This window comes from Phacochoerus africanus, chromosome 14, assembly GCF_016906955.1.
Source record: "Phacochoerus africanus isolate WHEZ1 chromosome 14, ROS_Pafr_v1, whole genome shotgun sequence".
In the NCBI taxonomy this organism is placed as follows: Eukaryota; Metazoa; Chordata; class Mammalia; order Artiodactyla; family Suidae; genus Phacochoerus; species Phacochoerus africanus.
This window is the reverse complement of record NC_062557.1, coordinates 23,362,805-23,624,348: the sequence shown is the minus strand read 5'-3', so window position 1 is coordinate 23,624,348 and position 261,544 is coordinate 23,362,805. Positions and strand designations below refer to the sequence as shown.

Sequence of the window (261,544 nt, the reverse complement as noted above, 5' to 3'; positions counted from 1 at the left end):
GAAAAGAATAAACTACTGCTCCACACAACAGCACCATGTGCCCACATGCATAAGTCTGAACAAAAGAAGCCAGATCTCAACCGTACCTTCCATTTGTACCAAGGTCAAAATAAATCTGGTGATAGAGGCAGCACGGTGGTTATCTCCAGGTCGGCCGGTAGGGGGCGCCGGGATCAACTGAGAGGGGGCCTGGCCTGTGTTGTTCACCTAGACCTGGGTGGTGATCACACAGGTATGTCCACTTGTAAATGGTTTGTTGTTGTTGTTGTTGTTTGTCTTTTTGCCTTTTCTAGGGCCGCTCCCGCTGCATATCGAGATTCCCAGGCTAGGGGGTCTAATCAGAGCCATAGCCACCGGCCTACACCAGAGCCAAAGCAATGCGGAATCCAAGCCGTGTCTGTGACCTACACCACAGTTCATGGCAACACCGGATCCTTAACCCGCTGAGCAAGGCCAGGGATCGAACCCGCAACCTCATGGTTCCTAGTCGGATTCATTAACCACTGCGCCATGACGGGAACTCCTCCACTTGTAAATGTTTTTGTTTGTTTGTTGCTTTTCAGGGCTGCACCTGCGGCTCATGGAAGGTCCCAGGCTAGGGGTTGAATCAGAACTGCAGCTGTGGGCCTACACCACAGCCACAGCAACATGGGATCTGAGCACCATTTGCGACCTACACCACAACTTATGGCAACACCGGATCCTTAACTCACTGAATGAGGCCAGGGATCGAACCCGAGTCTTCATGGATATTAGTTGGGTTCATTACCACTGAGCCACGTGACAGGAACTCCTATCTCTATTTTTTTTAAGTGTTATAATTTTGCAACAAATTATGGATAACAAACTTCCCGTGTCTGAGAGTCACTTCCTGTACAGAGTCCCATGATTTTAGCTGGTGATAGCTGAAGCCCAGAGAGGGTAAACCACTCAGGTAGAGTCATCCAGCACATCTATGTGGAGCCCACGTTCTAAGGAAGGGACTCTATGTCCTGCTTTTCCCTCACAACTAAAGCCCTCAGGGGCAGGCTCTGTGTCTTTGGGTTTCTGGCACAAAGCTCTATGGTCTCCGAATATTGGTGGGCTACCCCCGATCTGTAACTGGTTGCTGCTGGAGTGATGAAACATGGCAACTGTGTTGTCATTAAGAGCATAAACTCTCAGAGTTCCCATCGTGGCACAGTGGAAATGAATCTGACTAGGAACTATGAGGTTGCAGGTTCAATCCCTGGCCTCACTCCGTGGGTTAAGGATCCAGCATTGCCGTGACTTGTGGTGTGGGTTGCAGACCCGGCTCAGATCTGGCATTGCTGTGGCTGTGGCATAGGCCGGCAGCTACAGCTCCAATTAAACCCCTAGCCTAGGGAGTTCCCGTCGTGGCGCAGTGGTTGACGAATCCGACTAGGAACCATGAGGTTGCGGGTTCAGTCCCTGCCCTTGCTCAGTGGGTTAACGATCCGGCGTTGCCGTGAGCTGTGGTGTAGTTTGCAGACGCGGCTCGGATCTTGTGTTGCTGTGGCTCTGGCATAGGCTGGTGGCTACAGCTCCGATTCGACCCCTAGCCTGGGAACCTCCATATGCCGACGGAGTGGCCCAAGAAATAGCAACAACAACAACAAAAAAAAAGACAAAAAAATAAAAAAAAAAAACCCTAGCCTAGGAAACTCCATATGCCGCGGGTACAGCCCTAAAAAGACAAAAAGAAAAAAAAGAAAAAAAAAGCACAAACTTGGGAGTTCCCATTGTGGCTCAGTAGTAATGAGCAGACATGGCTCAAATCTGGGGTTGCCCCAGATCTGCTATTGCTGTGGCTGTGGTGTAGGTCAGCAGCTGCAGCTTTGATTCAACCCCTAGCCTGGAAACTTCCATATGCCACAGGTGTGGCCCTAAAAAAAAAGAGAGAGAGAGAGAAAGAGAACAAACTCTAAAGGCACAGTTCTGTAGCTGTGTGGACTTACCCTCTCCATAGCTTAGCTTCCCCATCTGCAAAATGGAGATTATAAATGAAACTACCTGGCAGTTCCCATCGTGGCTCAGCGGTTAATGAACCTGACTAGCATCCATGAGGATGCGGGTTTGATTCCTGGCCTCACTCAGTGGGTTAAGGATCCAGGGTTGCTGTGAGCTGTGGTGTAGGTCACAGACATGGCTCAGATTCTCCATTGCTGTGGCTGTGGTGTAGCCAGCAGCTGTAGCTCTGATTAAACCCCTGGCCTGGGAACCTCCACATGCCATGGGTGTGGCCCTAAAAAGACAAAAAAAAAAAAAAAAGGAAGAAGAACCTCCCTGCCTCATTGTGCCTCATTGTATTCTTCTGAGGATTAGATGAGTAACTAAACAAAGCACTTAGGACAGTGCCTGGCTCCAAGCCACGTCAGTGTTTGCTATGATAAACCTCTACTAGGGGAAAACCCAGGCAGACAGTCCAAGTTAAACTCTACTCCTCCACTGGCTGTGCCACTTCAGGCAAATTGATTAACCTCTCTGAGCCTCCATTTCGTCATCTGTTAAATGGAGATAACAATACCTATCTATTATATGAAAACAACATAATGCACTTAAAGCACCCAGTTAAGTTCCTTGTGTGCAGGCCTCTTCCCAAATGCCAGCACTGGGAGGCACTGGACTGCTTAGAATTAATCCCTTCCCCATCCACCCTTCTCCCTTGGTCCATCCTCCTTCTGCGGCTAGCAGACAGCAGCATCTAGTGGAGAACTCTGGAACTGCATGCTGGCCAAGTGCCACGTGCCAAGCTGGGTGCAGTCCTTTAAATCAGCCTTTTAAAATACGCATTCTGAACTGGATCAGCATTTCTTAGATGTTTGCTGTGTGCAGGACATGGATCCAGGGCTTACATAAAATGAAGCAAGAGTTACAAGATGACTGTAGAGGGGTACAAGAAAAAACCCACAAGCAATTATAAGCTTATCAATACTCTAATGCTTTATCTTAAAGAAAATATAAACTCTACAGTAGGGAGACTTGGCGCACTGAACGGTGTCTTCTTGGGGAGTTTTTACAATTGCAGGAGTGATTTCCACGTGGCCATTTCATGTCAACAGCTCTCAATTAAGGCCACAGCAATGAAATGAAAGCTTAGGTCAGAAAGGTGATTCCCGTAGCTGCTTCCCAGCTTCTCCGCGGAGAGGGAGGGAGAGCGGGAGTGTTTGGCTCCAAAGCCCATATTCTTCCACCACACATCACCACTCCTCCCGCAGACAAAAAAGGGTGAAGAGGGTCTAGAGGCAGCACAGATCATATCCAACTGGGGGAAATCAAAGAAGACTTCGTGGAGGAGGTGGCATCTCAAATGGGCTTTGGGGAATGAAGGTAGAGAAAGGGCAGGCAGCTGGGGAAGGAAGGGCATTCCAGTGAAGTAACAGAGATCGGCTGGACAGGAGAGTCAGGGTCCAGTCATAGAGGGCCCCAAATGACAGGCCAAGGTGACTGTGTGTAATAAAAATGAAAGACCCCCTGAATAAGAAGGTAACCTGATCCGAGGGGATCAGAGAAAGACCCGAGATCTAGACTCTAGTTGGGCGGCCACTGCAAAGTCCTGGGACTCCTGGGAGACTCCTGCGGACTCCTGGGAGTTGCACCACGAAGGAGAGAATAAAAGACACTGGACACTGGTGAGGCTGGAAAGAGGGGGAGGTTCAGAAGAGTTAGCCGTGGGTCGAATGAGAGGAGCCTGGGGAGAATTCAAGATGCTGAGTGATAAGGAGAAAGGCAGGGATGTAACCAGAACATGGACTTGACCAGAGGCACTGAGGTGAGCAGAGGGCGGAGACAACGAGCTGGGTCTTCAATGGGAGAAAGATGAGTTGCCGGCATCCACAGGGAGGCATGGCATCAAAGCTTAGGAGGGAGGCTGAGCTGGAGGGAGAGGAGGCAGGTACAGTCATGTGGGGGTCACTTCCCCATGTCTCCGGAAGCCGAGGACTTGGGAGAAGACAAAAGGGATCACCTGGGGGAGATGTGAGGACAGAGGGTAGATGCCGCCTGGACACCATCAGTCTCCCTCTTTTTAAAGGGAGGGACAGAGGACGATGAGGAGGCCCAGAAGACAGAGGGAACCTTGGAGAGAGAAAACCACCCCACAGGGAGAGCCCCGGTGCACAACCAGCAGCACCACAGGTCACGGAGTGATTCAGGGGTCAGGGCGGCCAGGAGGCAACCACTGGATTTGTGGTTGGGGGTTGTCCTGGATGACTCTGGAAAGAGCGGCTTCAGAGGCAGAAGTCAAGCCACAAAGATTTAAGAGGCAGAGGCTGTGGGGGCAGCTAAGGCTCCCAGGAGGAGGAAGGTGATGGCGAGCAGAGCCGGATTAGGGGGAAGCAAGCGGGGTGCCTTGGGAACACAATGGAAGGAGATGCTCACTCTCAGGGCCGTGCAGGTGGCCCTGGTGGAGGGGCAGACAGCTGGTCCCAAAGCTGTCGAGGAGTAGAGACTCCTCGGAGACTAAAGGACCTGAGATAACCCAGGAAGGGAACTTAGAGACCCAGACAGAAGCAGAGACCCTTCGACCTCCATATCCAGCCCAATCCACAGTGGCCAGTGGCAGAACCTCAGAGGGTGAGAAGGCTGGGGGAGGGGAGGGGTGGAAGGGGTGGAAGGGGTCTGGGAGTAGGGGCTGGGGACCCCAGAGAGACAGAGGAAACCAGAGAGGCAGGGAGAGCCTCCTCAGACCCCTCCTGGGGAGACATCCCCCCTCCTGCCTCAGCGTGGGGATGGAGGGGCGGAAAGTCTCAGGATCCTGGGCTCAGCCTGAGGAAAGTATGAGGGTCCAATCCGACCCTTTCCCCAGGCTGCTCCACTTCAAGGAGATTTGTACCCCAAGACCCCTGTTCAAGAAGGGCTGCACCCCACACCGACCCAGAACAGACTTCTTTGCCGCACAAAGTCTGAGTGAGTTTTCCACCCTGGAACTTGGTTTCTGTAGTGGGCTGATGAGTGGTACCCAACAAGATAAGTTCCCATCCTAACCCTACTGCCCCCTAAAACTGGTGAACGTGCCTTTATTTGGAAAAGGGACTTTGCAGATGGAAACAAGTTAAGGCTGTCAAGATGAGATCATGCGGCCTTATCCAGGCGGGCCTTCAATCCAATAAGCATCCTCATAAGAGACAGAGAAGAGAGGCCACGTGAAGACGGCAGCAGAGTTTGGAGTATGACAGCCACCATCCAAGGAAGACCTGGAGTCCCCAGAACCCGGAGGAGGTAAGGGGGTCTCCCCCAGTGGCTTTGGAGGGCACGTGGCCCTGCAGACACCTCGATTTCAGACTTGCCGCTTCCAGAACGCTGAGAAAATAAATCTCTGTTGTTTTAAGCCACCAGGGACTTGGCAATGTGTTCGGGCAGCCCTAGGAACCTAATATAGTTCCCTATTCTGCAAAGTGACTGGAAAGATTCTAGGGCTGCTTCCAGCTCTGAGCTTCTCCAAGTTAAATCATTCAGCAAGGAGCGGAGTTCCAGGTCTGGCCAGAAGGTGTTTCTTAACTCTCTGCCCAGCCTTCTTCCAGGTTGAGGATTAAATGACTTGAAGGAGATGGGAAGCCAAAGGAAAGCATCCCCTCTCACTCCCCAGAAAAGAAGAGGAGTCTTCGAAAGAAAGAGGATTTCAGGGCTCACCCCCCACCCCCACCCAGGTTGGTAAAGCGGGCCGAAGCTGACCCGACGAAAAAGGATGGAGTCTGCCTTCCAGAATCTCTCCTTGCAAACGTCGCCCCCTCTTCCCGGCGACTCCCTCCCCACCCCTCACATCTTGCTTTCTGCCTCTGTCTTCCCCATGCTTGGGGGGCACGAGAGAAGATGGACCCCCCTGAAGCACAGGAACGAAGGCACGGCCCCACCCTCCTCCCTCCTCCCCACGACACAGCTGGAGGGGGAGGGGAGGTCAGCAGGGTTCAGAAAGGCCAGATGTTGAGGAGAAAGAGAGCCGGGCCCACCCGGCGCCCACCCACCCCACCCCCACCCCCAGCAAAAGAAAAATTAAAAGAGACAGCTTTTCAAACAGAACTTTTGTCTTCCAAAAGTTTTTTGTTTTTTTGTTTTTTTCTCTCTCGCTCTCGAGAATCTGCTCTATGCAAACATTAAAAACTTTTTACAGCATTTTCACAGAAAAGGAAACTGGTCCTTCCCCAGTATATGTGGGAATTCTTTGTCCCTCGCCCCATCTTGGGGGGAAAAGGGGGTGATGTCCGCTCGTGTGGGCAGAAGGGCCAGGGGGTCCCTCAGTTGCTGGGCAGATGGGCAACCCCCGGGTTCCCCTCCCACCTAAACCTGCAATCTCCCTAAGAGGTAGACTCCCCAGGGCTCACCTGGGTGGAGGAGGCGGCCACTCCACTCCCCTCTGACTCCAGGGGATCAGAGGGCGCAATAGTTAGTGGCCAATTTCTCCCCTCCCCCAGGAAAACAGAACTTCTGACCTCAAAACTAATCCCTCGGCCCTGCCCCTTTCGGATCCATCAGATCCCTGACAACTCCCGAAATGCCTGAGGTTGGGTGGGGGGAGGATGCTGAAAGGTTCCTCAGCCCAGTTCCCATCCAAACCCAAATTTTTGCCCCCCCGCAAACCCCACTGGACCTGGTGCTTCAGCCAAGAGCCCTTTCCTTTACCTCCTCCCCAAAGAGCAGCGTGTCTTGTCTCTAGCCTGGCCGGGGGGCCGAGTTTCAGTTTCCGAAGAATGGACCCAGGCCTGCCCTCTACCTCCACGCCCTCCATCCTTAAACGGCTGGAGAGGACCTGGAAAGGCAACTTGTTTGGTCTGATTTTATTGATTTCTTCCACCTTCCATTGCTTTCCCTGGGATGGTCTTCTCCAGCTCCCTCCCCAGGCGTCTGCATTTCTGAAGGGGAGGTGGCCCCTCGGCCCTGCCCCTCCTGCCCCTCCTCCCCTGAGGAGACAGCGGGGGGAGGGGGCTGTGTCTAGGGGTGGCGAGTCCACTTTTACCCATCAGACCTTATACCCTGAAAGCACACAGGGAAAATGGAAGGGGGAAACTCCAAAACTGGACAAAGGGGAGAGAGGCTGGTGGCTGAGAATGAAGATCTCTGCACCTCGGGGTCACTTGATGTGGGGGGGGGCGCTCGGCAAAGAACAGGAAAGGGGTGATCTCCCCCTTGTCTAAGTTGCTCCCTCCCCCACGAAGGCTGCAGTGGTGCTCAGAAGCTAGGGAAGGCCTGTGGGGAGTGAAGGGTTAAAGGCCCGGCTGGTGGGGGTGGGGGATGCCCCCAGGGAGCTGCCAATCACCTCCCCACCCCCACCCCAGCCCCCCCACCCCCAGCCCCTGCTCGCCCACAGAAACAACCGGTTTGTCCATCACCAAGGTCTCTCTCCCTCTTTTCTTCCCCCCTCGGCTTTGAGCGGTAGCCTCCACGGCTCCCCCTGGGGTGAAGGCCCTGCCCCCAGAGATCGGAGATGGAAGAGAGGAGGGGTTGGAATCTATGTCATTAAGCGTTTTTCCTCGGTTAAGCCTTCTCTTGACTCCAGCTCTCTCTCGGTCCTCTCCAAAGGATGAGAGGGAGGGGGTGTCACCTCGACCAGTTAGGTGCTTGAAGATCACTGTCATCTGAGGTCCCTCTGACCACAGCCCATAAAACCTAAAGGGGACAGGCGAAGGTGAGAAACGAGGCTCTAGCCTTGAGCGCGCAGTTTGGCTGTGGCCCCCACTTTTCCCCCTTGGCAGGCAGAAGAGGTCTCACGCTCAGAGTTGCTCCAAGTTGATGCCCCAGAATTTGAGGCCGGGGGGCTCAGGCACAGCGGGACCCCCGATCTGCCACCTCCACAATGGGTGGGCAGGCGGGGGTTTAGAGTCTCCCTGGAGGCGAAGCGAGGATGCGGGCCCTAAGTCTCCGTCCTCCCCCACCACCAAGGCCGGGGGACAGGGGAAGCAATCGAGGAGGCTGAAGGTGCTCGTGGTGGGGAGCGTCGGCGCAGGGCGACGGGGCTGCGCGCTGCGCTGGGGGGGCGCCGGCCGCCGGCGTTTCTTGGCGGCTCCCCGGGCGGGCCCTTTGGCTGGCGGCCGCTCGGGCCCCCGGCGCAAACTCGGAGTGTCGAGGGCGAAGCCCTTCGCGTAACACCAAAGTTTCGACCGGCGGATCAGACGATCGAAATGTTCCTGGCGGAGATCGCCGGGCGCGGCCGCAGCTCCGCTGGCCGTCGAGGGGCTGGCGGCCGGTGCCTCGGGGGCGGCCTTCGGGGGGTTTCCATCGACTGCGGCCGTTTGGCCCGGCAGGGGCGGCTCCGGCGCGGCCCGGGGCCCCGCCGGCTCAGAGGAGAGGCCCGCAGGTGGCGGCGGAGGCCGGGAACCAGGATCCTGATGCGGGCTGGCGGCGAAGCCAGGCTGGGAGTCGAGACCGGGGGCTGGCCTAGGCGGAGCTGAGGCGGAGCTGGTCGGAGATTCCCGAGGGCGCCGGGGCGCCGGGCAGCGGCCGGGAGGTAAACCGGAGCGAGCGCCGAAGTGCGGGAAACTGCCTCCGCCCTCTTCCTCCTCGCTGCGGCCCCGGCACACTGCGGCGTCGGCATCCTGGCGGGCCGGGGAATTGGGATCGCTGGACCGCCCGGCCTGTCCCGCGAGGTGCTTCAGGCCATCCGGGGCCCAGCCGCCGGTGCACAGGGGGGCGCGAGGGCCCAGCAGCACCGGGGCCCGCGGCGCCAGCTCCCCAGGCCCCAGGCCCAGAGAGGACGCCCGGGGTTTGGCAAGGGCGCAGAAGGCAAGGGCACGCAGGCACAGCGGAGAGAACTCCTGGGTCCCCCGACGCGGCTTCCGGGGTGTGGGGGAGCAGGGCGACCCTCGCGGGGACGCCGGCACTGCGAGGCGGGGAGCGGGGCACAGAGTCTCCATGGAACCGCCCGGGGGGTTGCCCACTGCGGGGGTCCTGGTCCCAGCGGCGGGATGCCCTGGCTGCCCGAAGAGCCCAAGGGCGAGGGGAACATCGCCCCCCCTCGACGGGGAGGTCTCTGCTCACGGGCGCCCCCGGCCCGTACCCCTGGGCCGCGGAGCTCTGGCTCCCTCTTCGATCTTGTCACGCGGCCCTCCCGGCGGCCGGACTCCTGGGTCCCTGCGAGTCCCGGCGCGGTGGGCCGCCCTTCCTGCCGCCGCGATCCCTGCGCAGCCCGGGCGGGAGCCCCCTCTCGAGTTGCCCGGAGCGCAGAGGTTGGGGAAACAAAGCGGCTGGCGGCCGCGGGAGGCGGGAAGGACCCCGGGCCCGGCACCCGGTGCCCGGGCCCAGGCGGCGGGGAGGGCGCCTTCCGCCCGCTCGGCTTCTTTCTTCCCCGCTGGCTCCCGGAGACCGCGTTATAGAGAACTGCCCCCTCGCTGCCCCAATACCAGCGCCGGGGCCGCGAGCCCGCCGCTGATTGGGCGGCACTGCCTGTGACGTTGGTCCGGACCCCACCCCTCCAGCGGCACCGCCCCCGTCCCCATTCCTCACACAGACACACACACGTGGACCCGGCGCGGCGGCGGCTGGGAGGGAGGAAAGGAGGCTGCGTGCGCGGGTGGGATCGCAAGGGGCGAAACGCGCCGCTGCACGTGGCGCGGTGGCGTCCTGGTGTTCAGTCACTGCAAAGCACTTCATTTTTTCCCTTAGCAGTCATGGTTTTCGCATCCGTAAAATGGGAATTTTCATATCTACTCGCAGGGGGCTAAGTGAATCCACATAGGTGAATCTCAAAAAGACAAAGTTGAAAAGAAGAAAAGAGGTTTAGAAGCTTTGCACAGCAGGGACTCCTGCGGGCAGAATGTTCTTTACCTCTCAGCTTCGGTGGCCTAGAACAGTGCCTGGCACACAGTGGGCTCAAGAAATGTTGAATGAAGAGTTAGGAATTCAGTAAGTGTATGCAGGATGGGAAAAAAAAAAAAAGGAATCAATTCGGAGAGAGGGAGAATTATAACGCCCACGGAAGACAATAAATAGTCTTCCATTTCTAGTTTCTAAAGGGCCCCTTGAGCAAATTCTGAGGGACTGACTCTGCAGCCCCCTCGCAGATCCCAAGACTCTGCCTTCTGAGGCCTGAAATTCCAAAATGCGTTGAGGAGACCAGAAGGGACACACAGACTCTCTTCTTATCTCCCCCAGGAAGAGGAAAGCAAAGAGAACAGGAATTCCAGTACAAATTCTGATAACTGGAGGATCCCCTCAGCTTGTTCTGTCCCCTTACCCTTCTTTAGTTTCTGTAGAGCTTACTGGTGTATGAAAATCTGTGAATGTATTTCTTCTTTTTTGTCTGTCTCTTCCATTAGTCTGGAAATGAGCGGCTGAGAATGTTGTCTTCATCACTGCTGCCTCCCCACTGCCTAGAACAGTGCCCAGATGTCATAGGTGTTCAATATATACTTGTAAGTGAATGAATGACTATGCCTCTCATCCCCCAAATATGCATAAAAATTGTTATGAGTTCATGGAATAAGGGTGGGTTTCTGTGTGGCCTGGGGGTCGGGGTGGGGGTCACAGAGTGAAACAGCTCCTTCTGGGCCAGAGGTAAAAGAGAGTTTCTGCAAGAAAATAACTAATGCGGTTTGCCTCCTGGTCCTCCTGGTGGCGACAACAGAAGAATTGTTTTATAAGTGCCATCACATAACCTTTGGGAGGAAAGGCATCAGGAAGGTCTGCCTCCCCTACACTGCTTTTGCAGAGGCCAGAGGTAAAGACTCCAAGGCGGGGCTAGGGTTTGAGGAACAATGGTGTGTAGGGTTCTGCTGCTCAAAACATCCACCCCCTAGCATCTTCTGCAGAAGTCTTTGGAGAAGGGGTCATGAGGAGGGAACCTGGGGTCCTGCCAGGTTTAGACTCTAGGGATCCTGAGTGCAAAGAGCCCTGGTCCCACCCTCCACACACACCCACACCCAACCCCCCTACACATACACAGAGGAAAGTTCTGGAAGGATGAAGATCATACCTGTCTTTTCTGGTGAACAGGGCTGAAAACTTTTACCCTGAGACAGTAGTCCCAGATTTCTTTTGCTCATGGGGCAGGGGACGTGGGCTTCAATGCAACCCTCCTCCAGACTCTTTGCAGCTGAGATGCCTGGGGAGTGGGCTTGGGCTCCACCTGCGAGAATCTAATCTGGGAAACTCCCTTCATGCCCTAGAGTCTCACGAATATTTGCATCCCTGTGCGTAGCATACATGAATGAATGTTGTATGACAATGCAGATCAATGGGCTCCTCTTTCTCCCACCCCAACAGCCACCAGTCCCACAAATCTGAGTTTGGGGGCTTTAGTGGGGGTCATTACTGTTAAGAGTCCTTCCCTGGAGGAGGCATTCCCTCCACTTCCATTTTCTCTCCTTCCCCGTCCTTGAATCAGGCACCCCAGAATATAACCCAGATACGAAAGCTCTTCATGGGCACAGAAGCATTATACAAACAGTAGGGGTTAGTGTAACTCCTCAGCTGGAAGGACCTAGAGTCATTGAGTCTCCATCGTCAGAGGGCTTGGAGTGCGACCCTGGGCGAATCACCTGGACACTCTGAGTCTCGAGGTCCCTATCACTGAAAAGGTACCACCTCCCGATGTTGTCAGGGTGGAACTGGTATGAAGGGGCAGACCCAGCTGCTGCAGTTCCCGTTGCCTACAGTAGAGGACACTCGACCCCGTCCTCAGGCTGCACGGTTCTCAGAAACTTCCTCCCCGCAGGAGAAAGAGAGGGACTAGGCTGGAGGCTGGGTCTCCTCTGATTCCACCAGAATAAGGAATAGGAAAGACCCCTCAAGACCTGGAAGCCAGACTTCTCTTTCCATGGCCCATCTGAGTCTCACCCAAAGGCTTGTGTTCAAGGATTTGGGAGCAGGGGACCCGCTCACTCTCGGCAGAGGAGGTCACAGCAGGGAACTGGCCCCCCGATGTCCTGCCCAATAATAATTTCTAGAGCACTGCTGGCCTTCTCTGCTCTTTATGTTATCTAACCCCTGTAATAATCCTATGAGGCAGCTACTTTTTTTGAATTGAAGTATAGTTGATTTACAACGTTGTATTAGTGTCTGACGAACAGCAAGGGGATTCAGGGATACATATATACATATTTTTGTTCATATTCCTTTCCATTATGGTTTATTACAGGATATGAAGATATTATATAGTTCCCTGTGCTATACAGCAGGACCTCGTTGTTTATCTATTTTATATATAGTAATTTGTATTTGCTAATCCCAAACTCCTAATTTATCCCTCCCTCAACCCCTTTTCCTTTTTTTTTTTTTTTTTTTGCCATTTCTTGGGCCGCTCCTGCAGCACATGGAGGTTCCCAGGCTAAGGGTCGAATCGGAGCTGTAGCCACCGGCCTACGCCAGAGCCACAGCACCTCGGGATCTGAGCCTCGTCTGCGTCCTACACCCCAGCTCACGACAACGCCAGATCCTTAACCTACTGAGCGAGGCCAGGGATCAAGCCCACAACCTCATGCTTCCTAGTCAGATTCGCTAACCACTGAGCCATGATGGGAACTCCAAGACTTTTCCCTTTGGTAACCATAAGTTTGTTCTCTATGTCTGTAAGTCTGTTTTTGTAAATAAGTTCACTTGTGTCATAGTTTAGATTCCATGTATAAGTCATATCATATGGTATTTATTTTTCCTCTTTCTGACTTATATCACATAGGATGATAACCTCCAGTTCCATCTATGTTGCTACAAAGGGCATTATTCATTTTTTGAAGCTGAGTAGTTGTCCATTGTGTGTGTACCAGACCTTTTTATCCATTCACCTGTCAATGGCCATTTAGCTTGCTCCCCTGCCTTGGCTATTATGAATAGTGCTGCTATGAACATTGGGGTGCGTGTGTCTTTTCAAATTATAGTTTTCATCTTTTCTGGATATGTGCCCAGGAGTGGGATTGCTGGACCATATGGTAGTTCTACTTTTAGTGGGGTGGTTTTTTGTTTGTTTGTTTGTTTGTTGTTTTTTTTTATCTTTTTGTCTTTTGAGGGCTGAACCTGCAGCATATGGAGGTTCCCGGGCTAGGAGTTGAATCAGAGCTGTAGCCACCAGCCTACGCCACAGCTCACGGCAACACCAAATCCCTAACCCACTGAGCAAGGCCAGGGATCGAACCCAAAACGTTACAGTTCCTAGTCTGATTCGTTTCCACTGCATCACGACGGGAACTCCTGCTTCTACTTTGTTAAGGAACCACATACCTTCTCCATAGTGGCTGCAGTAATTGACATTCCTACCTACAGTGTAGGTTCCTTTTTCTCCACATCCTCTCCAGCATTTATTATTTGTCGACTTTTTAATATGGCCATTCTGACCACTGTGAGGTGATACCTATGGGGTAGACACTTTTTAAAAAAATTCTCATACTATGAAGAACCCATTTTAAGTGTCTAAGGATGATTTCTAATAAATTTACAGAGTTATGCAACCACCATCACAATTCAATTTTAGAACATTTTCTAAGAGACCCTTTCACCCCCACTTGGAATAAATAACTCCATGTTCCCACCTCAGGGGCCCAGACCACTTTCCGTCACTATAGATCTGTCTTTTCTGGACATTTCTCAGAAATGGAAATACCATATGTGGTCTTTTGCATCTGACTTCTTTTACAAAAAGAAAATGTTTTGAGGTCTATCAATGTGTAGAATATATCAGCAGTCGTACCTTTTTATTGCTGAAGTGTCCCAGGGTATGGAGAGACCACATGTTGTTTATCCAACCACATTGAGCTTGTTTCTTTTTTTTTTTTTTTTGTCTTTTTGTCTTTTTAGGACCATACCCATGGCATATGGAGGTTCCCAGGCTAGGGGTCAAATCGGAGCTACAGCCACCGGTCTACACCACAGCCACAGCAACGCCAGATCCATGCCTCATCTACGACCTACACCAGAGCTCACGGCAACACGGGTTCCTTAATTCACTGAGTGAGGCCAGGGATTGAACCTGCAACCTCACGGTTCCTAGTAGGATTTGTTTCCGCTTCGCCACGAGAGGAACTCCCCTACTTTTTTTTTTTTTTTAATTAGAGTTGTGACATTTATTTTGGGTTCTCTCTCTCCTTATTTTTTTTTCTTTTTAAGGCCACACCTGTGGCATATGGAGGTTCCCAGGCTAGGGGTCCAATCAGAGCTACAGCCACTGGCCTACACCAGAGCCACAGCAACACAGGATCCTTAACCCACTGAGAAAAGCCAGGGATCGAACCTGCATCCTCATGGATCCTAGTTGGGTTCATTAACTGCTAAACCATGAAGGGAACTCCCTCTCTCCCTTTTTTCTTTTTTGCCACACCCGTGGCATGTGGAAGTTCCCGGGCCAAGGATCAAACCTGTGCCATAGCAGCAACCTGAGCCACAGCAATGAAAATGCAGGAGTCTTAACCCGCTAGGCTAGAGAGAAATCCCATCCACTTTTTGATTATTATAAATAATAATGCTATGAACTTTGGCATACAAGTCTTTGTGTGTACACATTTTCATTTCTCTTGAGTAGAGAGTAAAGAGTGGAATTGCAAGGTCATGGGATAAATTTGTGTTTAACTTTTTTTTTTGTCTTTTGTTGTTGTTGTTATTTCTTGGGCCCCTCCTGCGGCACATGGAGGTTCCCAGGCTAGGGGTTGAATCGGAGCTGTAGCCACCGGCCTACACCAGAGCCACAGCAACTCGGGATCCGAGCCACGTCTGCAACCTTCACCACAGCTCACGGCAACGCAGGATCGTTAACCCACTGAGCAAGGGCAGGGACCGAACCCGCAACCTCATGGTTCCTAGTCGGATTTGTTAACCACTGCGCCACGACGGGAACTCCTAACTTTTTTTTTTTTTTTTGGTCTTTTTAGGGCTGCACCCAGGGAATATGGAGGTTCCCAAGCTAGGGGTCAAATCTGAGCTTCGACCTCTGGCCACAGCCTCAGCAATGCCATATCGAAGCCACATCCCTGACTTAACCCTGCAGCTTGCAGCAATGCCAAATCCTTACCCTGAGCAAGGCCAGGAATCAAACCTGCATCCTCATGGATACTAGTCAGGTTCTTTTTTTTTTTTTTTTGTCTTTTGGCCTTTTCTAGGGCCGCTCCTACAGCATATAGAGGTTCCCAGGCTAGGGGTTGAATCGGAGCTGTAGCCGCCGGCCTATGCCACAGCCACAGCAACTCGGGATCTGAGCCGCATCTGCGACCTACACCACAGCTCACGGCAACGCCGGATCCTCAACACACTGAGCAAGGGCATGGATCGAACCCGCAACCTCATGGTTCCTAGTTGGATTCGTTAACCACTGAGCCACGACAGGAACTCCCCTAGTCAGGTTCTTAACCTGCTGAGTCGCGACAGGAACTCCCAAATATATGTTTAACTTTTTAAGAAACTGCCAAACTGTCTAGGAATACCCATGTTATAAATGAGGAAAGTAGACGTCACCTCGTGGCTCAGTGGTCAACGAATCTGACTAGGAACAATGTGGTTGTGAGTTCGATCCCTGGCCTCACTCAGTGGGTTCAGGATCTGGTGTTGCCGTGAGCTGTGGTGTAGGTCACAGACATGGCTCAGATCCTGCGTTGCTGTGGCCCTGGCGTAGGCTGGCAGCTACACCTCCGATTCGACCCCTAGCCTGGGAACCTCCATATGCCATGGGTGTGGCCTTAGAAAAGAGAAAAAAATAAAAAATTTTTTAAAAAATGGGGAAAGTGAGGTTCAGAGATTTGAAGTGATTTGTCTACGTTCATACTGCCAGCAAGTGTCAGAGTCAGCTGGGTCCCAAGTCTGAACATCTAACCCTGGGTCTAAGAGATGATGGCTCTAAGAGGGGGGCCATTTCTCCCCCCACCATTTTTGTCCATCTTGCTTCCAGAATGCACTCAGTCAGACTGTGCCCACCAAAAGAGGGCTGTGTCATCCCTTAGGCAACACCCGCACTTTGCTCTGGAAATTTCAGAGGTTAGTAGCTTAAGTTCTGAATTCACATGGGTCTCTTCATTTTCCAGACTCATCATTATACCAGCTGTGTGATTTAGGGGCAAGGTACTAAACCTCTGCTTTAGTTTTTTCATCTGTAAAACAGAACTAGCATCCTCTCTTCATGCCAATTAAAAAAAATGGTTCATTACGGGGCATTCCCATCATGGAGCAGCGGAAACAAATCCAACTAGGAACCATGAGGTTGAGGATTCAATCCCTGGCCTCGCTCAGTGGGTTAAGGATCTGGCATTGCCATGAGCTGTGCTGTAGGTCGAAGATGCTGCTTGGATCTGGCATTGCTGCAGCTGTGGTGTAGGCCAGCAGCTGTAACTCCAATTCGGTCCCTAGCCTGGGAACCTCCATAGCCGTGGGTGTGGCCCTAAAAAGCAAAAAAAAAAAAAAAAAAGGTTCATTATGGAAACTTTCAAATCTGTACAAAAGTAAACAGAGGCATATGATGAACCTCAATGTACCCAACACTCCTCAAATTCAAAACTGATGAACTTCAGAACTTATCAATTCTTGGCCAATCTTGTTTCATCCTTACCCTCAGCCATTTCCTTCCCGACTCCCACTTTAAAAAAAAAAAAAAAAAAAAAAACTTTAGGAAGTTCCTTTCATGGCTCAGAGGTAACAAGCCTGAATAGTATCCATGAGGACGCAGGTTCAATCCCTGGCCTCGCTCAGTGGGTTAAGGATCCAGCGTTGCCGTGAACTGTGGTGTAGCTGAAGATGCAGCTTGGACCCCACCTTCTGTGGCTGTGGTGTAGGCCAGCAGCTGCAGCTCTGATGCCACCTCTAGCCTGGGAGCTTCCATATGCCTTGGGTTTGGCCCTAAAAGACAAACAAACAAAAAAACGAAAAAACCAACTTTACAGAGGTACAATTTACATATAATAAAACACACGTTTTAAGTGTACAATTTAAATCGTTTTCACAAAGGAATATACCCATGTAACCACCACAATTAAGATAGAGAACAGGGAGTTCCCATCGTGGCACAGTGGTTAACGAATCCAACTAGGAACCATGAGGTTGCGGGTTCGATCCCTGGCCTCGCTCAGTACGTTAAGGATCCAGCGTTGCCATGAGCTATGGTGTAGGTTGCAGACGCGGCTCGGATCCCGAGTTGCTGTGGCTCTGGCGTAGGCTGGCAGCTACAGCTCCAATTGGACCCCTAGCCTGGGAACCTCCATATGCCGCGCCAGCGCCCAAGAAATGGCAAAAAGACAAAAAAAAAAAAAGATACAGAACATACCCTATATTATCTTGAAGCAAATCCTAGAAATCATATCATTTCATTCCTAAATAGTTCAGTACATATTATTACAAGATAAGGATTTTAGAAAATAAACATAACCCCACTGCTATTCTCGAGCCTGAAAAGAGTTAACAGTCATCCTTTAACTTCGTCAAATAGCCGGTCAATGTTCAGATTTCTAATTATCATAAAATGTTTTTTCTCTCCAATTTATTTAGTTTATTGAAATGAGGATCTGAGGATGGATTTCAAGTGGTTTAATGTCTCGTACTTCTCTTTTAACCTATAAATTCCTCCTTTCTCTTTTTTCACTTTCTCCCTGAAATTTATTCATTCACTGACGATACCAGACTGTCCTCTAGATCTCCCAGTCTGGGATTTACTGGTCGCCTCCCCATGGTGTCATTTAATCAAGCAACGTTTATTCATTAAGCATCTACTATGTACAGGATTGCCAAATTTAGCACACACAAATACAGAACATATTTATACTTAAAAAAAAAAAAACCCAACTATTTCTCTGTAAATCATACTTAACTTGGAGTTCCCATTGTGGCGCAGGGGAAACAAATCCAACTAGGAACCACGAGGTTGCGGGTTCGATCCCTGGCCTCGCTCATTGGGTTAAGGATCTGCCATTGCCATGAGCTGTTGTGTAGGTTGCAGATGTGGCTCGGATCTGGCATTGCTGTGGCTGTGGTGTTAGGCCAGCAGCTACAGCTCCAATTAGACACCTGGGAACCTCCACATGCCGCAGGTGTAGCCCTAAAAACAAACAAAGCATCCTGTTTTGTTTTGGTTTTGTCTTTTTATTTATGGCAGCACCTGCAGCATACAGAGAGGTTCCCAGGCCAGGGGTCATATTGGAGCAGTAGCTGCTGGCCTATGCCACAACCACAGCAACAAGGGATCCAAACCACGTCTTCGACCTACCCCACAGCTCATGGCCACGCCAGATCCTTGACCCACTGAGGGAGTCCAGGGATTGAACCTACGCCCTCGTGGATACTACTCAGCTTCATTAACCACTGAGCCATGAGGGGAAGTCACATCCTGTTTTATCTATGTGCTAAGTAGTGTTGGAAGCACAGTGGCGAGCAAGATAGAAAAATCCTACCCCACGTCAAGGAGTTTATGATCTAGTAAACCAGGGGGAGCCAGGTAATGTACTAGAAGATGATATTCCTTCTGAGGATATTGTGAGGACTGAAAGAAATGGAGGGAGTTCTCAGATGGCCTAGCGGGTTGAGGCTCCTGTGTTCTCGCCACTGTGGCTCTGGTTGCTGCTGTGCAGCGTAGGTTCAATTCCTGGCCCAGGAATTCCCACATATTGCCTGTGTGGCAAAAAGAAAAAAGAAAAAACCCTCCCCACCCCCCAAAAATCCCCAGAGAGAACCTGAAATAAAGGTTGCAACTCTCATTTAAAAATAAAATAGGAGTTCCCGTTGTGGCTTAGTGGTTAATGAATCCGACTAGGAACCATGAGGTTGTGGGTTCGATCCCTGGCCTTGCTCAGTGGGTTAAGGATCTGGCGTTGCTATGAGCGGTGGTGTAGACTGAAGATGTGGCTTGGCATAGGCTGGCAGCTGCAGCTCTGATTTGACCCCTAGCCTGGGAACTTCTATATGCCATGGGTGTGGCCCTAAAAAGCAAAAAAAAAAAAAAAAGCCCAATCTTGACCCCACGGGCTCTAGCCCCATCTCTCTCTCCTCTCCTTCACAGCTGAACTTCCCCCCAGAGCTGTCTACACACTGTCTTCCTTTTCTCACTTCCCACTTCCTCCTCAGCCCCCTTCCATCTGCTTCCACCCCCACCCGCTGCCAAAATAGCTCCTGCAGTGGTTCTGGTGGCCTCCATCGCATCAAAACTGGCAGGCGCTCATCAGCCCTCCTTTCTTGACCTCGCCACAGTATTCCACAGGCTCAGCCCCTTCCTCTCTCTTGGAACCTTCTAGTCCCTCATCATCCGTGTGACGCAATTTCCTGGTGTCGTCTGGTCTCAGGAGCCGTTCCCTCTCTGCCTTCAGCCCAGGCTTATTCTTCCCTCCTCAGCCCCAAAGTCGAGGCTCCTTCAGTTTGCTCCAGAACTTCCCTCTTTTCTCTCTGGACACTCTTCTTTTTTTTTGAGTGTGTGTCTTTTTTTCGTTTAGGGCTGAACCCGGGGGAGTGGGGCTTCTGGAGGTTCCCAGGCTAGGGGTTGAACCCGAGCTGTAGCTGCCAGCCTACACCACAGCCACAGCCATGACAGATCCAAACCTCGTCTGCAGTCTACACCGCAACTCATAGCAATGCTGGATCCTTAACCCACTGAGCGAGGCCAGGGATCAAACTTGCATCCTTATGGATACTAGTCGAGTTTGTTACCACTGAGCCACAACGGGAACTCCTCTGGACACTCTTCTGTGTCCATCAGGCAGTTACCATCTGGATTCTCAGCTCTGATCAAGACACCCCACACCCTCTTGGCCTCTACCTCAGGCACTTCAAAAGCCCCACAAATACAACCTGTCCCAAACCATCAGCCGCCTGCCTCCTCTGCCCCGAGTTCTGCTCCCAGGAAAGCCTGTTCCAATGTATGGCTCCTCCTTCTGGTCAAGGCTCCACCCCCAGACATCATCCTGGCACCGTGGAGCCAAAGCACTGGCAAGTCAGGTGGTCATGGCACACCCCATGTCTGCTTCTTCCCACCTCCATTCCGGCCGCCCCAGCAGCACCCCCACATCTTGCGGGCCCTCTCTCTAGCCCCTGGTTATCTTCCTAGGCCACAGATTGGATTATGTTACCCTCTGTTCAAAACCTTTTGATGGTTTCCCATTGCTTTCAGGATGGAGAGGGAAACCATTAGTTTGGCTCACAAGTAGGTTATAGTAATAGCCTGACAACCCTACCAGATGGGTTCCCTCACCTTCCGCCTCCCCTGTGCTGGCCTCTCTCCCTTCGGCCACTCAGGCCCCCCTTTTGTAAGCAGCCAGCTCGCCCCCTTCCCTCCCTTAGCCGATACTGTTCCTTCGAACCATACACTTTCCCCCACCTCCCGCCCCCCTATACCTGGCCCACACCTGCTTCTGGTCAAGGCTCCACTGATTCCTTCCTGGGAAAAAAAACCACTCCTGACCCGTCCAGACTGTGACCAGATGAGCTTCCATCATCATCCCACCCCCTCAGCCCAAGACCTGCGGACCTTTCCTTCAAAGCAGTTTCATCCACTTGGCACTGTGCATTCGTTCGAATGGTTACGTGATTATTCACCTCTCCTCTTTTTTTTTTTTTTTTCCTTGTCTTTTTGCCATTTCTAGGGCCACTCCCGTCTCCCGTGGCATATGGAGGTTCCCAGGCTAGGGGTCCAGTCGGAGCTGTAGCCATCAGCCTATGCCAGAGCCACAGCAACACGGGATCCAAGCTGCATCTGCAACCTACACCACAGCTCACGGCAATGCCGGATCCTTAACCTACTGAGCAAGACCAGGGATCGAACCCGCAACCTCATGGTTCCTAGTTGGATTCTTTAACCACTGAGCCACGATGGGAACTCCTCACCTCTCCTCTTGAAACACAGCATACTCTATGTTTCAGGGGCCACATCAGATTTTTGCCTTAACTCCATGACTAGCACAGAATTGGCACTCAAATGCTTTTTTCTTTTTTTGGCCATGCCTGAGGCATTCGTAAATTTCGGAGGCAGGGATCAAGGGAGCTAAACCGAGCCACAGCAGTGACCTGAGCTGAAGTTAGGCCACTAGGGAACTTGCTCAAATACATTTTAAAAAATCTTTTTGATTATGTATATTTCAACCTAAAGAGAAATACAAAAGTAAAATGAAACCCGTGTATCCATTACCTGGATGAGGCGTTGTTCGTAATTACTAACATTGTAGTATATTTATCCTTTTTTGCTGAAAAAAAAAAAAGTTTTTCCTTTTCTAGCCTGCAACATATGGCCTGAGCCACAGTTGTGACCTACTGTGGCAATGCTGGATCCTGCAACCCATTGGTGGGGGGGCCAGGAATCCAACCTCCAGCCAGAGTCTGCTTTGCACCAGAGCAGGAACCCCCTTGCTGAAATATTTTAAAGTGATTCCAAGTTTGCATGACAGTTTACCTTCTAATACTTCATGAAATTTTCTGAGTACCATCTAAGGATCACCCCTTAACAAAAATAATAATAATTCCATATATCATCTAATACCCAGCCCCTGTTCCAATTTCCCTAATTGTTTCCCCAAAATGCTTTTTGATTTGTTCTAAATAAGGTCCATATGTTGCATGCGGTTATGTCTCTTCAGCCGCATTTAAATCTAGTGTAATCTTTATGCCACTGAGTTGATTTGCGAAAGTATTTTAGTAAATTATGGACATCCTGCCCCACCGTCTAAATTTCTCTGATTGATTCCTCAAGGTGTTGTTTACCCTGTATTTCCAGCATTGCCACAGTAGGTCACAACTGTGGCTCAGGCCATATGTTGCAGGCTAGAAAAGGAAAAACTTTTTTTTTTTTCAGCAAAAAAGGATAAATATACTACAATGTTAGTAATTACGAACAACGCTTCATCCAGGTAATGGATACACGGGTTTCATTTTACTTTTGTATTTCTCTTTAGGTTGAAATATACATAATCAAAAAGATTTTTTTAAATGTATTTGAGCAAGTTCCCTAGTTCCCTGGTTGATCTATAGGCTCAACCAGGTTCAGGTTGGCCACACTGGTAAAAACCCTTCCTGGGCGATGCTGCGTCCTCCTTCAGGATGTCCTCAGTGCTGAGAGCCGGTCCTGTGATGGAATGCTCTGATTAGCAGGTCCCATTGGGGACAGCCAATCCCTCTACTACGATGTTGCATGGAATTCCCACTGTGGCTCAGCGGTAACGAACCCAACTAGTATCCATGAGGATGTGGGTTCAATCCCTGGCCTCGCTCAGTGGGTTAAGGATCCAGCGTTGCAGTGAGCTGTGGCGTAGGTCACAGACATGACTTGGATATGGCATTGCTGTGGTTGTGGTGTAGGCCAGCAGCTACAGCTTCCATTGGACCCCTAGCCTAGGAACTTCCATAGGCCGTGGGTGCGGACCTAAAAAGACAAAAAAAAAAAAAAAAAGAAGTTGCATTTTCTTGGGAGTTCCCGTCGTGGCTCAGTGGTTAACAAACCCGACTAGCAACCATGAGGATGCGGGTTCGATCCCTGACCTGTGTGAAGGTCGCAGACGCAGCTCAGATCCCGTGTCGCTGTGGCTATGGCGTAGGCCAGAGGCTACAGTTCTGGTTGGACCCCTAGCCTGGGAACCATATGCTGCGGGTACGGCTCTAAAAAAAAAAAAAAAAAAAAGAAGTTGCATTTTCTTCCTTTAGAGCCAGCAAGTAATCTGTGGGACAATACTTTGGAATGACTGTGTTTTTGAAAATGAAGTAGGTCAGTATGGCTGAACAGTGGCGAGGACAGGAACCAGAACTCAAAGATCCAGAACTCAGAGACCAAAGAAATTTGGTCTTTATCAAGTAGGATGGGGAATTATGGAACCCTTTTAAGCAAACGAAATCATAGGACCAGACTTAGCAAGGGAGGGGGTGAGGTGGCAGAAAGGGAAGCGGGAAGGAGCATTTCCTGAATTCTCAGCTTAAACTGACCCTGTGCTAGGTGCTTGCACTTGATCTAGTGAAAGCTTACCTGTGTTTAAAAGAAAAAGACTGGGAGTTCCCTGGTGGTCTAGTGGATAGGATTTGGTGCCTTCACCATTGTGGCCTGGGTTCAATCCCTAGTTTGGGAACTGAGATCCCACATCAAGCCGCAGCCAAGAGAGAGAAAGCCTACTTTACAGATGAGGAAAATGGAGGCTCTGACTCATTGGGTCACTCACCCAAGTTGCGGAAAGTGCTGGTAAAGACCTAAAGCGAGGCAGTGACCCTGAGCGAGGACAGGGATTGAAGGAGAATCAGCAGCACCTGTAACCAGAAGACTAGGGAGGAGGGGAACCAGAAGCCCTGGCTGAAGCTGAGGCCTCCTGCGGGCTGTGGGTGGGATGCAGGAGGGGACAAGCAGGTTGGAGGGAACTGAAGGAGCTCAGCCTCTCTGCTGCCCATATGTCTCCACGCTGCTCGCTGCTCTCTTGAGAAATGGTGTTTATAACATGACAATGTCTCGAATTTGACTCAATAAGGAGCTGAAGTTATCCCTCATTGGTGTTTCATTCAAAGCAAGGACACGCTCCATTCATTCGGAATGGCCTGTTTCTCATGAGTGTTACAAGATGAGTGTGAATGCGAAGCTGGGTGGGTTCTCTCTCAGCCCAAATGGGCCAGAGACTGAGGCGGGGGGGGGGGGGGGGGCGCTGTCTGTTCTCTCAGCTAGAGTGTCTGTCTTCAGACCTGGGGGCGGTTTCCCTCCCTCGGAGAGGGAGCTGCCTGAGGTGGGGTCCTGGAACCCGCACATTCAATGCCCAGCAGGAATGTGGTGCAGAGGTTGGTTCCAGGAACCACGTGGAAGGTCCAGTGACAAGGAAGATGGTTCTGAGAGGTGGGAGGCAGCTGCTGAGGTTGGCTGCAAGGATGCTCAGGGCTGAAAGAGGGCTGTTTAGGGGCAACAGGAAAACTTTTCAGATTAAGGGGTGGTTTTTGTTTGCTTTTTGTCTTTTGTCTTTTTTTTTTTTGGCTTTTTAGGGCTGCACCTGCGGCATATAGAGGTTCCCAGGCTAGGGGTCCAATTGGAGCTATAGCTACCGGCCTACACCACAGCCACAGCAACATCAGATCTGAGCCTGTCTGCAACCTACATCACAGCTCACAGCAACGCCGGATCCTTAATCTACTGAGTGAGGCCAGGGATTGAAACTGCAACATCACTGTTCCCAGTCAGATTCATTTCCGCTGCACCATGACAGGAACTCTGTCTTGCTTTTTAGGGCTGCACCTGTAGCCTATGGAAGTTCCCAGGCTAGGGGTCGAGTCAGAGCTACAGCTGCCAGCCTACGCCACAACCACAGCAATGTAGGATCTGAGCCTTGTCTGTGACCTACACCATAGCTCGTGGCAATGCTGGATCCTTAACCTACTGAGTGAGGCCAGGGATTGAACCTGCATACTCATGAATACTGGTCGGACTCATAACCTGCTGGAACTCCTAAGAGGTGTTGAAGAGGTAGATCTTATGGAAATTGGTGGCTGACTCAGAGTAAGAGAGAAAGAGCTGAGATGGACCCTGGGGTTGTGTCTCGGGAGAGAAGGTGGAGGCTATTAACTGAAGTGGAACCTACAGAAGAGGGGTCCAGGGGCGGGGAGATGTCAAGTTCTGTTTGGGTCCGGGTTCCCAGGAACCAGATCCAAGTGGGTGTGTCCTGAGGAGACCCGGGAAAGGTGGGCTGGACTAGAGTGCTGTCGAGACTAAGTCACAAGCACATGGGCCAAGGGACAAACGACAGGTGTGAATAAGCATTTCCAGGAAGAGTCATATGGATCCAGAAGAGGAACCCCTTCCATGGGACAGGCGGGGGAAAGGAGCCCGGCAAAGACAGCTGAGCCACATGAGAGAGTGAGACATGCAGGGCGGTCAAGGGGACCAAATGCCACGGAAGAGGTTATGAGGACAATGACGGAGGAGCGACTGGTCTTCGTGATTCTGAGATGAACCCGTCAGAGGGGCGAGGACACTGACTTTGGCTTCTTAGCAAAAACAGAGAAGTGGGAGGGACACCCCCACCCCCACCCCGCCCAGAGGTGAAGCCTGAGAAGCAAAAAGCACAGCTGTTTCTCAGCAGAATGAAGCACCCCCCACTGGGTACCACCAGCAAAGCCATAAAGAGGGAACCCCTCCCCCACAACCTCTGTTCTGGTCGCTTGGTCCTCAGAGCAGAGCCTGAAGTCTTCAGACGGGAGAGGCTGAATCACCACGTGGCCATACCTCAGGGCCTAGGGCACTAAGACAGAGGCTCAGAATTCCTTTAGTTCTGGAGTTCCCATTGTGGCTCAGCAGGTTAAGGACCTGATGTAGTCTCCATGGGGATTTGGGTTCGATCCCTGGCCCCGTTCAGGGGGTTAAGGATCCCGCGTTGCCATGAGCTGGGGTGTAGGTCGCAGATGTGGCTTGGACCCTACGTTGCTGTGGCTGTGGTGTAGGCCGGCAGCCGTAGCTCTGATTCGACCCCTAGCCTGGGAACTTCCATATGTGGCGGGTGCAGACCTAAAAAGCAAAAAAAAAAAAAAAAGGTATAAATATGTGAGTAATGTAGAAGGCTAAGAACAAAGAAAAGGTGTGAGGAAGACTGGGAGTGGTGGGAGAGGATCAGTCGTCAAGAGAGCCTAACTGGGGAGGCAGGATGGGTGCCTGTTGTGCACAGGAAACAGCAAGGAAGCAATGCGGTCACAGCATGTGAGCAAGAGGAAGAGTGCAGATGAGGCCAGAGGGACAGGGCAGCTGACCGTATAGGACCTTGTCAGCCCCTGTATGGACTTGGGCTTCCCAAGCGGGAACTCCTGGAGGACGTGGAGCCCAGGAGTGACCTGATCAGGGTACAGTTTAAGGGGATCACTCCTGCCACTGTGCAGGGACCAGATGGCAGGGGCAAGGTTGGAGGCAGGGCAGCTGGTTAGGAAGCTACCACAATAATCCAGGGGAGAGGATAACAGGGCAGGGGGGAAGTCATCAGACTCTGCGAGTATTGTGAAAGTTGAGCCAGCAGGATCTGCTGACAGAGTGGATGTGGGAGAGGAACCGGAACTGATTGCTGAGGACTTCCCATCGTGGCTCAGTGGTTAACGAATCCGACTAGGAACCATGAGGTTGCAGGTTCGATCCCTGGCCCCACTGAGTGGGTTAAGGATCTGGCATTGCCATGAGCTGTGGTGTAGGTTGCAGACATGGCTCAGATCCAATGTTGCTGTGGCTGTGGTGTAGGCCGGCAGCTGTAGCTCCAACTAGACCCCTAGCCTGGGAACCTCCATATGCCTCAAGTGTGGCCCTAGAAAAGACAAAAAAAAATTTTTTTTAATTAAAAAAAAAAAGAACTGATTGCTGACTTTGGGCCTGAACAACTAGAAAGATCAGGTTGGCATCAGCTGAGATGGAGAAGGCCGATGGCATTGGTGGGGTAGGTGGAGAGTTCTAGGGTGGATCACCCAATGGAGTGTTCTCCTGAAATAGAGACGGGGACACTGGACAACCATAGCCCCCAGAAAACATCCACGACAAGTGGCTGTGAGTGACCTTTGGCAGAGCAATTTCAGCAGGGACGAGGGGCAACCACAGGGTTAGGTCTGAACATGTGGCATCTGAGCTTTTAGTCTGGTCTCCTGATTTGTGAAGCAGAGCAGAGGAATTTCCTTGGTGGCCTAGTGATTGAGGATCTGGCATGGTCCCTGCTATGGCTCAGGTTGGATCCCTGGGCTGGGAATTTCTGTATGACATGGGCACAGCTAAATAAATAAGTAATAAGTAAATTGTCTCTTTTTTTTTTGCCTTTTCTAGGGCTGCTCCTGCGGCATATGGAGGTTCCCAGGCTAGGGGTGGAATCGGAGCTGTAGCCACCGGCCTACACCAGAGCCACAGCAACGCAGGATCTGAGCCGCGTCTGCAAACTACACCACAGCTCATGGAAATGGCAGATCCTTAACCCACTGAGCTAGGCCAGGGACTGAACCCGCAACCTCATGGTTCCTAGTCGGATTCGTGAACCACTGCACCACGACGGGTACTCCAATAATTAAGTAATTTCTCAAAAAAAAAAAAAAAAAAAAGGAAGACAATATTCAAACAAAACAAACCAAACACATACACAAAAACAAAAACTGATGCACAGCAGGAATAGGAAACAGAGGGACGGAGAGACTAGGCCAAGGGGGTGGCCTTTTAGATGGAGGTGGCTTGAGCCCATTCGGAGGCTGAGGGGAAGGAGTTAGGTCAGGGAAAGCTTGCAGATCAGGATAAAGAATGTCCACAAGAGGGAGAGCAGAGGTTCAAGCTCAAGGAGCTGCGGGCCTGGACCAGGGTCAAGAAACAGAGGGAAGGATTCCAGAGACAGTTCAGTTGCACAGAAGTGGCCAGCCAACCGCAGGTGAGAAGGAGGAGTCCGGCGTGACTCCAGGATTTTGAATCCCAGCTCCCGCCATCCTAACAGCCTTCGGGGTCTATCTCTGAGTCCAGGCTCCCTCATCCTCACACCACGCCAGCCCTCGGGCCTCCCCCTGCCGTGCCCAAGGTCTGCTGCACCCCAGCATTCTCAACGCCCTCAGCATAGCCTCATACCTGATCCTAGATCCACATGGCTGCATTCCCCGTTTCTGCCACACTTGGGGAGCACTGCTCACCTGTTGTCCCCATGCCCTGCCTGGCCCTAGTTCTATCGCCCAGTCGCCAAGGGCTCCCTGCCCTGCCCACCACCTGAGCCCCCCCCAATTCACGGCTTTGCTTCCACTTCAGAAAGAATATACAGTATTTTGTTTGTTCGTTTGTTTTTTGTTTTTGTCTTTTTGCCTTTTCTAGGCCTGCTCCCGAGGCATATGGAGGTTCCCAGGCTAGGGGTCCAATCGGAGCTGTAGCCACCAGCCTACGCCACAGCCACAGCAACACAGGATCCGAGCCGCATCTGCAACCTACACCATAGTTCACAGCAATTCTGGATCCTGAACCCACTGAGCAAGGCCGGGGATGGAACCTGCAACCTCATGGTTCCTAGTTGGATTTGTTAACCACTGAGCCACAACGGGAACTCCCAGAAAATACAGTGTTGATCTAGAGAAGCCAAACACAGAAGAGAACATAGACTAAGATTCTACTCGTATGATGTTCTAGAACCAGCAAAAGGAATCTACTGAGATCTATTACTGATAGAAATAGGATCTGTGTTGCCTGGGGCTGGGGGGGGCAGTGACTGCAGTGGGATATGAAGGAACTTTCTGGGAAGATGGAGATGTTCTATATCTTTACTAGGGTTGTGGTTACACAGCTCTAAACAGTTAGCAAAAGATGGGGTTCCCTTGTAGCTCAGTGGGTTAAGGATCTGCCATTGTCACTGTTGTGGCTCTGGTTACAGCTGTGGGGCTGGGAACTTCCACATGCCATGGGTGCAGCAAAAAAACAAAAAAGTCATCACTTGCACACTGAAAATATTGTGCATCTTACTGCATATAAATTACACCATAGATATTGATTTAAAAATAGAAAACTGAGGGCGTTCCCATCGCGGCTCAGCGGAAACAAATCTGACTAGTATCCATGAGGTTGTGGGTTCGATCCCTGGCCTCGCCGAGTGGGTTAAGGATCTGTTGTGTACGTCAAAGATGCAGCTCAGATCTGGCGTTGCTCTGGCTGTAGTATAGGTCTGGCATTTCTCTGGCTGTGGTGTGGGCCAGCATCCATAGTTCCAATTCGACCCCTAGCCTGGGAACCTCCACATGACACAGGCGTGGCCCTAAAAAGCAAAATAACAATAATAATAGAAAGCTGAAAAAATATAGGAAAAAAATACATGCTACGAAGCAGAAAAATCCTGTGCACACACTCATCAGTCCCCATCCTTTGCTTCTGCCCTTCTCTGGGGGAAGCAATGCGCCCCCTCTGGCCCACCTGGGCCCTGGTGCTGGAGACTGACCAGTAAATGACAGGCCACACCTCCCTGACCTTGCCTCCTCCTCTCCTGCTGTTCTGTCTCCCTCTGGCTCCCAGCCCAGCTCCCAGGAAGGATACCTACGCCCACACTCTCCCTCCTCACCCAATCTGCTGCCACCTACCCCTGCCACGCTGGACCAGCTGCCCCGCTCTAAGACACCTGCCCTGCAGGCCACTCTTCCTCCTTCCTCTCTCCTCCCTGGTTTCCATGATACCACTTCTTCTGGAATTCCTCCTCCATCTCTGGATGTTCTCCTTCATGCTCCTTGCCTGGTGCCCCCCTCCCCCGGACCCCCTCTCAAGTGCCGTCATCCCCTGAGCCTCTGGCCTTGGCTGTCTGCTCTCTACACCTGCATGGCTTTCCAGCGTGATCTCACCCATGCCAGGGCTTCGGTTACCGTCTGCTGCTGACAACGCTCAAAGATATCTCTGAATATTTTTTCAGGGTGTCAAGGTAGACAGACTATTACCTCGGCTTCAAAGGCTTTTTACAATTTTTAAAGTGATACACACAACCAATCCGCTTCTGGGATGGTCGGTCCACTGGACCTCAAATGTGGCAAGCGCACCCTGAACTCACGATCTTACTCCCAGTTCTGCTCCTCCTTCCTTCTTCAGGAGTCCAGTTGTTTGAGAGAGAAACCTGGGCATCGCCCTCCCACTCTGTGACCACCAACTGTCAATTATCCGCTTCTCTCGATTTCATCCCCTGCATGTTCCTTCTCTCTATCCCCACTGACACTCCAGTCCAGGAACTCTACCTCTCCCAGAGACGTTCGAGCACGCATCCATTGGCCCATTCATTCATTCGACAAGTATTAACTGAGTACCTACTATGTGCCAGGCAGTGGTGCTTGAGATATATACAACGCATAAAAAAAAAAAATCACTGCCCTATAGAAGACCTAAACAGGCATTTCCCCAAAGAAGACATACAGATGGCCAAGAGACACATGAAAAGATGCTCTGCATCACTAATTATTAGAGAAATGCAAATCAAAACTACAGTGGGGTGCCACCTTATACGGGTCAGAACGGCCATCATCAAAAAGTCTACAGGGAGTTCCATTTGTGGCTCAGCAGTTAATGAACCCAACTAGGATCCACGAGGACGCGGGTTTGATCCCTGGCCTCGCTCAATGGGTTAAGGATCCGGCGTTGCCGTGAGTTGTGGTGTAGGTCGCTGATGTGGCTCAGATCCTGTGTTGCTGTGGCTCTGGTGTAGGCCAGGAGCTACATCTCCAATTTGACCCCTAGCCCGGGAACCTCCATGTGCCCCAGATGTGGCCCTAAAAAGATAAAAACAAAAAACTACATGCTGGAGAGGGTGTGGAGGAAAAGGGACCCTCCTACACTGTTGGTGGGAATGTAAATTGGTACAACCACTATGGAGGATACTGTGGAGGTTCCCTAAAAAACTAAAAATAGCACTACCATACGATCCAGCAATCTCACTCCTAAGCATATATCCAGAAAAGATGAAAACTCTTAACTTGAAAAGATACATGCAGCCCAATGTTCATAATGGACCATTTATAATAACCAAGACATGGAAGCAACCCAAGTGCCCATCAACAGATGACTGGTTTACGATTTAAGGAGAAGTGGTGTGTGTGTGTGTATTTAGGGAGAAGTGGCCTGTGTATGTATATATGTGTGTGTGTGTATACATATATGTGTGTGTGTGTATATATATGAATATTACTCAGCCATAAAAAAGAATGAAGCATTGTCATTTGCAGCAACACCATGTACCTAGAGAATATCACACTTAGTGAATTACTTCACTTAGACAAAGACAAATGTTATGTCACTTATATGTGAAATCTAAAAAATCGTACAAAACAGAAACGGATTCACAGACATAGAAACAAACTGGTTTCTATGGCTACCAAAGGGGAAAGAGGAGGAGGGCTAAATTAGGGGAATGGGATTAACAGATGCAAAACTACTATACATAAAATAGGGGAGTTCCCGTCGTGGCGCAGTGGTTAGCGAATCCGACTAGGAACTGTGAGGTTGCGGGTTCGGTCCCTGCCCTTGCTCAGTGGGTTAACGATCCGGCGTTGCCGTGAGCTGTGGTGTAGGTTGCAGACGCGGCTCGGATCCCGCGTTGCTGTGGCTCTGGCGTAGGCCGGTGGCTACAGCTCCGATTCGACCCCTAGCCTGGGAACCTCCATATGCCGAGGGAGCGGCCCAAAGAAATAGCAAAAAGACAAAAAAAAAAAAAAGGTAAGCAAGGAGGATTTATTTTATAACACAAGGAACTACTTTCAGTATCTCGTAAAAACCTATAATGGAAAAAAAATCTGAAAAGTACATATATATATATATAATTTTGCTGTACACTTGAAACTAAACAATACTGCAAATCAACTTATTTCAATAAAAGAAAATCACTGCCCTATGAAACTACCATTCCAGCACTTGTAATAATTTTACTTTTTTTGTCTTTTTAGGGCCGTAACTGAAGCACATGGAGGCACCCAGCCTAGCAGATGAATCACAGCTGGAGGGTCCGGCCTGCACCACAGCCACAACAATGCCAGATCTGAGCCGAATCTGCGGCCTACACCGCAACTCACGGCAACGCCAGATCCTTAACCCACTGAGCGAAGCCAAGGATCGAACCTGTGTCCTCATGGATACTAGTCAGATTCGTTAACCACGGAGCCACGATGGGAACTCCACTTGCAATAATTTTAGAAGTCACTCCATTTTCCACCTTTACCCCTCTGACCACCAGCTCTGCTGGGGCTGCTGAACTTTGCAACATCTGCATCTGCTTGGCACCTTCCACGGGACTCCACGTTCCTGAGATCAGTTCTGGACCACAGGTAAGATGCCCTGATCCCTTTCCTCCCAACCCCCATTTTGCACTCCTCCTTCACCGAACACTTGAACCCCTTGAACACAGCAGGGCTCTCAGGCTAGCATGTACATGCACTTGACCTTGGCCTGGGATGCTCTCCCTTGCCTGGCTACCAAGAAAATTCCTGGTCACCTTCCAGCCATAGCTCAGACCCTGCCTCCTCCAAGGAGCCTTGCCTGACTTCCCCGGCAGATGCTGGAGCTGCTTCTCCAGGGCGCCCTCAGTAAGCGGTCCACCCTCCATTATAACACATCACACTGGGTGGTGTGGTTTGCCTGCCCACCAGCCAGCATTTCCTCTCCCCCCACCCCCCCCCCCCGACCCCGGGGCAGCGGGGGGTGGGGGTGGGGGGCTGCAGGGCGCCAACCTGCTTTGATCCTTTCTGTGGCCCTAGTGCCTGGCCCATTTTCTGGCATGTCATAGGTGTCAACAAATGGTGGCGGATTAAATAAATGACAGTGAATTAGTAGTAGAGCTACAGATAGGGAGAGGCTTGGAGAGAAGGGGACCATGAGTTCTGAACTAGCCCCAGAGCAGCCCCCTTATTGATGCTTTGGCCAGACCCCATGGTTAAAAGCAGGGTTCAGATCCTGCATCTGCACCTGTTGGCTCTGTGCTCTATGTGCTCTGAGTTTGTTTTTCCTTCCCTATAAAATGAGAACTAGAATCAAATCTCTGTCAGTGCTGTTGCAAAGAGCATAGTAGATGCTTAGCACAGTGCCTGGCAAGCCAGCTCTCATCAAAGCTGCTGCTGTTACCACTGCTATTGTCGTCGTCATCACCACCAGCCTAGGTGTCCATCCTTGGCTCCCCACCCGCCCATCCCCCAGCACTGTTCTCCACTATTTCCTCCCTTCTCAGCCCTCAAGCCATGCCTGACCCACTGTGGTCAGCTTCCACCCTTACTAATGCCTGTAACTTTCCAGGCGGAAGTCACCAGGGAGGGACCTCTGCCTCACAGAATCCTTTCCTCCCTTGACCTCTTAATGGCATGTGACCTTGGCATCACTTCCTCCTTCTTAAACGTCCCTCTCTGACTCCCATGACGTGAACTCCCTGCCTCTCAGGACAGCCCTCTGGCCCTCTCCCTCTAGGTCGCTCCAGCCCAGGCTGTTGATCCAGACCCAAACAATCGACTGCCTACCGAGCACCACCATCCCACGTGTCACGGACACCCGATGTCAGCATGTCCAAAGTGGTTCCCTGCCAGCTCCACCACCCCACCCCACCCCACCCCCCACTCCGAGTTCTATTGTGAGTGGAGAGATGAGCTCCAACCAGCAAATCCTCTTGGCTGCGTGGAGTCTTCCTCCCCTTCTTGCCTTGCCCAGGAGTCCTGCTCCAGTCTTAAGATCCCACCTTCTTTACATCCCCACATCCTGCCTTTCTCTCATCCTCCTGCCTCTGCCAGAGTCAAACCCTTATCTCTCAAGTGGACCCTGACAAGTCTCCTATCACTTGCTATTCAAGTGTGCTTTTTTTTTTTTTTTTTGGGCCACCCCAAGGCATATGGAGCTCCTGGAACAGAGATGAGATCTGGGCCACAGTCGCCACCCAAGCAACAGCGGTAACTCCGGATCCTTAACCCACTGTGCCAGCCTGGGGATCGATCTCACGTCCCAGCATCCGAAAACAATGATGATCCCTTTGAGCCACAGTGGGAACTTCTCAAGTATGCTCTCTGGATCAGCTGCACAGCCTCACCTGAGAGCTTGCTAAAAACACTGGGTCTCAGATGCCTCATCCCAGACCTACTGAAACATAATCTGCATTTTAGCCAGCACTCTGGGGATTCACATGCACTTTAAAGGTTGAAAATTGCTATCTTAACCAATTTCCCAACATCTAGCCTCCCCTCAACCTTAACCAACCCTAGCCTGGATAACTAGTGTGCAAATAGGGCTATGCACCCCTTACTCATAAGCCCTTAATGGCTCCCCACTGCTCTCAGGATTAAACCCAAACTCCTTAGGAGTTCCTGCTGTAGCGCAACGTGGGGGATGGCGTCTTGGGAGCGCTGGGAGGCAGGTTCGATCCCCTGCCTGGCACAGTGGATTAAGGATCTGGCATTGCCACAGCTGCTGCTTCGGTCGAGACTTTGGCTGGAATCTGATCCCTGGCCCTGGAACTCCATATGCCATGGGGTGTCCAAAAAAAAAAAAAAAAAAGAAAAAGAAAAGGAAAAGAAAAAAAAAATCCAAACTCCTTAGCAAATCCAGGATACCCTTAATGTGGTTCTTAGCCATCCCTCTAACCCTCCCTCCCGTTCCGCAACTACATATACCACCGTCTGAAGGCCACAATGTTCAACACACACTTTGCTGGTTCCTATTTCTGTGCCTTTGAACTTGTTGTCTCCCCTGCCTCGAAAGCTCTTCTGCCCCTTATCTGTTTGCAAACCCTCCTTCACCCACTTGGTCTCAGCCCAGGCTTTCCTTGACCCCATAAACATAGTATCAGCACTGTTCTTAGCACGATCACAGTCCTTATTGTCTTGGTTTTTCTTTTTCTTTTTTTTTCTTTTCTGGCCCCGCCCATGGCATAAGGAAATTCCCAGGCCAGGGACCTATGGTGCAGCTGCAGCAACACTGGATCCTTCACCCACGCCACAGGGCCAGGGGGTTGAAGTGGTGCCTCCACAGAGACAAGCTGGATCATAACCCACTGAACCACAGCAGGAACTCCTTGATCATCTTGAATTGAAGTCATTTCTCTCTATATCTGTCATTCCCACCATCCCAGGTACTATCTGTGTATATCCTAGGGCGTGCCCATGACAATTCAATGAAGTGTTTGCCGAAAGATGGAATAACACAACCTATTCAACTTCTGTCCTGATGGCAACTATGACAGGAGGAGTGATTAGACTTCAGGAGGAACTGGTGGGAAAGAGGAACATAGCCAGGCAAATGTGCTATTCTCATCTCTTAGCCTGGAAATTTCCCCAAGAGCAAAATCATCAACCACAGCATGTTAACTCCAAGGGGATTTTCAAGATCCAGTCACCCAACCAAATGCCAGAGAGGGCAACTGCTTGGCCCTAGGTCACACAGCTGGTTAGGGGTAGGGCTGGGACTAGACTCCAACTAGCTCTGGAAAAAGTCTGGGCATAAGGCTACCTCACCCAACGAACCTCTTCCCTTCCTCCACCTTTAACTCACTGAAGGAAGTCCCTTATGTCCTAACATGGCCATATGGACTGGATGGGCTCAGCCATAGCTCTTAAAACACCTTGGCTGCCTGGAGTTGCCAAAGCCCTGCAGAGAGGGGGAAGGGACCCAATTATCCCCATTTTCCAGATTGGCAAACAAAGGCAGTGAGACCCTGTTACACTGCTAGCTGATGGCAGAGGCAGGATTTGACACTAAGCACTGTGCTTTTCCCGTAGAAAGATCTGAAACGCCAAAAATCCCACCTGGTAGAGTCACTCTTTACAATAATCACGACGACTGGCCGCCTAATGCTTGGGGAATCCCCTCACTCCCACCAGTTCCTCTTTAAATCGCGCCCTATCCCTCTTGCACAGGATGTCTGACTTAGTAAAAAACGCGATCACCCACTCTCGCGCCCCAGTCAAGCCTGCCGTAGAGACCATGGCTGTCCTCACCTTTGACGGGGAAATCACCCTTCCCTTTGCCAGGCCCTGGTCGGGGTAGCTCCTCACATCAACCCTAAGGTTCATACGACGTCCGCATTTTGAGATGGGGAAACTGAGGGTTCCCGATCGGGCATTACTAATCCGTGGTCAAAGCCAGTAAATGACTAAACTGGGTACCAAATCCCGGTCTTTCTGACTCTAGCGCCCCCTCGGTGTTTTTGGCCGTGCCAGGCTCTCCCAACCAGCAGGTAAACCACCTGCGGCCTCTTACTGGCTGGGTTACCTCGGGAAAGTAACTTAACCTCTCTGAACACCCCCAAGGTCAGAGGCTTTGCTTTCGGGGGAGAAAGTGATATGCAAACGAGACGCAAATAAAATGCAAACCCACAGGCGCCGGCGCAGTTCCTTCCCGGAGACTGGGGCTTTCTAATGGGGAGGGCGCGCCCCCGGGACCGGCAAAACCCAGCGCCCCGCCCGCTAATAGAAGCGAAACCTCAACACTCTTCAGCCTCCCCCGCTCAGTTCCGGGAACCAGCGAGCAAGGCTTCGTGGAAACGCGCTCCGCGGCAGCCGCCTCGGATCCCGGGACCGCCCCGACCACAACCCCCAGTCCCGGGCAGGGAGGTGCGGGGGCCGGCGCGGTCGGGCCCGAGCAGCAGCGCGATGCGCGCTTCCGCCCAGCTCCGCTCCGGCGGCGGCCGCGGCGGCCCCACAATCCCCTTCTGGCTCCGGGGACGGGCGGGGCGGGGCGGGGCGGGGCGGGCCGAGCGGGCGGAAATAATTTTCTGTTTGGTCCTCTCTGCCCCAGTCCCTTAGCCGCGGGACGCGCGAGGCCGGTGTGCGTGCCAGAGGCGGGAAGCAGGAGCGGGAACGCGCTGCCCTGGCACGTTTAGAGGGGCGGAGAGGGGACGAGCAGGGACTGAGCACCTACTGTGTGCCCTAGCGGTTTACAAAAGGATTTTCGTTAGATCTTCGCCGCAGCCCCATCAGAGGGAGTTAATGCCCCATTTAAGAGGGGCAAGCTGGGCTTCTGAGAGGTGAAGTCACTCGCCGAAAACTGCACAGCCAGGATCAGTCTGACAGCCCAGATCTGTACTCCGTTATTCCAAGGAGAGCGCGATGAACTTGAACCACTTGTTGGCGGGGTCCTGCTCTTGGCTGTTTTCCGTGGATCGGCACATAGTAGGCGCTCAGGAAGATGTTAGAAGATGTAGAAGGAGCTTGACAGCTCAGCCCTGGGAGTACCCGCTGCGACTCCAGCCCAGCCCGCAGGGCATCAGTTTTCCCAAGACCTCGGAAGGGAACATTTGCGAAGGGCGGACATCCCAATTCGACACAGGCATTTAGCGAACACATGGTGGCGGAGCCCCAGCCCTAGCCGAGTACACACTGGGTTCAATTCCGCTCTGCCGTGTTCAGACCGTGTGACTTTGGGCAAGTCACTTCATTTGCCAGAACCTCAGTTGCTCCATCTATAAAATGGGGATATTAACATCCACCCCAAAGATGTGGCTTAAACGAAACGCGGTGGCTTATTGTGGGTGGATTAAACGAAACAGCGTTCCTGATACACTTACTAAACGCCCAAGTATCGCCGCTCGTTCATCCCACAAGCGAGGGCAGTGCACCCGAACGCGATGAGGACCTGGACAAAGGCTCCTCGGTCCCAGTCTCCATGTCACCCACCCCTGGGTGTAGGGACCGACGGGTCTTCGAATGACCCTCGTCCAGCGAAACCTGAAACTGCAGTCGGTCACCTCGGCCAAGGTCGGTCCCGAAAGCAAGTATTCAAATACTCCGAAAGTGGCACGTGGCTAGAGCTGACATTTCTGCGTTTAACTTCCTTGATGTTTTACTCTTGTCAGCAAAGATAATTCGTTAGAAACTCCTAAATAAGACTTCTCGTCTGCGTCTTAACTTTTCGTATGAGCGAAGTTCACAAGACAGACCAAGATACCGGCGCGTGGCAGTCCTCCCGGGGATCCCGGCCCTCGGGCCGGCCCCTAACAATCCCCTAGTTCTCGTCCCCCACCCCCAGGCACGGAAGCCGCAGAAACAGACCTCCCCAACCCCGCCCGTTTAGACAGAGCCTCTTCGTCCTGGGAGCCCTCCGGATTCCCGTGTCCCGGCAGGACCATGGAGAGATGGGAGCTGCAGCCCAGAACTCAGCTTCCCCGACCTCCCCAAACTCCAGCCTTGCGGGGATTAAGGGAGTAAATCCCTGACGCCACAGACCAGGTCAAGGACAAGTTCTCCCCCGCCCTACTCCCTCCTCCTGGGCGGGGATTCACCCCCCCTTTCCCGGATGAAAGGTACTAAATAGACGCGAAGGGAGGGGTAGTGGCGGGCCCCAGCCCCTTGATGTTCCGGTTGAACAGGTGCTGGTGAAAAGGAGGCGGTCCCGGCGGAAGAGTCGGCCGGGGGGCCTGTGCCGAAGGGGGGACGGCCTCCTCCACCCTCAGTTCCCCCTGCCGGTTTTCCCCACTCCTCTCCGTCTGCCCCTCCCCCGCAGGAAGCGTTCCCGGCCCCGACGTCTTTGAAGTGGCGCTGAAGCCCCCAGGGCTGCCTTCTCCCCTCCGCCGCCCCATCTCACGCTGCGGGAGTGTGACCTTTGGTCCCTGCGGGCGTCCACCCCCCGCTTTAGGAAGTGTGGGGTGGGGTCAGATTTCGTCCCCCTTTCCCACAACGATCTTGGGGATGAAACCTTCGGGCTGAAGCCCCCTCACTTTTTACCCAGACCCAATTTCAGAGACTTTAATTCTTTGGGGGTGTTGTGTGTGAGTTTAAGTTGTGTTTGTGTGCGTGCATCGAGGTCAGGTGTAAATGTGTTATTCGTGAGCACTTCCGCGGTGTAGGCTCTCTAACTCGCGTGGGTCTCTAAGTGCGCCTGAAGGCTGGACTTGCGGTTTGTGCCCCTCTGGGAGGGGAGGGGAGTGTGGCTGGGTGAGGCTTAGAGTGAGTCTGTGTGTCTGCGGGTGCCTCGGTGTACCTCTGAAGGGTCCGAGTCCCTGTGCCTGCGCTTACGCCTGTGAGCTGGACCGGAAGCTCCCCGAGGGCAGGAATACCCATTAGTTCACGGCTCTATCCCAACGACTGCACACATAGTAAGCACTCAATAAATATTTGTTGAATGAACAAATGTCCGCGTGTAAGAGTGTCTACCCTCCAGGCAGGCCTTGGAGGAAGGAGCCCACAAGCGGTCAGCCGAAAAGCCCCCCGAACACCGAGGGGTGAGGCGCCCCACGTCGCTCCCGCTGCTTCGAGCCCCCCTTGCCCTGATCTCCACCTCCAAGTTTCCTTGGGGTTGAAGAACAGTGGTAGAGACGAAGACCTGGGCGGAAGGGGCTGGCGAACCCGAGACCCGGGACTGAGACCGAAGGGCAAGCAGATGGAGGGCTCAGGAGCGCCAACCGAGAGCCACAGAAAGCAAAAGAAAGAGGGAAAATGAGCGCGGAGCGAGCGAACGAAAAGCTCCCTACCAAGCCAGGCTTTGTTCCCTGAACCTAAGACTTTACCCGGCGGCGGGCGGCGGGCGGCGGGCGGGCCGGGAGCGAGCGAGCGGAGGCGCGCGGCCATGGCTGCCGCGGCCGGGCAGGGGGGCCGGGGGGGCGGCGCGTGAGCGGGCGGCGCGGGGCGGGCGGGCGCCCGCGATGTGCCACTCGGCGCCTCCCCCGCCGGGCCCGGGCTGTGCGGCGGTCGGCCGGCCGTGGTAGCTGGGCGCGCGGCGCGGAGGGGGCGAGCCCCGCGCGCGGATCTCATTGTTGGGGGGGGGGGCCCGTCGGGGCATGAGGGCGAGAGCACGGCGGGGGGGGCGGCCAGACAGAGCGAGCGAGGAGGAGGAGGAGGAGGACGCCGAGGAGGAGGAAGGAGGAGGCAAAGAAAAGAAGCGGCGGCGGCGGCGGCGGCGGCGGAGGAGGAGGGAGCGAGGAGGCGCGCGGCCCCCCGCTCCCTCCCTCCCCCCCTGACCCCCGACCCCCGCCGGCCGGCCCCCAGCCCCAGCCCCGGAGGGAGCTCATGGGAGTATGAAGGAGATGGTAGGAGGCTGCTGCGTATGTTCGGACGAGAGGGGCTGGGCCGAGAACCCGCTGGTCTACTGTGATGGGCACGCGTGCAGCGTGGCTGTCCACCAAGGTACGGGGGTGGCCCGTGGGGGGCGGCGGGACCCCGGGGGCGGCGTGCGCAGGGCGCCCCGGGCCGCGCCCTCCGGAGACCTCCCGAGGCTCGGGCGCCCCTCCCCCACCCCACCTGAAGAGAAGGGAGGCGTCGGGGGGCTGCCCCCGCCCGGTCCTGGAGGACCGGGTCAGGCATTGTTTTCTTGCCTATTGTTCCAGTCCCGCGCCCCCCACCCCAAGTTGAGGGAGTTTGGGGACAGTCTAGGGGGCCAAGGAGTGCACTCTCCGCTCCCCACACTGCCAGTGGCGGGGCTGCTAGGAGAATGTTTACCTGCGAGGTGTCCCCTCCCGCCCGGTTATTTTGGTCCCGGCTCTCAGAGGGAGAGGTCAAGGGGGGGTCATCCCCCCCTCCCGCTTCCGGATACTGGGAGGAGCGGAATTGGGAAGGGAGGAGATAGAGTCCCAGGGGAGAGGGGACTCCTAAAATCCTCCGGGGAAGAGCCGAGGATAGGAGAGAGGTTGCGCCGGGGGCCGGGAATGGAGAAGAGGGAGGTTTGGAGTTTCCCCCAACAGCACATGGTTCGAGAGTTAACTCCTTGAGGAATCTTGCCGAGGGCGCAGGCTGGCATCTCCTGCCTGTCTGGCACAGCCAGCTGTCCCCCACCACCACCACCCCCCCTTCCTGGGACAGCCCTTAATCCTGTAGCTGTGGGCTCTTCCCGCCACTCTCCTCTTGGTTACCTGCACTGCACCTGCCCTCGGCCTTGACTTTTGACCTGTACCTATTATAGTTAGAGACAGAAGACGAAGTCTCTAGACCCCTGACTTCCCCGCCTCTTCCATTACTGGCCCTTTAAGAAGTGCCCCCCCCTCCCATAACAACAAAACGTGTTTGACTTAAATGTGGTTCCTCCGATTTTCTCTATTCCTGATGATGAGGATCGGTCCCGGAAGGAGCTGGGAAACGGAAAGCTGGGTACAGAAAGGGCATGGGCGGAGGATCTTCTAGAAGTTTAAGGTCAAGGACTCAGACTTCCCACTCCTTCTTGGAGTACTTGCTTGTGTGGCTGTAAGCTGGCCCCGGGCTCTTGGGCATTCCTTGTGATCTTGCTGTCAAGGGTGGAATCCCTGGGCAGGGGAGCAGCCCCTACCCCTGCTGGAACTGGCTCTAGTGCTTTAGAACCACCCGTTCCCCCAGTTACTCTGGGAAAAACCGCTGCTGACAGATGTGCTCCGTGGTTCTCCTCCCTCATCCCCAGCTTGCTATGGCATCGTCCAGGTGCCAACAGGACCCTGGTTCTGCCGGAAATGTGAATCTCAGGAGCGAGCAGCCCGGGTGGTGAGTTTGAGACTCCCCTCTCCCCACCCCGGGCACCCGGGCAGCCCCTCCCTCCCCGTTAAGCTAGGGGACTCTGAGGCTGAGGCTGGGGTGGAACTGTCACAGAGGGCTTCCTGTTTTCTGCACACCTATCACCAGCCCCATCTCTCCCTCAGCTTATCCCTGACTCTGCCCCACCTCGGGCACCCGGCCTTTTATTTTGTTTGCTTGTTTGTTTGAGCCTTTCATTATGGGAAGTTTCCAACCTGCTCAGAAGTGAAAGGAATACTCTTAGGAACTTCATGTCCTCCTCACCCTCTTCCACGCTTACCACTCATGGCCAATTCTGTTTCCTCTGTACCCCGACACGTTCCCCAGTAGACGGCTTATCTTTTCATCCTGGGGCCCTCTGTGTGTGTTCAGGGAGGGCCCAGCTCAGCAGATCCCCCACCCCGTTTAGGTGAACCCACCCCCCCAAATCCCCGTGCCCCCTTGTATTGGCAGAGGTGTGAGCTGTGCCCACACAAAGACGGGGCATTGAAGAGGACTGACAATGGAGGTGAGGGGGATCCTGAGCCCCAGGGCTCATCTGTTGAGGTCAGCAAGGCGCCCTGAGCAGGGTCTGGGGAGGCAGGAGTGGACCGCGGGTGGGGGCGCAGTGCAGGGGCTGAGTTTCCCTTCCCTCCCCCGGCACTGAAGTCTGATGGGAAGGCCGTGGAGGAGGGAACTCTCTGCCGTTTGGGGTTGCGAGGGGTCTGGGTCTCAGGCTCGCCATCACAGCTGAGGCTGGCCCCACACCACCCCAGGCTGGGCCCACGTGGTGTGTGCCCTCTACATCCCTGAGGTGCAGTTTGCCAACGTGCTCACCATGGAGCCCATCGTGCTGCAGTACGTGCCTCATGATCGCTTCAACAAGGTCAGCAGCCCCCGCCATGCCCCATACCAGTCCCCTCCCTTGCCAGCCATTCTGGGGTCCCTCCAGCCCTCTCCCCATCCAGTTGATTCTGTCCACCTGACACTTCCAGGGAACCGAGGAGGTGGGTAGGCATCCTCCTCTGACGGAGGCACGCTTATGTTCTGACACGCAGTGAAAGAGCAGGCTGCCTTGCAGGAGTGCTGGCCGAAGATAGCGTGTAGGGAGCAGTTCATTCATTCATGCCCTGAACACATTTTACTGAGTGTCTACTCCGTGCCAGAAGCGGGGCAAGGGACCAGACACACAGTGTTCGTACCGCTTGAGACAGATGTGCTCCCTGCCCCGTGGACCTCACACTCCCGTGTGGGAAGCCTATCAATACCCACAAACTAGCAAATAAAGTCAATGCAACCTGTGTTGAGTGAAGAAAACAAACAAGGTGTTTAGAAAGAATACCCCGTGGGGGACTGCCTTTGCACAAAGTGGTCAAGGTGGAGACCTGGGGGGGATGAGGAGCCAGCCAGGAGGAGAAGGATCAGCATGTGCAAAGGCCCAGAGGTGGGAATAAGTTCATGATGAGCCAGGCAGACACAGTCCCCGGCCTTAAAGGGCTCACCCTCCAAGGACTGCACTATCCAATATAGTGGCCACTGGCCCCACGTAGGCTGTGTAAATTAGATAAACTTAAATACAGTTTGGAGATCCCATAGTGGCTCAGCGGTGAACGAACCCAACTAGTATCCACGAGGATGTGGGTTTGATCCCTGGTCCCACTCAGTGGGTTGAGGATCCGGCATTGCTGTGGCTATGGTGTAGGCCGGCAGCTGTAGCGCCCATTGGACCCCTAGCCTGGGAACCTCCATATGCTACGGTGTGGCCCTAAGATAGGTAAATAAGCCATTTAAAATGCAGTTCCCCAGTCACTCCAGCCACATGTCCAGTGCTCCCTAGCCTGGGCGGTCGGTGGCTGCTGTATCTGACAGTGCCGTGTAGAACACGTCCATCCTCCCAGGAAGTCGTTGGGGAGCCCTGACCTAGGATCACGGGGAGAGGATGGGATTGAGGGGAGGAGGCCAACGGATCCCTCAGGTAGAAGGCAGGAGGGGACGTGTGTGCCGTGTCCTGCAGACGTGTTACATCTGCGAGGAGCAGGGCCGGGAGAGCAAGGCAGCCTCGGGAGCCTGCATGACCTGTAACCGCCACGGATGTCGACAAGCTTTCCATGTCACCTGGTGAGACCCCTGCCTGCCCTGCCCCCACCCCACAGGGTCCTCTGGGACCCCCCGGCCAGCCGTACCCCCCCCCCTTCGAGGTTCGCCAGGGATGGCTGCCACATGGGCTCCTTCCTAACTGCTGGCTCTTTGGTGCTGATGGCGATGCCTTTCTTGGCTGGTCTGGGCTTCACCCTGGCAGGGGTCTGGGAGGGTTCGAGGGAGGCGGCCCATGTGGTTTGAGGCCATACCCTTCTCAGGCTGACCTCTCTCGGTTAGTGCCCAGATGGCAGGCCTGCTGTGTGAAGAAGAAGTGCTGGAGGTGGACAATGTCAAGTACTGTGGCTACTGCAAATACCACTTCAGCAAGATGGTGCGTTTCACCGGCCAGCGCGCGAGGGGCTCAGTCAGCCATGGTTTAGAGGGGGTGGGCCCCGGGCCAGGCTGGTGGCTGGTGCCTGGGGCTGGGAGGACAGACAGGGAGGGAAGTGTGTTCCTGTCCTTGAGGAGCTCACCAGCAGATGAGGGGTAAATTGAACGAGAGTCCAAGGGGTGTGAGTCAGAGCTGAACTAAGCACTCCATCCCAGAAGACAGCTCAGACCCTGCCCATCAGAGTCTGGGAGGCTTTAAGGAAGAGAGCATGGAAACTGAGCCAACATTTGAGAGCCAACAAGAAGAGCCAAGGTCTGTGAGGCTTATTGTCTCCCAGCTTCTATGTTCATCTCTTTACTTGTTCTTTCATGTGATTCTCCCAACAACCCTAAGAACTAGGTGTACTGCAGCTTCCCATTTTACAGATGAGTAAACTAAGACCCACTGAGGTTATGTCACTTATTTCACAGCTGGTGTATGAGATTCAGAACAGTCTGAAGCTCCTTGGAAGCCTGCCAAGCAAAGACAGAGAGAAAGGGATTGCAGGCAGAGGGATTGGCATGGACAAAATCCTGAGATGAGAAAGAGCAGCAGGACAGGGTGTTTGTTCAGAACGAGGCAGGAGATCAGATGGAAAAGCTCAGGCAGGAGTTCCCATCACGGCTCAGCAGGTTACAAACCCGACTGGTATCCATGAGGATGTTTGTTCAATCCCCGGCCCCGCTCAGTGGGTTAAGGATCCAGCATTGCTGTGAGTTTCTGCGTAGGTTGCAGATGAGGCACAGATCTGGCGTGGCTGTGGCTGTAACATAGGCCGGTAGCTGTAGCTCCAACTCTACCCCTAGCCTGGGAACTTCCTATGCTATGAGTGTGGCCCTAAAAAGAAAAAAAAAAAAAAAACTCAGGCAGGGTCCCAGCCAGACTTGCTTCTGGCCCAGGTTCAGTGCCCAAGGAGAGGCAGGAGAAGGGGTACTAACTCACGTTTGTGGAGAGACCTACATGTTCCAGGAGCTGTGGGGTGTTCTGGAGAGGTATGCTGTGGCCTGACTAGGAAAGCAGCTTGGACCTCACCCCCAGGCCACAGGCTTGTAAGGCTGCTTGTAAGCAAGAGGGTAACATGATCAGATTTGTTTTTAGGAAGATTACCCTGGCGGCCACTGTGAAGCTGGATCCCGAAGAGCCGAGGCTGGCGGCTGGGAGACAGCTGGGGGGGCGGGGATGTGGCTGGATTCTAGAACCATATCTAGGTAGATTTGTCTACATGTAAGGGTGGCTGAGAAGGAGGAGTTGAGGGTGGCAAATAGGGTGCAGGCTGTCAGTGCTGGGTGGATGGGGCTTGAGTACCTGAGGGTGCTGTGAGCAGGTGGTGCAGCGGGCCTCTGTAGAGCCAGCATGTGTCCTGGTCTGCCCTGGAGAGTCCCAGGTGGTGCCTGCTGCCCTGGTGTAATTATTATTATTATTATTTTTTTTTTTTACTTTTTCGGGCCACACCTGTGGCATATGGAGGTTCCCAGGCTAGGGGGTCAATCGGAGCTGCAGCTGCCAGCCTACACTACAGCCACAGCAACGCCAGATCTGAGCCTCGTCTGCAACCTACACCACAGCTCACAGCAACGCCGGATCCTTAACCCACCAAGCAAGGCCAGGGACCAAACCCTCAACCTCATGGTTCCTAGTCAGATTTGTTTCCACTGCACCACTTCGGGAACTCACCCTGGTGTAATTATTGATAGCTCCCCTCTTCATTTTCATATGTGTCCTGGTTTGGATCATAAGTCATAGGGTGACCTTGTTTCAGGGTTTGATATTGACAAGGTAGAGAGCTCAATTTGGTTTACAGGTGCTGCCAAGGGGGAATGTTCAGATTTGGTGTCTGTGGGGTCCCCAGGCAAGGGCAAGGTAGTTGTGGTGGCCCCAGGTGTATAAAGGTGGGACTGGACTTGCCTGTGCCCACCAGGGTAGGGTGGCTCAGGCGTGAAGAGAGCCATGAGGAGGGGAGTCCAGAGCTCTGCAGGGTAAGAGTGGTGCCCACTGCTGGGTAGCAATTGGGTCAGACAAGGTCTGAAATTAGTCCTTGAATTTGACAGTTGGGAGGTACTGGGTGACTTTAGAAGGAATAGCTGCTAGTCTAGGACAGGTGAAGCCATCAGACCAGGCAGGGGGCAGTTCAAGTCCCCGGGTGGGAGGAATGGCAGCACAAGAGTTGTTTTTTTGGTTTTTGGGTTTTTTTTTTTTTTTGTCTTTTTAAGGCTGCACCCATGGCATATGGAAGTTCCCAAGCTAGGGGTTGAATCGGAGCCGGCCTACACCACAGCCACAGTCACACCAGATCCGAGCTGCATCTGCAACTTACACCACAGCTCTCGGCAATAACAGATCTTTAACCCGCTGAGCGAGAACAGGGATCGAACCTGGGCCCTCATGGTTCCTAGTCGGGTTTGTTACTGTTGAGCCACAGCAGGAACTCCTATTTGGGGTTTTCTTACAGATATTTACTCACCTCCTTCTTTAAAAGAAGCAGGTCCTTTGGGGCAAAAGGAACTATTGTATTTGGTGGGTGGCCAGGAGCAAAGGAGAAAGGTGATGGCTGGAGCAAAGTGTCTGGAGGGGAGGACAGGCTACGGGGAGCAGGGGAGCAGGGGCTCCCGTGAGGGCCCCCCGACATCCTCCACCCCAGGGAAGGAGGTGGAGGTGGGCTGTGGCCCAGGGCCTGAGAGGAGCCAAGAAGGTACCCTGGAAAGGGGCGGATGGAGAGTAAGAGGCTGGGGCCCTAGGCTGCCTCCATCCACGCCTTGCGGGCACCAAGATGCCCCTGCCTCTTTGGGGCCTCAGTTGCTGAATCTGTGCACTGGCTAAGCCAGCTGGGGAAACTAGGATTTCAGGCAAGAGTGCTCTTCTGTTGAGCAGAGGTAGCATTAAGGATACATGCTCCTCTGGAGTTCCCGTCGTGGCGCAGTGGTTAATGAATCCGACTAGGAACCATGAGGTTGCGGGTTCGATCCCAGGCCTTGCTCAGTGGGTGAAGGATCTGGCGTTGCCGTGACCTGTGGTGTAGGTTGCAGACGCAGCTCGGATCCCGCGTTGCTGTGGCTCTGGAGTAGGCCGGCGGCAACAGCTTTGTTTAGACCCCTAGCCTGGGAACCTCCATGTGCCGCGGGAGTGGCCCAAGAAATAGCAAAAAAAAAAAAAAAAAGACCAAGAAAAAAAAGGATATATGGTCTTCTTAATGACAGTGGCGGGGAGCAGGGTGGCAGGGGGGCTGGCCCCCAGGATCACCTGACTTTGGAAAACTTTCCCTAAGCTCATGAGAGAAGGGCTAGGCAATTCCTCTGGATTCTCTTCCCAGAAGACATCCCGGCACACCAGCGGGGGAGGCAGCGGAGGAGCAGCAGGAGGAGGGGGTGGCACAGGAGGAGGTGGCAGTGGCTTCATCGCTGGCCGGAGAAGCCGGTCCGCCTCGCCATCCACCCAGCAGGAGAAGCACCCTTCCCACCACGAGAGGGGCCAGAAGAAGGTAAAATCTTCTCCATCTGCCTTTCCTGCCCACCCTCACAAACACCTGCTGCTTTGAAGAGATACCACGGGTGTCCCCAAAGCCTTAGCGCCTGCCCCCTTTCCTTCTTCGGACGCCCCTCAGAGCCCAAGAGGGGGCTGAGGAAGTGACATGGGAGGGTCACAGAGGGCGAGGGGAGGGCCTGGCTTCCCTGGGGTTCTTTGTATCTGAGTGGTTCCTCTGTGTCCTGCCCATGACATGACAGTGTCCCCAAAGACCCTGACAAGTGGCCCTGTACATATGCACACGTCACCAGAGTCTAGCCCTGTGTCAGCCCAGTTCATAAGTGTACATGCCTGTGTCCCCTCGTGCCACATGTCGCAGTGTGCCTGGCTCTGATCCCTCGGCACAGCTCTGTGGCCCCCGGGGAACACCCTTGCAGGTGCATGCTCACGTGTGGGCTGCTCTGTCACCGGCATGATAGTGGGACAGGCTATTTTTAATAGGCAGGGAGCATGGGGGGGGTGGCTGTTAGCTCTCAGAGGAACCTGCCTGAGCCACTCCTGTCCAGCCAGAGTCCCCCAGTCCCTCCTTAGGGGGAGCTGGCACCCACCAAGCCTCATCGCTGAGCGGACTCTGTTCCCCAGATGTGTGTGTCATGTTTATCCTCACCCAGACTGTGCCCCAACACCAGTGTCCGGTCACCTCTTCCTCCCCAGAGTCGAAAGGACAAAGAACGCCTTAAACAGAAGCACAAGAAGCGGCCTGAGTCACCCTCCAGCATCCTCACCCCGTCTGTGGTCCCCACTGCTGACAAGGTACTGCCACCTACACCCAGGAGGGATGGCCACAGCAGCGGGAGGGAGGTGTGGTGTGGGGATCTGAGCGAGCACCCCTGGGAATGCCCTGGAGCTTGAGGTTAATATGCCTCCACTCCCCGATCTAGTCTGGGCAGGGCTTCTGCTCCTCAGCCCCACCTGTCAGCGACTAGCCAGGAGGGGCAGGGGTACCACCCTGCCTGCTGGCTGCCAGATGTTCACATCTGCCTCTGTCCAGAGGGCCTCAGCACCTGGTTCTCTGAGTTTCTGGGGCCCACGTCCCCAGAGATAGGCAGAGAGGACCCCTTCACTCTCACCCCGTCCCGCATCAGGAGGCTGCCCAGAGCCCGCTGCTCAACCAAAAGCCCAGTCCGTGCAGGTTGAAAGGACTGAAAAGTACGGCCCATGGTGGCTTGCGGGCCAGGCCCGTGGACCACACCCTGAAACCCCTCCTCATCCCCCTCTCCCCGTAGGGGCATGGCATGTCAGGCAGCATCTGCATAAGCACCCGGCAGGCCCTACTCAAGGCCAGGGAGTCACTAATCCAAGCCAGAGCAGCCCGCCCTCCCCATGGAAGGAGAACAGGGGCCCAGAGACACTGCTTCCTCTTGCTGCCACTAATGCCCCATTCACCTACACTGACCTCAGGAGGTTGGCAAAGCTCTGGGCATCTTAGCAGGAGGCTCAGGTATCAGGTTTCCAGGGTGATGTTGCTATGGCAACTGCCCCAGTAACCCTCTCCCCCCCACCTGCTGCCCAGGGCTCACCTGGAAAAGCTTGTCATCTGCGCCCTCTGACCTTTCCCCAGGGCCTGCAGGCAGGTGGAAAGAGGGAGCCAGAGATCTAGAAGTTACCCCCTGTGGCTGGCATCCTTTTAGATGTGACAGAGCATTCTGCCCATCCCCCTCCACCCACCCCAGCATTTCAGCTACCCCTCCCCCTGGCCCCCTCTCTTCCTTGCTCTTAGAACCACATCTGGCTCCCTTCAGAACTCCAGCTGTTGAAAAGAACAAAGAAAAAGACAGAGACGAGGGCCCTGCCCAGGAAGGGGCAGCACAGGGTGGCTGTCATTCTCCTCTCCATCCTTCCTCCGGCATGTGTTCATTTACTGGATACCTGAATGCCACCAGGAGGAGAAGCCAACCCTGGCAGTAATACAAAGTCCTAACTCACCACATGCCAGGCTTCCTCTGGAACAGGGGGATGGAGGGGATGTGTAGAGATGTGTTCATTTAATCCTGAAAATAATCCAGTGAAATAGGTATTTTATTAACCCCATTTAATAAATGAAGAAACCGAGGCCCAGAGAAATTAAGTAATTTGCCTAAAAGTGCACAGCTAGTGGGTAGTGGAGTCAAGATTTGAAGCCAGGCAGTCTGGCTCGGCCTGTTCTCTTAGTGTATCACTAGCGGCCACCGCCATCAGAATCCTCATCATTATCCACCGTCTGCTGTGTGTCTGGCGTTAGGTTCCTGGTAACTCTGCAGATAGGCATAATTAGCCCCATGAGGACACTGGAGCTCTGCGAGGTTGAGAGACCGCACAACGTGACACAGCGGTAGAGCCCGCCCAGCTCACAGACCGTGGAGCCCATGCTTTTCGAACCACTGTCTCCCCGCCTCGGTCATGGGGGCGGCATGTCTCAGTACAACGTGGCAACTGTTGATGTGGCTGATGTGCCCTGGAGATAAGAGCACAGGGAGTTCCCGTCATAGCACAGTGGAAACAAATCCGACTAGTATCCATGAGGATATGGGTTCGATCCCTGGCCTCACTCAGTGGGTTGGGGATCCAGCGTTGCGTGAGTTGTGGTGTAGGTCGCAGACACGGCTCGAATCCTGTGTGGCTGTGGCTGTGGCCGGCAGCTGTAGCTCCAGTTCAACCCCTAGCATGGAACCTCCATATGCTGTGGGTGTGGCCTTAAAAAAAAAAAAGAGAGAGAGAGAGGACACAATGTTCCACCCCAGGTAGCTATAGGATGACTTCACAGAAGAGGGGCCTTCTAAGCTGGGTTTTGAAGGGTGTGACATTTCCCAGGAAGAGGAAGGGCAGGTTCTCCTGGCAGAAGGCTCAGAGGGCTCGGCACGGGAGCTCAGGTTGTCTAGGGAGGGAAGGGCGTATAGTGGCCAGAGAGTGGGGTATCTGCCAGGTGGCTGCAGCTGGGGGTGAGCAGGGAGTGGCAGTGACTGGAAGGCCCAAGAATGGGGCCAAGGCCACCCAGTCTCCTTGAGTCCTTCCTCTCTGTATACACCACTTTCCTACACGCATCCAGCCCTCTTGGGCCTAAGTATCTTTTTTTTTTTTTTTTAATTTACTTATTTATTTACTTTATTTTTTTTTTTTTTGCCCTTTTTTGTCTTTTTAAGGCCACATCTGTGGCATATGGAGATTCCCAGGCTAGGGGTTGAATCGGAGCTGTAGCCGCCGGCCTACACCAGAGCCACAGCAACGCGGGATCTGAGCCGTGTCTACAAACTACACCACAGCTCACGGCAACAGCAGATCCTTAACCCACTGAGCAAGGCCAGGGATCGAACCCGCAACCTCATGGCTCCTAGTCGGATTCGCTTCTGCTGCGCCACGACAGGAACTCCATATTTTTATTTATTTTTTATTTTTTTATTATTCAATGCGTGTATTACATTTATAGTTGTACAATGATCATCACAATCCAGTTGTATAGTATTTCCACCCCACACCCCCAGCGCATCCCCCCACCCCCCGGGCCTAAGTATCTTTTAAATGACCAAGGAAATGTTACATCCGTACAGACTCTGACACCCTTTTCATGTCTCCCCTGCCTAAGGTGAAGGACAGACAGCTTTCTGGGTTCAGAGCTCCCAACTCTTCAGACCCAGAAGATACAGAGCTCTCCCTCCCACACACACACTACCTCCTTGCCCAGAGGTCCTTCCTGAGGCTAACTCTGGGCTCTCCGGTAGATCCCTAGGTCCTGGGTCCTCCGCTCCACTCCTAGGAGCTGGCCTCGAGCCTTCCTCTCTCCTCCCTCCCTCAGGTCTCCTCCTCGGCTTCCTCCACCTCCCACCACGAGGCTGGCACTCAGGAGACTCCTGAAAGCAGCAGGGACTCAAAGGGGAAAAAGTCTTCCAGCCATAGCCTGAGTCACAAGGGGAAGAAGCTGAGCAGTGGGAAAGGTGTGAGCAGCTTTACCTCCGCCTCCTCCTCCTCTTCTTCCTCCTCTTCCTCCTCCTCCGGGGGGCCCTTCCAGCCTGCAGGTGAGTGTGGGCATGCCGCAGGAGGCTGGGAGCCCGACAGTCTTGGGCCCTGAACTGTACTAGCAAGGGCCTCTGCATGTCGGTTTGCATCTCATTTGCATCTTAAAAGGGTTCAGTTTACCATGGGGGAAATCCTCTCTCCCTCTTTGGAGCCCCTCCCTACCTACCCCCCCCCCCCCCCGCCAGGGCCCCCACCTCTCCAACCCCGGGGACAGTGTCCATTACCCCCAGCACATGTGCTGCCAGGTGTCATTCTGCAAGCACCAACAATGTTACCTCCTGTAATCTCTCTAGTCACCCGTGAGGACAGTAGGGTGGGAGCTATTCTTCTCTCACTTTATCCCAGGTGGGAAAGCTGCAGGGGTGGGGCCCCCTCACGCCAGGACACAGGGAAGGTGACAGAGCTGGGACAGGAAACCCAGCGTCCCCCTCCTTGGACCAGTGCGCACTGAGAGTGCGAGGGGAGGCGGGCTCTGGAGCGTAGCTGCAATCCTGTCTCCCTCTCTGCAGTTTCGTCCCTGCAGAATTCCCCTGACTTCTCGGCCTTCCCCAAGCTGGAGCAGCCAGAGGAAGACAAGTACTCCAAGCCCGCCGCCCCTCCCCCTTCGGCCCCCCCCTCTCCCTCAGCCCCTGAGCCCCCCAAGGCTGACCTCTTTGAGCAGAAGGTGGTCTTCTCTGGCTTTGGGCCCATCATGCGCTTCTCCACCACCACGTCCAGCTCGGGCCGGGCCCGGGCCCCGTCCCCTGGGGACTATAAGTCTCCCCACGTCTCGGGGTCCGGGGCCCCCACAGGCCCCCACAAACGGATGCCCACACTGAGCGCCGCCCCCGTGCCTGCCGAGGAGACCCCCGAGACAGGCCTGAAGGAGAAGAAGCACAAAGCCAGCAAGAGAAGCCGACACGGGCCAGGCCGTCCCAAGGGCAGCCGCAACAAGGAGGGTGCCGGGGGCCCGGCTCTTCCCTCCCTGCCTGGTGCCCAGCTGGCTGGCTTTACCGCCACTGCTGCCTCACCCTTCTCCGGAGGTTCCCTGGTCAGCTCTGGCCTGGGTGGTCTGGCCTCCCGTACCTTTGGGCCTTCCGGGAGCCTGCCCAGCCTGAGCCTGGAGTCCCCCCTGTTGGGGGCAGGTTAGTGACCCCTGGGGATAGGGGGTGTCTCAGGGCCCAGCCAGTCTGATGAGGGAACAGGCATAAAGATGCAGTTAGAAGGAAATGTCATAGAAACTGCCCCAAAGGACAAAAGATGGAGGTGACGGACACCTCTGAGATGCTGCCCCATACCTAGCTTCTGCATGGTTGTAGTAGGAGAGACGGGGTTAGACTGCCAGTAGGACTTAACCAAGTTTTGGTTGAAGCAATGGGAGCTCTCCAGGCCTGGGCAGGGCTGTCGAATAAGCAGGCGTGTTAAGCAGATGCCACCCAGGCAAGAAGTGACAGCTTTACAGCAAGAGCGTTAGACTGGAGTGTGGCCAGATCCTGGGGAGTATCCTCCTTGGGGAGAGGCTGCCCCGGCCCTCTGACTGAGGAGGGGCCCCGGGGAGTGGTGACCGGAAGCTTCCCTCTGTGTCCTTCTTGTGCCTGTAGGCATCTACACCAGTAATAAGGACCCCATCTCCCACGGTGGCGGAATGCTGCGGGCTGTCTGCAGCACCCCCCTCTCCTCCAGCCTTCTGGGGCCCCCGGGGACCTCGGCCCTGCCCCGCCTCAGCCGCTCCCCATTCACCAGCACCCTCCCCTCCTCCTCTGCTTCTATCTCCACCACTCAGGTGAGGCCTTACTCCTGGGTTCCTCCATCCCTGGGCAGGTGGGGGACAGCCTGCCAAGGACCCCGGCTTTCCATGGGAGTTTGAGAGATTGGGCTTGATCACCACCAGAACTTCTCCCTCTCTCTGGTCCTCTCTCCTCCCCAGCACACCTGGTCCCCTCCACCCCGCTGCACACAGTTGTGCTCTAGATCCAAGAATAACCACCAGGCTGGACTCTACCTCCTTTCCCTCAGGTGTTTTCTCTGGCTGGCTCTACCTTTAGCCTCCCTTCTACCCACATCTTTGGAACCCCCATGGGTGTCGTTAACCCCCTCCTCAGCCAAGCCGAGAGCAGCCACACAGGTATGTGAGTCTCTGACCCTATTCCCCTTTCTTCCCAAAGGCCTGAGGGGCGGCTGTCACCACCTGCTTGTCACCCCAGGAAGGATGGGGGGGCATTCTGGCCGCGCCCTCCCTCTGGCCATTGCCCACCTGTTAAAAAAAAAAAAAGTTCCACACACAACAAACCGGGGTACACGGTCACATTAAAACCCCACGGGGGGTGGGGGCAGGGCAGAACAGGGCAGAATTACTACTGCTGCGTCTCATAGAAGAAAAAGGCCAAGAGATGAATGACTTGTCCAAGGCAGTTGAAGTAGAGAAAGGCAAAGCTGCCGCTGAAATTCTGGCGCGGTGGCTCCACGCTTAGTTCTCGCCGCTGTTAGCACAGCTCCCTGCTGGCCTCTTAGTGAGTCCCTCGGATCAGCACCACTTGGGCAACCCGCCCTCTGGGTATTTAGGAGTTAAGGCGGGGGGTCACAAGCGCCCCAGCCTCTCCCTGGAGAGTCAGCCCGGGCCCGGAGAGCTGATTGGTGCAGAGATACCACCTGGCTGGCTGGGGGCGGGGCTTACCAGTCAGGTAAGCCTTAAAGGGACCAAATCTGATTCCAGAGTTTAGGACCCTACAGAGTAGGTGACTTTATTTTCCAAAATCCAAATTGGAATTTTGTAGCCCAACAAAGGATTCTGCCGTCTAATTTGTGAGTCTATATAAAGTTGATTATATAACAAAATACAAAACTGATTATATAACAGCTACCATAATTAAGGGCTTGCTGCATGGCGCCCAACCGTTCAGCTTAACCCTTCACATTTATTACCTTATTTTAATCATCATAAGAATCATTTCAGAGAGGTTAGTTTCAAGCCCATGATCACACAGCAGGCATCAGGTCCGAGTTCAAGCCTGGACCGTCTAGGCCCCAAATGTCTATAACTTTGAAGTTATAAGTTTTCTTCCAGGAGAGAAGTTGGGCAGCCTGCCTGACAGTAGCCAGGCAGCGGGAGCCTTTCTGCCTAGCGAAAGGGGAAGAGATGAGATCTCATGGCTTTGCCTCCCAAGGGGCTGGGTTTCCAAGCCAGTGCTCCCAGCGCCTTAAGAACCAGAACTGCCAGTCTGGGGTTAGGAGAGCCTGGGGAAAGGGATGTGCGGTAAGGTCCCAGATCCCGCACCCACCTCCCAGAAGGGGACTGTGAAGCCGATGGCACTCCTTCCTCTCTGATCCCTGCCCCCCTTCTCCTTCCAAGAGCCAGACCTGGAGGACTGCAGCTTCCGGTGTCGGGGGACCTCCCCCCAGGAGAGTCTGTCTTCCATGTGAGGGAGGGGGTGGCGGCTTGGGGGAGGGGCTGGGAGCGGGGTGGAGGGGCCTTAAGGATGGAGAGGAGGGAGGAGAGGCGGGCGAGGGTAGAGGGCGGGATCCAGAGGGGCTGACTGAAACCCCTGAGGCGGGAGGAGGGGGACAGGGAGACTGGAATGGAGGAGTGAGGTAAGTCTGAGCCCGGTTTCCCTTCCGACCCCAGGTCCCCCATCAGCAGCCTCCCGGCACTCTTCGACCAGACAGCGTCCGCACCCTGTGGGGGCGGCCAGTTGGACCCAGCGGCCCCTGGAACCACTAACATGGAGCAGCTGCTGGAGAAGCAGGGCGACGGCGAGGCCGGCGTCAACAGTGAGGAGGGGTGACGTCGGCTGGGGGGCCTGTACTAGGACCCCCAGACTCGGCCACCGTTCTCCCCGAGCCCCCCCGATGTCTGTAAAGTCCCGCCCTCGGCCCGGTCCTCGCCTTAACTCTGGCCAACCCCTGGCCTTACCTTTAACTCTGCCAGGGTCCAGCTCCGGGCCCCGCCCCCTCTTCGCACAGCTTTTGGCCCTCGCCACCTCCAGGCCCTTACCTTCCTGAGCCCCAGCTTCCTCCCGCCCCTTTCCTCCCAAGCTCTAGGCCTCCACCCCAAGCCTCGGGCCCCACCCCTGGCCCTCACACCTCTGGCTCCCCAGGACTCACCTGAGTCCCTCGCTACCCGGCGCCGCCTCTTCTAGGTCTCAGTCTGATTTTCTTCGCCAGGCCCCGCCCTCGTGGCCCCGCCCCCAGCCCCGCCCCCAGCGTCGCCCCGCCTCCCCAGGCCCGCGGGGCTCAGGCGCTCTCGCCTTCTGTCTGCAGTCGTGGAGATGCTGAAGGCGCTGCACGCACTGCAGAAGGAAAACCAGCGGCTTCAGGAGCAGATCCTGAGCCTTACGGCCAAGAAGGAGCGGCTGCAGATTCTCAACGTGCAACTCTCTGTGCCCTTCGCCGCCCTGCCTGCCGCCCTGCCTGCCGCCAACGGCCCTGTCCCTGGGCCCTATGGCCTGCCTCCCCAAGGTAAGGGGGTCCCACCCAGCCCCGGTGTGGGAGCCTCTCTGCTGTGCAGTCAGAACGGGCCCTGACTCCAGCCCCTGACCTCCTTCCCTTATTCCCTTCCCTCAGCCGGCAGCAGCGATTCCTTGAGCACCAGCAAGAGCCCCCCGGGCAAGAACAGTCTGGGCCTGGACAACTCGCTGTCCACGTCTTCCGAGGTGGGCGCCACGGGAAGGGGCACCAGAGGCGGGCAGGAGGGGGGCGGTGCAAGGGCCTCCTAGTCCCATCTCCACCTTGCAACTATTGGAAGCTGGGCAGTGAAGTGATTGGCTGAGCAATGGGTTCACTCGTTCACTCAGGATCCATACATTCCTTCTTTAAATAAGTAATAATTAGGAGGTGCCTACTTAGGGCCACTGGCTAAGTAATCAGCAAAACGGACACAGTCCAGCTCCTGAAGATAGGCTCCATCCAAGAAAATCAATAATTACAAACCGGGGAAAGTGCTAAGTTGGAAATAATTTGAGGACCATGAGAAAGAATGGAGAGTTGGATGCTTCTCCAGATACAAGGCGGTTAGGAAAGGTTTCCTTGAGAAGTATGTGCGAAGAGCTTATTACAGTTCATTATAGCTGCACACAAATTAATCCTTGTGTAATTGGTGGTGGTTGGGGTAGCAGTTGCTATTGTTATGCTGTGGTTATGATTGAAATCGAGCAAACTGGGTTCTTGTTTTTCCTATCACTTACTGTGTGACTTTGCAACAACAATCATCATAATAACGCACATGAATTGCATCCTTGCCCTTGGTCCTGTCTGGGGCTAAGACTTTTAAAGCGGTGGTGTGTTTAGGCGTCACAATAACTTTTTGGAATAGGTGCTATTACCCCCAAGTTATGAGTGAGGAAACTGAAACAGAGAAGCCACCCAAGCCATTGCATTGTGGACGTGGGATCTGAGCCCAAGTCTTTCACTCCAGCCGCTTGCAGAGTTTCTTAGCCTGTCTAGGAACCAGTGGTTTCACCCGTGAAACAGAAGTAGCAAAGAGTTCTCCTGTGGTGCAGCAGGTTAAGGATCCAGCATGGTCACTGCAGCAGCTAGGGTCACTGCTCTGGCGCGGGTTGGCTCCCTGGCCGGGAAACTTCCACATGCCTTGGGGGCGGCCAAAACCACCCCTCCCCCCCAGAAACAGCAGTAACCAGTTAGTACAGGTCAAGCGCTGCATCCTGGGTCTGGTTCACTAGGTGGTCACTACCGATGTCCTCACTGTTTAGTATTAAACAAGCATCATGAGGGGTTCCGGGCCCCCAGGAAGTGATTTGTGACCATGATTTGTAAAGGCTATTTGGATTCTTAGCCTTTGTCCCTGAGCCTTGCTTCTTCCTCCTGGGTGGCTCTGCCTGGGGGTAAGGTGGGGGTGGCTGTGCGCTGTGAGAATGCTGATGGGTGCTGGGCCGGGGGCCAGAAAGGTCCTGCTGGCCCCCTGCCCCTCTGACCCCTCCCTTCCCCCTCCCTCCCCAGGACCCACACTCAGGCTGCCCGAGCCGCAGCAGCTCGTCGCTGTCCTTCCACAGCACGCCCCCACCGCTGCCCCTGCTCCAGCAGAGCCCTGCTACTCTGCCCCTGGCCCTGCCTGGGGCCCCTGCCCCGCTCCCGCCCCAGCCGCAGAACGGGCTGGGCCGGGCACCCGGGGCAGCGGGGCTGGGGGCTATGCCCATGGCTGAGGGGCTGTTGGGGGGGCTGGCGGGCAGCGGGGCCCTGCCCCTCAATGGGCTCCTGGGGGGGTTGAATGGGGCTGCCGCCCCCAACCCTGCGGGCTTGAGCCAGGCTGGCGGGGCCCCCACGCTGCAGCTGCCAGGTTGTCTCAACAGGTGAGGGAGAGCTCAGCCTGGGGGAGGGAACGGGGAGGCTGGCTCTGGGAGGGACTCCCCAAACACCCACAGTCCCCCCAAAGGAAAGCTGTCCTCTGGTCTCAGCGGGCGTAGAATCTCATCACCTCCTGGCCCCAGGTGCTCCCTAGCCGTTGGATGGTAGCGCCCTCTGGATGGTAGCTCTCCAGGGACAGAATCGTCAGCTGATTTTTTTGTAGCCAGTCCAGGTTTTCCCTCTGGGAGAGTTCTTCCATCTAGTGTGTTTCCCTCCCGTTGTCCTCTCCAGGCTCAGTCTGCTTCTCTGTAGTCCTCGAAGAGCCTACATCCCTGCTCCTCTCCACCTGGGTCTGAGGGAGTCGGCGGGTGGGGGAGCAGTGTGGCCCTGTCCCTTCCCATGGTCTGTGTTCTGTCCCCCTGCCTCAGCCTAACCGAGCAGCAGAGACACCTCCTGCAGCAGCAAGAGCAGCAGCTCCAGCAGCTCCAACAGCTCCTGGCCTCCCCGCAGCTGACCCCGGTAACGCCCCTCCCTTCCCGGCCCCGCCCCTCCCCGGCCCCGCCCATCTCAGAGGGGCGGGGCCTGGCCCCTGCGGAGCCTTGTGGGGGCAAAGGGGATGAGGGTTCCCTGGCCCCCGGGGAAGGGATGCTGTAGCGGCCGCAGGTCACTTCCCCATGAGAGGATCTGGAGCGTGGTGGGTCCTCAGCTACTGAGCTTTTCCAGTTCCAGCCCCAAGGCTCTTCAGTCGGGGAGCTTCAGGGTCTGCGTGGAGAGGTGGCTGAGCAGGTGAAAGACAACCCCTCAACCAGAGACATTCCCTTTTGGGTCTTTCTTGTGTGTTGATTTCCTTTGGAGTAGAGGAATTCTGCCTTACAGAAAGGGGGTTGAAAAAGGAGAAAAATATTCCTTTTCATATAAAAAATATTAGGAGGGTACAGGAGAAGCCAGCTCAGTTGGTTACCCACAGAGGCCAGATGGCAGAAGGGGGAAGAGCAAGGTTTCTTACTATAAGCCTTGATAAATTATTTTGGGGTTTGGAACAGTAAAAATGCTCTGCCTTTTTTTTTTTTTTTCCTTTATTCTTTGGCCACCCCGTGGCATACAGAGTTCCCCTCTGGGGGTCAGATCCGAGCTGCAGTTGTAACCTATGCTGCAGCTGTGGCAACACTGGATCCTTTAACCCACTGTGCCAGGCCTGGGATCAGTCCTTCGTCCTGGAAGTTCCCATTGTGGCTCAGGGGTAACATATCCAACTAGTATCCATGAGGGTGTGGGTTCGATACCTGGCCTCACTCAGTGGGTTAAGGATCTGGCATTGCCGAGCTGTGGTGTAGGTCGCAGACATGGCTTGGATCTGGTGTTGCTGTGGCTGTGGTGTAGGCTGGCAGCTGTAGCTCCAGTTAGACCCCTAGCCTGGGAACCTCCATATGCCACAGGGGTAGCCCTAAAAAAGAAAAAAAAACTCCTGGGTCCTGGAGCTGCAGACACCAGTGATCTTGTAGCGCCACAGCTGGAGCTGTGCTTTGCCTTTTGAAAGCAAAAGTAAAGGAGCCTTCAGTTAAAAAACAAACAGACAAAAAAGAAGGAAGCTGAAAACTATTGACCAAGTTCAGTGTTTTTCAACTCAGGGTCATACTACTCCTGAGGACCTCTGTGGTTGTCATAGCAACTGCAGGATTGATTTAGGGAAAGCGGTGGGGCCGGGGATGTTAAACCTCCTGCTCTTGGCCGCTCTCGCCCCCCCCCCAGCTGACACACACTGATGGTGTGCAACCGAGGTCTTGTCCAGATGGGGAGACCAAGGCACAGAGTGGGGAGTTAAAGATGGAACCTTGACTGTCTCCCAGGTCTCTTGCCTCGTGGCCCTAGCGTGATGGGATGGGGCCCAGGCCAAGCAGGGCAAGATGACCCTGGGACCACTGGCCAGCGAGCAATCTGGCCCCCTTGCAGGAACACCAGACTGTTGTCTACCAGATGATCCAGCAGATCCAGCAGAAGCGGGAGCTGCAGCGGCTGCAGATGGCCGGGGGCTCCCAGCTGCCCATGGCCAGCCTGCTGGCCGGAAGCTCCACCCCGCTGCTGTCTGCGGGCACCCCCAGCCTGCTGCCCACAGCATCTGCCCCACCTCTGCTGCCCGCCGGAGCCCTGGTGGCTCCCTCCCTTGGCAACAACACAAGTCTCATGGCCGCAGCAGCTGCAGCCGCAGCAGTAGCAGCAGCAGGCGGACCTCCAGTCCTCACTGCCCAGACCAACCCCTTCCTCAGCCTGTCGGGGGCGGACGGCAGTGGCAGTGGCCCCAAAGGAGGGGTGAGTAAGACAGGCCATCCTGTCTCCCTTTTCCTGGCTGGGCAGAGGTGGAGCATTAGAAGGTACATTAGCAGAGGCATCATCAGAAGGAGGAAGAAAGCGACCCCTGGGTGCCCGGCTCTAGACCCCAGGGCCTCTGCCAGTGCGTAGGTGCCCTCCCCCCACCCCCACCCCCACCCCCACCCCCAGGGCAGGTCCAGGAAAGATCCACTCTGCGCATGGGCTAATAGCAAAAGGACTAATGAGAAGATGGTGTTCCTCTGGGAAGACCAGTTAGAAAAGGCTGTCTCCTCTCTGATTGGACCATTTAGAAAAAAGGTGATGCTCTGGTTGGGCCATCTCAGGAAAGACCCTCCCTCCTTCTGAGGGCAAAGGGCCAGAGCCCGGGTGCTGCTTAACTGGCACCTGCCTGCTTAGCTGCCCCCCGACCCCCACCCCAACACACACGCACAAGTTGACCCTAGGGTCCCAGAGCACAGGCCCTCACTGCCCCTTCCTTTCTTGACCCAGGAAGCTATTCTCAGCTGGGTGTTAGGGCCTGACACCTCCCAAACCCCCAGCCTCCCATCCTCTTTTTCCAGACCGCTGACAAAGGAGCCTCAGCCAACCAGGAAAAAGGCTAACTCCACCCACGCCCCTGGCAGACCCCCCCCCCCAGTGGAGGGGCAGATCCTGGCCTGAGGGGTCCCACCCTGGAGCAGGGAGCCTGCGTCCAGACACTGGCGAGCCCTGGCCCAGAGCATGTGCTGAGGCCTGGGGAGTGTGGGGTGCTCCTGATGCCAAGAACTGAGACCGAGTGGGGAGCTCCTTCCATCTGGCCCCCTCCGCCTCTGCGCTGGCCCCTTTGTGCGGGGCTCAGAGGGAGGACAGGCTCCAAGCCCGCCCAGGAGTTCCCACTCTCAGCGAATGTTTTGAGGTCCCCCGGGGAGCAAAGTGGGCCATGGCCTAGGTGGGGGGTTGGCTGAACCCGCCACATAAAACGGATCAGCACTTGAGTGGGAGACGTGGGGGGCTAGGCCCTGGGTCTGCCCCTGCACAGAAGTCTTTTATGGAAGAAGGGGGGTGGCCCTACCTGACCTGCAGTTTCTTCCCGACGTGGGCAGATGGCAAGTGGGCTCCCTTAGACTGTTTGTCGCTGGGCCCCTTCCCCTGACCCCTCCAAGGGTCACAAGCTGAGCTTGTAAAAGCCCGCAGGCCAGGGCGCTGAGGAAGGGGCGGGATGGCATCAGATTCGGCCCAAGCCTCCCTCCCTCTGGGGGGGTGGGCCCCAGTGATGGGCCGGGGGAGGGCGGCCAGCCCCCTCGGTGCCCTGTCCCTTGTTTGCACTATTGGATTTAGGAGTGCCGAGGGGGGAGATGGAGCTGCCTGACTCAGAGAGCGTGTATGCGTGTGCGCGTGTGTGTGTGTGTGTGTGTGCGCGCGCGCGCGTGCGCACGGGCGTGCGTGTGTCTGTGTGTCTGTCTGTCTGTCTCCCTCCCTCCCCCTGGACCCTGGACAGCTGAGGGCAGGGACGGGAGCAGTGCTCAGATGAGGCAGTATCAGAGGGGCGCTCCCAGCCCTTGTTTGCACCCTCTCTCACCTCACCAACTTTGGTCCCTTTCTGGGGCCGCTTAACACAAACCAGGACAGTCCTCCGATACTGGAGAGTGACTGGGGGCTGGGGGCTTTGAATCAGGGTAATATCCTGCCTTTCCTCCCCCGGACTCCACGTGGTCTCCGTGCCCCTTAGCGCTCCCCTTCCCACCGACACTCAGTCCTGCTGCCCGGGCACAAGGGGAGTCCCAGGGATTGGGGGACGGAGCCAGGGGGGTAAAGTGCCACTTCTTTTAATGAAAACCTCCCTCCCCAAATTAGCCGGCCTGCCTCCCTGCCCCCCCCCCACCAACCAGGGGAGACTTGAGCTTTCGCTGACCTAACAACTGTCCCTTCACCCCCCAGCTATCCGCCCCACCCTCCTCGGGGTATAGTCGGCACTTCTCACCTAAAGAGTCCCCACCTGCCCAGAGGCTTTCCTAGTGGCCCAGGCTGAGGGCTGGCAGGACAGCCAGGAGAGGGGCGAGGTGGCGAGGTTGAGGCCTGTCTGTCTGGGCGCGCCCTGGGGTCGGAGCTGGGAGGAGTGGGGCCAGCCTCCCTGAGGCCCGCGTCTAGTCAGTCTGTTTGCATGTGTGGATTTGTGTGTGTGTGTGTGTGTGTGTGTGTGTGTGTGTTTCTGTTTGGGTTTTTATTGTTGGTTCTGGGTTTTTGTTTTTTTTTTTTTAAATAAAGAAAAGAAGATGTGTATATTTTTGGCAACGACAGAAACGTAGTGCAGATATATTTTTGCCTGTGCTGCTCAACTGGTTTTTTTCTGATACTGAAAATAATATTAATATTCCTGTTGATAAGACTTTGTAAGATGTTAGGGAGCTGATAATGGAGGGGGTGGGTGGGAATCCTTCAGAGGCAATTTCTTAGGCACTTGCAAGGGCTTGGGGGGGAGGGGGGAGGCAGTCGTGATGACCTCAGAAATACTCACTTTTCATTAATGCTAAATATCAGTTATAAAAGGGTAGGGTTCAGCGTTTTCTTCATCTTCATCTATTAAGCTCTCTAACTCCCTGCCCTCAAACCACTGAAAAGAAAATAACCTTCAGAGATTCTTAGAAGAGTTGCTCATTCACACCCACGCCCTTGCCCAAGGCCTGCCCACGCAGAGCTGAAGTCAGCTTCTGTTCGGGGTGGGGAGGGGAGTAGATCCAGGAGAGGTCCCGGGAGATGACCCAGCGCACCGGGACCGGCCCCCCAGAGTCTGGGTCTTCATCTCCAAGAGCCTCCGTTTTCTGACTTGCCCCAGGCTGGGGTGTAGTGGCAGGTAGGCAGGTCACATTTGAAGAAGGGACCCAGGCTGGGTCTGGGTTGGTGCTGTCCCTCGGTTTGGGGGCAGGGGGCATGAGAGAGGTGGTACATTTCCCTCTTTTGAGGGAGCCCTGTCATAGGTAAGGTCAGTCAGGAGCACTTCAGGAGAGAGTGGGGTCCCCGGGCAAGGGGTACTGCTGCCAAGACCCCACTCCCCGCTCCCAGCATCAGTCCCTTTTCCTAGGATGAATTTGGAAGGGGAATGGGATGCAGACGTAGAGATCGCTCTGTGTAGGGGAGAGGAAGGATGTGGTTTGCAGGGCGGAAGTGGAGTTTTGAAAAGCGGAGCGGAGCTTAGTATTTATTTCATCACCCTCAGCGTGGAGGTGTGAGTGTGGCGTGCATGCAGAGCCAGTGTCTGGCCCTGAGGTCACAACTAGTGCAGGAATGTCAGAGCTGGAAGGCACCTGCCTTTAGGGGTTGTTTGAGCCAGCGCCTCGCTTCACAGGTGATAGCTCCAAGCCTAGGGGGGGCAGGGGCTCAGGGGCAGAGCCAGGACCCTCCCTCAGGACCCTGGCCTCCTGGTCCTTGGCTCTCCTGCCCCGCTGCACTGCCTCCGTGTGGCTGTCCGTCTGTCCCTGTGTGTGTGAGTGCCGTGTGAGTGTAGGGCTGTGCCCGAGGTGGGGGGCATCTGTGAAGCTCTGACTGTCTTAGCTCAGAGCTGATGGATCCTCTCCAGAGACAATGACACTTTAAAGGTTGCCTTTTCTTCTCTAAGTTTTTTTCTATGTGTATGTGAGTTTTACCCCTCAGACTCCAAGGTCTACTGCTGCCTCCAGGCGCCCTTACCTTGAGGCCGATGAGAGCACCCCTGCCCACTCAGGTCCTGAGTTCTAGGGAAGTCCTCCTAGGAAGGGCCTTGGCAATGAGGGGAGCCAGGGAAAGAGAAAGAGCTGGCTCTGAGAAAGGGTGACTCTCTCTCTTCCCTTTCCCCAACTGGAAATGCAGACGAGTTTTCAAAGGCACAGGCTCCCCCTGCCAGCTTCTAGCATCTTCCTTGGTGTGTGGTGGCCCAGAGTTAGGGGTAGGCAGCTTGCTCCCAGTTCTCCTTTATCCCAACTTATTTCCCTGGGGACAGGTGCCTGGAGGGATTCGGGTCACTTCATGTCTGGGAATTTGCAGAAAAGTGGGGCACCTGGCTCCCTCCAGTCACATCAATGCAGATTAAACGTGTCTGGCTCCCAACCACTTGGACTTGATCTACTGAAAAGCTGGGGCCCGAGGGGTGCCTTCACTGCCCTCTGTTCACTTCCTCCAGCCCAATCTGGGACTTAGGTGGTGGGACTGGAGATCCAAACCCTGGCTCCCACGGTGTCCCCCTCTTCCATCCCAGCCTGTCTCAATGTAGCAGACCCTTCCTAGGGGAGCAAGGAAGGGAAGCCACAGTTTGCAAACCCAGGGGCTCCTTTTTCATTCTTTTCTAAAAGCCTCCTTTATATCCTCAACCCAAAAGGCAATGCCCCTCCCCTGCCACCTCCAAGCCTGGAATTGTGCATAACCCGGATCTTGTATCTTTGTATAACGGATGTTATTTGTACGAAGGGCAGTTCGTAAACAGCACTTGTTCTTTTAATAAAAGAATGTTTTACAAAAAAAAAAAAAAATCCAGAGACCCTGCTTTGTCTGCCTTTACTGAAGGGGAAGGGAGGTGGAGTGCCAACTGTGGGAACCTTGAGAAAGAATGGGGGGTGGGGGGATGCTCTAATACATTTCTTTCAGCTCTTGGAAGACTAGCTCATAGAATGCACAAGATACCCAGCTTGCATACTGAAAATTCAGATACCTGTGTCCTCCCCATAAGAACGTAAGATGTAGGCCAGGGCGGGAATCTGTTTAAAAACAAAGAAACAAAAAAAACAAGCTCTCTTGGCGTTCCCGTCGTGGCCCATCGGAAACGCATCTGACTAGTATCCACCTAGTAGCCATGAGAACAAAGGTTCGATCCCTGGCTTTGCTCAGTGGGTTAAGAATCTGTTGCTTGCGAGCTGTGGTGTAGGTCGCAGACGCGGCTCAGATCTGGCGTTTGCTGCCGGCGGCTACACTTCCGATTCCATCCCTAGCAAAAACAAACACACACACACCTCCCTAGGCGGTGAGAGGTATCCGCACCGCCCTGGCAAGGGGGAGCCCTGGGAGGAAAGGAGCGGCGATGCTCGGATGGGTCTTCCGCAGACACGCGGGCACCAAAGGGGGCGCCAGAGAGCCCTCCACGCCCCCGGGGCCCGAGGCGGCTGCTGGACTCGACTTCCGGCGGCTGGAGCTGGTGTTCGGCCCCGCGGCCCGCACCCGCGCGAACCCCGCGGCGTCTTCCGGGCCGAGGCGGGGCCGGGCCGCCGGGAGGCGGGGAAGCGGGAAGGTGACCCGAGAGCGGGGCGGGGCCGGCGCGGCGTGGCGGTGGCAGCAGGGCCGGCATGGGCGGCGCGGGGGCGCTCCTGCGGCCGGCGGCCTGGGTGAGCTCCCGCAGCCCCGCGCGGCCGGGCCTCCGCCTCTACCCCCGTGGCCACCCCCAAACCCTTGCGTCGCCCGGTGCTTAGCAGCCCTCCCTGAGCGTCCGCTGGGTGCCGGCACCTCGCAGCAACACCCCGCCCTCTCTTGGGACCCCTTATTCTTACCGCGCCTTTCTCCCAGGCGCCTAAGCCCTGTTGTCTCTTCCCTCCCAGATGACTTCCCTCTGGAAGTCTTTCCACTGACTTTGTATTTCTGTTTCCAAATCACCGTCTCGTGACGCCTGGTGGCCTTGAGAAGCTGAACCAGAGGCGGGACATCTCCTCCTGGCTGGTAAGTAGTCCCCCTACCTTCCCACACCTGCACCCCGTCTGCTCTTCTCTCCACCCAAGTCCCCAAGGCCCAGACACTCCAAAGGTAGAAGAGACCAGAGGAGGGAACCAGATGAGTCGGCCTTGCTTCATGGACTGCAGCCGGAGACTCTGTGTAGACATCGCTCAGCGGCTCAGGGCAGATTGGGTGACCAGAGCACACAGGGCAGGGAGCGGGCTTCGGTGCTGGGAACAGCCGAGCCTGGGAAGCCAAGCCAGGTGCAGGCAGCCCCCCCCTTAGGCTGGCAGATCCTGGCCCTGCCCTCCCTGGCACCTGGCTGTGAGCCAGGGTTTGAAGGGAAAGCGGCTGGACCCAGAAACCCATGTGTTTGCGTGGCCTTGGAAATCTCTTCTCTTTCTGCAGTTAAGGGTCACTGTGGTGGGGGGGAGAGTCCTTGTAGGTTAGCATCAGAGCTGCCTCCTGCAGGGGAAGCCTGTCGATAGCCATGGCCCTTGAGCGACGGGACGATGCCACAGGCAAGGAAGTGCTTCCAGGGTGTGGGGTGGACCCTGAGCCCCTCATCTTCTCTGCCGTAGGCTCGATGGTTCCCCAGAACCCCAGCCAAGCCTGTGGTGGCCCTGAAAACACCCATCAAGGTGGAGCTGGTGGCTGGGAAAACCTACAGGTGGTGTGTGTGTGGCCGTAGCAAGAAGCAGGTGAGCGAAGCCTACCCGCCTTTGTGTTGATATATGACATGTTGGGGACATCACGTGTCTCCTGGGAGCTCCTGCCCAAGATGGTCCTCTTTTTCCCACACGTGCCTGGGAGACAACAAGGGGGTGGGAAGGGGGGATATTCTCAGGCCAGTGTCCCCCACGGCCCTGAGCTCCCGGTTCTCTGCATCTATCCTTCAAGATGCAGCCAGAGAGACAGAAACTCAGGCCCAGGGCTGAGGGGTCTGCCTCCTCTTCTAGTGCTCCCTCCTTCTCAGGGGTTCGGCTCCGCCCTGAGAGGCTTGCCGGTCAGTTGGTCCCTCTCGCCCCTCTCCTTCCTCCTAAGAAGCATCTGGGCCAGAGGTTCGCAGGCCTTGGACCCCAACACTGGACAGACTGTACAGCCGCTCTAACCTGCCCCCGCCCCTGCCCCCACCGTGTGCCCCTTCCCAGCTTCGGCTCTTGAAAACCCTCCCTTTCTCAGTCTCTTAGACTTTCCTGGTTTCTTTATTATTTTTAATTTTTTAAGGGCTGCACCCACAGCATATGGAAGTTCCCAGGCTAGGGGTTGAATTAGAGCTGTAGCCACTGGCCTACACCACAGCCACAGCAACATGGGATCCAAGCCGCTTGCGTGCCCCAAACCACAGCTCAAGGCCATGCCGGATCCATAGCAAGGCCAGGGATTGAACCCACATTCCCATGGATACTAGTTGGGTTCACTACCACTGAGCCACAACTGGAACTCCCTTTCCTGGTTTCTGGCTGTCTTGTCAACCTGGCTGCCCGCTCCCAGCTCCTCTCTTCTGCCCCAGGAGCCCTTCACCCAGCAGGAACCTGCCCCGTGTTCTCAGCCTCCAGGGCCCCTTTCCTTTCTGAGCTGCACTTTGAACCGTGTTCCTCCCACTTGGCCACGGATTCGCTGTGGACTTTGAGCAGGTCCTCAAGAGGGTGGCACGGTGCTGAGGGAATGCCTCCCGGTGAGGAGGGGCACAGGCAGGCCCTCTGTGCCTCTTGCCCTCAGGACAGGTGCTGGCTTTTATCTGCACACTCCTCTCAGCCCTCCTCCTATGCCACCCTGACCCTAGGGTCAAGACGCCTTGGCTCCAGCTCTGCCACTAACTAGCAAACCACCTCTCCGGGTCTGCTCCCATCACCCAGGCTCTGTGTGAACACCCTCCTGGCTGGAAGGGCGGATATGCTTGCTCCAGGCAGCCGGTTCTCTGTGGGACACCCCCACCACCCCAGCCCCTGTAACATCCACGCCTGCCCAGGACATGCCCACTTGTTTCCTGGAGCCAAACGAAATCAATGCTCCAGTTTTAAAGCCCACCCAGAGAAGTTTTTACTAAGAACACGTGGAAGGAAATTAATTTCAGGAACCACTGGAGACTCAGAGCCACTCAAAAAAAAAGTCCTATGTGTGTAAATATTGTCAGTATCTAAGGCCCCCTTTCACTTCACCTTGAAAACTCTGGGAGTTCCCACTGTGGCTCAGCTGAAACAAAGTCGACTAGTATCCATGAGGTTGCAGGTCCAATCCCTGGCCTCACTCAGTGGGTTAAGGATCCCATGTTGCTGTGAGCAGTGGTGTAGGTCGCAATTACAGCTTGGATCCCGTGTGGCTGTGACTGGCCAGCAGCTGTAGCCGATTGGACCCCTAGCCTGTGAACTTCCATATGCCGCAGGTGCAGCACTTAAAGAAGAAGAAAAAGGGAAAAAAAAAACCCTGTTCTCATGTCCTAGCCCTCTGGGTCCCCCAGAAACTACTCCTGCAAAGCTTCTATGGGCAAAGTGCATGGGTAACCACTACGCATTTTATGTTCTTGGAACAGCTCTATTCTGATCACTGTCACATCACAGATGTGAAAGGTATGCTCGCGAACCAGGCAGCGTCTCTCAGGAGCCGTGCGCTGCCCCTAGCAGATCTGTCTGGCCCCAGCAGGCGGGGTCGGGTCTCCACCTTCTTCCTTTTCCTCGCCAGCCCTTTTGTGACGGCTCCCACTTCTTCCAACGCACTGGACTATCCCCACTCAAGTTCAAGGCCCAGGAGACCCGCGTGGTGGTGCTCTGTACCTGCAAGGCCACCCAGAAACCCCCGTACTGCGATGGCACCCACAGGAGTGAGCGGGTGCAGAAGGCAGAAGTGGGCGCCCCACTCTGAGGGGGTGGCTGCTGCCCGGCCCAAGAAGGATCACCCAGGGACCCCAATACCCATAGCTGGTTTGTGAGCAGCTTGCTCCTGTAACCTGAGGTCTCCAATGTGGGGCAGCTGGGACCAGGCCCCTGCTTCAGTGCCTGCTGGCGAAGATGGCATTAAAAAAGCATTCCATGCCACAGTGGTGGTCTTGTGGTCACTGGTGTAAGGGACCTGACCTGTGCCCCTCCCTTGGATCTTAACCTGGGTTGGGGACACCTGACTGGCTACTGGTTGGGAGCAGGTTAGCTTCATGCCATCAGGGGTCCCCTAAGGCAGGCTGAGCCTTGAGACAAGAGGAGGGGATCAGGGGACCCACCCACCCTTTCCCTGTCCCCTCTATCCCAAAGAACTACAGGCTCCGGAGAGTATGCAGCATTTATTACAAAGCCAGGAGATAACAAATGGCCCAGGGCGGCGGGGGGAGGGTACAGCCACAACACCTCAGACACAGGACAAGGTGCGCACACAGACAGACCTGCTGGGGGATGCATGACCCCAAATACCTAGGTTGCAATGGCGTCTCCCCTCCTTCCAGTCTGATCTATATACACTGCAGGAGAAGCAGGTGGGCAGGGGGCCGTTAGGATCTGCCCCTCTGGGGTGCAGACCGCCCGACTTGAAGCTGAGGTCAGACCGTGCAGGCTTCTGTCTTGTGCTTTAGATGCCTCGGTCGCTCCTTCCTGTCTGTGCTTATCTGAGGTGAACCTCACGCCGCCACCTCTCCCCTCGTGGCCCCAAGCAGACCCGACCCCCGGGCCTTGCGAGGGCAATTCCTGGGTGGGGGCGGGGGAGAAGGGAGTGAAGCGCTCACAAGACTCACAATGCAAACGCCGCGGTGGGAGGGCAGGGGCTGAGGCTGCCCGTGGCCCCATCATCTTTTCCACAAGATAATTGATGCAAAGGCCACGCACACGGGGTGTGGGGAGGGACATGGACTAGCTATTCTCTACACAAAGTTTCCACGAGAGGAGGGCATAAGGGAGATGCCATCTCTGCTGCCCTCTTGCTCCTCAGAACAACCAGGGCAGAGACCGCATTTGTAAAAGGCACTGTCATAGCACTTCTCTGGACATTCACCAACACTGGGGGGGCGGGGGGCAGGAACTGGTCGGGGTCAGGGCAGGACAACAGCAAAGATGGGGAGAGAAAGAGGGTGGACCCCATACACAGCCGGTTAAGAGCTGTGCCTAAAGCTTTGGGGGTTAGTGGGGCCCCCCAATACCCCTTATGCCTTGGGAAACAGAGGGGGCGGGGACAGAGGATTACCCAGCCCTAAGTGGCCCCTCCAACCCACCTCCGGGCACCCGCCAAAAGAGAGCAGAGCAAATTACACACGACCCCTGAAAAAGGAACACCCCATCCCCCACACATACACACACACATAAAGTTTGTTTCCTGTGGCATTTAAATTAATCTGGTTGGTCCATAGAAAATAAGTATGTATATTTGGTTTTTCCTATGTACATATATATATAGATTTATTTATAAAACCCATCCCCCACCCCTAAGGTGGGAAGAGCTGGGGAAGTAGAAGAAGTGGAAAAGGGGGCCCAGAAAAAGTGGAGGGGTAGAGAGGCTTGGCTGGAAAAGTAGGAAGAGGGTCCCTTTCCTCAAGTTAAGGGGGGCACAGGTGCTCCGTTGACAGTCATCTTGCGCCCCCTGCTGGTGGAGGATGGTGTCTGCAGGCAGTTCGAGGTGCCCCCATTGGCAGCAGTGGTGGCCCCACTGGCTGTTGCAGGGGGAGTGGGGGAGGTAGGGTGCGGGGCAGGGGGGCCATGGGAGCTGGGAGAGCCATGGGAGGGGGTGGCTGGGCTGGGCAGGGAGGAGGATGTGGCCGGCAAGGTGGCAGGGCTGGGAGCCTTGTCGCTGACTGACTCACACTCGGATGCCCCGCTGGTATTGGTACCCTCGGAGGGGGTGGGTGCTGTGGGCAAGGTGAGCCGCTTGCAGGCCGGCTGGACTCGGTACTTGAGGGGGAGAGGGCCATTCTGCAGGGAAGGGACGAGGAGGGAAGTGTGTCAGGAGAAAAAGGCTAACGGGGCAGCTGCCCACCTTCACCCCACAGCGCCCAATCAGGAAGAAAGGAAGGGTCTGGGCCTTGGAGACAGGCCGGGGGCGGGGAGGAGAGGAGGAGGCATGCAGAGACCCCCGAGAAGAAGACCAGAGGCAGAGAGAACAGAGAGAGGGAGGCCGAGGAACAGGAGGCAGCGTTCACGCCCCCACAGCCACCCCAACTGGGAGGCGGCATCTGCCCAGTGGTCCTTTCCTCCTCCTCCTCCTCCTCCTCCCGAGTGTGGGAGGCCACTGGTGAGACAGCCGCGGCTGAGCCGGCGTGGCAGGCCACCCTGGACACGCCCAGCTCCTGCCATGAGGGATGCACTGTGTGTGGCCCACATGAGGGCCTAGGAGCCCCTGTGGGCCCCGCGCCAGCGGGCAGCGCCCACCCACTCACCCTCCGCCAGGGGTAGATGTAGGCGATGTCCATGAGGGTGTAGTACTCCTTCAGCGGCTCGTCCTCGTAGAGAACCTCCACCTGCAGGAGGAAAGGGAGGGCGGCTCGCGGCTCCAGCCGCTCGGCCACGAGGCTCCAAGCCAGGAGTCCTGGGGGGGCGGGAGGTGGGGCCTTGGGGAGGGTTTCCTTGGGGAGGGTGGACGTGCAGCTGGGCCCTGGTGACTGGGGTTTCGCGGAGGATTCAAGTTCCCTGAGTGGTCACAAGGGCACTCCTACAGCAGGTGGGAGAGGATCCCCCATCATTAACAACCCCCATCCCAGCCACCCACACAGCGGTGCGGTGCGGGTCCCCTTCTATCTCTGCCACGTTCTCCCGAGGAGCCAACAGGCAAAGGAAAGGCCCAGGTGAGAAGGACCTTATAGAGCGAAGGCTCTCACTGGGCTGCGCAGTGGAATCACCCAGGGAGCCTCAACAACAACAACAAAAAACCCACACCAGTGCTTGGATCTCCAGAGATTAATTTAACTGGTATGACATGAGTCGAGGGTTTTTTTGCTTTTCAGTTTTTTGTCTTTTTAGGGCCGCACTCACGGTGTGTGGAGGCTCCCAGGCTAGAGGCTGAATCGGAGCTGTAGCCACCAGCCTACGCCACAGCCACAGCAACGTGGGATCCAAGCCATATCTGCGACTTACACCACAGCTCACGGCAATGCCGGATCCTTAACCCATTGAGCGAGGCCAGAGATCGAACCTGTGTCCTCATGGACAACGGTCAGATTCGTTTCCTCTAAGCCATGACGGGAACATGAGTCAAGTTTTAACCTCAGTGGGCACACCCCACAGGATCCTAACATGTGGCAAAGTGTGGGATCCACTGAGTCAGAGCCTCCACAGCCAACCAGCAGCCCCGGAAGCACCTGGGAGCTCGCTGGAAATGAAGAATCGACTCCATCAAAATCCACATTTTATTTTAACGAGCTCTCTAGGGGGTCACACCACATTCAAATTTGAGAAGCAATGTCCAAAAGCCCCTTGGGCATTTCAGACGGGCCCTCTCACAGCCAGGTGGCCCCAGACAAGGCCCTGCATTTTTATACACACACCTCTGCCATAGTTCTGAGTGTGCAAGCACGTACATACACACCACCTTGGCCCCACGGCCCCCCTCCCCCCAAATCTTGTTTACAATCACCCTCTACGCAGGCTCTTATACAACCAGGCAGGCCTGGGTGACACCCAGGCAGCCTCGGACAACGGCTGGGATGCAAAAATTGCCAGACACCTCCACACATAGACACGTTTTTCACAAGGGCCCAGGGACTCACCTTGTACTTGCTGGGCACGTCCATCTTGTTGCGGAGAAACTTTGCGAGGTGCATGACGGTCATGGCTGCTGGGCATCGCAGGAAGCGCACCCCTGTCTGCTGGGGGAGAGGGACCCGAGGGCTGGGGTCCACCCCAGGCACGCTCCCCCAGCCTGCATCCCACTCCTGGGCAGGCTCAGCACTCACCTTCTCCTTGTCGCCATCCCCGTTCTCCAGGGGGCCCTTCTTCTCCTCCCGGTCCCTGCAGAGGGAGAGAGAATGAAGCAGGGAGACCCTAGAGTGGGCAGGATCTGCCAAGGCACACGCCTCGGAGGTCCCCCCAGGGGAACGGAGACAGCTGGGAGAAGGGACCCAGCCTAGGACCCCCGAAAGGACCAGGTGTGGGCCGGACTTGCCTGACGCCTTCGTAGAACTCGATGGAGAGGCTGACAATCTCGTCGTCGCTCAGCGCCCCCTTCTCCTGCTCCAGGACCTCTCCGCGGTCCTCACTGGAGCCGTTGGGGACTGAAGGAGAGAGGGCTGAGGGCTGAGCCTCGGACGGGGGACGGAGCCCCACCAAGGACCCGGGATCTCGGAGCTCAGCGAGGTGAGCCCAGCCACTCCCCGTGCTGGGAAGGCGGCGTTGGGGGTGCCCAGCCTTCATGCCTCGGGCAGCGCCACACACTCACCGACCCCAGGCCCAGGAGCATGAACTCGCGACACACACGCGCGCGCGCATGCCACACACACACACACACACACACACACACACACACACACACACGCTCTCTCACTCACCCTCTGTCAGGGGGTATGCAGCATAGAAATCCCGTCGCCGTTTCATCTCATCTGGAAGAGAGGAAGCAGGTTGAGGAGGGAGCAACAGGGGGGACAGAGGCAGGAGGACAAAGGGCGTAGGTACCTTTAAAAAGCCCAGGGACCAATTTGTAGACGATGTCTTGAAGGGTTTTGTCAGATCTGGAAAAAAGCGCACAGGGGCCTGCCTGTCAGCAACCACCTCACCCGGACCCTTTAGCCAGGGGCCCCCTCTTCCCACCTCCTTTCCTGAGATCCAGGGCCCGGGGTGGGGTCCCCATCAGCCAGGTCTCTACCCCTCCACAATTTCTCAGCCGGAGACATCCCAGAGGGAAGGAAGCAGACTTGGTCCACACCTGGTGCTCCTCCCACACCTGGCACGTTGGCCTCAGGGAGCAAGGAAAGCTCAGGCCCGAGGGCAGCTGCCCAGAGGGTGGGGCGGGGGCAGGAGGCAGGGCCCACCTGATGCTCAGCAGCGGCCGAGTTTTGTGGACCTGCACGTCACACATGGGGCAGTACTTGTTGGTCTCCAGGTAGCGCACGATGCACGTTTTGCAGACTTGGAGGGTGTGGAGAGAGGAGGAAGAGTCAGAGTCCTCTTCGTAACCCAGGACCAGCCCCAGGCCCCCGGGTCAGGTCTGGGTACCCCCTCTTCTCCACCTTGTTCAGGCCCGTTCAAAGCCCCAAACACACGGTCCTGTTTTGCACAGATGGCAACTGCCCCTTATCATCCATCCTTGGGCGAGGACAGATCGTGTGTGTGTGTGTGTGTGTGTGTGTGTGTGTGTGTGTGTCTGTGTCTGTGTGTAGCCAGGGTCATGTACCACACAGAAGGTGAGCCTCAAGTCCCAAACCCCCCACCGCTCCCATGGAGTACAAAACAAGAGCCAACCTATTAGATACCTCCCAGCAGCCTTGCCCCCCAGCCACTGCCCGTAATGCATACCAGGGGCACCTGCTTCTTCGGGGGGTGCGATTTCAGCCACAGAGATTCAAGGAGAGAACTGAGAACTTCTGGGCTGGACCCTCCAGTCCCCCTTCCTGGGCAGCCTCTCTGAGACCGGGACCCTTCGCAGAGGCCCCCCCCACGCTTGAGAAGCAGCCCCTCGACCCAACTCACAGGAATGCAAGCACTCCACGATGGTAGTGGCGTCGATGAAGTACCCCCCGCAGAGGGCACACATGAGGTGAGGGTTCAGCTCGGTGATTTTGATCCGTGTGGTCCGATGCATGATGCTGGGGTGGGGGCAGGGGACTGGGGAGCGTCACCCTGGGAAATAAACGTGGAGTCAAAAACCTGGAGATGCAAGAGCCCCTTCCATGCTCCACTCCACCTGCCCCGCCGGCAACATCTGTCCCTGAGCCCAAGGCCTCTCCTCTCCCTTCAAGGCCAGACCGGGTGCCTGTGTGGGGCTGCTTCTTTCTGGCCCCCTCTGAGTGTCCCCTGGGTGCCTGGGGCTCTGGAGAGTCATGTGACCTTGAGCGACAAGGTCAGGTTCCATCTCAGGAGCAGCGGAAAGACTGAGGTTAGACCATAGGAAGTACTATCAACTCTCCAGAGGATGTGGGGAGGCCAGAAAATGGAAGAGAACAGTTTTTAAAGATCTTCCCGGATCCCAATCCACATCCATTCAAGTGAATTCACTAGGAGCTACGAGGAAACGTAGACCCCTGACTGGGTCTTCCTACTCCATCCTCCCCTCCTTCCACCCCCCACTCCTTCCCCAGCAGGTCTTCCCTGGAAATGTTGTGGGAAGGGGGCACAGCACTGCTGTGCATCCGGCCCCGGGGCTGCCCTCTGCAAATACATCATAGGCGGACCACACAGGTCCGCTCGGGCGGGAAATACTAAGGATGGTCCTTACATGCCTCAAGTTGGGGGCGAAAAAAGCTCCAGCCCAAGCCCAGGGCCAGGTGTGAACTTGGAGTCCTAGAAAACCCAGTGTCTTCTAGGGAACTGCAGAGAGCCTGAGTGCAAAGAGCTTCCACAGGAAGCCGCCACTGTGCCCCGGCCAAGCCCGCCGCACGCCGCCCCGCCCGGGCACACGCAAGGCATCTCCCCACGTGGGCACTGTCACCCACCCGCTGTCTCCTGTCCGCAGCCTGGCCACAAGCTGGCCAGTGACAGACCACAGGCTCTCAGAGATGCCTGCCAAGGCCAGGCAGAAAGTTCTCTCCGCAGCTCACTCAAGCGCCCAGCCAGGCCCTGGCAGGGTCCTGGGAGGTCAGGCAAAGCCCACGTCTGGACTGGCTGAGGTGCTTATTCCTTGGTAGAGAAATCAAACCTGTCCCCAGAAGGGGTGGCCCCTCCCTCCGCTTTCCCAGAGGAAAAGCCCAAGGAGGGGGGCTCGGGAGGGCGGCCAAGCCCCCAACAGGTTCTTTACAACCTAACATCCTTCTCTCCTTTCCAGGAAGATTTCTAAAGCCAACACACTGGGTTTTCTAGGACCCGAAATTCACAGCTGGGATCACCAGTTTCTATAGAGACCCCGGGATGAGTTTGGCCAAGACCCAAACAGCCAACAGAGGCTGGCCAGAGACTCAAAGAGATGGTGAGACACAAAGGCCATATGTGGGAGAGAGACCAAGTGGCAGGGCAGCCGGGGTTGGGGGGCGGAGGGGCACGACACAAGCAAGCCCAGAGCCAGTGGCGAGCCGGTGGCCAAGACCCGCGGGCTCACTCGGCCCGAGGGAGGAAAGGGGTTCCCGCTCCACACTGGGTGGCCTCAGCCAGCCCTCCCGCACCCTCCCCGCACCAAGCCCCTCTTCACAATCATGGAGAAGCCTTGCTGCCTACTATACTGTTTGGCTGTTTCCATAGTAACCCTGCCCCTGGCAAGATGCCCAAATATTATTACAACCATCCAGAGGAGGGGAAGATTCCAAGTGGCTCACTTGCTGAGCATGTGTGATAGCCGTCGGATATGTACACGCCGCTGAGCCTCCACAAGGACTTCACGTGACTACCTGTCTTGTGTGTGTGCAGGTGTGCGCGTCCATATCTAAATGAATCTCTACATGTGTGTGTGCATAGGAGAAACAAAACATTCTGGGGTCTAATAATGTTGAGGGTCCAGTTTGCTATAGGCAAATCTCATGCTTTCTTCTGTCTCTCTCTCTCTCTCACACACACACACACACACAAGCGCACAGAAACACGTGGGCACTTCACACTGCCTTAGCCACCTCATTCACATGCTTGCTGTTTTCAAAACAGTTGCTCTTAAGAACTCCCACCCAGGAGTTCCCGTTGTGGCTTAGTGGTAACGAAGCCAACTAGTATCCATGAGGACTTGGGTTCAATCCCTGGTCCCACTCCATGGGTTAAGGATCCGGCGTTGCCTGAGCTGTGGCGTAGGTGGCAAAAGGGGCTCGGATCCCGCGTTGCTGTGGCTGTGGCGTCATAGGCTGGCAGCTACAGCTCCAATTTGACCCCTAGCCTGGGAACTTCCATGTGCTGCAGGTTCAGCCCTAAAAAGACCAAAAGAAAAAAAAAAAGAGAGAGAGAGAGAGAGAGGAGGCCCATTCAATTCCTACCAGGCCAGCTGCAGCCTCAACACACAGGAGCTCCTAGGCAAATGGCTGTGACCCTTATCCCCTTACTTCCAAGGCATTTATGAGAATTCAGACCAAGACTACCCTGTTCTGGGTGCCCAGGTGAAGGAAAGAGCTGTGGTGCTGACTGAATGAAATGCTCTCCCTAGGAGTTCCCATCGTGGCACAGCGGAGACAAATCCAACTAGGAACCATGAGGTTGAGGGTTCGATCCCTGGCCTTGTTCAGTGGGTTAAGGATCCGCCATTGCTGTGGTTGTGGTATAGGCCGGCAGCTGTAGCTCCGATTCAACCTCTAGCCTGGGAACCTCCATATGCCGTGAGTGTGGCCCTAAAAAAAAAAAACAAAAAAAAAAGAAAGAAATGTTCTTCCTTCTCCCTTTAAGAGCCCCCCTGCCACACTCCCTGCTCCCCCCATCTCATCCCCAAGGGCCTCACAGACTGTTACCTCTGAGGCTGCGGGTGGGGAGAAGCACTGATTGGCTCCTCACCTGATTGCCATGGTTACCTGCAGGGCCCTGCCAGCAGGTGCCAAGAACAACTGTAAACAGGAGCTCTGTTCCCTCACTGCACCCACTCACCATCTCTCTCCCCCTACGAGGCCTCGGGGCCCCATACCTGACACCCAGTTCCTCCCCAGCTGGAACTGGCTGGACCTCCAGTCCCCATCACTTTCGGGAAGAATCTGAGGGGGAGAGAGACAAGTCCCAAGAAGCAGAAAAAGGAGACAAGGCCCTTTGGAAGCGGCCCTGTGGAGCTCTGGGCGCTTTCACGGTCAGTCCCAACCACATCCTCAGAGTGGACCTGGGCACAGTCTCCCACCCCCAACTCCTCCCGCAGCAGGGGCCAAGTCCATCAATATCTTCTGTCCCCAAACCACTGTCTTTGCAAGGGCTGTCCCGCTGGGACAGCCCTTGCTCCTGGCTTTGGCGATAGCAGCCCTGGGTTTTGGCGATAGCAGCTGGAAAGGAGCTTGATCAGCAGCACCCAGCACCCAACTTGATCTTGCCATCCAAGTCTGGCATCTGTCTTTCCCTGTCCTCAAAGCCCCCTACTCTTAGAGACCACCCTCCATCTCTCTATTCTAACCAGTCTTTCTCTGGAAGCTCCCCTCAAAATTTAGGCTTCTCTTGCTGTCAGGTTGTTTTCTGTTTTGTTTTGTGCTGCTTAGGGCTGAATCCATGGCATATGGAGGTTCCAAGGCTAGGGGTCAAATCAGACCTGTAGCCACCGGCCTACACCACAGCCACAGCAACACCGGATCCTTAACCCACTGAGCAAGGCCAGAGATGGAACCTGTGTCCTCATGGATACTAATCAGATTTGTTTCCGCTAAACCAAACCAACAACAGGAACTCCTGTCAGTTGTTTTTTGGGTTTTTTTCCCCCCCTGGAGAAAGAGCCAGTCTTTGGAGTTCTCCTGTGGTGCAGCAGGCTAAAGATCTGGTGTTGTCACTGTAGTTGGCTTGGGTCACTTCAGTGGCATGGGTTCAACCCCTGGCCGGGGAACTTCCCATGCTGCAGGCATGGCCAAAAAATAATAGATAGATAGATAGATAGATAGATAAAGAGCCAGTTTCTGATAAGCCAGGTGCCCGGCTACAGCATTCTTTACTCTGCTTTCCCTCCACATGAAGTTCGCTTAACTCCCTCACTAGAAACTCTCCAAGCCTTGGGAAGAATCACTCAAGGTCGCATGCAGCCATCCGGAGCTGCAGATGTGGAAAGGACCTTAGAAAGCATCTTGTCCAGTCCTTTCATTTTACAGATGAAGAACCTCAGAAAGAAGTGATTTGTCTAAGGTCACAAAGTCACCCAGTGGCAGACCCAGGACTGGACACAGCCTGACTCCCATTCCAGGGCTCTTTGCACACTGGCGCCCAGGCTGGGCCTCCCACTCATCTAAGGAGCCGATAAGCCTGGCCTGGCTCCACTGAGGCAGGCAGAAGGTAGAAAGACACTGGGCTCCGCAGAAGACCAGTCCGTGAGCTGTCTGGGAGGGGCCAAAACATAACCATCAGCACACCTTCTTGCTTTGAATTAGGAAGAGGGGACAGGAGTTCCCCTTCATGGCTCAGCGGTAAATGGAGCCGACTAGGATCCATGAGGACGCAGGTTCAATCCCTGGCCTGGCTCAGTGGATTAAGGGCCCCAGCAAAGTTGCTGTGAGCTGTGGTGTAGGCCAGCAGCTACAGCTCCTATTCTACCCCTAGCCTGGGAGCCTCCATATGCTGCGGGTGTGGCCCTAACAAGCATAAAACAAAAATAAATAAAAATTTAAAAAAGACAGGGCAGAGGCTGATGGCTCACCTGACTTCCCAGCTACAGATACGGAAGCAGGCTCCATGGAAGCTCAGTGAATGTACCCAGAATGTACTGGGTCCGGGGTTCCATAGGACGCCATTCCTCTCCCAGCTGTGTAGGTTCAATTCTGCAAGCCTGTGTATTCGCGCGCGCGCGCGCGCGTGTGTGTGTGTGTGTGTGTGTGTGTGTGTGTGTGTGTCTGCTTGGGACACTGTCAAACTCTCAATGTTTCCTGTTCCTTGACCTTGGGTGGAGGATCTGCTCCTCTCACCAGCAGTATCAAGAGTCCCCAGTGTCTTGAAGCTGGGCCCACCCTACCCTCTCTCCCCTCCCCACCTCTCAGCTTCCTAATAACAAAGACAAAAATCCAAAATATACACAGCTACACTGCCAGATACACACACACACACACAGCCAGACACGCTCCCCTCCATTTCTCTCTCACGCTAACAACACACAGGCCAGACAGACACTTGCTTGGCCAGACACACACAGACACGCCCCATCTCACACACACAGCCAGACCAGAGCCAGGTCCACGCTCGCCAAGATGCACAGGCCACCCCCACCCACCCTAGAAGCACACTGTCTGACATCCCTGCCTGAAACCAGAGCTGCAAACACACACTAACCTTTTGTGCATCCCGTGTCTACCCAGGGTAAATTATAACATAAGTCTTCCGGCAACAAAGGCTGTGCAGCTCCCAACCTCCACTCTGGGGGCCTGAGGCTGGAGGAGTGGGGAGGGCATCCAACCTGCACAAAGATGTAACCTCTTCCTATTCACGTTCTCTCCATTCCCATGGCAACAGCTCCATCAACCAAGATCTCCCAGGCAAGACCAGGAGCAGCAGACAGCAGCGCCGCGCCCCCACCCCACCAAAGACTTCAACTTGAACATCACCCAGCCACACTCCATCTGGATCCCAAGTCCCAAGTCTCACCTCAGCCCTGTTTCCTGCCTCTTTCCAAAGACAGCTCTAAGCCCTCTACCCCCAACTCCAAACCAGGAAAGCCCTGGGAAAAACCTCCCACCAAAAAAGCTACAACAGAGCTGGCTTTATGCTCCTTCTCCAAGTACTGACACCTTGGAACAGAGTGGAGACGGGAAGAAGAGAAATGAGAGTTTCAGCAACAGAAACAAACTGCAAGAGGCCCAGAAAAGGAGGCATCAGAAAGAAACGGGAGACAATCAGGAGACCCCCTCTTCCCAACCCCACCCCAGACCGGGAGTCCTGGAGGGACAGAGGCATCGCGGCGCGGGTGGGGGTTCTCTGAGAGACAAAAGACCAGAGCGGAGCGCGAGGAACCGCTTCCACAATATTTACAGGCAAATGCACCATCCCCAGGCCCCCCTCTTTCCCTACCTCAAGCCATCCGGAGCAATTCTGGGCAGACGGGGGCAGTGGGGGTGGGGGAGAGGCGTGCCTGGGCCCCCCGCGGAGACAGGAGGGGCAGGGGTGTCTGCTGGCCCAGGGGTCCCAGCCCCTCAGAACTAGAAGCAGGAGGGCCTAGGAGGGGAGGGAGCAGCCAGGCCCCCGCGTGGAAGAGGAGCCAGTCCGCCAGACCCCTCTGGCCTCCGCGGGCGATGGAAAACATCTCCCCCACCTCCCATCTACCCCTCCACCTCGGCTTCCCCAGGAGCCTAAGTCGCAGGATCCGGGACCCCAGTTACTGGGTGGCCGCTCCTACCTTCCCTAGAGCCAAACTTTCGGCGGGGCCCAAGGAGGGGTGTTCCGGAGAAAGAGGCTCCTCCGAGGTGGTTCGGGGGGAGGGGGCGGGGCGCCTAGTCCGGGGATTGGGGGGGGGAAGGGACCAGCTGGGGGAGGTGCCGAGAGGACCGAAGCCCCGCGGGGAAGAGCGCCCTCCCCCGGCCCCGCAGCCATCGAAAAGCTCGTCCCCTTCTTCCCCGCGTCAAGTCCTCGCGCGTCCACGACGCCCCAGTGCCCACGGAAGAAGCCGAGAACGGCCCCCTCGCCAGAAAGGGGTCGTGGGGGAGAGCCAGGGGCTGCTCCGGCTCATGGGGAGGGCTGGAGGGGCTGAGATCCGCCCCAGCGCGGAGCCCCGAAGCCCCTGTGGCTGCCTCGGACCCTTCCCCTCGCTACCTCGGGTGCAGGGTCTAGGGGGGCTGCGGCACAAAGAGGTGGTGGTCGACGGAGACGCCAAATCATTAAAAGGGGGAATCCACTTCGGCCATCTTGGAAGGGAGGAAAAGGAAAAGGGGAGAGAAAAACGGGAGAAAGAAAGGCGGACGGGGCGAGCTAGGAGAGGGGCCGGCGGGGGTGGGGCGGAGACCAGAGACCAGGCCCGGCTCAGAGCCTCCCCCACCCGGGTATGCAAAGGAGGAGAGACCGGCCCCGAGTCCCAGTCCGCAGATGGTTACCGGGGAGAAGAAGGAGAGGAGAGGGGAGTCTGCGTCCTCTTACCTGGGTTCAGGGTCCGGTGGGTCCCGGGGAGGGGGGATGGGAGGGAGGGAGGGAAGGGAGGGGAGGGGGGGCCGCAGCCGTGTCGCTCGCTCGGGCGGCGGGAGGGGAGAAACACACGGTAAGAAAGGAGTTTGTGAAAGCGGCTCGGGGTGGGAGGGAGAGAGGGGAGGGGAGGGGACGGAGGGGGGAGGGGAGGGACTGGGGCTCGGAAGGGGGGGGAGACAAAATGGCTTTTTTTCCTCCCGACTAGAGTAGGTCCCGCCCACTACTCACCCACGTGACCTCATTCCTTCAGGGTGTTTGCAGAACGGGGAGGAGGGGGGAAGGCTACCGCGGCTGCCCCCCCACCCCCGGGTGCCGGGCCCCCCAAAACTAGGACACGACCTCAGCCTTCCCCATCTGCCCCTGACCCTGGAGGATGACTCCTCTTCTGTGTTACCCGCCTCAACCAACCCCTGCCTTCAAAATGTGGGTGCCCCCCACCCTCTGACCCTGCGATCCTCGCCCCTAGCTGGGGCGCCTGGAAAATGGTGAGATGAGGATTGGGCTGAAATGTGGCTCGCTCTGCGGTCCTCCACGCCTCGGCCTCGACCAAAAGGCGCGGTGCTCGGGCTGGGGACACGACGCCCCTGGCCACGCGTCCAGATTATTTTCATTCACTCTAAGTGACACTCCCTTGAAATTAATAACTGCATGGGTGAGAGCGACCGTCTCCTCCCCACCCCCTACGTCCCCTCCGCGACGGATGGCCCGCTCGAAAACGCTGAGCCCGGGACCCACCCCGAGGGAGAAAACCGACGAGGCGGGGACAGAGGCAGAGGCCTCAGGCGGGGGGACGTCTCGCGGCTGGGGCTCGGGTTGCTGAGATGGAGGCTGGCGCCCCCGGTGTGCTTGGACGAAGAAAGGAAGGTAACCCGGGCCGGGAGATAAACAGAAGACTGCACAGCTCTGGCTCCGGGACCGGGACACGATAACGGGCTGAAGGCAAGAGGCCCGAATCCGAGTGCACTAGAAAACGAGGCGCGGGGCCTTGGAAGTGGGCCCGCGCTTTTTCCTGCTAGGTACTGATTCCCGCATTTTTCGCCCGCGCGCGAATCGCGTTCCTCGCTTTGCATAGTTGGTGCGCCTCGCTCGCCCCGGCAGCGGGAGGAGCCCGGTGAGCGCAAAGGCGGCTGGTATTCGCCGACTCCGACCGTCGCTCCGGGCTCCACCTCGCGCTCGAGCTCCGGTCCCCAGAGGCTCCTGCCTGGAGGAGAGAACGAAGGGGAAGCTTGGAAAACCTGGGAACAGCAGCAGAGGCCGGCGCCAGGGAAGCCGATTGGTACTATGTTATTGGAGACTACAGTGGGCCTGCTTCATTACGACTGTCGATTCGCTTATTCCTTATTCAGAATTTATTAGGGAGGGTCTTTATGTCGGTCGCTACAAAGAGCTCGATTATCCGTCCAGAAGCGCCATTAAGCTCACTGGCGGTGGGTGGCTCGAGTTAGGAAATTAGGAAACGAATCTTGAACAAGCATCGGACCGCCTGCCTCCTCCTCCTCCTACCCTCCTCGCTCGCAGCCCAGGCAGATCCAAAGCTGGGGACTCCGGACTGAATGCTTTCACCCTTTGGCTGGCGACCAGGAAATCTGCGGACCCTGGCCGCCAAGTGACCCCAGCTTCAGCCTTTGGCCCACGCCCGGGGTGGGGGCGGGGTGGGGGGAGAGGAAGGGCGGGAGAGATTTCCGCCCAGAGCGGGTGGTCTGAGAACCCGCCCGAACAGGGCCAGGGGAGGATTCGGTCACCTGCTCCCTTGTCCTTGGGTGCGGAGACCGGGAGTCTGCCACCCTTCATGGAAAGCGGGCTCTTGGCGTGGGCATGCCCACGGGTCCCTGGGGCAAGTGTGTTGCAGGCATCCTGGACTCTGCCGGGGAGGTATCCTCTTCGTTCACCCTGCGGGAAGAAGAGTACAGCAAGGACTCATTTGCCGCTAGAAGATCCAGGCCGGCAAGAGAAACCTGTAGGGGCTTTTCAGGAAGAATTCGGTCGCACCCACAAGCCACAGGGAGCACCCAGGGGCAAACCGGGATGGGGGTGGGAGGATATCTGCTACAGGGAAGAGGGCTGACATCCCTCTCAGTCCCCACTGGGGCCTTTTCACTTGGACTGCTGTCCAAGAGGACCCACCATGTTCACTGGAGGTCCCTTCACTTGTTCCTTAGACAGTTATTAAGTGCCAACCACCAGCAAACTGCAAGATAGAAGGAGCATACTGAAAACCCCACTACCCGAGAAAACTAATTATTTCCAGCCTGAGTGACCAGTTCCCACATCCCTGGCCTTTTTAGCTTACTAGCTTATCAGGAGAACTTTTTTTTTTTTTTTTGTCTTTTTAGGGCCATGGCCACGGCATATGGAGGTTCCCAGGCTAGGGGTTGAATCGGAGCTGTAGCTGCCGGCCTACACCACAGCCACAGCAACACAGGATCCAAGTGGCATCTGCGACCTATACCATAGCTCAGGCAACACTGGATCCTTAAATCACTGAGCCTGGATCCTTAACCCACTGAGCGGGGCTAGGTATCGAACCCGTATCTCATGGTTACTAATTGGGTTAGTATTAGTTGGGTTCATTAACAACTGAGCCACGATGGGAACTCCAGGAGAACCCTTCTTTTTATATTATTATTAAATTTAATGTTTTATTTTAGATATTTTTATTTTTTCCATTATAGCTGGTTTACAGTGCTCTGTCAATTTTCTACTGTAGAGCAAGGTGACCCAGTCACACATACATATATACATTCTTTTTCTCACATTATCATGCTCCATCGTAAGTGACTAGATATAGTTCCCAGTGCTATTACAGCAGGATCACATTGCTTATCCATTCCACAGGAAAGAATTTGCATCTATTAACCCCAGGTTCCCAGTCTAAACCACTCCCTCCCTTTCCCCCTCTCCCTCCCCCATGGCAACCACAAGTCTGTCAGGAGAACCTTCTAACCAAACCTTTCTCACATCTGAAGTTCTCTAGTTTCCCCAACAAAGAAGCACCTGTCATGTGCCATTGTCAAATACAGCTCTAGGCACCGGGGCGGTAACCTGATGACCCTGGATTTTGCCCCACAGGATGCTCACAGGCTGGTGGAGGCAAGCTGCAGGGTTACACAGCCTGTCCGTTTAGCTTCCATGGGCACCGTGTATACCCTGTGTATACCCACCCCCATTGCCCCCCTAGGCCTGCAGCAGCAGTAAGAGTAGGTGAGCATTGGGGAAGGCTTTCAGAAGAGGCTTCCTTTGAGCCTTGTCTTGAAAGGAGACCAAAGTGGAAGGAAACCGCTTAAGAGGGTCCTTTGCTTAGCTCCTCCATAAAAATGGAGGCTCCCTCTCCCAGCTCAAGGGTGCACCTCTGCACTGGCAAAGCGATGTATGCCCAAATTTCCCCTCTCCTATGCCAGTTGTAGTATCTCAGGAGGTCATCCAGCTGACAAACTTTTCATCAGAAGAGTCACTGTGTCTGTCATAGACTAGAAGCTTCCAGAGGGTAGCAACTCAGGAAACCTAGGTAATTGTTTCTAGCACATGTACCGAGAGATACTGTGAGAAGACCTCCTGGAAGATAGTAGAGGAAAGCAGCTCCTTCAGCGATTTTATGACAGTCTTTACCTCTGTGTCTTTTACTCCTTCTCTCTCCCCCAAACAATGTCCTTTGTCACATTCCGCTTCTATTTCTCCAACCTCGTCCCCACATCTTTATATTTCTAGAAAAACAAACAAACAAACAAAAGCACCTGTTTTGTCCTTGATGCTTTCCTTTTTCTCATGCTTGTCGTGTTAATTGCTTCTCTCCCCCATCGCCATTCCTCTGGGTCTCCCATTGACCCCGCCTGTTTCTCTGTCATATCCCCGCTTTCTGTCTCTCTCTGTATAGGACAGCTGATCTCCTTCTCACCTTTTTTTTACTTCATCCCTCAATTTGTTACTGCCTTTGTCGCTCACACTTTCTTCCTTTCCAAATGTAGTATTCAGAGAATGAAATATCGATTGAGGCAGATAAGGGAAAACCGCCCAACCTCCAAGGCAAATTCATTCTTAATCCTGTGAAAAATGCAACCTGAAACGTATTGTACAGTGAGGCAAAAACCTATATGTCTTTGCCTTCCCTGCAATCCTGTTGGGGGCCGGGTGGGAGGAAGGTGGCGGAGGGAAGTGCTGGAGAAAGTATCCACTCCTTAACGAACAACATCGAAGTTTCAATCACAATGACCCTCGGATTTACTATAGAAATAGTATTGTTTCTGCTGTTTCAACACAAAATCTGGCTTTGCAGTGTTTGTGAGAATAAGGTTTTTCCTTTTTCGAGAGGGAAAAACAGAGCGTCCCTGGGTGGGCTCGAACCACCAACCTTTCGGTTAACAGCCGAACGCGCTAACCGATTGCGCCACAGAGACTGCGATGGCTAGTGGTGAGCTGGTGGCCAAGTCAATGGGAGTGAGCCTGCGACGGTGCAAGAATCAGAGCGGAAACCCCACAACCTTGTGAAAGAAGTGACTTGACGGAAAAAGGGAAGCCTCACGACCTGGAGAGAGAAGCAGGCGGGATGTGCACGCCTCCCCTGCATTGGCTCGGAGGTGGGGTTGGGGAACTGTCACCTGCTTCCTCATTGGGGACACCCAGAACGTCCCTCTTTAAGGTGACCCGAGGTTAGGGATACTTGAAAGTCGACCTGTTGAGAATCCCTCAGAGCAGAACCACCTTCGGCTTCCAAATCTTTCCTTTGCTGCCCAACCCTTGCAGCCGCAGAATACCCAAGACGCCCTCCCGCTGCCCCTCCCCTTGGCAACAGTAAAAATGCATTTTATGGGTGCCTCCTAAATACGAAGCATGTCCGGAGCCTAGCATGGTGACTGGCACACAATGGACAAGGATTTCTGGAATGAATAAATAAGCTTCATGAGTAATATGTCCGACGCGCACAGCGTGCTCTTAAACAACCCCGGGGCCCTTCACTAGAGCGAAAGCCCTCTATCTCGGGTTTCTCCAGCCCACGTGGGCACAGGTTCCAGCCCGCGTCTGGGGAATCCAAGACTGGGTCCACCGCTATCCCAGCTTGCACCGCGACACCGGGCTCTTCCGCACTTACAGTGACTTTTCACTTTGCGATTTCCCTACCTCGGTTTTGGCCTCTCAACCAAACTCCTGTACTGATGACTGACAAGGAAGCATAGCCAATAGAATGCCAAAGTGTCCCGGAAGGGTCGGCCTCTCAGCCAATAGAGAGAAAGCAGCGAGAGTGGGTGCGCAGTGAGGCCCAAAGCCGGTTCGCAGGAATTGTGGCGATTGGAGGTCCTAATACACTGCAATCATGGTGAGATGGGGAGCGAGAAGAAGGGACATGGGGTAGGGATTGAGGAACAAGGAGTGGGGTCATGGGGAGTTGGGGAGGCGGAGAGGCCTGGTGGTCGGTTGAAGGAAACGACTCCAGTTTGAAGGGGGAGCGGACCGCAGTGAGGACCAAGGCGGGGAGTGGGGGCTCCCCGCAGAGCTGGAGTTGGGGCATCCAGACACCTTCAGACTGGAGAAGGATGCGTCCAGAAGTCTCCGAATCAGGGGCTGCGCCGGGGGCCGTAGCCGCGTTTGGCCCCTCGCGCTGAGCCCCTCCGCTCTGTCTGCCCCAGTCTATTATGTCCTATAACGGAGGGGCCGTCATGGCCATGAAGGGGAAGAACTGTGTGGCCATCGCTGCCGACAGGCGCTTCGGGATCCAGGCCCAGATGGTGACCACGGACTTCCAGAAGATCTTTCCCATGGGCGACCGGCTATACATCGGCCTGGCCGGGCTCGCCACAGACGTCCAGACAGTGTAAGTGTCCAGGGTCCCCACCCAAACCCACGCCTCTTCTTGGACCAGCCTTGCCTAGCGGTTTGAGTGGCCTGGGTGTCAGTCATCTATCAAACAACACCACTGCATCTGAGACCTTGCCAGACACAGAAAGCTAACAACTTACCAGGATTTACTCTGTGCCAGACACTGTGGATGGCACCTTATTACCTCCATGGACTTTAGTCCTCTTAACATTACCATGTTGCTGTCCCATTTTGCAGATGAGGAAACTGAGTGTCTGAGAGGGTTTATTGCCCCCAAATGTAAGCTAATGAATGTCACCCAGGATCCCAGTCTCTGAGGCCAAAGCTCGTGCTCAGTCTCTAAAGAACTTTGGCACTCGTTGGGAAACAAGGCAGGCATGCAGAAAGATAGCTAACCCATAATGAGCTGGAGCATATTAATTGCTAGATTAGTTACCTAGTTGACAGTGGTTCTTTGAGAGAAGGGAGAGTCTAGGAGTTGAAATAGGTGGTTCTCCTGATGATCCAGGTTTGAGGGTTGAGGTCCTAATAGGGTGGCATGGTGGGAAAGGAAAGGAGGGCATTTCTGAGAGTGGTCACTGACCAGTCTTAGCAGCGACAAGGATATTGTGAAGCCAAAGAGTTATCCATTGAAGTCGAGGTTTGCGTCTTTTTTTTATCTGTTTTTATGGTCTACCCTAGTACTTGGCATGTTGGCAAAATGTTTTTCGGATTTTTGTCTTTTTAGGGCTGCACCCTGTGGGCATATGGAAGTTTCCAGGCTAGGGGTCCAATTGGAGTTGTAGCTGCCAGCCTACGCCACAGCAGCTCGAGATCCGAGCCATGTCTGTGACCTACACCACAGCTCACCACGATGCTAGATCCGTGACCCACTGAGTGATGCCAGGAGTGGAACTTGTGTCACTCATGGATACTCATCGGATTTGTTACTGCTGAGCCATGACGGGAACTCCCCAAAATGTTTGAAAGATGATTTCTGTTTTGAGCATGTTGACTGAAATATAGGAAGACTAGTTTTAAGGGAAAGGTGGCAACTTTGATTTTGATACCAATTGTAAAGGTACAAAGTAAACCATGCAGAAATACCTCTCGAGCAACCGGGGTCTTGAGATTATATCTCAGGGCTGGATAGGCATTGGTGATCTGTTAAATCTATAGGAACAGATTCTGGAAAGCCAAAAACATAGAGGGAAAAAATAAGCTGCAGCTCAAGAGCTGTATATTTAGCAGTGGGGAAAGAAGAGAGGCCAGTGGGAAAGAGTCAAGACAAAAGTTTCAAGAGGGAAGAAAACGAATCTGATTAGTATCCATGAGGATGTGGGTTCGATCCCTGGCCTCGCTCAGTGGGTTAAGGATCCCGAGTTACCGTGAGCTGTGGTGTAGGTTGCAGACTTGGCTTAGATCTGGCATTGCTGTGGCTGTGGTGTAGGCCAGCAGTTGCAGCTCCAATTCGACCCTTGGAACTTCTATATGCCTTGGGTGCGGCCCTAAAAAGAAAAAAAAAGAAAACAACAACCCCAAAACACAGCATCTTGCTTCTTATTAACACATATAAGACTTTGCGGTTTTATATGTGATCTCCATACATGATCTCCCTGCCAGATGATTTATTTTGTCTCTCAGGGATGGAAACATTAAGGCTTAGCCCAGGTCAGCTCTCTCAGTTCACTGCTTTCTACTGTGTAAACTGCCTTCACTGTGTCTGCAGGCAGACCCCTGTCAGAAGGGTAATGCATAAGCTATTCCTCAAAAAAGTAGGGGGAAAATGCACTTCTTAACTCCCCTTTTCTCATGTCAAAGAAAGTAGGAGAAAAAAGGTTAGTGGAGTGGCAGGTTTATAGGTAGAAGCATCGCGTTGGACAAGTCCTAAAAGTGGACATGAGGCTGGACTTGCAGTGAGAAGATCCCTGGGGGAGGGCCAGTAGTCTTGGCTGGGGCTGGGGTTCTGTCTTTCCTTACGCACCTCCTGACCTCCACAAGGCAGACACCGGGGGACATTCAGCAATGACTTACGGAGTTCCCAATGTAGCACAGTGGAAACAAATCCGACTAGGAACCATGAGGTTTTGGGTTCGATCCCTGGCCTTACTCAGTGGGTTGAGGACCTGGCATTGCCCTGAGCTGTGGTGTAGTTTGCAGATGCGGCTCGGATCCCGCGTTGCTGTGGCTGTGGCGTAGACTGGTAGCTACAGCTCCGATTAGACCCCTAGCCTGGGAACCTCCATCTGCCGCGGGTGCTGCCCTAAAAAGCCAAACAGAAAGACTCACTTACTTTTCTCCTCCTGCCACAGTGCCCAGCGCCTCAAGTTCCGGCTGAACCTGTATGAGCTGAAGGAAGGGCGGCAGATCAAGCCTTATACCCTCATGAGCATGGTGGCCAACCTCTTGTATGAGAGACGGTAAGCAGAAGCGTAGCCTGGGACTTGGGGAAAGGAGCAGCCCCTGATGGGCCAAGCGGTAGGGAGGGGGTACCCAGGAAGGCGAGTCCTCCTCGTTCACCCTTTTCTTATTTGCGGGATAGTATCCTTATTTTATGGGTCTCTTTCCTTTTTTTTTTTTTTTTCCTGTCTTTTCTGGGAACCACTCCATATGCCAAAGGTGCGACCCTAAAATATAAAAAACTTGGTGAAAAGAGAATAGATTGACCTCTTCTTTCTTTTTCTTTTCTTTTTTTTGGTCTTTTTCCAGGGCCACACCCGCAGCATATGGAGGTTCCCAGGCCACAGGTCCAATCAGAGCTATAGCTGCCAGCCTACACCACAGCCACAGCAACGCCAGATCCAAGCCGCATCTGCAACCTACACCACAGCTCAGGGCAACGCCAGATCCTTAACCCACTGAGTGAAGCCAGGGATCGAACCTCCAACCTCAAGGTTCCTAGTCGGACTTGTTAACTACTGTGCCACGACGGGAACTACTCTTTCTTTTTCCTTCTTTTTTTTTTTTTTAACTTTTTATTTTGAAATAATTTTAGACTTTATAGAAGAGTTGTAAAAGTACTCTTTAGCTTTCAAAACATAAGTTTTTGCCATTTCCGCACCTGGAGCAATATTACTGCCTTTTAAAAAATTTATTTATTTTGATTTTTGTTTTGTTTTGTCTTTTTGACTGCACCCATGGCAGGTGGAAGTTCCCAGGCCAGGGATCAAATCTGCGCCACAGCAGTGACCCAATAATATCTTTGGCTATGAATAGTTTGCTGTATGTGGTAACAGTGCTTATCAAAATCTCAAGATGAAAAAGGCTTAAAAGATTTTTTAAACCTTTTGATTTTGGTTTATGAGAGGGGAGAAATCTTTCCTTTAAATGAGGTATAATTGATTTATATTAGTTTCAAGTATGGGGGAAAGTTACAAATTTATACAGATTAATTCATATTTAGGTATATATTTAATGGCTTGTGTTTACTTAAAGTAATAAAAACATAGGACATTGACCTGAAAAATTCTAGATTCTTAGCTATTGTAACCAGGAGTTTTCGCTACAGGCCCAGTTGAAATCATTGATTTTCCAGCAGGTAGGCTGGAAATGCAGTTATTTACAAAACTGAATGATGTACAGACTTTTTTTTCTTTTAGGGCCACATGTGCGGCATATGAAGGTTCCCAGGCTAGGAGTCAAATCAGAGGTATAGCTGCCCACCTATGCCACAGCCACAGCCAAGCAGGATCCGAGCCAAGTCTGAGACCTACACCACAGCTCACAGCAATACTGGATCCTTAACCCACTGAGCAAGGCCAAGGATTGAACCTGCATCCTCATGGTTACTAGTCAGATTTCTTTCCACTGAGCCATGACGGGAACTCCAGAAGTTTTTTACATTAAAAAGAGTCTGGGAGTTGCCATCGTGGCTCAGCGGAAATGAATCTGACTAGTAACCATGAGGATGCAGGTTCAATCCCTGGCCTTGCTCAATGGGTTAAGGATCTGGCATTTTCCTGAGCTGTGGTGTAGGTCACAGACGTGGCTCGGATCTGGCATGGCTATGGCTGTGGTGTAGGCTGGCAGCTACAGCTCGATTCGACCCCTAGCCTGGGAGCCCCCACATGCCATGGGTGCAGCCCTAAAAAGACTAAATAAATAAATAAGTAAAGTGAAAAACTTCTCATGGACCTCAGAGAATTCATCCAGGCACCTCTGGAAACACTGCCAGTGCCAGTAAACTTAAACACTGACCTTCAGGTGGCACCTTGGCATTGACGTGACTGGAAGTGTAAACACAGGCCCTGAACTGTTTCATTGATAGGAGTTTTAAAGTTGTTACCCAGATAATAAGGGATGTGGGGCCAGGGCTCGGAGGTCTGGCCCATGGCAGTGGCAGCACTGAGTCCTCAACTGCTAGAGCTTCAGAACGTTTGGGGGGCAGCGGGGTGGGGTGGGGGGTCACACCTGTGGCATATGAAAGTTACTGGGCCAAGGGTTGAATCTGAGGTATAGTTGTGAACTATGCCACAGCTGTAGCAATGCTGGATCTTTAATTAGCTGCACAACAGTGGGAACTCCAGGCTTGGAGTCTAATCCAAGCTGAAGGTGCCAGCCTACACCACAGCCACAGCAGTGCCAGATCTGAGCCACATCTGTGACCTACATTGCAGTTCACAACAATGCTGGATCCTTATTAACCCACTAAGCGAGGTCAGGGATAGAACCTGCGTCCTTTTAGATACCATCAAGTTCTTAACCTGCTGAGCCACCATGGGAACTCCCCAGGACATTCTTATATTAACTTTATTTTCATTTATTGAGAGGAAAACCCAAAAAAATTTTTCTTATAGAAATTTGATCCCTAGAGGTCTGTTTGAGATCAAACATGCTACGCCAACCTCTTCTTCCTCATTATAATTATATATATATACACATATATGTGTATATATATACGTATTTTTTTCTTTTTTTTTTTTCTGGCCTCACCCACAGCAGGTGCAAGTTTCTGGGCCAGGGATGGAACCTGCATCATGGTAGTTGCCTGAGCCACAACAGTGACAATGCTGGATCCTTAACCTGATGTGTCACAAAGGAACTCCTGTAACTTTTTATGTAGGATTTTTTACAGAGCCATAGCTTAAGATCATGCCCTTAGAAATTATTGAGTGCCGGCGTTCCTGCTGTGGTGCAGTGGGTTAAGAATCTGACTGCAGCAGCTCAGTTCACTGCAGAAGCATGAGTTTGATCCCCAGCTGGCACTGTGGGTTAAAGGATCTGGCATTTCCACAGCGACTTTTTGGATTCAGTCCCTGGCCTGGGAACTTCCATGTGCCATGGATGCAGCCATAAAAAATAAATAAATAAATGGTTTTTTAAAAAGGAATTACCAGAGTTCCCATTGTAGGTCAGCAGTTCCGAACCCAACTAGTAACCATGAGGATGCGGGTTCAATCCCTGGCCTCGCTCAGTGGGTTAAGGATCCAGCGTAGCCATGAAATATGGTATAGGTCGCAGGCGCAGCTCGACTGCTGCGTTGCTGTGGCTGTGGTGTGGGCTGGCACCTGTAGCTCCGATTGGACCCCCTAGCCTGAGAAATTGCATATGCCATGGGTGCACCCCTAAAAAACAAACAAAAAAATTACCAGGTGCTGATATAAGACATGGATAATGCCTCCTCGTGGACCCTAGTCAGATTCGTTTCCACTGCTCCGTGATGGGAACTCTGATATCCACATTTTTTATATTCTCTTGCACTATGGTTTATTATAGGATAGTGCGTATAGTTCCCTGTGCTACACAGTAGCACTTTGTTGTTTCTCTTTTATATGCAGTAGTTTGTACTCGCTAATCCTAGGCTCTTACTCCTTTTCCCCTTTGGTAACCATTACTTTTCTATGTCTCTGAGTCTGTTTCTGTTTCGTAAATGAGTTCATTTGTGTTATTTTTTAGGTTCCACATGTAAGTGATGGTGTATTTGTGTTCCTCTTTTGGATTCAGTTCACTTAGTCTGATCATCTCTGGCTCCATCCATATTGGTTTAGTGTTATTTTTCAGTGTTTTTTCCTACAAACTGCTTCAAATCCTTTTTTGGGAAAAGAGTAAAGGTAGAGGTGTATCCATAGAAGATTGATTGGTGACAGGACCTGGATGAGGACAGGGAACATTAGGGGGAAACATAGAATCCCCCAAAAAAGGAAGAGGAAGAGAGGGTCGGGGGCGAGAAGAACACGAAGTGAGTGTCAGAAAAGAGGAGGAAAAGCCTTCGCACACTGCTTGGTGCAGGAGACGGGAAGGGAGGGTCCCACACAGGCCCTCTGCCTTCCCCCCTGCGTCTGGCCCAGGGCCTGGTCTGAATAGGCCTGGCCAGAAAAGCGAATGCTCTTGAGCTCTGGTCTCTCTCTGCTCCTGACCCCGCAGGTTTGGGCCCTACTACACTGAGCCGGTCATCGCCGGGTTGGACCCCAAGACCTTTAAGCCCTTCATTTGCTCTCTAGACCTTATCGGCTGCCCCATGGTGACTGATGACTTTGTGGTCAGTGGCACCTGCACGGAACAAATGTACGGGATGTGTGAGTCCCTCTGGGAACCCGACATGGTGAGTTGGCAGCATGGAGTGGGGCGGTGTTCTGAGGGGCCCGCCCTTCGGCCATCAGGGGAAGGTGGGTTTACCTGGCAGGTAATGGGGAGAAGGATGCGGGTAAGAGAGAAAGCCAAGCTGCTGAGCCTGAGAAGAGTGTCCAGAACAATCTGCCAGGGCCTTGGTGTGGGCCCTCAGTCAGATATTTGCCGTAACAGCTCATTCTCACATTTGGCTTACAGAGTTCTTCCGTTCATTCAACAAACTTTTTTTTTTTTTTGCTTTTTGCTTTTTAGGGCCGCACCCGTGGCATATGGAGGTTCTCAGGCTAGGGATCCAATTGGCGCTGCAGCTGCCAGCCTACACCACAACAATGCAGGATCCAAGCCACGTCTTCAACCTGTGCCACAGGTCACGGCAATGCCAGATCCTTAACCCACTGAGCAAGGCCAGGGATCGAACCCGCAACCTCATGGTTCCTAGTCGGATTTGTTTCCACTGTGCCACAGCAGGAGCTCCCCATTCAGCAAGCATTTAACAGGGTGTAGGGTTAAGGACAGCTCAGCAGAATGGGCTCTGAAACCAGGTTTTCTGGGTTGGAAACCCACTTCCACCTACCATTTAATTGGTTATGTTCTCGGGGAGTCCCCTGACTTCCGTGAGCCTCCAGTCCCTCAGCCGTAGAGTGGGGGTGACACCAGAACCGACCTCATGAGCGGTGGTGTGAGGAAATCGCAGGGAGAGATTGGAACAGAGCCTGACAGTGAACGTTGGCCATTGTGCCAGCTCTGCTAGGCTCTGGGGAAACCAGATAGTCTGTCTTCAAGGATTTATTGCAGCCTAATGAAGCAAGACAAACACCCAGATACCTGTTAAAATGAAGTTTGCCAGGAAGAAGAGGAAAGAAAGGGCCCGGTTGGCCGAAGGAACGGCCTGTGCAAAGGTGCGAGAAGGGCCAGGTGTGTTCAGTGATGGAGAGCTTGCTGTGGCTGCTGGAGGGTGGGCAGAGGCGGGTGAGAGGAAGGCAGGGCGTGAGCTCAGGAAGAGACCTGAAATGCCTGGAAGGCCGTGAGCAGCAGTTTGAACCTTTTCTTTTGGCATCATGTCAAAGGCTGTAAGAAACCTGAGGAACCAGAGGCTGGAGGCGCTGAGGTCCTGAGCAAAGAGAGTAGCAGGTGCGGAGCAGGGCAGCCGGATCTAGAGGACTCAATCACCTAAAATAGAAATGAGGAAAGTGAGAGTTCCCTTGATGGTTCAGTGGGTTAAGAACCTGACATAGTGTCCATGAAGATGCAGGTTTGATCCCTGGCCTCGCTTAGTGGGTTAAGAATCCGGCATTGCTGCAGGCTGTAGCATAGGTCCCGGACGCGGTTTGGATCTGAAGGCCTGCAGCTGCAGCTCTGTCTCCACTCCTAGCCTGGGAACGTCTATACGCCGAGGTGTGGCTATAAAAGAAAAAAAAAAAAAAAAGAAAGAAATGAAGGAGGCAGAGATACTGAGGACACGAGTTTTCTAGCTAGGCCAATGAAGATAGAGGATATAGGAGAAGAAACAGGTTTGGGAGGAAATAGGTTCATGGTTGGACAGGTTGGATTTCGAGGTACCTCTGGGCCACCCAGGAGGAGAGTCCATCAGACTCATGGGGGGCGGGGGTGGGGTGCCTTCGCTCCTTTTTTTTTTTTTTTTTTTGGCTTTTTAGGACCGAACCCGTGGCGTATGGAGGTTCCCAGGCCAGGAGTCTAGTTCAGAGCTGCAGCTGCCAGCCTACATCACAGACACAGCAACAGGGGATCTGAGCCTTGTCTGTGACCTACACCACAGCCTCACAGCAATACCAGATCCTTAACCCACTGAGCAAGGCTAGGGATCCAACCTGCATCCCCATGGTTACTAGTCAGATTCATTTCCACTGAGCCACAACAGGAACTCCCTTCTCTCCATTTTATAGAAGAGGGATTGAGGCTTACGGAAGGGACATGCGACTTGCTGAAGGTCACGCTGCTGGTTAGTGTAGGAAGTTCAGGGCTTGAATTTCACCTTTCATAACCCTGCTTCCCTCTTGAGAAGGAGCTGAGGGGGCTTCTCACATCCAAGGAACCATCCCTCACTCCAGGCCTGGGAGGGGCCAGAGCCAGGCACCCTGAGCCTAGAGAAGAGAGTCTTACGGAGCCAGACCAAATCAGGGTCCGAGGCTCCGGGGATTAAAGGGCTTCCGCTCTATTGGCAGGATCCAGAGCACCTGTTTGAAACCATCTCCCAAGCCATGCTGAACGCCGTGGACAGGGATGCAGTGTCGGGCATGGGAGTCATTGTCCACGTCATGTGAGTATGCGGTGGGAGGCTCCGGAAGCCTTGCAGACGCCCGCCTCTCCCCTCCTGCACAAACACCCCATCTGGTGGGAAAGGAGGCACTTGCAGCAGGCCCATGACAGCCGAAAGGCCCGCTTGCTGAGGGCGGCCGCTGGGAGCCTACCCCGATTCCTGGCCTCCGTCCAGAGAGGGCTCCATGACCCCGAGTCTCCTCCCCTTGCTCACAGGAGACATTTCTTTCCTTCCTGAACAGTGTCCCCAAAGTCTCAGGGACTTGGTGTAGGGATGAGCCACAGCAGGGTTACTGCAGATTGATCGAAATAACGCCTGCGTGGCTCCTCTCCCCTCTCAACTGAAGCCAGCATGGAACCCCCAGCCACGTGGTGTACTGCGCTCTGGGGACAGTTTCCAGCCCCCAGCCCGATGCCTGACTGCCTCCCCTTCTCCCTCTTACTTGTGCGGGGCTCTCACCAGGCACCTGACTTGCAGGGCCCAAGGTATCCTCCCGACAGCTTTCCTGGGGACCAGCCCAGAATAAGCACCTGGGCCCTTTTGTTCGGGATAACCTGCTAGTTACCATGAAAAGCAGATCGGGCGGACTCAGAGAATTTACGACCCAGGGACCTTTTTTGGAGTGAAACCCCTTACCTCCTTAGGCGTGGGGAGCTCCTTCCCTTGTCTGGGGCTCCACCTGTGGGGATTCCGCCCTTCTCCCCTTCGTCACCGAGGGCTGAGGAACGAGCTAATATTCATGCAACATGGACAAAACGGTTAACCCCAGAATTAGGACAGCTCTTTATTCTAGTTTATTCTGCAGTCTAGATGAGTGTAGATGTTTTGTGACTTTCTTCCTCTGCAGTGAGAAGGACAAAATCACCACGAGGACACTGAAGGCCCGAATGGACTAGCGGTTCCCAGAGCCCACTTTTTTTTCTTTTTTTTTTTAATAAAAGATTTTCTTTCACTCTTCCTCCTTTGTCTTTGAATGTCTTACCACAGATCTCTGTTCCCAGCTGGGCTGCTGCAGATAGCTACTCGAGGTTTAGTTTAGCCCTCAGGATTTCTTTCCTTTTTTTTTTTTTTGCCTTTTAGGGCCACACCTGCGGCATATGAAGGTTCCCAGGCTAGGGGCTGAATCAAGAGCTGCAGCTGCCAGCCTACACCACAGCTCACGGCAACACCAGATCCCACACCTTCTAGGATTTAACCGTCACGTGGACTTAAGGTAGTTGACATTATCCTTGTTTAATGACAGTTAAATAACATCGCCCAGGGCCAGTCCGTGGTAGGGCAGGGATGTAAAGCCATGTTCCATCTAACTCCAAAGCCTAGAATCGTTTTTACTCAATTCTTGGAAAACTATTAAACCTTCTGTAGTTGTTTTGGGTAAAATTTGGCCAAGGAGCCACACGTATTATCTTTGTGGACCAGTGTTTCTTAACCTTGGCTGCACATTAGCCACCTCGGGAGCTTAAGTTCCCCCAGTGATTGCAGCCTGTAGTACATGCCCTAATAAGCAGGTGGTTCTTAAACTTGAGCCTCCATGAGAATCACACGAGGGCTTGTTAAAGCGGTTTTTGATTCAGATCTTCAGAGGATCCTGAGAATTCATGATGCCCAGCTACTGCTGATACCGCTTAACCAGGACCACATTTGAGAACCACTAAGTTTTAAGCTCAGAGAGTCCAGGTGGAGAACCAGAGGCAGACGGAGGTGACTTGTTCAAAGTCACCTGGTCAAGGGAGAGCTGGAGCAGGTGTGTCAAGCCTGGGGCTCCCTGCAGGTGTTGATTCTGCGCAGCTAAGGAGGGGAGGTGCGGTCTGTCCCCTCCTCCTGAGCATGGTCTTTACAGATGACAGGCAGGCGCTCTGGTGCTTGTGCTCTTAAACCATCGCTTATTGACTGTATCGGAAAGTAGGTGAGCCAAGTCATCGGCTGGTCTTCAAATTCAAGCCATACCCTGATTCAGCCCAAGCAGCCTTTGAAACTGGGACCAAAACCTTTTCATTATGAAAAAGAAACACAAAAGCCTCGATTCCAAAGGACCCACACAGAACAGGTGTGTACACAAAGCTTTTTTGAGTTTTATTTTTTCCTCGGGTTGGAGAGTCATCTTAACATGCATGCATTTTAAAACAGTAACAGGGTCTCGAATTGTTCCGAGCAGACATTAGACAAGCACAGGGGGCTGAAAATTCCTATTTAAAAAATGGAAATTGCAGCGGGAAATTGAGAAGTCACACACATATGGTGGGGTGGTGGTTTATCTTGTTCCCCCCAAAGCGGAATCTAAACTTCATTCACATTTTTTTATTACAATGATCTGACCTGATGCTTGTGTGTGCTGAGCAGCACCAGGCCTTCCCCCAAAGGTTGTTGGACCCCACTTCCTCCGAAAATGGCTCTGAGCAAGGGGAAGGGGCTCCTCTGGAAATCTCCTCCCCAGCCTCCAGAGGCTCTTGGCACAAGCTGCTGGGGACAGCCGATAATCCTCTTCCCTTTGGAGATGCTCTTCCTAAGTGGCACATTTCAGAAGGCTAGGGCTGTGTTACAGCCCCCTGCGGATGGCTGGTAGATGTGGGGGCAGTTTGAATGCGTTTTCCCTTTGATTCCTGTGCTCAGGCTGGACCCCCTGCCCACGTTTCTGCCAGAAAGAAGTGAGGTCCCTGGAACTGGGGGAGCCACGGGTCTAAGGCTGTCTAGGGGCTGTTTTAAACACACTGTCCCTTCTGGCCCCTTATACTTGAGTAGCTCAAGTGCTGGGGGTTGCTGAAATTTTTTCTCTCTCTCAACTTGAACTGGTAGAAAGATAATTTGGGGGGTTGGACTGGCTACTGAGAAAAGTCCTGGGTCTCTGGTCCACCTCGCTGGGCAGGCCCTGGCAGACTGGAGAGGAGAGTCAGTAGGGCAGGAGTGTCTAGTCCCAAGCCCTGAGCACTACCAGGGGACCTGTTGGAGGCCTAAAGACAGGCAAGAGAAACAAAAGTCGGAAGAAGGGGGAGGGAGGTCCAGCTGCCTGTGGTGGGAACCTCGGGAGTGCCACTGAGAGCAGTCACAGGGGCAACTCAGAGCAGGTGCCACCGACCAGCATCCCCTGAGCTAGAGGAGGAGGGATCAAGTGCTGCCTTGGTCTGCTCCTGGAACTGCTGGCTTCCTAGCCTGCCCCGTGACCCCCAAACTGCAGGGCACAGGGAGGGAGCTTGCACTGGGGGACAAAGACAGTGGTTCATGGACAGGAACAAAGGCCAGAAGCCTCCTTCCAGTGGTCTGGGTGGAGTTTTCAGAGAACCCGTCGCCTTGGTGGGGAGACGGGAGACCATAGGGTCTTCTCGGCCATCGACTTTCAGAAGGAGACGGGGAAGGCCGGGAGAGGCTGTGACTGGGTCAGTGGCGGGGCGGGAGGGGAGGATGAAAGGGATTCTGCCCTCAGTTCCATCCAGGCCTCTCCCAGGCAGCCACGTCCGATTTTTATCCCTTTGTTCTTGGGAGACCCGACATTATTCTGGGATCCCGTAAGACCATTCAGCTTGTCTTCATGGCTCCAAAGAGTGACGGTGAGGGGCGAGCCTACCCCTGGGACACCTTCTATTGCCCAGAGGGCATGGTGGGACTTGGAGAAAAGAAGGGGGGCGGATAAGAGTTTGGGGATCACTTCACTTTCTCTACATTCAGACTGCAAACCAAATATAACATCATCGTTACAGAAAGAAAAGAAGAGGGGAAATGTGTATAAACCAAGATAAATAGCTTTTAAACATCTGAATGCCAAAGGAATTAGAGGACCAAACCCAAGGTTCTGAAGACAGCCCAGAGAAAAACTGTTAAAACCTTTTTTTAAATCCACCAAACCACAGCTCAAATGTTTCGACTCAGTCAACAATACTGTCAGAAAAACAAAAAGAGCATTTAAAATAGAATGCTACCTCTCAAAATGTAAACAATATACAAAAAACAAAACACACACACACCAAAAGAAACCCCCACAAGAACTCACTGTTAAAGAAGTTAGGTATCTGGGAGCTCACCTTTCACCGATACGACTGGTTACACTTCGCGTGCACATTACGGCAACATGATCAGCAGACCAAATGCAGGAAGCCGGTGGGGCCCCAAGGCTGTGGAGGCTGCTGGAGGACAGCCCGCCACGCTTTGGAGAGGCTGAGCCTGGCGAGGGGCAGATCCAATTTCCATTCTTGATGAGGAGGTGGGGAAATCAAGTCCAAACACCATTCCTACTAGTCCCTTCCTAAGTCAAGTCTGTTTTCTCCGTGAGCCTCCTGGTTCCAAGCTCTTCCCCACGTCCCTGGGCAGTCTTGCTGCTGACATTCGGAGCGACCTACAGCCCCTGCCTGGGGCCGGGGCAGTCGTGTGCCCGCCCCCGTCTGCCTCTTCCAGAAGGGTTCCGACCGCCCTGGTAGAGTTCGAGAATGCAGTCTCCGTTCCTCCCTGTCCTAAATGCTGTGGGGTGGGGCACAGAGATGTGCTCGTTCTTATTCCAGAAGCTAAGCTTGGCCAGGTGTGGAGGGAGCCAAGAAAACCAATCCCCTCATTCAAAAGGGTTCCAGGAGCTTTCTTTCCGTCTGTGGAGTTATCTACAAGTTTCACCATCTCATCCCAAACCCCCAGTTCCCGGTGAGGAGGTGAGAAGTCGCAGGAATGTGCCTCCCCCAACACAGGGCTGCTTTCTCTGTGGCCAGACCAGACCGCTCTGACGGCATCTCAATGCTGAGGCCTGGGGAGCAGGCGCAGAAGGTGGAGGGCGATCCTGGAGGAGGCTGCAGAATGCCACTCCCGAGGAGGCCTGCGCGTGGCAGATCTGCTCAAAGTCTAGAGGGCGGCATCAAGGAGACAGAGCTCCGAGCTTGGGGCCAGGTCAAACCGCACCTCAAGCCTCCAAACTGGATTTCCTGGGTCAGGTCCTCAAGTGGCTCAGAAGCGACCTCAGGCTTGGGTGCCACACTCCAAGGTGGGGGACACCACTCCCTGCCGCCTACAGGGTAGCCTGGGGCTTGAAGAGGTAGCCCTGCAAAGAGCACCCCAGGCATGCAGAGATCTGCCCCCAGCTACGAGCTCCCCTGCCTGGGAGAAGGTCGGAGGGAAGCAAATGGAAGGAGGGCGTAAGACCTCATTTGCTCCTCCTCGGCTCTTCCCAAGGGGAGATACGCACTTCAGCACAAGGGTTCTGTTCCATCCAAAGGCGCTTCCTCGTTGCCCTTGACTCAGTGGGAGACAGGCTTTAGAGAGAAGACATCTGAACTCCAGGGGCCAAGCGAGCCCAGAGGCTCGGGCGACGATCACGGGGTTCTCTGAGAACCAGCTGTCTGAGAGCCCAGCCGCCCCGACCCCTGACCATCCCACGAGGATGAACACGCTGCCCTCAGAGACCTTTGATTCTGATCCAAGACACCTGATGTTGATCCGGAACGTTCCTTCAGGAGGGAGAGCACTTAGATGGAAGAAGCACGTAACATTTCACTTAGATCCGAGGCGTAAAGGTGGAGGAAGCTGTGCAAAATACTCCACGAAATTGGAAAGTCAATCCAGGCAAGATCAGATGCAGCAGGGCTGAGGGGTCCAACCTTCTCTCCTCCGGCATCAGAGCCCTGGGCTCTGAGAGGACCCTTGGCTGGGTCTCTGGGTGCTTCTTTCGTTGAAGGGAACTGAGGGCAGGGCGGAGATGGGGAGGGCGGATAGGGCGACGACATCCATCATTATAAATAGCAAATCCGGAGCAAGGACGTTTCAGAAACAAAACCCAAAGAAACCCACAAAGTCAGCTCTAGCCTCAAGGTACCTTACGAGGTGACAAGGTAACAAAAAGGCAACCCTTTTTCAACCTGGGTCAGATGGGGAGGGGAAACGAAGGTGAGCAGAAGGTGGGGCCGCCCCGTGAGCGCGCACGCGCACACACGGCACAGCCGTCCTCCCCAGCTGGCGTCCCTTCCAGCATCAAGGCTGCAGCTGCGTTCGAGGACCCTCCCCGCCCCCACGCTGCTCCCCGCCCTCCCGTCTACCCCAATGACACCCTCTCCCCGTCCTCCAGTCCCCGACCCCACGTCCAGCACTCTGGCTCTGGCTGAAGGTAGAAGGTAACTACGTCAGGATGTTGGACATGAACTCGTTGAAGCGTTTGGAGTACTGCTCAGGGTTCACAGTCGAGATCTCGGCCCCCGCCTGTAACACAGAGGATGAATCGGGTCAGGGCCCTGGGCCCGAAGCGGAAGGCTGCCCCTAGGGGGGGCCTGGGTTCTCAGGAGCCGCTGGATACCACTGCCCGCCCCCCCCAGCGACCAGGCCACCTTGAGAAATGGTTGCCATGGCTCAGAGCTGCCCTCGCCCCACTCCTCTGATTCCCCACCCAGGGCTGCCCGCGGCGAAGCAGGGCCAAGGCAGTGGGGAGGTGCCAGAGAGGCTCGAGAGCTCTGTGGGGGCCCTTGTGTGCAGGAGAGCAGCTTGAGGTCCACGGAGAAACAGGCCTCTGGGGCGCAGCGTGGGCACGCAAACAAAGCCATTACCAGCAGTCAGCAAGATGCACGACATGCCCAGCAGCCCTGGGGAAAAGAGCCAGAGGACGAAGGGAGAAAGGAGTGCGGCTTACCAGCTGGGCGCGGCTGGCAGAGAGAGAACACAGGCAGCAGGCAGGCTGCTCCCCTTCCCGGTCCCGGGAGGAGGAGCGGGAGCGTCCCCTTAGAGCAGGAGGCCTCCCAGGGGTCTGAGGGCCAGCCCCGGAGCCTGGATGGAAACAGGGAGAACTCACCCCATGTTTCACTGTTTTGGCAGCATGTGCAGCTTTCTTCTTAGCATCATATGGTGTGAGGATGTCGATGATGGCCATGAAATAAACCTCCTTCTTGGGAGCACCTGAACGGGGAGAGGAAGCAGGAAAGGAGGAGGAAGCAGGGGGAAGAGCAGAGAGCAGCTGGGTCTAAAACCATTCAGATAGGACATCCAGATTCATCCCTATCTTTTTTTTCTTTCCTCTTTTTAGGGCCACACCTGCAGCATATGGAAGTTCCCAGGCTAGGGGTCGGATCGGAACCACAGCTGCCGGCCTTTGCCACAGCCACAGCAACACCGGATCCCAGCTGCATCTGAGACCTACACCACAGCTCACAGCAACGCCAGATCCTTAACCCACTGAGCAGGGCCAGGGATCGAACCTGCCTCCTCATGGATACTGGGTAGGCTCATTACCACAGAGCCACAGAGGGAACTCCACCCCTATCATTTTGAATCTGAGCAAAGGAATGACCTGCGGAGTCCTTCTTAGATGTTTTCATAGCTCTTATCTTATTTGATCTTTAGAACCACCCTGTGAGGTTGACATGACACTATTTAGGAGGTTTTGTCCATCCCATGAACCACAGCTGAACCAGGCCTCAGCGCTCCAGGACAAGTGGAAAGGACCCAGACAGAGAAGGACCCAGGGCCCCAGAGGACAGTTACTGGCGGTGACCCAGCCTGGCTGCCTGAGGCAGAAAGAAGCCAAAGCCAGCCGTTAGCAAGGTGGAGGCCCAGGGACCCACGGGGCACCTAAACAGTGGGCCGGGAGGTGGAGTGGGATCTAGGGGGGCCAGGCAGGCCCAGGCTCCTACTTACTTTCATGGCTTTTCATAGCATAGACGTCAACAGAGGGATCAAACTCCCCAGGACCAAAGAACCGGGGAAAGCTGAGGAGGTTGCCGGGGCTGTCGGGAGGCGTGCCGTAGGAGCAGAGCAGGCTGCCGCCCATCCCGTCGTTCTCACATTCCTCGTCCTCCGCCCGCTCCTCCACCTCCATCTCCTCCTGCTCGGCCCGGTCCACGTCGTGGATGCCCACCAGCAGGCTGTAGTCCATGATCTTCAACTGGGCCAGGAACTAGGGAGGCGGGGGAAGGAGATGGAAGGAAGAGGTTACATGGACATCTGGAGAGGCAGAGGCATCTGGGAAGGGGAGAGAAGGCCCTCCTTTCAGCTCAATCCTTCCAATCTGAGATACGGCAGAGAGTGAGACATCGGAGCCTGATGTCTAAGGGAGAAGACAGTCATCCCACGAGGGCGAGGGGCTGTGGGAGGAGGAAAGGGGTGGAGACTGACCCCCCGTGGATGAAGAGCAGCCAGGCAGGTGGAGGCTGCGGGAGTTAAAGCAGAAGGAGCAATGCAGGAAGAGGGAACAGCCGACTGTGTCTGGGATCAAGAGCGGCCCTGGCGAGTCTGAGGACAGAGACAACGGAGCACTGCGCCGCGTGGCTCTCGTCCGCAGAGCGAGCGCTGTGAGTGGGATGTGTCTCCTGAGCTGGGCCTGCGCGGCCTGGAGAAGGACAAGGAGCACGGGAATGACACGGGATAGAAAAGGGCAGCTGGCATTCCAGGTCGGCTAACGTGACATCAGAGTCACTGGTCCAAGTCCTCTGTGACCTAGCCAGAGGCCGCCAACGGCCATGTGCCAGGCCTTCTGCCATGGTCACAAATGAGCCTGCGGCTCCAGGAAACTGTCCGACTGACCACTGTGACGAGAGAACTAGACGGAGATCCTAACAGGGCCAGGGCTGTCTTTAGAAGACAACTAAAAGCACAAGAGCCCCAACGGCAAGAGATCAGCAGAGTCTCCTCGAGAGGGAAAGGCGAGGGCACGAGTGCAAGCAAGCACCCGGGGCCGAGGCCCTCTCAGGGCCAAGGCGGAGGGGCCAGGGTCCCAGGAGGGAGCCCGTGAACCCCGCCCCCTCCTATCCACCTGCAAAAGTCTATAAGGCAACATACAAGTGAGAACAAATGAACTGCATACACTGCCTTAAATTCTTTTTTTTTTCCTTTTTCAGCCAACCCTGTGGCATACAGAAGTTCCCCGGCCATGGATCAAATCTCAGCAGGAGCTGCAATCAACACCACAGCTGCAGCAACCCCAGATCCTTTAACCCACTGTGCCAGGCCGGGGATCAAACCCGCGTCCTGGCGCCGCAGGGACGCTGCCCATCTCGTCGCGCCACAATGGGAACTCCTCAAGTGTTAATCTCATTCATAGACACCTCACAGACGCATTTAAGGTAACACTGGACCAAACTTCTGGACTCCCAGCAGCCCAGTCAGGTTGACACATAAAATTAACCATCACTCTTAAATTGCTTCGCTGTGAACAACGGTACTGTGGACATGGGTTTTACACACTTCTCTCTGTCTTCTTTTCAGGGCTGTACCTGCGACACATGGAGGTTCCCCAGGCTGGGGGTCAAATCAGAGCTGGCCTACGCCACAGCCACAGCAGTACCAGATCTGAGCCACATCCGTGACCTACGCCACAGCCTGTGGCAACACTGGATCTTTAACCCATTGAGCAAGGCCAGGGATTGAACCTGAATCCTCAAGGATTCTAGTTGGGTTCTTAACCTACTGAGCCACAATGGGAACTTCTACACATTTCTTTTTTCTAGCAAGTTTTTCCTTAACGACTCCCTACTAGGTTTGTTCCTTATTCAGTTTCTCCAGTCTTCCTCCTCCTTTTCCTACTCTTCTCCTTACTCTGCTCTAAGAAGAATCTAAGAGCTCCCGCTGTGGTGCAGTGAGTTAATGATCCGGCTTATCTCTGTGAGGCGCCGGTACCATTGTAACGAACAGGCTCCCAGTTTATTAAAACAGAAGACACTGGAGATCCCACTGCAGGACAGCGGGATCGGCGGCATCTCTGCAGCACCAGGACGAGGTTTGATCCCCAGCCCAGTGCAGTGGATTAGAGGGTCCGGCATTGCCGAAGCCATGACTCGGATCGGATCCCGGACCTAGGAACTCCATATGCCGTGGGGCAGCCCAAGAAGAAAGAAAGAAACACTGAGTTATCAAGTGGTACGAAAATCACATTCGTCATTTAGCACCTGTCCTCCCTAGAGGAACTTGTGCACAGAAGTCCCATTCCAACTGGAGGGTCGCTGGGTGGGTGCGAATCAGAGCCAGAGGAAGGCATGGCTGGTAGATCTTACTAGCTGGTTTCCGGTCACTGACAGCGGGGTGCCTCTTCCACTAGGGGACACCCCTGGAAAGGAAATCTGAAGAGGAGTCTGCAAAGGGGTTGGAACAGACTGGTGAAGAGAGGAGGGAAGCACTCCAAGCTGAGCTACAAACGTACCACTGCCCCAAACTGTGTCCCCTCAGATGGAAGCTTCATTCGCACTAGCTTTATTTATTTATTTATTTTGTCTTTTTTCCCATTTCTTGGGCCCCTCCTGCGGCATATGGAGGCTTCCAGGCTAGGGGTCAAATCGGAGCTGTAGCCGCCAGCCTACGCCACAGCAACACGGGATCCAAGCCATGTCTGCAACCTACACCACAGCTCAGGGCAACGCCGGATCGTTAACCCACTGAGCAAGGGCAGGGACCGAACCCGCAACCTCATGGTTCCTAGTCGGATTCGTTAACCACTGCGCCACGACGGGAACTCCCATTGGCACTAACTTTAGATGCAAGTAACGACCCACGTGGCTCAAATCACCAGGTGCCCTTTGTCCACACTCCTGGAACGCAGTAATTCAATTTTTCTTAAGGTTCAAGAGGCTCCTGCTCTGGGAACAACAGGGGGCCCTGCTCAACCAAAGTAAAAACAATGGTTCATATGTACCTCTACATCCCGTTTCAGTTTTTCCAGGAAGTTCTTTTTACTTTCCTCTCCCACGTGCAGCTTCTGCCCCTCGTTGAGGAAGTCGTTGTCTTTGAAGGTTGGCAAGTCCTTGGCCTGGGAGAGCAACAGCCGCGTTAGGCTGGTGGCCAACACCGAGGCGCCCTCTGCAGGGGCAACCATGCAGGGAAGGAAAGGGACCTGGGCCCAACCTGCCCGGTCAACGGCTCAGTCCAGAGGGCCAGGCCTCGGGCCAGCCGGGGAGGCAAGTATGTGGCGCGTGCCGGACAGCGAGGACTGACCAAAGGACTCCCTGCAGAGCCTGCACTGCCTCGGGGCTCAATCGGCCGCTCACCGATGCAGGCTGGACCATGAGACGGACACTGCCAGCCCTCTGGAGGACCGGCGAGGGCCAAGGGAAAAGGCTGGATGGAGACCACGCCTCGGCCAAGGATGAGGCCAAGCCGGCGTTTAGTGACCCAGAGCGTCTCACATCAACCGGCTGCGAACGACGGGGGCAGGGTGGAACTAGAGGAGGCAGTGACAGGATGGCTGACGGAGGTGTTTCTGATTTCAAGGGACCCACTCCACAAGTGATCAGCACAGGCCCCAGCATACCTTCTCCTTGTCGCTGGCTTCTCTGGCCACAGTAGAACCCTGAAAGGATAAGAGCCGTCAGGAGACGTCCAGCTGAGGCGAAAAATATGTACCAGTGTCTGGGGAGAGCAGCAGGTAAACTCAAGCAGGCTGGTTAGACTCCTAGAGGGGCCTTCACTTCCTCTACCACAGACTGGTTACAGAGTTCTGACTACACCAGACACGTGCCAGGAAGCAGGCTGAACTGAGAGACTCAGTCCCTGCCCTCCTAACAGGGGAGCCAGACACGAAGCAGTAGCCATACGATTAATCAATTCACGGAGTTCCTGTTGTGGCGCAGTGGAAACAAATTCGACTAGGAACCATGAAGTCGCAGGTTCGATCCCTGGCCTCGCTCAGTGGGTTAAAGATCCACTGTTGCCATGAGCTGTGGTGTAGGTCGCAGATGCGGCTCGGATCCCAAGTTGCTGTGGCTGTGGTGTAGGCTGACAGCTACAGCTCCGATTCGACCCCTAGCCTGGGAACCTCCATACGCCACGGGGGCAGCCCCAGAAAAGACAAAAAGACAAATATATATATATATAAATTCAGTAATTACAACTGGAGTTCTGTGGCACAGCAGGTTAAGGATCTGGTATTGTTACTGCAGCGGCTTAGGCCACTGCTGTGGCGCAGGTTTGACCCCTGGCCCGGGAACTTCCACATGCCATAGGCCCAGCCAAAAAACACCCAAACAACGATGGTACCAAGTGGTACAAGGGAGAAGAAGACAGGACTCTGAGAGCAGGCAGTTCAGGGGCAGGGGTCAAAGCCTGCTTCCTAGAAGAAGAGAGGTTTGGGCTGAGCTGGGAAGGAGGAGTGGGAAGTACTTAGGCCGGGTAAGGCGGAGGTGCAGAAAAGGGCACGCAGGGAAAAGACTGCGGGAGGCCCATGCAAGATCCTGGGGAGCAGGGAGCACAGGCACTGCAGGGGCGGAAAGGAGACCAGCGAGGCTGCAGCAGAGGGAGGGCGGTGCGAGGGGACGGGAGTCAGGAAGCCAGGTTCGGGAACACGGGGCGCTGTGGTGCACAGGCACACGTGTGTCTAGAAATGCGCACGTGCCGTCAGCCTGCGGGGCCCAGACAGCTGCCGCGTGCGTGCGCCAGCACTGCCTGTGCCTGTATGGCTGCCCTCGGTGTGCACGTCCCACTGGCAGGAGTTGGAGAATATCAATTGTTACGTAAGTGTGGTACATCTGGGGCTTCTGTAACCTCTTGTAACTGTCACCTGGACTTCGGACAGCCTTTGGCTCACACGAATGAGGCCCATCAACTCCAGAGTCACTGGTCCCTCCAAAACACATGCTCCGGCCTCCCCATTATGTGGAAGCTGGCGGCGTGGGCCCCCCAGGCCTCAGGGAGAGGGCGGCACAGAGCCGGCCCGGAGCCCCTCACCTTGAGGTCATACTTGCGGTGCACGGTGAGCCGATGGCTGAACACATTCCGGGTGACTACCATGTAGGTTTCCACGCCATCCACGGTCAGGCGGTACATGCCCAGGAACTGTGGCAAAAGGGTGTTGCCGTGACACTCCACTATGAACTAGAGAGGAAGGGAGGAAGCGAACGTGTGAAGGCGCCGGGGGCGGCAGGGCTCCACCCGGGCCGGAAGGCTCCCGAGGATGCCTGCCCCAGACCAGTGCTTTGCAGACGGGATTCCCTGAAGTCATGGGGGTCCCTCAGACTTACCACAGGCAACAGCCACCCCAACCCCCATGGGCCTGGCAGCGTGAGAGGCTGAAGACAAGTATGGAGGCCCTGGGGTTTCAGAGGGTTGGGATTTTGTGGGGAAAGCACTGATGGAGGCCTTGCATCTCCCCTGCGAGCCGGAAACGGGACAGCCGGAGGGCGGAGGCAGGGGCAGGGCTATGACGCGGCCGCCCAGGAAAACAGGATGGCTGGCACCCCACGCTCTCGCCCGTGCCCCGCCCCAGGGCTTGCTGCTCTAACTCCCCAAACACCAGAGGTCCCTTCCACCACCTCTCAGATGCCCAGGGAGAAGCCAGCTTCCCCTGAAGACTCCAGGGGCTTAGAACAGGCGCTCCCTCCAGAGGAGCGAGAGTGGGATGGGAAGAGCGGCGGCCCTGCCCCCAGCCGAGGGGACCTGCTTTAGAAGATGCGAGGCAGGTGCCAGAGCGAGCGAATGTCCCAACGCCGGCGAGAAACAGCTGTTCAGCTGGGACGGTGTCCCTAACATGCCTTCACGTCTTTTCTTTCTCTCAAGTAGGCCTTTCGCCTCAGAGAGATGCGGCCTCGCGGAAGGGCAAGGGCTTGGTTATCAGGAGGCACCTGACATTTCCAGGGCGGACCGAGCCCTCCCCAGGAAGCTCCAGCAGGGGCTCCTTCTCTCTTCCGACCCGTTCTCCGCTGCCCAGGCTTGCGACTCACCATACCTGGTGGTATTTCTTTAAGATGTTGTGCATCTCAGCCACGTCCTCACTCGACACAGTCTTAATCACGAAGCGCCGGTCGTAGGTGGTGAGGAAACGAGTGCCACACCGGCCCTGGCTGTCACTGTTGATGGGGGCGCTGCGCGTCACGGAATTCTGAGGGACCGAGACAAAAGCGGGCTGTGCATGGGGGGGGGAACGAGGGCTCTGCTTTTGCCTCTGAGTCGGGTCTGATGGGTCAGGCCGCTGTGGGCCCACGGCACTAAGGGTCAGGGCACCTGGCCCACCCCTTTCTCAGAGGGGCTTCTTTTCTCTCCCAGAAGTCCTCCTTAAGTGAGGCAAGAACTGTTCATTCCCACCTGCTCCTAATCCTGGCCTGGGACTCTGAAATACTTCCCTTCATCTGGCTCTTAGCTACTCTCTAAACTGAAACTCAGCCTCTGAGGTTAGGGGCCTGGGTTCCAGTCCCGAGGCCCACGTGTATGACCATGAGTGAGCCACTGCACTCCGATCCTGAGCCTCCTCACCTGGAGCCCGAGAGGATTTTCCCCGTCTCCTGGGGCCACGAAGACAAAGCTTAGGAAACACTTGCGACGTCTAACGCGGCGTCTTTCATTCCCGTCCGCACGCCGATGCTGGGAAACCCTTCCCAAAGCAGGACGTTGCTCGTCGCAGCTCTGCCCCACACCTCTCCCCTCAACTCAAACTCCTGCGTGTCCGAGCAGAGCTCCAAGGCAGACCTGGGGGGCTTTTCTGGCTCTGCCCCTGCTCCTCCTCAAGGCTCCCCTCCCACTGGGATTGGGAGGCAGGAGAAGCCTCAAGCGGGAGGGAAGAGGGGAAGGTGCGTCAACCAGAGGGATGCGTTCACCACGCAGATGCCGGCAAGAGCTTCGGGAGGTCAGAAGGCAGAGAGCTGACAGCCCCGTCCTACCTGGGCCTCGTTCCCAGGCAGCACTTCCCAGCTCGAAGAGCAGAGCCCCCCCCGAACACCATCCTTCCTGCCCTGTCACAGTCTGGAGCACAGGCACTTTTCTCTGACAGCACGAGGCCGTCAGGGAAAAACACAGACACTGCGAGGATGTGGCCAGACGGCAGAGGGGAAGGCCAAGAGCCCCGGCGAAAGGAAGAGCCCCGAGCCACCTGGGCTTGCGAAAATGGCCAGGAGCTTCCAGACAACCTCATGCTGTGAACGGGACGTGACTTACTTCGGGTTTGGTCCCAGCAGGAGGGGCTGGGGGACCTCCCAGCACCCCTTGGACATGGCCATTCCTGACTGTTCAAGTCCCGGGCCTCTCTTGCTCCTCTCACAGCCCCCCACCCTCCTCTTGGGTAGCCCCCGCCCTGGAGTGGGGGCAGCGGGGAGGGGGACTCGCCCGAGGCCCCTCCTGCTTCTACTCTGCGGAAGACTTCCTGGGACTGGGGTGGGAGGAGTTACAGTGTTTTACAAGAGGCGGGCACCCCTTTTAGACTTCACTAGGCTGTACGCGCCCTTCGTCCCCCCCACGGACAACTGAAAATCAGCTATATTTCTGACTGCTACACAAGCGAAGTGGAAAATGCTCCCGCCTTCACCCCCAGGCTGGCTGCCAGGGGAAGACGTCCACGGAAGGTGCCGGGGGAGAAGTAAGAGAAGCTACAGACGGTGCGTCAGACTGTAATGTCCCTGCTATTGGGATGATCCCTCCCAACAGGACAAAGGCCTCCGTGATGTGATCACCCCCTGAAGGGGACAGTTGCCCTGCCATGCCCAGCCCCCCCCAACATCAGGACAGGGGACACGTTTGGGAGGTGGCACCTGGCAAGAAGTTACACTACCCTTGAAGTCTTCCTTTTCTAATCTGTCTTATCTGCTTTAAGGGATCATCTCACTGGCAACAATTCTCTTTTGAGTCATACCATGAAGGAGAAGGGTTTTTCAGCCTAGGCTGGGGCTGTCAGACTAAAATGAAGCAGCTTCCACGGACCCTCTCCCTCCCACCGTGCTCCCTCCCAGGAAGAGGAGCTGGAAGCACTTCTAAGGCCCTCAGCCCTCCCAGAGTCCATCGCCACGGGGGAAAGACCGCCTGGGCTGGAGCGAGACATGACAGGAGGATGCAGCACGGGAAGAGTAGACACTTTTTTTTTTTCTTTTGTCTTTTGAGGGCCGCAGCCATGGCATATGGAGGTTCCCAGGCTAGGGGTCTAATCGGAGCTGTAGCCACCGGCCTACGCCAGAGCCACAGCAACGCAGGATCCGAGCCGCGCCTGCAACCTACACCACAGCTCACAGCAATGCCGGATCTTTAACCCACTGAGCAAGGCCAGGGATCGAACCCGCAACCTCATGGTTCCTAGGTGGATTCGTTAACCACTGAGCCATGACGGGAACTCCAGAATAGACACATTTTTTTTCTCGATTTGTCCTGTGGCCTCCTGACCCCCCTCCACTCCCTGACCCCTCCCATTTTGCAAAAACCCCCCATACCTGGTAATCCTGATCATCAATCCCAAACCTCTCCCGGAGATTTCGGAACACCATGGGGCAGTACTCCTTAAACTTAAAGCGGCTGGGGAGGTTCTCTCTAGGGGAAAAGCAGAGACATGTTTGTGTTTCCTGCTCCTCTAATTCGTACATCAGGACTTCTTAAGGGGTGGTGCACAGGTCACGTGGGTCAGAACCATCTGCAGTGCCTAAAATGTAGGTTGCTAAGCCCCCCAAATTCTGGAGGTGAGCCTGGAAATCTGCATTTTTAACCACCACTCCAGGTGATTCTGAGCAGGTCAAAGTTTAAAAACGTCACATTCCTCGCATGCCCCTTATAAAAATTCCTCTAGTTGTGTTCTTATGATTTGTGTACCTTTTCTGAGTTATCTATGTTTTCTTTCAATAAAATTGACATGAAAGAGAAAAAAAAAAAAAAAAACAACAAAAAACCTTACCTGCAGAGAAGTGGGACTGGCTGCCGGCTTCTACTTCACAAGTGCTCTACTTGCTACAGGTGGGTGAGGGCTGCGAACAGCTCCGTGCGTAAACATCAGTCTGACCGCTAAAGGGAAAGGCTTTTCCCTTCAAAGGGCCACTCCCCTCTGGGGATGGATGCTCCTATCAGCATGTCTTTAGAGGGTGACACCCGGGAAGTCCTGCCCTTGGCTTCCACTGGGAGGAAGGGGAGGGTGCTTTCCACTGAAGAGGTCCTCAGTCAACCCACTGGGATCCCGTCTTTTCATGATGCCTGGTTTGCTGGGTGCTGGCACCAACCAGCTCCTTCGTCAAGCCACAGATTCCCAGGGGGGGAGAGAATCACCTTGAAGGAATGCCTCCTCCAAATCCTCCATGGTTTTTCTGTTTGTTTTTCTTTTAGGGCCGCACCTACCTGCGGCATATGGAGGTTCCCAGGCTAGGGGTGGAATCAGAGCTGCTGTGGCCGGCCTGCACCACAGTTCACAGCAACACTAGATCCCCCACCCTCCGAGCAAGGCCAGGGACTGAACCCGCCTCTTCACCCCAGGGGTTTTTGTTTGTTTGTTTTTGGCAGCGCCTGCAGCATGTGGAAATTCCTGGGGGGAGTTCCCATTGCGGCCGCAGCGGAAACGAATTTGACTCGTATCCATGAGGACCCGGGTTTAATCCCTGGCCTCGCTCAGTGGGTTAAGGATCCGATGTTGCCATGAGCTGTGGTATAGGTCGCAGACGCAGCTCGGATCCCACGTTGCTGTGGCTGTGGTGTAAGCTGGCAGCTGTAGCTCCAATTCTGCCTCTAGCCTGGGAACTTCCACATGCCTCTGGTGCAGCCCTAAAAAAAAAAAAAAAAAATTTGAACGCAAAGGGGAGGGTGGGAATGTCCAAGCTATAGCAAGTGGGTCAGAAGGACAGGCGACCACCTGGACTTGAGATTCAGCCCTTAACCTGTGAGACCTGATGCTAACTCCAGATCAAGTGTCAGAACGGAACTAACTGTAAGGACACCTAGCTGGTGACCACATGTGTGATGCATGGAAAACCCAGACACTTGATGTTTGGAGTAGCAGTGTGAGCAGAGAGTAGCCCAGGAGTTTGTCTTCTATGCAAGTGGCCACTTAGCAAGTAGCAGCTATGAAGACAGACAGCTTCTAGAATATGATGTTATCATTACTTACTATGGCAGAGAGAGGCCACTAATGGATGTTTTCAAATCAAGCTTCTCCTCTGGGCTAACAGTCTGGGAATGGTGGGCTGACAGAGCCCCGCTGGTAAGGGGGTGGGGACTGTGGGGCAATGGAGAGAGGAACCAGGATTCAAATGCAGAAGGGAAGAGAGTGTGAGCAGTAAATATTTTCTGGAGTGACCCACAGGAGGATGAAAAAGCAAGGCCTCTCAAGGGCCCGGTGCAATGGCTGCTCCATCTCAGTCTGCGACAACCTTTAGACACTGATGTTAACCCCAGAAGCCACAAAGAGCAAAAATGGGAAGAACGATTTTCAATAGCGCCCCCGGGCCCCACGCTCAGCCTGTTGTTCACACGCTAGTTGGAAAGAAAGGAGCTTGGCCGCATCCCAGGCCAGGAATATGCCTGGCAGCTTTTTGTCTCAGACCAAGATCAAGATAGGGGTCTCGTACTAGACACCCCAGCTGCCGAGCAGCTTGCTTTCACCTAAATGGGCCCTAGATGAATCACCCTGTGCCGAGCCACAAGCCCTGCGGGGCACCGGAGGGAGGCCGATAAGGGACGGAGGTGGCAGGACAGCACAAGGGGGAGCGGCACGTAATGAATGCATTTTCCCAACCAGTTTTTCGGCTCTGTGATCCAGGTGTCGCTGTCACACCCTGCCAGGTGCTCACTGGGCCCCACCGCAGCAAGGTTTGGGAAAGCTCTCTGTCTTGAGGGAAAGAACTGCCCACAAAACTGAGCCCACTCAGCAGGCAACTTACTTATTGAAGAGGTGATTGTCCACCTTGATCTTGCTGTAGGCCTTGAAGTCATCCGGCATTAGCATGACAGGGACAGGGACATTGCTCAGCTCATTGATCTGCAAAGCAAGGGGGAAGTGGGGGGGTCTCAGCCGGGAGGCCACCTGGGGAAGATACTCTGCTGCAACAGAGATGCCACCATCTCACCAAGAACTTGTCCTTGGAGTCCCTCCTCTTTTTCTTTTCAAATAAGTTCCCAACTTCATCTCTACCTCCTGGAACTTTCCCCACCTGAGACGGTCTAGCTCAAAAAGCGCCTCCTCTATGAAGGTTTCCATGGTCTCTAGACCATAAACATTCTTTCCCATCTTGGAAAACTCCTGAAGCACTGTTTGCATCCATCGTTTTGGCCATCTCGCAGCCTCCCTCAGACAGGAGTTAATGCTTCTCGACTTCGAGAGCCTGCTTGACTGTGTGGTAGGCAAGATCCCATCACTGATCTTTGCTTTCAAAGATCCTTGGAGGCTCCACAGTGCTTGGCACCACCCTTTGCTGGTACCATCTATGTATTTGTCAAATGCAATAATAAATGGATCAATGAGTAAACATTCACCCAACTACCTGAGTATTGGCTGAGGCCTTTGAACATCTTCACACGAATTGAGGGTCCTGCAAGGAATTGGCCTGGGGCAAGAAAAATGCTGGGTGGGTTTGTGTGGGTGTGTAAGTCTAAAGGATTAAAGTGAGCAGACGAGGTAGACATCTGGCCCACTGGCTCACTCTTACTCTCCTGATTAAAGGAGGGCCAGTTTCTAAAGTCACGCCCTGCCTCATGCTGAACTGGGAGAGATGCGGCAGCCTTGCCCCTACTGCAAATAAACCTCCTCATTGTCTTTCATCTCCCTTGGGGAGCTGGAGGCTGCGTGGAGAACTGGCTTCCCATTGGTGCCGAGCTGAGAGGGCAGCTCCTGCCCGTCCCCAGCCCCAGCTTAGCCAATTAGTGATCTAATTAGCCACAGATGTCCTCTCCCATCACAGCAGAGTATTTGACATTTGACCCTCCACCCAGCTGCCACTAATGCATTCAGGATTTAGAGAGGACGCCTCAGTCCTGACTTAATGGACAGGGGGCAGGGGGAGCAGTCTTGTGTCTCCCGGATACTCTCCTTGCAAATCCTATTATCTCAATGAGGCCCCATGTGGCCGGGAGGGAAAAACAGTCATTAGAACTCCTCCAGGAGCATAAATGGGGGGAAATACCATTTAATTTGCTGCCCCTTTCATGTTCCAAAACTTTTTTATTTAGAAATGTCAGAGGATTGAGGAAGTTGAAGTTAATGCAGTAACTGGGCTGGGGAATCATACCTTCCCAGAGATGGTGAGAAGCCCAATTTACTCACGGGGAGATTAAGGAAGGCAGAGGAGCATGTGTATGGAAGGGGGCCGGAGGGCAGAAATGTAAGCGGGCAGTGGGGCAAACTCAGTAAACCCCGGCAAAAACGGACCGGGTACATCCTATGTGATTCCATTTATATGAATTTCCAAAATCTATAGTGAGAGAAATCCAATTAAAAAAGGTTGCCTGGGCACTGCCATGAGCTGTGGTGTAGGTGGCAGACGTGGCTCAGATCCCTCTAGGCCAGCATCTGTAGCTCCAACTAGAGCCTGGGAACCTCCATATGCCCCAGGTACAGCCCTAAAAAGACAAAAACCAAAACAAAAAACAAAAACAACAGAAAGTTGCCTGGGTTTGCTGGGAGGCGGTGGGGGTGTGGTTGACCGCAAAGGGATCTAGGAGTGTGACAGAAATGTTCTTTATGTTGTTTAGGGTGATGATGACATGGGTATATACATTTGTCAAAACTCATCAAATCACATTTCCAATTCCTAGCATCCAGGTCTGACACCCGCCATCGGCTAAATGGCCACCAAAAAAAGCCCCGCCAGATCCCACTCCAGGGAGTAAGTGCGTGCCTACAGAGGAAACTGTTCCCCTTCCTTGTTTTTCTGCCAATAGAAACAATTCATGGTAGCTGTCCCACTTCCTTTTCTCTGGCATATTAGAGCTGGCTCTGAGATTGAAAGAAGTTAAGAAGTTCATGCATCTTGTGCAGTTCTGCCTTTTCTACTCACACTTCCGTGCTAGAAAGAAGTATCACTGGTTCAAAGAGTATGTTTTTTTGTTTGTTTGTTCGTTTAGGGCCGCACCCTTGGCACATGGAGGTTCCCAGGCTAGGGGTCGAATCGGAGCTACAGCTGCTGGCCACAGCCATAGCAATGCCAGATCCTTTAACCCACTGAGCAGGGCCAGGGATCAGAACATGTGTCCTGTGGATACTAGTCAGATTCATGACCGCTGAGCCGCAAAGGGAACTCCCTAGAAAGTATGGCTTTTGATTTTGGTTTTTGTTTGGTCTTTTTGCCTTTTCTAGGGCTGCTCCCACAGCATATGGAGGTTCCCAGGCTAGGGGTCTAATTGGAGCTGTAGCCGCTGGCCTACACCACAGCTCACGGCAATGCCGGATCCTTAACCCACTGAGCAAGGCCAGGGATTGAACCTACAACCTCATGGTTCCTAGTCGGATTTGTTAACCACCGTGCCACGACAGGAACTCCGAGAGTATGATTTTGTCCCAAAATGTTCCAATATCCGCTACTGATGGATTCTGGGTTAGTCTAAAATTCAGACTCTGGAGTTCCCGTCGTGGCGCAGTGGTTAACGAATCCGACTAGGAACCATGAGGTTACGGGTTCGGTCCCTGCCCTTGCTCAGTGGGTTAACGATCCAGCGTTGCCGTGAGCTGTGGTGTAGGTTGCAGATGCGGCTCAGATCCCGAGTTGCTGTGGCTCTGGCGTAGGCCAGTGGCTACAGCTCCGATTGGACCCCTAGCCTGGGAACCTCCATATGCCTCGGGAGCGGCCCAAAGAAATAGCAAAAAGACAAAAAAAATAAAATAAAATTCAGACTCTATGCTATAGCTTGTTACTGGGAGAACTAGGAAAGTCTAAATTGCTTGCAAGGGACCAACTGCCCCTTAGCCAGGATGAATTACTCTAACACAAGCTATTCATTAATTCTCAGTGGGAACTAAGTGTAGCAGAGTTTGAGGAGTTGTCAGTTGGTCAATTTTTAGTTCTCACCTCATCTCTGTTCTTAACTATACACCCCAACACCAGGAAGTTTCTAACAGATAATATACGGGTGAACAATCCATATGGCTGAACTATGCAGACGCACCCTCATTTCCACGGGGCCACATGTAGATGATTCACTCCAGGGATTAACTGTACTTTTTTTTTTTTTTAAGTTGTGCTAAAATTTCATATCCCCAGAGAGATCTATTCAGTTGCAATTGAACAAGCCCTTCCGGAAATGCCTACTACACACTTCACTGCATGTTAGGGAGAAGGGACATGCTGTGAGCACTGTCAACGCAAAAGTGCGAAGTGTATCCTCTTATCAGGGAGATGAGACAAACCTGAGACACAGCAAAACTTGAAGTCAAGGAGCATTTAAGTAAGTGAGGACACAGGGACAGAGAACAGCATAGCAGAGCTCCAGAGGGTGAGGTGGCAACGGTCAGAGTCAGCCTCCAGCCCTCACACATCAGGCTAGAAATGGAACCTAATGGCCCTGCTGCTATTGCCAAGAGCACTGGACGCTGGAAGAACCTACAAGATCATGTTACACTGGCGCTTAAAAATCTCCCATGGCGCCTCACCAACCTCAGGGTAAAGTTTTAACTCCCTAGCCTGGCACTGAAGGTCTCTACTCAGTGTATTGAGGGCCCTACTCTGTGCCAGAAGCTGCAGATACAAAAACCAAGAGATCTGGTCTCTGTTGAGCTGAGAGGAGAGGCAACAGAGAACAAACACAACATAAAAAACCAAGAAACAAAAAACAGTGTGATGAGTGCTACAGTTATGAATAAAGGGAGATGGAAAAGCAGATTAAGAAGCGATTGAGTCTGGGAGTTGCTGTCGTGGCACGGCAGAAACGAATCCAACTAGGAACCATGAGGCTATGAGGTTTCGGGTTCGATCCCTGGCCTCGCTCAGTGGGTCAAGGATCTGGCGTTGTCATGAGCTGTGGTGTAGGTCGCAGATGTGGCTCGGATCTGGCGTGGCTGTGGCTCTGGTGTAGGCCGGCAGCTACCGCTCCGCTTAAACCCCTAGCCTGGGAACCTCTGTATGCCTCGGGCACAGCCCTAAAAAAACAAAAAGACTAAAGAAAAAAAGCAAGAAAGAAATGATTGATTCTGCCTGAGAGCGAGAGGACTGGCTGCTAGAGGAAGTGATAGAGAAAGGTCTCGAATGTGAGAAAGGCCTAGGGTGGTTGTTCTCAGGAAAACCCTCAAAAAACAACCAAACAAAAACAACCCAAGGAAGGGAATCCCAGCCAGGGAACATTCAGAAACAAGCCTCAGGAGTTCCCGTCGTGGCGCAGTGGTTAACGAATCCGACTAGGAACCATGAGGTTGCAGGTTCGGTCCCTGCCCTTGCTCAGTGGGTTAAGGATCTGGCGTTGCCATGAGCTGTGGTGGAGGTTGCAGACGCAGCTCGGATCCCGAGTTGCTGTGGCTCTGGCGTAGGCCAGGGGCTACAGCTCCGATTCGACCCCTAGCCTGGGAACCTCCATGAGCTGCGGGAGCGGCCCAAAGAAATAGCACAAAAAAAAAAAAGAAACAAGCCTCAGAGCTATAAAAGTATATTGCCTATCTTGCGGGGGGGCCGGAGGGCGGGGGGCAGGAGGTAGCGGCAGGGAAGGCGAAAGGCACTAAGGAATGAAGGGAGGCAGTACAGGAAAGATAGGTGAACAGCCTCAAATAGTATCAACATTAATAAATAGCAGAGTTCCCGTTGTGGCTCAGTGGTAACGAAGCCTGATTAGTATCTATGAGTTGCGGGTTCGATCCCTGACCCCAGTCAGTGGGTTAAAGTGTTAAGTGGGATCTGATGTTCAGGTGGCTGTGGTATAGACTGACAGCTGCAGCTCTGATTCAGCCCCCAGCCTGGGAACTTCCATATGCCAGGGGTGTGGCCCTAAAATAAATAAATAACAGCTGCTTCTATTTACTGAATGTCTATAAGTGATCAGGACTTTATAGTATTATATACCATATATATTACCTATATACATTCTGTTCTTTGCTATTCTTTTCTACAATTTAAGAGTCACATAAAGTTTTTTTCCTTTTTTTTTTTTCAGGGCTGCACCCACAGCACATGGAAGTTCCCAGGCTAGGGGTCCAATCAGAGCTACAGCTGCCAGCCTACACCACAGCCACAGCAACGTGGGATCTGAGCCACATCCGTGACCTACACCACAGCTCACAGCAACACTGGATCCCCAACCCACTAAGCAAGGCCAGGGATTGAACCCCCGTCCTCATGGATACCAGTCAGATTCATTTCCGCTGAACCACGACAGGAACTCCTCCCATAAAGTATTATTAATCTGGTGTTGCAAAAGGTTCGAGGTTGGCAAAAAAAAAAAAAAAGGTTCAAGGTACCTTGCTCAAGGTCACACAGACAATGTATGCAGAGTCGGATTTGCTCCCAGAGGTGCTGGTGCCAAAACCTGGGCTCTTTATACTGTGCTGTGCAAGCTTTCTTATGGGCAGCTATCCTGATTCAGGTAGTATTTTCCATTCCTTTCCTCTTTCCTAATAATCTGCAAGGAAAGTGTTATGCTCATTTTATAGAAAAGGAAAATGAAACTCAAGAGAGAAAAATCACTACTCCAAAGCTATACTAAGCGACACAGCCTGCATTTGAACTTAGTTTGTCCACCATGTGATAAATTTGAACTTAACTATGCAGGCAATGGGAAGTCCTCTCAGGTTTAAATCTGGGAATTCACATGATCAGATGGCTGATGACAGAATGGTAATTCTGGAATCCTAAGCAAGAAAGGATTGGAAGAGTTCTCGCTGTGGTGCAATGGGATTAGCAGCGTCTCTGCAGTGCCAGGACACAGGTTCAATCCCCGCCTTGGTGCAGCAGGTTACAAGATCCGGTGTTGCCACAGCTGCTGCACAGGTCAAAACTGCGGTTCGGATCTGATCCCTGGCCCAGGAACCTCCATATGCCTCGGGACGGCCAAAAAGGAAAATCAAAACAAAAAAATCAAGTAACGGAGTTCCTATTGTGGCTCAGAGGAAACGAATCTGAATAGCATCCATGAGGACACAGGTTCAATCCCTGCCCTTGCTCAGTGGGTTAAGGATCCAGTGTTGCTGTGGCTGTGGTGTAGGCTGGCAGCTATAGCACCCACTCAACCCCTAGCCTGGGAGCCTCCATATGCAGGTATGGCCTTAAAAAGACAAAAAAAAAAAAATCAAGTAAGGATTAGAAAGGACGAAGATAAATAGCAAGATCATTTACGGGGCCATTACAAGAGTTCAGGTTATAGACTACAGCAGCAAGAGCAGAAGAAGGGAAAAGCTAAGAGAATCACCCAACATCCGGCTAAATGACACTTCTGTGAAAGCTTCCCTGTCTTCCCCAAGCTGAACTAGTTACTCATTCTGCTGTGCATCTTTATATCCTAAATATTGCATTCACTTGGTAATTACTTGTTTACGTGTTTCATTTTTCCACTCAACAGTGAGGCCCTGGAAGGAAGGGACTATCTTACCCATTTTTATGTCCCTAGCCCAATGGCTGGCACATGGTAGTTGCACAATAAATGCTGGACAGAGGGATGGCTAGCTAGAAAAAAGGGGACCGAAGGATGGCTAACACTACAATCAAAAGAAAAGGGGACAGCAAAGCTGGTGTGACCACGCCAAAGGTTCATGGTCTGGAGGACGGGAAAGAAGATTAAGGTTAGCCACTGAGGCTATGACCAGAATATAAAGCGTCTTAAATGCCAACGAGAGAAGAATGAATTTTATTTAGTCGACAAAGGAGAGTAATTAAAAGCTCTGAAGCGTGAAAGGCAGGGACTGAAGCAACGTTTCTGAAAGATGAGCCTTTGCTTTACTGCCGAGCACATTTCTAGGCCAACCTCTTCCACCTTCGGCAGAAGTGCACTTGTGGAATGCAAACTCACTGGAGCAGCACAGTAAGCAGAGCACATTAGGATGGTGAGTCTGTTGTATCTCACGTCATATAAGTAGTTTTTGGATTATCCACACGATTAACTCCATGAACCTTCGGCATAAATAATGAGGAGGCCGAACAAGCTGAATGAGACAGAACGTCAGAGAGTTCGCTCTGGGCTGATCCTGCTGGACATGAAAATTTAGTCACTAGTTCTAGTCTGGTGAACTTCTGATTCCGGAAGTCTCCACTTCCCTGTGTGACCTTCACAGGAATTGCTACTCGGGAGGCATGGGTTGGGCATGCGGGCTTCCTGACATGTCCCAGGGTCCCCTGGGTGGCTTGGCCACGGGCTGACCGCCACTGACAATCACTTGTTACAATCATCCGCCACCATCAGAAAACATGACATGCTGGGGAACACATTTCTGAGAGCAAGGAGATTTGAAACTCCAGAAAGGAAAGGGCAAGAACAGAGAGACACAGATGCCAACAATCCACGGCTGGGTTTATCCTTCCTTTTCACACCGTGGTTTTTCTTCTCCTCTTTCAGTCCCAGTGTTCTCTGGGAGGTGGGCAGGTGCGCTGAAGAATATATGCATCCAAAGGCTTCACTAGAGCAGAAATGTTTACTAAAGATTCTTTTTTTTTTTGGTCTTTTTTTGCTATTTCTTTGGGCCGCTCCCTCGGCATATGGAGGTTCCCAGGCTAGGGGTTGAATCAGAGCTGTAGCCACCGGCCTACCCCAGAGCCACAGCAACGCGGAATCCGAGCCGCGTCTGCAACCTACACCACAGCTCCCCGCAACGCCGGATCATTAACCCACTGAGCAAGGGCAGGGACCGAACCCGCAACCTCATGGTTCCTAGTCGGATTCGTTAACCACTGCGCCACGACGGGAACTCCCACTAAAGATTCTTAAAGTAGCAGGGCGAGAGAAAAAGGCAGGCAAAGAAGGTTCTGGGTCTGCGTGAAGCAAAGAAAATGTGTAGACAGAATGGGGGTAGAATGTGGGAGAGAACGGAGCAGACTTAAGAATAACACTGTTCCTCACATCATTCACAAAAATTAACTCAAAATGGATTACAGACCTAAACGTAAGAGCTAAAACGGTAAGAGGTTTTCTTAGAAGAAAATATAGGAGTAAATCTTTATGATCTTGGGTTAGATATAACACCAAAAGTATAAATACCTAAAGAAAAATAGATAAATTGGACTTTACCAAAATTAAAGCCTTATGCTTCAAAAGACACCATCAAGAAAGTTAAAAAAAGATAACCCAAAGAACGGAGTAAAATACTTGCGAAACACATATCTGATAAGGGACTTATGGCCACAATACATAAAGAACTCTTACGATTCGATAGTAAAAAGACAAATAGTTCAATTTAAAAATGGGCACAAAAGTAACTGGCAAAGGATCTTAATATATATGTTTCCAGTGAAAATATACAACTGGACAATAAGCACGTGAAAAGATGCTCAACACAGTTAGCCATCTAGGAAGTGCAAATCCAGATCACAAAAGAGATGCCCTTCAAAACCGCTAGAGTAGCTATGATAAAGAACAGACAATAACAAGTATTGATAAGGATGTGGAGAAACTGGAACCCACACATACCACGGGGGGGGGGGGGGGGGAATGTAAATGGTGCCATCACTTCGAAGCTTCCCAAATGGTTGAACATGGTTTCCATCAACGGCTCCTATTCCTTCTGATCACCTGCGTGAGGCTTCATACACACCTGGTTCCTAGAATGGCCAACAGGGTATCCGCCAGGTCTGCCCCCTCTGGTCTCCAGCCCCCTCTCAGAGGCCATCTCTTCCCTAACTCCAGAACCCCTGAACCACGAAAACACTGGTTTTCTCTCGTTATCAGTTCGCCCCTGACAGATCCAGAGTCTGATTTTTCCCTCTCTACAGCCTTCCTCTACCAAGTCCATGGGCTGCAGCTGTCACGACGCTGAGTTCAAAGACCTCTCTTTCTCTGCTCAGAAGGAAATCAACCACCTCATGAGAGGGCATGTAACTGACTTGAGCTCCAGATAAAGACACATCCATCCTCCACGTCTCATACACCGTCAGCCATAGACCATCGTGGCCTACGTGCTTAAATCAGCAAGAAACTGAATAATCCAAGAAAAGGTGATATCCGAAACCTCAGACTGCGAAAGGTGGCAGAAGCTGGCTTCGGGAGGGAGGTCGCCTCCAAGAAAGGCTATCGATACCAGAACAATGTGGCCCTCGCTCTCCTGGGAACTGCACGATCTTATAATCTTCTGGGGAGATGTTTCATTTCCCAGATGGGGACCCTGAAGTACTAGACCTTGTGGCAGGCCCAGAGGAAGCAATAGAATTGTTGCCTAGCTGATGCCCAGACCTCGGCCGGTCCAGGGCAGTCGTGTCCAGTGCGTTTCCCTGGAGGTGCTCGCTCATTATGTCCAGAGGTACGGGTCTTGCTTAAAGTCAATACCTTTCCAGCTGGCTCTCAAACTTGCTTAAAGTGAGCAGCCAAAGAGGGTGATACCTATCTCTCCATCTACCATTCAGAGACTCAGTGCCTGCCTAACAGAAAACCAAGCACCACACACTCCTGGGAACTAGCAGGCGCAGGCACACACACCTGTCCTGGCCCTGGGCTGAGAGGCAGGGCAAGGAAAGGAAGCAAAGAAAATGAGACCTGCCATTCAAGCACCATCATGTGCCAACACAGCCCAACATACTGCACTGACAATGGGCTGCATGTCTTGTTGTGACCACAGACAACCTAATAATCCTCCACCCAGGGCCTCCACTCCTTCAGGTATAAAACAAGGGACCCAGAGTCCTCTTCTGACAAGTTGTCATATTCCTGACTCTCAGGCCTCTAACCAATGCTCTATACAGACAGGATGCTTTCTAGTGAGAAACCAGCTGCACGACAAAACCAAGGATTGATTTCCAGGCAGGGACACCGGGTTCACATTTTGATGACCCAGTTTTCCCTGCAATATTGTCAGATGACCCCCGAGGCAGCAGGAAGCAAGAGGGACAAACTCTGCTGGGCTCGGGTGAATCAAAGCAGCTCCCAGAGGTCTAGATGTTACACCAGCGGTTCTCCCTACCCTAGCCAGGACCCTCACCTTAGTGAGGTTACTGAACCGGCCCAAGACCATGAAATCAACAAAGACCTCACCAGACACACGGTGTCTTTCTGCAGTAGAGGTAAAGATCTAAAACCCCGGTGGAGAGTACAGTTTATCAATCTCCAGCCGGGGGCTCTTCTTGTAAAGCAAAGCTCAAAGTCTTGCTGGCCCTGGGCTCCTCTGTCATCAGTTGGTCTCATGGGCAATTTCAAGTGCTCCGAAAAGTCACGGAGCCTAAAGAACTGATATCCACAAGAAACTCCAGCCATTAGCTTCACTTTCTTCATTCCAAACTTTGAATTGGTGCAGTTGGTATTTCGGGTTTTTTAACTTCCTCTGCTCATTTCTGGAAGTAAGGACGCACAATGAAATGCAAGAAACAAGTAGTTGGAAGAGAAACAAAGACCCCAAACAAACAGGATCCACACAAAGTCCTCTTACTCAAATACTGGGCAGGGCCCCAACTTTCTAACGGGAGCAGTTGGACAATCTCAAAGAAGCCCAAGGACCCAAAGAACCTCTCTCTCATCATAATCACTATCCATTACCACACTCTCCCGACCACACAATAGAAAGCGCAGTAACTGAAAAGTCAACATCTTTGACACGATCGCCATAGAATTCAGGAAGACGAGTTATTCCTACTATGAACAGTCCTCATAAGCAGGCCTCACCTTCTCTAATGGTTATTCCCCCTTCTCTCTAACCCAGGAAGACCCTGATCTGTGGCCCAAGGAAGCCGGTGCTTCTCCAGTTGATACATCTTATTCGAGAAGAAAAGAAACCCGAGGAGGATTTCCAGGCAGGGGTAAAGAGGTCTGGAGGATGGGGAAACCTTGACCAGCCACATCAAACGACCAGAAACGGAGGACTATTCAGGCAGGCCAATGCCACCTGCCCTGTCAACTGGACAGTGAGCTAGGCAGCCAATTATAAGGAAGAAGGGGGAGAACAAATGCAACAAACGGGGTGAGGTGAGAGGAGAGGATGATAGCCATTCCACCCCACCCAGGCCTTCCCTCTGTGCTCCAGGGGCTGCCCGCTGCCAGACGCAGGAAGCTTGAGGGGCTGGAGGGAAGGGGAGGACGCGACGGCACACCACCGTCGGAGGCACCAGGCCTCGCGTGGCGTGCAGGGAGGCACACCCGGCCGGGATGGCGTGCAAGGGCGGGGTGGGCGTGCAAGTGGCTTGTCGAGGGGGTGCACGCGTTACTGGCAGGGCCGGCCAGGCGAGGGCCCGGGGCGGCGGGGGGCGGGTGGGGGGGGGCGTGAGCGCGCACGGGGCCGCGCTCGGAGGGGCGCGCGCGGGGGAGCTGGTTACCGTGTGGTTCACCCCCCACATCAGAACGCTGAGGATCGGCTCGCTGGCCCGGAATAGCTTCACTTTCTGGCACACGAAATGCTTCTTCTTGGTCTTGGTCTTGCTGGCGCTGAGCGGCGCCACCGCCACCGCCGTGGTGCTGGTGCAGTTGGACGACATGCCCGGGGCGGCGGCGGCGAAAGGGGGGGCGACCGAGACGGCGCACAAGCCAGCGGCCCCAGGCCTCCCCCAGACCGATCCCCACCCCCGCTCCCTCAGCGCGCCATGGTCGCGCCCGTCCCGTTACCTCCCCACCCCGCCCCGGTGGTTCCGTCCTCCCCACGCCCCGCCCTCTCCGCCCCGCCCCGCCCCGCCCCGCCCCAGGGAGCCCGCCCGCCCGCTCCGCACCCCGCCCCCAGGCGGTGCAGCTGCCCAGCCGCCACCGGGCCCTCTCCTCCCTGCTTGGGTGGTACCGCCCACCCCGGGGAGGCAGCGGTCGCCCGGCCCGCCCCTCCTCCCCGGGCCTGACAGGAACCGGGCCGGCCTCCGCGTGCCTCAGAATCCCGCGCCCGAGCAGGGAGGGGAGGAGGACTGGGTAGGTCTCGCTGTCTACCGCGGGAGGGTCTCCCTATCCGGGCCCACCAAAGCCAGGGTTTGGCTTTTTCCTCAACCTGACGTGCCAAGATGGCGGCAGCGCCACGGCTCCGGAGAGGAGGAGGGGCGGGAATGCGGGGGTGGGACGTACCATCCCCACCCCGGGGGAGAGAGAAGGAACACTGCGAGGGGAAAAGAAGGTCCTGCCCGGAAAGGCAAGGAACGCCCCCTCGCTCCACCCAAGCGTGGATTTTCCCACTCCTCTGGACCCCGGGGATGCACGCCACCCGCGGGACACGCCCCCTCCCCCCAGGGCCAATGAGAGGAGCCAGCTGGGAGCCTTGGGTTTTATGAATGGGTCCCGCTCCCACCCACCGGTCGCCGGCCTCCTCCCGCCAAAGGGTCGGGGTAAGGTGCAGGCTGGCACCTTAAGACACCTATCCTTCAGCAGAAAATTATAATCTTCTTACTCTCTGGCCCACTTGATGAGACCTTTGAGTAAACCGCCCACGCTTTGTTACATAATTCCTCTCGAACTGAGACTCCACATATTGGATACAAATTGCGGATCAATATTGCTCTGTATCGGAATCTGGAATTCGGTACTCACCCTAAGTTGCTCTTTACACAGTTAGGAAAAAAATAAATGTGGTCTTTATTACCAAGTAATAAAAGACATAATTAACCCTGGCAGGATAAGGTGATGAAATGAATGACAAGTGTATGTCACCTTCTCTCTGGAGAAAAACTGAGTTTTAAGCATGACAGTTTCTGGAATCGTAAGTGTTCAAAAATATAAACCCAGATTCGTTCTAGGCAGAATTAGGAATCAGCAGAACAAGGAACTAGAGCAGCTAATGTGTGGGTCAGCAGTGCCTAGGACCTCCTGGATGGAGTGAGAGCCTCTGGTGAAAGAAGAAAAGGGAAAGGGGTAGAGATAGGAGACTGGTCCCATGAGTTTGGGTGGTTTTTGTTTTTTTGTTTTAATACCTGACTAAAAAATAATAGCAAACAACACCTGAAAATCTAGAATTGTAATAACATTACTACATGATAAAAGGGAAGCCATGAAATAAACAGCTTCCATTTTATTTTCTTTTAAGAGCCAAGGAGTATACTGGCAGTTTGGTCCTGACTCCTAAAATCATTTGACTTCAACACTGCACTGCCCACACTGCAGACTCTAGGCAGTGTAAAAGGATTGATACCCTACGTCCTATCAATAAACCCAGGCCCCCTCCAAAACTAGCCAGATTCAAAGAGGAAAGAAAAGCTGACCTGCCTTACTGTGTTACTGGATAACAAGATACAGTGTGGTCCTATTACATAGTAAAGTCACTTACCAAACAAGATCTTCTCACAAAGCTAACTTCTTTTTTTAAAAGCATGAAAAAATATACATTTGTACATATACACACTATGCTTTACAGCTGGAGAAAAAGTCCAAATACTTCAATAGTTCATTTACAGGGCTTTTCTGCATTGTTTTCCCTTCCAGATTCTTTGTCACTCCCTGGGCTCTACCTGAGTGGCTTTGGGGAGAGAGGCTTCCAAAAGGTCCGGTCTATACTGAGGTGGTAGTATAGGGGTGTTCACACAGGTGGAGGGAAGAGGAATAAAAAGTACCCTGACCACGGGGAGCAGGCTTCCAGAGCAACATGAGTGCTCACCCCGAGATGTTCCAGTGCCCATCCACAAAAAAAAAAAAAAAAAAAAGTTAAAATCTGCTCTGCACCCAGCAAAAGTTACCGAGGGTCCCATAGAGCAAGTCACACTGGTTCTCAAAAGAAATGGGCTGTTTCTGCGATCCACGGGGGACAGTCACTTTGAACAGTGGTGGTTTGACATCTGTGGAAGAAGCCATTTGAACTCTTATAAAGAGAATTTGTAAGGGGTCAGCAACCTCCCTGAAAATTTCAGGAAAACCAGCAAGACAGGCGATGGCTTTCATCTTTTCATAAAGTTCTTCTCCAGAGCTACTGAGGTCCTCTGCAGGGAATAAATATTCCGCTTCACCCGATCTTCCAGAGAGGAGGTAGATGCGCTCTCTAGCTTCATGCGGCTAGGAAGAGAGGACAGGTGACAGTAAGTAACAAGCAACTGTCGCCCAGTCAACCCTCTGGCAGAATTAGAACAGGCTGCAAGCTGTAAAGCAGCTGTAGGAACACAAGCTCTATTAAGCCTACATAGGAGTTCCCGTTGTGGTGCAGTGGAAACAAATCAGACTAGGAACCTTGAGGTTGCGGATTCGATCCCTGGCCTCGCTCAGTGGGTTAAGGATCCGGCGTTGCCGCGAGCTGTGCTGTAGGTGGCAGACACAGCTCGGATCTGATGTTGCTGTGGCTGTGGTGTAGGCTGGCAGCTGGTGTAGGCCCAGCTCTGATGGGACCCCTAGCCTGGGAGTCTCCATGTGCTGCTGGTGCAGCCGGAAAAAAGAAAAGAAAAAAAAAAAAAAAAGCCCGCATAGATAACTTTTGAGTGACTCCATCCCAAACTCGGTTTTTTATAAATTTCTAAGGGAAATGTTCTCTGGTTTGGAAAAGAAGCGCAAGCCTCGTTTGAAAACGGCTTCCTAAGCCATGAGTTCTTAGGAGAAGGCCAAAGAGATTCAGTGCAAATACCAATTCACTTCTCCTCCCCTCAAATGAAAAACATCCCACTGTCTGGCCAGAAGCCGGGAGGCATCGTCACGAACATGTCTGCAGGCTGAGCTCCACGTCCTCTCTGTAGAGACTCAGAAACACTGGAAACAAAAAGAATGAACCCACGGCCCGACGGCCTCCTTGGGACCCTCGCCAGGAAAGCCGTGAGGCAGGGAACAGAGGCACTCACTGGAGGAACTTGCCATCCCGGGAGTCCAGCTTCTGCAGCCTCTGCTCGCGCTCGTCGTCCTTGGCGTGTCTCTTGAGGATGTTCAGCCTCTCCGCCTCCCGCCACTTGGCGTTCTCCATCATCTCTTGCCGTTTTCGCTCCAGCTCCTCCGATGAGAGCTTTCTGTGGAAGACAACCACCACCCGAGGGTCTATTTCTCTCCCAGCAACCAAAGAAAAACACCACGGGGAGAGGAGGAAGCAGGCAGGAGCGAGGGTTCCCCAGCCCACCGCTCTCTTCCCTCGGGAACGCCCAGCCCAGTGCCAGGCTCAGCACGAGTTCCCTTCCTTCCCAACATCCTGGTCAGGTGGTTTCACCCACATCTTAAGACTTTTAGTGACTTTCGATCTCTGGCATGATTATGCTGAAATATTCAAGACAAAAAATAAACTCAAAATTAATCAAGAGGCGTCCCTGACGTGGCACAGCAGAAACGAATCCTGACTAGGAACCACCATGAGGTTGCAGGTTCGATCCCTGGCCTCGCCTCAGTGGGTTAAGGATCTGGTGTTGCCGTGAGCTGTGGTGTGGGTCACAGACATGGCTCAGATCTGATGTTGCTGTGGCTGTGGCATAGGCTGGTAGCTGTAGCTCCGATTAGACCCCTAGCCTGGGAACCTCCACATGCCATGGGTGTGGCCCTAAAAAGCAAAAAAAAAAAAAAAAACTAATCAAGAGCCTAAACCTATAGCAATTACATTCTAATTCTTTGCTCACTTATAGAAGAACAGAGGACTAAATTTACCCATGTGACAACTGACATCTACCACCTACCCACTGAAGATGCTCAGAAATTTGTGGACAAAGCACAAGAACATACCATTTTAGGACTAAGCTAGAAACAAGATCCCTGAAGAATTCAACTTAGCCTCAGACAGTAACAGGTAGGTCTTCTTTCCTGGCACTCACTGCAAATGAAGGGCAAGAAGAGGAGATGATACCAGCTCAATCACTATTTACCATCAGACATCCAAATCCATTGCTTCTCAAATGGTGTGGCATACAGATCCCCCTTTAAAAGGGAAAATAATTATCGGAGTCCCATAAAGGAGCAAAAGCCCAATTATGAGAAATAAACACGATACCGAAATTCAACACTTAACTGCTCCATAATGAAATGACAAGACTCCCCTTCAAAAACCCCCGTAAATAAAATACATAAAGCCACAAAGAAGATGGTAGAGGAAAGAACAATGGATAAGAGATGTGAACAAATGGGCAAGACAATGGAAGTGGATGAAGGAGTGGTCCCCCCTTTAACAGCTCAGAGGAAACAGTCCCAAGTGCCTGATACTGATCAGAAGCAAGCCATTCACACTGCAAAACCCAGGAGGAGTTCCCGTCGTGGCGCAGTGGTTAACGAATCCGACTAGGAACCATGAGGTTGCGGGTTCCGTCCCGGCCCTTGCTCAGTGGGTTAACGATCCGGCATTGCCGTGAGCTGTGGTGTAGGTTGCAGACGCGGCTCGGAACCCGAGTTGCTGTGGCTCTGGCGTAGGCGGGTGGCTACGGCTCCGATTAGACCCCCAGCCTGGGAATCTCCATATGCCGTGGGAGCGGCCTAAGAAATAGCAAAAAGACAAAAAAACAAAACAAAACAAACACAACAACAACAAAAAAAAAACCAGGAGAAGTTCAGGGATTACAGGCACCAAGTACTTTGCAGGGTGGGGCACGCACCTGAAAACCAGGGGACTAATTTAAAGTCTGCAGAGGGAGTGCTTCAGACACCCTTGTATCCTCATGCCTGAGCCGGGGAAGCCAATGACTGGTCTCCCAAACATCTACAGGAGACCTTCTAAAGAGTAGACCCTCTGGCAGCTTCTGGAGATTGACCCACACAGGAACACCGCACCAGACAGCTAATGCAGTTTTTGTTTGTTTGTCTGTTTTTAGGGCCACACCTGTGGCACATGGAAGTTCCCAGACTAGGTAGGGGTCGAATCAGATGTGCAGTTGCCGGTCCACACAACAGCCACTGCAGCACCAGATCCAAGCCGCATCTGCGACCTACACCACGGCTCATGGCAACGCTGGATCCTTAACCCACTGAGCAGGGTCAGGGATCGAACCCACATCCTCATGGATACCAGTCAGATTCATTTCCGCTGAGCCACAACGGGAACTCCCAGATAGCTAATGTGAAAGAATTAAATTAGGACATTTTCTCACAGCATGAGCTGTGGTGTAGGTCGCAGATGCAGCTTGGATCCCGAGTTGCTGTGGCTGTGGTGTAGGCCGGCAGCTGCAGCTTCAATTTGACCCCTAGCCTGGGAACTTCTGTACGCTGTGGGTGCAGCCCTGAAAAGTAAAAAAAAAAAAACACAACAAAAAAAAAACGAAAGGAGCACTCTCTTAGGAAACGCTTTTCTGTGGAAATCTCTGAGAATTACATGTTTACAGACATTGAGAGACAGTCACTCAATCAGTCATTAGTTCAACAGTTCAAAACTATTAACTGTGCCCTTTCCATGTGACTCAGCAGGAGGTGGGGGTTCACGGCAGATGGTTAAAAGGTGACAAGGTGACTAAAAGAGGGGTGGGCAGGAGTTCCCTGGTGGCTTAGTGGGTTAAGGCATTGTCGTTGCTGTAGCTCTGATTGCTGCTGTGTCCTGTGGCACAGGGTTTGATCCCTGGCCCAGGAACTTCTGCATGCTGTGGGAACAGCCACAAAAAAAAAAAAAAAAAGAGGGAGGGGTGGGCACAAAGGTGATACAGATTATATCTACCTGCCCTGGGCTGAGCCACTCCTAATCTCAGGCCTACAAGCCTGAAGTTAACTTCTGGGCTCCTGACTCACCTGGTGTACCCTGGAGCATGCCGCCTTTGGTAGACCTCTTTTTTAGGTGATGGGCTCTTAGTTCGGCCTCTGTCTCTCCTGCTTACCTTAGAGTTGTGCCTGTAACAGACATAGAGGGCAGAGAAGAAAAAAAGCTTTCTTTTTTGGCTTTTTAGAGCTGAATCCGAGGCATATGGAGGTTCCCAGGCTAGGGGTCGAAACGGAGCTACAGCTGCCGGCCTACGCCACAGCCACAGCAACGCAGGATCCGAGGCGTGTCTGTGACCTACACCACCGTCCACAGCAACGCCAGATCCTCAACCCACTGAGTGAGGCCAGGGATGGAACCCGCAACCTCATGGTTACTAGTCAGATTCGTTTCCGCTGCACCACAACAGGAAATCCGGAAAAGCTTTTCCAATACAAGCGCTTTTATCATGTCCCTCAAATAATGGAAGAAAAGTTAATCCAAACTGAAGACAAGAGAGGGCAGAAGTAGAAGAAAGACAAAGGCAGATGGATACATAAGATTTGATGTTAATCTCACTCCAGACAGAGATTTCACATACATAAATACATAGTTCTATGTATTCAAGTTGATAACAAAGCAAAGACATTTGGAAGAGTGGATGAACAGACATCGCCAGAAGCAAATACCAGCTGTGCCCAGCACCCCCACCCCCGCTCACAGGTTATCTCCCACTCGATGCCTGCACTCACGGTTTGCTTGGCCTAGGGGACCGGGACCTTCTGCCCGGGGACCGGGACCTCCTGTCCCGGGACCCTGCTTCTCTGGTGCTCTTCTTGCTGGCGTGTCTCGGAGGTGAGGGAGAGGAGCTTCTAGACCTGGAGTAATTCTTCAACCCATGCCCTGCCCGCTGCTCAGCCGCCGGAGGACCCCGCGGTCCCTGGCTCCGGTCGGAGTTCCTGATCTACGTGAAGGAAACGGAGAAAAGCTGTTCACAGGACAATCCGGCAGCTCAGAAGAAAAGGCAGTGGAGTTAAAAAGTGAAAGAGCTCTGAGGTTCTGGAAGGAGCCGATCCCGTCCCATGGCTATCACCGAGAGCTGTATAAACTTGGGAAAGTCATCTTCAGAATGCCCTAAAAGGATATAGCACCCAACCACCGAAATTGGCTCGGCTCTTCCCTACCGCCTTGAGGAGGAGCAGGAGGCAGAACACGGAGGACAGACCTGGGGTTAAACATACCGAGGAGGAAAGAGAAATCCGGAGGGATGTACCCTTGTCAAAAAGTCATCCACTTGTACACTAAAATGTACGCATCTCATGTAAATGATCTGCGGAGGGAAGGGCAGGCTGCCCAAGTGTCCGCTGGTGGTTTGCTGCCCAAACCCCCTTCTTTCTGCCTGTTTGACCGCCTGCTAAAAATGCTCTATGTCCAAAAAAGGCTGCTAAGTGGGCACACTCCAGTCCTTTCGAGAAGCCTGTATCCTTACCTGTAAGCCATATCCAGGGACTTTGGCCAAAACAGGGGAAGAATTTGCCAGCTTCTTTTGAGATCTAAGAGATGAAAGCACACACTCATTGAAAAAAGAACACGCATCAAGGACCATGTCACAGCTCGTGCACTGAAACGTGCTCCTTGCTTCAAACGTGACCTTTCCCCCCTCTCGGCTCTCTCCTGGGAGCGTGTTTCTCTCTCTCTGCTGGCAGATGCATCAGCACAGTCATGTTTTTCCTGTGAAAAACCGTGGGCTTAGCTCTGCAGCCCCAGCGCCCGAACACATTCTCCTCTCACCTCGTGCTGCTATTCTAGGGACTAATAGTGAGTCAGCAGCGACAGGGCTGGCGGCTCCCACGGAGAAGACACAGAACGGGCCCAGATGGGCCATTAATGCATTAAAGGAAAAAAAAAAAAAAAAAGCCTACATAAATCCCACTTCCGTCTTGGAGGAACCGCCAGCTGAGATGAAAGTCACATCCGGGCTGCCTGACCTAAGACCAACAGGGCCACTGTCAGCTCCCTTTGGGGTCTTGCCAACACCTCCGGGAACTCCAGGAACTTGCTAGATGGCAAGCTCTGTGGGCAGAGGGCTGGTGTACGAGTGTTCTCCACTGAAGCCCCAGTACCTGGCCGTTCCCGGCATGGAGCAGCGTTCGCTTAATATCCGTGGAATGAATGAGTGAGCGAATCCATGACGAAGGAGGCACTCACCTCCCCCGGCCGCGCTCATCCTCGCTGCTGCAACGATCGCTACTTGAGCCTCTGTGCTTATGTTTCTTGTGCTTCTTTTTCTTCTCCTTCTTTTTCTTCTTCTCCTTTTTTACTAGACTCATTTGCAACTAGAAAATGCCCAGAATATAACCACAAAAGATTACTGGATATTGACAATAAAAAGAAAAATAAACAAAATGGGACCTACTCAAACTTCAAAGTTTCTGCACAGCAAAGGAAACCCTAAACGACTCAAAAAGACAACCCACAGAATGGGAGAAAATCTTTGCAAGTGAATCCACCGACAAGGGATTAATCTCCAAAATTTATAAACAACTTCTGCAGCTCCATACCAAAAAAACAAACAACCCCATCAAAAAATGGGCAGAAGATCTAAACAGACAGTTCTCCAAAAAAGACATACAGATGGCCGAGAAACACATGAAAAGATGTTCAGCGTCACTCATTATTAGAGAGATGCAAATCAAAACCACGATGAGGTACCACCTTACACCAGCTAGAATGGCCATCATCCAAAAGTCTACAAACAATAAGTGCTGGAGAGGGTGTGGAGAAAAAGGAACCCTGTCACACTGTTGGTGGGAATGTAAATTGGTGCAACCACTGTGGAAAGCAGTATGGAGATTCCTCAGAAAACTCAACATAGAACTACCATTTGATCCAGCAATCCCACTCCTGGGCATCTATCCAGAGAAAACCACGACTCGCAAAGACACATGTACTCCAATGTTCATTGCAGCACTATTTACAATAGCCAAGACATGGAAACAATCTAAATGTCCATCGACAGAGGAGTGGATCCAGAAGATGTGGTCCATATACACAATGGAATATTACTCAGCCATCAAAAAGAATGAAACACCAGCATTTTTAGCAACATGGATGGACCCAGAAACTATCATGTTAAGTGAAGTCAGCCATACAATGAGACACCAACATCAAACGCTTTCAGTGACATGTAGAATCTGAAAAAAGGACAGACGGAACTTCCTTGCAGAACAGATGCTGACTCACACACATTGAAAAACTTATGGTCTCGGAGGAGACAGTTTGGGGGGTTGGGGGGATGTGCTTGGGCTGTGGGATGAAAATCCTGTGAAATCAGATTGTGATGATCATTATACAACTACAGATGTGATAAATTCATTTGAGTAATAAAAGAAAAAGAAAAAGAAAAAATATATATGTAATCAAAATCAAAAATAAAATAAAAAAGATTACTGGAACCCCTGTCAGGGGGCCCTCGGAGGGGACTGGGTGGCGGGCAAACTACCTGACTCCATGCCTCTGGGTCTGTGGGATTCCGGGACATTGTCAGACTTCCCTTGTCAACAGAGTGGAGGGTCTTAACCCCGTTAGACCACTGAATGGAACCTCTGGTGGGTGGGGCTAGGAATTTCTTTTGAAATAGTCCCCAGAACCACTGCCTAGGAATTTCCATTCTGTCAAAAGAACTCAGGAGTTCCCCTTGTGGCTCCGTGGTTAACGAATCCGACTAGGATCCATGAGGAGATGGGTTCGATTCCTGGCCTTGCTCAGTGAGTTAAGGATCCAGTGTTGCTGTGAGCTGTGGCACAGCCACACCTGCAGCATAAGGAAGTTCCCGGGCTAGAGGCTGAATCAGAACTACAACTGGGGCCAGATCCTTAACCCACTGAGTGAGGCCAGGAATCAAACCTGCATCCTCAGAGACACTATGGTGGGTTCCTTACCCATTAAGCCACGAGAGGAACTCCGAAGACAAAAATGTTGAGAGCCATTTACTCTCTTAAGAGTAAATGAGGGAGTTCCCGTCATCACCCAGGGGTAATGAACCTGACTAGCATCCATGAGGACACAGATTCAATCCCTGGCCTTGCTCAGTGGGTTAAGGACCCAGAGTTGCCGTGAGCTGTGATGTAGGTCGAAGATGCGGCTCAGATCTGGCAATGCTATGGCTTAGGCTGGCAGCTATAGCTCCGATTCGACTCCTAGTCTGGGAACCTCCATATGCTGCAGGTGCAGCCCTAAAAAGAAAAAAAAAAAAAAAAGACCCTCTCAATGTGCATTTGATATACTACTTACCAATTCTTTAATTTTCTTCATTTTCACAGGATTATTCAACACCTCTCTTTTTTTCTCCTCCTCTTTCTTCCTAAAGAAAGAGAAGAAATTATAAAAATCATGTTTATTTCTTTTGGAGAGGGGATTGAATCATTCATTCTACTCTCCACAATTCTTTGCAGCCATCTTTTTTCTAAATGCACACAGACAGGCTCTATTTTGCAATCTGCACAATGCTGTGGAAGCCAGAAATCTTCCTCAAATCTGCATAAGGGAGTGAATGTCGTGGTGAAAATCCACACTGGCTCCCTGTTGTGCAAGAAAATGAGTTTGGTCTGTTTCTTGTTAAGCTTCATGCTCAGGGATTCCTAACCAGTCAAATAAATGTATTTCATCTTGTGTATCAAGTGTATGCACCGTTATAGTACTAGCTCCACTGTTTAGCATGACAGCCCCTGGGAAATAAAAAGAATGGATTCCTCTCTCTAGAAATCTCTCATATACTGTTCATTGGATGATAAACAGGTCAACGTTCCTGGACAACAATTTGTCAACATTTATCACAGTTTGCACTTACGAATTCTTTAAAGGGCTTCCTCAAGAATTTGTTAATTTGGGAGTTCCCATTGTGGCGCAGCAGAAACAAATCCAACTGGTATCCATTGGGTTCGATCCCTGGCCTTGCTCAGTGGGTCAGGGACCTGGCATTGCCGTGTGCTGTGGTGTAGGTCACAGACATGCCTTGGATCCTCAGTTGCTGTGGCTGTGGTATAGGTTGGCAGCTATAGCTCTGAGTCAAACCCTGGCCTGAGAACTTCCAGATGCTGTAAGTGGGGCCCTAAAAATCAAAAAAAAAAAAAAAAATTGAAGAATTTGTTAATTTAAGGACATAATCAAGGAAGGTCACTAAAAAGTTGTTCAGGGAGTTCCTACCATGGCTCAGTGGTTAACGAATCCGACTAGGAACCATGAGGTTACGGGTTCGATCCCTGGCCTCGCTCAGTGGGTTAAGGATCCGGCATTGCCATAAGCAGTGGTGTAGGTCACAGACGCGGCTTGGGTCTGGCGTTGCTGTGGCTGTGGTGTAGGCCAGCAACTGTAGTTCCGATTAGACCCCTAGCCTGGGAACCTCCATATGCCTCGGGTGTGGCCCTAGAAAAGACAAAAAATAAAAATAAAAAAGTTGTACATATTATAACATAGAAAAAATGAAAACAAGTTAGGGGCCCAACAAGAGAGCATTAATAAAATTAATTACGATATATCCACGCAATATAGATATTGAATTGATGTTACAGGAAGTTCCCGTGTGGCACAGCAGGTTAAGGATCCAGTGTTGCCACAGCAGTGCGGATTTGATCTCTACCCTGGGAACGTCCACATGCTGCCATTGCAGCAAGAAAAAACAAAAATATTACAGAAATATACTCAGGAACATAAATGTCTCACATATATGATTAGGTGAAAAAAAGGAGTGTATAAAATCATATGCACAATATTTCTGCACAAATGTTCACAGCAGCATTATTCACAATAACCACAAAGTGGAAATACACTGGGAACTATGTCTGGTCGCTTATGATGGAGTATGATAATGTGAGAAAAAAGAATGTATACATGCATGTTAACTGGGTCACCATGCTGTACAGTAGAGAAAAAAAAAGTGGAAATAACCTAAATTTGTGGGACAAATAGATTTAAAAATGTGGTAGAAACACACCATGGAATGTTAGTTGGCCTTAAAAAGGAAGGAAATTCTGACACATGCTATTACACGGATGAACCTTGAAGATATTATGCTAAGTGAAATAAGCCAGTCACAAAAAAACAAATACTGAATGATTTCACTTTCATGAGATTCAGAATGATCCAACTCAGAGAAACGAAAAGCAGTAATTCCCATGGGCTTGGGGGAAGGGGAAATGAAGAGCTGCTGGTTAATGGATAGATTTTCAGTTTTGCAAGATGAAAAACTTCTAGAAATTGGTTGCACAGCAACTTGATTACTCTTGCTACTGAACTGTATACTTAAAATGGTAAACGTTATGTTCGGTGTATTTTATTACAATTCTTTTTTTTTTTTGTGGCCACGCTCATGGCATGAGGAGGTTCCCAGGCCAGAGATCGAACACGCTCCGTTGCAGCAGCCCAAATTGCCGCAGTGACAAGGCCAGATCCTTAACCTGTTGCGCCACCAGGGAACTCCTACAATTTTTAAAAAGAAGTAAACTCTAACACATGCTCTAACAGGGATGAACCTTGATGACATGCTGGTGAAATAGGCTGGTCACAAAAGAACAAATACCACATGATTCCACTTATGTGGGTAACCTGAGTAGTTACAGGCATAGAGAAAGTAGAAGTGGCTGCCAGGAGCTAGGAAGAGGAGTGAATAGAGGCTTATTATTTAATGAGTATAAACATCTTGGGTTTTTCATCTTGCATCTTCAGCTGTGACGATGAAAAAGTATGGGGGTAATGGGTGCACACCAGTGGTGAATGTACTTACTGCCACCGAACTGTACAGTTCAGTACAGCTGTAGCTCCGATTCAACCCCCAGCCTGTGAACTTCTATATGCCACAGGTGTGGCCCTGAACAGAAAGAAAAAAAACAAAAACAAAAAACCCCACACCGCATGATTTCATTTAACATCCAAAATGCAGCTCTACTTTGATCTATTTCATGTTAAGTTTTCAAGGAACATTCTAAAGTTTCTTTTTTTAATTTTTTTTATTTTTTGGGGGCCACGCATGCAACAGATGCAAGTTTCCAGGCTAGGGGTTCAATCGGAGCTACAGCTGCTGGCCTACACCACGGCCACAGCAATACCATATCTGAGCCATGTCTGCGACCTACACCACAGCTCACGGCAACGCCAGATCCTTAACCCCCTGAGTGAGGCCAGGGATCAAACCTATATCCTCATGGATACTATTCAGGATCTTTACCACTGAGACATGATGGGAACTTCTCTAATGTTTCTTTTTAAAGGATTCTTTTGCAGGAGTTCCCGTCATGGCACAGTGGACACGAATCTGACTTGGAACCATGAGGCTGCAGATTCGATCCCTGGCCTCGCTCAGTGGGTTAAGGATCTGGCATTGCTGTGAGCTGTGGTGTAGGACAGATGCGGCTCAGATCCTGCGTTGCTGTGGCAATGGTGTAGGCTGGCAACTGTAGCTCCAATTCGACGCCTAGCCTGGGAACCTCTACCTGCAAGTGCAGCCCTTAAAAAAAAAAAAAAAAAAAAAGCCGAAAACAAAGGATTCTGTTGCAAAAAACAAAGAGGAGGGAAAGGGAGGGGAAGGGGGGGAAAGCTTGCTCACCCCTCTAGCCAACGCGACTCCTATCACCAAATTACTAAGAAGCTGCCAGGCTTTCTCATCTTGCTATTACCTCTTATTTTTTGTTTAAGGGCCAAAAGTAAATGAATAAATCTGAGCTGGTCTGGTACATTTACCAATCTCTTCCCATACGGACGGCCCAGTTCCGGCACCCTTAATGGAGCTTCCTTCTCAACATCAGGAACCCAAATGGAGGCGAGTCCTTTTCACATGGCAGACGATGACCAATGGGAAGCCAAGTGGGAAGCAAGAGGCAAGATAACATGTCTACTAAGCATCTCTGCAACAAACGCCCCTTTCTAGGCCCTCCTCAGTACCTGATGATGAAGAGTGGGTCCTCCCGGATTTTGCTGGCCATGTCAAGAAGGGAATTGGCACCCGATGGGGCAAAGATAGAGCCTGGGAGGAGTCCTGTCTCAGAGGAACAGCCTGCCTCCTTCTCCTCCATCTTCTCAAAAACGTATTTGTCAATGGGGCGCCCCAGCAAGTATTCATCACGGTTCACCATCCCACCAGGGCCCTGGTACATCCAGTCCAATTTTTCTTCCTTTTTCCTAGTTAAAGAAAACAAAAACAAAAACAGTCAAAGTAGGAACTGCCACTGTGGCTCTGGAATGCTGGGACACAGGTTTGATCCCGGCCCAGCACAGTGGGTTAGGAATCCAGCGTTGCCATGAGTTGTGGTGTAGGTCGCAGACGTAGCCTGGATCCCGCACTGCTGTGGCTGTGGTATAGACCGGCAGCTGTAGTTCCAATTCAACCCCTAGCCTGGGAACTTCCACATGCTGTGGGTGCGACTAAAACGCAAAAAAAAAAAAAAAAAAAAGGATTAATTTGAAGTTCCAGCTGTGGTGAAGTGAAGTGGGTTAAAAATCCTACTGCAGGAGTTCCCGTTGTGGCTCAGTGGTTAATGAATCCGACGAGGAACCATGAGGTTGCAGGTTCAATCCCTGGCCTTGCTCAGTGGGTTAAGGATCCAGTGTGGCCATGAGCTGTGGTGTAGGCTGCAGACGTGGCTCAGATCCCAAGTTGCTGTGGCTGTGGTGTAGGCTGGCAGCAACAGCTCCGATTCAACCCCTAGCCTGGGAATCTCCATATGCTGCAGGATCAGCCCTAGAAAAGGCAAAAAGACAAAAAAGACAAAAAAAAAAATCCTACTGCAGCAACTTGCTGCAGAGGTGAGGGTTCGATCCCTGATCCCTGGCCCAGGAATTTTTACACACCTTAGGCACAGCCAAAAAAAGTAGTATTTTAATGGCTCCAGATAGTCTTAAAGGGACTCAACAATATCAGTCCTGGGAGTTCTCATTGTAGCTCAGCAGGTTAAGAACCCAACTCATACGCATGAGGATGTCGGTTCCATCTCTGGCCTGAGTGAGTTAAGGATCTGGCCTTGCCACGAGGTGCAGAGGTGTGGCTCAGATCTAGCACTGCTGTGGCTGTGGCTGTCACACAGACCAGCAGTTGCAGCTCCAATTCAACCCCTAGCCTAGGAACTCCCATATGCCTCAGGTGCAGACATAAAAAGACAAAAAATAAAATAAAATAAAACAAAATAATAATAATAACTCTAATACTAATATCAGCCCTATCCAGGCCGTCCAGAAAAGGAACATGTTGTGTCACTGAGACCTAGTGCCACAGGACCTGGCCTGGTTCTGTCACTAATTAGATGGGTAAATGTGCAAGTTACTTCTGGGCACTTTCATATCCTCACGTCTAAAGTGAAGCTAGTCAGAGTTCCCACTGTAGCACAATGGGATCGCCAGTGTGTCTGCAGTACCAGGATGCATGTCCGATCCCCAGCCCGGCACAGTGGATTAAAGAATCTGGCCGGCATTGCCACAGCTGTGTCAGAGGTCACAACAATGGCTTGAATCTGATCCCACCCAGGAGTTCCGTATGTCTCGGGGCAGTCAAAAAAGAAAAGGAAAAAAAGCCGTATAAGCCGCTCAGAAATTAATTCAAATGTATGAAATTTATTAACCTTATATCACAAAGAGTGCAATTTATACAAAGTATATAAAATAATTTAATGTGTTTCTATGGTTTATTTATTTATGTATTTATTTTTGCTTTTTAGGGCTGCATCTGTGGCATATGGAAAGGTCAAATCAGAGCTGCAGCTGCCCCCCTATACTACAGCCACAGCAACGCCAGATCTAAGTCGTGTCTGTGACCTACACTGCAGCTCACGGCAATGCCAGATCCTTAACCCACTGAGTGAGGCCAGGGATCGAACCTGCATCCTCATGGATACTAGTTGGATTCATTTCCACTGAGCCACAACAAGAGGAAAGAGCCATAACACTGACAACACCAGACTCTTAACCTGCTGAGCCACTGGGGAACTCCCTCAAATCCATGCTCTTAACCAGCTCTTATGCAACAAGTGGATGATGCACCTGCAGGCCAGTCTGCAATTCCCCACACACCAAAACACACCGAGCCCAAATCACCCCCCTGCACCTCTAGGTCCTTGCTTACTTGACAGCCCCAACATCCTCCGCATAGCGCTGCATCTCCTCCCGAGCCCTCTCCTCCCGCAGCTCCCGCTGAAGCTCCTCAATCTTCTTCCGCTCGGCCTCATGCTTCTGCTCAGCCTTCCACACTTTCTCCACATTGCGGAGAGTCTGCGGGTGCCAGCTCTTCTTCAAATTCTGTGGTTAATGAAAGGGAGAAAACAATGCAGGGAGTGGACGGGTGGTGAGGATAACTGACCCTGACTCACCCATTCCTCTATTGGTGCCACAGCAGGCATGTAAGGGCAAGACATCTTTGACGATGGCAAGGCTGGCACACAAGGGATGGGAGTGGAATATGGTTGTTGAAGAACACAAAGTTTCAGGATAAAACGGCCCTTCCTGCCTTCCCTTCAAATACTTCTAATCTGAAATGTACATGAGTCTGACTTCTACTGGCCATGACTGAAGTGAGGGTTGGTGAGGACCATACAGGAGGAATGGGGCAGGGAGCTGGGAAGGTACAGATGCTAAAAGGCAACATAACTCAAGTGCCTTTGGCTCTGGACATTCATTTCTATGAACACAACCTTCTTTTCCTTGAGTCCACTTAACCCTCCTCAAACTTGCATGGTTTACAACCCCACTTAGTACCTCTTTCAACCTTCCTTCCCAAGAATCACCCCCCTGGATCTGATCTTCCCCTTCACCCTTGAAGAATGCTTCTCCCCTCCCCCCCTCCCCATGAGCCACTACTTTGGTTCAGCTTCCCCCCCAAGGAAAGTTTCCTGGAGGAGATGTCATCTAAAGACAATTATAAATGAGCCTGGTGATGTAGGAAGAGGGGAGGAGGAGGTAGATTTCCAGAGGTAACAGCACACACAGCTGTAGGCCCAGTGGTAAGAAAGAACATGGTACAAATAATTCAGTATGGCTTGATACCGGGGAGCAAGCTGACGGAAAAGGGGCTCAAGATGAAGCCAACTAGGAAAGCAACAGATTGAGGGGCTTAAGGAACTGGATTTTATCCTGCTGACAGTAGAAAAGACTAAACATTCATTTGCAGGTGAGAGGCATAACCAGTCTAGTATGTAAAGAATGGATTGGAGAGGACCAGGATTGAAGACCAGGAGACCAGTTAATAAGTCCATTTTTTTCTCTCTTTTTTCTTTTTAGGGCCGCGCCTGCAGCATATGGAAGTTCCCACGCTAGGGCCAATCAGAACTGCAGCTGAGGTCTAAGCCACAGCCACAGCACCACCAGATCTGAGCTGCATCTGTGACCTACACTGTAGCTCCTGGAAATACCAGACCCTTAACCCACTGAGCAAGGACAGGGATTGACCCCGCATCCTCATGGATACTAATCAGGTTCTTAACCCACGAGGTACAGTGGGAACTCCCAGTTAATAAGTCTACATGAGAAAATGGACACAAGGTACTTGCCATGTGAAAGGTGTACAGTCAAGGAGGGCTCCTTCTTCCTTTTCTTTCTTTTCTTGTCCTCCCTTTCCCCACATCAGGCTCTTCAGGCCTTCCTTCCTCCTCCACCCTTCCCTCTTATCACAATGGTCCTCCTCTTTGGCCTTCAATATGGGTGACTTTGCCTCCGAGGGAACATTTGGCAATGTCTATAGATAATTTTGGTTGTCACAAGTGGGGGAGAAAGGTGCTACTGTCATCTAGTGGCTAGAGGCCAGGGATGCTGCTAAACACCCTACATGCACAGAGCCACACACACAACAAAGAATTATCCAGCCCAAAATGTCAACCTGAGAAACTCTGGACTACAGCTTTTCTATCCTTAAGTGCAGCTACTTGAAGGCACTAAATTAGACAAACCTTGATGGTATCTTGGAACTCATCCTAATTGGTAAGACCTGACAAATGCTAATATAGCTACTGGACAGGTGGCTAAACAATCTATTTGCTGATTCAATTAGCTACACATTCAGGAGATTAGCATTTTTCTGACCTTGCACCATGCTCTTGTGGGTACATCTGTCCAATTTTGGGCCCTAGCCCCCTAGAATGTACTATACAATTTAAGAGAAATAGGCACACAACTTATATTAAGTGCTACAAATTCAGAAAAGAAGCTCTGCCACTACAGATCAGAATACAGCACTGAAGGAAGAGTGGAAGTAAGAAAGATGAATCTAAAGATCTCTTCAAGTTTAACATGGACCCAGGACATGGCTCAGGGAGGAGAATAGGGCCCAAATCACCCCTACTACAGCCCAGGACATGACTGAACTCTTAGCTGAGGAAAGGAGATGTATCCTATCCCAAGATACACAAAACAAAGTCTATGCGCCACGTCCTACATACCTGCCTCCTTTCCTAGCCACAATTCCAACTGCCCTAGGGCCCTCCCAGAATTTCCAGCCAGAAGGTCTCTCTGCCAGCAAACAATGATCTGCCATCCTTGACGATCCACTTCGCACATCTTCCCAAGTCTCCACTCGGTCCCTCCATATCCTTAGTGATCCTTCCCCTGCCCAGGACTATGGCTCCCTCTCCCTGAAAGCAAGGCAGCATTGCCATGATTACCCACTGCCACCCCCGCCAATTTCCGTCCCCAGTCCAGTCTCCGGCCTCATCCTTCCCCCGCGCCCTGGACTCCCTCACTTACCAGGTCTCCGCCCCCCATGACGGCGGAGACGTTTCCTTACTAGGCGGACCTAGAAGATTCAGAAAGGATGGGAGAAAGGTAAAGAAATAGTTCAGCTCCGACTTCCCAGATCTGGTCCCGGGGGTAACTGGACACCACTTTCACTGCCCGATCCAGAGCCCACTTCCGGGAGGGCGTCCCATTGCAGCGACGGCGTCGCAGGATCATGACGTTTTAATACGCGCTGTCGCGTTCCGTAGCGGTAGCGTCACGGGCAGTTTCGCAGGTTGCGGCCGTGATATCGCGGGATTTGTGGTCTCATTTTCTTCGCCGCAGTTTGTCCGCTCAGCGGACATTCCAAACCGTGTGTTAATGCGGCGTGGGTGTGTCGGTTGGCAATTGGTCAGCGCACCACGGCGTCCCGGTGGAACTGCACTTGGGGTCTACCTCGCCAACCCCAGCCTAGCCCCCCGAGGTATCCAAACGTCTTTTCCTCAAACCTCGACTCACAGCCAACCCCCTTACTCTAGGCCTATTTTACGGAGTTAACTAGAAACCATCGAAACACCATTAGCTTTCCTGCACCAAACCTTTAGACTCTGCCAGTTTACCCCTTTCCCTAACGTTTATGATGGAAGAGGCATCCCTCCTACCTCAGGCCTGGCTGTTCATCCGCTGCGATCCCACCCCTCACATCTGGTATTACTTAATTCCTCCCTCTCTCCTCTATCCCAAGTATTGGCTCTTTGTCATCATCATTTTAGATACGCTCAATTGATGCTTAAAAAAAAGAAAAAAGAGACCTCATGTGTTCTCCCCAGCTGCTGCACTCTCCGTCTTTAGCAAACTTGAAATGAGTTGTCTCCACTTATTTCACTGCAGCGGCCGGATCACTGCTGTGGTGCCAGTTTGATCCCTAGCCCAGGAACTTCCACAAGCTGCAGGCGCGACCAAAAAAAATAAAATAAGATAGAATAGCATCACAGTGGCGACCAATTTGAAATAAATAGAAATATCAAATCACAGCATTATGCACCGCAACGTTACATGGTGTTATAGGTCAATTACACTTCAAAAACAAACTCAGCAAAAAAGATCCGATTTGTGGTTACCAGTGGTGGGATGGGAGAGGGGGGGATTGAATGAAGGTATTCAAAAGCTACAAGCTTCCAATTACAAAATAAAAAGTAATAGGGATGTAATGTACAAACATGATTAATATAATTAACACTAATGTAAGTTATATGTGAAAGTTGAGAGAGTAAATCTTTAGTTCTCATCACAATGAAAAATATTTTTGTTTTATTTTGTATCTATATAAGATGATGAATATTCAAAAAAATAAGAAAAAAAGTGGAAATTCCCATTGTGGCACAGCAGAAATTAATCCAACTAGAATCCATGAGGATAAGGGTTCAATCCCCAGCCTCACTCAGTGGGTTAAGGACCTGACGTTGCCCTGAGCTCTGGTGTAGGTCACAGATGCAGCTCAGATCCTGTGTTACTGTGGCTGTGGTGTAGGCTAGCAGCTGTAGCTTGAATTGTACCCCTAGCCTAGGAACTATATGGCTATATGAACTATATGGCTATATGGAACTATATGACCCATGTGCTGTGGGTGCACCCCTATAAAGAAAAGAAAAAATAAAAAGGAAGGTGAAAGACTGCATCCATGAAAAGGCAAATTTTGCTCAGTTATGAAAGGATGTAGAGGCAAAAACATCCAATAAATATTTGTTGTGTATTTACTGTGTGCCAGCACTGAGATCACATGTTACTTGGAGAACAGAAAATAAACAAATGCTCAAACAATCCAATGTCAGGTCATGATACATGCAAAACCCAGGCAGAGGCATCCCCAAGAAAACAACAGCTGCATTTAGTGCTCAGACAACAACAGAGGTGTGCTTGTTCAAGTTCTGTGCCAAGTTCAGGAGGCATGCCTGGACCTACAACTCCAAACCTGCTTTTCCAGCACTTACTCATGACATTTTGCACTACCAAGTAGCTCTTGTGATGATTTCTCTCTGTGTGACTTTCACTAAAGCATACATAGAGGAAAGAGCAGGTATTAGAAATCTGCAGCTCCTTTTGCACAGCAAAGGAAGGAAACCATTAAAAAAAAAAAAGACAACCTACAAAATGGGAGAACATGGTTTCAAACAATGCAACCGACAAGGGTTTAATCTCTAAAATACACAAATAACTTTCACAACTCAACAGCAAAAAAGCCAACAACCCAATTGAAAAAATAGGCAGAAGACTTGAATAGATATTTCTCCTAAGAAGATATGCAGATGACCAACAGGCACATAAAAAAAATGCTCAACATCACTAATTAGTAGAGAAATGCAAATCAAAACTACAGTGAGGTACAGTCAGAATGGCCATCATTAACAAGTCAACAAATGCTGGAGAGGGTGTGGAGAAAAGGGTACCCTCCTTCACTGTTGGTGAGAATGTAGATTAGTACAACCACTATGGAAAACAGTATGGAGATTCCTCAGCAAACTAAATATAGAACTACCATATGACCCAGCAATCCCATTCCTGGGCATCTATCTGGCCACTTTTTTTTTTTTTGTCTTTTGCCATTTCTAGGGCCACTTCTGCGGCATATGGAGGTTCCCAGGCTGTATCAGAGCTGTAGCCACCGGCCTACACCACAGCCACAGCAAGGTGGGATCCGAACCGTGTCTGCGACCTACACCACAGCTCACAGCAATGCCTGGTTCTTAAGCCACTGAGCAAGGCCAGGGATCGAACCCGAACCCTCATAGTTCCTAGTCTGATTTGTTAACCACTGCGCCATGACAGGAATGCCCTGGCCACAGCTTTCATTGAAAAAGATAACGTGTGCCCCTATGTTCATAGCTGCACTATTCGCAAGAGCCAAGATGTGGAAACAACCTAAGTGTCCATTGACAGATGAATGAATTAAGATGTGGTACATATACACAATGGAATACTACTCAGCCATAAAAAAGAACATTTTCAGCAACATGGATAGAACTAGAGACTCTCATACTAAGTGAAGTAAGTCAGAAAGAGAAAGACAAATACCATATGATATCACATATCTGGAATCTAATATATGGCACAAATGAACCTATATACAGAAAAGAAACAAACTCATGGACATGGAGAACAGACTTATGGTTGCCAAGGCAAAGGGGGAGGGAGTGGGATGGACTGGGAGTTTGGGGTTAGTAGATAAGCAGTGAGATCCTGCTGTATAACACAGGTAACTATATCTAATCACTTGTGATGGAACATGATGGAGAATAATGAGAGAAAAAGAATGTATGTGTGTGCATATATAGATAGATAGATAGCTGGGTCACTTTGCTATACAGCAGAAATTGACAAAACATTGTAAATGTGTACAATAATAAAACTATAATAAAAAATTCTGGGAGTTCCTCTCATGGCACGGTGGAAACAATCTGACTAGGAACCATGAGGTTGCGAGTTCGATCCCTGACCTCACTCAGTGGGTTAAGGATCCGGCGTTGCTGTGAGCAGTGGTGTAGGTCGCAGACGCAGCTGTGGCTCTGCCGTAAGGCCGGCAGCTGTAGCTCCAATTCGACCTCTAGCCTGGGAACCTCCATATGCCACGGCTGCGGCCCTAAAAAGAGAAAAGACAAAAAGGAAAAAGAGAGAATGAGAGAATGAAAGAAAGGAAGGAAGAGGGAGAGACGACAGAAAGAAAGGTCTGCAGCTCATTGAACATCCTGAGCACATCTGGGTAACCAGCATCCACCATCCCTCTCCAGAGTCCCTCTGCCGCTAGCAGTTACCAGTGTCCTGACAAGGAAACCATAGATTTGTTTTATCTTTCTGAATTATTTTTTTTTTGTCTTTTTAGGGCCACACCTGTGGCATATGGAAAAAGAAAAGAAAAAAATTCCAAACGAATCAAAGACAAATATTTAATATAAAATTAAAAAGGTACTTAAAGGAAACATGGAATAAACTAACTGCGATTGAGGAGGGGTATATTCATGGTGGGAGACTTTGACTACATTCAGCCAGGGGGTTGAACTCACTCTGCAGCAACTACAACATCAGATCCTTAATCTATTGAGCCAACGGGGAACTCCTGTTGTGTCCATTTATAAAAACCCTAACTGGAGTCCCTCCATGGCTCAGTAGAGTAAGGATCCAGTGTTGCCACTTCTGTGGCTCTGGTTACAACTGTGGTACAGTTTCCATCTTTGGCCCCCAAATTTCCACATGCTGCAGCATAGCCAAACAAACACTTACTGAGGGAGTTCCCGTTGTGGCTCAATGATGATGAACCTGACTGGTATCCATAAGGATGTGGGTTCAATCCCTGGCCTCTCTCAGTGGGTCCAGGATCTGGCATTGCCTTCAGCTGTGGTGAAGTTCGAAGAGTTGGCTCAATGCCGAGTTGCCGCACCCATGCCGTGGGCCAGCAGAAAGTAGCTCTGATTCAACCTCTTTCCATGCCACACCCCTAAAAAAAAAAAAGGCAAAAACAAAGATTGTGTGATACCACTTATATGAGATACTAGAGTAGTCAGTCAGATTCATACAGAAAGTGGAATATTGGCCTCCAAGAGAGAACTGTTACAGAGGAGAGAACTGATGGATACACCCAGTGACCCCAGATTCAAGCCGCTTCTGCAACCTATACCCGAGGGATCCTTAACCTACTGATTGAGGCCAGGGACTGAACCCACATCCTCATGGATACTGGTTATGTTCATTACCATTGAGCCACAACAGGAACTCCTTGGAGGAATTGTTTTGAAAATGTAGGTGCAGCATGTAGGTGCAGCTGGAACAATATCCATTGTGTAGTGATGAGTGCCTAGGGTTGGTGGCCACCAGCAGTGGACACTTCTAGGGACCAGACTGAGTCAGATTGCCCACATAGTTCACTGCTTTGTGAGTTAGGTTCCACTGACTTTCCTCAAGTCCCCACTATGCCTCCAGTAGACTCCTTTTCTGCTTCAAGTGGCCAGAGTGGTGGCCAGAGTGGCTGTTTCACACTGACAGGCACTATATTTATTTATTTATTTGTCTTTTTAGGGCATATGGAGGTTCCCAGGCCAGGGATCAAATTGGAGCTGTAGCCGCCAGCCTATAGCACAGCCACAGCAACGCGGGATCCAAGCCGCATCTGCGACCTACACCACAGCTCACAGCAATGCCGGATCCTTAACCCACCGAGCAAGGCCAGGGATGGTACCTGCTGGCCTTGCTCAGTGGGTTAAGGATCCGGCATTGCTGTTGCTGTGACCTGTGGTGTAGATGGCAGACGCAGCTTGGATCTGGCGTTGCTGTGGCTGTGACGCAGGCCGGCAGCTTACAGCTCTGATTAGACCCCTGGCCTGGGAACCTCCACATGCTGAGGATGCAGTCCTAAAAAAGACAAAAGACAAAAAAAAAAGAATTAAGTTTCCTTAACCCTCTGGGGAGGGGATTGCACAGTTTGTAAGCAACAGTGTAATATTATTAATCCTTCAGATCAGGCAGACATAGCCCTTCAAATTATAGGGATGTTTATTTGTTTATTTTTTTCCCTTTATAATGACTTCTATTTTTTTTCCATCATAGCTGGTTTACAATGTTCTGTCAATTTTCTACTGTACAGCATGGTGACCCAGTTACACATTCATGTATACATTCTTTTTTCTCACATTATCATGCTCCATCATAAGTGACCAGACATAGTTCCCAGGGCTAAACAGCAGGATCTCACTGCTAATCTACAGGGATGTTTAGGTTAAAAGTTCTACCTAGAGAAAGTGGGCAGTTCTTTTCAAAAGACCTCTATTTTTGAGTTCCTGTCGTGGCTCAGTGGAAACGAATCTGACTAATATCCATGAGAATGCAGGTTCGATCCCTGGCCTCGCTCACTGGTTAATGATGTGGCATTGCCATGAGCTATAGCGTAGGTTGCAGATGCAGCTCAGATCCTGTGTGGCCGTGGCCGGTGGCTACAGCTCCGATTCAACCCCTAGTCTGGGAACTTCCATAAGCCTCGGGTGTAGCCTTAAAAAGATAGGATAAATAAATAAGAGACCTTTTCTTTTTTCTTTGCTACCGGTCTACAGTTACGCTGGATCTAAACCAGGTCTCCAGCTCACAGCAATGCTGGATCCCCAACTCACTGGGCGAGGCCAGGGATCAAACCTGTATCCTCATGGATACTAGTCAGATTCTTTTCCACCGCACCACCATGGAACTCCAAGACCTCTGTTTTTGAAAATCTCTTCTCTATCCGCAGAAATTTTTTTTTCCCCCGCAGAAACTTTTGAGACGGGGTGTTGAACCGTCCCCTCCAGAGAGACAAACCAGATCACTATCTCACCCACCGCACTACGGTGGGAACTCAAATGGACTTCTTTCTGAAGCTACAAATAAATGCTATTCCTCTTACTGAGGTGGGTGAATATGTCAATTCCTGTTGGACCGAAAGCTGCCTGAGGACAGCTGCCCTCTTTCATCTTTTAATTTACCGAAGCCATGGGTGTACTAAGCCCTCAACAATACATGTTGTAAAAACATCTTTATCTTTACTCTGTCATACATGAGATTGCTAAATGTATTCACGGCCCTCAGATCTGATCTTAGGTTAAGAATTCTCTCTTGCATTTTGTCTTAACTGAAGCCCAAGTGTCTGTCTTCAGCCGTGGTTTGGAACAGGGGAGTAACTAGAATATCAGCGCAAGAATGTCAGGAGTTTCTCCTCTAATGACCCTGGGGCTGGGAGCGAAGAAATATGTAATCACTTCCATTTAATGGAAGTTAAAATGTTGTACACAGGGGGCACCCGGATTTGAACCGGGGACCTCTTGATCTGCAGTCAAATGCTCTACCCCTGAGCTATACCCCCCACAACCTGCTGGAGAGCTCTTCCTTGTCCACTTATGGTGACTCAATACAATCAGGTTCCACCCACACTGGAATTCTGGCAGGCTTTGTATTCTAAAGCTCCACCTCCTTTTGTATCTGTCATCTGCTTTGGCTTTTCTCTTGGCCACCAATAAACTGGGTGGGGACCCTTGAAAAATGACATCCTGGAAACTAGCTGGAAAGGAAACTGACATAGCGTTAGTAGAGAAATCTTCCACAAATGTAGAATTGCTGGGTCAGAATCCTTGGCCTAAATAGCAGAAATCACCTTATTCAACCCCTGCTTGATGAGTTGAGGTTGAAAAGGAGAGGGTAAGTCAGTTCTTTTGGAGGGGAAAAAAAAATCAAGAAATCCTTGATCCTGGGGCTGCATTGCCTGCTCCAGTTTGTTTGTTTTGCTTTACTTTTTAGGGCTGCACCTATGGCATATGGAGGGTCCCAGGCTAGGGGTCGAATTGGAGCTACAGCTGTCGGCCTACCATGGCACAGCCACAGCAACATCAGATCTGAGTCGTGTCTGCGACCTATACCACAGCTCATGGAAACGCTGGATCCTTAACCCTCTGAGCGAGGCCACGGATTGGACTGAATCCACAACTTCATGGTCCCTGGTCGGATTTGTTTCCGCTGCTCCCGCACCACACCAGGAACTCCTGCCTGCTCGTTTGGTTTTGTTTTTTGGGCCACAGCTGTTCTCGGGCTAGGGGTCGAGTAAGAGCTTCAGCTGAGGTCTGCCTGGGATCCTTAGCCCACTGATGGAGACCTGGGATCGAACTTGCACCCTTAGGTACACTAAGTTGGGTTCTTAAGCCCCTGAACCACAGTTGGAACTCTGCCGGCTTTGTTCTTGATGGAAACAATAGCCAGCTTCCGATTTGGGCCCTGCTGGTGCCCGGGGAAGAGCTTCCATGAGGGCTTAAGCAGTGTGGTTCCTCCTTTCAAGCCTGGCACTGGTTTGCATGGAGTTCAAGGGCACCGCCTGAGACGCCCTTTCTCCTCCCACCTCCTCCACAGGGCAGAGAAACAGAGTGGAGAAACTAGCTTGCCCCCTCCCTCAGCCTCAGGGAAGAAACAGCACACTTGGGAGGCGCACGCGCACACACATTTTTTTAATAAAGTAACATTGAGAGTTCGTACAAACATCTGTCTTAGAAATTCAGGTCGAGGAGTGTGAAGGAAAGAGCTGCTGTTAGAAGAGAGGGAATTGGGTGACTTCTCCAAAGACAGATGGGTGCTGGCGGAGAGCTGGGGTGTTCCGGCGATAGCCAAACCGACCATTGAACCCCTGGGTTGCTTTCAGATTGGTATTGTAGTGGTCATGCCCCGTCACCTGCTGGAGGGAATGCCCTAGGAAGACACAGAGAGAGGCCTGAGCCTGCCTTCAGCCCACTCTTGCTTTCCCCACTCCCACAGGGCGGGTATAGGATGACAACCCAGCTGTAGTCACTGTCCTGGCCACATCTCAGCTGAACCCTCGGTCCTCAAGTGTCTTCAGCCTCCTCACTGAAAAGCCAAGGGCGAGTGAGGTGGAGGAGACAGAGAGCATTCTGGAAAGTGGACCTCATACCAGGAATGACATTCAGGAGGAGCGGGAATAGGTGCCCTGTGGTGGGAAGGGCCAGAAACTTCTGGGCTTGGCAGAACTTGCCCTGCTCCCAGGAGAACTGAGATTTCACCCTCCCATCTGACCTGGCTGGAGACAGTGGATGAGCTCCATTTGGTTAGCGGTGTGAGGGGTTCTGTGACTAGAATGTGGCCAAAGGGTGGTAGAGTTGGGGTGGGAGGAGGGTTCCCCCTGCCAGGAAGACATCTCTCAACTCTCCCTTTCCTGTTGCTGCTAAAATTGACCCCAGAGAGTGAGCGGGACACATCTGCTTTGGGAAGCAGTAAGAACACAGGAAAGGGTGGACTTGCAATTGCAGCTCAGCCCTGCTTAGCACATCGCTTTAACTCCCTAAACCTCAGTTTCCCTGGCCGTAACCTGAGGACAGTGTGAGGGTAAAAATATCTGACGTACAGGGGTGCTCGATAACTAATCATTAGGGAGCACTGCTCATGTATGAGAAGAAACACTGGAGGCTGCAGTTCATCCCCGGATCTCCTCCCCCACCAACCCCAGGTCTCTTTATGGTCCAATTTCTCTGAACTGCGGAACGCACGCCAGTCTTCTGAGATAGGACCATGGTGAGGCTGGAAAGTGAGGTGGCACTTGCCTGCCCCTGCCCAGTTTCTCCTGTTGAGGTATCTCTGTCCTTGCCCGAAGACGTGGAAATAATCCACTATCCAGCCATCCCTTCCTGTACCGCCATGGTCCTGAGAGTGAGGGAGAAAATGCAGAAGACCGTCAGCCAGGATGCTGAGAGAACAGTACGAACTCACCCTGGGGTTGATGAGGGGAGGGAGAAGAGGTCACAGCCAGGAGTAACAGGGTCAGATAGATTAAATATACTTAGTGGTCTATTGCCTTTCAGGGAGAGGCAGTGTAGCCTAGCAGGGTTTTTGTGTGTGTGTGTGTGTGTTTTTTTTTTTTTTTTTTTTTTTGCTATTTTAGGGCTGCACCCAAGGCATATGGAGGTTCCCAGGCTAGGGGTCGAATTGGAGCTGCGGCCACCAGCCACCAGCCACAGCCACAGCCACAGAAACGCCGGATCCGAGTCCTGTCTGCGACCTACACCACAGCTCACGGCAAGGCTGGATCCCTAACCCACTGAGCAGAGCTAGGGATTGAAGCTGCATCCTCATGGATCCTAGTTGGGTTGGTTAACTGCTGAGCCACGAAGAGAACTCCCAGCCTGGCAGTTAAGGGCTCAATGTCTCCTGCCAGAGAGACTGATTCTAATTCCAGCTCTGCCCCTAGGAAGCTGAGTGTCTTTGGGCCAATGACACAGTTTTTCTGGACCTCAAATTCTTCACAAGTGAAAGGAGGGTTACTTTGAAATTTAAATTTAAGTGAGATAAAGTAGTTCAAATAAAGGGCCTGGCATAGTAGTGTGTTGATAAACACGATTTTTTTTTTTTTTTGATCTTTTTAGGGCCGCACCCGTGGCATGTGGAGGTTCCCAAGCTAGGGGTTGAATCAGAGCTACATCTGCTGGCCTACACCACAGCTCACGGCAGTGCCAGATCCTTAACCCACTGAGCAAGGCCAGGGATCCAACCCTGAGACACTGTGGGTTCCTCAGTCCACTGAGCCTCAACAGCAATTCCAACACGATCTTCATTTAAATGAAGATAATACCTACCACAAATGGTGTTTGTACAGGCAAAGAAAATAAATATATGGTTACCAAAGGGGAAAGCAGGGGAGGGATAAATTATAAGGTTGATATAAACACATGCACACTGCTAGGAGTTCCCACTCTGACTTGGTGGAAAAGAACCCCCACTAGTGTTCATGAGGATGGGGGTTCAGGCCCTGGCCCCACTCAGTGGGTTAAGAATCCAGCGTTGCTGTGAGCTGTGGTGTAGGCCAGATGCAGCTCAGAGATCTGGTGTTGCTGTGGCATAGGCTGGTAGCTCGGATCGGACCCCTAGCCTTGGAACTTCCATGTGCCTGGGGTGCAGCCCTAAAAAGACAAAAAAAAAAAAAAAGGTTGTGACAATTAAAGACTAACAACATTGAACATAAAGTTTCAAGTGTGTACACTGCATTATAATTTTTCAAGCTTTTAAACACTCGAGTTTCCCCCGTATTCTGACTCTTTCTGTTATAAAAATTACATGTATAGACAGCAAACACCCACAAACATGGCATGTGTGTCCATATGCATATACTGAACATATCTGCACACACAAACACCCAAGACCACAAAAACCTCCAAGATTTGTTCACAGAATAACCCGCATTAGGTCCTCCTCTTCCCATGAAACTAACATATATTCTAGACACAAATATTGGAGGCAAATCGTTTTTAAAAATTGGAGCCGCCTGCCAGTAGCCTCAGAATCTTTGGTCCTGGGAAAGTGCTCTGCGAGGGTGGGGCAACAAGGCAGGCTTCGGGCCAGGGGCCCTACTTTGCAGAAACCCCAAATGAGATCATTCTTGAGTTCAGGCGTGGGAGGTCATTCTTGAGCTCTGGCTCCACACCTGCCTCCCGCCTCCACCTGTTCGGGGTTTAAGAAAACAGAGCGCGAGTTGGGGAGCTTCCCTGATGGTGTGAGACGCCGGGATGGGGAAGTTAGCCCTGCCACCAGAGCCAAGGTCTCTGGGCACAGACAGCGGAGTCCGCCGCAGCACTCCAATACCTGATCAGTTTTCCGCAAGATCGGCGGAACCACGTGACTCCGGAAGTACCGATGGGCGTGGTAGTCCTGCTGCGCGTTGTAGGGAGGAATCGCCGACCAGAGCTTGGGCCTCAGCCTCTCATAGCTGCGCGCTATAGTGCTCACGGCCACACCATCCAAGATGAAGCTCTTCTCCAGCCGCAGAGGACACTGGCACAAGTGCGCCATCCTCACCACCGCAGCTGGCCGGGGCAGAGCGCCCTAGGTGGGGGCTCCCCTGCGCATTGTTACGTGCTGTCAGAGACCCCTGTGACACAAACCCTATTGTCCCCTTCTAAGGGGCAGCTTCTGAAGACTGGGGGGGAAACTGTTTGCAGGGTCTTGAAGCGAGGGAGGTTTAGGAGTCCTTCCAAGAGGAACCAGAGAGTGAGGCTGAAAAGGGAATTACCGAATGTGGGCGGTGTGAGGGCAATCATTTCCCAAACTCAGTTCCCTAGAAAAGCTAGTACCCAGAATGGATCGGAAAGAGTTCAGATAGAGTCTACTTCCAACTCTCATTTTACAGAACTGGAAGTTGAAGGACAGAAATGTTGGAATATTCCCTAAACACATTTAGTGGCAGATCCAGAACCAAAATTCATGCCAGTTGTGCTGGCACTGTATCCTCTTCTACTCTCAAACTAAGGTTTGGCAGATTTTTAAGACCACCCTGCCAAAACACTTTGATAGCAAAAAAATCCCTTGCAGATATTAATTCATCTTCCAGGAGAGCAAGCGCAACGTGAGGTTTTACAAGTATAAACTCATTCACACCAACTTACCCGAAATAAACCTGTGATTGTAGAAGTGCATACATATGTGTACCTGATTTCCTACTCATATCACTCCTTGAATTCCATGAGTCTCTCCAGGATCTGACCATACAGTCTACCTTATCTCAAATACCTAACTGTGGGGTAGTTCCCAAAATCATCATACTTTGAGCAACCACCACCTGCCAACTTATCTTAAGGACCCCAAACCCAAATAACTTAGTGCAAGGACTGTTTATGTGGTTACCAAGATTAACCTGTAGGGGTTCCTGCTGTGGCACAACAGAATCAAAAGCCTCTCTGGGAGTTCCCATTGTATCAGAGCGCAAATGAATCCAACTAGGAACCATGAAGCTGCAGGTTCGATCCCTGGCCTTGCTCAGTGGGTTAAGGATCAGGCATCGCCATGAGCTGTGGTGTAGGTCACAGATGTGGCTTGGATCTGGTGTTGCTGTGGCTGTGGTGTAGGCCAGCAGCTGTAGCTCTGATTAGACCCCTCGCCTGGGAACTTCCATATGCCATGGGTGCAGCCCTAAAAAGCAAAAAAAAAAAAAGCCTCTGGGAAACAAGTTCAATCCCTGGTGGTGCAGAGTGGGTTAAGAATCCAGTGTTACTGCACTTGCAGCTTAAGTGCAGCTTGGATCTGATCCCTGGGCCAGGAACTCCATAAATAAAGAGTAACATGTAGAAACAAACAGGAAGGCAAGTACCTAGAGCCATTTTTATTTACTTTTTACAAATGCACTGAAGAATCACGCAATGCTACCAGCATTGGATGCAATTCTGGGCCACAAGTCTGCACATTCCTTTGCAACTGGTCCTGTGATGGCAGAACCTGCATTAAAAAATGAAGTGACAGGTAAGCTCAGGTTTTTTCCTTACACCCTGTGCTAAATTATCCAATCTCAAAACCTAAAGCACGGTGCATACATATCCATCTATCTGAACCGCTCTGCTGCACTGCAGAAACTAACATGACATTGTACATCAGCTATCCTTCAACAACAATACTGAGAACATGCATTCTTTCCTACCTTTCATCTCGCCTTTATTATTTACTATGACCCCTGCATTATCTTCAAAATATAGAAACACTCCATCTTTTCTCCGGTATGACTTTCGTTGTCGAATTACCACTGCTGGATGTACTGAGAGGGAAAAAAAGAACGGCTGTCATTAACCTGTCAAGTCCCAGCACCACCAAGAGAAATCAAGTTCCCCAACATTTCCCACCCAGAAAGAATGCATATTCATCATTCGCTTTTTATTTCTTAAAATCAAGAAATGAGATTGTGAGAAACAGTTCAAACACCCTTAAGACAAGTCCAGAGGGCCTACATTTCCCCTGCAGGTGTACATGTGTTTTTTGGGAGAACAATTAGCAACATACCAACAGAGAAGTTGCTAAGCACTTTCTATACTTTCCCCACTTCACCCAACAGGTGGGTACTGTTAAGAGAGCCTACTGGGAAGGGGACCCTCCTCACACTGAAGGAGTGGAAAGGCCAAGCTATTACCTTCTCCTTATGCAATAGTCCATCCCAACACAAATTAAAACCTCCAAGTACACACATTCCAAAAACTTGCTGGAATTAGTTATGTACTGTTAGGTTTTATAAATATAAACTCACTACACACCAACTTACCCAAAGAAAACCTCTAACTGCTATAGGTACACATACACTCCTTGAACTCCCAGAAGTGTGCCCAGAATCTTGACCATACACTCTACCTTCTCACAAATGCCTTTCTAACTGCAGGGTGAATGTCTTAATAGCAAAAATTTGAAAGTAACCTAAATATCTCACGACACACTACAGAACAGAATGATGCAAGACAACTATCTGTGAAGAATGGTTATGGGAAGGAAATGGTCCCATTTACACTGGAAAGTAGGGGAGTTATCTTGTGGCACATTGGGTTAAGGATCCAGTGACTTCACCTCAACGGCCTGGGTGGCTGCTGTGGCATGGATTCAATCCTTGGCCTGTAAACTTCCACCTGCTTCGAGTGTGACCAGAAATACAGAAAAAGAAAAAAGACAAGACAAAAAAAAAAAGGAGTTCCTGTCGTGGCGCAGTGGTTAATGAATCTGACTAGGAACCATGAGGTTGCAGGTTCGGCCCCTGCCCTTGCTCAGTGGGTTAAGGATCCGGCGTTGCTGTGAGCTGTGGTATAGGTTGCAGACGAAGCTCGGATCCAGCGTTGCTGTGGCTCTGGTGTAGGCCGGTGGCTACAGCTCCGATTTGACCCCTAGGCCTGGGAACCTCCACATGCCGTGGGAGCAGCCCAAGAAATAGCAAAAAGACAAAAAAAAAAAAGGAAAAAGAAAGTAGGGAGTTTCTGTCTTGTCTCAGTGGTAACGAACCCAACTAATATCCATGAGGAAACAGGTTCAATCCCTGCTCTCATTCAGTGGGTTAAACGATCCAACAAGGCCATGAGCTGTTGTATAGGCTGCAGACATGGCTTGAATCTAGTGCTGCTGTGGCTGTGGCAGAGACCTGCAAGTGCAGCTCTGATTCAATGACCCTTAGCCTGGGAACTTTTTTTTTTTTTTGCTTTTTAGTTCCACACCCATGGCATATGGAGGTTCCCAGGCTAGGGGTCAAATCGGAGCTACAACTGCCAGCCTACGCCACAGCCACGCATGATTCTTAACCCACTGAATGAGGGCAGGGATTGAACCCGCAACTTCATGGTTCCCAGTCAGATTTGTTTCCGCTGCACCACGATGGGAACTCCTATATGCCACATTTTGTGGCCCTAAAAAGGGGGGGAAAAACCAAATACGTTGCTTCAACCAACCTCAGGCAATGCAGCATAGTAACATATATTTAATGGAAAAAAAAAAAACTATACTTAAGTGGACGCATGCAATTCAAGGGTCACCTGAATTCATTTAGAAGAAACAAGGACCAAGGCAATATAGTTGAAGTGTATGTTCTGTCTCACACCGATTGAGACAGCATATCCTGCTGCCATCTCACTCAGTGGTGGCCAATTGCTCTGCCCTTCTCTGACAGCTCCCCAGGCCACAGATCAGACCCAGCAAGTGTTCTAAGAGGAATGCCTGTCCAGCTGCATGCTGATCCCGACCTACACATTGGTTAACTGATGCTTAACCACAAAGCTACTTACTCCTTGTCTCCCAAGCCCTCAAGTGAGTATTGGAGGCAAAGTAAGATTTCTGACCAAAAGGCCTGGGAGTGGGATGCAGGCCTACAGTGACACAGGCCAGACACCCATCACATTTGTACTGCATATCGAGATGGCTAGGGGAGTTCCCTTCATGGCTCAGTGGTTAACGAACCCGACTAGCACCCATGAGGACTTGGGTTCGATCCCTGGCCTCGCTCAGTGGGCTATGGATATCTAGCATTGCCGTGAGCTATGGTGTAGGTTGAAGACATGGCTCAGATCCTACGTTGCTGTAGTTCTGGCGTAGGTCAGAGGCTACAGCTCCAATTCGACCCCTAGCCCTGGAACCTCCATATGCAGCTGATGTGCCCTAGAAGACAAAAAAATAAAAAAGAGAGATGGCCAGGACTTCTCAGGAAGAGCAAAGACACCCCAGGGCAGAGAAAAACTAAGCAGGCACAGGAGAAAATTCCAGGAACTGAGCTCAAGTGCATTGAGGATCAGAAGCTCTAAACGTCTAAGGAGAGTAGGTCAGAGGTGCCCAAGTCCTGCCCAATTGGTACACCTAGTGATAAAACTTCTGGGGGTAGCCTGCTGATTAAGCAATGAACAGCTGTTCTAGTTTCTACTACATATCATAGTTTCTTTTCAAATTAGTAGTTCAGGAAAAGAAATTTGCCAGAGGTAGACATTAAGTTTTAAATCTGTGATCTCACCTGGTTGAGCTCAAAACACACCTACAAAAATGTATTTACCAAATACCACCATGTTCATTTGCAGCCAAGGAATTTATTATCTACAGACAATGCTTATGGAACTCTAAGTAGAAGAGACAGCTCTAAATGTGACATGCACAAATTACCACCTGGTTTAAGGGTTATGTGGAGAGGGGAGACTGGGGTAAGGAAAGGTGTCAACAAGGTTGTGAGCTGAAGATGAGAGTTAGCGAATTCCTGGTAGAAAGCACAAAGGAATAGTAAGAGCTGAGGAACACACCATGAACCTGGGTATTCTAAAAGGATAAGCTTTTGCTTTCATAGGTATGTGAGGTGGTCTGTAACTCTCTGCTGAACTTGCTGGGGAAATACCAAGGTAAATATGTGGAACCCCCAGCTTAAGATGGAAGCCAACTGAGAACTGAAGTACAGGAGTGATAGGATTTACATTTTAAGGAGTTCCTATCATGGCACAGCAGAAACGAATCCAACTAGGAACCATGAGGTTGCGAGATTGATCCCTGGCCTTGGCCAGTGGGTTAAGGATCTGCGGTGGCTGTTAGTTGTGGTGTAGGTCGCAGACGCAGATCAGATCCTGTCTGACTCTGGCATAGGCTGGCAGCTGCAGCTCCAATTCGACTCCTAGTCTGGGAACCTCCATATGCCAGGGTGTGGCCCTAAAAAGCAAAAAAAAAAAAAAAAATTTTAAATTTTAAGATAGGCTTTGGCTTCAGTGTAGGAAACAAATTTAAGCAGTAAGGGAGGAGGCTAAGATTAGAGAATGATGTCTAAAGACAGCAGGAACAGAATTTAAATTGCAGGTATTTATCTTACAATGTCTTTCAAAGGAAATCAAGCATTAAGAGGCCCTGAGAGGTTAAAAAAAAAAACAAAAAACAAAACACACACCAAACTATTGCTTCATTCTCCAATAAAGGGAGAAGTGGTTCAACGGTCCAGAAACCATAAGGAAGATTTGGTCTGTCTACTCACCCTTCTTTCTGAGCTCTGGTTTCCCTTTCTTGACTGTGGCCATCACCATGTCACCCACACCAGCAGCAGGAAGTCTATTCAATCGTCCCTTGATCCCCTTCACAGAAATGATATAGAGGTTTTTGGCTCCTATGAAAGGATGTAAACAAAAATGGTGTTTTTGAAGAGCGATTAGGCAGTTCTGCATTTCCGACACTTCCAAGGCCTCTCTCTCCACTCACACCCCCAAGCGGTTCCACTCCCCCGCCAGGTGAAATACTTTGTCACACCACCGATTGAAGCAAAACAGCACAACTTGCTGCCGCTTCACCCAAAAGTGGTGTTTTCACTGTGCCCTTTCTTGGCGGCTCAGAAGGTCACGAGCAAAAGGCCCTCTGAGTGCTTTTAGAAAGGGGAATTTGGCAGGGTTGCAGCTTAAGATCTTACCCGTGTTATCAGCACAGTTGATCACTGCTCCAACCGGAAGACCCAAGGAAATCCGGAACTTAGCACCAGAGGACCCACCACGTCCTGTTAGTAGGGCGACAGAAGAGATCACTGTCCAGTCATGGTTCGGAGGTCCCTTCGCATTCTCAAGCTATGAATTCATTCGCATGTGTTTTGGGAAACGGTACACTATAGATTCGATTTCTCTAGGATTCCACTTACCCCCTCTCCAATGCCACTCAGTTCTCAGGGCAAATATCCAATTCCTCCCTCCTACAACCTCACATTGAGATTAAGGGGCCTGGACGACACAATTCCCGATCCAACTTTTGTACCACGCAGTTCTTCCTCCAAGGCGGGAGACCGCACACAAGTCGCCCGCTCTGCGGCTTAAGCTAGTCCGACTCCAACACCATTACTGCAGTGCTAGGCGCGGGGCAACCTCCTGGGGGATTCACGACTAGAATCACGACTGGATCCTGCCAACTCAATCCTCCAGGCCCCTCCGCCATTTCGGGGACTGTCCTGGTGCCTATCCACTCCCTCTCCGCCCCAAAGGAAAGCAGAGTGCCCCAGGTGCCCGTCGCCGCAGCTCCGGGTGAGGCCAGCAGCCACTTCGCGACAGATGGCGAAGGATCTCCCAGAGCCAAAGCCTTACCTCGCTTCGACATCTTGATGGCCCGACAAGGACGAAAAGGAAGTAAGAACAAAGGACCCTGGGATATGAAGTCGACGCCCCGCCCGTTCAGATCACGTGATCCAGAGTTGCCGTGTCCGCCTCTTCCCCGGGGCGCTCTGTTATTACGTCATAAATCCTGGACGTTGCCGTCTCTCGCTTCGAATTGGGCAGTGGAATCTTTGAGGGCTACAGAAGAGAGCTTGAGTACCTACTGTTCGAGTTGGAAAGTAGCTGTTGGGGACACAGAAACATTGGTTTAATTTATCGGACAACCTCTTCTGAGCACTAAGTGTGTACCAGGGATTTCGATGGACGCTAGAGGTTCAGAAATGATTAAAACATCTGTGCTATATAAGGGCCCCCAAAAAACATGTGGCGGGGGGGGGGCGGAGTGAGAAAGAGCTCGAAATGGTTTCATTAGGATGTGATATAACTGAGAAGTGCCATTCTAGCGCTACAGATAATTCCGTATATGTGTGCTTGGTCCCACATTCATCTATATTTTAGAGTCTTGTTTTATTCATTACTCTTTTCATTGTTTCAGTCTCTCCCATTCTTCAATGGAGTTCTGTTGATATAGTCATTCAAATATTTATTGAATGACTATTTTATGCCAGATACTGTCTTGGACATACACTAGACTACGTCAGAGGAAACAGATCTCTCTCTCTCTCTCACTCTATATATATATATATATTTTTTTTTTTTTTGGTCTTTTTGCCTTTTGCAGGGCTGCTCCCACGGCACATGGAGGCTCCCAGGCCAGGGGTCTAATCAGAGCTGTTGCCGCTGGCCTACGCCAGAGCCACAGCAACACGGGATCTGAGCCGCGTCTGCAACCCACACCACAGCTCACGGCAATGCCGGATCTTCAACCCACTGAGCAAGGCCAGGGATCTGACCCGCAACCTCATGGTTCCTAGTCTGATTCACCAACCACTGCGCCAAAATGGGAACTCCCAGATCAATATTCTTGACCTTAGGAAGCTTACATTCTGCCAGGGTGGCAGTGAAAGTGGATATTAGATACTAAATCATAGATGTAATAATTGCACTATATAGTATGTTAGATGGTTTAAGTATTATGAAAATAAAAGTAGAAAAGGGGGATCTGGGAGTGGGAGGAGGGGCAGACTGCAATTCAAAATCAGTGTGGGCTTCATGGAAGAAGTGTGACCTTAGTGCAAAGGTTTTAAGCTGAGGGACAATATGATTGTCTAGAGAAGAGCAATCCAGATAGAGTCATCAGCCAATGAAAGGCCCTAAGGCAGACATGTGCCTGAGCGATATGAGGACCAGCAAGGAAGCTAGGAGTGACTGGACAGAGTAAATGAAGGGAAGAGTAGTAGGGCAGAAAGTCAGAAGTAATAGAACTGTAGGTCATTGTACACCGCTATTGACTTTGATATTTACAGACTGAAATGGGAAACGGTTAACTCATAAGCATTGAAGGGACATGATCTGACTAATATGTCAGAAGGATCACTCTACTTGAGACTAGAGAGAGCACAAAGATACAAGTAAGGAGGTCTATTGGGAGGCTCTTGCAATAACCCAGGAGAGAGAAACGGTGGTGGTTTGGACTTAGCGTGCTAGCAGTATAAGTAATATGATGTGATCAGATTCCAGATGTGTTTCAGAGGTAAAGCCAACAAAGTGTGGGGGTGTTAAAGAACGAGAAGAATACAAAATGAGGAATTTCTGTCTAGTGGAAATGAATCTGACTAGCATCTAAGAGGATACAGGTTTGCTCCCTGGCCTTGCTCAGTGGGTTAATGATCTGGCATTGCTGTGAGCTGTGGTGTAGGTCACAGATGCAGTTTGGATTCAGCAGTGCTGTGGCTGCGGCGCAGGCCAGCAGCTACAGCTCCAACTTGACCCCTAGTCTGGGAATCTCCATTCCGTTTGCCTCGGGTACGGCCCTAAAAAGACAATAAATAAATAAATAAATAATAAAAATAAAAATGTTTCCAAGGCTTTGGGTCTGAGCAAGTGGAAGATGGCATTGCCATCAACTGAGCTGGAGAAAGCTATGGGAGGACTAGGTTTGGGGGTAAAAGTAGGAGTTCAATTTTGGACATTATGAGTTAGAGATATAAATAGCAAGTTGGGGAATTCCCTCCTGGCACAGTGGTTAAGGATCCAGGGTTGTCACTGCAGCGGCTCAGGTCATTACTGTGGTGAGGGTTCTATCCCTGGTCTAGGAACTTTCACATGCCCCAGCATGGCCAACGACAACAAAATAGCAAGTTGGACATATTAGCCTGGGGTTCCAGAAAGGGAGATATAAATTTGGATGTTGTCAGCATATATTTAAAGCCATGATAGTGAGTGAGATCACAAAAAAGTAAGTGTAAACAAAAAAGACCATGGGGAGTTCCCTGGTGGTACAGCAGCTTAAGTATCTAGCGTTACCAGTGCTGTGGTTCATGTCGCTCCTTTGGTGAGGATTCAATCCCTGGCTGGAACTTCTGTAAACCACAGGTCCGGGGGGGCGGGGGGTGGGTAGTTCCCATTGTGGCTCATTGGTAATGAACCTGACTACTCTCCATAGGAAGCTGGTTGAATCCCTGACCTTGCTCAGTGGGTTAATGATTTAGCGTTGCCGTGAGCTGTAGTGTAAGTCACAGACATGGCTCGGATCCTGCATTGCTGTGACCACGGCATATGCCATAGGCCAGCAGCTACAGCTCCCATTCAACCCCTAGCCTGGGAACTTCCATATGCTGCAGGAGTGGCCCTAAAAAGACAAAAAAAAAAAAAAAAACAGACTAAGCTCTAGGGCACCTCAGCATTAAGAAATCTATAAATCTATGCATTTATAAGTCTTATCACTCATAAATCCTTCACTTGATCCTGCCAATTTCTCTAGCTTCCAGTTTTTCTCCTTTACTTCTCAGCCAAATTCTGTTTGTTCTTGAATGTATGATTTCCTTTTTTTCTTTTTTTTTTTTTAGGGCCCAACCTGTGGCATATGAATTTCCCAGGCTGGGGGTCGAATTGGAACTATGGCTACCAGCCTACACCTCAGCCACAGCAACTCGGAATCCGAGCTGCATCTGCAACCTATACTACATACAGCTCACAGCAATGATGGATCCCCGACCCACTGATCAAGGGCAGGGATCGAACCCACATCCTCATGGATATTAGTTGGATTCATTTCCACTGCACCACAACGGGAATTCCCTCCTTTTTTTTTTTCGGCTGCACGTTTGGTATTTGGAAGTTCTTAGGCCAGGGATAGAACCTGAGCCACAACCGTGATAACAGCCAGGTCCCTAATCTGCTGAGCTACCCAGGGTACTCCTACTTCAATTCTTACGTTTGATGACTTATGTTTTCTTCAGTTCAATATGTTTGATGACTATTTGTTGAATGACCACCATCCCAACTAGTCTATATGGGCTGAGTCCATGTCCTTTTTCTTCAAAAGTTTATCCTCAGCGGTCAGCATAGGGCTTGGCTTAATAAATAAGGTGAATGATTGTTGAACAAATGAAGAAGTCTGTCTCAATGATCTCCACATGTTAATATCCTCGCATGAAGGAATTTCCATTCGTCTCTGGCAAAAATAGAAATATTTGGAAAATATAACGTTTCTCATAAAGCTCCAATTGCTCATTTGAAGGGACTGCATGTTACTCTGGGATTATCTTCTTTCATTTTTCTCTTTTCTTTCTTTCTTTCTTTTTTTTTTTGTCTTTTTGTCATTTCTTGGGCCGCTCCCGCAGCATATGGAGGTTCCCAGGCTAGGGGTCGAATCGGAGCTGTAGCCCCCGGCCTACGCCGGAGCCACAGCAACTCGGGATCCGAGCCGCTTCTGCAACCTACACCACAGCTCACGGCAACACCAGACCCTTAACCCACTGAGCAAGGCCAGGGATCGAACCTGAAACCTCATGGTTCCTAGTTGGATTCGTTAACCACTGCGCCATGACGGGAACTCCTCGTTTTCTCTTTGTTAAAAATATTCCTTTCAGGAGTTCCCGTTGTGGCACAGTGGTTAACGAATCCGACTAGGAACCATGAGGTTACGGGTTCAGTCCCTGCCCTTGCTCAGGGGGTTTAACGATCCGGCGTTGCCGTGAGCTGTGCTGTAGGTTGCAGACGCGGCTCGGATCCCACGTTGCTGTGGCTCTGGCGTAGGCCGGGAGCTACAGCTCCGATTAGACCCCTAGCCTGGGAACCTCTATATGCCGCGGGAGCGGCCCAAAGAAATAGCAAAAAGACAAAAAAAAGAAATTATGTATTTATTTATTTTGTCTTTTTAGAGTCACGTTGTGTGGCATATGGAAGTTCCCAGGCTGGGGCTGGAATTGGAGCGGTAGCCGCTGGGCTACACCACAGCCACAGCAACACGGGATCCGAGTCGCCTCTGCAACCCACACCACAGCTCAAGGAAACACTTGATACTTAACACTTGATCAAACCTGGATCCTCATGGATAATAGTCAGGTTTATTACCACTAAGCCATGCCGGGAGCTCCTTAAATTTTTTTTAAACTATACCCCCTGGAATGTGAAAATTCCAGGGCCAGGGATGGAACCTACCCCACAACAGAGACCCCAGTCTTCCTGCAATGCCAGATCCTTAACTCACTGCTCCCTCTTTCTTGCTTTATCCCCGACATGTTCTTCGAAACTCTTTTTGATGTCATCTCTTTTTGAACATGCTCTCGTCCCTCTGCCATTTCACCATCCCCACATGCTCTCCCCCAAACCACCTCTTTTACTTAGAGCAGTGGTTCTTAAGTATGTTCATCTTAAAAGCCCTTTACATTCCTAAATTATTAAGGACCCCAAAAATTTTTGTTTATATAATTATATCTATTTTTTTTCTTTTTTTCTCTTTTTTTATTTTCCCACTGTACAGCAAGGGGGTCAGGTTATCCTTACATGTATACATTACAATTACATTTTTCCCCCAGTAATTATATCTATTGACAGTTACCAGATTAGAAATTTAAATTGTGAAATGTTTACTAAATCCATTACCTGTTAAAATGTGTAACATTTTAAAATGAAAAATAACTATTTAAATATTAAAAATAGTGAGAAGGGTGGCCTTGCTATACTTTCTTTTGGAAATCCCTCTAATATCTGACTTAATGAAAGAGAGCTGGATTTTTTTTTTTTTTTTTGTCTTTTTGCCATTTCTTGGGCCGCTCCCGCGGCATATGGAGGTTCCCAGGCTAGGGGTTGAATCGGAGCTGTAGCCACCGGCCTACGCCAGAGCCACAGCAGCGCGGGATCCGAGCCGCGTCTGTGACCTACACCACAGGTCACGGCCACGCCGGATCGTTCACCCACTAAGCAAAGCCAGGGATCGAACCCGCAACCTCACGTGTTCTTAGTTGGACTCGTTAACCACTGCGCCAAGACGGGAACTCCGTGGATTTTCATTTTTTTTAAATTAATTAACTGGCATTCCCGAAGCGGCACAGTGGAAGCCAATGCGCCTAGTAACCATGAAATGGCGGATTGGATCCCTGGCCTCGCTCAGCGAGTTAAAGATCCAGCTTTGCCGTAAGCGGTGGTGTAGGTCGCAGACTCGGCTGGGAGCTGGCGTTGCTGTGGCTGTGGTGTAGGCCGGCAGCTACAGCTGCGATTGGACCCCTAGCCTGGGAACCCCCTTACGCTGCTGCGGGCGCGGCCCTAAAAAGACAAAAACAACAACAAAATAAATAAAATTAATTAACTAATGAAAAATTTTTGGTCACACCCAGAGCAGTTAGGCCAGGGATGGAGCCCTTCCCACAGCAACGACAGGCTGGATCCTTAACCCACACCACCGCCAGGGAAATTCCAAGACAGCTGGATTTTCATGTTTCCACATTTAATCTGTTGTGATATCGCACAGCATGTAGCCTCTGGAAAGTTCCACCGTATGCTAATGAGAGGAAAAGAATGAAACGAGTAACAGTATTATAAAATTTATTCCTTTTTCCTGCTTAGAAAGAGTCTCACAAGCACATATCCAAGAACCCACATCCCAGAATCCAGGGCCTACGGAAGTCCGGGACCTCGTTTGTTTACATGTTGACCTCCATATAAGAATGTAAAATCCCCTTTTTGTGTTCCCAGGCAACACTCAAGAATGGGAGGGGTAATGTTATCCTTGGCTAATGTCAGCTTTACTTCCTATTATCGTTAGAGTGCTGAGGTTTAAAAGTGAGAACACCAGTGGGCACCCGGATTTGAACCGGGGACCTCTTGATCTGCAGTCAAATGCTCTACCCCTGAGCTATACCCCCTCTGCTGGAAAGCAAGAGATTACAGCTTATTTGTAGTAATTTATTGACCAGCTATTGCCTTTTGCAGTTAACAATAGTTTCACATCTATGATCAATTGTTGGAGGCTTCTCTTTCTGCCTGCAACCTGAACTGCCTTGGATCCCCAGCGGGCGATTTGCCCACAAGGGAAAGTGCTTCCCTTGTCCTTTTCAAGACCCTCTCTGCTCTTAAACCGGATGTGCCCCTGGAGTCTCCATTCTCTCCAGCATCTTCCATCAATTCCACTCACTTGGCACCTTCAAAGATCCAAAGGTTTCCCTAGACTGGAAAATTCTCCCTTTAGCTGTGACCGCTTGACCTTTTCTTCTTTCTCACTACCAATTTTTAAGAAAGACTGTGACTTCATTGGTGTCATTATCAAGTGATCTCTGAAATTCTGCTACCCTTTGCCTTACTTTCTGGACCATCAGGTATTTTTTCTCTTGGGGTACGTATCTTGTTTCCGATTAGACTGTAAGTTCCTTGAGGACAGGGATCATGTTGCCTTCCTTTTTGTATTTCCCACAGTAGCTGGCACAGTAGTACCTGGTTCACTCTAAGCCCTAGGTTGTAGCTACCAGCCAAACCACCATCCTAATTAAACTCAACTATGGCATTACACCAAGCCTGCCGCTAAGTAGCAGAATGTTGTTGGAAGAGCTTAAGGGGGTGTCACTCCACCAATCTCAATCAGGCTCTCTATTATTCCTCCATACTGGCTCTCTAGGTTCACTTCCTCACTCTCTAAAATGACGATATCACACCCTTTCTCCAGCTTCAAACCTTCCACACCTTATCTTTCTCCTCGGAGAGGGCTGAAGAGCCGGCCTCATCCTTTTTGGAGAAAATCAGAATCAGTCAGAAGCAGAGTTGTGCTGATAAATGGCCAAAAACTGGCTCCAGGGGACCTGATGTGTAGCATTCACCAATCCCAATAGTGCCCATTCACCTCCCTGCTAATTTCAAGTGAAGTCAACTGGCTTTATGAATTCCTGAAAATGTAACAGTTGGTTCTCACAAGCCATTATGGGCCGAATCTAGCACACTTCTCTGATCAACTCTTTCACCAGCTACTAACTGTACACTAACAACTCCCCAAGTAGTATTTCCAACCCAGACAGTTCCCTGAATTTTGGAATTAACTGGATCTCCAGCTGCATACATAACATCTCCTCTTAAATGTCTATAGGGCACCTTAAACTTAAAATGATGACCTCATACAAGAATGTGAAATCTATGCGAATAGGGGGCTGTACTAATTTTCTGTGTCATCGTTTAAAAGAAATGCTCAAGGTTGGTTTTTTTTTTCTTTCTTTCTAAACTTACTCCTTCATCAGTGTTCTTTATCTCAGGAAACCACCACATCCACCCCCATAGTGAAGACAAAAAAAGAAGAGTCATACTTATATTTCAGTTTTGTCTTTTTAGGGTTGCACCCAGGCCTGTGGAATGTTCCAGGCTAGGGGTCCAATCGGAGCCACAGCTGCTGGCCTACGCCACAACCACAGCAACACAATGTCCAAGCTGCATCTGCAGCCTACACCGCAGTTCATGGCAATGCCAGAGCCTGAACCAACTGAGTGAGGCCAAGGATCAAACCTGAGTTCTCAGGGATCCTAGTCCGGTTCGTTACCACTGAGGCACAAGGGAAACTCCAAGAGTCATACTTTAGAAAAAATTTTTTTGTGTGTAAATTTTATTGAAGCATAGTTGATTTACCATGGTGTGTTAATTTCAGGTGTATAGCAAAATAACTCAGTTGTACACATGTATATTCTTTCTCATAGTCTTTTCCATTATGATGTATTATAGGGTATTGAATATAGTTCCCTGTGCTCTATGTCAGACCTTGTTTATCCATTCTCTATACAATAGGTTGTGTCTGCTAATCCCAAACTTCCAATTCATCCCCCCTCCCCCCACGCCCTTGGCAACCACGAATCTGTTCTTCATGTTTGAGTCTGCTTCTGTTTTGTAGATAAGTTCACTAGTGTCCTATTTAAGATTCCACATGTAAGTGGTATCATACGGTATTTGTCTTTCTCTTTCTGACTTACTTAACATGCTCATCTCTAGGTCCATCTGTGTTGCTGCAAATGGCATTATCTCATTCTTTTTTAAGGCTAAGTAGTACTCCATTGTATGTGTGTATCTATACCACATCTTTTTTATCCATTCATCTGTCACTGGACATTTATATTGTTTCCACATACTGGCTATTACAGATAGTGCTGCTATGAACATAGGGGTGCATGTATCTTTTGGAAGTATAGTTTTGTTCACATACATGACCAAGAGTGGGACTGCTGGATCATATGGCCATACTATTTTTAGTTTTTTGGGGAACCTCCATACTATTCTCCTTAGTGGGTGCACTAATTTACATTTCCAAGGAGAGTACCTTTAAGTAGAGTCATTCTTTAGTCTTCTCTTTCCCTCATCTTCCTCAAGCCATCCAATGTACAGCGAGGACATGGCTCCCCTGCCATGGTCAGTCTGGATGCCTGCACTCTGCTCTAGCTCTGTGGTTCCCACTGTGATGAGCTAAACAATGGCCCTCCAAATACGTCCATGTGCCAGTGCTCTTGTGAATATATTACCTTACATGATAAAAGTCCCTTTCTAGTTATGTTTAAATTAAGAGTCTTGAACTGGAGAGATTATCCTGGATTATCCAGGCAATCAGAAGAGTATTTATAGAAGGGAGGCAAGAGGATCAGAATCAGAAACTGAGAGAAGATGGAAGGATGGAAGCAGAGATCAGAACATGAGGGGCTGCAGCCCAGGCTTTGAAGATGGAGGAAGGGGCCATGAGCCAAGAAATGTAGGTGGCCTATACGAAGCTACAGAAGTCAAGGAAACTGGTTTTTCCCTAAAGCCTCCAGGAAGAATGGAGGCATGTCAGCACTTTGCTTTTAGTCCCGTAAAATTGATTTTCGGAATTCTAACCTCAGGAACTGTAAGATAATACACTTATGTTGTTTGAAGCAAATAAGTTTGTGATAATTTGTTACAGCAGCAACAGGAAACTAATACACCACTGTAACCTCAGACACCACCACCATCTCTCACCTGTGCTATTGCTGTAGAATGCTACCTATCTTTTTTTCAAATTTTATTATAGCCACTCCTTTGTGTGTGTGTGTGTGTGTGTGTTAAGAACACCTAACACTAGATCTACCCCCTTAACAGATTTTTAAGTGTACAATACAATATTGTTAACTCTAGGCACAATGTTTATTTATTTATTTAGGCTGCCCTCCTGGCATGCAGAAGTTCCCGTGCCAGGGATCCAACCTATAAAAAGCATGCAAACACCAGCTGAACCAACATCTCCACGGAGCTCCTTTCCCTGGCGATATTCTCTAGTATATGGAACAACTACTGTGTGCCCCACTCCAAGTGCAGAACATACTTTCAGTAGAAAGACTCACTCTCTCATTTTGAACTCTTTCTCACTGAGTTTAAAATCTAGCGGAGGCAGAACAGAAACAAGGGCACAAATGAATAAATCAGGAAATGCCCAGTAGTGATACAAGAAATGATTAAAATTAAAAAACAAAACAAAACAAAAAGATGATGTGTTAGGGGGAAATTTCAAGGTGGGTAGTCATGGAAAATCTTTCTTTGCAGGTGATTTTGGAGTGAAGACCCCAATGACATGAAAGCGACAGCCATGGTGTGTTAGGAAATAAACCCAGAAAAGGCAGATTGGTACCTAAGTTCACAGGTTTTCAAAATTCCATGTTTTTATTTTCATTTAATTCCCCATTATTAGTAAATCCAATTCCATATAGCAGGAAGAAACTAATTTTGAGCAAATAGTTTTCAGAATGAAAAATGTGGAGTGCATGTAGAAACGATTTACCAACCATGTACCAGTAGAGGGGGTATAGCTCAGTGGTAGAGCATTTGACTGCAGATCAAGAGGTCCCCGGTTCAAATCCGGGTGCCCCCTCGCCTGCTTCCTTCGCTTTTTCACAGCCGCCAAGGTTAACTCAGCATGGCAGGAAAAGCTTGAGGTTTCTAAAATCCAAAACTCCGTTGAAGGTTTTCTTGCACCCATTTAATTTTCTCTCTTCAGACGTTCCCGGTCCCTGAGGAGTTAGCAATACCCTAGAGGTCGCACAGGGTGTCTCTACGTCGCAGAAGCTGCACGTCTGCCGGGACTCGGTGGAGAGAGGCCCAAATTTCCTCAGGCAGAAAGAAGGCTGAGATCCTGCCCATCTCGGAGACTTGGAGACGTGCTGATTTAATGTTAATTATAGCTTCTTTTGGGGGAGAAATGGAGTGCCGGGGCAGGCGAATATTGTTTCACCTAGTTTATGCTCTGACCAGGAAGACTAGAGCAGAATCCACGTTGGGCAGGTTTATACAGTGGCAAAGTTTAACAAGACACAGCATAGATGTAAGAAAAAAGGTGAAAAGTAGGAGATCCTTTAGATCAGCTCAAAGGCAGGTCTTTGGCCTGATGAATCTGCAGGGGATGAGCTTGAAGCCTAGCGTCCAGGAAAGGGGTGAAAAACGAGTTATTTCTCTGAATGGCAGCTCTGCTTCATCTCCCATGTCTAGCTCGGCAACACATCTCACAGTAAAGGGAGCCGTGGGGGAAAAAATGAGTTCAAGCTGCATTCCCCTGGGGCCCCGAGGGATGACACAACCAAATTCCGAGTTTAAAATATCACAACTGCCCCCTGACTCAAGAAGCATGCCTCTCTCTCTATCCTTTCTTTTTCCTTTTTTTGGGCAAAACCTAGTCGAGGGAGATGCCCTTGCTCCCTTCATACTTATAGTTTTCTTCCCACCCAACAAGGATGCTGTCAGGCAACCAACAGATATCTTGTCTCCATCTTTAGGTTATGAAACTGGAGGGCCCTGTATTACTGTTTCAGTGGGTTCTCGAAGTGCGGTCCCTCAGCATCAGCATCTCCTGGGAACTTGATCAAAATGCAAATTCATTCTGGGGGTGGAGGTCCCATTCCAGGCCTACTGAATTAGAAACTGGGGCGGGGGGCAGTTTTCAACAAGCTCTCCAGGTAATTCTGACACACGCTCAAGTATGAGAACCACGACTTTAGTTTTTTATCAGTTTACATCGGGATGTACCTTTGTAAACTAAAATGAGCTTTGGGGTTGGCATGGGCCATTTTAGTGTTCTCTAAGGGCTTTCATTCTGCTGGTGCCATGAGCAATAGGGAAAGGTAAACAGGGCTAGCGCCATGTCGACGGTAATAAAGAAAGTTGAAGTTGGAGACAATCTGCGCCTGTGGGTTTCCTTCCCTTGACCCTGACCCCCACCCCAACTCGCACACCAACTTGGGGGGAGTCGTCTTGTCTCCTAAATCAGGGCCTGTAACTGACACAACTGAGGCTGCCGGCCGCGGCCAAAGAAATCCAGACCCCTCTAACGCTGGAATGGGTGCCTGCAGCTTTTCTACCTCGTTTTGCCCGTGTATCCACCCCCGTTCCTGCTGAGTACAAAGTAAAACCAAAAGCTTTCCCCTACCGTTGTAAAATGAGGAAGGGATTTTCAAACACCATTCTTCTGTTTTCTTTAACACCTAGGATCCAAGGTTAAAATGTGATTTCGCCAACGGAAGAATTATATAAGTTTTGGAAGTTTGGCAAAACCGCCGAGGGGGCACCCGGACTTGAACCAGGGACCTCTTGATCTGCAGTCAAATGCTCTACCACTGAGCTATACCCCCGCGCCGCGTCCTTGTCTGGGGACGGCTCCTTTGGGTGTTAAAACACTGCTACACCAAAGGCGGAGCGCAAGGATTAGGGGAAAGGAACGAAAGAGGAAAAAGGGCCCAGTGGAAAGCAGAAGGTCCCCAGATCCGCGGAACCACCGCAAAGCTGTACGGCAGAGGCATCGGGAGGGAAGAACTAGCCCGGGTTGCAAGGCGCTGAGTCCTGGCGGGAGGGACGGGTTCCGCCCTGCAAATGTGGGAAAGGATGTTGCGCCGGGAGGCTAACAGTGGCGGTGAAGGGGGGCTCCCGTTCGGTCCGCAGCTTCTCGCCAGGTACCGACGGGTTACAAAGGAAGCCCCCAAATCTGGCGGATCTGGTTGGGCGTTCGGGAGTGTTCGAACCCCACTCTCGACAGGTCAAGGGGTCTGCCCGCCTACCGCAGCCCAGGCGCGCAGATGTACGGCCAGACCGGCTCCGCGCCGCCTCCAGCTCCGGAAAGGCCCTGGGCAAGGTTGTCCGCGCCAGATCTTCGGGCGCGTAGCTCCGGGGCACCTTCAGCTTTGGAGCGCACCTAGGCGCGCGCGCCGGGGCCCGCAGTCCTCCCTGGAATCCACCCCCGCGCAGCCCCACGTCGCTCGGGGAGCGCGCCTCTCCGCGCGCGCCCCTGCCCGCGCCCGCGGCGCGTCCCCGCCCCGGTACAGCCCCTCCTCCCCGCTGTGTTTATTAGGGGAAGGAGGGCGGAGGCGGAGGCCAGTTCCCTAGCTCCAGCCGCCGTCGCCGTCGCCTGTGCAGTTGCAGCCGCCGCCGCCTCCCGCCAGCTCGCTCCGGGGAAAGAGAACGCGCGCGAGCTCGGGCGTCCCCGCCCCAGCCTTTCCCGGAGTCATGAATCCCAACTGCGCCCGGTGCGGCAAGATCGTGTACCCCACGGAGAAGGTGAACTGTCTGGATAAGGTGAGCCCGGGACTGGGAGACGCGACTCTGCAATCTCCGAGCTGTGCTCCATTTCCAGGGAGGAGAGAGGGGCCCGGTCTACGCCGCCTCATCCCCGCGAACCTGGGAGGAGGGAGGGAGGGCGGTGTCATGGGGTGTGGGGACAGACCCCAGTCTGGAAACCAGGAATCTGAGGCGAGGCAAGGAGTCCACGCGTGGCGGGCAGCCACTACGGGAGGCCACTACTGGAGAAGAGTGGGTTCTGTGCCCTGGGCTCGGGAGGACGCGAATGGAGTAGGGAAGTCAGGCCCCGCGGTGGGGGTGGGGGTGGGGGGAGCGGAGGAAGGTTAGGGGTGCAGCCCCGCCCCCTAGGGCCGGGAGAGTGAGAGCAGACGGCCGCTCCCTCTCCCCGCCGCGCCGAGCGCCAAGTAGGCGGAAGCGCGGGGCGCTGGGGGAGGGGGCGGCGGGGGGGCGGGGCAGAGGTTGGGGAGCCCAGCGAACCCGTGGGCTCTGGCCGCGTCTGGCCGGGCTTCCTGGCCTGGAGACTGCGGGGCGGGAGCTCTCAGCCGGCGAGTGTTGCATCTGGTGAACTGGGCTTCGGATACGACCCGAGCCACACTGCGAGACCCCTTTTTTTTGGATGACCTGCAGCCCCCCGCCCCTGGTGGTTCCATGGTTAATGAACTAGCAGACGTCCTCCATGGCCTCCCAGCCCCCACCTCAAATACACGCCAACTCCCGCGCTGGGCGGCCCAGCCGGACTGGGGCGGGGTCCGGTGCTGGAGTAGGGTGGGTGGGGGGGTTGCTTCGCAGAGACCTCCTGAAATTGTGCTCGGAGACTGAGTCCAGCTTGTAGAACAAAGAGCTAACTTTTCAAAGCAGGTTTCCCCGATGGAGGGTGGGGTTGGCTGAGTTCAGGGGAAGCTAAGAAAGGAGGGGGGAGGTGTTAGAAGGAAGGTTAGGTGGCCTTCTGGAAATTCACTGTCCCCTGGGGGCCTTTACGCGTCGTCTCCCCCCCCCACCCCCGGCCCCGCATCATGCTGGACTAGTTCATCTGGTTGCCATTATACTTTTGGAGGGGGGCGGAGAGTAGAACTGGGTATTTCCAGCAGTTGGGGGTAGGATCCGGGCCTCTTTTAAGCTCCCTATGATCCTAAGGCAAAATCCACCTTCTCCCCCCTACATCCCCTCCCCAGGGGGGAGGAGAGGCCTCTGATTTTGTCCCTCTCCTCGTCGTGCCTTTCATCTACCTCCTAAAGCCGGTTCCAAGTCCAGAGAGCCCTCCTTCCCGCCTGGACTGGCAGGGGTTGGGGGGCATGGGATGGAAGAGGGGTGCAGAGCCCACCTGCAGCCAGGTTTTGCTGGGGAAAGGGTAGTTCCTTGGATCTTTTTTTTTTGTCTGTCCCCTCCCCCCTTGGGCTTGGCACTTCCTCAGTGACCTTTGGCTTATGAGTCAGGGTGAGGGGGTGGGGTTCCAGGTTCTGAGATACATTTGAAATTGCTCCTGGAGAAAGGGGGGCATAGGGAGCTGCTGCTCTTTCACTCCCTCTCCTGAGCCTGGCCGGGTCGTGGGTACAAGGGCTGTGGGTGCTGACCTTCCCAATGACCATGCCTGCCTCTGGAGGGCAGGACCGGAGCCCAGAGGCACTAGCTGAAAGAGCCATCTGTCCTTACACACTGGGGTTTGGCCCTTCCCTGGTGGTGGGATTTTGGCCTCTGCGTTCCCGGTGCCTCCCAACCCCCTTCTTCTCCACAGTTATGAATCGGGAAGAGGCTGTGGCCACTCGCACCCACATGAGGCAGAAACATTGTATGATGGAGGGACTGCCCGCCTAAGAGCTGGGAGACTTGGGCCAAGTTCCAGGTCTCTTCGCACCAGCTTTATAAATGGTTCCAGGCCTCAGTAGTCACCCTCTGTCAGATGGGTATGGTGATGTCACTTCCTTGAAGGTGGGGCAGTGCACTCAAGTGTCTGTCACAGTGTCCGGAAGGGGATGTGGTGGTGGCTCTGCCTTCCCTACCTTGCTGGGGTGCTCCGTCCAGCCCCACATCTTTGGAGTCAGAGGGGAGGGGCCAGGGAGCCTTCAAGGTGCCCTCCCCCGCTGTCCTCTTGCCCTTGCAGGAAAAGGTCCTGCAGGTGGAGGTTACCTTGGGAAGCGGGAGTTGGTGATTCCGCTCTCCTTTTAGATTTCTTCCTATAGGAGGTGATCCTGGGGCGACCTCACCCTCTGCACTGAGCCTGGGCTATCCAGGTATCAGACCTATTCTTCCCAACCCCCTTCAGGCAGCAAGGACAGGCACTTGGAATGGGGACCTGGTGCCTGGAGGACTGAGACCTGGGAGAGGGAGCATCTGGTCCCATAGGCACCGTTCAGCAACTTACAAGAGGATAGAGTCCAATTAGACTCCCTGTCTCACTGCAGGTTCCCTACAACATGGTGTGACCCAGAGCACAGGCTATGTCCTTGATGTTAGCCTTATCTCCTCCCTCAGCTTATCTCCCAAAGAGTGGGTTAAGGCCGTGTCACCTCTGATGGCCACCCTGCCCTCAACCTACAGTACCCAGTGTGCTCTGCGCGCTGAATAAATATGAATTGCTGATGGTGATGTTTGAGCTTGAGATTTGCTTCCCCAGAGGACTGAGGGGGTTAGAAGTGGGGGAGAAACGGGGTGACGTCACTTGCTCATTCATTCAACAAATATTTATTGAGTGCCTACTTTGTGCTAGGCACTCGCAGGGGCTGTGGCAGGGCCTTTGGGGAGCGAGAAGGGCTGTGTCTCGCAGTGTCCTCTGCATCTTGAGAGAGGTGGCATTTTGTCCCAGACCCCATTGGGAGGCATTTGTATGGGGACTTGCGTTTTCAAGAATCTGGCTCTGTCCCTCTGCGCTGGCTTACTTTCCCCTGGGCTCTTGACCTCAGGTGGAGGCATTTGGGAAGGGTAGAGGGTTGGTGGGCTCCTAGTTCCCCTGGAGTCTCCCCATCAGGAGGGTTCTCTGCCTCAGAGACCCCCCTGGATCATCTTGTGACCCGCCACTCATAGTTGTTACAACTCATGGGAATGGGCCAGGCTCAGTCTTCCAGGAGCCTCACAGAGCAAATGCGACTGCTCCTGAAAATCACGAACCCCCTAATCGGAGGCTCTGACAGGTCCCGGGGCTCACTGCCCTCGCAGCCAGCGCTGGAATTCAAACCTCAAGTTCTCTGTGCTCAGCTCTTCTGCCTGTTGTTGTGTTTGCAAAAAGTCCTTTTATTGATGCTGTCGCACCCAGAGTGGTCCCTCCCCTCCCTGCCCCTGGCCTGAGGAATGCTCTGGGCTTGGGTGACAGCACTGGGAATAATACACTCCCTCTGGGAATTGGTGGAGGTGCCCTCACGGTCTGTGCCTTAAAGCCGGCCTCCCAGGGGGCCTCCGGTCAGGGTGGGGCTGGTGTCGCCTTGGAGGAGCATGAAACTTTCCCTGGATGAGAGGAAGGGAGGGAGAGGTCTCATGCCCTAACCCTGAGTCATAGGCAGCCCGGGTGAAAGAGAGCAGGACACCAGGCTGAGGGCACAGTGACCCGCATCCCCCTCACCCAGAGCTGTGGGCTTCCCCCACCTCCACAGTGATGCTGGAGTGATTGGGCGGCCGGGGCCTCGCCCACGTGCAGGGGATCTTGCCTATGCCCCCACTGGCCTCTGTTTGCCTTTCTGTGGAGTGGGTTGCTGCTCTGGAGCTGCAGGCAAGGGAGCGTTGAGAACAATGGGGGGACCGAGGAGATGGGCAGAGAGGCTTCTAACCGGCACCAAAGGTCTGGGGTTTTTTTGTGAACTGGGAAACAGTGGACTTCCAGGGTGGCAGGGAGGATTAGATGAGCAAGTCTAGAGGTGTATTTTGTTTATTTATGTATTTGTTTTTGTCTTTTTTAGGGCCACACCCACGGCATATGGAGGTTCCCAGGCTAGGGGTTTAATCGGAGCCACAGCTGACGGCCTACACCACAGCCACAGCAACTCGGAATCCAAGCTGCGTCTGCTGCGACCTACACCACAGCTCACAGCAAAGCTGGATCCTTAACCCATTGAGCAAGGCCAGAGATCGAACCCGCAACCTCATGGTTCCCAGTCGGATTCGTTAACCACTGAGCCACGACGGGAACTCCCTAGAGGTGTATTTTGCTCCCTGAGCCCCAGTGCCAGGCCTGCTTCTCTGAAATCTTACCTGAGTCCTCAGGTAAGAAAGGGATTCTTGCTCTGGGGCAGGGGGAAAGCGGGTCCTTGGAGGCTTATATTAATTCATTTCCTGTGCCCTTCACTAGATCCGATTGAGATAGGGATGGCTTTTTTTTTTTTTTTTCTTTTTTGGGGGGTTCACCTTGAGGTGACCAGCCCAGGCCTGGCCCACAAGGGCTGGTAAGTGACATGTCATCTTCTGCCCCCGCCCCCCTCGCTTTCCTACCCCCCCAAAAGGACACAGTGGCAGGAGCTGCTGGCCTTTGTTGACCCTGGGAGCTCTTCTCCAGAGAGGGGAGGGAAGTGATAAGAAGCAGCCAGCGGTGCTGCTCAGAGCCCGTGTCATCTCCTCCTAGCACCTCTATGGGATCATGGTTTTAGCTCCACTTGCAGATGCGGAGACCCAGTTCTATAGTTACCTCACCCAGTCCCCTCTCGTTCTCATCATTCTGTTCCAGAACCCCCTGACAGGACAGACAGCCACTGCCCCAGCCTCCGATGTGTCTGTCTGAGAGTAAGGGGTGTCTGGGTGAGGTGGGGAAGGGCTACCCGTGGAAATGGACATGAGTCCCTTGTGGGGGGACCCACTGCCCTTGCTCCAAATGGCAGCTGGGAGGGGTCTTGTGGAACCCCCGGCTTGGCTCTTGGCCCTGTCCCAGCCTGGTCCATGTACTCTGCCCCCTTCCCCAGGGGCTGGGCTCCAGCGTGGGGACCTGGCCACCTGCTAGGGTAGAGGTGTCTGTTTCTCCCTTTGTCGCCCCAGCTTTGGAGGTCTCCAGTCCTAGGACAGTCCATATCCCTGCCTGTGTGTGTGTGTGTGTGTGTGTGTGTGTGTGTGTATGTGTGTGTGTGAAAAGTGGGTCATGGTCTGGATTCCAGAGAATGTTTTTCCTGGCAGCCCCGGCGGGGCAGGGGGAGGCGGGGGCCCAGGCAGGGGCATGTGCGGCTAAGCAGGCGGAGGCCAGCAGACTGGGTGGTGACAGAGCTGGGGCCCTCTGCCAGCGCCTCCCAGGCATTGGGGGAGGGAGAGGGGCTTTCACTTTGGGGGCTGATGGGGGCAGGGACAACCTGGTTCTAGTTTTCTAGTGGGTTGTCTACCTTAGTGTTTTTTTTTTTTTGCACCTGAGGCATATGGAGGTTCCCAGGCTAGGGGTTCAGTCAGAGCACAGCCACAGCAACACAGGATTCGAGCTGCCTCTGCCACCTATACCCGCGGTCCCGGCAATCCTGGATCCTTAACCCACTGAGCGAGGCCAGGGATTGAACCCTCAACCTCATGGTTCCTAGTCAGATTCGTTAACCACTGCGCCGTGATGGGAACTCCCCATTGGTTGTTTTTTTGGAGTGGGGGTGATGGTTGGGGTTTTGTACCAGGAGGAGTCTGGGTTGGGCTGCACTGTGGGATAGGCCCGGGTTGGGGTGGAGGCCAAGCTGACACCAGCCAGCCTTTTGCTTCCAGACTTTGATGGCCTTCCTCCCAAAGAGTGGTTCTTCTGTCCCTTGGTTTAGAAGGTGATTACCCACCCAGATTACCTGTGGTCTCTGGCTGAAGCCGGCCAGGGTGAAGGAGGTGGTATCCCAACCTCTCAGCTTCCTTTTTTTCTGTCCTCTTCTCCGAAGCTCTCCTTGCCTGGGAAACACTTTTTTTTTTTCTTTTTATGGCCACACCTGCGGCATATGGAACTTCCCAGGCTGGGGGGGTCCCGTCGGGCCACAGCAACAGCAATGCTGGATGCAAGCCGCATCTGCGACCTATGCTGCAGCATGCAGCCATGCTGATCCTTCACCCCCTGACTGAGGCCAGGGTTCGAACCTGCATCCTGTATCTCCATGGACACTATGTTGGGTTCTTAACCCACTGAGCCACAATGGGAACTCCCTGGGAAACACATTTTGAAAAGCACTGCCTTAGGGGAGTTTCTCTCTTTTTTTTTTTTCCGTTTTGCTTTTTGTCTTTTTAGGGCCGCACCCTCAGCATATGGAGGTTCCCAGGCTAGGGGTCCAATCAGAGCTGTAGCCGCTGGTCTACTGCTAGAGCCACAGCAACGTGGGATCCCAGCTGCATCTGTGACCTACTCCACAGTTCATGGCAGTGCTGGATCCTTAACCCACTGAGCGAGGCCAGGGATCGAACCCGAGTTCTCATGGATGCTAGTTGAGTTCGTTAACCACTGAGTCACAATGGGAACTCCCTTGGGGGAGTTTCTTGATCAATGACTAAGAACCAGGCGTGTGCTGGGCAACTTGAAAGTCTCCCTAGATCCTTCCCTGGCTTCTGGCCTCCTCCTTTGAGGGATCAGGAAGGAGTGTCTCTTGGCTGCTGGGAAATGCAACAGGGACAGGCCAGCCGGGTCACCCCGGCAGCCTGGATTCTGGAGTCCTGGAAGCTGGACGCCTGCTGAGTGCTGATCCCAGGACCTCATCCTGGGCTGGTGGGGGTGGGGGTGGGGTGCTGGGGGGGGGGGAGGTTTCTCTCACTGGTCTGGCCTGGCTTGAGCACCAGCATTTCTCAGGATGGGGTCACCTCTGTTGCCTCTGCTTTCCTGCTCTCATGGTCTTTGACTCTGTTGCCCTCCTTTGGCTGCCCTGGTCAGTCCGTGTCCCATTCTGGGTCCCTGGACTCTGCTGGAGTCTTCCGTGTCACTCGTTCTTACTCACCCACATCATAGGTGGCCTTGGCAGAGCCCCACCTGCACCCCAACGCACGCGCCTCCCGCCGAGCCCCTGACTCCCCTTGGCTGAGGTTCATCCTTGCTTCGCCCAGCACCTGACATGTGAGGACCTAGGGGTGCCGGGTGCTGTGCTGAGGGCTCTGCAGGCTCTCATTTTATCCTCAACAATCCCAAGCAGGTTGGGTGTTAATGATTTCCATTCTGCGGACATGGAAATGGCTTCGCGGTGTGGGCCCTGACCGAGTCTGCACAGCCAGTTGTGGGGGTGGCTTCGATATCCATGATGGGGGGGCCGCTTGTGAGCAGAGCTCTTTAAGGCCTCAGAGGGAGACCCGCGGAGGCGTGGGAGGAGGGTAGGAAGGGTGTGTGTGTGGGGGGGGTCCCTCAGGCAAGGAAATCATCAGGGCTGGCATCCAGCGCTGGGAGGGCCCGGATGCCTGGGAGCTGGGCCCTCCTCTTCCCTAGGCCTTGTCAAGAAGGCTCAGGAGCTGCCCCTCACGTTCAGCAGCGGCTTCTTAGCAACCTTGGCACAGCTTTGCATGAGCAATAAGGCTTCTCCTGCTTGGGCAGCAGGCGTGATCTGGAAGGGGTGGAGCCGACCTTTTGGGGGAGCTGCTCGCCTCTGCTGTAACTGGCCTCTTCCCGCTCGTCCTTGTCTGCCCTTCTCCCCTCCTGATGGCTCCAGTGGCTGATGGGTGGGGAGTGGGACCCGTGGAAGGCCGTGCCAGAGCTGCCAGAGCCTGTGACCTGAGATGTCCCCGGCTCACCTGGGGCGTGTCTGTGTTCCGGTCCCCGGGAGGGCGCCCTCCTCCTTCCTAGGGCCCGAGCTCCTTTCCCTGAGTGCCAGTGTCTGACGGGTGTCCTCCCTCTGCCTCTGTCCCCAGTTCTGGCATAAAGCATGCTTCCACTGCGAGACCTGCAAGATGACTCTCAACATGAAGAACTACAAGGGCTACGAGAAGAAGCCCTACTGCAACGCGTGAGTCCTGCCTCGGGCAGGGGCTGGGCGGGCACCTGGCTCCCTCCTGGCGCTTCATCCCCTTCTGAGAACCACCAGGTGACACGGCCCAGCAGCGTGTCCACACCCTGCTCCATATTTGGGAGCCGCCTTTAGTCCTCAACGCAGCTGGATCAAGGCAGGGCTGTTAATATTCCCATTTTACAGAGAAGGCAACTGAGGCCCGAGGAAGGGAACGGATTTTTCCAACGAGGGAGGCTAGTTCAGACCCAAGAGAGCAAGTGTAATCTTTCCACTGCACCCTGCTGCGAGAGAGGGATCCAGCGGGGTCTTTCAAGAAAAAGGGATGTGCTTGGAGTTCTCTTGTGGCACAGTGGGTTAAGGACCCAGCATTGTCACTGTAGCTGCTGTGTGGCACAGGTTTGATTTCTGACCCAGGAGCTTCCATATGCTACGGGCATGGCCACAAAGAAAAGAGACCCTCACTGTTTCTGCCCAGTTATGTCCTCTGCTTCACCCTCTGCGTTTTCCTCCCCATAGTGGCAGCTGACTGTCTCCTCTCTCCTGCCCGAAAGTCAAGTCACTTCATGTAGGCAACAAGATCAGTATTAGAAAAACTTCAGGATCTGCCTTGAGTCTTTTTTTATTCCTTTAAAAATTCTCAGGGAGTTCCCGCTGTGGCGCAGTGGAAATGAATCCAACTAGGATCCATGAAGATGAAGGTTCGATCCCTGGCCTCGCTCTGTGGGTCGCGGATCCAGTGTTGCAGTGACCTGAGGTGTAGGTCGTGGACACAGCTCAGATCCTGCATTGCTGTGGCTGTGGTGTAGGCCGGAAGCCGTAGCTCCAGTTCGACCCCTGGGAACCTCCATAGGCTGTGGGTGCTTGAAAAAACCAAAACAAAAACCAACAAAAACCAACGCCTCAGTCGGGAGGCTTTTTGCAGCTGAAGTTCACCTAGGCGGGGAACTTTGGGTCTTGCCTAAAAAGCTGCTGGGGCCTTGAACCCCTTTGAAAGGCTGTCTCCCCTTACTGCTAATACCACAGCCCCTTCTCCCTGGGGCTGGAGCATTCACCAGGCACCTGCTGGCTGCTGGATGCCAACCTGTGCCAGCTGCTGCCAAAACAGATTTCCCATGAAATCTCAGGCCCAAGAAGCACCATGAATGGCCTCCCCTCTGGGAGGGATTGGGGCATGAGGAAGGCTGCCTGGGGTAGAGGGAGGGTCCCAGCTCCATCCTGGCTCCTCCTGCAGCTGCTCCTCCTCTGGTAGCTTCCTCTGGTCCTCCTTTCCCCCTCCCAACCCCCCCACCCCCCCAAGGGAAAAGGGACATTCTTTGGATTCTTAAGGACTCACACAAGCCCTGATTCTCTGCCACTTCCTCCCTCTGTTGGGGAGTGGGGTGGGGTTCAGCAAAGCCAGAGGCCGGGGCAGTTAACCCCTTGAGTGCTGAACCACTTCAGGCTAGATTCTGGGCATCCAGGCTCCTTTGGGGCCAGGTTCCGAGCCTCCCACCTCTCCAGGCTGAAGCCTGGCTGAGCCCAGAGCCCAGTGGGTGGCAGGGACTGCGGCTTCATCTCTCTTCCTTAGACTCCGGTAGCCTAGAATTCAGCGAGCACTGGGAGTTGGAGAAAGAATTCAGAGGCCTGTCCTTGTTTTCTCTGCGTTTTCTCAGGCGGGTGCCCAAGTCCCAGCTTACTTTTCTCATTCTCTTCTGGGGAGGCTGCAGCCAGTGGGGTCGGGGGCGCGGGGAGCTCCTGCCGGGGTTGGGGGGCTCCGGGGAAGGCAGAAGATGAAGCATCTCCTCCGGGATGCTGCTTACAATCTGCCAAGGCTGAGATTCTCTCTCCTGGCCTCTCACCGGAGAAGTGGGTTGACCCCTTTCCATTCCCTCCGTTTGCATGGCAGCCGCAGCCTCTGCCTTGCCCGGTTGACCTCTAGCCCCGCTGGGATGTTAGCTGGGAAGGACCCCGGGATGAGGGCCCAAAGACTTGGCAGATTTGTGGCCTCACACCAGCTGTGGCAGCACCTTGCCTGAGGCTGCCCCACCGCTTCCTTATCCTCATCTGCTGAGGATTTGGTCTGTGGCAGGGGGCCAGGCATGGGGATTCTGGGATACCCCAGATGTTGGCCTGACTTGCCAGGAGTGCCCTCTGCACCTGTCTGAACCTCAGTTTCCTGTGGTTAAAAATTCCTACCCGGGGGAGTTCCCATCGTGGTGCAGCGGAAATGAATCCAACTGGGAACCATGAGGTTGCGGGTTCGATCCCTGGCCTCGCTCAGTGGGTTAAGGTTCTGGCGTCAGCTCGGATCTGGCGTGGCTGTGGCTGTGGCATAGGCTGGCAGCTGTAGCTCCGATTCGACCCCTAGCCTACAGGTGTGTCCTAAAAAAAAAAGAAAAGAAATCCTACCCAGGGTTCCCTGATGGCTCAGTGCATTAAGGATCCAGTGTTGTCATTGCTGTGGCATGGGTCACTGCTGTGGCACAGGTTTGATTCCTGGTCGGGGAACTTCTGCATGCCGTGGGTGCAGCAAAAAAGACACCCCCCCCAAAAAAATCCTACCCAGAGATGATGGACCCAAGACCAAGTTTTGAGCACCTGTGCTGTGCCAGGCCCTGTGCTGAGTGTTCATGCTCATCACTTCCTGTTTTCTTCCTGCCTTGGGCACCATCCCCCAGTGACATTCAGGTTCCAGAATCCTGGGGTTTCCCCCTCGCATTTGCAGCCTGGTCCTGCTTTGTGAAGCTCAGGCCTGGTCGATCGATGGAGCGCCAGGCCCACAGGGGCAGATGATCACTCCGATTTGATGTGCTGGGAAGGGAGCCACCCTGGGAAGGGAGTGTGCGACTTTGGTGTGTGGGGGAGGCCTCTGCGTTCCGGGGATCTGTGGCTAGTCTTTGAGCCAGGCTCTTGCAGGAGGGTGGGCCAGAAAGAAGAAGGCTGTCTGTCTCACTCCAGGGGCTTTTCAGAACTAAGATTGAAGTTTTGGAAAGTGACTTAGGCAAGCAGCAAAAAGGCCTCTTCTATCTCTCTGCTTGGACCAGACTTGTCTGGGGTGAGAAGAGAGCTCAGGCCAGAGCCCACAGCCGGCCTTCTGGGTGGTAGTGCCCCACCCCCCAGGACGTGCATTTTCACACATGCCATGCATGGCCTGACACACACACACACACACACACACACACACACACACACGCCACTGCCTGTGGGGCTAGGAAGCAACACCAGGGAGTCAGACTGAATAGGCTGCATTTGTGCTTGCGCTTCCCAGGCCATAGTCACTCAGCCTTGCTCTGGCCGGGGTGGAGGTGAGCGTGTCTGCCTGTGCACATTAGCCAGCAGTGGAAGAACTGCTATTCATCACCTTCCTTCTTGAAGCTTCTGGGTGGGTGGGGTGTTCTGTTGGTTAGAGAGAGATCTGTGCCTTCAACGATTTGTTTTGTAAAGTGAGACAGATGCCCTCCACGTTGTACAAACCTGCTCCTTTGTCTTCATGCAAATAGAGGAGCCAGGAGGTCAAGCCGGGTGGCGGGGGATGGGGAAGAATGAGCCGGTCCCTCCTTCCCTGGGAGGCTTTTGGGGTATCAAGACGTGGGCTGGGGAGGAAGGACGGGTGTCCAGTTGTGCCTTTCCCCTCTTCGCCGACTGCAGATGTCCGGGATGTCTGGGTCTGTCCTTCGCTTGCTTTGAGCTGGGGGCTGAGGAGGGGGCTGAGGAGGGTGGAGGTGTCCCTGGCTCTGGGGAGCAAGGTGCTGCGGTCTGGCTCCCTCCCCCAGGCCTCAAAGAGTAGGGTGGGACCTGTGCGGGTGGGGCTGGAAGTATCTGTGGATTCTAGCAAGTGGTCTTTTTATTTTTTTTTTTTTAGGGCTGCACCAGAGGCATATGGAGGTTCTCAGGCTAGGGGTCCAATCGGAGCTGCAGCTGCCGGTCTACACCACAGCCACAGCAACACCAGATCTGAGCTGAATTTGCAACCTACACCACAGCTCATGGCAACGCCAGATCCCTAACCCACTGAGCGAGGCCAGGGATCAAACCTGTGTCCTCATCGTTCCTAGTCAGATTCGTTTCTGCTGCACCTCGACAGGAACTCCTAGCAGGCTGTCTTGAATCCCAGCTGCTCCTAGGGGATGGAGCAGTGGTGGGCAAATCCAGGACCGGGACCCAGGGCCTTTTAGGCTCCCCAGAGTTCTCTGCCTCTGACCGGGACAAATGGCATCAGTTGTCTGGGGTAGCAGCAGGGAAGGGAGTAGGGGTGTGGATGTGGGTGTGTGCTGTGCTTGGGATGCGGGGGGCAAAGGGGCCTCCACAGTGACCAGTGTGGCCTCTAGGCAGCCCCCACCTCATTCTCACCCCTAGATCCTGACCCTCAAATGTCAAGGCCTCAAGGGATCTCAGAGGGATGACTTTGCTTCCAAACAGCCCATTTTATTTTATTTTATTGTCCTTTTTTAGGGCTGCACTCGAGGCATATGGAGGTTCCCAGGCTGGGGGTCCAATCAGAGCCACAGCAATGCCAGATCCAAGCCGAATTTGCCACCTACACCACAGCTCACAGCAACGCCAGATCCTTAACCCACTGAGCAAGGCCAGGGATCGAACCTGCAACCTCATGGTTCCTAGTCAGATGCATCTTCGCTGTGCCACGACGGGAGCTCCCAAACAGCCCATTTTATAGATGAGGAAACTGAGGCCTAAGTGTTTCCGTACCTTACTTGACCTGACAGAATCATTTCTCTTGGGGTCTTGCCATCGGCTTTGATTTTTCATTTTGCCTACAAGCCCTAGGGGCTGGTAAGTTCTTCTTGTCCCCCCTTGATCTTTTCAGCTGCTCATTTTTTTTTCTCTGCTCAAACAATGCCTCCTTGTTGCTTCCTATCCCCACCATTTCAGCCCCTTAGGCCTGGGGACTGGTGAGAAACTGGGTTAGATGGGAGCCCTCCCCGCCCGCCTGCCCATGGGCAGTGTTCCCAGCAGGGGAATAAGCAGCTCCTTCCAGAGGCAGGATGTAGGGCCTGTGGGGTTTTTTTTTTCCCTCCGTTTTGGTCAAACCAAAGACGCCTTGTTGCTTTTGTTGATGTATTTTTGTTCCTCCTTGAACAAAAAGCTGTGGTTGTTTTTGAAGGGGTCCAAGGCTGGAAGGGGCGAGGTTGCCTATAGACAGGGGGAGCGGGGCTTCCAGGATATCTGTTCTGTTCTTGTTCTGCCTCTGGAAGGCGCGGATGGCCGGACTGGGAGTGCAGCTTCATCCTGCACGCGATCCCTGTCACCCATCGCAGGAGCCTTGCATCTTCTCGGCATGCCTCCTGCCCTCATCATCCTTCTGAGCAGGAAGGTGACTGAGAGGTCCTCAGGCTTAAGCCCCCCCTTCCCCTGCATCCCTACAGGTCCTTGTCTAGACTCTCAAGACACCTGCCTTAGAAACCTTTTAAGGAGTAGGTGGCTTCCGACCCCAGAGAGTCCTCTCATAATAGCCACACTTGGAAAAACTGGTGGGGTTTGAAAGAGGAAATGCTTTGTTTTGCATCCACCCACCCAAGCATATCTTTCCACGGAGCTGGGAGTGGGCTGGGGTCCACCGGAGAAGGCGGGATGTCAGCCTACCCTTAGCTAGCTGGGCAGCTATGTGTGGTATGGGGGAAGAGTGTATTGGGCCCAATCTCTGTCCTTGACACTGAGCCTCAGTTTTTTGTTTTTTTTGTTTTTTAATATGGAAAATGGGCGCAGTGTAAAGCCTGCCTTTTCTAGCCCAAGGCCCTGTGGCAGAGAGAATATGCATAGACTACACTATATCCAGAAGTTGCTCTATGACCCTAAGTTCTCCTAGAGGCCTGGGCTGCTGCCAACAGCTGCCTGATTATCCTGCCTGTCCCGGATCTTGCCCTCATGGATGCTAGATCCCTTCCCCTGTCCCCCAGGCTTCCCCTGTCCTGGAGGGCTCTCTCTATGCCTGTCTCTCCCAGAGCAGCTGATAACGGCGGCTGAGGGTGGGGAGGGGCATCGGCAGAGGGCCCACCGCTTGGCATGGTTGACAAGGGGCCGGGTGCAGGCTGGTTCACAGAAGGGACAAAGAACAGCTGTGCTCTGGACCCAGCTCTGGGCCAGGGTTGGGACGCCCGGTTCTCCCCACCCTGGCCCCTCGTTCCCTTACCGTGACCCAGTCTGTTGGTGGGGCTGGGGTTCCAGTGGGGTGACTACCTGGCACGGGGGCCCCCCTCTTCTGTCTTAGCCCCTGTGTTGGGACACACACACACACATCCATTCCTCTCGATGGGGATCTGAGGCTAATGGGGTCGGAGGAGCTTCACCCTGAGGATAGAGAGGGCGAGAAAAGGTAGAATGCCCAGCCATTGTTTCTGGAAGGAGGTCAAATCAGTTGGAGCCCTCTTGGTAGGCAGTCGCGTTGGTGGAGGAGGGGCCCAGCCCTGGGGTCCTTGAGTCCTCCCTCCTAAAATACGAACCCTGGGCCACCCGTCTTCCTCACCTCAATTGTCTACCAGGATCCTGCAGACACAGTCCCCTGGTTTTGGCCTCACGGGTTCCTCTGCAGTTAAGGACACCCTTGCGGTGTGTGGTCTCCCCGCCACCCCCACAGGCTCTCGCAGTCAGCCTGCTCTCACTGCTCTCCTGCCTGGAGCCAAGGATGAGGTTGCCATGGGAACCCGAAGCGCAGCGAGCAGGGGAAGGGAAAGGCAGAGTTGTCTCGCCAGGGCTGGGGGCTGCGGGGAGGGGACAGGGTTGACCCAGCAGGGGGAATAGAGCCCGTGCTTGGGTCCGCCTGCCTTCCTCTGGCCTGGGGTTGGGGTTTGGGAGGCCGAGGTTAAGAGATTGGAGGCTCTGGAGCCCCTCTTTAATCTATTTTAATCTGATGCAGGCTTAAAATCCCCTCCTCCTCCCGCCAGATTTAAGCTGAGTCGACATCTAGGCTGAGTCCCCCCCTTCCATTCGGATGGGATTAGTGTCCTGGCTGTGGGAGGCTGAGATCTGGGGGCCAGGATAGCTCCAAAGAGACGATGAAATAGCCACCAACCCCATCCAAAGGACACCCTGCGTGTTGGGGGCAGTCTCCTGAGACCCTCTGGTGGACCAGCTGGCCTGGGTGTCTAGGAGACGGGCATCGCTGCAGAGGGCCCGTCCATAGAGTCATCGTGTGTGGGGAAAACCACAGAAGGCAGGAGCCGCCGAATTGCCGAGTGGGGCTTTGTTGGGTGCGCGTGTCTGGCTGACCTTGGGCCACTGGAGGTGGCGCTCCATTGTAACCCTGTGTGTTCAGGCAAATGGGGAAGCCCGGGTGTGCAGACTGGCTCCCACGCACACGTGTTTGCCAGGCCTGCCAGACACCCTACCCACCAAAGGCTAACCAGCACCGTCTTCTCAGACTTGACCCTTCAAGCTCTGGGCCAGAGCTGCCCCCAAGGTCTTCTCTAGCCTCCTGCTTCCCTCCTTACAGACGCTCTCAAGCCCCCATCCCTTGACACCTTAATGGCTCTGATTTAGTGGGAGGGTCATGGCCAATTTCCTCCTACCTAGGATCTCAGGGGCCAGCCAGTTCTGCTAGAGATCTTACTTAGGGCCCTCCTGCTATTCTCTCTCTGGTCCCCAGGAACAGACTCCCCTTTCCCTGGAACTGCTCAGGAATGTTGAATGGAGCTCTGCAGCTGTGGGTGGCCCTGGCTTTGTGGAGCTGGGCCAAACCTGGGACTGGACCCGCTGCCTCAGCCCCACTGTCATCCATGGGCCATTTCTTTTGCCAGCTGCAGGCACCTGTGTTTGTTTGTTTCTTTTCTTTTCTTTTTTTGTCTTTTTGCCATTTCTTGGGCCGCTCCCGCGGCATATGGAGGTTGCTAGACTAGGGGTCGAATCGTAGCTGTTGCTGCCGGCCTATGCCAGAGCCAAGCAACACGGGATCTGAGCCACATCTGCAACCTATACCACAGCTCACGGCAATGCCGGATCCTTAATCCACTGAGCAAGGCCAGGAATCGAACCCGCAACCTCAATGGTTCCTATTCGGATTCGTTACTGAACCACGACAGGAACCCCTGTGTTTGTTTCTTTTGGTCCTTCCTTTGCTCCTCCCTCTGCTCAGGGAGCCATAGGCCTGGGCTGACCGGGGAGTCAGGACTCAGGTGGGGCAGTGGAGGCTAGCGGTCGGGGTGCAGCTAGAGTCACCTTGCTGTGATACCAGGTACAAGACAGTGAAGCAAGCTCAGAGGGAACAAAGATTTGCCACAGTCACCCTGTGAGACGGTGGCAGGGCCAGCATCCAGCACAGTGCCCTTTCAAGTCATGCCCATGCCCCTCCCACTTTGGTTGAGTCCTCCAGCCCCCAAGTCCTGCCCTTGGCAGTGGGGTGGGGTAGGGTTGGGGGGGAGGTGTTGGGGGATGGGGAGAGTTGTGTGATAGCTCTGGCTCCGGGTGGGCTGGGCAGCTGGAGAACCTACCAGGCTGGGTGAGCATGTGGAGGTAGGAGGGCTGCTGGTGTCCAGCTCCAGGGCGCGTCAGCCAACCTGGCTGGCTGGAAGGAGGCGATCCATGTCTTACCTGGCGACAGCCTGTGCGTCAGTGGTCACAGGTGTGATCAAGAATGGTCAGCCGAGGGGAGTTCCCGTGGTGGCGCAGTGGTTAACGAATCCGACTAGGAACCATGAGGTTGAGGGTTCGGTCCCTGCCCTTGCTCCGTGGGTTAACGATCCGGCGTTGCCGTGAGCTGTGGTGTAGGTCGCAGATGCGGCTCGGATCCCGCGTTGCGGTGGCTCTGGTGTAGGCTGGCAGCTACAGCTCTGATTGGACCTCTAGCCTGGGAACCTCCATATGCCGAGGGATCGGCCCAAGAAATAGCAAACAAACAAACAAACAAAAAAAAGAATGGTCAGCCGGGGCTAAGTGTGGCCAGACCTTGGCTCCTGCTCAGAGAAGCCACCCACCAGTCCTTGAAATCACTGGGACCTATGCCTCCACTTTCTGGCCCTGTCCTTTGGCCACGTTGTTTAACCTTTCCCAGAGGCTGTTCTCCCATCTCTCAAAAGGGGACACTAGAGTGGTCGTGAGAATTTGACAAGCTAAGGAATGTATGCCCTCAGCACAGGGCAAACATCAACATCCAGTGTTATTATCTACCACCCATGGGTGACCTCTTCTCTGGCCTCAAGCTGATCTCCCACCTACTCTCTGGTTAAGGTGGACATTGTTAACCCTTCGGAACACCCCTCTGGAGTTCTGGTCCTGGCTCAGCAGGAATGAGTCTGACTAGTATCCATGAGGACACAGGTTCGATCCCTGGCCTCACTCAGTGGGTTAAGGATCCGGCGTTGCCCTGAGCTGTGGTATTGCAGATGCAGCTCAGATGTGGCATTGCTGTGGCTGTGGCGTAGGCCGGCAGCTATCGTCCTGACTTGACCCCAAGCCTGGGAACCTCCACGTGCCATGGATGTGGCCCTAAAAAGACCAAAAAAAAAAAAAAAAAGAAGGGGAAACATCACTCTGGATATATGCCTTTTTTCTCTTTTCCAGGAAGCCCTCCTGGATAGGCGTGTCCCTTTCCTCTTTATTCCTGTCTCTGGTCTCTGTATCCCTCCCATCCTTCCTCTTCATTGGTCTCCATTTCTGGTCCCAGCTGAAAGCTTTGTCCTGACCCCATGAGCATCTTCTCCCCAGTCTGGCGAGGCCCTCTGGGGTGCTTGGCCCACTTTGACCTCCCTGTATGGTGGACCTGGATTATCCCCAGATGAGGGTGATCTGAATCCCTTAGAGAGTGTCCCCTTGGCCTCCCTTTGGAGTTCTGGGGGGGGGTCAGCGCGTCTTCCCAGTTTAGCCCTCCCCTCGGCCACGGGTGGCGGGCACCGTGGTCCTGATGATGGGGCAGGAGCCGGGGCCACCCAAGGATAAAAGGAGGAGAAGCCCAGAGGTTCCTACCCTTTCCCCAGGAGTGACCCCCCCTTCTGTTTTTTTTTTTCCTGTCCCGCAGACACTACCCCAAGCAGTCCTTCACCATGGTGGCTGACACCCCAGAAAACCTCCGCCTCAAGCAACAGAGTGAGCTCCAGAGTCAGGTGAGGGGGCGGGGCCGGGCCTGCGGGGGCGGGGCAAGCCCTGGATTTGGTAACCCCTGGATTTGGCAAGGGCGCCTTCCTTCTGTGGTTACTCAGCAAGGCCACGGTGCTGAAATCCTAGCACTGGTTTCCCTGCCCCCACCCCCACCCCCAGTTACTTCACATTTCCTGACTTGATCAGAGGAACGGGTGAGAGCACACCCGCTTCCTACCTAAATTGAATCGGGGGTGGTGTGGGTGTTGGACTCTTTTTGCTTCAGGCATTTCCCCTAAAGCCCACCTCCTCCAGGAAGCCCATCCCCTCTCCTCTCCCTGCACAACCACCCTCAAAGGAGGGCGCTTGCCTCTCCAGGCTCAAGCCAGTCTGAGGGTACTCAGTTCACCCTCTCTCGCCTCGTCCACAGCCTCGCTCCACCCATCCGAGGGCAGGCTGCACAGGGGACCTTGTCCGAGGGGGGGCCTGTCCTGCCCATGTGTCCTTGGGCTTGATTTTCTCCTGTGCCTGCTGGGCAGGGAGCGGGGCGTGTCCTGCAGCAGGAGAGGAGACCGGGTTCCCTGCCAGGGAGAACTCGGTGACTTTAGGGGACACTGAGGAATAAGCCAAAGGTCCAGAACCTTTAAACCAGAACGACTAACCCTGCCTGGAGGCCTGGGAGGACTTCCAGGACAAGCCTGGCCTGGAGGGGGAGGTGGGGTGGGGCAGGGCGAGGATTCAGCAAAAACCCTTCGGGGAATGGAACCAAGTGGGTGGGGCGCCCAGAACCAGGAATTTGTCTTGGAGGATCCACCTGGGCCTCAGAGGGGAATCTCCTCCGATCCCTCCAGAGTAGGGGGCTCCTGCTGCCTGATCTTGCTGTGACGTCTCTGGGTCCGTGTCTCCCCATGGGTCACATGAAGGAGAACCAGTCCTGGGCGGTCCAGGGCTTTACATGGCACTCCTGTGAGGAAGGTGCTTTATGCCCATTGTACAGATGAGGAAACTGAGGCTGTAAGGGACTTGCTAGGATCCCACAGGTAGCCGGAGAGGTAATAACCACGGGGAGGGCTAGAGTGCTCAAGGCTCTGGGCGCATCAGCGCGTTCAGTCCTCACCACCGCCCTGTGCAGTGGGGCAGGGTGGGTCTCACTTTAAGGAAGAGGAAATAGATGCTCATGACTCTGACAGCCGGTTTGTCTAACTCTGAGCCTTGCATTCCTTCCAGTTTTCCACCCGGCTCCCTAAGGAGACCTATCTCTACCTTGATAATAAACACGATTGTTCCTTTCGCTGGTGAGAACTTTGGTAGCTTAGCGAGCCCTTCAGTTACTTGCCTCATTCCGATGAGAGAACCAAGGCTCTGAGAGGCACCGGACTTTGCCTGTTGACACACACGCTAAGGGACGTTTTCAGGATCTGGGCTGTTTCTTTTCACTCCTGAGAGCAGTGACCTTGACGGCCTACAGACACCCTGAGGTTTACGCTTCACAGTGTCTCACAGGGATGGGTGGGGAGCAAGTCGGGGAAGCTGATTTGTCCCTCCCATCTGCCAGCCCACACCCTGCCCCTCCTCACTGGGGGAACCGGGGTGGGTGGGGGAACCCGTGTGGGTACCGGACCCCTGTCAGCAGTAGAGGGCTGCGTGGCTCAGCTGGCAGGAAGAAGGCTTGAGACAGCGCTGGGGCTTGGCCCTGGGCCTGATCTGCACGGGGAGGACCCAAGCCAGGCCCTGAGGTCCAAGCCAGGCCTGGCTGGACTCTCCATCCTGTAGGTGGCCCCTGAGGCCGGAGGAGGAGGCGGGGGGGGGGGGGGGGGCTTCATGGGGCCGGCACGCGGTGACCTGTACTCAGCCCACAGCTTGAGGAGGGTGGCGTGTGCACACACTCAGGCAGAAGCCAAGGTGACACACACACCTACTCTCAGAAGGAGAAACCCAAGCCCTGCTAATTCCCTCAGCCTTTGTGGTTCCCACAAAGGTCCTCATTGCGGGGGGGGCCAGGCCCGACCTCATTTAATCCTCTCAACGGCCTGATGAAGGAGGGACTCTTGTCCCTGTGATGCAGATGGGGACACAGGTTAGAGAGGCCGTGGCCCTTGGCAGAGCCCCAGGACAGAGGCAGAAGTCAAGCTCTTTGCTCTTAGACTCATGCGGTTTGCTGTGCCGCCCAGCCCTGGGCGCTAACCCCAGGGTGCACTAGAGGGGCCGGAGGTGGCGGCAGCGGCGGCGGTGCAGGGAATGCAGAGAGGCTTTTCAGAATGCAGCGTCCTAGGCTCCACCACAGGGACTTCTGGTTGGCAGCTCCCGGCCGGGCCCAAGCACCTGCATTTTGGCAGTCCTGGCTATTCTGATGAGGGCTTTGGGGCCCATAGGCATGCTCAAGAGGCTTCGAGCTAGGCTCTGGGATAGGGAGTGAGGCCGGCAGAGCTGAGGAGCTGCTGCTATGAGGGGTGCGCCTTAGGGCTTAGAGGCTGCACTTTAGTCTCCCACACTTGGGCTCCTGGGGGCGAGGGGGGTGGGTAGGCACCGGGTGAAGATTCGGGGCTGCCCTCTTTGCAGGCCTGGTTCTGTCTCCCACTTCTCCCCAGAGTCTGATCCTTGCCTCTCAGCGTTTATTTTCTGTCCTGTAAGATGGGGAAGGCAAACCCAGTGGCCTGAAGTTTGGGGGCCGGGCCTGAGGCTTGGGAGGGCCGCGCAGTGGGTTCTGGTTCCTGTGGCCCCGGTGGGGGCAGGGCCGGCGGGCGTGGCCTGTGGCTGGTGGGAAGGGAAGTGGGAGCCTCTTCTACCTGCTCCGCCCCACCCGACGGGGGTGTCAGCTGGTCTCCTAGGCCCCTTCCAACTCCTGCCTTAGTGTGTCTCTTCTCAGTCTCTGGGAAATGGCCTGTGCTATTTCAGCTTTATTTGTTTTCCTGTTTCTAGATTGGTTCCCAAAATGGTACTTTGGGTGTCTGGGACACCTGGAGCCTCTTCTGTGGGGGAAGCAACCACAGAACTGACCAGAAATGACCCTCTGGGTGGCCCTGCCCAGGCCTGGCTGAGGTGGGGCCTGGGCGGCTGGGGCCTCTAGCACCCCCCTCCCCCCACCCACCCCCAGGGGTGGGCATAGGGCAGCTCTTCCTCCCCTAGCCCTGGGCTGAGTCAAGGCAGCAGCTTTGGGGTGGGTCTGAGCTGGGGCTCTTTGTGTGGCCTCCTGATCCCAGGCAAGAAGTGCCAGGAAAAGGGAGTTCCCGTTGTGGTGCAGCGGAAATGAACTGGTAACCATGAGGACGCAGGCTCAATCCCTGGCCTCACTCAGTGGGTTAAGGATCCGACGCTGCTGTGGGCTGTGGTGCAGGTCGCAGGTGCAGCTCAGATCTGGTGTGGCTGTGGCTGTGGCGTAGACTGGCAGCTGTAGCTCTGATTCGACCCCTGGCCTGCGAACCTCCATGTGCCACGGGTGCGGCTCAAAAACCAAAAAAAGAGAAAAGAAAAAAGAAGTGCCAGAAAAAGCTCTCTTTCACTTTTTCCCCCCTCAGCACCTCGATGGTGCTGTGCATGGGAAATGCCACAAGGCACAGGAGAGTGTGGCAGAGCCCCATGCCCTGCCCTGCCCTGCTGTGGGTAGGGTCCCCACTTACTCCCTTATCTTTTTTTTTTTTTTTTTTGTCTTTTAGGGCTGCACCCACGGCACATGAAGGTTCCCAGACGGGGTCAAATCAGAGCTGTAGCTGCTGGCCTAAGCCACAGCCACAGCCACAGCAACGCCAGAGCCCCATCTGCAACCTACACCACTGCTCATGGCAATGCCGGATCCTGAACCCACTGAGCGAGGCCAGGGATCGAACCTTGTGTCCTCAAGGATACTAGTCAGATTTGTTTCCGATGAGCCAGGACAGGAACTCCTCCCACCCCCTTATCTTGAATCTTGTGACCAGCAAGGCAGGGCAGGTAGCATACTTGTGTCACTCTTACCTGAGCCGGCTGAAGGTCAAATCCTGGATCTGCCATCACTAGCTGTGTGACCTTGGGCAGGTTATTTGACCTCTATGAGCCTTAGTGCCTTTATCTGTAAAGTGCCAGGTTACCTCTCTCCGAAGGTTATTGTGAGGATGTTAGCATATGTTAGGCATTTAAAACAGTTCCGGCGTACACTCAGCACTCCATAAATGTTTGCTCCTGGAAAGGGGAGGAAATGGAACTTGGGTATGATAAAGCTGAGGAATGCTTTTTTTTTTAAGTCATAATCTTTCCTCTTAAATGTTGGGTCAGCAAGGCAGTTATTTTTCTTTTCTTTTTTCTTTCTTTCTTTCTTTTTTTTTTTTTGGCCACACCTGTGGCATGTGGAAGTTCCCTGTGCCACAGCAATGAACCAAGGCACTGCAATGATAATGCCAGGTCCTTAACCCACTGAGCCACAAGGGAACTTCCAAGGCAGTTATTTTTCAGATTATGCTGCCTGTTTGGGGATTTTGTTTCTGTATTCAATTCATCATTTACCCAACAAACATTTGTTTGTATCTACTTTTGGCCAAGATAAGTGATGAATAAGTTAGGTTCTTAGAGAATAATTAATAAATCTACGTAGAAAAAGCAGAGTTTCTTATGCCCTGTTTGTTTGGCTCTGCAGGGCCCTCAGGCAATTCCTGGCCCTACCTTAGGAGTTTCCAGGAGGGGGGCCCAGGCAGCACCCAGGCAGGAGTCATTCAGCCATGGTGCTGAGTTGCATCCTAACCTACCAATGGTTAAGTGACCTTGAGCAGGTAACTTCCCTCCTCAGAGCCCCCTGTCACGTCCTTAGTGAGGACACACACTCCTGCTTGAGTGATGAGGGGACCTCTCCCCACTTCTGGCTCCCCACTTTTTTTTTTGCTTGGTTGAACCCATGGCATATGGAGGTTCCAGGGTAGGGGTCCAATCGGAGCTGTAGCCGCCAGCCACAGCCACAGTCTCAGCCACAACCACAGCAACGCCAGATCCGAGCCTCATCTGCAACCTACACCACAGCGCATGGCAACATCAGATCCTTAATCCACTGAGCAAGGCTAGGGATCGAACCCGCAACCTCATGGTTCCTAGTCGGATTTGTTTCTGCTGTGCCACGATGGGAATTCCTGGCTCCCTACTTTTTACCTCTGCCACCCAGTCCAGCTCTAAACAGCCTCTTGGAGAATCTTGGCCACCTTGATTCTCTATAGTCAGGGCCTGCAGGTGCTTAAATGTGGTGACAAACTCCAGCGCTCAGAGAGCTCTTAGAGATCAGCTGGCCAGAGACCCAGAGAGGGGAATTGACTTACCCAGGAACACACAGCAACGTAGTGCTGAGCCCAGGCCTCCCTCCTATTCCTGGCCTCCATTCCTCCCAGCCCCACCCTCTCTGGGCCACCTTTGCCAGGAGTGAAATGAATTATCCTTCCCTAACAGGGATGGAGAGGCAGTTCCTGAGCCTGGGAACCAGCTGTTGTCATGGTAGTGTCGCCAGGGCAATTATTTCCTTGGATTAGGGGCTGGACCCTCCAGAGGCCAGGAAGTGGAGGAAGGAGTGGGGGGCTGGCACTTTAACACTGACCGAGCACTTTTACACTTACCCATATCAGCACGCATGGAACCCTGCCCTGTGCTCCGTGCTGTGTTTTTGGTTTTAAAGCCACGGTCTGTAATCTGCACTGTTAATTGGAGTGGGTATATCATGATCCCCATTTTACAGATGTGGAAACTGAGGCCTGAGAGGTTAAGTCAATTGCCCAAGATCACTTAGCAGGTGGGAGCCTGTGTTCGTACCTGCTCCTTCTGGTTCTTTGCCCATTCCATGCTTGGTGATAGGAAGCCTCTTCCATATGTGTGTGTATGTATGTGTGTGTACCTGTGTGTGTGTGTTTGGCTGTGTCTTTGGCATGCAAAAATTCCTAGGTCTGTGTTCAAACCTGTGCTACAGCAGCGACCTGAGCCACAGTAGTGACAACGCTGAATCCTCAACTCACTGAGCCACCAGGGAACTCCCCCTTCCCATATTTTAACTGATTCTTATAACAACCCTCTCATAGATGGGGAAACCAAGGCCAGAGGCCTTGGATTTGGGGCTTCCGCATCTGGAGCTACATTTTGGTTTTGCTTTTGGACTGTAAGAGCCTTGGAGTTCTCTGGTGGCTCAGTGGGTTATGGATCTGGTGTTGTCACTGCTGTGGCTCTGGTTACAGCTGTGACATGGGTTTCATCGCTGGCCTGGGAACTTGCGCATGTTATAGGCACAACCAAAAAAAAAAAAAAAAAAAGCCTTGGGAGTTCCCGTTGTGGCTCAGTGGTTAAGGAATCCGACTAGGAACCATGAGGTTGTGGGTTCAATCCCTGGCCTTGCTCAGTGGGTTAGGGATCCGGCGTTGCCATGAGCTGTGGTGTAGGTTGCCAACGTGGATCAGATCTCCAGTTGCTGTGGCTGTGGCATAGGCTGGAGACTACAGCTCTGTTGGGACCCCTAGCCTGGGAACTGCCATATGACGCAGGTGCGGCCCTAGAAAACACAAAAGAAAAAAAAAGGGCCCTATGGATGGGTGAGCTGGGGCTCTAGGAGACACACAGGGACCCCTGGCCCTGGGGCCTGTGCAGAGGAACTGACACGTTCGTGCTGTCACTTGGGTCACAGAGCAGCTTGGCCCAAGGTCCTGGACCTTGTGTCCCGGGATGACCTGGCTCCAGGACAGAGCCCCCATGGAGGAAATCCAGGCAGCTGGTGGGGTTTGGAACAGCTGGCTGCGGTGGGCAGTGAAGACTCCGAAAGCCAAAGAACAATTCTCTATCCTGGGGGCCTTTCCAGCCTCCATTCTGTTCTTCAAAACCACCAGGGGAGGACAGGACAGTTTTCATATTTCAATTCCTTTAGTGCTTGGGAAGTCCTTCCTGATGTCTGACTGAGGTCCCTCTAGTTAACTCAGGTTTCCATGGAATTCTCAGAAGAAGAAGGCACTGGAGGGGTGGTAGGGGTCTTGCCCAGAGCTCAGAAACCCATTCTCAAGTGCTGTCTCCCGCCACTTTCATCTCCTCCTGTGGCGCTGACCTCAGAAGCCAGCCTGGCAGTCTCCGGAAAGCCTCTGGGGCCTGTCAAAAGCTCATTGATTGAGTCTTCCGAGAGGCTGTCTTACCGCCCTCCTTTCGGGGCACCAGCTCTGTCCCTTGGCACAGCCCTCACTCAGCTGGTCCCTTAGAAACTCCCCCGGGTGCTCGGCGCGAAGGGCCACATCCTGGCTCGGGTGAGGGCTGGGGCAATCTTTGGAGCGCTGGGAAGAACTTTCTCCCTCTAGCTCTCAGGCAGGATGGGCTAGGGCTGAAGGGTCAGGGGTCAGGCCGATGAGGGCTTTATCCCAGTGGCTCTGGACATGCGCTGCATGGGACTTTGCCTTTCCGTGGCTCAGTTTCCTTGTCTGGAAAAGGGAGCTGAATGATAGTATGTATTTATAGCCAGGCTTAAATGTGATATAGTTCACGTGAAGCAATTGGCACTGAATGCATCTTTTCCGGGTAATTGTCATCAGTCTTGCACTTTTGGCCTCTCCTTTGAGGTGGGGGTGGGGGTGGATGTCACTCCAGGTGGGTTTCTTTTTTTCTTTCTTTTTTTTTTTTTTGTCTTTTTAGGGCTGCACCCACGGCGTATGGAGGTTCTCAGGCCTAGGGGTCGAATCAGAGCGGCAGCTGCCAGCCTCTGCCACAGCCGCACCACCACCAGATCTGAGCTGAGGCATCTCATGGTAACGTCGGATCCTCAACTCACTGAGTGAGGTCAGGGATCGAGTCTGCATCCTCATGGATACTAGTCGGGTTCCTTACCCCAATGGGAACTCCTGTAGATGCGTTTCTGGTCAATGTCGCTCTCCTGGTTGGTTGCTGCCTTAGCGGGGGCTGCAGGCTGGGGCCCAAGGTCCCCCCTGCCTCGATTCTGATCCCTCTCCATGCCTGGGTCCTCTAGGTGCGCTACAAGGAGGAGTTTGAGAAGAACAAGGGCAAAGGCTTCAGCGTGGTGGCGGACACGCCTGAACTCCAGAGAATCAAGAAGACCCAGGATCAGATCAGCAACGTAAGCTCCCCTGCTCCCCTTGGGACCACAGTGACCCTTGTCCTCCCCTTGTCCCCTCCCTGCATGCCTGGGCAGCGTGCACGAAGCCACTGCTGGCTGGTGCTCGAGCAGAGGGTATGGTAGGGTTTGGGGTTCCCAGTTGCCTTTGTGCACCCCCAAATTCCCTCTTTGATGCCCTCTGCCCACGTAGTGTTTTCGCCTCGGAAGGACTGTACTTTTGGGGGAATGTACAGTGAGGGCCTTTATGCTAAATTCCCCCCACCCCCCGAAGTTTTCTTTTTTTTTTTTTTTTTCTTCATGGCTATGGTGAGTGTCAGGGTCCAGACGGGCTGGTTTGTCTGAGCACAAAGGTCAAAACTGGGTGGCAGAGGGTGGGGAGCGGCCAGCCTCCCCCTCGTCTGCCTCTGGGTGCTGACATTGCAGTCATTTCCGCCCTCCCTCGTCCTCCTCCCCCACCTCGGCTTGCTCTTCCTTCCTGTGTAAAAACCCCAGCCGGTTTAGCCCGCTGGCCCTGCACCCACCCCAGGCCTGGCCCTCCTGGGCCCGGGGCAGTCAGCAGTGTGTGGCTGTGGCAGGGCTGGGTGAGGAGAGTGGGCAGTGCATGCATGCACCCCATGACACCTGTGGCCGGGGAACCAGCCTCCGCTTCCTGCCTGGGGGAGGCTGCCTTGGGAGCTTTGGGCAGTGTGGGGGCAGGGTATCCCTGGGAGCCAGGAGCCCAGAACGTGGGCCTCAGACCCGTGTTGCGCAGGGTCTTACTAAGGACTGAGCATGTCTGGAACAAGAAGGGGTTGGCAAGTTGCCCAGTGTCACTCTGGGCTAAGGGACTGGGGGACAGAGGCTGCAGAGGGCCTGGGTTTTAGGTGATCCATGCAGCATCCAGCCCCTGGGCTGCACATCCCTGCCTAGCCTTCCACCAGTCGTCCTTGGGAGGACACTCTCTGTAGAGGTTGGCTGGGCCATGCGTAGGGTGGCCTCCAGCAGTGGCTGAGGTGGCTACTAGAAGCTGGGTTCCAAGTCATCAGAACCAGCCACGCGTTTCCACATTGACCTCAATCTTACAGTATCTGCATTGCATGTTGGGACCCACGGAGCAGCCACGCTGATGTCTTTAGAGAAACAGAATCAAAACTTCCAGGAAAGCGTGCTTAGCACTTCACGGGTATTCAGCTATTTTCTGTTCTGTTTGAGTTTGTTAAAAGACCCGCGTTGCAGCCTAAACGGCTTTTGCAACTAGGCTGTTGACCTGCAGCATGAAATCCATGGCTTGAGGAAGTGGAGACCTTCCCTTCGGGCTGGGATGCCTCCAAGAGCTGTTATCTGTCCCCTGCCCCCCCAAAAGCTTGTCTCAGCCTCACACTCTAGAGCTTCCCGCCTTTGCTGCCCAGACCTCCAAAGGGTAAAGTGGGAGGAAGGAGGTTGGGGAAGGACGACCTCGACGGCTCACAAAGCTGGCATCTTGAGTCTTCTTTTATCTCAGACACTTGCTCCCCACCTACAACCCCCCCCCCCCCGCCCCTGGCACATTCACTCATTGCTTCCGACCCGTGGCTTTTAGAAGGGGGGTAGACAGCATCCTTGCTCTTTCTCGAAGGCTTCCAGAATACTCCACTCTCAGCCTATTGTCCCCCCCCCCCCCCCGACTAGTTCTTGGAGGTGTGACTGTCTGAGGAGCCCTGGTAACAGAACTCGCTGTGGCCAAGACATCCACACCTGGGGAGATCACCATCTCCTCAGGGACCCAAGGGCTGCACTTCGCTGGTGGCCCCCTGCTCTGAGGTGGGGGAGGTGACTCAAGCCTGACTTGCTTCTGCTTTTGCAGCGTGAGCTGGGTTGGCTGGGTCGGCTGGGACTGGTGAGGCGTGACCGCAAAGCTGGAAGGCTCTTGGTTTTAGCAAATGCAGGTAGGCTGTCAACTGTGGGCCTCCAGACAGCTGTGCTAGAGTCACTTGAAAAGGCTGATGGGAAAGACAGGCTCATGAGCCTCTTCCCCAGGCCACCCGAATCAGTGTGTCTGGGAGCAGAGCCCAGGAACCAGCCTTTTATTTTGAAAATTGGTCTTCTTCTTGCTGCTGCTGTATTTTTTTTTTTTTTCCTCCAGTGTCACTGAGCTCTTCTTGATGTACTGCCCTGTATCCGTTTAAGGTTACAGTGTAATGACATCATGAAATGATTGTCACAGCCACCATCTCACATAGACACAAAATTGAAGAAGTAGAACAAAGGAGTTCCCGCTAGGGCGCAGTGGGTTAGTTAATGATCAGGCTTGTGTCTGTGGCAGCATTGGTTCCATCCCCGGCCCGGTGCAGTGGGTTAAGGATCTGGCTGGGAACTATGTCTCGTCGCTTAGGATAGAGCAGGATGGAGGACTATGTGAGAAAAGGAATGTGTATATGTATGTGTGACTGGGTCACCTTGCTGTACAATAGAAAATTGACAGAACACTGTAAACCAGCTAGAAGGGAATCAAAATCATTAAAAAAAAAAAAAAAAAAAGATCTGGCGTTGCTGCAGCTGCTGCTCAGATTCCATCCCTGGCCCAGAACGTCCAGATGCTGAGAGTGCAGTCGAAAGAGAAACAGGAAAAAAAATGTCTTTTTCGGGAACCAACATTTTTTCATTCATTCTTTGGGTTACTTGAAGCTCGAGAACCATTATCCAGAGTCTGAAAAAGCTTCATCAGAGGCACCAGGCCTGGCCACACCCAGAACCCCTAGGAAACTTTCAACCACTTAGAGCCCTTGTTAGCTTGTCCTGCCTTCAGAAGCATCTGGGGAAGGATGGTGTGTACAAGCCCCACCTTTCGTTTGGCACCCGAAACACTGTTCCTGTGAGTAAGCCGGTCACTCACTTCCCAGGGGAGCACCAAGGACTCCTCACTTGGGAGGAGAATGTCAGGCACTTAGCATGTGATACATACTGTCAAATGCTATTCATTTAAAGGCAGACTTGTCTGCTGCCTACACTGTAGCGAAAGAGGGGATGTGGAATAAAGTTTGGCTGAAAAGTTGGGCCACTGTCTGAGAATTTGGAAACTGGGGGCGAGGGCAAGGTAGATGTCTGTGATGAATTAATTGTATCTTCATGAGAGGCACCCGAAGGGGTGAGAGGCCAGAGCCCCATGCTGTATGTATGTCTTTTTAGGGCCCCATCTGCGGCATATGGAAGTTCCCGGGCTAGGGGTCGAATCAAAGCTGTAGCTGCCGGTCTACACCACAGGCACAGCAATGCCAAATCTGAGCCTCATCTTCCATCCTTAACCCACTGAGCAAGGCCAGGGATCGAACCCACATCCTCGTGGATACTAACTGGGTTCATTACCTCTGAGCCACAACGAGAACTCCTTGCCTTTGATCTTGACTCTGATGGCTGTGATAATGATTTGACTCTTTTTTTTTTTTTTGGTCTTTTTGTCATTTCTTGGGCTGTTTCCATGGCAAATGGAGGTTCCCAGGCTAGGGGTCGAATCGGAGGTGTAGCTGCCGGCCTACACCACAGCCACAGCTACGCGGGATCTGAGCCGCACCTGCAACCTACACCACAGCTCACGGCAACGCCGGATCCGTAACCCACTGAGCAAGGCCAGGGATCAAACCCAAAATCTCATGGTTCCTAGTCGGATTCGTTAACCACTGCGCCATGACAGGAACTCCAATGATGCGAGTCTTGAACGGCTGAGGCCCCTTTATGGGAACCACTGTTTTCAAGTAGAGTCGCTTTCATTTACCTGCATGCCTACTTTTTTTTGGCTGCACCCTTGACATGTGGACGTTCCGGGCCAGGGTTCAAACCTGTGCCATAGCAGCAACCTGAGCCATAAGAGACCCTCCCCTATCTATTGATATATTGGTTTTCTCTGTACGATTTGGGGTCTTATAACTTTTCTATGCATTAACACCTGTGTGTGTACTCACTGTGCCAGTTAGAAACAGCATAACTGCGCCCCTGTCAAAATAGTTTTCCAAGTATTAAAAAAACCCACTAACTATGGTGTAGGAGCACCTGTCACATAATTAACTTAATTATGAGAAGCCGGCTGGAGAGTGTGACACGCAGAGGCAATGCCTAGTGTGTGAAATAAAGAAGTGGATATAATAAAATTGGATTGTGATGATCATTGTACAACTACAAATGTAATAAATTCATTGAGTAATAAAAAAAAAGTGGATATAATTAGATGCAGAGCTGGTTAGTGTTCTGCTTAGCCGCAGAACTAGTTAATGTCGATAGGACCATAAAACCATAAGCTTTGGAGAGGTCCTGGCTACAGGCAGACATCCTTTGCATTTCTTTCAGTCAGAAATAATTAGCACCTCACATTCCTTAAGTTAGCTTCAGTCCTTAGAGTCTGGGCCTGCCTCATAGTAAAACCCAAGAAACTTCTAGCCCCAGAGTCAGATGACCTGGAGGCAGGCTTGGTAGACAGCCCGTAACTGTGCATTTCTAAAGTATTTTTTTCCCCTTTTTAAAAATCCAAGTATCCTTGGTTTATAATGTTGTGTTAGTTTCAGGTGTACAGCCGAGTGACTCAGTTATACTTACAAATGTCTATTATAATAACTAGTATAGCTCATCACAAGATATTAAATAGATTTCCCTGTGTTCTACAGTAGGTCTCTGTTGGTTATCTGTTTTATATTTAGTAGCATGTGTGTGTTAATACCAAATTCCTAATTTATCCCTCCCCCATAGCGATGCTCTTCTGAACACCATAGTTTTGTTTTTTCCAGTTTTGAATGTAGAATATCTATTCTTTTGTGTCTTGGCCTCCTTTGGGCAATGTTGGGTTTCAAGATTCATCTATGGGAGTTCCTGGTGTGGCCGAGCAGAAACGAATCTGACTAGTATCCATGAGGACGTAGGTCTGATCCCTGGCCTTGCTCAGTGGGTTAAGGATCCGGTGTTGCCGTGAGCTGTGGTGTAGGTCATAGACATGGCTCGGATCTGTGGCTGTGGTGTAGGCCAGTGGCTTAGAGCTTCAGTTCAACCCCTAGCCTGGAAACCTCCGTATCCCATAGGTGCAGCCCTAAAAAGACAAAAGACAAAAAAAAGATTCATCTACATGTTTGCATGTAGCTGTAGTTTATTCCTTTTTGTTGTTGTGTAGCGTTCTTATTTATTTATTAATTTTAATTTTTTAAATTATTTTTAAGATGATCTGGGGAGTTCCCCTTGGGGCTCAGTGGTTAACGAATCTGACTAGGAACCATGAGGTTGCAGGTTCGATCCCTGGCCTTGCTCAGTGGGTTAAGGATCTGGCGTTGCCAAGAGATGTGGTGTAGATTGCAGACGCAGCTCGGATCCCTCATTGCTGTGGCTGTGGTATAGGCCGGCGGCTACAGCTCCGATTCGACCCCTAGCCTGGGAACCTCCATATCCCGTGGGTGCAGCCCTAAAAAGACAAAAAGATTTTTATTTTTTCCATTGTGGCTGGTTCACTGCATTCGCTTTTAAATGTTTATATCTCATTTTATTGATCCTGGTGTTGACGGGCGTTTGGATCGCTTCCAGGGTGTGGACAGCTTCATGACTAGTGTTAATGTGAAGTCGAATGGCTGGCTCTTCGGGTGTCTGTTCCTGCAGCCTACCGGATGGTTCGGTCCGCTTTTCCAGCGGCTGTGCTGATTGACCCTCTCACCATTAGTGATGAGTTCCGCTGCTCTGCACCCTTAGACTTGTGGACTTTAGCCCTTGTGATTGTGGTATCTCGTGGTTTTAACTTGAATTTCTCTGATTACTAATGAGGTTGAGCACAGATTTACTTTCGATGTATTATTACTATTATTATTTTTGCTTTTAGGGCCGCACATGCGGCGCATGGAAGTTCCCAAGCCAGGGGTCGAATCTAAGCCACAGCTATGACCTATGCCACAGCTGCAGCAATGCTGGATCCTTTTTTTTTTCCCCTCCTTTTTTCTTTCTTTCTTTCTTTGTTTTTTTTTTTTACGGCCACGCCTGCAGCATATGGAAGTTCCCAGGCTTAGGGGTCGAATCAGAGCTACAGCCACTGGCCTACACCAGCAGCCACAGTCACAGCCACAGCAACACAGGATCCGAGTTGCATCTGTGACCTATGCCTCAGCTGGCAGCAATGCCAGATCCTTAACCCACTAATAAGCAAGGCCAGGGATTGAACCCGCAGTCTCATGGACACTGTGTCAGGTTCTTAACCCACTGACCCACAATGGGAACTCTCTTCCCCCCATGCCAGGTCCTTAACCCGATGTGCCACAGTGGGACGCCTACATTTGTTTTAAAAGCAAAAGAGTGTTAGTTTGTAATAGGGAGCGGGGCACTACCTGGTGTATGAAGATACTAAGGATCTGATATGAAGACTCACTTACTCAGCCCTTACCTACCTCCTAAGCCTTAGTTTCCCCATCTGTAAAATGGGGGTGGTTATTCTTGGGCTGGCTGAGAGAAGGATATGAGTAATGCCTGTAAGGGCACCACAGAGACAACAACAAATGGAAACAGTGTTAGAAAAAACAGACCCTGGCTGATGAGTTGATTATTCCATTCAGAGCCTGATGTTCCCTTCTTGGCTGTGATGTGGAATCATGTGGGCAAGTGTGGAGTCGGACCTTTGTTTTCCACCAGCCAGGAGAGCAGGGGTTCCAGAAACAACATCGGCCAGCAGAGAAAATGAGTTTTCTTTAGTTTTGGAAAGGACGCTCTCGAGTCCTGGCTGGCAGGGCCCTGGGTGAGTGGGGAGGGAAGGGTCCCTAGGCCTGGGTCCAGGACATTTTTTTGGCTGGGGCTCTGCTGATGTTTCTGGGCTTATGGTGACCTCTTTTCAGGGCACTCAGAGGCTTAGAACTTTGCTGAGCTTGGAACAGGGATCCGCCAGGGCCTTGGCCTCTGGAAAATGCTTATTTCCCATTTGCATGTGTTAGCACCCGTTAAGGTGCCTCTTTTGGTTCTCACACCATTGAGGTGACCAGCAAAATAATCAGTTTCCTCGTTTGCTGGGCAGGGAAGGGAGAGGAAGTTGAGAGGATTGAAATTTTATCAGGTGGGGCCAGGCGGAAGGGAGCCTCACCTTTTTTTTTTTTTTTTTTGGTCTTTTTAGGGCCACACCCACAGCACATGGAAGTTGCCAGGCTAGGAGTTGAACTGGAGCCGTAGCACCCAGCCTACCTCCCAGCTTTAGCAACACCAAATCCGAGCCGTGTCTACCACCTACACCGCAGCTCACGGCAGTGCCGGATCCTTAACCCACTGAACGAGGCCAGGGATCCAACCCGAGTCCTCGTGGATACTGGGCGTGATCGTTACCACTGAGCCGAGACAGGAACTCATGCAGCCTCACTTTTCTCTGTCCATGTCCCCTCTGTGCTCCCAATGCCTGGCACCCCTTCCCGCAAGGTTAGGGTGACCTTATGATTATCATTTGAGCGTGAAAGGGGGTGCTATTCATACTGATTCCAGAGGCCATGAACTGGGACTAGGGGCAGCTGTGGCCATCTGGTCACCCTGTCTCAGGAAACGGCCTGTCCAATGGCGGCTTTTCCCTTGTTTCACCAGCCTCAGCCTCTACTGAGTGATGAAGGTCATTTAACTTCTGTAAAATGGGAATGAAAGTGTACCTCTCCGACGGACTTTTTAGGATGAATTCCTGTCGGGGCCAAGGGTGCCAAGAGCCTTTACGAACTCAGTGTGTAGCGCCCAGCAAAGGTCAAGGGTATTGCTACTGCTGTGATTAACAGGTGGCCCTGGCGTCAGTGACGGAGAGGGCTCTTTTGTGTTCAGGGGGCCACCCCTCTGTCCACCTGGATCAGCTGGCCCTAGTTTTGTAAATAGTTACCCGAGCATAGTGGCTTTTTTTTTGTTTTTTTTGTCTTTTTGCTATTTCTTGGGCCGCTCCCGCGGCATATGGAGGTTCCCAGGCTAGGGGTTGAATCGGAGCTGTAGCCACCAGCCTACGCCAGAGCCACAGCAACACGGGATCCGAGCCGCTTCTGCAACCTACACCACAGCTCACGGCAACACCGGATCGTTAACCCACTGAGCAAGGGCAGGGACCGAACCCGCAACCTCATGGTTCCTAGTCGGATTCGTTAACCACTGCGCCACGACGGGAACTCCCATAGTGGCTTTTAAAGGCGCAAGATGGAGTCCATCTTGTGGAAACGCACTCATGCGCACACGTGGCTTTCAGCTCTGGGGTCGGGCTAGCTTCCTAGGGGTAGAGGGAGCCTCAGGACCACCTGGGAGCAGATGGTGCCATGGCCTCTTTTTAAGATACAAACTGGAATGCCCGCTGTGGCTCAGTGGTAATGAATCGGACTAGGATCCATGAGGACACAAGTTCGATCCCTGGCCTCGGTCAGTGGGTTAAGGATCCAGCGTTGCCGTGAGCTGCCATGTAGGTTGCAGTTGCAGTTCAGATCTGGTGTGGCTGTGGTGTAGGCTGTTGCTCCAGCTCTGATTTGACCCCTAGCCTGGGAACATCTGTAGGCCACAGATGTAGCCCTAAAAAGCCAAAAAAAAAAAAAAAGGATAGGAAACTGAGGCCCACAGGGAAAAAGGGACTCTTCCAAGTTCATATGAGCAAGTGAAAGGCTTCCTGATTCCAGGGACGAGGTGTGGGAGGGATGCTGCAGCCCACACTGAAGGACTGAGTCTGTAGGACACCACAGAGGATGGCACCAGGCCCTGGCTCCTTGGCACAGAAAGGAGCTGGGACCCACACAGGCCTTCACTAGTGCGGACAGAGCTGAACCCAGAGAAGCAGGCAGTCAGCCAGGGTAGCTGGGCCCCCGGCCTCAGGGCCACCTGCCCCTCAGCCCACATCCTGGCTCCCTCAGGGCCCAAGGCAGGCTCTGTCCGCCTCTGCATGTACACTTTCCTGCTCCTGGGGTCAGGCCTCTTCGTGAACAGAAAGTAAACACGGGAAACTGAACTTTCCCACCCCAGGACAAAAGTCGGAAGGGCAGTTGCCTTGGGAGCCTAGAGGCCTCTGGTCCTCATCCCCACCCCTCGCAAGGACTCACCTTTCACCCTTGTCTTAGGAATCTGGGAGCAGGGACTGGCCCTGTGTCTTTGAGCTTCACCCCCGGGTGCTCTTCCACGTGGGTGTTCTGGGGTGCAAAGGGTTTTCCCTCTGGCCGGGGCTGGCTGCCTCCTCTTCAGGAATGGGCTCAGTTTATTTCACCATTTGGGCCTGGGTCCCTGCTTGGGCATCGAGGGAAGGGGGAGGAAGGGGCTGGTCCTGGTCCTGACCCAAACCCCTAGGTGAGGCACTCCCCGCCTCCAGATGGGACCCTTCCTGGGCTTTGCTGCCACCCAGGCTGCAGTGGGTAACTGTCACTCAGCGATGCAGGTGTTCCCAGGTGACCGCACCTGCAGACCTTTAGCCCAGGCATTCCTGGGTGAGCCCTGCCTGGACAGGTTAACCCTTGCTCTTCTTGCAAAGCCGATGTGAGAAGGTAGCATACAAACTGGGGGAGTTCCCGCCTTGGTGCACGGTGTTAAGAATCCTACTGCTCAGCTCATGGCGGAGGTATTGGTTTGATCTCCAGCTCGGCGCAGTGGGTTAAAGGATCTGGCGTTACCATAGCTGTGGCTCAGATTCAGTCCCTGGCCCGGGAACTTCCATGTGCCGTGGGTGTGGCCTTAAAGGGGGAGGGGATGACGCATGGGAGCTGCCTGGGCTGGGACAGCTGGATCTGCCTCTGCAGGGGCTTCCTGGGCACAGGAATTACCTAGTCCTTCTGCCCCTGGAGACGGCACAGGCTTCGCCCCCTTCCTTTCCCTGTCCCCTCATCCTGCCCCCCCCACCCCATTTTCCACTGGGAGAAGCCCAGGGCAGGATCCTGGTGAACAGGAAGTGAGAACCAGCTTCCAGTTGGGTGGTCCAAGGCAGGCGGAGTGTTCAGGCCCAGGTCTGCTGAGGATGGGACTGATTTTCTGAGTCCTGCTTTCTGGGTTTCCTCTGGAGGATATGGAGGAGCTGCTCTATTGCTGTCCGTCCCGCTTCCTCCCCTGGCCCCAGCCCAGCCCAGTGCTCCCAGGACCTTATGTCTCTCCCTGGTCACCTCCTCCCCACCAGTTTCCTCTCTTAAAAGAGACTAGATCCGGAGTTCCCATCATGGCTCAGTGGTTAACGAATCTGACTAGGAACCATGGGGTTGCAGGTTCGATCCCTGGCCTCGATCAGTGGGTTAAGGCTCCAGCATTGCCATGAGCTGTGGTGTAGGTCGAAGCCGAGGCTCAGATCCCATGTGGCTGTGGCGTAGGCTGGTGGCTCCAGCTCCAATTAGACCCCTAGCCTGGGACCCTCCATATGCCGTGGGTGCGGCCCTAGGAAAGACAAAAAAAAAAAAAAATGACTAGACCCTTCGAGGGTTCCTCAAAGTGATGCCAGGAGTGCAGAGACGGAACCCTGGAACTCCCGGCTCTGGTTCTTTTTTATCTCATCTTTTGTTTTAGTCATATTTGGGGGGAAAGTTTGGAATAGTCAAAGTATTCGCGCAAGCAAAGGTCAGCAAACTTTCCGTAAAAAGTGCCAGAGTAAATATTTTAGGCTCTGTGTCACAGCTTCTCAGCTCTGCAGTGATGGCGCAAGAGCAGCCATAGGTAACAGGTAAACAAATGGATGCGAGTGTGTTCCGATAAAACTTTATTTATGGACACTGAAATTTGGACTTCATAGAACTTTCATGTGTTACCAGTCTCATCCCTTTTAACTCTCCCCTCCACCTCCAGACAGTGTAGAAATGTGGAAATCAATCTTAACTCATGAGCAAACAGGCTGCAAGCCCAGGGGCCAGAGTTTGCCAACCTCTAGTCTAGACCACTGGTTCTCAAACCTGGGCCTGGGGGAGGTTTTTTTAAAGGGCCGTACCTGTGGCATATAGAAGTTCCCAGGCTAGGGGGCAAATCGGAGCTGCAGCTGCCAGCCCACACCACAGCTCTCGGCAACGTGGGATCCTTAACCCACTGAGCGAGGCCAGGGATCTGTCTAACCCGCATCCTCGTGGGTACTAGTTGGGTTCATAACCTGCTGAGCCACAACAGGAACTCCTTGGGGGAGCTTTTAGAGTGCGTATTCCAAAACCCCAGCCCCGATTTTGTAGATTCTATGGAAGGCCCTGGAACCTGCATTCTGACAAGCAGCTCACATGGGTGGGAAGCAGATAGTCTAAAGATAAGACTTGAACGCAGCCCTGGATGGTGTGTTCATTTCCACCAGCCGTTGCCAAATCCCTGAGGCATGTGGCTTCTCCAGGCCTCTTTTTGCCTATTTTTGGAACCCGGGGAGAGAAGAAACAACCCATCTTCCAGGTAATGACCCAGTCTTAGGGAGGGCCTGGCACTTCTTATCTCCGTAGGCTGGGGTCCTCAGCGCAGCTCTGCGAGGTCCTGCCCGTAAGAGGCAGAATCACCTGCTAGTTAAGAGCACGGGCCCTAGAATAGCGTGGGTGTGGGTAACTCACTCTGCTTGTCATGCCTTAGTTTCCTTCTATTTTATTTTATTTATTTTATTGTAATTTAATTTAATTTTATTTTACTTTATTTTTATAAACTTTTATTTTATTTTATTTTATTTTTTAGTTTCCTTCTTGAAGTTCAGTACTGTAAGCCATTGTAAGTGCCGACTAGGTAAATTGACCCCGTGATGCTGAATGCCTAGCACAGTGCCTGGCACCTCGTAGGTGCTCGATAAACAGGAGTTGCTGCTACTGCTGCTGGGGACCCGGGGTGGAAGCAGGGCAGCCCCGGCCCCCGCCTCGGGCAGATCACAGTGACCGCTTGCATTTTCTGGGGCTTCAGTGTACATGGCCTTTCCTGCCCTTCACCTCGCTGCCTCCTCCAGCAATCCCTGAGGGAGACACTGATGTCTCACTTTACAGAAGTGGACGTGGAGGCTCCGCAAGGTTAAGTGCTCGGCCAAGGGCACCCAGCTGGGACACGGCCGTCGAGAACCCGGCTCTCTCTGCCTGGAGACCTCCAGGAGTCTCTCCCATTCTAAGTGGTGACGGAAGGGAGCTTTGGTGGGTTTGCTGTGGGTCCTTCAGCAGCACTTTCTGCCCCTGCAGATAAAATACCACGAGGAGTTTGAGAAGAGCCGCATGGGCCCCAGTGGGGGTGAGGGCCTGGAGCCCGAGCGCCGAGATGCCCAGGACACCAGCTACCGGCGGCCCCAGGAGCAGCAGCAGCCTCATCACATCCCGACCAGCACCCCAGGTGAGCGCAAGGCCTGTGGGGTCTGAGCGCAAGGCCTGTGGGGTCTGAGGACCTGAGGCCAGGGTGGCCATAGGGTGGGCAGGAGGTGAGACACACACACACACACACACACACACACCCACCCACCCAGGTCCCATCCCTACTGAGGGCTTGAGCACCAGGGTCAGGGCCTGTGCTGGACCCCAGTGCAATGGGGGGGCGACACAGCCACTGCTGCAGGGTAGCGTCACCAGCAAATGTGCTCAGAGGCAGAAGCCTTGAGAAGTGGGGGTTGGGCAGGGTTGGGGGGCGGTCGTAGGCTTCATGCAGGAAGGGAGGGGGCTCTGGGAGGGGCTGGGTTTGGACACTGTCTTAGTGTCCGCGCCTGTCTCCTGCTGTCTTCCAGTTTACCAGCAGCCCCAGCAGCAGCAGGCGGCCCAGTCCTATGGTGGCTACAAGGAGCCTGCAGCCCCAGTTTCCATACAGCGCAGCGCCCCAGGCGGGGGCGGGGTGAGTAGCCCTGGCCGAGGTCGGGGGGAGGGGAGCTGGGGGAGGTGGCTGGGTTTAGGGAAAGGCTTCCTAGACTTGGAAAACCCAGAGGCCCAGCCAGCTTCCTCTGACCTTTGACCCCAGCTCCTCTGGCATCTGCAGGTGATAAGGGTCTCAGCCTCTTGAGCAGAGAGGAAGCTCGGAGTAGTGGGCAGAGCCCTGGCCTGGGCCGGGCCACACTCACAGCGTATGGCAGCTCCCAGGCTAGGGGTCGAATTGGAGCTGTAGCTGCTGGGCTACGCCACAGCCACAGCAATGCTGGGTCCGAGCCGTGTCTGACCTACACCACAGCTCCCGGCTATGGCAGATCCTTAACCCACTGAGCAAGGCCAGGGATCGAACCTGCTTCCTCATGGATACTGGTCAGATTCGTTTCAGCTGAGCCACGATGGGAACTCCAGCCAACACTTTTTAAATTAGAATCACTCACCTGGCCTCTGGCCTCACTGAGGGTCAGGTTCTTTGTGCCTTAGCGCAGAAGGAATTCAGCGAGAGGCAAAGTGACAGGCAAGAAATAGATTTGTTAAGATAGGACCCTGTGAGAGATGCCAGGGGGCAGGCAACGAGGCTCTGCCCCGAGGATTAGGTGCGCTACAGTTTTATAACCCAAGGGGACTGGGGTGGGAAAAGATTGCCTCTTCATCTTTCAAGTAGTAGCTCCTCCTTGGTATCTGGTAAGCGAGTGTTTGACCCTATAAGCTTAAACTAGAACAGTCTTGGCGCTTATTCACATTTGCACAAGGATTGTCTTTAAATTCCTGCCCTTAGTCTGAGCCTGAATGCAGGTCTCCTCCATCCTCCACCCAATGACCTCAGGCCCATCCCTCCCCGCCACTAGTCAGGCAATCCTGCCTTGTTCTCATGGCTTTTTTGAGCAATTATTAACTTACAGTGATCTCCCAACATTCCTTAGGTTTCTCTATCTATGTTCGGTCCCTTATTGGGACTCCTACAACTACCTGTGTAACGATCCTACTCCAGCCCTTATCAGTATCTGGGGTGTCAGGCGGGCCCAAGGGAGCATCTGAAGGATGAGCTTCCAGATGGACCAACCAGTCCTTCAGATACTCACTAAGTCCATCCTGAACATGAGGGATTTGGCTCTGAAGAAAAGTCCTCCTTCTCGGCCTCTTGGAGCTTACATCCAGTCTGGGAGACAAACATGAAAGCAATAGCTTACATCCAGTCTGGGAGCTTACATACAGTCTGGAGCTTACATCCAGTCTGGGAGACAAACATGAAAGCAGGAGTAACGAAAGGTCAGAGATAAGCCGTGGAGAAAAAGACAGCCGGGTGAGGGGAGAGAATGACACCAGAGTTCTCAGGAAAGGATTGAGTGGTGGAGAAGGCCAGCAAGTGCAAAGGCCCTGAGGCAGCAGTGTTCTAGGAAAGTTCCAGGATCAGCAGGAGGGCCAGGGTGACTAGGGAGGGGAAGCCGGTGGGGGGGGTGAGGTCCCATCATACAGGGACTTGGAGGCCACAGGAAGCCTTTTGTGAACTGGGGAGCTGTGCAGGGCGAGGGGTTTGACTTGTGTTTTTAAAAGATGGCTCTAGCAGCCGTGTTGAGAAGCAGCAGTAGAAGACCGAGGGCAGAAGCAGGGAGATAAGCTCGGCTGATGCAGCCCTAGATGGTGGCCAGTTGGCCCGAGAGATTGGAGGCAGAGCTGGCGATAAGGGAAATGACTGCGGTCACTGCAGTCATTTCCTGAGAGTTGTGACCTCTTAGCCCATAGCCTTCGGGGCTGATGGAGCTGGTTTCTGCTGCTTGATCAAAAGTCTGAATTTTCATGCTAAAGAAGATAAGGGGCCTCTGAAGGATTTAAAGCTGGGAGTGGCATTATCAAGTTTGCATTTTGGAAAGATCCCCCTGAGATCACACAAATGGATGGATAGGGAGCTCCCGTTGCAGAGCAGCAGGGACGAATCCGACTAGGAACCGTGAGGTTGTGGGTTCGATCCCTGGCCTCGCTCAGCGGGTTAAGGATCTGGCGTTGCCATGAGCTGTGGTGTCGGTTGCAGACACGGCTCGGATCTGGTGTTGCTATGGCTGTGGTGTAGGCCAGCAGCAACAGCTCCGATTAGACCCCTCGCCTGGGAACCTCCATGTGCCGCAGGTGCAGCCCTAAAAAGACAAAAAAATAAAATAAAATAAAATAAAATAACAAATAGATGGACAGTTGGAAGAGGCAAACCAGAGGCTGGACGGTACAGGCTGAGCTGATCCCCAGAGACAAGTCCATGTCAAGGGCAGCAAGGGTCAGAGGGCGTTCGAATCTTGCCTGCCTCCAAGATCACAGCTGGATTTCATGTGTTTTTCTTGGACATTTCCTAGAGCTGGGGCTTAAACACAAGATTTTTGCTGAAGTTGGAAGGTGGGACCTGATGGTTTTTCTCTCAGGAGTTGTTCTTTGTCTTGAACTTGGGAAGCAGATTCATCAACAGCTTTAAAAAAAGAAAGTCTGGTGTTTATAGTAATACAGATCGTTGCAGACCAGGAATATCTTTTTTTTTTTTTTTTTGGTCTTTTTGCTATTTCTTGGGCCGCTCCCATGGCATATGGAGGTTCCCAGGCTAGGGGTTGAATCAGAGCTGTAGCCACCAGCCTACGCCAGAGCCACAGCAACGCGGAATCCGAGCCGCGTCTGCAACCTACACCACAGCTCACGGCAACGCCGGATCGTTAACCCACTGAGCAAGGACAGGGACCGAACCCGCAACCTCATGGTTCCTAGTCGGATTCGTTAACCACTGCACCACGATGGGAACTTCTATTTTTTTTTTTTTTGCTTTTTTTGTCTGTACCCGCAGGCATGTGGAAATTCCCGGGCCAGGGGTCGAACCCACGCCACAGCAGCGACCTGACTGCCACAGTGTCAATGCCAGGTCCTTAACCCACCGAGCCACCAGGGAACTCCCTGGGCATGTTTTCAAACTACCTGGGGCAGTGTGCATGGGACCTCACCTCCACTCCTGTTCCCAGAGGTGGGGCAGAGCCCTGTTGGTGCCTGGCCCTTAGCAGATGCCAAATGCATTGTTTGAAAGGTGGCTGCTCTCAGACAGTGAGATGCTCAGGTGGGAAAATTCTTGGCAAAGCTCCCAGCTCCTGGTCCCCTGCTCCCCCGGCCTCTGCTGTGGGGTCCCAGAGACTTAGGCCCCTGGGACTGACTGTGCCTCCACCCCTGCAGAAGCGGTACCGTGCCGTGTATGACTATAGTGCCGCCGACGAGGACGAGGTCTCCTTCCAAGACGGGGACACCATTGTCAACGTGCAGCAGATCGACGACGGCTGGATGTACGGGACCGTGGAGCGCACCGGCGACACGGGGATGCTGCCGGCCAACTACGTAGAGGCCATCTGAGCCCGCCGGGCGCCGCCCCGCCCCGTCCGTCTTCAGTGCATTCCACGGCATCGCTCCGTCCTGGGCGGGACCCGTCCGCCCTTCGGTGTCTCTGTTTTTTAAAAATCCGCGACAGCTTGTTTATTTCTCCCCCTTCCAGCTTCTTTCGCCAACCGAAGCCTTGTACTGCCACTCTCGCGGCTCCTTCCTCTGGCAGGGTTTCCCCTTGACCAACTTCTCGATTTTTCTCTCTGGATGGAACAGGTGTCACCACCCTAGGGGAGGCGAGGTCCCGTGGGGCTGGTCTGGGTGGGAGACCTGGAGACTCCCAGGCCTCTGCCTTCTCCTATTCCTGCCCACTCAGCCGCTCCTGCCCCTCTCGACACACACCCACGCATTCCAGGCCCGGACTCCCAGGGGAGGGGCGCCCCATATGCCTGGGGTGGGACCCCGCCACCCTTGCCCTGAGATGGGGCCCGAGTGGAGAGGGTGCTGCCATTGTGCAGGGACCAATGACACAGGCATTGCCTCTGCTTCTCAGCGATGGGGCTGCAGTCCATACAAGGGAGCCCCTCCCTACCCTCTCCCCATCTCAAGGGAGCCAGAGCAGGGTGAAGCTCCTCCCTCCCTCCCGCTCCCCCCACACGGTTCCTTCTCACACTGTGATTTTGCTCTCCTGCCCCCATGGCCCGGGCGTGGGTGGCAGGCTCCCCTGGAAGCGTGGCTTGGGTCCGCTTCTCCCTGCTTTTACTCGAGGGGCAGCTGCAGGAGAGAGTGGACGGGGCGTTCTCTCCGCAGCCCTTTATCTCGCTCCCACCCCGGTCTCCAGGGTCCCTGGCTTGCCTCCTGGGCCGGACGCCCCAGGCCTCTTGTCCTGCATGGCCCAGCCCCTGAGATCTGGTCACACTGCCGCTTCTGGGAAGGTGTCTCTGCGCCTTCCCTGGCCTCCCTGCCGCCTGACACCAAGTGGACTGGACGGCCGGAAGCCACAGGCCCCTCAGTATCCCCAGGTCTTTGTGGGGGGTGGGGGGGGGTGTGGGAACGTGGGTCTGCAGGTGTCTGTGACATGTGAGCGTGAGAAGCGGGCTTTGGTGAGGCTACACAGAGCTGCCCTCCCTGATTCTCCTTAAAACTCACGGAAAGAGGGGAGGCTTCCGAGGGGGAGCAGTTCCTTAGGTTTTCTTTGGGGTGAAAATCCTGCTTTCCCCTCTAACCCCAATGGAGGAAGCCCGCCATCCCCCCGCCCCAACGCGCTGGGCAGAAGTAAGGGGTGGGATTGTGCACCTGCTTTGCTGGGGGAGGCAGTGGGGGGAAGGCTTCGTGTCTCGTATTCTCTTCCCCCATCCCTGTGTCCCGGGCCTGCAGCGTCGGGTGCCAGGGGGACCCCGTGTCACCCACAGGCCTCCCCCCTTGTTTACCTACAGCCTCCGTGAAGCAGAGGGAGGGGATCCCAGGGCTGTAAAACTGGAAGCACAGGCCCGGGGCGAGGAAGGGAAGACGGTGCTATTACCTCCAAGTCCCTTTTCTTGCTCATTGGTGGCCGTGGCGACCCTTGTCGGCTTTATTCATCTCTGGGCTCTCTTGTTACCCTTCTGGGTCTCCCCTCCCGTCTTCACCCCGCGTCCACTCCGGCCCCACGGCTGACATCTAGGCACCCTTGGGCCCTTGCAGGAGAGGGAGGGGCCCGCAGGCATATTTGTAGCCCCCAAGCCGTCACTGTTGGTGAGTTGACTTGGGAATATTTACCCCGGATCAGAGGGTTGAGCCCCTGCCTGACCCGTCCCTTTCTTTCCCTCCTCGGCCACGGCCAAGGTGAGAGCAGGTGGAATGTCTTACACACATCGAGGGGGGTTGAGGGAGGCAGAAAGGGAATAATTGTAAGAGCCTTGGGGCAGCTTCTGCTCCATTCTGTCTCCTCTTGATCTCGAAGCACAATGTGGATTCTGGGACCAAAGGTCAGAGACACATCCTGTGGGAGAACCTGCGGTTGGGAGGGGGCGGGAGGAGGACCTGGGGGAGCATGAAGCAGCCTGTTTTCACTCGGCTTCGTTTTCCTTCCAAAACAAGGCAAGCCGGCCACTGGACTCTTGCTGCCAGCCCTGTGCTCCTCCCATCCTAAAAATAGGGGACCGTTTCTCACACACTCCCAGACAGAGGAGGGACTGTTACACTGGTGCTGAGGGACCCAGGGGCTGCCGGGAGTCCTTTCTCCTTTCCAGAACCATCCATCCCTAGAAGAGCATAGAACCTGAGGGCTGGGCTGAGTCCCTGGTCTTTTTTTTTTTTTTTTTTTAGCAGTTCACAGAGTTTTTTTTTAGCCCATCTAATCCCGGGAAAGGAGATACAGCAAAGCTAGAATGTGAGTATAACCTAGTGGACCAATAATAAAAGTGCCAGCCCAATGGTGAGAAAACTGAATTCTCTCAATATTGCTTCCTGTTTTCTTCCTCGTGGCCCTCCAGGGAAAACTGTTGCTTCATTTCTGCCTTTTTCTCCCTCACGTATGCACTTTTGGGCTCCCCCCTCCCTTTTTTCTTTTAATAGCTGGAAAAAAAAAATACCACCCCAGAAACCTGTATTTAAAAACAAACAGAAATGACCATGTGAAATTTGCTTCTGTCCAAACATTTCATCCGTATGTGTGTGTGTGTGAAGCCGTCTGTTCATCTTTTTCTATGGGGTGGTTGTCTTCTTGGTCTGTTTTGGTCCCCTCCCTCGTGGGCTTGTGCTTGGGATCAAATCTTTAATGATTTTGAACATTTGACTTGGACCACAAGTGAATCTTTCTTCTGGTGACTCCAATAAAAGTGTAATTTTTACCTGCGGACTTGGTTATGTCCCTGGCTCTGAGGTGCTGTGTGTGTGTGTATGTATGTGTGTGTGTGTCCGTCCCGCCTGCTTGGGGGCATTTGGCCCATCACCCTCGTGGGAGCCCTGCCAGCCTTCAGGGGGAGAGGGACCTGTCTGGAAGCCAGCATGCTGGGAGGGAGGCAGGGGGCGGCTGTGTCCCTGCTCACCGACAGGAGCCATGGCACCTGCTTCCTCCTTGTGGAGAACTTGCCAGCTTGTTCCTGACTACACCCTCTGCCCAGCTTAGTGACATTCCCAGAAGCTTCCTTTTAACTGTCTTTTTGTTTGTTTGTTTGTTTTGTCTTTAGGGCCGCACCCTGGCATATGGAGGTTCCCAAGCTAGGGGTCGAATTGGGGCTGCAGCTGCCGGCCTGCAGCACAGCCACAGCAACTCAGGATCTGAGCTGGTCTGTGACCTACACCACAGCTCATGGCAACACTGGATCCCTAACCCATTGAGTGAGGCTGGGGATTGAACCTGCATCCTCTTGGATACTAGTTGGGTTCATTACTGTTGAGCCACCATGGAAACTCCTTAACCATCTTTTTTCCTCACCTGTCTCCCAACTAGCCAGTGCACTCCTAGGGCAGTTGATGGGGCTAATCCATCTTTCCACCTCCATTGCTTTCCCGGGGCCAGGCGCGTATCTGTTCAACAAATATTTGTTGGATTAATGAATGAGCTTGTCTGGGGTGGTTCTGCCTGGCACATAGGGGGAGCTTGGCACATGGTTGAGGAATGAAATGACAGACTGGGACCTGCAGTGGGATAAGACATGGCCAAAGCCGTCTACAGGCAGTCCGAAGACCCAAAGCCAGACTCACAGGCTTTGAAACACTTATGGTTACCAAAGGGGACTGGTGGGGGTGGGAGGAATGGATTGAGGGTTTGGGATTAGCAGATGCACCCTGAAGTGTATGGACTGACTGGCCAGTGGGGACCTGCTATATAGCATGGGAAGCTCTACCCAGTACGCTGTGATCATCTATGTGGGAAAAGAATCTGAGAGAGAATGGATGTGTGCATATGTGTGATGAGGTCACTTTGTTGTACCGCAGAAAATATCACAAGCTTGTAAATGAACTACACTTCAAGAAAACTTAAAAAAAAAAAAGAAAACCCAAAGCAGCACTTATAATGTCTGATGACACGTTTTTCCCCCTTGACTTTTTTTTTTCTTTTTTGTCTTTTTGCCTTTTCTAGGACCGCTCCCATGGTATATGGAGGTTTCCAGGCTAGGGGTCTAATTGGAGCTGTAGCCACCGGCCTACACCACAGCCACAGCAACGCCGGGTCCAAGCCGCATCTGCAACCTACACTACAGCTCGTGGCAACGCCGGATCCTTAACCCATTGAGCAAGGCCAGGGATCGAACCCCCAACCTCATGGTTCCTAGTCAGATTCGTTAACGTCTGCGCCGTGATGGGAACTCCTGCTTTGACCTTTTTAACAGCCCTGTGAGAAGCCCTGTGACTGCTATGATGGCTGTCTTACAGATGGGGTTCACGGAAACCCAGAAAGGCAGTGGTTTGGTGGAAGTCACATAGTCAGTGGCAGGGCTGAAGATTAGGACTCCAATGGGATCCTCCCAGCCTCCTGCCATGACCTTGGCCTTTGCCCCTCTCCTAGCAGTATCTCCCAGGTGCCCTGCGACTGACCTCTGACCAGAAGGCCAGGCAGCCTCCCCTCTTCTGCAGGGTTTGGAAGGGGATGTGGTGGAGAAGGACTCCAGACCCTTTGGCTCCAGCTCCAGCCACCAGCCAGCCAGAGGCTGTGGCTCTGTGGAGAGGGGCATTTCCCACTCACGGGGTGGAGCGGGTGGGGGATGCAGAATGAAGGCTTTTCTGGCCTCGGGATGAGCATCAGGGTGGAAAAGAAAAGGACTTTACACGGAGTTCCCATCGTGGCTCAGTGGTTAACAAATCTGACTAGGAACCATGAGGTTGCAGGTTCGATCCTTGGGCTCACTCAGTGGGTTAAGGATCCATCAAAGATGTGGCTCAGATCTGGCGTGGCTGTGGCTGTGGCGTAGGCTGGCAGCTACAGCTCCTATTAGACCCCTAGCCTGGGAACCTCCATATGCTGGGGGAGCGGACCTAGAAAAGCCAAAAAGAAAAAGAAAAAGAAAGAAAAGGGCTTTCCCCAAATTGAGCCTTTGTCATCGGGGAGTGACTCGGCTGCCTCTGCAGGGCTGGAGGGTGTAGAGTGTCTGAGCCATTCCTGGGTGACATAATTAAAGCTCGGACTGACACCTGCTCCCCCTCTGAAGGCGCAGGTGGCCTAGTATTTCCCCAATAGAAGGGACCGAGTCGGTGCATCCTGCTCCTGTTGACCGGTCCCCTTTTGTCCGTGGAGCTGCAGCCCCCTCTCCCCAGGAGGCTTCACACCCCTCTGGAGTGGTGAGGGGGGCAGCCTGGGAGGGACCCAGTACCAAGTCTCCAAGCCCTGCTCACAGAGAGCTCTGTGCCCTGCCTCCCAGCACCAGCCACTGCGAGGGCTTTCTAGTCCCCCTTCTGTAAGTGGCTTTAGTGTAACAAAGGTTATGCTAATGCCTCATCCTTCCAAGGAACTCAGTGGGGTGGAGGACACTAGGCCTCAGAAGTGTCACAGGGAGGTTTTTTTTACATAGGAAATAAGATATAAAAAGGCATACCCCCCCAAGACGTAATTCAGTATCATAAATTTGACCACCCAGCTTAAACCAGAAAACATCAATTCTGCTTTCTTCTCAGAAGAAGCCACCTGAGTTTGTATTTCTGGACACTCTTACTTGCACAGGGATGGGCTTTTTTTTTTCTTTTTTTTTCTTTTTAGGGCCTCGTCTGCGGCATATGGAAGTTCCCAGGCTAGGGGTCAAATTGGAGCTGCATCTGCCAGCCTATGTCACAGCCACAGCAACACCAGATCTGAGCCGAACCTGCGACCTACACCATAGCTTATGGCAACGCCAGATCCTTAAGCCAGGGATCGAACCTGAAACCTCATGGTTCCTAGTCGGGTTCGTTTCTGCTATGCCACAACGGGGACTACTGGGGATGGACTTTTTTGTTGTTGTTGTTGCTATTTCTTGGGCCGCTCCCGCGGCATATGGAGGTTCCCAGGCTAGGGGTCGAATTGAAGCTGTAGCTGCCAGCCTACACCAGAGCCACAGCAACGAGGGATCTGAGCCGCGTCTGCGACCTACACCACAGCTCACGGCAACGCCGGATCGTTAACCCACTGAGCAAGGGTAGGGACCGAACCCGCAACCTCATGGTTCCTAGTCGGATTCGTTAACCACTGCGCCACGACGGGAACTCCGGGATGGGCTTTTTAAGCAAGAGTTTTTAATGCCCTCTCTGGGTATAACACCACAACGAGCTCTGAAGAGGATAAAAGAGAGGATGAGAATGTGGGGAACTGCCACAAAGAGATAAGGAGTCCCTGGAGGAGAGACCTCTGGTGCTCACGCTGTAATTGGAGCGATCTCAGCAGAAGGCACCGCAAACTGAGTGGTGCAGGTGGGGCCAAGGGGGCATTTCAGACTAACCGGGTGGGCCAGGTGGGGCGGGGCGGCGAGGGGGGCGGTGGTGAGAGAAGACTGTGGATTCCAGAGTAGGCAAGCCTACCTTTGAATCTTGATCTCTGCCCTTTCAATGAAGTATCAGGCAAGTCCCCGACCATCTCCGAGTCTCCTGTGTAAAAGGCTTGTAGGAGGGTTGAAATTACCCCGGGTGTACAATATCTGACACAGTATAGGAATCTTGTATGTGTTAGCTCCATCCCCAGAGATGCCATCTGAGACTCACATGAGACCTTTGTCCATGTCCCTCTATAAATGTGCCTTTACAACATGCCATGGTCCACTCCACTCCCAACCATTATTTTCCGAGCTCATTGGCCAAGGATGGGTGAGAGGGAGAAGGGAGCGGAAAGGCCCTCGGGAGGATTCATTCCTGCGGCACCTGGATACAGGTCAGATCTCCTACTTCCATAACATGCACGTTTCATTTAGATTAGGGGTAGGATTGGGTTCCTGGGGAGAAACTGAGCCTCTTCACGTCTGCCCGGTCTAAATCAAGCAGTCCCTTGGTTACCCACTCCCGGGCTTTGTGATTGGTCGGCTGTGAAGGTGGGGGAGGAGGGAAGTCGGCGGCTGATGGAGCGGCAGCATCCCTTAGCCTCAGGCCCCAGGAGGGGGAGGGAAAAAGCAGGGCTGAGCCGGGGAGGGAAGGGGGAGCCATTTCTCTCCACTGACCGCCGCCTCCGTGCTCACCGCTCACGTTTCCCCGGCATCCGGAGGCCTCCCCAGCCAAGGACTCCACAATGCTGGATATTTTCATCCTGATGTTCTTTGCCATTATAGGCCTGGTCATTCTGTCCTATATTATCTATCTGCTCTAGGGGCCCGCAGCGGCGGCGTGGAGCCCGCAGGAGAACAGCGCATGGGGGAAGGATGAAGCTGACTGGCGGAGGAGCATCCTGCCTGCTGACGCATCGGTGGATTTTTGCTTCTGGTCATTATTTCGGGTATTGATTCTAAAACAAAATTACAGGAGTTTTTTTTTTCCTATTTTTTCCTCAGGTGCATTGATGTAGCATTTCCCAGGCCACGCTGAAAAAAATAAGAAATGCCAACCTCTTTTTTTTTTTTTGACACCTAATGTAGTGACGATTTTTAAAATGAAAAATAAAACCCATGATATGAAGGATTTTTAAGTAGAATGGGTTGGGAGTAGTGTGCTTGCCGGGAGGGACTATTATTTCCTAGTTATTTCTTCAAGTTAGGTGCTCAAACTCCAACTTGTCCATTGTCTCCTGGTAATTAAAGGTAAAACATATCGTTATAGGTCAGCAGAATGGCGGGCAATTTTGCTTGCATAATTGCATTAGTTAATTAACTAGTGATTCATTCTCACTTGAGGGTGAGGTAGCAAATGACGATTACTTGGGTGTGGGGTTTTGCAGGAGATGTCAATTCTTTCCCAACTGTGGGGGTTTGGTGGAGAGACTAGTCCATGACCAGTATCGGAGCTGATACCTTTGCTGCTGTTCTCATCTGAGCCTATTTCTGGGTTTCCCACAGCTCCTGGACTCTGGTGCCACGAGAGGCCCCTTTATCAACAGCAGGAGTCCTGCTGTCCAGCAGACCTCTTCCAGAACCTTCCGGATATGGTTCGCCCTTGTCAAGCAAGGGGCTTTCTGAGTTCAGAGGCAGAGGCAGTCGGCTGGGACGTCAGGAATTCACGGGCATGGCCGGCAGCTGCTGCATGCAATGAAGCTTGTAGACACAGGGAGCTGAAATGTAGACTCGTTAAAGTTACCGTGGAGGATCGCTCCGAAATTCATTCTGATAGCTTTTCCTGAAGTCTGAGTGCCGCCACATATTATGCTGCAATACGTTCTTTCCTTTCTCTCTCACACGCAGGGGTTCCCTTGCGTTAAGTCCTAGAGCACATTATCTGTCTTCATCTATGAGGCAGTCACTTTATCTCGGTCTTCAGGGATTACACAATCTGGGGTTGTGTGGTTTCCCGTGTCTCACTCTCTAGAAGGAACTAGTCATTTGAGTTTTTAAGATTTCTCATATCTTTCCAGACCCCTTGTGCTCCAGCATCTCATTCAAAGAGAGAAACAGTTATATTGTCCTCATTCTTGGTGCCTAACTAAATTATAAATGATTGAAAAAAGATGGCTAGACTTATCCTGTTATTTGGAAAAAAATCTCTCTCATACCCCCAAATAAATGTTTTTTATATTGTCAAATGGACTTTTTTTTAAAAAAAAAGAAAGCAAAAACTTTCATCATATTTCTCTAAGTAGGGTTGAGGAAACCATATATTTAGGGATCCAGAGTAGCCTTGGGCCCCAAATCTGTTGTATCTGTTCCTTTGAAAAGTCCATCATGATGATTCTCTACTTGACTTTTCCTTCTAGCATAAAAATAAACAAGGAGATGGAGTTCCCGTCGTGGCTCAGTGGTTAATGAATCCGACTAGGAACCATGAGGTCGAGGGTTCAATCCCTTACCTCGATCAGTGAGTTAAGGGGATCCGGTGTTTCTGTGAGCTGTGGTGTAGGTTGCAGACTCGGCTTGGATCCCCAGTTGCTGTGGCTGTGGCATAGGCCAGTGGCTACAGCTCCGATTAGACCCCTAATCTGGGAACCTCCATAGGCCATGGGAGCGGCCCAAGAAATGGCAAAAAAGTCAAATAAATAAGTAAATAAATAAACAAGGAGAAAGAGTAACGTAGTTCTTATTTATATACATTGTGTTCCATTTCCATGTTTTAAATAGAAATAAAATTGAGGCAATATCATATATGTCACAATTAAAATGGAAAAATTAAAATTTGACGACCAAAAAACACTGTTCTAGAAGCTTGACTTGGCAACATATTATGTGACCTTCAATAAGTTTTTTTAACCTTCAGGGCTTTAATTTATTCTGACAAATAAATGATTGGACTAGAAAATCGGTTTTTTTGTTTTTTGGGTTTTTTTTGTCTTTTTAGGGCCGATCCTGCAGCATATGGAGGATCCCAGGCTAGGGGTCGAATTGAAGCTGTAGCTGCCAGCCTACACCACAGCCACAGCAACACGGGATCTGAGCCGTGTCTGCAACCTACACCACAGCTCACGGCAACACCAGATCCTTAACCCACTGAGCGAGGCCAGGGTTCGAACCCGCAACCTCATGGTTCCTAGTCGGTTTCGTTAACCATTGCACCACGACGGGAACTCCAGAACAAATGCTTAATGGTTCATCAGTAGTCCACTTTTCCACTCTCCCTTAATGACATTGTATAATGAAGGCTCAACCGCAAAACTTTTGGGGTACCAGTGGCCACGTTGCAGGGAGAAAATGAAAATATTTACTTACCCCCCCAAATATATCAGTGATAATTTGCCTAAGCTGTTTAGAGACTCTTAACAAGTACAGTTACTCCATGGTGGTAACAAAAAGAGATAATCTGACAGATAACACCAATGTAAAAAACATGGCTCTGAACTTCAGTGCATTCAGAGATGATGTTCAATTTTCTGTGGAGCCCTTGATGTAAACTTTCCCACTAAAACATTCCTCTAACTTGGTCATAACTTATGTTTCAAACTAAAATTTTGTTTTCCAGTCAAGATAGCCGTTGTATGTCTTTACCTAGGCAATTAGGGCTCGTGTCAGTATTTTGGAGGGGTGCAAGTTACAGGTAAACTTGGTGTAGATCTTCATGATATAGTCTCCAATCGAGCCTGCTCTGAAGTCTTTTATGAGGTCAAGGCTCTTCTGTCTGTATCCATACAATGCTGAAACCACCAAGCAATTCAATGAAAACAATCAGCCAATTTCAGTTGTACACGAGTGATATATACCCCTGGTATTCGGCATAATGTAAAGACAGGAAGATTACCCATGTTTTCAATTACTTGAGAAATATTATGGTTTTACAAAATAAATAACATTTTGGAAGAAATTTTATGAACTTGTGCCATTGTCTGTGCTATAATATTCCAGTTTATATCAGTTTTAATGTGTTCACTTGGATAAAAATTTTCTAAATTTCACATATCAACTATTTGTATATTGCCATCCTAAAACATAATAAAACACTGAAAAAACTGCTTCTGTAATATAAAGTTTTGTGTAAATTTTATAAATCTGTGTCATAGGGCACATATCTTATAAACATGGGGATTGTAGGAAGTATGGCAGGTTAAGGATCTGGTGTTGCCACAACTGTGGCTCCAGCTCTACCTCGGTGTGGGTTTGAATCATGGTCCAGGTACTTCCACAAGTCCCGTGTATGGCCCAAAAAAAAAAAAAAAAAAGATTGTACCTGGCCCATATGAATGTAGTAAAAGCATCTCTAAATAACTGTAGATTACTCAGAAAAAAATTAATGTGGTATTATAATAATACCTGCTTTCTTTCTTTCTTTTTCTTTTTTCTTTTTTCTTTTTTTTTTTTTTTTTTTTGCTTTTTAGGGCCATACCCACAACATATGGAGGTTCCCAGGCTAGGGGTCGAATCGGAGCCACAGCTGCCAGCCTATCCCATAGCCACAGCAATGCAGGGTCCAAGCTGCATCTTCGACCTACACCACAGGTCACGGCAATGCCGGATCTTTAACCCCCTGAGCAAGGCCAGGGATCAAACCCACACCCTCGTGGATACTAGTCGGATTTGTTACTGTTGGGCCACAAATTGCTCAGGGGGTTAAGGATCTGGTGTGCGGCTCCGATCGTATTTTATTTTAGGAGAAAGAGAATACATTTTGGGAAACAGTTAAATAATGGGAAGATGAAATGTTGCTAATTTGGAACCACCTAAAACTTATTGTTCTGGGTGCTTTATATGGAATCAAATCCAAACTTTCTGAGTTTGAAACACATGACATGATTTACTATATTTCAGAAAATTTGTTTTCTTTTAAAAGGCTTAAAATTAACATTGTTCAAATTTCAAAATTCCTTAAAAGTATTTTTATTTTATTTTATTATTTATTTATCTTTTTTAGGGCCACAGCTGCCAAGGCATATGGAGGTTCCCAGGCTAGGGGTCTAATCAGAGCTGTAGCTGCCAGCCTACACCACAGCCACAGCAACGATGGATACTTAACCGACTGAGCAAGGCCAGGGGTTGAATCCAAAACCTCATGGTTCCTAGTTGGATTCGTTAACCACTGAGCCAGCCACCACAGGAACTCCCCAAAGTATTTTAATTTTAAATTCCTAAAAAAATGGGAATTTTTCTTAGTAAAGTACTTAAGCATAGTTAAAGTGGGAAAATTGTCTTTGTAAATTACAGGCTTTGGCTTTATCACAATCTAAAATTTTTTTAAGCCTAGAATGGCCAAAGTCATGTGTAAAGGCAAAAAGAGAAAAAGCCTTTGATACATATCTTCCGTTATAAACTCAAACATGCCAAGGCAGATACATTTTAGAAATATTTAAGAACTTTGTTCTTAGGAAAACACTGTAAGATCTTATAGTTGTGGGAAATTGCAGTTATCCACAATACTTAATTACATATTTCGGTGTTCGAAAAATGCTGTTAGGAATTCCCACTCTGGCACAACGGGATTGGGGGCCTCTTGGGAGCATTGGGATGCAGGTTCGATCCCCAGCCCAGCACAATGGGTTAAGGATCTGGCATTGCCCCAGCTGTGGCTTAGGTTGAAACTATAGTTGGGATCTGATCCCTGGCCTGGGAACACCATATGCTGCCGGGCAACCAAAAACTGAAATATTATTAGAATTTCTTGGAGTTCCCGTCGTGGCGCAGTGGTTAACGAATCCGACTAGGAACCATGAGGTTGCGGGTTGGATCCCTGGCCTTGCTCAGTGGGTTAAGGATCTGGCATTGCCTTAAGTTGTGGTGTAGGCCGGCAGCTACAGCTCCCATTAGACCCCTAGCCCGGGAACCTCCATGTGCTGCAGGAGCGGCCCTAGAAAAGGCAAAAAAAAAAAAAAAAGGCAAAAAGCAAAGAAAGAGAAGAGTTGTTGATAGTAGGAGTTCCTGTTGTGGCTCAGCGGAAACGAATCTGACAAGTATCCATGAGGATGCAGGCTTGATCGATCCCTGGCCCCGCTCAGTGCGTTAAGGATCTGGTGTTGCTGTGAGCTGTGGTGTAGGTTATAGATGTGGCTTGGATCTGGCGTTGCTGTGGTTCTGGCATAGGCCAGTGGCTACAGCTCAGATTAGAACCCTAGCCTGGGAACCTCCATATGCCACGAATGAGACCCTAAAAAGACAAAAAAAAAAAAAGAAAAAAAAGAAAAAAAAAGTTGTTGCTAGTAAATGAAATTATTTATACACTATAATATTAAGCATAAACATACATAAATGTATAGATAATTGAAACATTTTATATTAAGACTTTTTTTTTTTCTTTTGGGCCCCACCTGTGGCATATGGAAGTTCTCAGGCTAGGGGTTGAATTGAGCTACAGCTGCCAGCCAACACCACAGCCACAGCAACACCAGATCCCAGCCATGTCTGCAACCTATTCCACTGAGCAGGGCTAGGGATCCAACCCACATCCTCATAGATACTGAGCCACAAAAGGAACTCCAAGACTTTTATTTTTTTGATCATGGTAGAGCTATAATTAACAGCTAAAATATAAATTCTTCCACAAGAAATAATTTAAAAGAATTACATAGCAAATATTTTGTCATAACTATAAATGGAGTATAACATTTAAAGATTGTAAATCTTGGGAGTTCTTGTTGTGGCTCAGTGGTAATGAACATGACTATTATCCATGAGGATGAGGGTTCGATCCCTGGCCTCGCTCAGTGGGTTAAGTATCCCGTGTTGTCATGAGCTGGCAGACATGGCTCAGATCCCGCATTGCTGTGGCTGCAGAATAGGCTGGCAGCGGTAGCTCTGATTCTGCTGCTAGCCTGGGACCTTCCATATGCTGCAGGTGCGGCCTTAAAAAGCAAAAAAAAAAAAAAAGATTGTAAATCTATATTATACACCAGCGATTAACGTAACATTATACATCAACTATACTTAAAAAATTTTTTTCTTCTTTTTTGGCTGCCCTGAGGCATATGGAAGTTCCTGGGCCAGGGAGCAAATCTGAGCAGCAGCTGAGACCTATGCCACAGACGCAGCAATGCCAGATCCTTAACCCATATTTAAAAAAATATGGAGGAGTTCCTGCTATGGCTCAATGAGATCAGCAGCATCTCTGGAGCATTGGGAGTCCCTGGCCCAGCACAGTAGGTTAGGGATCCAGCACTGCCACAGCTATGGTATGGGTCACAACTGTTGTTCACATCTGATCCCTGACCTGGGAACTCCATATGCTGCAGGGTGGCCAAAAAAGAAAGAAAAGGAAAAACAAAAATGACGAAAACATTTAAAGGAATGACACGCTCAGTGATTTGCATAATGACAAACTCTAAACAAGTTAGAAATGTTTCTAATTTTAATTTTATTGTGTTAATATGAATAAATAACAAATAAAATTTAGCAAATATTAAATATATAGGTATCAAAGACAGTTCACCATAATATAATACTTTAAAAATAACAATGCATACTTTTCAGCTTTGTGCACCCACCTTTAAGTGATCTTAGAATACCTACTTTTTTTTTTTTAATTTCAAGGATTAAACTAAGTTTCTGCTTTTTTTTTTTTTTGAGTCTCTAGTTACTTGAGTAATTCTCTGGAGTTATGTTTTCTTTCTTGATGAAAAAAAAAAATATGTTCTTGGGCTTTGGCACTTTTTTTTTGAACCTAGAGAAGACTGCCCAATATACCTGTCTTTCAGATGATCTTTCCTATCTTAGTGATGTCTCATAAGCCAAGGAGCATATGTCCATAGCCCGATTTCTTAGAGGTTTCAGAGCTACCTGCTAATGGAATTGGTAAAGAAGTCACATTGCAAGTAAAATATCCTATAACCAAAGAGGCTTTTGTGGTAGAGGCTTTTGTGGCAGCATTGTGGTTTTACCCTTCACAACATTTATTGACATGAAAACCTGTAATCATATAATTGAGTACTAGTCACTTAAAGGGGTTAACTCTTGAGTAACCACCACACAAAGAGGATCATATTTGCTTTTTACTGACATGAGATGGTTCTTCCAGTTGTACCTTCTGCTGAGCACCTCATGCTTGCTCTCACCTCCAAAGGTGAATTATTATCTTGGCAATAAAATCTTTATTATTAATGGAAGAGCTGGAAGCACCAACTAAGCCATGAAGGGATGGATAAAGTGTGAATATGGTGCCTATTGTTCATACTATGAAGAGCAGCCTGATAAACAACCACTTGAGCTCCCTGAATGCTTGGACTTGGTCTTCCCAAGTACAGTAACGTACTGCCTACTTGTGAGGTCAAAAAGGTTCAGGGGTCAGCAGGGCATAAGAAGGAGTTGTCCAAAAAAATATTAACAATAGTTTCATAAGGTACAGAGTATTTTTCACAAGATGTAAACTTTAGTTTCTTTTTCTTTTTCTTTTTTTTGGTCTTTTGAGGGCCACACTCGAGGCATATGGAGGTTGCCAGGCTAGAGGTAGAATCAATGCTGTAGCTGCCGGCCCTACACCACAGCCACAGCAACGCCAGATCCCACACTGTCTGCGACCTACACCACAGCTCATGGCAACACCGGATCCTTAAGCCACTGAGCAAGGGCAGGGATCGAACCAGCATCCTCATGGATGCTAGTGGGTTGGTTAACCACTGAGCCACGATGGGAACTCCAAAAAACTGCCAAATTGAGGAAGCTGCAAATTTGGTCTAAAATGTTTTTATCTATTAATAATTGAATGAAGAGTTTGTCAGTTTACTTTTTATTGGTAGCAAGATGATATCATTTATCTACTGTACCCAAAGAATGAATCAGGGAGTTCCCGTCATGGCACAGTGGTTAACGAATCTGACTAGGAACCATGAGGTTATCTCTGGCCTTGTTCAGTGGGTTAAGGATCTGGCATTGCCATCAGCTGTGGTATGGGTCCGCAGACTTGGCTCAGATCCCAAGTTGTTGCGGCTCTGGCGTAGGCTGGCGGCTACAGCTCCGATTGGACCCCTAGCCTGGGAACCTCCATATGCCGCAGGAGCGGCCCTAGAAAAGGCAAAAAGACAAAAAAAAAAAAAGAATCAGATTTTCTCATGTTCCAAATTTCTGGGGAGGATGAGATAATAATTTTACAATTATAATGAATAATGAAATAATGTAAGTTAAAAAAAATTTACAGCAGCAGTCATGTCAGTTCCAGTGTGCAAAGGGATTGAAAATCCGGATTTAAAAATGTTTTAAATTAAACTACGCTTTTTTGTGAACCTGCTGAAAATAACTGGTATGGGGAATTGGATAGTTCAAAGACTTCAAGGAAATTCACAGTACTAAATTTCCTTTTCTAAGGGAATGAAATATAATATCTATTTAGTAAAATATTTAAAATATTCACTATTTATATTAAAAATTTTACTGTTTTCTTTTGTTTTTCTCTCTCCCCCCCTCCCATATAATAATTCTCAACTTGGAATCATCAGTGTTTTGATAAATAAATGGATTTCACTTTCCAAAGTACACATGGAAAAAAGAGTGAGAGAAGGAAAAGAAAAAGGCAACTAAAGTGTTGTTTTGTATTCTGACGTCTGCAACTTTCAATTGTTTTAAATTAGTTGTGGGTGGATCCTTAAACTGAAAAGAAGAAAACGAAACCAAGATAAAAGCGAGAACTTTGTGTATAAATAAGCAAATTCTAAACTCTGGAGAAAAAAAATTCCGCCCACTGATGGAATTACATTAAAGAAAGGTAGTCAATTTCTGACCCCACTCAAAAAAATGAAGGTAAGTCCTTTTGCTAATAAAATATAGTAAAACCTTGTTATCACTATTCATTATTTTCTCCTCAATTTTCATTCTTTCTCAATCTTATTGAATCTCTTACTGAGCCCCTCTTGCCAAACTTGAGAATTTCCCACAATTTATACCCCACTTCTGCAGGGAATTTCCACGTCTTTTAGCATTTCTCCCCTTCTTGAGCTCCAGAGGTGAGTTAAGCCAAGAGCTTAGGAAAAGAAAGGCAGCCTCTGAGAAGTCCCGAGGGAAGGGGTGTGTCTTCAGGGGAAGTAAAGTGATCAAACCCAAGGAGAGGAAAATAGGAGATCCAGGAGGGCTCCAGCATTATTTCTGCACATTAGGCATTACAGTTTTCTATTTTAATCACATGAGAGATGGTGGCAGATGCGAGACAAACTAAAATAGGCCCCAGGGCTTCTTGGAATCCATTTACTCGAGTGAATAAAACCCCACTCTCTCTTTGGGTTGCTCAAGCCATCCCTGTATCCAGTTCCCTTCAAGGCCCACTCTTTCCAACAGGGAGAAAAACTTTAGGAGGAAGTACAAATTGGTTGTGTGTTGTGGCAGCAGAATAGCTGCTTTCTTTCATTTTCTATTTTCTCTTACTTGTAACATTTTACTGTAAAACCCCAGAAACAATGAAAGATGATTTGATTGTATTAAGACAACATATACATTCCTCTATTTATAGACTTTTTAGATTATTTGTCCTAAAGAAGGAAATATATGTGTGTGCATGTATTTGTATTCATACATGTGTGCAACATATACATGTATGAATATGCACATACATACACACATACTTCCTTTGGCTTGGTTTTTGATCTGCAAAACACGAATCGAATATAATGTTCTTTGTAATCATAGGCCAAGAAGGTGAAAAATGTGGTTTATATCTGTATATTCCAAATTATTATTTGCAAATCTTCACAGAACATTCTAGACTATGTCCACACAACTTAAGCAAAGTAAACACATACACACTATTTAGTGAATCGGGGTCTGCTCTAACTATGTAACAGAATTTTCTCGTGCTTTTGAATTACTTAGATGTGATAAAAAGTCCCATGGATGCTATTCTTTGAGTGTGGAAAGTAGCGCTATTTTCATTATTAGTTCAGTGAGATATTCTCTAAATGCAAGGCTTTCTGAGTGTTTAGGTAGAAAGAGTATTCACGGTCAAAGACAGGACCTCCTTATGGAAGTTAGCCTGAGCTTGCACAAGGTGGTACAAATTCAAAAAACTTCTGTCATCTTCATCACGGTCTCCTATATGCCACACACAGGGGTAGGCAGTAGGGAAAAGAAAATGACAGTTTTTAAATATATGATTTATTTGAAACATAAGATGTTCCAATTTCCCTAAGAATATGTAACAGAAGACTAGTTAAACCATAAGCAAAAAAAGAAAAAAAAAATCTTCCATGAAAAATGGAATTGACTTTTCCTCTAATACACAAACCATAAGCAAAAACAAAACAAAACAAAACTAGTTAGTGATTCTCCTTTTTTTTTTTTTTTTTCGTCTTTTCTAGGGCTGCACCCTCGGCATATGGAGGTTCCCAGGCTAGGGGTGGTCAAATCGGAGCTGTAGCTGCAGGGCTATGCCAGAGCCACAGTAACTCAGGATTTGAGTCAAATCTGCAACCTACACCACACTCTTGGCAAGGCCGGATCCTTAACCCGCTGAGCAAGGCCAGGAATCGAACCTGAAACCTCATGGCTCCTAGTTGAATTCGTTAACCACTGAGCCATGAAAAGAACTCCATGTTAGTGATTTTCACTAAGTCAGACCTTAACCAAGGAAATCATGGAATTAAGAGCAATGAATTAGAAGTCAGAAAAAAAGATTCTGGTCCTTGCTTCATGGCTTCTAACTTCATGACCATGGGCAAGTCAGGTATTTCTCTAAGCCTTAGTTTTCTCATCTGTAAAACAGGGTTCATGATCATGGTGGCCACCTAATAAAATTGTAAAATAATATATGTGTGAACTATACAAATAAAGGATATTATTATGATGATTATGATAGTTGGTTAAGTAAGCAAGTTAAAACGTCTTGCTCTGCCGAATTGAAATTGGTTCCTTTCAGAGCAGACTCTTCAATTTTATGTTTTCCATCAAAACCACTACCGGATTTAAAAAGTGACAAAACCTAGAACTAAATATATCTCATGGAAAAACAAACAAGGCCTGCTTTTTCTATCCTTAGCCTAGAAATAAAAGTCTACACAAAATTATCTTTGCCTTCAGGGGAGACTAGAATCCATTGTCCTCACACCTGTGCACCATCTACATGCAATACTCACCAGACATAACTGATTGCAGCATTTCCATTGTAACACATGCAAATGCATTTGCCACACTCTGCAGGAAGTTATTTCTTTCCACTGGAGTGCTAAAGACTTTACAGACTTTTTGCATCATTTTAACCGCCCAGTCCATGCAGTATAGTTCCTTCTCACATACCTGATTTAGACACACAAAGCATTATGGTAAATCTTCATGTGAAGAAAGCATATTTGAAAATGGTATTAACAATCAGAGTTTCTAATTTCACACAATTTATTACATATGACATCATGTTGAGTCTAAAAATGAGAAATGCTCTGATATCTAGTACTCCTTTGCTTTCAAATGGTACAAATGTAGCGGGAAAAAGTGTGAAGTAAATAAAGCTGGTTACAAGATTATAAAGAATGCTATTTATTAATGTATGAAAAAATATTAAAAACAATTATTTTTCTTTTTCTTTTTTACTCTTTTGGCTGCACCCGTGTCATATGGAAGTTACCCAGTCAGGGATTGGACCTGCAAGGCAGTTGTAGCCAGCATCACAGCTGCAGCAGAGCTAGATCCTTAACCCACTGAACTTCCTGAAACCATTATTAAGCACATGAAAAACAGGCTCCTGCTCATTCATTCAATAAGTATTTACTGAGCACATGCTAAGATCTGGGAATATAATGGTAAGCCATAAAGATAGGACCTCTCTCTTCTTTTTATGGCCACACCTACAACATATAGAAATTCTTGGGCCAGGGATTGAATCAAGCTGCAGCTGGGACCTCCTATTCTTTAACCCACTGCACCAAATGGTCTATAAGGCCCTTCCTTGCCTCTCCCTTCCTATCTAAACTCACTACCTCCTCCTCTTATGCACATTTTCCCTTCAGAAATAATACTGAGGAATTCTCATTGTGGCTCAGCAGAAACAAATCTGACTAATATCCATAAGGATTCAGGTTTAATCTCTGGCCTTGCTCAGTGGGTTAAGGTTCCAGCATCGCCATGAGTGTGGTGTAGGTTGCATATTTGGCTCAGATCCTGAGTTGCTGTGGCTGTGGTGTAGACAGGCAGCTGCAGCTCCAATTTGACTCCTAGCCACCTGGGAACTTCTATATGCCGAGGGTGCATCCCTAAAAAGAAAAAAAAAAATACTGAACTGCTTATAGTTCCCTATTGATATAGCCATGTAGTTCTAATTCTCTCTCATTCTTTTTTTTTTTGGAAGACATCTGCTTATTTTTAGTGCTCAACCATAGCATATGGAGATTCCCAGGTTAGGGGTCTAATCATAGCTATAGCTGCTGGCCTACACCAAAGCCACAGCAATGCCAGATTTGAGCCACATCTGTGACCTACACCACAGCTCATGGCAACGCCAGATCCTTAACCCACTGAGCAAGGCCAGGGATTGAAGCCGCAACCTCATGGGTACTAGTCAGATTCGTTTCTGCTGCACCATGATGGGAACTCCTGGATTTATTTGTATATACTTTTATATCTCTTAAAATACTGGATGCAGCTTTCGGTCAGGGATTTGCTCTATTAATTTCCATAGTCCTAAAATCTCACACAATATATGGCCCATAGTAAACACTCAATTTGTGTTAAATGAATGAATATTAAATATATTTTTAATGTTTTATTTTGAAAAACATTTTAACTATATAAAAGTAAAGGGAAGAGTATTATGAACCCCTAGTATCCATTCCCTAGCTTCAACAATTTCTAATCAGTTTTTTGGGGGGGCGGGGCGGCTACTCCAGCAGAATGTAAAATTTCCTGGGCCAGGGATGGAACCTGCACCAAAACAGTGATCTGTGCCACTGCAGTGACAATGCCAGATCCTTACCCTGGTGCACCAAAAGGGAACTCCAACAATTACTTATCTTGTTTCATTTCTACCACCATTCACTTCCACATTCTCTCCCTGCTGCCCGTTGATTATCCTGGAGCAAATCATAAGAGGTGCTTTATTCTTTTAATAGAATTTAAGAAAAAAAAAAAGAATATAACTTGGCAGGAGTGTATAATGACAATCTAAATATGAAGCGAAGAGAGGTTAAAATAAGAAATGACTGGGAGTTCCCATTATGGCGCAGCAGAAATGAATCCAACTAGGAACCATGAGGTTGTGGGTTCGATCCCTGGCCTTGCTCAGTGGGTTAAGGATCCAGTGTTGCCGTGAGCTGTGGGGTAGATCGTAGACATGGCCCTGCGTTGCTGTGGCTGTGTCGTAGGCCGGCAGCTGTAGCTCTGATTCAACCCCTAGCCTGAGAACCTCCATATGCTGTGGGTATGGCTCTAAAAAGACAAAAAAAGAAAAAAAGAAAAAAAAAAGAAAGAAAAAGAAATGACTCCAGGAGTTCCTGTCATGGCTCAGCGGTTAACGAACCTGACTACCATCCACAAGGACGCGGGATTGATCCCTGGCCTGGCTCAGTGGACTAAGGATCCGGGGTTGCCGTGAGCTGTGGTGTAGGTAGCAGACGGGGCTTGGATCCTGCATTGCTGCGGCTGTGGCTGTGGCTGTGGCTGTGGCTGGCAGCTACAGCTCCGACTGGACCCCTAGCCTGGGAACCTCCATATGCCGAGGGTGCAGCCCTAAAAAGCCAAAAAAAAAAAAAAAAGACTCCAAAGAAGTTCTCTTGTGGCACAGAGAATTAAGCATCTGGCATTGTCAATGCATTGGCTTGGGTTGCTGCTGTGGCCTGGGAACTTCATGAGCTGTGGGCATGGCCAAAAAATGATTCCAAATATGATAGTTTATTACATGTATTAAAAAACTTTACGTCTCAGGCGTTCCCATTGTATACAAGAATATAGACTTAAAAATACTTATTCTTTCAAAACATATGTTTTGTACGTAGTTCAATTCCTTCAGGGCAGCTTCCTGATAGATCAACTATAAATGTTAAACAACTTGGTAGAAGAAAATTTATTTTTTTACTTACCAAAGCCAAAAAGACTATCAGCCTTGCCAGTTCAACGGCCCGTCCCTTCACAGCTTTACTGGCCATGAAAGTGAAACAGATGTTGTTCCCACTTAGGATTAGGAGACGTGCATTATTCTCCAGAAGCCACTCACGAGGAACCACTTTTATTAGAGGAAGAACAGTTATTTAATGAGAAATTACATAATAGCTTTAGTAAACACCATTAAATACATGCAATATTATATCACTCGATTGGAAATACAATTAGCACTAACAGAGAAGCTTAAAGAAAATGTCTTAGTTTTCCAATTACAGCGTTCAGCTGGGGACAGAGATTATTGCCGAGTCACAGCGACCCTCACATAAGTGTGCTAGTGATATAGTCAAAGCATTTCTCCTACATATAGGTCAACAGGCAAGGTGGTCTAATCCTGCGTAAGGAAAGAAATCCTGTAAATTTTAGAATCTAAAGGATTATTTAGGAATGGGGAACTCTGTTTCAGGAAATGGCTTTCTTCTTACCCCAAATTATGAGAGTCTTCCTGTGAATTTGCAAAGTGTGAATAATTGAGCTAACTAAATTATGAAGTTTTCAAATAATAATAGCAATAAATACATATTTATGAAAATTGGGGGAGTTTCTATTGTGGCTCAGCAGTCATGAACCCAACTAGTATCCATGAGGATGTGGGTTCGATCCCTGGCCCTGCCCAGTGGGTTGGGGATCCGGCATTGCTGTGAGCTGCCGTGTGGGTCACAGATGTGGCTTGGATCTGGTGTGTTGCTGTGGCTGTGGCGTAGGCCGGCAGTTGCGACTTTGATTCAACCCCTAGCCTGGGAAGTTCCTTATGGCTTGGGTGTAGCCCTTAAAAAAAAATTGGGGAGTTCCCGTCGTGGCACAGTGGTTAATGAATCCGACTAGGAACCATGAGGTTACGGGTTTGGTCCCTGCCCTTGCTCAGTGGGTTAACGATCCGGCGTTGCCGTGAGCTGTGGTGTAGATTGCAGACACGGCTCGGATCCCATGCTGCTGTGGCTCTGGCGTAGGCCGGTGGCTACAGCTCCGATTGGATCCCTAGCCTGGGAACCTCCATAGAAATAGCAAAAAGACAAAAAAAAAATTGGTAAGGAAAATTGAAGGAAAGTAAGTTGATTACATGCTTCCTGTCAAACATAATACTAAACTTTAAATATTTTAGAGCATTTAGTGATTTCCAATAGGCAATTCATCTGTTACCTGTAGAGTTATCCTTACAATTTTATAACTGTATTCTAATAATAAATTTCTATTACTCGAGGTGGTAAATTTTTTTCTTTTTACCTGATAGTTCATCTACAAGGCTGATAATATCATCTGCTGTCCATTCTTTGGTGCCTGTGTCATATAGTAATTTAATGGCATCAGCCAAACCTTTCAAACTGGGTTCATCTGTAGGTCCTTCTATCATTCTCTGCCAAACCACCTGTCCTGAATGATAATTGAAACAAAAGTTAGGCCATAAGAGAACAGTTGGCTTTGTAATATAGACTTCACGGATTGCTTAAAAAGGAAATTGGATTGCATGATAGAATCCATTACTTCTATATGCTCCTTTCATAATGAAAGGTCAATTCTGATAACAGTATAAATTTTAATGTCTCTGACCGATGTGATGAAGCACAGTAACAATAGCTAAATGAAGTAAAGAAAAGGTAGTTTCACCAAGAAAAAATGGTTTCTGTTTCAAAGATAATGCTACCTTGGGAGTTCCTGTCATGGCTCAGCAGTTAACGGATCTGACTAGCATCCATGAGGACACAGGTTTGATCCCTGGCCTCGCTCAGTGGATTAAGGATCCGGTGTTGCCATGAGCTGTGGTGTAGACTGCAGATGCGGCTCAGATCCTGCGTTGCTGTGGCTGTGTCATAGGCCAGCAGCTATAGCTCCAATTGGACCCCTAGTCTGAGAACCTCCATAAGCCAGGGGTGCAGCCCTATAAAGCCAAAAAAAAATTTAAAAAAAATTTTAAATATCAAAGATAGGAGTTTCTGTCATGGCTCAGTGGTTAACAATGCTGTGGCTGTGGTGTAGGCCGGTAGCTACAGCTCCAATTTGACCCCTAGCTAGGAACCTCCATATGCCATGGGTGTGGTCCTAAAAAGACAAAAAGACCAAAAAAAAAAAAAACCGAAAAAACCCCAAGATAATGCTACCCCATAATAAAAACTGGAATAAACAATTGACGTAATGTTACTAAGATGAAATTAAAACCTAGTGATAGCTTTCCAAAAAGAGAGCATGCTGTGTTTGAGAATCTTCCAGACATTTATATCAGAACAGAGGAATCCACTTAATTTTTTATTATTTTCATATGACCGATTCTCTTTGTGAAATACACATACAAACAAAATTTGATCCCAGATTGGCTTCCTGCTGCTACTCAACATCCTTTAAGCTGGTTAGTTCCTGACATAAGGCAGTGTGAATTAAAAAAAAAAAAAGAATGCTAATTTTAACATTCATCCAAGCAAGACTTAATTAGGCCCAAAATTGCAAAAAATCATACTATGAACCCAAAGTTAAGTAAAACATAAATATTTGACTACTGCTTTGCTTCACATGCACTATTAGTCCCTTCCAGCAGCAAATATAATCTTGAGTTAAGATATGCAGCTATTTTAGGTAAATCAGAGATGATAGGAATATATTTGGAAATGGCCTGAGGCAGAAGAATTTCTGTCTTGAAGCTTAAGTTATGCACAAGTTAATGCAGCATATTAGTTATGAAATATGATTTAGTTATTAGGAATAATGAAACTAAGCAGGTATAAAAAGATACATTTCTTGGAGTTCCCGTTGTGGCTCAGCAGAAACGAATCTGACTAGTACCCATGAGGATTCGGTTTCTGTCCCTGGCCTTGCTCAGTGGGTTAAGGATCAGGCATTGCTAGGAGCTGTGGTGTAGGTTGCAGATGTGGCTTGGATCTGGTGTTGCTGTGGCTGTGGCTGTGGCCAGTGGCTACAGCTCCAATTCAACCCCTAGCCTGGGAACCTCCATATATGGCAGGTTCGGCCTTAAAAAGAAAAAAAAAAAAGATATGTTTCTTAAGGTGAAAGTAATTAACCAATTTTGTAACATACATCCCTAAGAAGTAGATGCTTACCATCCTGAGGAGATACTGGTCCAAAGATGATATACAGTAATCTTGCCTGATTCACCATGGGCCACGGTTTTAATATACGTGTTAGCCAAAATGCAGAATCACTTCGATGGGTCCAGTGATCAAGCAGAACCCTCCTACAAAACAGTCGGATCCTTAACTCCAGCTTTCGGGCACTGCCTATGAAGACAAAAGAATTGTAAAACATTCTTCTAGAAAGACTGATGTGCCTACTGGATAGGTCAAGGACATAACATAACTAATATATTCTGTGTTGAGCAAGTTACTTCATTTTACTCTGTAAAAATTTTAGATTATGGAGAAACTACTTTTTTTTTTTTTTTTCTGGCCACACTCTGGCATGCAGAAGTTCCCGAGCCAGGGATCAAGCCCATGCCACAGCTGCAACCTGAGCCACAGCAGTGACAAAGCTGGATTTTTGAGCCACTGTGCCATGAGGAAACTCCAGAGAACTACTTCTTCTTCCTCTTTTTTTTTTTTGCTTTTTAAGGCAGAGGCATATGGAGGTTCCCAGGCTAGGGGTCCAATTGGAATGAATGAAATCACATAGTAGGTATAGTAGGTAGTCTGTTTGTTTTTTTTTTTTAAGGGCTGCAGGTGCGGCATATGGAAGTTCCCGGGCTAGGGGCTGAATCAGAGTTGAAGCTGCCAGCCTACACTACAGCCACAGCAATGCCAGATTTGAGCCTTGTCTGTGACCTACACCACAGCTCACAGCAACGCTGGATCCTTTACCCATTGAGAAAGCCCAGGGATCAAACTCACAATCTCATGCTTAGTAGTTGGGTTCTTAACCAGCTGGGCCACAACGGGGCCCAGGTGGTCTTTTATGACTGGCTTCTTTCGCTTAGCATGTTTTCAGGTTCATCCATGTTATTATGTGTACCAATACTATATATTTCTAAAGTTCCTGTGTGGTACAGTAGGTTAAGAATCGGGCATTATCTGGAGTTCCTGTCGTGGCGCAGTGGTTAACGAATCCAACTAGGAACCATGAGGTTGCGGGTTTGATCCCTGGCCTTGCTCAGTGGGTTAAGGATCTGGCGTTGCCATGAGCTGTGGTGTAGGTTGTAGACGCGGCTCAGATCTGGTGTTGCTGTGGCTGTGGTGTAGGCCAGCAGCTACAGCTCTGATTGGACCCCTAGCCTGGGAACCTCCATATGCCGCAGGTGCGGCCCTAGAAAAGACAAAAAAAAAAAAAGAATTGGGCATTATCACTGAAGTGGCTCAGGTTGCTGCTATCACACAGGTTTGATCCTTGGCCTGGGAACTTCTACATGTTGTATAGTATTTTGTTTATCCATTCACTCACTGATGGATATTTGGGTTGCCTCCACCTTTTGGTTATTATGGGTTATGTTGCTATTAATATTTATGTACAAGTTCCTGTATAAATATATGTTTTAGTTTCTCTTGGGTCATATGGTAACTCTATATTTAATCATTTGAAGAACTGCCAGATTGTTTTCCAAAGTGGCTGCACCATTTTGCATCCCCACCAGCAATGTATGAGAGTTCCAATTTCCCCACATTCTCACCAATGCTTGTTATCTGACTTTTTATTCCAGCCACCCTACTGGGTATGAAGTGGTAACTCATTTTTTTTTTTTTTCCTCGTATTGACTGCACCTGCAGCATAGGGAAGTTTCTGGGCTAGGGGTCAAATCCACACCCACACCACAGCCATGGCAACACCGGATCCAAGCTGCATTTTTGTAACCTATGCTGAAGCTTGGTGCAACACCAGATACTTATCCCCTAAGCGAAGCCAGGGATCGAAATGGCATCCTCATGGAGACCATATCTGGTCCCTCACCTGCTGAGCCATAATGGGAACTCTGGTATCTCATTTATTTTTAATAGCTTTATTGAAATATACATAATTTATATACTACATAATTTACCCATTTAATGAGTATAATTCAATAGTTTTTGATATCTTATTTTCTTAAATTGTAATAAAATATATTTAATATAAAATTTGCTATTTTAAACTTTTTTGTTATTTTCTCATACCCCTTAAATCCTTCTTTTTTTTAGCAGGGGGTGCCCAAGGCATATGAAAATTCCCAGGCCAGGGATCAAACATGTGCCACAGCAGTGATGATGCTGGATCCTCAACCTGCTAACCCACACAGGAACTCCTATTTTAACCTTTTTTTTGTCTTTTGTCTTTTTAGGACCACACCCAGGGCATATGGAGGTTCCCAGGCTAGGGATCAAATCAGAGCTACAGCAGCTGGCCTATGGCACAGCCACACAGGATCCAAGCTGCATCTGCAAACTACACCAGAGCTCACGGCAATGCTGGATCCTTAACCCACTGATTGAGGCCACGGATCAAACCCATCCTCATGGATACTAGTTGGGTTCATTAACCACTGAGCCACCACAGGAACTCCCTATTTTTAACCGTTTTTAAAGTGTACAATTCAGTGGCATCTATTACATTCAATTACTACCAATGAATGCCACAATTTATTTTAAAATACATACTAGAACTATGCTGCGCCCCCCCCCCCATAACCTCTGAATAATGTTATCTCTGAATTGTAGTTCTTTACCTGGTTTGCTGCAGACAACTGTCTGCATCTTGCGGGGGAGATTAGTCAGCTCACATAAGAAGTTAAAAACACGATGGCACTCAAGTTCATCCCAACCTGCTGTTAAGGTCTGAGGACGATAAAATGAAGGAAACATTGTAGATGTTCAAACCATCAAATCAAAACATAAGTCACCACTGCCTTATCACCATAACTGTTGTAGCACAGGATGGAGGCAATATGCCATTTTTATTTACTATGGTACTGTTCATATTAGTAGGAAATTTTATTTATTTATTTTTTTGCTTTTTAGGGCTGCACCTTCAGCATATGGAGGTTCCCGGGCTAGGGGTTCAATCAGAGCTTCTGCTGCCGGTCTACACCAGAGCCACAGCAACGGAGGATCTGAGCCGTGTCTGTGACCTAGACCACAGCTCACAGCAACACTGGATCCTTAACCCACTGAGCGAGGCCAGGGGTCAAACCCGCAACCTCTTGGTTCCTAGTCAGATTTTTTTTTTTTTTGCTGCTCCATGACGGGAACTCCCATATTAGTAGGAAAGTTGCACAAACAAAACCTAGGAGTGCGCCAAAATTCAGTTTCTTTTTGGCTGCATAGGGATTATCTCTTCAGAGAACTAAATGGTACTGAGTCCTGAACTCTGACAGCATGAGGAAAACAACAAAGCAAAGCTCAAACCCTAGAAAACAACATTAGGCATCTAACTTGACCATACTGTGGCTTAGTTTTAGACCGCAGTGGAACTCTGATTCTCTCTAGCTATCATTTATGACATTGCTTACAAATGACAATGACCTCTTTTTTTTGGGGGGGGCACCCCAAGGCATATGCAGTTTCCTGGTCAGGTATCAGATTTAAGCCACAGTTGTGACCTAAACCGCAGCTGAATCCTTTGGAATTCTTTGATCTACTGCATCTGCCAGGGATGGAACCTGCGTTCCAACACTGCAGGGACATCACCCATCCCCTTGCACCGCAGTGGGAACTCTGATAATGACCTCATGACCTCCTTTTAATGTGACAATTGTGAACATTTATTTGTGACGTGGATGTGAATGAGCAAAAAAAAAAAAGTATTTGGATGAAATTTAAAATTATCTTTGAGCACTAATAATACATATGAAAAATTTATTTTACTATAAGTGTATTTTGAAAATGTTGATATAATCACATCAATTTAGTTGAACTGGACCTCAGTAGTTTAAAAGTTATTCTTTTTTTTTAATAAAAGTTATCTCTGGACGGACACACTAGAAACTGCTAACAGTGCTTACTTCAGTTGAAGGGAACTCTGTGAACAAGGAAGAGGCCTGGGAGGATGCTTACATCTCACTTTATACCACTTTGTACCTTTTAAATTTTACATGAAGGTGTGTGCTCACATTATTTATCCTAAAGGAAAAAAAAAAGCAAAAATCTATCTTGGAAGAGGGCAAGTAGGAGGGTCTATGCCCACGCCAATCTGAGCATGTGGATAGTGGCTGGCAGGCAGGATAGGATTTAAGTAAGATTGTTGTTGGAGTTCCCTTGGTGGCTCAGTGGTTAGCAAATCCAACTAGGAACCATGAGGTTTCGGGTTCAATCCCTGGCCTCGATCAGTGGGTTAAGAATCCAGCGTTGCTGTGGCTGTGGTGTAGGCCGGCAGCTGTAGCTCTGATTAGACCCCTAGCCGGGGAACCTCCATATGCTGCAGATGAGGCCCTAGAAAAGACCAAAAAAAAAAAAAAAAAGATTGTTGTAAATCTCAAAGTTTGCTGTACATTTTAAGTAAGTTAATGCACGCAAACTGCTTAGAACAATGTAATGTATTAATAATTTATTATTAATATTGAAGAGCATTAAAAATAATGCTATTCGTTCACAGTAAAAGATTGGTAAAAAAAGTTCTTAAACTCCTACCATTGATTTCCCCCCAGCTTTACTGAGGTATTAATTGATATGTAACATTGTGTTAAGTTAGAAGTATATAATGTAGTAATTTTATACATGTATATATTGCAAAATGATTACCACAATAAGCTTAGTTACATCTATCCATCTATCGCTTCCCATAGTTACAATAGTTTTTTTTCTTTCTTTCTTTTTTTTTTTTTTTGGCCATACCCGCAACATGTGGAAGTTCCCAGGCCAGGGATCGAACCTGTGCCACAACACCCATTGAGCCACCAGGGAAATCCTACAATATTTTTTTTCAAACAATTGATTTCTTTTCTTTCTTTCTTTCTTTCTTTTTTTTTTGTTGCTTTTTTTTTAGGTCCGCACTTGTGGCACATGGAGGTTCCCACGCTAGGGGTCCAATCAGGTTCCCAGGCTAGGGGTCCCTGTTGCTGTGCCACAGCCACAGCAACGCCAGATCTGAGCCACACCTGAGGCCTACACCACAACTCATGGCAACTCCAGATCCTTAACCCACTGAGTGAGGCCAGGGATTGAACCCTCAGCCTCATGGTTCCTAGTCAGATTGGTTTCCGCTGTGCCACGACGGGAACTCAATACAGTTGATTTCTAAAATCACATCTTAAATAACTAGGCCAAGACTTAAAACTCATTGCACACACACACCCTCCACCTGATAATATTTCTAATCATTACAATGGCTGGAAACTTCAAGAGCAAATACATGTTAAACAATTCTTACCAGTGAAAAATTCAAGAAGAAAATCTGAAGTGGTAAGCACATGATTAGATTAACACATTCTCAAATCTTTACAATGTTATTTTGTTTTCTTTTTAGATTATCATTACTTTTGCTATCTTATAGAAAGACAGATTATATGTTCTACTTGTCAATAATTCAAAAAGAATTCCTTTTCTTCTTTCATGAAAAAATTATACCTGTAAAAACATGCCGTAACATGGTAATCCTAAACATTGCAATGGAGCTGCACAGCCACTGAATTTAAAACAGGAAACCTGTAAAGAGAACAACTATTAATTTCTCCTTTTCAGTGGAACTGTGCAATGATTCGACATTCAAATTTAATGGAAATATGCAAGGATTTTTCTCAGTCTTAACCGAAAATAACTAAAACACTAAATAACAGATTAGCATCATGTTATATATGCAAGGATTATGAAAAAAGTATAAAATAAAATCTCTGCCTCAAGGAAATCATGATTGTTTAGGACAATAAGATGTACATGAAATTAATTTTATATTTCAGGTTATAAAATGTAAAAATGCTAAAATGACCGCATAAACCTATCAGATATAATGAAAGCAAGGAAAAGATAATTTTGAGAATGATTAAAAAAGCTTATGGGAGTTCCCATTGTGGCTCAGCAGTAACGAACCTGACTAGCACCCATGAGGATGCGGGTTCCATCGCTGGCCCCGCTCATTGGGTTAAGAATCTGGTGTTGCCTTGAACTGTGGTGTAGGCTAGCAGCTGTAGCTCCAATTGGACCTCTGCCTAGCTTGGGAACTTCCATATGCTGTGAGTGCGGCCCTAAAAAGACCAAAACAATAACAAACAACCAAAAAAAAACCCCACCAAACTTATGAAGAATGTGAAGTAAGCAATATCTTTAAGTGGCCCAAGATTCAGATATAATAAATAGATAGGGTTTGTGAGGGAAACAAGGGTAAAATTGCATAGATGTAGGAAGAAAAGGGGTTCATTTGGGAAGAAAGATTATAAGCAGCTTGATTAGGCTGTCAGGGAGAACCTATGGACTTTGGACCTTATTCTGCTGAAACTGAGTAGCCTCTGAAAGGTTTTTAAGCAAGAAAATTAACTTGAAAGTGATTTGCCATAGAGAATGTGTTGGGGAGTGAAGAAATAAATGGCAGAAAGATCATCTTGGAAGCTGCTGCAATAACATAGACCTGAACTCAATACAAATACTGATGTGAAAAAAGCCAGCGGATTAGAAACAGTTTGCATACTATTAAATATAGAACTAAATCAGCAGCATTAGATGTATATTTGGGTTTATAAAGTAAAACTCAATGTCTAACAGAGACTATGCCCAAACACACTGATATATATTTCCAAGTCATAAATTATCATAAAAAGTTTGTCATTTTATATATTAAAAATTCCTTTAATATATATTAACAGTAAATTGTTAACATTTGGAAATTATTTTCATGCTTCCTTTCTTGTTTTTTAATTTTAATTCACTCCCAGGCCAGGGATTGAATCTAAACCATAGTCGTGACCTCCGCTGCAGGATCCCTTTCAACCTATGTGCCAGGCCGGCAGTTGGATTCTTAATCCACTGCGCCACTATGGGAACTCCTCATATTAATAAAAGGTCTACTTTCTTAACTACTTTAAAACACCCTCAGGGAATTCCCGTTGTGGTTCAGCAGGTTAGTGCAATATAGTGTCCATGAGGATGCAGGTTTAATCCCTGGCCTTGCTCAGTGGGTTAAGGATCCAGAGCTGCTGCAAGCTGCCACATAGGTCGCAGATGTGGCTCAGATCCAGAGTTGTTGCAGCATAGGCAGCAGTTGCAGTTTGGCTCCTAATAAACGTGAATGATGTACTTAATTATATATAAATTATTATTTTATAGTAAGTTGAATACTCCTATGCTACATTTTGGTTTTAGAATCTCTGAGTACTTGATGGAGTATTAGATTACCATCAACCAACATTTTTGTACTAATTCATGAAATTCTACTAATTAAAGATAGATTCGAAATGCATATTTATTTTAACAATAAAATATCTTTACTGGAAATCAAGATTATGAACTAATTCAGAAGTATGATCTTACTTCTGCGAGTATCTTGTGAATGTACTTTAGTCTTTCCTTTGTGGGTAGCAGCAATGTACATCTTTTAAATAGCAGACCTGAGAAAGCAAAGAGACACATGAAAAAAATGACGACAATGTAATTAATTTAAGACTATCTATAATGCACAGCATAACGTTTCCTGAAAGTCAAGTACAGTACACCAAGGTGGGCTGTGAATTGAAAGGGTTTTTAAAAGGAAGCCTGGGAAGAAGAATGTTTACTAAGTATCTCTCTGGTGTCCACCTAAGAGGCAATGGCATAAAACCTTCAAAAAATTGTAAAAGCGATCCTAAAGGACAGATATGAGAAAGTATTTAGATTTAAAAAGACACAATAACTAGACACCAAATACAAAAGGGAAACTCTACTGTTTTTATTCCATAGAAAACATATTCCAATGGCTCTGAAAATTAACCTGATGACCATAAAGGAAAATGTTTTAAGAGTTGTTAATGGAAAGAATGAGAAAACAGATTTTGTATTCTTCTCTAAATTCAAAAACTTAAAGTCATTAAGTACTTAAAATTTCAGAGATTAGAAGTTGTTTTTTTTTTCTCCTCACAGAAAGTATCCCGTTTGGATGAAACATTTATCTCTTCCCTCAAAGATATCCTTTTATGGGGCTTGCATGTTAAGAATGTATAGAATTTTGTGTTTAGATATTTAAGAAAGAAAAAAAAAAAAAACCTCTTCAATTTCCCAGGGAGCTACGTAACTTTAACTGCAGCGACAGGAAGTGTATGATTTGTCTCCTCTAACTTTAAGTGTTCTGTTGTCCTAAAATGGTAATACATTGTTAACATTCCTATAAGGGCAAATGTCCTCAAACTAAAAATAAGATACGTGGTAGGAAAATACATACCTAAATATCATGACTTTCTTCAGTTTTCACCTTCTCTGCATTTACTTTTTTTTTAAAATATATATAATACAATAACTACTTCATGTACTTCTATAGAGTCTATGATTATTGAATTTATTTTTAGAAGGTGCTATGTTTAGGTAACACATGACCAGAATTGTGTTTTAAACTCTTTATTCTTGTGCATAAAAAGATATTTTCAGTGTTTGGTTTTCAGGCTAAGTTCTTTTCCTTTCATGTTTTGGCATCCAGTCCCATGGCATATCATAGCTGGGGAATTATAAGCTGTAACTGTATGTTGGTTGCCTTTTCTAATGTAAAACTCCTATTTTCAAAGATTGCAATCTACCATAAAAACCAATACTGGACGACTTATTTATTTTTTTAACCCAGGTGCTCTGCTATACCCTTTAGAGACCACCTTCTGTAATTTCTTTCCACCAAAATAGAGTCAGATGTAATGTTCTTTCCCACACTGGCCATCTGCTTCTGTTTTGTATGAAGAAGCAAATTAAAATTTAGAATCCTCAGAATGCAGAATTCTGAAAATGTTATTTCAATGTCTGAAAATAAGAACAGATCAGATAGGAATAGCAACATGCGGAAATGGTAAGTACATTAAACATTTATCTAAAGAATCAGTCATATGCTAGGTATCTGCATCAAATTTAAATGGAAGGTTGAAAACATTACATGAATAAAAGCAGTTTTATTTTTATTTATTTATTTTTACTTTATAGGGCCACACGTGCGGCATATAGAAGTTCCAGGCGAGGGGGCTGAAACTGAGCTGCAGCTGCTGGGTCTCCACCACAGCCACAGCAATTCGAGATCCAAGCCATCTCTGTGACCTACATCACAGCTCAAGGCAACGTTGGATCCTTAACCCACTGAGAAAGGCCAGGGATCTAACCCGAATCCTCATGGATACTAACTGGATTTGTTTCTGCTAAGCCAGGATGGGAACTCCCCATAAAATCAGTTTTTTTTTTGTTGTTGTTGTTGTTTTGTCTTTTTGCCATTTCTTGGGCCGATCCCACGGCATATGGAGGTTCCCAGGCTAGGGGTCTAATCGGAGCTGTAGCTGCCGGCCTACGCCAGAACCACAGCAACGTGGGATCCGAGCCGTGTCTGCGACCTACACCACAGCTCACGGCAATGCCGGATCCTTCACCCACTGAGCAAGGGCAGGGATCGAACCTGCAACCTCATGGTTCCTAGTCAGATTCCTTAACCACTGCGCCATGACAGGAACTCCCATAAAATCAGTTTTAAAAGCTTGCTTTTTCTTTTTTTTTGGCCACACCCATAGCATGTGGAAGTTCCTGTGCCAGGGATCAAACCTGCGACACAGCAGCAACCCAAGCCGCTGCAGTGACAATGCCGGATCCTGTGTTGCTGTGAGCTATGGTATAGGTTGCAGACATGGCTTGGATCCCATGTTGCTGTGGGGTATAGGCTGGCAGCTGCAGCTCCAATTCAACCCCTAGCCTGGGAACTTCCATATGCTGCATGTGTGGCCCTAAAAATTAAAAAAAAGAAAGAAAGAAATGAAGAAAGACAACCATTGCTTCTGATAAGAGAATCAGTGACTTTCCACAATAATATGTTTAAATTTCTCTTCTATTTTAAGAACCAGATTACAGATGAAAGGGAAAAGAGGTATAGAGATAAAACTCATTAGATCTACAAGAAGCAAAGCATAGAAAATACATTGGTTTCCTAAACTGACAAGCCACCTAGACAATAAGCATAAGTGACATTGTATCCACATGAAGTCACAAGGATTGACTCTTTACATTAAAATGCATTCTCTCATCTTTAAAGATAAGTGTAAAAATAAATATGTAAATAAATAAAGTGTTAAGGACTGTTATTTATTTAGCTTTTTTTAGGGCTGCTCCTGTAGCATATGGAGGTTCCCAGGCTAGGGGTGGAATTGGAGCTGCAGCTGCCAGCCTATGCCACAGCCACAGCAACACCAGATCTGAGCCACATCTGCAACCTACACCATAGCTCACAGCAATGCCGGATCCTTAACCCACTGAGCAGGGCCAGGGATCGAAATCAAGCCCTCATGGATACCAGTCAGGTTTGTTACCACTGAGCCAGAACTGGAACTCCAAGGGATTGGTAAAGAAAGTCCTCACACTGAAGAGCAAAAGCATCGCAGAAATAGGAAATACTCCATTTCCCACAGGCCTTACGGAATTGTATATAGTACCCCTTAACTAAGTATAGTTTTTACTTGTTGCAACTCTCATTACATTAGATAAATTACCTAGAGATCTGTAGTATTCCAATATGGCAGATTCTTGTTTCCTGTCAGGCAGCTCAAGATTATGAAAGTCTGGTAGTAAGAGTCTTTTGCTTCCTGATGAGGTTGAGATATAATTAATAATGTGCTGGCTGATTGTTTTGGACACCATGCTTAGCATGCTGATATCCTTCACTATCAAAAGAAATATATATTTACATATATAACATATATATGAATGGCTTAAATACAAGAATACCACTATTAGTACAATCTATCAACTTACAGGTTAGCTCATTAATAATAAAAATACTAAATAATAATCAAAATAAAGTGGGATAAAACTTTAAAATTGCTTTAAATCCAGTTCTCAAGGAATTAGAAACATTTGGGGATGTAATAGTCAAATTACCATGTCATAATTAGAAGCATGTTTTAAAGAGTTTGGGGATGATATTTTCTCTTTGTACCCCTTACCTAACAATGACGAAACTTTAGGAAATAAACTTAATGTGAACACCATTAATATTCTTGCAGGACCTAAGATGATAAAGTAGTTCTTGGGGAAAATAAAATAGTGGAGTGTCCATGTAGCCTACTCATGGTCCCCAAACCTCACCTGACAAGTATCTTAAGATTATTTGGAATATTTCCAATGGCAAGGCTTTAAAATTTCCAAGCGTTGATAAGGGCTGAGAATCTGAGGCAAGGTTGTTGGAAAAATAGCTGGATCGACGATTGCTACGTCTGTATTTCTGGTTGGGAATCAAAGTGAAACTGGAATTTACTCTAGATGCCATCCTTTTTCTTATCTCATGAATTTATCCTGGTTAGAAAAACAAAGTACAAGAGACAAAGAAGAAAGGAAATTATATCGGTAAAGAGCTGTTTTGTTTGTTTGTTTTTTTTAATGGAGAGGTTCATATTTTAATAGGGAATAGCTATCTCTCTATAGTTGTAAAACTTTTAATGTTATGTCCAATTTACGGAGTTCCAACCAGTACATTCTATTCATCTCAGCATTATACTTAAAAACCTTTTCCCTTTTAGCCAATTCTTTTTTTTTTTTTTTTTAGGGCTGCACCTGTGGCATATGTAGGTCCCAGATTGAATTGGAGCTGTAGCCACTGGCCTACACCACAGCCACAGCAACCTGGGAACCCAGCCGAGTCTGTGACCTACATCACAGCTCACAGGCAACCCTGGATCCTTAACCCACTGTGCAAGGCTAGGGATCGAACCTGTATTCTCATGGATACTGGTCAGATTCGTTTCTGCTGAGTCACGATGGGAAGTCCCCTCTGAGCCAAATATTTTAGATGAAGAGTTTTAGTAGAAAATATGATGTATATTTGGATGAGATACATTCTAAGAAAGGAAATATGTGACATTTTTAAAAGTAAAAGTTTTAACACAAGAAAGTAACAAATTCAGTACATTCAATGTTTGTCAATTAGTATATTGCTTTTACAATCTTTACATCCTAAAAAAATGAAAGTATTAATGTAGAATTAAAAATCTGTAGTGGAGTTCTCTTGTGGCACAGTGGGTTAAGGATCTGGTGTTGTCACTGCAGTGGCTTGGATCACTGATGTAGCACAGATTCTGTGCCTGGCCCAGGAACTTCCACATGCTGTGGGGTCTGCCAAAAAAAATTTTTTTTAATTGTAGTAATTTTTTCTATTTCTTTAAAACTGAGTACTGACTTGTTCTTTTGTTAGAAACAATAAAAACAAAGGAGCTTTTAAAATAGATTTTAGGAGTTCCCATTGTGGCGCAGTGGTTAACGAATCCGACTAAGGAACCATGAGGTTGCAGGTTCGATCCCTGGCCTTGCTCAGTGGGTTAAGGATACAGCGTTGCCATGAGCTGTGGTGTAGGTCGAAGATGCCGCTCAGATCCCAAGCTGCTGTGGCTCTCCCACAGGCCAGTGGCTACAGCTCCAATTCGACCTCTAGCCTGGGAACCTCCATATGCCGCGGAAGCGGCCCTAGAAAAGGCAAAAAGACAAAAAAAAGGAAAAAAATAAATAAATTAAAAAAAATAGATTTTAGTTTACATCTTTTAAAACTGACTAGCTCTAGCAGATTAAGATGATTTCATTATGGTTACCAATTATGTGCAGTGAAATCAAAGTTTCGTAAAATTATTAAGATGAATAAATAAATTAATACATTTTCCTTCAATTCCACTTTTGGTTAATAATAGTTACTGTTAAATTTTGGGAAGGGCCTACACAGCTTATTTCAAAAGGAACATTTCCTAGAGGAACTTTATTAAAATTATTGATAATTTACTTACACTAAACAATAATTCTTTAAAAAATATTATTTATCACACACAGCAACTTTGTGTTCCTCCTCCTTCAACTGGGAAAACACTGAATTTTGAATATATACATGTATATGTACATATGCATAACTACAACTCCAATCTAAGCTTCCTTGTTTCTAAAGAAACAACCAAGTCATTTCACCAAAGAGTTACAAACCTGTCTGATCAAAATACATTTTCTCCTTTTGTCACAAAATTGCTAAAGATCACATTGTTACTTATTCACCTAAAAAGTTACATATCAGAGTTCCCTTTGTAGTTCAGTGGTTAATGACACCCACTAGCCTCCATGAGGACATGGGTTCCATCCCTGGCCTTGCTCATTGGGTTAAGGATCCATCCTTGTGGTGAGCTGTGGTGTAGGCCAGCAGCTACAGCTCTGATTCGACCCCTAACCTGGGAACCTCCACATGCTGAGGGTGTGGCCCTAAAAAGACAATAAATAAATACAAATTAAAAAATTTTTAAAGTTACATACCAATTTTTATCAATTTAAAATCCGTTATAGATTTGAAAATGTGGCCAAGAAATTTAGTGCTTAGGAAAAAGCATACTGTGAGCCTTCTTTAAAAAAACCCATACCTTATATAGTGCTTTGCTTCAGCATGGTTCAATGAGCATTTTAATTAGTAGATATTTCTAAATAATCATTAAAATGATACAAGTAGCATGTGCATTGTCAAAAATTTTACAAAATACAGCAAAATAAAAAGAAAATTAAATTCATTTGGTTTTTGACACTTAATATTAAGCACTTTGGTTTATATCATTCCAGAATTTTACATATATATATATATATAATTTTTTTTCACAAAAAAAGAGGGAACATCATCCTTTTTTATAATCTGCATTTCAATTGTAATTGTAATTAAAATTGGAATTTCCTTCCTTACCAATAGATACACTTCTACAAGTATATATATATTTTAAAGACTGCATGGGATTCGACCAAATGGAAGAATAATTTAATCCATAACATTGTTTTCAACTTTTCACAGTAGGTATTTTAAATCATTTTCATTATAGTAAAATATACATCTGGCCTAGGATTTGTTCTTTTTCTCTGAGGACTTGCTAAACTGGGAATGGGTGGAGCTTGTGGGATCTTCAGACCCTCACTGATAACCTAATACCCGCGGACTCCAGTGTGTTAAGCACACTCTGCCTATATTTTTAAGCCTCTGAGAGGATTAAAACACAATGACCCAAATTCTTTAAAAGCTTTAGTCTCCTCTTACAATTTCTTATTTTCCTCACTTAGACCTAAACGGTTTGGGGGAGATAGCAGGCTTTTCTGAAAATCCTAAAGATGTAATTCCAAATTTCTTCTGGTTGCCTCTCAGTCCTCTAGAGAATGAGACTAACGGACCAAAATAATCCTAGTAAGATGATGTTTCAATGCCCTGTTCCATCCCGCTCATTTTGCCCACGTGTGAAAGGCTTTGAAGGCTCTCTTGGATGAACTTCTTTCCCCCTTTTCAGAGAAAACCATCCAACAGCAATTCACTAGGATTTCTATTTTATTTTAACCTAAGAAAATCTTTTAAGAGATCCACCTCCATCTGCCCGAGAATTAGCCCAAAGATCTCCAGAGAGGTAAACTGGGGGTGGGGGGTGGGGGTGGGGGGGCATAAAAGAGAAACTGGCCGATATACTACTCAAACCACACTGCGGTGCATTTTTGACCTCCTTCAGTCCACGAAAAGGTGAAGCTATCTCCAGAAACTATTGGGGGAAAATAAATCTCTTTTTACCACAGATTTGGACAATTTCCCGGCTAAAGGATCACAGGAAAATGCGATTTAGTCGTTTTGCCCCTCCATCCTCAAACTTCTTAATGTTTTAGAAAAATTTTCCTCAAAAAAAGATTTTGCCGCCAGGAAGAGGGAGGGTCCGCCTCAGGTCGGCTCCGGAGCTGCGTTCCTGCCTCCCAGGCGCCCCCTTGGCCTCGAGAATATTTTAGAATCCTCCCAGGAGCCCCAGCGGGAAGGAGGCCCCGCCCCCTCATGAATAGGAAGAACGCCAGCTCCCAGAGTGCCCTCCTTCCTCTTGAATATTTCAGAGCCTTCCCCCAGGAGCTCGTGAAGGAGACTCCGCCCCCTCATGAATAGTAAAAGTCCTGGCACTCACAGCCCCCTTCCACGCTATGAATAATTAACGAGGATGTAGTCTTTGGAGGCCGAACTTAGGCCAAAACCACCTTTGCTTCAAACCGATGACCGGAAGGGGTGGGGCAGTTACAGACGTGGAGGGGACGGTGCGAAACGAAGCGTCCCAACCTGGCGCACCACACATCTGCTCCAAGCCACTTCCTTTCCCTTTATCTTAGTTTTTTAACTCCTCCCATCCCTACAAGGTAAGGTACAAGAGGACTCAATGAAAATTTCTGTTGGGAAGAACCTGCAAACATTCCTTTTTTTAACCTATTTTGGTACCTAGAAGCAAAGATGCCTCCGGCATGTCAAGATGGAGTCCAAGGAAGTTCCTGTTGTGGTGCAGCGGAAAAGAATCCCCCTAGGATCCATGAGGACGCTGGATCCATGAGGATGCTGGTTCCATCCCTGGTCTCGCTCAGTGGGTTAGGGTTCTGGAGTTGCTGTGAAAGCCCTGGTGTGGGTTGCAGATGCGGCTTGGATCCCACATTGCTGTGACGTAGGCCTGCAGCTGTAGCTCTGGTTTGGCCCCTACCTTGGGAACTTCTATATGCTGATGGTGGTGCCATCCTAAAAAGCAAAAAAGATGGAGTCCAAAGCAAATCTTCCTAGCTTGGTCCTCCCTTGAAGATTAAGTCCTTCTTCATTTATTCATTCAGTAGCTGGTTACTGAAAGTTGCTCTGGGCTAGTCACGGGGAAGGCCCTAAACATACAACTGAGAACAAGATATATGTTTCCTGGCTTCATGGAGCTTATTAGTCTTATAAGTCTTATTAGTCTAAAGATAGAATAAACAGGGAGTTCCCAATGTGGCTCAGTGGGTTAAGAACCCAACTATTACCCATAAGGATGCAGGTTTGATCCCTGGGATGCTTAGTGGGTTAAGGATCCAGCATTGCTGTGTAGGTCACAGACATGGCTGGAGTCTGGCATTGCTGTGACCATGGCACAGGCAGGCAGCTGCTGTTCCTATTCCACCCCTAGCCTGGGAACTTCCATGTGTTGCAGGTGTGTCCCTAAATAAACAAAAAAGTTTAATTTTGCAGATTTTAAGTGCCTTTTGTGGACCTTCACCAATTCAATCTGGAATACAGGGTTTTGGGTGAAGGAGAAAAGAATAGCTTTATCGATTTGCCAGGCCAAGGGGGCACGCAGTGGGCTAATGCCTCCAAAAACTGTTTGTCCAGAAGATTTGATGAAAAGTTTTATAGCAATGGTTCAAGAGCGGGGTTGTTGATAAGAATCAGAGTGTGTGCAGAGTCTGCATTCCTTTAATCTGGCCTCAGGTGGTCTCTTCCTGAGCTTCTGTGATTCTTTTAATCTGGCCTCAGATAGTCTCCTGAAGAGTTTCTATGGTTCTGAGGTTATCAAACTTTGACCTTCTCTATGGAATGAAGAATGTTTCATCAAGTAGTTAACATCTTCCATTTGGAGGGGGTTTAGTTCTACAGAAGAGCTCGGTGATATAAGACCCTGCCCCAAGGCTGGGTTATTGCTTCTGGACTGCTCCTTCCTTGTCTCTGCATCCCCTTCCTTCCCTGATTAGCAGCAGTTTGAACCTGCCCTCAAGGAAGGTCATGGAGGCTGAAGCCTATTCCCTAAATCAAGAAGCAGGGGACATCAAAAGGCTTGTGTGCCCAGGAGCCCCACAGGGTCCTGCTTGGTTTCATAGTTTTTTGTTTTTGTTTTTGTCTTTCCAGGGCATATGTAAGTTCCCAGCTAGGAGTCCAATCGAAGCTGTAGCCACCAGCCTATACCACGGTCACAACAACTTGGGATCCAAGCCACATCTTCAGCCTTCACCACAGCTCATGGCAGTGCTGGGTCCTTAACCCACTGAGCAAGGCCAGGGATGGAACCCGCATCCTCATGGATACTAGTTGGGTTCGTTTCTGCTGAGCCACAAGGGGAACTCCTTGGCTTCATAGTTTGACATGTCTAAGAGACATCCAAGAGGAGATGTCAAGAAGGTAATTGAATTACATTGGAAGTTGGAGGAAAAAATCTGAGCTGGATATATAAATTTAAGAGTTTTCTGCAATAGAAGAATAGTGAGAAAAGGAAGAGGTTCTCCAAGGAGATTGAAAAGGAGTACCTAGTGGCATAAACTGGAGTAAACCAGGAGAGAAAGAGTCACAGGAGGAGTTCCCATTGTGGTGCAAATGAATCTGACTAGGAACCATGAGGTTGCAGGTTTGATCCCTGGCCTAGCTCAGTGGGTTAAGGATCTGGCGTTGCCGTGAGGTGTGGTGTAGGTCACCGACGTGGCTTGGATTTGGCGTGGCTGTGGCTGTGGCATAGGCCGGTGGCTGTAGCTCCGATTCGACCCCTAGCCTGGGAACCTCCATATGTCACTGGTCGGTGCTTCTCTAAAAAGACAAATAGACAAAAAAAAAAAAAAAAAGAGTCACAGGAGCCCAAAAGAGTGTGCTTCAGGAATGAGCGTGGTCAGCTGTGCCCAGTGCTGCTGAGTTCAGCCAGGTGTCCATTGGATTGGCAGTCTGGTAAAGGAGTCTGTGTGTCATGCCCCATCTCAGGAACCTATGATGACTTTGCCTTGCCAGCCACATCAAACTCCAGTCCCTCTGCCATTTCTTCAATGTCCTCTAGAATCTATTCCTCCCCTATTTTTAGAAAGATTTTTTTATTACTGTTGATTTACAATGTTTTGTCAATTTCTGCTATACAGCAAAGTGATCCAGTCATATATATATAAAACATATTTCATTCATTTGTTACATTTGATCCATGCCCATTTTCTGCCAAGCTCAGTTGGTTTTTTTGTTTGTTTGTTTTGTTTTTTGCCATTTCTTGGGCTGCTTCTTCGGTATATGGAGGTTCCCAGACTACGGGTCGAATCAGAACTGCAGCTGCCAGCCTACGCCAGAGCCACAGCAACGTGGGATCCGGGCTGCATCTGCGACTGATACCACAGCTCACAGCAACACCGGATCCCTTAACCCATTGAGCAAGGCCAGGGATCGAACCTGTAACCTCATGGTTCCTGGTCGGATTCGTTAACCACTGAGCCATGACAGGAACTCCAAGCCCAGTGTTAACTGCAGGGTAAGTACCAATTTTGCCTTCTAGTGGGTCATGGTCACAAGTGCTTGTCCTGGAGTAACTTCTAGTCCAGTGGGGATGAGGGGGAATGGGGAGTGAGGTGGGAGGAGGTGTCTTCTCTTTTGTGGGTTCATCTCTTCGTGCTGAAGTTTTCATCAAAAATGACTTCCTTTGGAGTTCCCATCGTGGCGCAGTGGTTGACGAATCCGACTAGAAACCATGAGGTTGCGGGTTTGGTCCCTGCCCTTGCTCAGTGGGTTAACGATCTGGTGTTGCCGTGAGCTGTGGTGTAGGTTGCAGATGCGGCTCGGATCCTGGGTTGCTGTGGCTCTGGCGTAGGCCTGTGGCTACAGCTCCGATTCAACCCCTAGCCTGGGAACCTCCATATGCCGCAGGAGCGGCCCAAAAAATGGCAGAAAGACCAAAAAAGACTTCATGGAGTTCCCGTTGTGGCTCAGCAGTTAACAAACCTGACTAGTATCCATGAGGACTCAGGCTCCATCCCTGGCCTCCCTCAGGATCCAGCGTTGCCATGAGCTGTGGTGTAGGTCACAGATGTGGCTTGGATTCTGAGTTGCTGTGCTGTGTGTCTGGCAGCTGTAGCTCCGATTAGACCCCTAGCCTGGGAACCTCCATATGCTGTGGGTGCGGCCCCAAAAAGAAAAAAAGAAAAAAAAAATGACTTTCTTTTTCTGGCATTGTCCGTGGCTGCTGAGTCGAGGGTTCCATCCTTGGCTCAGAAACTTCCACATCCATGGGTGCAGCCAAAAAAATAAATAAATAAACAAAGACTTCCTTTTGTATAGCAATTATATTTCAGTGCTACTCCCGAAGTTTGTTTTGTTTATAGGGATCTATGGGAGAACTTTAGTTACTGCTTATATAAATTCTTTTGCACAAAAGCCAGCAATGACTCTTTATTGCCTTTATTTGAATGTTCCCTGACCTGGGAGTTCCCCTCGTGGCACAATGGTTAACGAATCTGACTAGAAACCATGAGGTTGTGGGTTCAATCCCTGGCCTCACTCAGCAGGTTAAGGATCTGGCGTTGCTGTGAGCTGTGGTATAGGTTGAAGGTGCAGCTCGGATCCCGTGTTGCTGTGGCCCTGGCGTAGGCTGGCAATTACAGCTCCGATTGAACCCCTAGCCTGGGAACCTCCATATGCTGCGGGAGTGGCCCTAGAAAAGGCAAAAAGACAAAATAAATAAATAAATATAATATAAAATAAATAAAAACTAAAAATAAAAAATTAAAAAAAGAATAAATGTTTCCTGACCGGGCCTCAAGAACTGCTTCAGTGTGGCCAAATTCTATATCTCCAGCCTTATTTCCCCAAAATAAACTGGTGATCTTGTTAGAAATGCAAAAGCTTAAATGCAGCTGTAGACCTACTGAATCAGAATCTTACTATAAAACCATAGATAAAGGCACTGGATATGCCTCAGGTCATTCAGTGAAAGATAAAATGAGACCTGCAACTAGTTCAGCAAGATAATGATCCTCAGGACCTGGGACGGAAATGTAAGGGAATGATGACATTCCAAGTAGGAGACCCTCATCATAGGGAAGCCTGAGATGATTCAACTTACTTTAGCCTTTGTTACACTCTTCTACTGATTTTTTTTTTTTTTTTGTCCTTTTAGGGCACCCGCGGCATATGGAGGTTCCCAGGCTAGGGGTCGAATCGGAGCTGTAGCACCGGGCCTACGCCAGGGCCACAGCAACACCAGATCTGAGCTGAGTCTTCAACCTACACCACAGCTCACGGCAATGCCAGATCCTTAACCCACTGAGCGAGGCCAGGGATCGAACCCGCAACCCCATTGTTCCTGGTCAGATTCGTTAGCCCCTGAGCCATGATGGGAACTCCCACCCTTCTACTGATTTGAGTAAGCACCACGACTGTCCTAGCTTGACCTCATAGGGTCAAATACTCTCTTACCTGATACTGAGGAGCTAATGATGTAAGCCCGATGCCTACTGGAAGAATGAGGAAGAAGGCGGTCTTTTCCTCTCCCCACTTTGCTTGGATTATAAAAATATAGCCCACCT

General features: G+C 51.0%; 12 protein-coding genes and 6 non-coding genes across 25 annotated transcripts; 5 read left to right on the top strand and 13 right to left on the bottom strand.

The window, feature by feature from the left end:
• Positions 1-6,758: 6,758 nt before the first annotated feature.
• EPOP (elongin BC and polycomb repressive complex 2 associated protein) lies at positions 6,759-8,871 on the bottom strand. The gene has a single exon (XM_047758599.1). The coding sequence runs from the start codon at positions 8,844-8,846 to the stop codon at positions 7,707-7,709; it is 1,140 nt and encodes a 379-aa protein (XP_047614555.1). The 5' UTR covers positions 8,847-8,871; the 3' UTR covers positions 6,759-7,706.
• A 30,296-nt stretch (positions 8,872-39,167) lies between these two features.
• On the top strand, positions 39,168-63,785 carry MLLT6 (MLLT6, PHD finger containing). 4 transcript variants are annotated; one of them, XM_047758777.1, is made up of 20 exons: positions 39,168-39,348; positions 40,589-40,668; positions 41,152-41,206; positions 41,454-41,563; positions 42,692-42,795; positions 43,054-43,147; positions 46,497-46,661; positions 47,360-47,458; positions 50,475-50,694; positions 51,205-51,819; positions 52,276-52,457; positions 52,691-52,799; positions 54,024-54,090; positions 54,297-54,442; positions 54,932-55,129; positions 55,235-55,323; positions 56,627-56,976; positions 57,400-57,490; positions 58,922-59,278; positions 59,860-63,785. In XM_047758777.1, exons 1-20 carry the CDS (start codon positions 39,240-39,242, stop codon positions 59,899-59,901), a joined length of 3,282 nt encoding a protein of 1,093 aa, XP_047614733.1. In that variant the 5' UTR covers positions 39,168-39,239; the 3' UTR covers positions 59,902-63,785. The 4 variants fall into 4 exon arrangements, with proteins under 4 accessions (XP_047614733.1, XP_047614734.1, XP_047614732.1 ...); XM_047758778.1 differs by having other exon boundaries at positions 46,494-46,661; positions 50,475-50,613; XM_047758776.1 differs by having other exon boundaries at positions 46,494-46,661.
• Positions 63,786-64,232: 447 nt separating this feature from the next.
• Positions 64,233-67,982, top strand: CISD3 (CDGSH iron sulfur domain 3). Of its 2 annotated transcripts, XM_047758509.1 has the most exons (4): positions 64,546-64,623; positions 64,919-64,951; positions 65,527-65,646; positions 67,628-67,982. In XM_047758509.1, the coding sequence occupies exons 1-4, from the start codon at positions 64,585-64,587 to the stop codon at positions 67,805-67,807; spliced, it is 372 nt and encodes a 123-aa protein (XP_047614465.1). In that variant the 5' UTR covers positions 64,546-64,584; the 3' UTR covers positions 67,808-67,982. The 2 variants fall into 2 exon arrangements, 1 of the variants encoding a protein (XP_047614465.1); XR_007131936.1 differs by lacking the exon at positions 67,628-67,982 and having other exon boundaries at positions 64,233-64,623; positions 64,834-64,951; positions 65,527-65,643.
• Positions 67,983-68,204: 222 nt separating this feature from the next.
• Positions 68,205-80,838, bottom strand: PCGF2 (polycomb group ring finger 2). Of its 3 annotated transcripts, none has more exons than XM_047757671.1 (10): positions 80,701-80,838; positions 73,537-73,686; positions 72,879-72,975; positions 72,523-72,578; positions 72,399-72,449; positions 72,017-72,125; positions 71,808-71,862; positions 71,622-71,720; positions 70,296-70,376; positions 68,205-69,831 (listed from the first exon to the last, which is right to left on the bottom strand). In XM_047757671.1, the coding sequence occupies exons 2-10, from the start codon at positions 73,646-73,648 to the stop codon at positions 69,454-69,456; spliced, it is 1,038 nt and encodes a 345-aa protein (XP_047613627.1). In that variant the 5' UTR covers positions 73,649-73,686; positions 80,701-80,838; the 3' UTR covers positions 68,205-69,453. The 3 variants fall into 3 exon arrangements, with proteins under 3 accessions (XP_047613627.1, XP_047613629.1, XP_047613628.1); XM_047757673.1 differs by having other exon boundaries at positions 71,622-71,717; positions 80,701-80,834; XM_047757672.1 differs by lacking the exon at positions 80,701-80,838 and adding an exon at positions 80,380-80,502.
• A 4,224-nt stretch (positions 80,839-85,062) lies between these two features.
• Positions 85,063-85,136, bottom strand: TRNAN-GUU (transfer RNA asparagine (anticodon GUU)). The gene has a single exon. It is a non-coding gene; the product is annotated as a tRNA-Asn (tRNA).
• An 809-nt stretch (positions 85,137-85,945) lies between these two features.
• Positions 85,946-96,335, top strand: PSMB3 (proteasome 20S subunit beta 3). Its single transcript, XM_047758874.1, has 6 exons — positions 85,946-86,053; positions 86,364-86,548; positions 88,845-88,952; positions 92,896-93,073; positions 95,283-95,377; positions 96,225-96,335. Exons 1-6 carry the CDS (start codon positions 86,051-86,053, stop codon positions 96,271-96,273), a joined length of 618 nt encoding a protein of 205 aa, XP_047614830.1. The 5' UTR covers positions 85,946-86,050; the 3' UTR covers positions 96,274-96,335.
• A 1,094-nt stretch (positions 96,336-97,429) lies between these two features.
• On the bottom strand, positions 97,430-126,017 carry PIP4K2B (phosphatidylinositol-5-phosphate 4-kinase type 2 beta). Its single transcript, XM_047758873.1, has 10 exons — positions 125,332-126,017; positions 113,860-113,957; positions 111,436-111,532; positions 108,975-109,127; positions 107,978-108,124; positions 106,566-106,604; positions 105,951-106,064; positions 102,965-103,223; positions 102,123-102,226; positions 97,430-101,539 (listed from the first exon to the last, which is right to left on the bottom strand). Exons 1-10 carry the CDS (start codon positions 125,488-125,490, stop codon positions 101,459-101,461), a joined length of 1,251 nt encoding a protein of 416 aa, XP_047614829.1. The 5' UTR covers positions 125,491-126,017; the 3' UTR covers positions 97,430-101,458.
• Positions 126,018-126,535: 518 nt separating this feature from the next.
• CWC25 (CWC25 spliceosome associated protein homolog) lies at positions 126,536-144,442 on the bottom strand. Its single transcript, XM_047758872.1, has 10 exons — positions 144,237-144,442; positions 141,628-141,800; positions 139,458-139,694; positions 135,816-135,885; positions 133,731-133,858; positions 133,012-133,075; positions 132,275-132,486; positions 131,576-131,674; positions 128,737-128,898; positions 126,536-127,966 (listed from the first exon to the last, which is right to left on the bottom strand). Exons 1-10 carry the CDS (start codon positions 144,252-144,254, stop codon positions 127,852-127,854), a joined length of 1,278 nt encoding a protein of 425 aa, XP_047614828.1. The 5' UTR covers positions 144,255-144,442; the 3' UTR covers positions 126,536-127,851.
• A 6,569-nt stretch (positions 144,443-151,011) lies between these two features.
• On the bottom strand, positions 151,012-151,083 carry TRNAC-GCA (transfer RNA cysteine (anticodon GCA)). The gene has a single exon. It is a non-coding gene; the product is annotated as a tRNA-Cys (tRNA).
• Positions 151,084-152,197: 1,114 nt separating this feature from the next.
• On the bottom strand, positions 152,198-156,486 carry C14H17orf98 (chromosome 14 C17orf98 homolog). The gene is made up of 3 exons (XM_047758983.1): positions 155,349-156,486; positions 153,317-153,416; positions 152,198-152,450 (listed from the first exon to the last, which is right to left on the bottom strand). Exons 1-3 carry the CDS (start codon positions 155,553-155,555, stop codon positions 152,293-152,295), a joined length of 465 nt encoding a protein of 154 aa, XP_047614939.1. The 5' UTR covers positions 155,556-156,486; the 3' UTR covers positions 152,198-152,292.
• A 360-nt stretch (positions 156,487-156,846) lies between these two features.
• On the bottom strand, positions 156,847-162,168 carry RPL23 (ribosomal protein L23). Its single transcript, XM_047758114.1, has 5 exons — positions 162,074-162,168; positions 161,416-161,499; positions 160,990-161,118; positions 157,174-157,287; positions 156,847-156,974 (listed from the first exon to the last, which is right to left on the bottom strand). Exons 1-5 carry the CDS (start codon positions 162,084-162,086, stop codon positions 156,892-156,894), a joined length of 423 nt encoding a protein of 140 aa, XP_047614070.1. The 5' UTR covers positions 162,087-162,168; the 3' UTR covers positions 156,847-156,891.
• Positions 161,248-161,384, bottom strand: LOC125115336 (small nucleolar RNA SNORA21). Its single transcript, XR_007132047.1, has one exon. It is a non-coding gene; the product is annotated as a small nucleolar RNA SNORA21 (small nucleolar RNA).
• A 6,111-nt stretch (positions 162,169-168,279) lies between the features above and the next one.
• On the bottom strand, positions 168,280-168,351 carry TRNAC-GCA (transfer RNA cysteine (anticodon GCA)). Its single transcript has one exon. It is a non-coding gene; the product is annotated as a tRNA-Cys (tRNA).
• Positions 168,352-172,101: 3,750 nt separating this feature from the next.
• LOC125113844 (motor neuron and pancreas homeobox protein 1-like) lies at positions 172,102-174,948 on the bottom strand. Its single transcript, XM_047756794.1, has 4 exons — positions 174,828-174,948; positions 174,502-174,768; positions 173,877-173,931; positions 172,102-172,869 (listed from the first exon to the last, which is right to left on the bottom strand). The coding sequence occupies exons 1-4, from the start codon at positions 174,946-174,948 to the stop codon at positions 172,815-172,817; spliced, it is 498 nt and encodes a 165-aa protein (XP_047612750.1). The 3' UTR covers positions 172,102-172,814.
• Positions 172,257-172,328, top strand: TRNAC-GCA (transfer RNA cysteine (anticodon GCA)). The gene has a single exon. It is a non-coding gene; the product is annotated as a tRNA-Cys (tRNA).
• Positions 174,007-174,078, bottom strand: TRNAC-GCA (transfer RNA cysteine (anticodon GCA)). Its single transcript has one exon. It is a non-coding gene; the product is annotated as a tRNA-Cys (tRNA).
• LASP1 (LIM and SH3 protein 1) lies at positions 174,790-219,779 on the top strand. 2 transcript variants are annotated; one of them, XM_047757019.1, is made up of 7 exons: positions 174,790-175,015; positions 182,762-182,856; positions 192,803-192,887; positions 200,795-200,902; positions 212,947-213,094; positions 213,480-213,583; positions 216,808-219,779. In XM_047757019.1, exons 1-7 carry the CDS (start codon positions 174,947-174,949, stop codon positions 216,979-216,981), a joined length of 783 nt encoding a protein of 260 aa, XP_047612975.1. In that variant the 5' UTR covers positions 174,790-174,946; the 3' UTR covers positions 216,982-219,779. The 2 variants fall into 2 exon arrangements, with proteins under 2 accessions (XP_047612975.1, XP_047612976.1); XM_047757020.1 differs by lacking the exons at positions 174,790-175,015; positions 192,803-192,887 and having other exon boundaries at positions 182,776-182,856; positions 216,808-217,152.
• Positions 219,780-234,143: 14,364 nt separating this feature from the next.
• Positions 234,144-256,170, bottom strand: FBXO47 (F-box protein 47). The gene is made up of 11 exons (XM_047758886.1): positions 256,029-256,170; positions 252,560-252,766; positions 251,965-252,135; positions 248,801-248,877; positions 246,908-246,985; positions 244,072-244,180; positions 241,490-241,666; positions 239,667-239,813; positions 238,364-238,506; positions 235,433-235,592; positions 234,144-234,392 (listed from the first exon to the last, which is right to left on the bottom strand). The coding sequence occupies exons 2-11, from the start codon at positions 252,738-252,740 to the stop codon at positions 234,280-234,282; spliced, it is 1,356 nt and encodes a 451-aa protein (XP_047614842.1). The 5' UTR covers positions 252,741-252,766; positions 256,029-256,170; the 3' UTR covers positions 234,144-234,279.
• Between the last annotated feature and the right edge of the window lie 5,374 nt (positions 256,171-261,544).

Excerpts from the sequence above, each read along its gene's own strand:
- PCGF2 (XM_047757671.1), bottom strand. The coding sequence starts at position 73,648 with ATGCATCGGACCACACGGATCAAAATCACCGAGCTGAACCCTCACCTC. Across the intron at positions 72,450-72,522 it reads GGTCCCTGGGCTTTTTAAAG|ATGAGATGAAACGGCGACGG; the intron begins GTACCTACGCCC and ends CCTCTCTTCCAG. Across the intron at positions 71,721-71,807 it reads GGGATGGCGACAAGGAGAAG|CAGACAGGGGTGCGCTTCCT; the intron begins GTGAGTGCTGAG and ends CCTCTCCCCCAG.
- CWC25 (XM_047758872.1), bottom strand. Across the intron at positions 132,487-133,011 it reads TCCCTGGATATGGCTTACAG|ATCAGGAACTCCGACCGGAG; the intron begins GTAAGGATACAG and ends TCCTTCACGTAG. Across the intron at positions 131,675-132,274 it reads TCCCCTAGGCCAAGCAAACC|GCACAACTCTAAGGTAAGCA; the intron begins GTGAGTGCAGGC and ends TGTCTGTTACAG.
- PIP4K2B (XM_047758873.1), bottom strand. The coding sequence starts at position 125,490 with ATGTCGTCCAACTGCACCAGCACCACGGCGGTGGCGGTGGCGCCGCTC. Across the intron at positions 113,958-125,331 it reads TGTGGGGGGTGAACCACACG|ATCAATGAGCTGAGCAATGT; the intron begins GTAACCAGCTCC and ends CTTGCTTTGCAG. Across the intron at positions 109,128-111,435 it reads TTGATGATCAGGATTACCAG|AATTCCGTGACGCGCAGCGC; the intron begins GTATGGGGGGTT and ends TCGGTCCCTCAG.
- LASP1 (XM_047757019.1), top strand. The coding sequence starts at position 174,947 with ATGAATCCCAACTGCGCCCGGTGCGGCAAGATCGTGTACCCCACGGAG. Across the intron at positions 213,095-213,479 it reads CATCCCGACCAGCACCCCAG|TTTACCAGCAGCCCCAGCAG; the intron begins GTGAGCGCAAGG and ends GCTGTCTTCCAG. Across the intron at positions 213,584-216,807 it reads GCGCCCCAGGCGGGGGCGGG|AAGCGGTACCGTGCCGTGTA; the intron begins GTGAGTAGCCCT and ends CCACCCCTGCAG.
- C14H17orf98 (XM_047758983.1), bottom strand. The coding sequence starts at position 155,555 with ATGGCGCACTTGTGCCAGTGTCCTCTGCGGCTGGAGAAGAGCTTCATC. Across the intron at positions 153,417-155,348 it reads TCTTGCGGAAAACTGATCAG|GACCATGGCGGTACAGGAAG; the intron begins GTATTGGAGTGC and ends CCTCACTCTCAG. Across the intron at positions 152,451-153,316 it reads GAGAAACTGGGCAGGGGCAG|GGCATTCCCTCCAGCAGGTG; the intron begins GCAAGTGCCACC and ends GTGTCTTCCTAG.
- RPL23 (XM_047758114.1), bottom strand. Across the intron at positions 157,288-160,989 it reads ACCAGAGCTCAGAAAGAAGG|TACATCCAGCAGTGGTAATT; the intron begins GTGAGTAGACAG and ends TTTCCCTCTCAG. Across the intron at positions 156,975-157,173 it reads TAATAAAGGCGAGATGAAAG|GTTCTGCCATCACAGGACCA; the intron begins GTAGGAAAGAAT and ends TTTTTAATGCAG.
- EPOP (XM_047758599.1), bottom strand. The coding sequence starts at position 8,846 with ATGGAGACTCTGTGCCCCGCTCCCCGCCTCGCAGTGCCGGCGTCCCCG.
- MLLT6 (XM_047758776.1), top strand. The coding sequence starts at position 39,240 with ATGAAGGAGATGGTAGGAGGCTGCTGCGTATGTTCGGACGAGAGGGGC. Across the intron at positions 56,977-57,399 it reads CTGCCAGGTTGTCTCAACAG|CCTAACCGAGCAGCAGAGAC; the intron begins GTGAGGGAGAGC and ends CCCCTGCCTCAG. Across the intron at positions 59,279-59,859 it reads GCAGTGGCCCCAAAGGAGGG|ACCGCTGACAAAGGAGCCTC; the intron begins GTGAGTAAGACA and ends CTCTTTTTCCAG.
- PSMB3 (XM_047758874.1), top strand. Across the intron at positions 86,549-88,844 it reads GCCACAGACGTCCAGACAGT|TGCCCAGCGCCTCAAGTTCC; the intron begins GTAAGTGTCCAG and ends CTCCTGCCACAG. Across the intron at positions 88,953-92,895 it reads AACCTCTTGTATGAGAGACG|GTTTGGGCCCTACTACACTG; the intron begins GTAAGCAGAAGC and ends CTGACCCCGCAG.
- FBXO47 (XM_047758886.1), bottom strand. The coding sequence starts at position 252,740 with ATGGCATCTAGAGTAAATTCCAGTTTCACTTTGATTCCCAACCAGAAA. Across the intron at positions 246,986-248,800 it reads TTCACAAGATACTCGCAGAA|GTTTCCTGTTTTAAATTCAG; the intron begins GTAAGATCATAC and ends TTCTCTTTACAG. Across the intron at positions 238,507-239,666 it reads CCTTGTAGATGAACTATCAG|TGGTTCCTCGTGAGTGGCTT; the intron begins GTAAAAAGAAAA and ends CTCTAATAAAAG.
- CISD3 (XM_047758509.1), top strand. The coding sequence starts at position 64,585 with ATGGGCGGCGCGGGGGCGCTCCTGCGGCCGGCGGCCTGG. Across the intron at positions 64,624-64,918 it reads TCCTGCGGCCGGCGGCCTGG|CTGAACCAGAGGCGGGACAT; the intron begins GTGAGCTCCCGC and ends GGCCTTGAGAAG. Across the intron at positions 64,952-65,526 it reads GGGACATCTCCTCCTGGCTG|GCTCGATGGTTCCCCAGAAC; the intron begins GTAAGTAGTCCC and ends TCTCTGCCGTAG.
- LOC125113844 (XM_047756794.1), bottom strand. The coding sequence starts at position 174,948 with ATGACTCCGGGAAAGGCTGGGGCGGGGACGCCCGAGCTCGCGCGCGTT. Across the intron at positions 174,769-174,827 it reads CGACGGCGACGGCGGCTGGA|GGGCTGTACCGGGGCGGGGA; the intron begins GCTAGGGAACTG and ends AGCGGGGAGGAG. Across the intron at positions 172,870-173,876 it reads CCCTTCCTCATTTTACAACG|GCTTCAAGCTCATCCCCTGC; the intron begins GTAGGGGAAAGC and ends CCTGGACGCTAG.